This window comes from Lutjanus erythropterus, chromosome 13, assembly GCF_056507025.1.
Source record: "Lutjanus erythropterus isolate fLutEry1 chromosome 13, fLutEry1.hap2, whole genome shotgun sequence".
Lineage (NCBI taxonomy): Eukaryota > Metazoa > Chordata > Actinopteri > Lutjaniformes > Lutjanidae > Lutjanus > Lutjanus erythropterus.
This window is the reverse complement of record NC_139329.1, coordinates 38,843,686-39,096,929: the sequence shown is the minus strand read 5'-3', so window position 1 is coordinate 39,096,929 and position 253,244 is coordinate 38,843,686. Positions and strand designations below refer to the sequence as shown.

The window sequence follows — 253,244 nt, the reverse complement described above, 5'->3', positions numbered from 1 at the left end:
CCAAAACAACAGCAAGTTTGAATCAATTCAGCAAAACCAGACATAAATAGGTAGAAAACATTTTTCTCTAAACAGCTGGAATAAACCGACCTGTGTTTTCCGTGTCAAACCAAAAGTCAACGTCGAAGTTTTAACTGACATAATGTTTCATACCTGACCTGAATGTCACGTCACATGGATTTAACTCTCTTCATAACAGGCTGTGATCATCTCTCATGTTTCAACATTTCAAAAGTTTCTGTTTAACATGTGAGTGTGTGACGTCTGACAGATGATACTGAGCTCACAGCAGCACTGAGTCGACTTTTATTGTGACTGTATACGAAGCCTCGTGTGTTTGAACCCATTATCCACTCCGTGAAGTCTCTGCAACATTTCCAACACTTAATGGAGAAATCCCAGGGGTGGTAATTATGTCTGAGCTCAGATAACAAGGATTGCATTTCATACTTGGATAATAACTATTAAAAAGAGTGTTTTCCAATTAATTAAACACACTGTCGTTAAGTAACCTCTGGACATTTGGCCCGCGGGCTAAGCTAATTTATGAGCTACTGGGGGAAAACAAACGAGCGCTCCTTTCATGTGAAAATCTGCACAAAAGAGTCGGTACCGTGGAGAATATGAGGGGAACGGCGCCGCACATTTCCTTCAATATTCAACTTTGTACATGCAAATTGTGAACATAAGTTTTTGATATGATAAAACCGCAGCACGGAGTCACTTCATGGGCAGGCCTACTGAGGGTCTCGACTTGGCGATGATGAAAGAGTCATGTGAGCTTTTTCCGAGCCATTACTTCACACGGCGGCGTGTTTAATGTGAGAGCGAGGAGGAGCCTCTCGAGTATCATTACCAGCCGAGGAGAATAAGAGGTGCGTTCACCTCCGCCGCCGTGGAGCGCTTTAATGAAAGATGCTTAAAAAAGCGTGAAAATGCCATCCCTAATCTGCTCGACCCATCTGTAGAGGAGCAGCTTAAAACGGCCGCGCTCGCTCCATTTCAGCCCGTCGGTGCAGTCATGCTCATGATGTGCTTAGAGAGGCTCCTTAAGGAGAATGTTTTCACATTACTCAGGCTTCATTATCCCAAATCAATATTCGTTTAGCATCGCAGGTTAGAGACTCCACCTCGAGTCCTCTCAGAGCTGCACAAAATATTTTAATGAGACGATTTTACAGAGGAGAAACTGTCAGCGTTTTAGGAGAAAAATGACAGTTAACTTAAAGATGAAGCGTTTACTCAGTCAGCAAACTGAGGAGAGTTAAAGTTCTGCAGCTGAGGAGAATCTGCACCGATCATTTGAACTCGGTTTTGATTCTGATGAGTGTAAATATCTCTGACAGTGTTGTCATGAAGATTTTTAAGGTGAGATATGCACTGGAGATTTAACTTCAGTAAGATGTCCTTTTTCAGACTAATGGACAGAAAACATCCAAAACACACATTTAACAGTCTGTCCAGGACAGGAGTCTGCAACCTTTATATCAAAAGAGATGTTTTTGGACAAAAAAAGGTAAAATATTCTGATAAAGGTAATATATTCTGTCTTTTCCCTGAAAACTTTTCTTTTTGATTTGGCACCAAACGTAGCTTACAGAGACCCAAGAAGATGAGCCACCTTCAAAATTTAGAGGAAAGGCATCGAGCTTTTTATATCACTAAAACTTTTTTGAAAGTTTGGTTTATAGGCTACGTAGTTTTACAGTTGGCAACACTGCAGCTTCCTGGAGCAGATCTCTGCAACCTGCAGTTCTGGAGCCAGACGCAGCTCTTTAGCTCCTCTTCAGTGGCTCCTGGTGACTTTGGCAAAAAAAATTATATGGAAATGAATAAAAGTAATCTCTTTTAAAAAACGTGAATTTTCATTTATCAGTTACAGTTCTATGGAAAAACTGAGACAATGTATTGCAAGTGCGAGTTTTGAGCCCAACTCAAAATCTTAAAACCTAGAAATCTTTTGTTGAGATAATTTACTTTTTTCTTTTTTTTCTTCTTATTTCCAGTTAGAACCATTTAATTTTCCAAAATAATGACAAATCAGGTCTACAGCTGTTTTATGTCTAAAACTCCAAGTTTCAAGTTTATCTGAAGAAGGAAAGTAAATCACCTCAACAAAAAATTATAGGTTGGCAAAACTTTTGAAAGTTTATTTCAGAAGTCAAAAGGTTTGAGTTGGACTCAAACCTCAGTAAACTGTTTCAGTATGTAAAGTGATTCTCCAACTGTTGAAATAGTTTGGCATGGCTCGGTGCCTTTTCCTCTAAATTTTGGCAGTAAATATTAGCTATGGTTGCTAAATAAAAACTAAAAAAAGTTATCAGGGAAAAGAGAATTAAATAGTTGCAGCTCCAGACAGATTTTTTTTTTTTTTTGGCCAAAGACGTCTGTTTTGACTGTGAAGGTTGCAGAAGCCTGCAGTACAGAACTCATCATGATTTGTTTTCTTCTGTATCACAGTGATGCAGTGACGGTTTCCATAGTAACACTGCACACAGGAGCTGCTAACAGCTCGTTCAACACACACACACACACACACACACACACACACACACACACACACACACACACACACACACACACACACACTCAGGTTGTAGCTCACAGCTAACTCTCTGACTCCATGACAACATTTCCTGTTTACATCCCACAAAGCATTATGGGAACTGCAGTTCCAAAACTTAAAGCACAATTTCCCTGCAAGTAGAAGTAAGACTGAGAATAAAGAAGAGTTAAAAAGATGTTGAGTCATTTTCAGTTTTCTGATGTTTTTTTAAACCAAACCAATCAAGCAAACAATCAATAAAGGAATCAATACTGAAGATGATGTCACAGCTCTACTTTACAGAGAGAAACAGCAGCTGGGACGAGTTGGACAGACACGTCTGCAGCCTGAAATAGCTGCTGGATAGTTTTAGTAATTAGGTGGATCAGCAGTAATCAATCAATGAAGCTCCGGGCAGCGGCAGCAGCCTGAGGGCCGCCTGCTCTCACCTGTTCTCACCTGTTCACCTGGAAGTCCTCGTCCCGACCGTGTTCATCCTCAGGAGAGTCCGAACACTGACCTCATCGTAGACTGACCAATAAAACACAGACGGCGTGTTTTTAGCCTGTTTTCAGTGTGTGACGGTGGTGCTTTCACTGTCCTGCTGAACGCAACGTCTTCCTTCAGTCAGTCTGCTGCTCTAATTATAGGACCAGCAAATCAGATTAGACTGTGAGCTGAGCTTCAACACACACTGACAGACAACACACACACACACACACACACACACACACACACACACACACACACACACACACACACACACACACCCACTGACCAGTAGGGCTGCACAATTAATATAACCAAGTGCGATAACCAAATCACATTTTTTACATAATCATACATTTGATTTTGATCACATTATCATTTTTTTGCAGTGAAAATGAAAATTGTGATGCAAAATGATCATTTCCACTGAACTGACCTCAGACACACACTGATCAACGTCACACAAACACACAGAAACAATGAATAATATTTCAGCAGCAGGAGGGTTTATGTCAGGGATAATGAACACTGAACAGGTCATTACTGAAAAATAAGGTACTTTAAAAAATCAATAATTTGACATAAAATATTAATATACAAAAATTATTTTATGGATTTAAAAAATGATTGTACATCTGCTGCAGCCAACGGTAACCAACCTTCGAGTGACCAGTCAGATTCCATTATGTAACAATGCCATGCGATACATAAAGGATAATGTACAGTCAGATGTTCATTATTGCAAAATAGTTATTTTTTATGTCACTTTCAGCCGTGACATTTGAATTAACTCCTCCGAGAGAATTATTCCAAACAACTTCACATTGAATCAGCGCAACTTCACGACCTTCATGGTGATAAACTGTGAAGCTTTTTTGGTTTTGTCGTCGGGTTGATTTCTGTGGTTCACCATGAAACAGGAAGTTGTTGTAACTTCAGCGTGCACGGTCAGATTTACCCCACACTTCATGTTTGATAAGAGTGAACACATCTACTGAAGTAAAACTTGTGTGTCGATCGATATTTGATTTACATGAAACTTTCATGGTGTGACTCACACCTGATACACTGGAACATAACTTATAATAGGGGCGTTCTGCAGCGCCACCTAGTGGACACAGTAAGTGACATTTAACAGCGTCCAAAACACACGTCAGCTGACCTGCAGTGATGAGGGGCGAGGGCCCTTTAAGCTCTACTTGCACTTTTAATTTGTATTTATAAGATCAAACTTGGCTGTTAAACCTTGGAACAGGTTCACCTCCCAGTTATTACATTTTTTATCAAATTTAGATGTCAACTAAAGTGTCTCAGAGTCTCTTAATGTTCATCAAAATACACATTTTTAAAACATAATTCTTATTGATCTTTGATTTAGAAGGACTACAGAGTCGACATGTTATGGTTGAGACACATCTGATAGAAATATTATTGAATAAACTTGTCTAAAAAAGGAAAGTTTACCAGAGTTTGAGCAGCATTCCTGCCTTTTTTAAACCAGGAAGTGAGACAGGGGTCCTTAGTGTATAGCTGACCCTTTTTATGCCTGATTAAATCATCTGGGACACAACTTTCAACTTTAAAGGACCAACATTTTCATAAAAATGAACAAAGATGATTATAATATCACATTTTTACACCTGTGTTTTCAGTAAGTATTGTTAGTTTTAGAGTTTGAAGGATTTTTAACACATTTAAAAATTATTTGAAGTTGTGAATTATTGTCAGGGACGAAGCTTTTTCTGACACACAGACAGTTTAGACATTAAAAAAATAAACCAAACAAAGCATTTACTAAATTACATATATTTGAAATAAATATATATAAATCTTTATAGAATCTACATTTTTCTACCTTATTTTTAAGCCTATTTTGTGCTAATATGTACGTATAAATATATTTCAATGTCTATCTAAACTTTTTGTCTTGTTTTTTTAAAATTTCACCTACTTTGGCAAAGAAGCGTCTGTTTCCTGTTAATAAAGCTTTGTTGAATTGAAAACTCTCTCTCTCTCTCTCTCTCTCTCTCTCTCTCTCTCTCTCTCTCTCTCCCTCCCTCTCTGTCTCTCTCTCTCTCTCTCTCTCTCTCTCTCTCTCTCCCCCCCCTCTCTCTCTCTCTCTCTCCCTCCATCTCTCTCTCCCTCCCCCCGCTCTCTCTCTCTCTCTCCCCCCCCCCGCTCTCTCTCTCTCTCTCTCTCTCTCTCTCTCTCTCTCTCTCCCTCCCTCCCTCCCTCTCTCTCTGTCTCTCTCTCTCTCTCTCTCTCTCTCTCCCCCCCCCCCCCCCCCTCGCTCTCTCTCTCTCTCTCTCTCTCTCTCTCTCTCTCTCTCTCTCTCTCTCTCTCACTGTGTCTCTGGGTCTCTCTGTCTCAGTGAGGCTCCAGCTCCGCTCAGCTCGGATCACTTCAGTTCAGTTCAGTTCAGATCGGATCAGTTGAGTCTGAAGTAGAAACTTGCGGCAGAGTCTGAACCTCCTCCTGCGATGCTCCTGGATGCTCCTCCGTGTCTAAACCTCCTCCTCTTCCTCCTCCTCTTCTTCTTCCTCTTCTCTTCGCGCGCTCTCAGATGTGAGTTGGTCCGTGCGTAACACGGTGCGCGCCGTCCCGTCCCGTCCCGTCCCGTCCCGTCCCGTCATGTCTTATCCAGCTCAGGGTTTCCTCTTTCAGCCGTCCGTGTCCTTGTCCCTGCACTCCTGTCCCTCCTTCGGCTCCGGGCTCCTGCTGGGACCGAGGACGGAGGAGCTCGGTCGCTCCTCGTCGGGCTCAGCCTTCGCTCCGTACTCGGGATCAGCGACCTCTCCCGGATTCAACTCACACCTGCCGTACGGCGGAGAGCCGCGGGCCGCCGCCACCATCAGCTCCTTCATGGTGAGTGTCTGCTCCGTGTCCGGGTCCGGGGACAGAGTCGGTTCACCGGCTCCGGGTCTGGAAAGTTCTGATTCTGCAAGTCTGTGATGAAACCAAAGAGACGCCGCTGGTGCGTAAAGACGCTCCGCGCGTAAAAAACCCAAATATACTGAAAAATACAAGTTCGCTGCGTCTCCACTTCAGATTTATTCTACTGACAAATATGAAGAAAATATACTAGAAACTTAAGTTTAAGAACGAAGAGAAGAAGAAAAGGGAAAAAAAATACAGAAAAAGAAAAGAATCATGAACATGATGAGACAAGGTGATAATACAAAAAACAGAATTAAACAAAGTAAAATGTAAAAAAAAGTTAAGTTAAAGGAAAGTGTGTGAAAATAATCTGCATTTAAAATGTCTGATGATGATTTATCATTATTAAGAATCATTCACTGTGTAACAAGAACATCAGTTTCACTTTCCACAAGTATAAATCAAGTCACATTTAAATCAAACAAACAAAAAATCCATCTGAGCTAAATTTAATTATGAAGCAGAAACAAATGAAACAGCAGAAATATTTTTATAATTCAACATTTCCAAACGTTGAGAAAATAAAAATAATAAAAGATGAAAAAGATTAAAATCTGCGACAGTTTATCTGAAGCTGAGACTGAGATTCTTTTGTCTCCAAAAATACCTGCTGCAATTCAGTTTTTTTCCTAATATATATAGTTTTTGTGATTCTAATTTTCATTTGTTTTTGAATATGTTGGTGTCCAGGACATATTTTCAGAGAATCAATGAATAAACAAACAAATAAATGAGTGAATATATCCTGAAGAAAAATAAAAACCAAAGAGAAAACATTCATACTGCAGAGTCACACAGTCAGAACAGATTCATGTCTATTTTTCATTTCCATGTAAACTGACTGACACTGATTCCACTGATCAGACATTAAGATGCTGTTAAATTAACAGATTATTTCACTTCTGGAGTCTTTATTTCCTTCCAGTGTCTTTAAATAACTCGTCAGACTGTAATTATTCCACAGTAATGACAGAAAATTCACATTTGGATGTTTATTTATTGCATATGTTTATTTAGGTCTGGAAACACGACTCTGGACTGGGATTTCTATTTTTGGACATTTTTTCTCTGATTTAATGCACGTTATGTTTCAGTTTTACTGTCTTTATTTATGTTCAATTTATTGAAGAATGATCAGAAACAAAATAAGATGAGAAAAGATAATCCTTTGTTAGTGCACAGCGGGGAAATGTGCAGCGTTACAGCAGCAAAGTGGAGAGCAAAATAAAACGAAGCATCAATAAAAAACAATAAATAATCAAATAAACAAGCAGCAAACACAGCAGGAAATATATAAATACATATAAAAATATAAACAAATATGTGCAGTTTAAATTCAACATCTGTGAATCAGACAGAATAATAATTTTTAAAATATATATTTCTATATAAAACACAGAAGAACAAATAAAATTATATTACATGATTTTATTGTCATTTAAACAAAACAAATGTTGTTTTTTGCAGTGATCTGCTCACATAAGTACATCTAGAAAAAATAAGAATATATATAGAATAAAATATATAAAATTATGATAATGATGTGATTTAAAGGAGGGTTTTACTCTGATTGGCTGTGATGCAAACAGCCTCGTTTTGGATCCTCGGCACCGCGAGCAAATTAAATTCTGTTTGTGTGTTTTAATTAAAGCTTTATTTAACCGTCAGTCGGTGACATTAAGATTAAGAGTCTCCTGCTCAGAGGAGAGCTGCCAAGAACACAGCTTCAGCACGCACACACACACGCGCACGCACACACACACACACACACACCCACACCCACACACACACACACACACACATGCACGCACGCACACACACGCACCCACACACACACACACACACCCACACCCACACACACACACACACACACATGCACGCACGCACACACACGCACCCACACACACACACACACATGCACGCACGCACACACACGCACGCACAGACACACACACACACGCACGCACGCACACACACACATGCACGCATGCACAGGCACGCACACGCACACACACACAAACAGAAGCTCTCAGCTGCAATGTCAAAGATCACAAAGAGTTTTCAGATTCTCATCAGCACTTCACACCTCATAATAATGACATCACTTCCTGTTTCAGAGTCCAGGTTACGACCCGTCGTCGGGCATCTCGGGCTCCCTGGACTACCACCCGTTTGGCGCCCTGGGGCCCTACCCGTACGGAGACCCCACCTACAGGAAGAATGCCACGCGGGACGCCACGGCCACGCTGAAGGCCTGGCTGAACGAGCACCGGAAGAACCCGTACCCGACGAAGGGCGAGAAGATCATGCTCGCCATCATCACCAAGATGACGCTGACGCAGGTCTCCACCTGGTTCGCCAACGCCCGCCGCCGGCTGAAGAAGGAGAATAAGATGACGTGGACGCCGCGAAACCGGAGCGAGGACGAGGAGGAGGAGGACAACATCGACCTGGAGCGGAACGACGAGGATGACGAGCCGATGAAGTCGAGTGGCGACGAGCCAGAGACAAAGAGCGAAGCCGGTGAGTGAGAGGAGAAGGAGTCGACCTTCAGTCTGAGGTCAATTGATCGATCATTCAGTTGTTTGGTTTGATCAATGAGTTGATCAGGAGAAAATTGATTATTTGTTTCAGTCGTTTCTGAAAAAAAGAAAAAAAAAACAAAAAAAATTCTGTTTTTCTTTGTCTCTTCTGTTGGTCAAATAAAAACAAGACATTGACAAGATCATATTGACAAGATGTCACCATGGAAACAGACATTTTGTAGACCAGACAACTAATCACTTTATCAATAACATTATCAACAGATAATAATTGGTGATGAAAATAATTGAACAACAGTTGTTTTCATTTCTGCATCTATTCCTGAGAACTGGAATAAATCAGACACAAAAAAGACTAAAAAATATTTATACCAACACTCTAATTCCTTTTTTGTGTGAACATCTTTCTAATCTTTCAGGATTCATATATATGAAATATGTTATTTATGAAATGTTTTGGTTTGCTTTCTTTTTAATGTCTAAACTTGTTCTGTCAGAAAACTGCCTCTTGTCTGAGACAAGAATTCACAACTTCAGACAATTTAAAAATGTGTTAAAATCTCAAATTAACAAAACCAACTGATAACAGAGGAGTAAAGATGTACTATTATAATTATCTTTGTTTAAAAATATATTTATTTTATGGAAATGTTGGACCTTTAAAGTTGTGTCCCAGATGATTTAATCCGGCATAAAAAGGGTCAGCTATAACCTCAGGACCTCCGTCTCACTTACTGGTTTAAAATAATAATAATATTACCAATAATATTTCTCTCAGATGTGTCTCAATCATAACATGTCGACTCTGTAGTTCTTCTAAATCAAAGATCAGTCAGAATTATGGTTTAAATTGTGTATTTTGATGAACATTAAGAGACACTTTAAAAAATAACGACGACGACGACGTGAAATGAAAACATGAAACATTTTGTCGACTTCATCAGACGTTCACTCTGTCACTTTTCAACTGGTGATCAATCTGGCTATCATTTTTCCAGTAATCGATCAGTTGTTTGGTCCATAAAATATTGATCAGTGTTTCTCGTTTTGTCCACAACTCAGGGAGATTCACTTTCCCGTCGGAGACGAGCAAAGAAACCAGAAATTATTCACATTAAAGAAGCTGAAATCAGAGAATGTTGACTTTGTTATTATCAAAATAATTGGTGATGAATTTATGATTGATAATTCTTTATTTGACCGATCACTGCAGCTCTATCATGACAAAATTGTCATATTTTAAAGATGTAATCAAAACTGTAATCAAGTAATCCTTGCTGATGTAACTATAATCTAATACACATTTTTAAATGTAAACAGCACTGCACAATAAAAATACTCCTTTACAAGTAAAAATACTGCAGGCAAAAGTAAAAGTATTTGAGTACTGTCTGCAAAATACACAGAAAAAGTAGAAACTGTTCTCAGGTTTTAAAGTAAATATTGACTCTATTAAGTAACCAGCTGTCAGATCCATGCAGAGCAGTAAAAAAGTATCCTGACATGGAGATACTCGAGTAAAGTACAAGTACTTAAAAGGCAGGTTTGATTAAATATCTCCGTCCAGATACAAAGCAAGTCAACGTGCTTAATAAAAATAAATCATTTCAATTTCATTTAAAATACAATTACACTGAAAACAAACAAACAAGAAAATAAAGTTACTTTGATAGGAAGTTACATATCTACTCTGCTGGAAGGTAAATAATAATATTTTAAAGCCTGATTTAAACGAGCTGACAGTTTGTTCAACGCTGCTTCAACACGTTTGGCTTTGATCCAAATATACGTCATTAATCTACTTTTATTTATTTATTTTTTACACTTTTCTGATCTTTTATGAACAAATGTTTCAGAATGTGGAGACTAAACTCATTCACTACAAACACACTTCCTTTTTCACAATATTTTAATTTACAGCCCTTTACCTTCATGGTGTGTCATAAAAACTCACAGAAAATTGTTGCTTTAACACAAAACAAAAGAAAAAAAAAGAACTCAGGGCTGAAACTCTGGAATCACAAAACTGTGGCCTGAAAAAGAAAAATGACTCAAACCGATCAATCAATCAGTTTGAACACTCAAACTCAATACAAGACTCCTCCTGCTGTTTTAACAAAATCTAAGAGAGTTTTCATTAACTGCAAAAGATGCAAAATATAACTAACAAAATATAAAGTAAGTGTTTAGAAGGAAAATTAAAGTTATAAAAGATGGTAAACTGCAGAATGAGTCATTCTGATCATCTGTTAAATCTAAATCTTTATCTTTATATTTTCAGATATATGGAGATAAATGTTCTGTTTAATCTTTAATATGTGATTTATGATCTTTAAGCTGATATTATCTGTCTTATCCACTCATCAGTGTTTCGTCTATAAATGCTCGTTCAGTTTTACTCTAATTATGTTCCTGTGGATATAAACAACAGAAACATCTTCAGTAAAATTCATTTGAAAATGATCTTTTTGATAACTGACAGTGAATCTGCTCACACCGACCAGTGAATTATTTTATATTGAACCTTTTGTTATTGTGCTCCGTGTTGAATTTTAGCGAGTTTTGTTTTTGCAGACAAAGACAATAAATTCAGGTGTTTCAGAAGATTTTGGGTAAATTTGTATAATTAATAATATAATCAGTTTTTTAAAAAAAAGATTTTTAGACATTTGGTGTGTAAATGTCCAAAGTGGCGTCTTCACGTCTCATTTTGTCAAAAGTCCAAAACCCCCAACAATATTCAGAAAACAAATGATGATCAGAATAGTTGATTAATTTTCTATCGATGAACTGGTCGTTTCAGTTCTGATTCTGTTCAGAATCTTTTCATTTCATTTTGTTTTTGTTAAATCAGAATTGTTTGTTTGTGCAAAAAACAAAATAATAAATAATTAGTTAATTTATTTAAAAAATAATCTGCAGATTAATTGAATATTAAAATATTTGTTAGATGCAGTAGGTGTGTGTGTGTGTGTGTGTGTTTGTCAGAATATCAGTGTGTAAATGTGTGTCTTAGTGTGTGTGTGCTGCAACTAACGATTATTTTCTTCATCATTTAATCTGTCTATTATTTTCTCGATTAATCAATTATTGGTTGGTCTATAAAATATCAGAAAATTGTGAAGATCAATTGATAATTTTTTCCCAAAACCAGAAAATATTCACAATCAAGATAGTTAATGATTCATTTAACAATCGATTAATAATCAATTAACTGATTAATCATTGCTATTCTATACTGCATATGAGTGTTTGTGTTTATTTTTGCTGAACAGTTTAGAAAAAATAATTATGATGTGATTTTTGATTTCAGACAGAATAATAATTTTTACATCATTATTTTTTACTTTCATTAAAAACATTAAAGTGTTTTTGATGTGATATTTTTTGGTAATTTATACTAAATAAAGTACGACGTGTAGTCAGATTACTTTGAAATGTAGTCAGTTACTTTAATAAATTATGATTTCAATAAAATGTTGATTAGTTGTTCAGCCCCAGCAGTGTCTCAGTGTGTGTGTGTGTGTGTTGTCCCTCCTCTCTGACCTCCTCTTCCTCTCCTCCTCCTCCTCCTCCTCCTCCTCCTCGTCCTGCAGTCCTGCGCTGCAGGGACTCTGTCGGAGACTCGTGTGTGTTGATGTTCAGAGACGACGGCGATGGCGGCAGCAGCAGCGACACCGATCGAGGTTTCACGGATCGGGACTTTAAAGACTCGGGGGACCAGAGGCTTCCCCACATCCCGGGCCCCGCCTCCTCAGGGGCCAAGCCCCAGACCGCAGCGGTTCTGGGGCCGGTCAGAGCGTCAGAGGCGGAGCTTACATCAAGCTCGCCGTCTAAGGACCATGTCGACTCCTGCAACGCCAACCCAGCCCCCAAACCTAAACTGTGGTCGCTGGCTGAGATCGCCACGTCCTCGGATAAAAATAAAGGATCACATGACTCTTCACAGAGCGGGGGGGCGGGGCCAGGGCCCCGGACCCCGTTCAGCCCCGCCCTGCCCCGACACCTTTACTACACCTCCCCCTTCATCCCCGGATACTCCAGCTACGGGCCCCTGGGGCCCCTGCACGGCAGCCCCTCACATTTAAACGGATTACAGCAGACGATGCTGCAGAGGGCCGAGGTGGCGGCGGCGGCCAGAGACTGCAGACTGCGAGGTCACGAACTGAAGAAAGGAACCACGAACGTCTGAAGGACCTTTAAAGGGACAGTTCAGATCATTTCAAGTGTGGTTGTATGAAGTACTTCTCCATAGCCAGTGTGTTTCCTGCAGTAGATGGAGGCTGACGGTCCCAGGTAATAGAGGCAGCAGAGATAAAGGATGTACTGCTGTGGACACGGTCAGTAACACCTGCAAATAAGTGCACACTATATTTAAAATATTTTCACCTCTTTACGTTGCTCTCAGACAAATTTTTCAGACAGGAAACCAATGTTATATAAGACAAATATCACTCTCTCCAAACCAACCAAACTCCACTGACAAAATCAGCAATTTATCCCTCACAGAACACAGGAGCTGTTGGTCCACTGCTGCTTCCATCTGTTGTCTGTTTGTCTTATTCTGTAACTTCTGTGTTTTAAAGGGTTATTTAAGATTCACTCAAGTCACACAATAAGTGAAACAAACTAACAGATGAAGGCAGCGGTAGACCTGCTGCTCCTGTGTTCTGTGAGATAACAGTACTGATTTTGCCAATGGAGTTTGGTGGCTTTGGAGAGAGTGATATTTGTCTTATGTAACAGTGGTTTCCTGTCAGAAAAATCTGTCTGACAGAAAGGTTAAATGGTAAAAGTATTCTAAATATACCATACACTTATTTTAAGGTGTCTAAAATATTTTCTGTCCACAGCAGGACATTGATTAGCTCCTGCTGCGTCCATCTACTGCAGGTAACACACTGACTGTGGAGAAAAACCTCATACAACCACACCTCAAATAACCCGAACTGTCCCTTTAAAACCTTTATTTACTGGGACCGGACTGTGTTCGTGGGATTCTGCTCGGAAAACATCCTGGATATGAAAGAAAACTATTTGGCCCCGGAGAGGCCTCAGACTTTTATTTAGAAACACAAATATTCAATTTTAGACGGCGTTTTTCTATGTTGATAAGATGTAATCTTTGTAGTGCATTTCTGCACAGAACATGACGTATCATTAAAAGATAGTTTTATTAATACGCAACTGAACAGCTGACATTTTTCAATCACACTGATGCCTTCGATCAGCTCGCTGCTCACAAAACTACTCAGGAAGAATAACAACAGGAGGTTTTTTAATTTAACAGAAAATCTGTCAGATATAGTTAGTTAGTTAGTTAGATCTTTGATAAATACAGATTTACTGAGGCATCACAGCCAGCAGTGCAATAACTGATCAGCCACCATCTGTAATCAATACACGCACATTATTAATCAATTAATCAAACCAATAACTAACAGCAGGCAACGTCAGACAGCCTTATCAGAGATTAGTATTTAAATTAAATTTAATTAACTAACTAAATCTCCCTGCACTCTATATCACATTTTAATTATGTGTCTGTAAAAACACGTCACTGAAGAAACACAAGATAAAAGACGTCTCATGTCCACAGTGTTCTTGTCAATTTGGCATCAAAAATTCCAAAACTTTTTTCTTGTACAAACTTTACATGAAAACAACAGTTAATTAGATTTTTTTTGGGTCGGTTACCACGGTAACTACCTGGTTTGCTGTCTTGCATTTGTTTCTACTGAAGTCTCGACCTGTCAGATCTCACAGTGAGTTATAAACTCTGTGAACGTTCATAGTTCATTGATGCTACGCAGCAACTTTAAAAGACACACGTAGTAAGACACTGTACAGAGTTGGTTCAGAGGTGTCAAACGTCCACACTGTCTTTACTGCAGTAGAAGTACAGATAAGAGTAAAAGTACCGATTCAACTTGTTCACTGCAGTAAAAGAAAAAAAAGTTCAGGCTCTGAAATGTTCAGTAGTCGTCTTTTACACTGTTTTTATCTCATTACGCCTTTTCTAAAGTAATTTTTTTGAGTTATATCTGTCCTGTGTGATTTATTCTAATGGATCCACCAGTCAATCGTCTTTTCTGTCTTACTGTTTTGTCCATTTAGGTTGAAATCAGTCTTGATGTTTGAAGGCAACGCACAATGATGCAAAATAAATATAATCAATAATTCACCTCAGATGCATTAAAACTAAAGTAACAAGTTTTCAAAATGTGATCAAAAGTACAGATATTTGGAGTAAAAGAAAAAGTTGTCATAAAACTATATACTTAAGTAAAGTACAGATACCTGAAAACTATACTACAGTAACAAAGTATTAATACTCAGTTACTTCTCTGCCTGTATCTGAGGGAGTTGGAGAAAAAAAAGGACGGAGTCTCTGGAAAACCTGAGTTTGCTGATTTGTTGTGTCACGTGAACTTTTAAAAGAGGAAATACGTATCTTTCCTTTAAAGGCCCAGCAGCCAGTTCAACACGTCAGACCGTCTGTGTGGGGAGTTAATTTTAGAAAAGGTATTACAGTCACCCTGCAGGACATCTTCGGCTCCGGCTGCGTGTAGAATAACTGCCCCGCTCTGACAATCAGTGTTAAAATGAGCCTTAAAAGAATGAACAGAACAAAAGCTTTATTATAATATCAGACTAATGCAGACTGTAACCTGCCTGTCTGTATCTGACTTTATAACATCTGAGGAGCTCTGACAGCCTCTTGTTCTCCTGATGGGTTTATCTGGTTCTGTCTTCTTATTCAGGCCTGTATGTTGGTGTTAGCATGTTAGCATCTATCAGATTAGCCACAACATTTTTCAGGAGCTGAGGTTGGATAAATTTAGATATTTATATAACTTTATTATGCTACCGTTATTTTTACTTTTTTATTTTTGTCTTTTATGCTAACATCACATTTCATTTTATGCACTAACATTATTTTTCATTTTTTATTTTTTGTCTAGTATTTTTTTTTTTTCTTTTTTGAGGGTCTGTTGTGTTTCCTCACAAACATATTTACTGTAGCAGATTAGTCATTTAAAGGTCATTTTTTAAATAACATCAGGATGTCATCAGAGGAATCAAACCACACACACACACACACACACACACACACACACACACTGATGTGAGGTGAGTAGGTAGCATTAATCTGCTGCTCTGACAAACAGGAGGGAAGTTAAGAGGCTTAAATATTTTCTAACATTTTCTTTAAGGCGTCTTTGAGGAATTAATTGTGTAAATTTCAGATGGAGTTTCTACCCTTTTGATCCTGATCCTACAGGAACAAACAGTGAAACACAGTGAGACGGAGGCCGTGTTTCATGTTCAGGAGGAGGAGGAGGAGGAGGAAGAGGAGGAAGCTGTGAGCACCGAGTCCACTCAGCTCTGGGGAGAACTTTTTTTAATTCAACTACAGATATTCTGATATTATTTTTTCTTTCCTGATTATGATACCTGAACTGTATTGGCTGATATTGTGTAGAGATGAAGGGGATGACATCAGAGATGAAGGGGATGAGGTCAGAGATGAAGGGGATGAGGTAAGAGATGAAGGGGATGAGGTCAAAGATGAAGGGGATGAGGTAAGAGATGAAGGGGATGAGGTCAAAGATGAAGGGGATGAGGTCAAAGATGAAGGGGATGAGGTAAGAGATGAAGGGGATGAGGTAAGAGATGAAGAGGATGAGGTGAAGGATGAAGGGGATGAGGTCAGAGATGAAGGGGATGAGGTAAGAGATGAAAGGGATGAGGTCAAAGATGAAGGGGATGAGGTCAAAGATGAAGGGGATGAGGTAAGAGATGAAGGGGATGAGGTAAGAGATGAAAGGGATGAGGTCAAAGATGAAGGGGATGAGGTCAAAGATGAAGAGGATGAGGTGAAGGATGAAGGGGATGAGGTCAGAGATGAAGGGGATGAGGTGAGGGATGAAGGGGATGAGGCAAGAGATGAAGGGGATGAGGTAAGCGATGAAGGAGATGAGGTGAGGGATGAAGGGGATGAGGTAAGAGATGAAGGGGATGAGGTGAGAGATGAAGGAGATGAGGTGAGGGATGAAGAGGATGAGGTGAGAGATGAAGGGGGGATGAGGTGAGGGATGAAGAGGATGAGGTGAGAGATGAAGGGGATGAGGTGAGAGATGAAGGGGGGATGAGGTGAGCACTGCATTAAAATGAAGCAATCATATTTTATTAGAAAAGGTTTGATGGTATCTAATATTTTTTCTATTGCAGCATACTGCCTTTTATATTTAAAATTCTCATTTTATTAGAATATTAATATTAATAGTAGTAGCAGTATGATCAGAAACATCACAAAAGCACAGATATAGTTAGACTTGGAACATTACAATCATACTGCATTATAATAATTAATGTTGTAAATAAACAATGATAATAACAGTAATGTAAATAATAACAGTAAACAGTGTAATTTTATTTGACATCACTATTAGACTGAGGATTTGATCATATTTGTCATTATACTGCTTTTAAAAACTAAAGTGATCAGATAAAATGGAAGTTTCTTTCTTTCTTTTGTTTTGGTACGACCCGGTACACTCTGCAAAGGCAGAATACAGGAACTTCCAGATAAGGTCAAAGGTCAAATCGAAGGTCAGGATTAAAGCTAACCTAACAAAGCCTTCATCATACTCTCTCCTTCTTCATCAAGTTGGAAACTAGACTGTTTTCCACTGAGGTAAAAGATTTATTAAAAATCCTTTCTCTTCACTTCACTGACTCTGCTGTTAGTTTCACTCAAACACCCTAAAATCCACAGGTTGCTACGATCATCCTCGCCATCCTTTGCCTGATTTTCTACTAAACTTGTCCCGTTTGTCTGCCGTCTTTCTGCACAAACTATTGTTGAAGACAAAACACAACATGCCACATTTCACCCCCAGCCTGTTGTGACTCCCCCTGAGTGACTCCCCCCTCCTCCTGCATACAGTCTGTTTGCTTCCAGCTGCGTGTTAACACCCTGCTAAATGCTGTCAGACAACACGCAGACTGTCGGTGAGCCGGCGAGAGGCCCAGCCGTGGGCCGTCCAAAGCCCCGGGACCGGCAGATGTCGCGTCGTGATGTCACTCAACCCTCCTGCAGTCAGCCAGTCAGTCACGCTGCTCCTCTGCTCTGCCCTCTCCTCCTGCTGCAGCCCTGCTCCGGCTCCTCCAGCTCCTCCGGCTCCAGCAGCTCCAGCAGCTCCAGCAGCTCCAGCAGCTGCTCACAGGCGGACCAGACCAGCAGACGTCAGCTCCCCACAGCTCCCTCAAAATACACCAGTGTCCCCAGTGACGCCCACACTGCAGCCACTGGGGACGAACCAGTCTGCTTTGTTCTTACACTGAGAACAACAGTTTGACCCCCTGAAGGAACCAAAGCTGCAGTTTGTTCCTCTCAGGTGTCCCAGCATGGACGTCCATTTCCACCAGAAAAACAAAGAAATATCTTTATGAGATGAAAAATTATGACTTCATAACTTTTTATCTCATACTTTGGACTTTTATCTTCTAATTTTGACTTCATATCTCAGAATTTTGACTTTTTGTCTTATAATTTTGACTTTATCTTTATAATTCTAACTTAATGTCACATAGTTATGACCTATTATTTCATAATTAAGATTTTATTTTATAATTTAGACTTTACATCTCATAATTTTGACTTTTATTTCATAATATTTCCGATTATATATCTTATAGTTTTAACCTTTTATCTTAGAAGACTTTCTATTTCATAATTTGATACCATAATTTTGATCTTTTATCTCATAACTTACAATGTGGATATTTTTTTTCTTTCACAGGCAGATACAGTCAGAGAGAAAAGCATTTTTTTTTTCAGAAAGACACCTTAAAAATAAAAGCTGATGGTTCGTGTTCTCACAGATTCTCAAAGTTGTTTCTTCCGAACAAAGACAGAAGTTACAACACGTGTCTTTGCTTAATTTGTGCAACATGAACCAAAATGTAAAAACTTTATTATCGGTCGGTTAATCTGTCAGTCATTTTCTCAATTAATTGATTTGTTGTTTGGTCCATAAAATGTCAGAAAATACTGAAAAATGTTGATCAAAGTCCAAGAAGACGTCCTCAGATGTCAAAAATATTCAGTTTACTGTCAGAGAGGAGGAAAGAAACCAGAAAATATTCACATTTAAGAAACTGAAATCAGAGAATTTGGACTTTTATTTTCCCCAAGTGACTCAAAATGATTAACTGATTATCAAAATAGTTGTCAATTTGATAGTTGACAACTTATTGATTGATTGACTAATATTTACAGAACTATTTCATTCAAAATAACACATTTATATTAACAACTGCATGAAAATCTGCATGAAAATAACAATGAACAAGATTTTTAATGTGTTGTTAGAAATGTCGACATGTTTCTGATCAATCAGCAGCTTATTTTCATTAAAGTCTCCTAATTACTGTTGATTCAGTCGAACTCATTTAACATGTAATAAGTGACTGGATATATTTGACAGATATCTGTGTTTTAGTTCTTGTCAGGAAAAATGACGTCAGTTTTGTCCGTCATATTTATCAGGATTTAAATTTCAGTTTTATCAGGAAAAACTCACATTTCTGATCTTTTCTGTCTAACTTATCATTTTAATTTCATTTTCAGATATCGAAAGTCATGTTGCTCTGAATTTTAATTTTGAATATCCAACATATATTTTGATAAGTAAAAATGCAATTTACAGACAATGAATGAATGAATTATATTATATTATTTTATTTTACAGAAACTGAGGGCCTAAAAATTTTTTTATGGCCTGCCTATATTTTAATTTACTCTTATATTAATTCTCTCTCTCTATATATTTTTTTTTAAATAAATGTGACATGAGAACCATCTTCATCAGGGCTGAAGGTTTAAATGTTGTGTCACTGCTGGTTCACTGAGTTTGACTTGCAGCGCCCCCTGCTGTCTGACAACAAACACCAGAAATACATCAAACTGTAAATTAATACAACAATAATTCATATTGTGAACAGAAACGACAGATCAACATATTATTAAATACCTGCAGTTACACTTTACAGAATTATAGTTTATTATCTGCACAGTGACAATGACAGAAAATGTAATTAATGACAATTTAATTATGATACAATAAAAACTAAAAATGTAAATATCATCTTCTTAAAAATAACACGTAAAATGTAGAACTGCAATGGTCAATGATTATTGATTAAACTGCTTGTTATTTTCTCCATTAATTGTTTGTTCTGTAGTATAATAACAGAATATTTTTACTTTTATAGCACTTGAACGATCACACAGAAACACATGAAAACATAAAAAAAGACAAAAAAAAAAAAAAATAGAATCAGATGAAATCAGAGAGGGCTGTGTGATAAAGATATGTTTTTAGCTTTGTTTAAAAAATAAAAAATAAAAAAAAATAAATAAAATAAAATGAAAAGAAATAAAATGTCAGTGAAAACTTTCTGTTAAATTATCGTTCAGTGCAAAATATTCATTTTAGTGTCATAAGAGACCACGAAGAGGCTGGAATATAAATATCTGTCATTTTTATTTGAAATTAGGTGCAGGACTAATCCATATAATAATAGTAATTTATTATTATTATTATTATTATTATTATTATTATTATTTCAATAGTATAATATTAAAATTAAGCACTTGTATAGACATGTAATAAGGTAAAAGTAAAGTAAGATTTTTTTTAATTTTTATATTTATTTTATTTTATTTTATTCTCTATCTAACCAGATGGCTCTTTCACATAAAACTAAATAAAAAGCTGTAACATATACAAATGCAGTAGGTAGAAATTTTTGAGTCTCACCTGAGTTAAGTTTTGTTTTCTGTCTTTAGCTCCTCCCACCAGAGGAGCTGCAACAGTTTACTGAGGCTGTCATGAGGATCACAGACCCACAGACAGACAGCAGCTGTGTGTCATGAAACACCTGACAGTAAAAAAAACATTTAACTCCATGTGAAGGTAGAAAAGTACTGAGAGGTGAACATAAAGAGACTCACAACTCACAACACTGGCTTGTTGGAGGACAGACAAGAGACTCAACACGGTTTGACTCCTGCGCTCCAAAGACATCAGCAGAGAAGCTCAGTGTGTAACTGTGTCATTCACTCACCCTGTAAACAGGACGGTTGCTCCTCCACGGTGCTGCTGCACACAGGTTCACAAGCTAACATGAAGATAAATCCACTGTCAAAAACAAATGCTGAGCTCTCCTCTGCTGCTCCATGATTTCTATGTTGTTGTTGCAGAAGGTTGAGGCAGTGACTCAGTGTTTTTTACCACCAGAAGCTCCAGTCTGCAGCAGACCCTCCTCTGCAGAGCTCCCCGGCTCTCAGCAGCTGTCTGTCGGCTCGGTGTCGCAGCTCCGCCCGGTCCTCCTGGTCCTCAGCAAAACTCTGTGATACACGTGAATGAACTCAACTGAAGGTGAAGTCAGAAGTAACTGAGTAACGGACAAACTGCTGGGTTGACCATGTTGCTCATTAGGCTCTTTTCTCTTGATTACAAAACAATGTAGGCTACTTGTAGCCTGAGTTTTAATTATTTTAATAATAAACTATTTGATATAAAATATAAAAATGAGTGTTTGTGTAGAAAAGTTCTAAGATAAAAAATAAAAAGCAGTTTTCATTGAATTATTTTTGTCTTCCTGAATAACACATTTGAATTCATGTGCATCTCTCATATAAACACACAGATCTGTTCTCCGGGCAGAACATGTGAATGTAAAGGTGCAGAGCGTGTGTGTGTGTGTGTGTGTGTGTGTGTGTGTGTGTGTGTGTGTGTGTGTGTGTGAGGTGTGAATCTCTTCCTGGATGCAGCTCAGTAACAGATGGTGATATTTGCCTGCAGTCATTCCTCCAGTGACCCTCAGTCTGTTGAATATCACCCAGCAGGAGTTCAGCTGCTCTGTGTCTTTTATTCTGGAGGTGACATCCTGTTAGCGTAGCCACCGCTAACATAAACACCCACAAGAACCTCTGACACCCAGAACAACCCACAGACTGCAGGTGGAGCGAGTGAATCCACAATAAATCCAGTCTCTCAGGTGTTTCCAAAGACATAAATTAAAGATGGCCGCCGCGTCTCCTCTTCCCACTGAAGTAAAGTGTTTGTTTTTTTTTCTTGTTGGCTAAAATATGTTTTGCTGCTGACCCTGTCATAACATAAAGAAAAGATGATCACAAAAGTTTGAAAAGCACCAGAAAACTTAGATTAGTGTTGTTCTGGAATATCTTTCTCTGATCTGTGTGTGTGTGTGTGTGTGTGTGTGTGTGTGTGTGTGTGTGTGTGTGTGTGTGTGCGTGCGTGTGTGTAGAGCTGCATCAACACAGACACAAGAAGAGAGACGCTGAGCTGCAGCCGTACAATAATAAATTACACCAAACCTTAAAAAGTACAGATAAAAGAACACTTGAGCTTATCAATACTCCTCTCTTTAAAGGGACAGTTCACCTAAGAATGAATATTCAGTCATTATCTACTCGCCCTCATGTCAATTCAGGATCAGGTTTATTTTTGTTAGTCCACAAATCTCTGCTGGGCTGCAGAATCTCCCAAACAATGGAAATGAATGGTGACCAGTTTTCAAACAACCTAAAAAAAAAACCTAAACTAAAAAGTGCCTCCATACTGGTGTAATCCAAGTCTCCAAAAGTCCCAACATGCCATTCACACACCATCACACCACACACACACACCCAGATGACACAGTGTGCACATGACCGAGGCTCCAAGCTAAAGATCTGCAGTGAAGATTCAAGATAAAAACAAAATGATGTCTGTCAAGTCAACTTGGTATCTCATCCTTACTTACACTGAGGGGAGGAGCAACACTGAAACAGGAAGTTTCAAGGTCACATTTTCAAGTGAAAGTGAAAGTTTGTCTCAGTGGCAGCAGAGCTGCAGTCAAGACAAGCCTCTGTGTTTTTCTCTGAAGAAAAATTTAACTGAATCCATCTTTTTTTTTCTCAGCAAATCAGCAGAATCTCTGCTAAACACTGGTGAGTACACAAAATGCTTTTTGCTGAATGAACTTAAAACCTGAGCTCTGCTCTGACAGGAAGTTCTACTCAGGGCTGTCGGTACACGTGGGGATCATAGACAGAAATACTTAGTTACTTTACTACTCCTGCTAAAGGACTAACCTGCCCCATTCAGATGCCCTTCATTTTCTCCAAAGTGATTTTATCTGACAGTTCAGTCACACAGCTCAGGTTTATTGCAGCAGCAGAACACAGACGGAGTTTGGTGTCTTGGCTCCGACCTCATCACTCCTCACAGATTATGTTTATGTAGAGAGACTGCTGAGTGATGAATAAATGATGAATAAATGTCTCAGACCCCCTGTTGGAGCCTGCAGGTGGATGCTGGGGTGGTGGTGGGGCTGAATGAACAGGAAGTGATGCTGATGCAAGGCAGCGACGGTCTTAACAGGCAGAGGGAGAGATGGGAGATTTTAGCAGTTCAAATAAACTGCCAGATTGGAAGGGTGCGTTTGATTTTTACTACAGAGTGTGAGGCGTGTCATGTTAACTCTGTTTGACTGCCTGAACAAGCTCACAGGCATCAATATATTTTTTTTTACAACGTATATAACTGTTATATAAACATCCCTGAACTCTTTCAGTAGTTTCTTATATCTGACTTTTGATCAGCTGTGACTATAAGAGCTCAGACCTCAGCTCAGCCAAAACTTATCACCGTTCACACCACAAAATCAGCAAAAGGGCAAAAGATTTCTGTGAGATCAGCAGGAAGCACATGGCAGCTTGTGAGGAGAGCAGGGGTGCTTTTCAGTTGGTAAATTCATCACCTCGTCTCCTCCACCTGCGTCCTCTGAGCTCCGCCCAGCGAGGACAGAGGAGGACAAAGTTGTGAAATGAAAAATCCCCTTTTAGTGTCAGTTTGAAGTGACAGTTACTGATGATGAACTGCAGCTGTATCACACTTATTTAAGAACAATTTCAACACCTGACAGCATTTATTTAGACCTGTAAACTGTTTAAAACAGCTGATTATCAGTAATATTCTTACTGAAGTCATCTTTTAATATTCATTTTAAATCTTCGAATGTATACAGGCTGCAGATCAGTGTTATTTGTTTACTTAGGCTATTTTTATTTTCTGCACAATAACACACACACACACACACAGCTGTGTAAGAATGTGTGTGTGTCGATTTCATTGTGAAATAAAAAACAAACAAAAGACAAACTGCAGAAGCTTCTGTCAGTCTGGACTCCGATCTCTCCGTGTGCTGAGGAGAGCTCAGCTCAGCATCACTTCTCTTGGTAAAAGATGGTGGATGGAGGAGGCGAGACGAGGAGGCAGTTTTCAGTGTGATGAAAAGTACCCCGGGTGTCCACAGTGTGCAGTTGTTCCATTTTAAGCCCAGTAGAGGGCAGAAAACACCACATCATGACAGCAGAATCAGTTTTTCCAGAGCTGGTAAATTTATATAGAGCAGCAGATCAATGATATTTACTCTGTTACTGTTTGAATAAATTATAATTAAGTTTAAGAATAAACGTCTACATAAGTGGGTCTTAAACTGTTTTGCAGATAACAGATTTGACTGTACGTCTGCTGTAATTATTATTAGTTTCACAGGAAGCAGAAGCAGCCATGTGAACAGAAACTGAAATAAAACAGAAATGTCAAATTCAAACTTCAGGTCTTGATTCATCACAAGCAGCGACCAATCAGAAACCAAACAAGAAGCAGGAAGAATTGTTCCAACAGAGAACGAGAGCAGCCTGCCGAAGAAAGAACAGAACGATATCTAACACTGTAAAACTTGAACTGTTCAGTTTAAGATTTATCAAACATGAAATAATTAATAAAATGAATCAGTTCTGTCCTGTATAAATAAAACTATTAAAACTTTGAGTAAGTTTTAAAACTTTGAAAGTTTTGAAATAAAGTAAACAAAGTTTTGCCAACCTTTGATATTGAGATGATTTACTTTTCTTATTTAGATAAAATTGAATCTTGTGAGTTTTAAATCCCATTTTAATAATTGTTCACAGTGAACTGATTTGTCTTTATTTGGATGCTTGAAAATTTAAATAAAAAAATGATCTCCACAAAACATTATTAGTTGGTAAAACTTTTTAAACAAGGAACTAACTTTCTTCCATGGCTTTCTGTCCTGGTAATGAAGTCCAATGAGTGACTCAGCACTAATGTTTTATTTTGCCTAGAGACAACAACAACAACAACAACAACAACAACAAAATCTGATTGAATAATTTCATTTTAACAACTGATATGTTTGTCCTTCTCTGAAGGCCTAGAGGGTCCTAAAGGTTCCTTTCTGCAGCTTCAACAACCAGCAAGAACCCTGAACTTTACTCAGACAGGAAGTCCTCCAGAGCAGCAGCTTCCATCTTTTCTTCTACACATTTAATATCATGTCTGATTGTCTGTATCATCATCCTGTTGGACACTAAAGGTCTTTGGACAGAGAAGGTGATATTTCTTTTGCTCTGTTCCCTCAGACACTTAAATAAAACAAATAATGAAGAAAAATACTGGTTAAATATGTTACAGTAAAGTGTAATACATGTATTAAATTTTAATGTGAACATGGAATTAAAGTTTTTTCAAACTAAAAGTATTTTAACTACATTAACAATATAAACAGGGGGGTTTCACACTGTCTTTTGGGGAGATTCAAATTGAATCATAAAATCATAAAATTTCAGCTTTAACAAGTTGCTGTTATCACTGAAACATTTAAGTCATTAGATTAGTTTGTTATTATTGTTTTTTACAAGAAGCAACTAACAAGCAGCTAATAGCCAAATGCAACAGACATATAAATGAGTGGCAGCAGCAGGGATCAGAGGTCACCTTCAAAAATTATGTAAAACAACAGAGAAAACAACTTGTTTTTTCTCACAAAATCCATCAAACCACAAATGGATTATGGGAAAAAAAAAGTCTCAAAACGTAGCATTGACAGGAAACAGACTCTGGTGAGCTGGAACTGAGTGCTCATTGACTCATTTCAGATCTTCCCTGGTCTCCAGCTGAACTAAATCACTAAATAATTGAAACTACCACATACTCCAATCAACCTACCTGTATGTAATTTCTATGTCTAATCAAGAATTTTTAAATGACTCCTTGTATTTATCATACTTTCACTTTTTCTCCTCAGAGTGTAGATATGTCTGCTGTTTCCTGTGACGTCTGCACTGAAACCAAACTGGAGGCCCTGAAGTCCTGCATGGTGTGTCTGGTCTCCTACTGTGAGACTCACCTGAAGCCTCATCTGACAGTGCCAGTCCTGAAAAGACATCAGCTGATCGACCCTGTGGAGAACCTGGAAGGCAGGATGTGTACAAAACATGATAAACTGCTGGAGTTGTTCTGTAAGACTGACCAGATTTGTGTCTGCATGCTCTGCACTGTTTTAGACCACAAGACACATGATGTTGTTCCTCTGAAAGAAGAATATGAAGGAAAGAAGGCCGAGCTGCAGAAGACAGAGGCTGAAATTCATCAGATGATCCAGAAGAGACGACTGAGGATTCAGGAGATCAAACACTCAGTGGAGCTCAGTAACGAAAATGCAGACAGAGAGATAGCAGATGGTGTTCAGGTCTTCACCGCTCTGAAGGAGTCTGTTGAGAGAAGCCAGACCGAGTTCATCAACACGATCAAAGAGAAGCAGAGGAAGACAGAGAAACAGGCTGAAGACTTCATCAAAGAGCTGGAACAGGAAATCTCTGAGCTGAAGAAGAGAAGCACTGAGCTGGAGCAGCTCTCACACTCTGAAGACCACCTCCACCTCCTCCAAAGGGTCCCATCCCTGAAAGCTGCTCCACCCATCAAGTACTGGATAGATGTCCGTGTCCATCCACCTTCATATGAGGGGACAGTGGTGAGAGCTGTGAATCAGCTGGAGGAGACACTCAGTAAACAGATGAAGAAGGCTGAGCTGAAGAGGGTCCAGCAGTATGCAGTGGATGTGACACTTGATCCTGATACATCACATCCTGAACTCATCCTGTCTGATGATGGAAAACAAGTGTATGACACTGATGTAGAGATGGATCTTCCAGACAATCCAGAGAGATTTAATGCTTGTGTTTATGTCTTGGCAAAGCAGAGTTTCTCTTCAGGAAGATTTTACTACGAGGTTCAGACTAAAGGGAAGACTGAGTGGGATCTAGGAGTGGCCAGAGAGTCGATCAACAGGAAGGGAAAAATCACACTGAGTCCCCAGAATGGTTACTGGATGATATGGTTGAGAAATGAAAACGAGTACGAAGCTCTTGCTAGCCCTGCAGTCCGTCTCTCTCTGAAGTCTCAGCCTGAGAAGGTGGGGGTGTTTGTGGATTATGAGGAGGGTCTGGTCTCCTTTTATGATGTTGACGCTGCAGCTCTTATCTACTCCTTTACTGGCTGCTCCTTCACTGAGAAACTCTACCCACTTTTCAGTCCCTGTCCTAATGATGGTGGTGAAAACTCTGCCCCTCTGATCATCTGTCCTGTCAGTCACACAAGATGATTTTAGGGAAAACTGAGCATCATTCACTGTAATAAATGTATATTTTATGGTAATATCTGGGGTACAACTTGTCTTGTGGTCTTTTTGTTGAATAATGATCAGTGTGTTTCTTTTATTTTTTTCCAGAATGTTTTGTTTAATGTCACATCGATTGTTGCTCTGATTATCTGATGTATCCAGTTAATTCTAATATTCGCATTACCTGCTTTCAAGACTGCAAATCAGATAGCAATCAAGCATTCATTGCTTTCTTTAAATATTTGGGTGCCAAATTTTTAAAACATTTCATCGTCTGAACATTGTATATGTAAGAGTTGTTGTATACTGGCTGAAATTACTGAGACCAGTCTATAAATAAGACAGGAGCCGTTTGTTTTTCTCTCTTTTTTCTTTTTCAATAAAATGAATAACAAAAATTTGTGATTAAGTTGTTTTGTTTTTTAAAACACAAGGACATGCTCGTAATAAACAACTACACAGTCTGATGCTGAAGCAGATCACATGAATGAAGGACAACAATGACATTTTACTCTAATTGGTACAAGTACTCTGTCTCATGTTATTTCTTGTGTTTTATAGTTTTTTGAGCTAATTTGAAAATCGGCAACTTTACTTTTACTTAAGACGACTTTTTCTTTAAAAGAATTGTTCTTCACCTGTTTCATTAAAAGGGAGAATCAGAAAGAAGTCAGAAGGGTTATCCACCTCAGTAAAAGTTTATTTTCTAAAGAAAGAATTCAGCTGAATCCATCAGGTTTTTCTTAACTGAACAGCAGAATCTCTGTCAAACACTGGTGAGTACTCTGCCCTACAAAGACAAAATACACTCAGTATTTTGTGAAGGAATGGCTGCCACTTCTGTACAGGGTGTGTGTGTGTATGTATGTATTGACATTTAATATTAACATGGAATTAAAAGTTTGTCCTACTTTAGAAATAATGTAAGTATAATTAGAATATAAGCAGCAGGTTAGCAGTATTATTGTATTGTATACAGTAAAGGTGGGTTCACATTGTGTTTTGGGGGTTTAAAATTTAATTATTGTGATTTTTCTGTATATGAATTTTAAAGATTTTGAATTATGATGTTAACAATGGGCTATTGGAAAAAAGTCATTTCAGGTCTGTCCCGGTCTCTGCCCGGATCTACTGCAATCAACCTGCCGTATGTAATTTCTGTGTCTAATCAAGATTTTTTTCATTTATCAAACTTTGACTGTTCAACACAAGACCTGAGCTGCATGAAAAAACTACATGTCCACAAAGCTGTTAAAATGGACGTTCCTTCTAACCCATGAGAAGTTGAGACCCTGGAGGTGCGTGGTTCTCACAGGACGACAACCACATACATACATGGATACATAAAGTATGAAAAGTTAGAGTTCAATATTGATATGTTCATGTACTTCTGAAGCCCAGTTTGAAGCCAGGTGAGCAGGAATTGGACCATTTTGTTTTTATTTATGTTTGATAAACTTTGGAGTGGAATTAGATTCAGGAATTTTCATCATCATTTTTCATCTATATTGTAGCAATCAATGGAAAATATGAGAAGAAATAGAAAGAACAAATAAATCATCATCATCATTATCATCATCATAATCATCATCATCATCATCATCATCATCATCTTCATCATCATCATCATCATCATCATCATCATCATCAGTGGTTATTTAAATTCCTCCAGTTTGATTAAATCAGGGTTTAATGTTTGAACTTGTGTGCTGAGTTGAATTTCAAAGCCAGTTGAACATTTTAAATCCAGTTGAACTAAATGATGAGGACATTGAATTTTTGCCAAATGAAGACAGAAAGCGTCGACATCAGCAGTTGACAGGAAACGGCGCCATCTGGTGGCAGAAAGCAGCTCCAGCAGGAGCTCCACAACATGAACAACTGCTTCAACACTGATTTCTGAGGGGAAAAAGCTCCACAGGTCGACTTTATGTGTCTGTGTTGATCATGTCATGTGAAAAGCAGCAGGCTCACACATCAAACTGTGATTCACTGATGCTGCAGGAAATATGAGCATCAAAATGTTTTCACTTGTCAAACTTTACATTGAAAACTTTCTGCCTGATCGGCCACATGTGGAGCAAATCCACCGTATGTGTCGCTGATTTCAAAACAAGGCGTCTGCAACATAAAGACAGCAAATGAAAACCATCTTCCACGGCAGAGTAAAGCTTCACGCTGAGTCGTTACCACCTTGTTAAGTCATCATTATCTCATGATTATCATGACTCAGCATGTTGAACCTCAAACTACACAAGTGACAAACAGCTGCTCCACTTTTATCTGTAATGTACAAATAGTTGATAAAAACACAAACAGCAGAGTTCATATTTGTTGAAGCCACAGGAAGTAAGTTGATCATGTGACTGTTTTGATTCTGCCAGAATAAAAACAAATGCATCAGGAGACTGAAGACACGACTGCATTCAGCTCACATGTCTACAGGCTCAGACAGACAGTCAGGTCCATATACGCTGTTTGCAGGAACGTTAATGCTTAGCTAATGTTAGCTAGCAGGTTAGCTGTTAATGTTGACATATATTTGAGGCAGTGGGAGACTCGCGCTGCTGTTGATGTCCAGTGTGACGACGGAGACGCTGGGAAACGTGACTTTGTTTATTTGCTGCTATAGTTTTCTTTGAACTTTAAGGTCCAGTTGAGAACAGGACGTGTCAAACTGGTGGTGTGGGGAGTTAATTTTAGAAGGAGCATTACAGCCACACTCCGGGGCAGCCACAGCACTGACTGTTTGTCTGTGCTGTAATTCCTGCTCTGTCCTCCACACTTCTAAATGTATGTTGGGACTGGATGAACGCACTCTTTCATTTGGTTCTATTATTGTGGAATCCAGGGTCGCAGTAATGAGGGGAACAGTGGAACTAAGTACCCAGGGCCCCAACATCTGGAGGTGGATCTCAGAGCAGGTCGGACTGCAGCACTGACAGTCGTCTTCACTGGTTGTGATTGGTGTGTCAGTCAGTGGTGGATGAAGCTCTCCTCTCCACTCCACCTCCCAGTAACTCGGCCCAGTCAGAGTCTCTCCACACACAAACTGCTGCTGCTTCAACCTCTGTGGATCATCAGGACACAGCTGATCCTCTCAACACAAACTCCTTCATCATCATCACTCTGACTGAGATCATGGCCTCCAGCTGATGAGAGAAGCAGAGAGACAGCAGGAGTCATAAATCAGTGTTTACAGAGACTCTTCTTCATCACATCCAGTATAAAGAGCAGCAGGACTTCAGTCCTGTTCAGAGCACAAGTGGAGCAGCTGTGGAGCGAAGCTGCTTCCTTTCAGCTCTCATGTTAACCTGTTGGAGTCGACACACTGAGCTGGAAGCTCACAGACCATCAGGTCTGTTGACTCTGCAGATTTCACTCAAGTACACAGTGGAAATAACCTGCTGAGAGTCCCTGAACGCATCATGACTGCAGAAACACAGAGACATTCACTGCTCACTTTAATGATGGATTTACTGCTGTTAGAGTTCAAAGCTGTTAAAAACCAGAGTCTCACTTTGAATATTTCATCTACTTTTCAAATATTAACATGATAAACATGTGAATATTCAAAATATTTGGACAAAACTAAAGACACATGGACAGATATATATATTTATGATGTTAAAGGTCCTACATGTTCATACAAAGACTGAAGACAAATCATCAGCTGTGGTTCCTGGACTTCAGCAGGTTCTGGTCTGTACAAAGACCACATGGTTACTAAATGTAACCATGGTTCTATGAAATAAGAGCCAGTGATTTGCAGGCTTCAGTCAGACTGATCTGAGATCTGTGACAAAGATGAACTGATCAGTTGTTTAGTGTTGAAACAAAGACTTTGAGATCCTGAAGCCTGTCACCGTTCTCCTCTCACAGCTTCACTGAGGAAAACAGGAAATACTGGATCTTTACTTTGATTCAAACTGTGTTTACTTCAATACTGCTGAAACCAGCATGGACTGACTCCGCCCCTCTACTGACCTCACAGTCTTCAGTCGACAGTGTGGACTCTCCACAAGATCAAACAGCTGCTTCACTCCTGAATCCTTCAGGTTGTTGAAGCTCAGGTCCAGTTCTGTCAGATGGGAGGGGTTGGACTTCAGAGCTGAGACCAGAGAAGCACAGCTGATCTCTGACAAACTGCAGCTCCTCAATCTGAATAAAGAATAAATGATGAAGATAAAAATCCATTTATAATCCAATCAGATGTGTTGAGGTTTTAAATGTGCAGCTCAACATTACTATGTCCTAATCAATGAACTTTTCTCTAAAATGAGCAGAGTGACTTTGTCATTGTGTTATTGTGGATCATCATAATGTCAGCCTTCTACACACATCATCCAAATGTCAGCACAACATTCACACACCTATTCATGTCAACACACATTAATAACATGCTGCTGATCTCAGACCAGTCTGGAATAATCATCAAATCAGACATGTTGTTACTTTCACTTTCATTCTCTTCTGTTTCTTCTCATTCAAACAATCATGTGTCATTTGATGAAAAATACAGACACATGTTTTCTGTACAATTTCAAAATGTTCAATATGAAATAAATCAGACTTTATCAAATAAAAATTCATTTCATCAAGTCCTGAACTTTACAGACATGTTTAACAGCTGTCCCAGCACTTCTCAGCTTCAGAACTGAAGAAATTAGAATAAAAAGAAGTAAAAATATGATTAATTTCAGATGGAAGTTTTCATAGTACACCATGAATGTTTTTGATACAGTCTATAGAAGCTTGACGTTCTGATTGTTTTAACTTTCTGCATATTCATAGTGTTTTGTTTGGGTTTTGAAGTGAAGAAATTCTGCCTGTGCAGAAGAAAGAGATCTGTAAGTCGACTTTGCAGCAGATAAGAATTTCTGCCTGTCCTCAATATAATTTAACGTTTGTTGGGATTCAAGAAAACTTATTTCCTGGTCTGATTCCTCGAGTTTCTCTTGATGAATTCTGTTCAGATACGAAGAAAAGGAGATGCAAACTCCTCTTCTATGACACGGGGTTGATTCCCAGAGTATGTATGGGTTGACTTCTGACTGACGATTGTCTTGTATGAAGTCACTCACTCTTTCAGTAACGTTAGTTAGAAAATCATTATTTTGTAAAAGAGTCGTGTTAAATCTCCATCTTTTGACTTTGACTGAACCCAAGAAGTTTTCCACAGAAAAGATAATAGGAGAGGGTCAGACAAAAGCAGATGACGTCCCGTCACTCTGGAGGTTTATTTAACAAGTGATGGAGAAACAAAGAAATCATCAATACGAGAGAACGAACGATGACGTGAGGAGAAAACAGTGTCATTGGTGGAAGGATGAAATAATCACCAGATATCTACAACATTTCAATCTTTTAAAAAGGATGATAAAGAAAAAGATGAAAGTGTGTGTGAAGCTGGAGCAGAGCTGAGTAGAGTCAATATAAGGCTCGACTAACAGCTGAAAATCCCCCTCGAGAATCAAGATGGCGTCTGAAAAGTTTAACAAAGTTCATTTAATTGAGTCGAAGAGTTTGATGTGAAAATCATTAGAATCATATATTGAATCTTTGGAACTGTTTAACACAGAAATGACATGATAAAATCTGCCTTCATTATCTGAACCAGAAGCTCTTCATGTTAAATTGAACTTCCTTCTAATCAATATCAACACCACCTTGGTCTTAGTCGGGGCAGAAGAGAAAACTGCCACCATCTACAGTTTGTTCTGAAATCTGCTCATATCAACAGATTTGAAGGGGGTTTCCTCAACAAAAGCATTTCAACGTTCTTTTATTTGAAATATTCTGAGCATTTTAGTCTTTTTACAGGAGAGTTTAACCCTCAAACATTCAAAGTCAACATTTGAAGACTGCTCATATTTTCCTATGAATAACAAAACCTGCCAATACATCATTAATACTAAAGACCATAAACCCAAACAAGACATAAAAAGAAAACATCAAATATAGCATGAAATCCCTGTAATAACTACCTGAGATACAACAGACACACAAACGTACAAATAAACAATCTACAGTTTGACAAACAAAATGAAAGTCAATAAAAAGAGTGCTTCACACACTCTGTCTGTGTGTGTGTGTGTGTGTGTGTGTGTGTGTGTGTGTGTGTGTGTTTATGTATCAGTTCCAGTAAAATACTGTGTTGTGAAGGTTTTGTATAAAAAGACATTCCTGAACATGTGTTGAACTTGTTTGACTTTTTTGATTTCTTGACGTCTCACATGGAACAAAAATGATAAATGTTGATTTAATTTGGCAGCACATTGAAGGATAAATCCTACAGTTTCCTTAATAACATGAATCCAGTTTGACTTCAGACTAAATTCACAGATAAACTGTTCAGACTGACAAACTTTAAAAAAGAGCTGTTGTGATTTGTGCTGAAACAAACCCAGAAAACAAGAGAACTGAAGGAAATTTAAAACTTCTCTTGTGGATTTTATTTTGGTAGATATACACTGTACAAGAGCAAAATACATGAACTGACCTCAGAGTCTCCAGTCGACAGTGTGGACTCTCCAGTCCAGCTGACAGAAACTTCACTCCTGAATCCTTCAGGTCGTTTCCACTCAGGTCCAGATCTGTCAGATGGGAGGAGTTGGACTTCAGAGCTGAGACCAGAGAAGCACAGCTGATCTCTGACAAACTGCAGCCCCTCAATCTGAATAAAGAATAAATGATGAAGATCAAAATCCATTTATAATCCAATCAGATGTGTTGAGGTTTTAAATGTGCAGCTCAACATTACTATGTCCTAATCAATGAACTTTCTCTAAAATGAGCAGAGTGACTTTGTCATTGTGTTATTGTGGATCATCATAATGTCAGCCTTCTACACACATCATCCAAATGTCAGCACAACATTCACACACCTATTCATGTCAACACACATTAATAACATGCTGCTGATCTCAGACCAGTCTGGAATAATCATCAATCATTGGTAGATATACACTGTACAAGAGCAAAATACATGAACTGACCCCAGAGTCTTCAGTCGACAGTGTGGACTCTCCAGTCCAGCTGACAGAAGCTTCACTCCTGAATCCTTCAGGTTGTTGTTCCTCAGGTCCAGATCTGTCAGATGGGAGGGGTTGGACTTCAGAGCTGAGACCACGACTTCACAGTGAGTCTTTGAGAGTCGACAGTCAATAAACCTGTGATGACAGAGAATATGAAAGTTAAAGAATAATAAAATCTGACTCTTTATTATAAAAATAAAGTGACAAAGCACATGAACCTGAGCGTCTGCAGCTCAGCTGGTCAGTCACTGATCACAAGGTTTGTGGTTTGAAACTTGAGCTCCTTCTGTCCACATGTCAAAGTTTTCCTGAACAACATCAGGAAACACAAACTGCTGTTTTTGGACACAAGTGTCCAAATGACTGTGACGTAAACGTGTCTTATTTTGATGAACAGCTGATTTGTGTTTGTTAAACTTTATTTTAATGAAGTGTAAAATCACTGCAGGTTGTTACTGCACTCGTATATATTTACCTCAGTCATGTGTTTGTGTGTATTTTGATGAATCTTATGTTTCTCCATCTGCTTTTCATCTCACACTAAATGAACTGAATGACTCCTGTTGCATTAATAGTTTCATTAGTACTAAAGACTGAATGATGATCATTTATGGATGATAGTTTTTCTCAAGTGGAGTTCAGCAGTTTAACAAGATCATTTCTTCTGTGAGCCTGGTGAAGATAAAAATCCTCCAGTGAACTGAACCTACTGAGCTCTCCTTCACTGGCAGAATGAACCTGGAGGACGTCCCAGGATCTGACTGTGTCCTGAGCTGCTGTCTGAGGAAATCAGCTGACAAATACACAAAGACTGTGGCTGCAAATTCAATGAAAACCAGCGTGGAAATGAGAGCTGCTACTTTCTCTGCATATGTTGCCTTTAGTGTCTCTGTTGTGAAACGGTGCAGAAAGGAAACACGTTGTCTGACAGTTTGTGTTTGCATTTCTCACATTAAGGTGACCAGATGGAAAAGCTTCAAAGTTGCCATGAAGTCAAAATCTCCATGTTTCATAGTTTTGATGACATGTGTATTGATGTATATGTCAGCGGCAGTGGAAGACATCTATCAGGCCTGATGTCGGGGCGGGGCCTCGAACATCAGCAGAGACTCAGCTCACCCTGCCCACCACCTCATCAAACTCCTCCCCTCTGGCAGGCCATACAGGAAATACATGCACACACCACAAGACTGAAAAACAGCTTGTTCCCTAAAGCTGTAAACCTGCTGAACACAGCCTGAACCCCCTCCCACACCCCCACAAACTCCCACTAGAGAAGGCAAGCTTTTGGCTCTGACTGAGAAGGTGAGACAAGGCATGAGGAGCAAACAACTCCTGAAGAAGGTTAGCTGCAGGGAGACGTCCCTGTTCACTGCCCCGCCACCAGGAGATGTTCTGGGCTAAGGAGCCAAACATCTATGAGCGGTGGTCCCCAGCTGATGACCCTGCAGCTAACAAGTGGGCACCGGTGGAGGAGCTGCAGGCCGAGAGCCTGGCAGGATGAACACCTACCTGTTCACATTAAACACATTCTGAAAAAACAAAAACGTGTTTTCTGAGAAGTTAATGAACCAGTTAAACTTCTTACTGTAATTCAGAGGGTGAACAGGGTTATTTATTTCTTTGAAAAGGGAAATAAGTGTCAGAATATTTAATTTCTTGACTCTTTGTGAATTTGTTTTGTTTATTGGGCGTAGTGACCGGACGCAGATTACATAATGTACTGAATTTGCTGTTTGTGCACATTTCCTAGCTGAGCATTGAGAAGACAGGAGTAGAGGAGGAGGAGGGTGGAGGAATGATGGTCATTTGGAAAATTTTAATATTTTGTCAAGCCCTTTAATATTAGATATAAACTATGAAAACAAACAGAAGAGTTCTTAATGAAATAGATCAGAAACTGCTGAGAAGAAATATGACGGCAATAACTGAATAAAAGATAAAGTGAAAAAACTTCCATCAGATCACAAGTATTACATGTCTGTGTGTCTGAATATAAAAAGATCAATAAACAGACACATTATAGAAACATAGTGCACACACTGTAAAAAATAAAACTACTGTCAAAACATTTTCAAGTCCTCATATTTCCCTGCTGAATTTGTATCAAACCTCCATCACCCAAAGAAAGACAGAAGACGACAGAAGAAACTTGTTTCACTGACTTGATGACTATAAACACAAAAAATGACTTTTGTAGATATTTGTAGTTTAACACATGTTGAATTATTTCTATTATTATTATTAAACATTTGTATTCATTATTATTATTTTAATTCTAGTTGAAGAAAACTTTTACAGTGTAGAAGTTTTATATTGTTCATGTGTGTAAAGTCTCTTTAATACTGAAGGCTTCAGCTTTTTGTTGCTTTATAATGTTGATAATCACATCTGGACTTACCGAGCCTTTCTGCAGTTCCTCACAGCTGGAATCAGTCTCAGTCGTCCCTCATCTGATGTGTTGTACTTCTGCAGGTCCAACTCATCCAGAACCTCCTCTGACATCTGCAGCATGTAGGCCAGAGCTGAGCAGTGGATCTCAGAGAGGTACTCTGATCTGTTCTTTGACTTCAGGAACTCTTGGATCTCCTGATGTACTGAGTGGTCGTTCATCTCCATCAGACAGTGGAAGATGTTGATGCTTCTGTCAGGAGAGATTTCATCACTGTTCATCTTCTTCAGGTTGTTGATGGCTCTCTGGATGATTTCTGGACTGTTGTCTCTCTGACCCAGCAGGCCTCTGAAGAGTCTCCAAACCAGCAGACCTCCTGAGTCTCTCTGACCCAGCAGACCTCCTGAGTCTCTCTGATCCAGCAGGCCTCCTGAGTCTCTCTGACCCAGCAGGCCTCCTAAGAGTCTCTGGTTGGAATTCAGAGAGAGGCCATGAAGGAAGCGGACAAACAGGTCCAGGTGGCCATTTTTACTGTAGAGGGATTTCATCATGGCTCCCTTCAGGAACTCATCCAAAGATAAGTTGTTTCCACCGTCTGAGTCTCTGTATATCCCCAGGAAGTCCTCCAGTACCTGTGTGTTCCTGTTGGTGTAACAGTGGAACATGTAGACTGCAGCCAGAAACTCCTGAACGCTCAGATGAACAAAGCAGTAGACTGTTTTCTGGAAGATCACACTCTCTCTTTTGAAGATCTCTGTACAAACTCCTGAGTACACCGAGGCCTCTGTGACATCCAGACCACATCGCTCCAGGTCTTCTTGGTAGAACATGATGTTTCCTTCCTCCAGTTGTTCAAACGCCAGCCTCCCCAGCTTCAGAAGAATTTCCCTGTCAGCCTCCGTCAGCTCCTGTGGACTCGTCTCATGTCCCTCATGGTACTTCTTCTTCTTCCTCTTTGTCTGAACCAGCAGGAAGTGTGAGTACAGGTCAGTCAGGGTCTTGGGCAGCTCTCCTCTCTGCTCTGTAGTCAACATGTCCTCCAGAACTGTAGCAGTGATCCAGCAGAAGACTGGGATCAGACACATGATGTGGAGGCTCCTGGATGTCTTGATGTGTGAGATGATTCTGCTGGACAGATCTTCATCACTGGACCTCCTCCTGAAGTACTCCTCCTTCTGGGCGTCGGTGAAGCCTCGTACTTCTGTTACCCTGTCAACACATGAAGGAGGGATCTGATTGGCTGCTGCAGGTCTGGAAGTTATCCAGACCAGAGCCGAGGGAAGCAGATTCCCCTTGATGAGGTTTGTCAGCAGCACGTTGACTGATGACTTCTGTGTGACATCAGACACAACCTGACTGTTGTTGAAATCCAGTGAAAGTCTGCTTTCATCCAGGCCGTCAAAGATGAACACAAGTTTACAGACAGCCAGCTTCTCTGCTGTGACCTTCTGTAATGTTGGATGGAAAACATGGAGCAGACTGAGAAGACTGTACTGCTCATCTTTGATCAAGTTCAGCTCCCTGAACGAAAGCAGAATCAGCAGACTGATATCTTGGTTTTCCAAACCCTCTGCCCAGTCCAGAGTGAACTTCTGCACTGAGAAGGTTTTTCCAACTCCAGCGACGCCGTTGGTCAGAACCACTCTGATGTGTCTCTGTTGGTCAGGTAAGACTTTAAAGATGTCCTGGCACTTGATTGGAGTCTCATGGAGGGTGTCCTTCTTGGACGTTGTCTCCAGCTGTCTCACCTCATGTTGGGTATTAACCTCTTCACTCTGTCCCTCTGTGATGTAGAGCTCAGTGTAGATCCTGTTGAGGAGGGTTTCACTTCCTGTTTCATCACTTCCTTCAGTCACACGTTCACATCTCCTCCTCAGACTGATCTTATGTTCATCTGAAACCTCCTGCAGACCACCGTCCACTAAAAAAGACAAAAAAGCTGTGAGACAAAACAAAGACAATCTGTTGGGATTTTCATTACCAATAAAAAACAATGTAAGAATATATAAAGAAGTAAAGGTTATAAAGTCCAGTTTCAATCAAACATCAGAAATTCTCTCTTTTTCTCTGACTTCCTTTGACTGTGTGTCCGTGTTAGAGATTCATGATGTGGATTTTATTCAGCTGATTCTGATAAATTGATTCTCATGGCTGATACTGATAAGATAACTGTTAATTTCACATTTTTGTTTTTTAAAAACAGGTTCATATAACCTGTAGTGTAAACTTCATAAATATACTTCAGCTTTTATAGAACATTTTACCAAAGAATTCAAATTAAATGATTAAACATTCAGATATTATAACTGATACTGATTTATTACTGATCTATAACTGTGACAGGTCAATATCAGCTGATCATTTATCAGCTCTGATATTTATTGTGCTTCTCCAGTCGGTGTAGGTGATTGATTGACAGCAGAGGCGACAGGCTGAGCTGCAGCTCTTCATCTAAACCAAGGACCCCTTACAAGATTTACCAGGGACCCCCTCATGTTCGTCCCCTGGAATAATTAGATAAAGTCTATTTTTTACTCTTCTATAGTCTTATTTATGTGAAAGATGGACAGATGTGCAGTCTTACTTTGTTCAGTGCTGCTCTGACTGTCGGTCTGCAGTCCAGGTCTTGTTCTGTGAGGTAAAATACCTGTTTCTGTCCATGAAGTCTGGAGGCTGTGAAGAGAGCAGAGACGGCAGCTTCAGTTTCAAGATTACTGTCACCAATTCACCCCCAGCAGAGACACACTGGGGTCAGACACAGACGCTACATGGATCCATCTGGACACATCTCAAGATCATTTTCTCAGATTCTGAAGATTTAAAAATCTTTACAGCGACTTCAACATCAGAGCAAAGATATATGAACATTTTATGGAAGTTTAAATGATGAAATGGAGGTTCTCAGCTGTTTTGATGAAGAAATAAAATAAGATCCATCTTAGTTTGAAACAGTATCTGCACTCATAGTTCTGCATCATCAATATAAATATTTTAGCATTTTGTCTTTATCCTTAATGAATCATCTTCCATCGGGTCAGTTTACAGTAAAAACAGTCTCTTACTTTGTGTCTGAGGGTCCAGGTTCATCACTGAACTCTGGAGGACGATCTCTGGACCAGTCACTCTTCATGGACAGACAGCTGGACACTGGAGACTCTGCTCTCTGTCTGTTGGACTGAACTCTGCAAACACCAACATGTTTTTATTCACATCACATAAATCCTCTTCTGTTCCTCCACATTGACACTTATCCAGGAAACATGTCTGATAATGTCAGCTGATATCTTTTTAACAAACACCATTTTTAATCTGTCATCAAACTGTATGGAACCCAAACCACCATGTTCTTTGCTTTTGTACAACAGATCCCTTTTAGTCACCTCCCAGTTTACAGTTAAAACAGTCTCTTACTTTGTGTCTGAGGGTCCAGGTTCATTACTGAAGACTGGAGGAGGCTCTTTGGACCAGTCACTCTTCAGAGACAGACAGCTGGACACTGGAGACTCTGCTCTGTCCTCCTCCTCCACACAAACACTCATCTTCTGATCTGAACTCAGTCTGAGAGAAACAGGAAAACTGACTGTGAGCTCAGAGCACAAGAATCAAACACAGGAAGTAACACACACACACACACACACACACACACACACACACACACACACACACACACAGTGTACAGTATAATAAAGCACCTCAGTTTTCTTTAAATCTCTTTGTTTTCTCAGGTTTCAGCAGGTTTCATGTGAATTTTTCAGCCAATCAGGACTTTGTGTCGACAGCTGAATCAAACTGTTGAGTTCATTCTAACATTTCTTTCCTCTACAGTCCACAGGGAGAAAACTGACTCACACACTTTGACAGTAAAATCATCAAAATGTTGTATTAACACTCACCCTGCCTCAGCCTTCAGTTCTCCTCCGTCTGCTCTGATCTGTCCACACAAAATGGAACCTGAACGTTCTGACTGAACACTTTCACTTTCAAGTTCCTCCCTGTTCTCATGATCCCAGATCACATGGTCAGTGTTGCTCCTCCCCTCTACATTTACAGGAAATCACTTGATCTGTGTGTGTGTGTGTGTGTGTGTGTGTGTGTGTGTGTGTGTGTGTTAAACATGATGTGTTTATGAGCGTCTCTCTTGACTTGAACAGACTGAATTAAAATGAGTTTTGGTCAAAATGTTGGTCGGCTGCTTCGACTCCTCCACGTCTCAGAGGGAAATATTCTACTTCTCTGAGAACTTCTTCAACCAGCGGGTCGACTAGCTGACTGTACTGAGACACAGACCTGCTGGAGAAAAAAGCTACAGCTGCAACAATTAAACACTGATAAGATGTTTTATTGATGACTAAATTAATTGCCAACTTTTTTGAAAAATCATCAGTCATCTTTTTTTTGTAATTTTTTAGCAGAACATCATTTTTAAATTTTCACTATATTTTAGGTGGAAAAACACACCAATCGTCTGATTTTCTGGTGAAAATGAAACTTCCTGACAGCTCTGATGGAGCTCAGGACTCAAAGAGTAAAAAAAAAAGAGGAGCTGAGACGTGACGTACCTTAATCTTTGAAAGTAAAACTTTTCAGGCTGGTTTCACAGATTAATCCAGGAGTATACTAGACTTAATCTGTATTAGTTAAAGCAGGACGTTTAAGTGGCTTTTATGAATGTGGTTTAAAATTGTCTTAGAAGAGAAATAAAAAGTCCCTGTTCATGCAACATTACTACAGCGTCTTCCTGCATTCTTCACAGCAGAGTTGGTCTCGACGGTGAAAAGCTACAAGCCGAGTTAAAGTCAATAAAATAGTCTAAAACCACAGACTCCAACTACAGGAGCCTCAGGTCTGGAAAGGAAAGCTATGCAATCACCTTAATCACAGAACTGGACTCCACAGGTAAAGTAACTAAAGTAATCCCCCAATGTTTAACCCAAGTCTGCACCAATGTATATATGATTTATTAATGACTTTTAAGTGTAACAGAGAGACTGCTGTTCCAGAGACAAATCTCACTTGAACATAGAAACCTCTTCCTTTTTTTTTTTTAATCAACAACAACATTTTAAGTGAAACTGATCTGTTGTCAGATGTGAGACGAGCTCCAATCCTCCATCACATCTGAGACAGTTGGTAGTGTGAGATGATGTGGTGTTATTGAAGGTTGGAGTTGTGTTTGAGCAGCTGATGTGAAAACTGAACTAGTGCTACTAATTTGTAGATAATAAGTGACATCTGATGACGCCCTCTAGTGGAGTCAATTACAAACTGCAGCCTGTGGACACATGAGGACATGCTCTTAATAAACAACTACACAGTCTGATGCTGAAGCAGATCACATGAATGAAGGACAATGACATTTTACTCTAATTGGTACAAGTACTCTGTCTAATGTTATTTCTTGTGTTTTGTAGTTTTTTGAGCTAATTTGAAATTCAGCAACTTTACTTTTACTTAAGACGACTTTTTCTTTAAAAGAATTGTTCTTCACCTGTTTCATTAAAAGGGAGAATCAGAAAGAAGTCCATTATTCTACAGCTGTGACCCAATCAGAAGGATTATCCACCTCAGTAAAAGTTTTCTACCTTCTAATGTGGTCTGTGTTGGCTGAAAATGCAGTGGTATGAACTGGCTGAAACATGATGCTCCTACATTGGGTCTACTTGTTAGCTGTTGCATCATGGGATTTAAACACAAACAATGGACAGTAAATTGGTGCAATAAACTGTACATCAAACTTGATGAACACACAATAAAGTCCTCACAAAAAAAAAACTGTCCACTAACTGTCCACTCCTCCTCCTGACTGAGGAAGAAAGACACTGTTTTTGTGCAACTCCCACTTTAGTCCACTAGGTGTCACTGCCTGCTTTTCCAACACATGTAGTTTATCTAGAACTCAAATAGAAGCAGCTCAGCTCTGACTCTTCCTGCTCTGAGATGTTTTCTGCAGGTTTTAACAATCTTAGTGTCTTGGTGGAAGAAAAAAGAGGACTTGAGCCTTGAAGCAAAAACATTTGTGTGAAATGAAAGACTAAACAGTGAGCTGTGTGGTTGTAAAGGGACTGTAACAGGAAACTTACACTATTTTCCTGAATATCTTGAACTGACCTCTTCTATTTTATTGTCTGCTTGTAATGGTATGTTCTTGTGGCTGCTGTAAACTTCCACTGTAAAAAACAAAACAAGGATAAGATAAAAGTAGGTTGTGCATTGTTAAGGTGTTTCCCAATGAGGCAATAAACTCTCACTTACAGGGAGGAGCAACACTTGACGAGGAGAGTCACATTTCCTGAAGCAAGAGTTTGTTTGACCGACAGCAGAGCTGCAGTCGAGACAAGTCTCTCTGTTTGTCTCCAAAGAAAAATTCAGCTGAATCCATCAGGTTTTTCTCAACTAAACAGCAGAATCTCTGTCAAACACTGGTGAGTACTCTGCCCTACAAAGACAAAATACACTAAATATTTTGTGAAGGAATGGCTGCCACTTCTGTACAGGGTGTGTGTGTGTGTGTGTGTGTGTGTGTGTGTGTGTGTGTGTGTGTGTGTGTGTGTGTGTGTGTGTGAAGGGAATGTGACATGCATGAGCACAGAAACAGATTTCATCCAAAATATCAGGATGTCAAGAGCCACTTTTAACTCCACCTGTCAGCAAGAGTTTTACTGCAAGACACTTCAGACGAGTGAGTGACATAAAAGTCACATGAACACCAACATGACTGTTCACACTGAGGTCACACTGCGAAAAAAAATCAGACCTGTATCTGATTTATGACCACAGAAGAAAGTGATCCAGATCAGAACTGAACAGATCAGTTTACATGTGATTTGTGTTTTTCACATTCGACCACTTTTTACCTGCGTTGTGAACGTTTGAAATGGACTTAAGATTATCCTACAGTGTCTGATGTTACCTGACATTTTCTTTTATTGCCAATAAAAGTCATGTGTGGTTTACAGACAGGAAGTTGCACTCAGGGTTGTAGCCAGGGTCAATGTTTAACTGAGGTCCACGGTAACTAAAGACAGATAGTTAGTTTCCTTCAGTCCAGAGCAGAACCTCACATCTTTTCTCCTGAACATTTAATGTGTCTGATTGTCTGTTTTCTGTATCATCATCTCTGTCTGGACGTCCTCTCTGATACTAAAGGTCTTTGGACAGAGAAGGTGATTTTTCTTTTGCTCTGCTCCCTCAGATGCTTCAATAACACCAATAATGAAGACAAATCCTGGATCAATATGTTACAGTCAATTGTAATAAATGTATTGACCTTTAATATTAACAGAATTAAAAGTTTTTCCTACTTTAAAAATAATGTAAGAATAATTAGAATATGCAGCAGGTTAGCAGTATTATTGTATTATTTAATATGTGATGTGACAGTAAAGGTGGGTTCACATTGTGTTTTGAGGGTTTAAAATTTAATTATTGTGATTTTTCTGTATATGAATTTTAAAGATATTGCATTATAATATTAACAAGTCCCTGAGAGTTTGTAATGTTATCACTGTAAGACTTAAATAATCAGATTAGTTTGTTATGATCTTTTTTTTTTTACTATCATTTGAATAACTAACAAGCAGCTAATAGCCAAATGCTACAGTCATGTAAGCGACTGGCAGCAGACAGAGGTCACTTTCAAAAACCACAGAGAAAAAAAGACACTTTAACTTATTTTGTCTGAAAGAATCCACAAATATACAAATGGACTATTGGAAAAAAGTCTCCAAACGTAGCATTGACAGGAAACAGACTGACCAGAGCTCATTGACTCATTTGAGATCTGTTCGGTCTCTGCCCGGATCTACTCCAACCTACCGTATGTAATTTCTGTCTAATCAAGATTTTTGAAATGACTGTTTATTTATCATACTTTGACTTTTTGTCCTCAGAGTGTAGACATGTCTGCTGCCAGCTGTCTGCTGTCTGAAGATCAGTTTCTGTGCTCCATCTGTCTGGATGTCTTCACTGATCCAGTCACCATACCATGTGGACACAACTTCTGTAAAACCTGCATCACTAAACACTGGAATATTAATGTCCAGTGTCAGTGTCCCAACTGTAAAAAAATATTCAACACAAGACCTGAGCTGCAGGTCAACACTTTCATCTCTGAGATGGCTGCTCAGTTCAGACAGTCAGCTCAACAGAAAGCCAGCAGAAGCAGATCAGAGCAACAAGTTTGCAAACAAGGAGAAGTTCTCTGTGACGTCTGCAGTGGAACCAAACTGAAGGCCCTGAAGGAGGCTGAAATTCAGAGGATGATCCAGAAGAGACGACTGAAGATTCAGGAGATCAAACACTCAGTGGAGCTCAGTAAGGAAGATGCAGACAGAGAGATAGCAGATGGAGTTCAGGTCTTCACCGCTCTGAAGGAGTCTGTTGAAAGAAGTCAGACCGAGTTCATCGACAGAATCAAAGAAAAGCAGAGAAAGACAGAGAAACAGGCTGAAGACTTCATCAAAGAGCTGGAACAGGAAATCTCTGAGCTGAAGAAGAGAAGCACTGAGCTGGAGCAGCTCTCACACTCTGAAGACCACCTCCACCTCCTCCAAAGGGTCCCATCCCTGAAAGCTGCTCCACCCACCAAGGACTGGACAGAAGTCAACGTCCGTCCACCTTCATATGAGGGGACAGTGGTGAGAGCTGTGAATCAGCTGGAGGAGACGCTCAGTAAACAGATGAAGAAGCTGTTTGAGGCCGAGCTGAAGAGGGTTCAGCAGTTTGCAGTGGATGTGACACTTGATCCTCATACAGCACATCCCAATCTCATCCTGTCTAATGATGGAAAAAAAGTTAAACATGTTGATGTGAAAAAGAATCTCTCCAACACTCCAGAGAGATTCGATACTTGTGTTTATGTCTTGGCAAAGCAGAGTTTCTCTTCAGGAAAGTTTTACTATGAGGTTCAGGTCAAAGGGAAGACTAAGTGGGATCTAGGAGTGGCCAGAGAGTCGATCAACAGGAAGGGTAAAATCACACTGAATCCTCAGAATGGTTACTGGACGATTTGGTTAAGAAATGACAATAAATTTGAAGCTAATGCTGGCCCTGCAGTCCGTCTGTCTCTGAAGTCTCGGCCTGAGAAGGTGGGGGTGTTTGTGGATTATGAAGAGGGTCTGGTCTCTTTCTATGATGTTGATGCTGCAGCTCTGATCTACTCCTTTATTGGCTGCTCCTTCACTGAGAAACTCTCCCCACTCTTCTGTCCATGTTTTAACGATGGTGGTAAAAACTCTGCTCCTCTGATCATCTCTCCTGTCAGTCACACTCAGTAGAACAAGTTGCTTTTATACCAAAAGATTCACCATCATTTAATGTAAAAGTATATCTATTGGTGATGGTTTGATGGTTTGATGTGTCAAAATAACTGATATTCTCAAATGTTGTTTAATAACTGCATTACCTGATTTCAAGATTGTTAAAATCACTACTGAACAATATACACAAAAATAAGAAGCTTTTGCACATTCCTTAAATATCTGGGTGCCAAATTCAAAGCTTATTATCTAATAAGTGTATATTTGAACGGTGTTGCATACTGGACATACTGGCAAAAAAGGCCAGTTAATAAATAACACAAAAGTTTCTCTCTTTTTTTATAAATAAACAAAAGCAAAACAGTTTATATTGTGTCTGATTTTGTTATTATGTTTGTGATTGAGATCAAAGCTGAAGAAACAGCTGATGGTGTTTCCAATGACGACCAAATCATGTGACTAAAAACACCATCAGCTGTTCTCAGACGAGCTCCAATCCTCCATCACATCTGAGACAGTTGGTAGTGTGAGATGATGTCGTGTTATTGAAGGTTTGAGTTGTGTTTGAGCAGCTGATATGAACATTAAAGCAGTGCTACTAGTTTGTAGATAATAAGTAATGTAATCAGCCTATGGCTAAGTTCATCATGCGTGTGTGTGAATGTGTTTTTACTTATTCTTAATGTGTGCATGTGATTGTACACGTGTTTATCTTTGACACATGAATATGTGTGCATGTGTTTTGTGTATTGATGTTGTTTTGTATATTTTGTACTTTTTGTACTGGCATTTGTTAATTCACATTCTTATTTTGCACTGGCTTGATTGTTATCTTTTGCCAAATGTAAAGCACATTGTGTTGCCTTGTGTATGAAATGTGCTATATAAATAAAGTTTGAGTTGAGATGAGTTGAGTTGAGTTGAGTTGCGAAATGTCTGATGACGACCTGTAGTGGAGTTTAGAACAAACTGCAGCCTGTGGACACGAGGACATGGTTTTCCAGCGACATCCTCTGCTTGAGAAAAACTGATTGAATTAAAAAGGACATATGAAAAGTCAGTGTGGGAGATTTCAATTTGTTTTTAAAACTCAAAGTCCTTTGGTTTAATGTAAACTGTCATCAAAATATGATGCATGCTGCTGCATGATAAAAAAATGTATTGCACAGTCCAAACCTGTTCAATGGATAAGACAGATGTTATCAAACCTCCATTAGAGAGGACATCTTGCACATATTTGACAATATATGACACTTCATCAATTATGTCAGATTTATTTTTCTTTTAAGTACTTATTATATTTTTTGTCTGTTGCAATTAAAATACTCACTTTAGTATAGATTACTTTCTGGTAAAATAGGAGGAGCAGCTTGTTTTGAGTTTGTTTGTTTGTTTATTAATTAGTCAGTTAATGAGTTAATTAATCAGTCTGTAGGTCCAGCTTCTGGAATCTGAATGTTTGCTGGTTGCTTTGGGTTGTTGTTGAAAAACGCTGATATTGTTTAGCTTTTTCTGACATTTGGTGGACTGATCAGATGATTGATTAATCAAGAAGATGATTGACAGGATTGGTGGACAAAGAAAGTAATCTTTGGTTGGAGCTCTGAGTTTTTTTTTTTTTATGTTAATGCAGCAAGTTTATGTGAAATTTACAGCATGCACTGACTGTAAGATGCTGTATTTCATGCTGTTAAAACTTCAATAAAAACATTGTGGAAAAAAATATGATGCATATGAGGATTATTTTAAGATACCTGAAATCAATGTGAACCTCAAAACCAAAAATATTTATTTTCCCTCTGACCTGTAGTACTTTTTTTCCATCTAGATTTGTTGGTGTGAGCTGCAGAGTCTTGGACATTTTGGCCGTAGAGACGTTTCAGATATAATGGCACTAAATAGCACTTGGCTTTTTGTGCTCAAAACAATTATTTTCAAGCAATTATTTCTCATGGGGGCCCACATGAACTGATCAGGTGGCTGTGTGCCAGACACAAATGATATAAAAATATTAAATTAATTACTTAATAAAATAAATATTATATACATATATACATTTAAATAAATAGATAAATATGAAATATAGTTTAAAAATATCGATGAGGTATAAAACCCTGTGAGCTCCATTGTTTGTATCAGGCGCAATGACTGATGGGTAATCTTTTAAAGACCTGTTGTTCAGTTCTTCCCTTCACCGTCCTCAGTTCCCTTTGAACCGAACGTTTTCTGCTCAGTAGATCAGTAGATAAACTGTGATGGAAGCGTTTGCAGCACCAACGAAGAAGAGCTGCAGCAGGCGTTTGAGTGTAGCTGTGGTGTTTGTCCGCTGGGGGGCGTCCTGCCTCCATCTTTAACCCTCAGCAGCTCTTCTCTCTCTGACAGGCTGCGTGATGAAGCTCATTAACTTCAGCTGTGACTGCACGAGCCGCTCACGCGCCTCTTCTTCTTCTTCTTCTTCTCTGGTTTCATGCGCCTGTGTGGACGCACTCGTCCTCTTCTCCTGCAGGACCAGGACCATGCTGTCCTCGCTCACACCTGAGAGCGGCTCTGTGGGAACTTGATGAGACCCGCACCACACTCCCGCCAGCCAGGACTCGGCTGGTGTCATGAGCCCGAGTGACGCAGGACAGCCGCTCCGCTCCGCTCCGCGCCGCACCGCACCGCGCACTTCGGACAGCTGCGAGAAGCGGAAAAAAACGCGCGTCCATGACTTCGGTCTTCAGTAACCACTGGACCCTGATGTGAGCGTGTTTTTACTGTGCTGACCCGCCTGACACACTCAGCCGAGAGCCGTCTGTTGGAGGACAGGGACCCGAGCGGCGGGGAGTCGAACCGACACCCGCAGGTGATCCGGAGCGTCAGAAACCTGCTGGTCGGAGGAATTTACCGCCTCTCCGTCAGGATCAGCAGCAGGAACTCAAAAAGTGGATTTGGATTTAATTTGTTTTTTTTTGTTTGATGGCTGCTGATGCGGAACAGGATCGATTCCCCGCGGAGGAATTTAGTGGAAAATGTTTGTGTAATGTGACAAACAGCTGGAGACAGAAAACATCTGTCTGACCTGTGACACTGACGGAGGAAACACCTGCTCCTGCTGCAGAGAGAAAAGGTACCTGAACACAACATTCAGTATTTAATACAGGTTATTTTTTTTTAGATATATGTTATTATTATTATTATTGTTATTATTATTATTATTATTATTATTATTATTATTGTCATTATTAATATCATTATTATTGTGGCTATAGTAGCTATATATCTGGATATCTTTGGTTTCTTGCGGTGTGAGGAGATACGAGCTCTCACTGTCAAATCCCGCAGATTATAGTCTTGTAAATCCACCGGTAAAATCAGTCATTTAATTAATTTATCGATCAGTAGGCTATCAGTCAATAAAGACCTTTTCAAACTGCTGGATGGATCCCCTCAGGGTGTGCGTGCTGGTCTCAGATCAGATTCAAGACTCTTTTTTTTTTTATTTCAGCTGATTCTGCTGGAATGCAACTTGAGAGCTCGTGCTGCGGCGCTCGTGCGCGTGCCAGTCTGCGCGCGTGTGTTCATATGGTGTGTGTGTGTGTAAGACACTAAAACCGAACGTCTGGGTGCGTGCGCACTTTTATCAACGTGTGCGCGCGGGTGTGTTTGAGATCATAGACGTAGTTTTTGCGCGCGCGTCTCGGTGATGCTTGCGGTTTCGTGTGCGCGTGCTCTCTATGTGCGTGTGTTAGACATACAGTGAGTGTGTGATATGAGAGAGGGGCAGAGGTGCACGTGGAGAAACAAGTCTAAAAAGCTGCTGAGAGAGAAAGACATGCATCACATGACCAAATGTATGTGGACACCTGAACATCGCAGACACATGAAAAAGTTGAACATGTCAGTGTTGATGCCTGTCAGATTGAGACCCGTGAGTCACTACAGAACATGTTTCCTTTACTGCAACTAGTTCAGCCTTCAGCAGGAGTCTGCAACCTTTAAGATCAAAAGAGCCATTTTTAGCCAAAAAAAACTGCAACTATTGAATTCTCTCTTTTTCCTGAAGACTTTTTTTTTTTATTTGGCGTCGATGATGAGCTTAAGGAGACTCAAGAAGACGAGCCACCATGAAAATCTAGAGGACATTTTAGTTGATGAAATATTAAAACTTCTTTTTTAAAGATTTGGTGTGGAGGCTACATATTTGTACAGTAATGTAAGAATCACGTTACACTGAAAAAAAAAATAGCTGAGATGACTCAAAATTTGAACGGAGCTTCTGGAGTTTTGAGCCCAACTCTGACTCTGTTTTGAAATAAAATTTAAAAAGTTTTGCCAACATATATTCTTTTATAATCTTCTTTAGATAAACTTGAATCTCTGAGTTTTAGAAATTTGGTCACAGACAGCTGTGAACCTGATTCATCTTTATTTTAGTGCCTGAAAATTAAATGTTTTTAACTGAAAATGTTTAAATACAACTTTTTGGGGGTTTCTAAAGATTTCAGTTAATCTAAAGAAGAAAGGTGAATAATCTCAACAAAACATCAGTAACCGTAAAAACTGACCTTGTACATGTCAGGTTATACCATCTCTGACCACTCGGTGGAGTTGTTCCTCAACTTTCATGGAGGCGAACACTCACCGACTGATTTCTTTATGTTTTTTTTATAATGTAATGATGCTGATTGTTGATCAGCAAAGACAGCATGATTCTTCACCTGACTGGCTGGAGCTCAAAAGTGATGCAGTTTTCTTATTTTATGTGTTTAAACTGGTGAACACCTCAGAATTTGCGTTGACTGCCAGTCAAATTAGAGCGCCTGGTTTCAAGAGGCGGAAGCTTGATGCAGGAGCAAAGTACCTGGATGGGTCGCTTTCATCTTAAAAGAGGAAAAAGTCTGCAAGTAAATATCAAACCAAACATGTAACATTATGTGTATCATGTGACTTGACTCTCGAGACGCTTCAGTGATCTCACATGAGATAATAACATAACGTACTTCCTCGTCTTTTCCTAAACCTACCAAGTTGTTCTTGTGCCTGACTGTGTTCACATCACCAGCGACACCCCTACAAAACGGCCAAACGTGAAAACAGAAAATGTACTGATTGCACTCTTCTAGTTGCTCATATATCACCAAAATGAAACTTACTACAGATAAAAATTCAAACAGGAAGCACTTCTCACTATGATCAAAAGACACAACAAAACAACCAGATATAAGAGGGATTCCAGGTGGTAGACCCCGCCCCCTCCTGAACACAGACAGTTGGTCTGTTCCACTTCCTGCTTGTTGAGTGTAAGAGGCCATTGCAACTAACTGTGCGGCTTTTGATCGATGGAGAACTCAAACATGGAGCCGGGAAGCAACAACAGATACACCAGATTAAAAACTGATCGTTTTACCACAGACTTTTGATTCTGCGTGTTTGTGTGTGGACAAAGTCAACATAATCAGGCGGGCAGAACACTCTCCTGGTGGTGGGACGTGCAGCCGTGTGGAGGACGGATCAAAACTGTGTCCAGTGGAATCAATGGATCAGAGTGTTGGAGAAAGAATTGAAAACAATCCTGACCTGAACAGGTAAACCAGCAGTGGTAACAGACCTAAAAGTAAAGGTTTTGCACATGTTGAACTGATAGTTCTCCCACAAATGAAAATTCAGTCATAGTCTGCTCACTGTCATGCTGATTGAAGGTGGGGTGTAGTTTGTTATTCCACAAAACACTGCTGGAGTTTCACAGGAGAACAGTTCTGCAGAATCTCACAAACAGTGGAGATGAATGGTGACCAATTTTCAAAAAAAAAAAGCCATATTGCTCAGCCCCTCCAGGATTTCACAGGATTGTTGTGGGATTGTTGCAGCCTAAAATGCCTGATTTCACAGCAGCTTTTCCAAAAAAATTGTGATTCATGTTGTGATGTTTTTAGGTGTTTTTTTTTGCAGTGAGGTTCTGGTAGCAAAACAGGCAAAACAGGCAAAACAGTTACAGTGTCATCTGCATTTTTAATTATGGTTGTTCTGGTTTTATGTGTAAAGCAGAGGTGATCGAGGGGTGCATCTGTGCTCAGAATCTCTGGTTTATTGATCAGGTATCGATTCTTTCTCCTCTGTCTGAATCTCCAACAGGTTTCTGGAAGAATGTGAAACTGGAGCTGCTGAGACCCTGAAGCTCCGCCTCCTCCGCTGCCTCAGACAGCTATGTTAGACACAGGAGCCTGTTCCACAGGAAAATCTCGGGGTCAGTGTTCGTAGGCGGGACTGCCCGCTGTGGTTGACCCTGCCCTGGGTGACGGGAGACTCCATGATCTGGCTCGTCCCGTCCTCGCCACACCGCCGCTGCAGCCACCCGCCTGTTGATCGTGCGATCATATCACAGCTCCCTTTCACTGCAGCTCCACTCACAAAATGGCGAGGGGTTCGAAACCCCCGAACGTCACCGGCCACTGCTTCCTTTCTCTGCTGATGCTTAAGAGCTGCTGGCTGCTGGGCGCCACCTCCCAGAAGCCTCCTGTTTTGACGGACTCCCAGCAGCCCCAGCAGGAGTACGCCCACTCCATCCGGCTGGATGGTGACATCATCCTGGGCGGCTTGTTCCCCGTCCACGCTCGCGGCGAGAGGGGCGTTCCCTGCGGCGAGCTGAAGAAGGAGAAGGGCATCCACCGGCTGGAGGCCATGCTGTTCGCCATCGACCTCATCAACAAGGACCCAGAGCTGCTGCCCAACGTGACGCTGGGGGCGCGCATCCTGGACACGTGTTCACGTGACACCTACGCCCTGGAGCAGTCGCTCACCTTTGTCCAGGCGCTCATCGAGAGGGACGGCTCCGACGTCCGCTGCGCTAACGGAGACCCGCCAATCTTCGCCAAGCCAGATAAAGTGGTGGGCGTCATCGGGGCGTCGGCCAGCTCCGTGTCGATCATGGTGGCCAACATCCTGCGACTGTTCAAGGTAAGACAACGCTGTCAGGAGACGTTTTTGTTGTCTGTAATTTGAAATGTGTGCACGCTGCTGCACTGCAGCATCACTGCTGGTTCAGCTGGATGCCTCTTTTTGATCCAGTGATTTTCCTGCTGTTGTTGGGTCAGATGTGTCCAAAGATCGCTGGAATCTTGTCAGTACGCAGCCCTACAACCAATCTGTGCCAAAGTGAAGGAGAATATAATGTTTGGGTCTTTTGTTCTGTTCTTGTTGTTGAGTTTCATGACTTTTTTCCTCCACATGGTTTCAGTCATGAGTCCTTTGAGGTTTTGACATGAGACGGACCTGACTGGAAACATGTTCAGTCTTTACTTCTTCAGTAGCTTCATGCTCCCTCTGAGCAGGATGCAGCACAGATAACGTTGTCGGACTGTTGTTCTTCGCGGTGCGTTGACATCAAAAGTTGATCCCAGCTGTTGCCTCGTCATCTTCGGTGCGTGCAGGCGAACTGCACCCGGAGGCGGCGTGTTGCTGCGCGCAGCAGCAAACAAACTCCGCTGCGTTAAATTAGTGATGAGCTGTATGATTCATGTGTATGTGTTAGAGCCTGGCCGGCCTAATGAGGACAGAAAGACCCAACAACATCACTTATCTAAAATTAGCTGGAGATGCCTGTGGGTGGGCGGGGGTGGAGGGGGTTGGAGGGGGGTGGGGATAGCCGGATTTTGCTGATGCAGAGGTTTTCCTCACTCACCAGTGCTGTCACAACCTCCAGCTGCTGCTGAGACTCAACCAGATAATAACAGGGACTGACTGCAGGAATTGGCTGCAACACCCAATTTTTTTATGGCTGCACCATTTAGCAAATTTAAATATTTTAAATGCAGACATGCAAACTCAAACTGAACCTGTCTGCTGGGGGTCTGGTGTCACCCCTCCCTGGGGCAGTGATGGAAGTATTCAGGGACTGGTTGCACAAAACACTTTAAGTTTTCTCATTAAAGGGACAGTTCTTAGTATCAAAAATACAATACAATCCCTGTGGCCTGTAGTGATATTGATTCATCTAGAGTTGCAGAGACATGTCTGCCTTCTCTCCAACACAACTCGACAAAACAGTGCTCGGCTTGTGGTGCTAAAAGTGCCAGAAAAATACATTTGAAAATCTCACCAGCAGTTTCTCTTTCCAGAAATCATGACCCGGTTACCGAAAATAATCCACAGATTTGTTGTGAGCAGTTTCATGTAGGAAATACTTTCTTTCTATCAAACTACACCGACCAACCGTATTAACACACAGAAGGAAGCGTGCATCTACTCTTGGACAGCTCAGCTCAAGAGGACACTGTTAACGTTTGCATTCGGTGCTGTAATGAGCACGAGCCTCTCCAGGAGTAAATGAGGATTTTTGAAGGTTGTTGATGTCTCAGTAACTCACTGCACACCACAAGGTTTGCTTTGCATTGTGTCTGTTTTAAATCAGTTTCCTTTGGAGGTGGATTAGGGGAGGGCCACCCAACATCATGTTAAAGTTTGATTATTATTTCTTTCGAGAGAAAGATACAGTGACAAAAATATTGATGCACTGGGAGCATCGTGTTGATTTAAATTAGGGCTGTGCTGCACGATGGTAAGGAAACCATATTGCTCTTATTTTGACAGATATTGCAATTGCAATAAGATTCATTATAAGAGGAAAGGATCATTTTTGCAGCACAATTTTAATGTGCACTGAAAAAACCCTATTAAAATCATGATGATGTTTTCTTACATCTGGAGAGGAGGATTTGCTCGACAGGACACTTTATTATGATGCTGTTTTGTCACAAAATTTACTTTCTTTGTTTCTGCAAGTTGGATATTGCACTTGACCATTTGGAAACCTCTGTATTAAATCTGAAGTGCCATCCACAGGCTTCATCAGGTTTATGTTTGTGTGAAAGTCAAAGAAGATTTTCACACAGTTCATACTTTTTTAAATCTAATGTTTTGGATTTATTAGATATGAACTAATGAATGTCATTGACTCCAGCTGATTTTGGAGCCCAAGACTTTAAGAATACCAGATAATTTAACAGCAACGACAACAAAAAGGATAATGATACTAATGACGATAATGGATTTTATTTATAAGCACTTTTCAAGACACCCAAGAGCACTTTACAATAGAAAAGAGAGTCAATGAAAAACACATTAAAAAGATTATGGTGTGTTATTTTTCTCAGGGATCTGAACTAGACGTTTTGTGAAGTCTAGAGAATGATGTGTTGGTCAGGGCTGAAGCTGATGGAGCCTCTGACATTTATGTTTCTTTTGATTCAGCCTATTTCCTGTTGGTTTTTTTCCTATCTTTTAATAAGATAAATATAGCTTGATGTAAGAATAGGCTGTGTGCAGTTTCATAATGAATAAAACGTCTTGAGCAAACAAGGCGATCCGATGTGGCGCTGATGTAGAGTGCAGACTTATACAGCAGGTTCTATGGGGGGTAAAAATGACCTCTCTTGCATTATGGGTATAAATGATTCATCCCAGACTCCCCATAATTCACCAAATAATTAATAAAACTGTTTTTAAGAAGTGGCAATGTCCACTATCTACATTTTCAAAGTCCCAGGGAAACAAGAAAAACCTCTGAGCTGCAACCTGCACACTGAAAACGTCAAATTAGCACCCGGAACGCTAACGGTACAAACATAAACGAGCTATTAGCTGTTAGCTTTTCTTTTGCAGTGATGTAGTCATTTTAATACAAGAACCCGCCTCCAGACGTGCAAAAGTTCCACCACAACAAGTTCTCCGTCGACATTATTTTGCAACAGCGTTACTGCTGTAACCTTGGCTTAGCTCCGCCCAAGACGTTGGTGATTGGTTTAAAGATTTAAACTGCCAGCTAACCAGCTCTCTCCAGCTCTTAGCCCTGTGGAGAGACGGCTGGATATCCGAGACTCTGAACTGAGAGATGTGGGGATTTTATTTCAACATGCATTTGAAAGTGGCAGAATGATTTCTAGTGTCACAGAGAAGCGCATTTTACAGCGACGGTGTGGAAAATAAATTCAAAGCAAAAGATTTGTCCACATTTCAGCAATTTGAAGGTTGGGTTTAATTTTTTAGTCCACAAACAACCAAAACATGCCAATTTGACATGAAAGACGCCATTTACACCATGTTTTAGTTTAAATCTTCACTGTAGATTCATGCACGTACACACTGTCTGAACTGTGTGTGTGTGTGTGTGTGTGTGTGTGTGTGTGTGTGTGTGGTGTGACGGTGTGTGTGCACAAGTGTCGGGGCTTTAGGAGACTTGGGTTATACAAGACGAGCAGTATGGAGGCATTTTTTGTTCATTTTTTTGCTTTTTAAAACTGGTCACCATTCACTTGGATTGTTTGGGAGATTCTGCAACACTGTTTTCCTGTGAAACTCCAGCAGTGTTTTGTGGACTAAAAAAACCTAAACCTGATCTTCAATCAGCATGAAGGTGATTAGATATTAAGTGAATTTTTATTTTTAGGTGAATTCTCCCTTTAATGTGACACCGCACTTTAAATAAATGCAGTCAGAAGAAACTGCTGCATTTTTCTGAAAAGTTAACCCTGAGGGAGAAACATGACACTGCAAAGGTCAGAAATTTAATGAGTTAAGAGTTAATCATTTCATCCAGTAACTGGGAGGATGACGAGACGAGACGTGTCAGGATGCTGCTCAGCTCAGCAGGTGATTGATCGATCAGTCACGGTGTAGATTTGCTCGACGGTGTTTAATCGGAGCAGCAACGTCGGGAAACAAAGAAAAGAGTTTTTGGGAGTTTCTAAGAATAGATAAATCATCAGTTTCTGTCCTTTCTTGATTCTGAGGAGTTTTTCTGTTGATAAAACTCTCTCCTCCCTCATCAGAAGCTTCACAGAGGGTGTCAGAGGTGAGATCCTCCATCTGAAACTGTGATACGCTCTCAGTGCATTTGCATAATATTTGCACATCCATTTCACACACTATCACACAGTCTGAGGCCGGCCTGGTCTTCAGGAGGACGCTCCGCTGCGACAGCCGCTCACGCTGCTGCGTTATATTTCCATCTCTGCGTGGGAGAGACAGAACCGCAGAGTCTCTGTTTATGAGCTCGCTGCGGGCTCGGCCAAAAAACACAAAATAAGAAGTGAGAGAGGTGAGAAAATGACAGAGGGAGGAATGAAAACAGAGGGAACCTTCCTACATCGTTCCATACAAACCGTGAGAGGGAGGAGGAGAACGGAGCCTCCTGCAGAACGACAGCCTCAAACCACAGAGGAAGAAAAGTATCATCATCTGTGACATTGACTGGGACATCACGCCCCCACACAACATGGCAACGTCACGGTAACCAAACAGGAAATGTGCCAGGAAGGCACAGAAAGAGAACTCTGTCCAACTCTGCAGCCAAGTGACAACTAGGGATAGAAATGGATAAGATTTTATTTAAAAGCATATCATTTTAAAAAACATTACAACTGCAACAGTCATTTTTCTGTCTTCCTCTCCACGATGACTCCTTCTTGTTGTAAATTTCCAGTGACGTAGAGGCACGAGGAGCGTCATTGTTTGCAACAGGTAACGTCACTTTAAGGGGAAAGGCCTGTTGCTGTATTTTGGCGCTACAAAGGCAGGAAGGCCACTTTTATAATTGTTTCCCACTTTTCTGCACAAAACTGCAACTGTTTAAAAGTTTGTAAAAGACCAACAGTACTAATTACATTTACTCAAGTACTTTACCTCAGTTTTGAATTACATCCATATCATATTACTTTATAATTCTACTCAACTTTTTTACTCCATTACATTTACCTGACAGGTACAGTTACTAGTTACTGACTGGGAACGTTTTACTGCACAGTGGTTACTTTTACTTTTATTTTTGGTAACAGCTGATAATACTGACATACTTTGTAAGAACATGGATAATCAGTGACGTTTCACTGTGGGAGAGGTGGAGTGGCGCCCCAGTGCCCTCTGTTGACCAGCTGCCATTGACTGCAGGGCATGCAGTTTTTTTTGTGGGGGGGGCATGAGGCCAAACTGAGGGGACAATAAAAGAAATAACCTCAGAGCCACATGATTCAGATGGACAGATGTTCATCATCTGTTCTCAGCTGGAACTGGTCTCTGAATCCCCTCAGCAGAGTGTTTCCAGTGATCCCATCGTTCTCTGGTTTCCTTCTCTGTCCCTCTGGTTTGCTGTGTTTCACTGCAGACTGAATCACCACACACTGTGATAGATTATTGATCAGCTCTGATTCCACTCATCCGCTGAGACAGAGGCCGATGAAGATCAGCAGAAACCAGGCAGACAATATTGTTGAGACAGGACAAATACTTCAGTGTGAGACTCGGAGGCTTCAGAAATATTCACATAGTTTTCCCGCAGCTGATCTTTGCATGGCGTGCAGCGAGGCTGGTTTTCACCCTCTGACGTGTTACCTCTGAATATCACATCACTCTGTGACAACTTCTGACAAAACACAAGCAGCAGATGGTTCATCTGCACAAAAGGAAAGGACAGAAGGTAGATGGATGGACAGATCGTCTGATAAGTAGACAGATGTTTGAACAATAGACATCAACAACATCTCCATCAAACATCTGTCCTGTGGAAACTCTCTGCTTGTTATTTTTAGTGGCTCTGATGGGAGCAGACTGAATCGACAACTAGTTAAACTGGTGGAGGGAGGATTCAGGGGATATTCACCTGAATGGAACAACATTTTACGTCGAAACTGATGCGTTGCCCACACACACACACACACACACACACACACACACACACACACACACACACACGTCTTTGGTTTTGTGAGAGACCGAGTGTGTAGATCAGCCGTGTGTTGTGTTTGTTTGTCACAGAAAAGGAATAAGGAAGGAATAAGACAGCAGCCTCAAACAAAGATCTCCCACATATGTTTTGGAGCTGCGGAGCTGGAAGCCTGGGACAGCAGGGGTGGGAATCTCTGCTTACCTCATGATTCGATTCTGATTCAGAGAGCTACGATTCGATGATAAAACGATTCTCAATGCATCAACATTTTAAGCTTTTAAGCTGAGGGGTGTCGGCTGGATCGTATTTATCTGCAGCTGCTCACGTTCAGCCGTCCTCACCAAAACTCAAGACACAGCCGAGTTCAGAAATAAACATGATGCATATTATGTATTAAAAGAAAATGAGGCACAATTTTCAGGCTCTTGCTCCATTTTCCCTGAAATACAATATGAAACATAAGTTACTTGCATTAATTAATGATTTAATCAATTTGAAAGAATCCTACAGTCTCCTGTCAGTATGAGAGCAAGAAAATGAGGGAGGTGGAGTGTGTGGAGACAGACGTTCATCAAAACAAGTTTTTAATGGAGAAGAAATTAGACAAGGCTAACTAACGTATTAGCTAGCTCAACTAGCTACTAACTAACTACCAATCTTTTGTTGAAATAATTTACTTTTCTTCTTTCGATAAACTTCAAGCTTTAAATTTAAGAATCTCAAAACATTGTATATAAAATACATTGAGTCAGCTCATTAAGTAAGTTAAGATTTTAATATTTTCATTTAATTTTTCAGGCACTAAAAAAACAAGCTCAATGTGACCATTTTTTATTAATTAATTTTTTTTTTTTGTTTCTAATAGTTTAAATAAGAAAAGTTAATTATCTCAATTAAAGATTATAAATCAAGTTTATTTCAAAACTTAAGAGTTTGAGTCGGACTGAAAACTCAGAAATCTGTTTTTTAAGTTGTCAGTTTAGTTGACAGTTTTTTTTACAGTGTGTGGTTTGCTGAAATCTCAGTCAGTCAGAGGCTTTAAATGACTAAAGACTTGAATCGGATTTGTTATAAGTTTTCTGAGATTTAAATCTGAACTTGGACTCAAATGACTTGAGACTTGACTTAGATCGGTGTAAAATCATGTGACTCCTCCTTCTAGTGACTTGAGACTCGATTCCAGTGTCTTCAGCATTTTCTCAAACTTACTTTAAATGACATAAAACTTGCCTCCAGTGACTTTTTACCCGACTTGGACTCGTCTTGAATGACCTGCCACTTGAAACATGTCTTTCTGAATGATGGAGTGACGTCACCATCCCGACCTCAACCTGACCTCACCTGCTGATAGATGATGTCACTGCAGGCCAGCCTCCCGCAGCCAATCACAGACAGATGATGAGAGTTGAATGTCTCATTAACCGACAGTGTGACCTGAACGCCTCGGTCCGAGCGGCAGCGTCGCGTCCAATCAGCAGCCTCATCTCATATTAACGTCCAGAATAAAAGTGAGGGTGAAAACGCTCCACCTTCTTTAAAAATGAATGCGAGCTGGAGGCGTCCGCCGCTGATCTGTCTCAATTACCTGATTGCTCTATTGTTGGCTAACAAATGTAATTTCTCTCTGAAAGGGAAAAAAGATGGAGGAGAGGGAGGATAATGGAATTTAATCGAGGGGAATTTGCACATTGTAGCGGCAATTCATTAGTGCGTCTGATAAAAACGACCTCGTTAAGCTGTCTGAAGACGTCCTCCTCATTGTTTTTTTTCTAAAGCTTTTTGTCCTTTATGCTCATTTTGATGGCCTCAATTTGTAATCCATCCAGTTTTCAATAATCTGTTCTCTTATTGAAAACCGTCTGACTAGAACCACACAGACCTGTGTGTGTGTGTGTGTGTGTGTGTGTGTGTGTGTGTGTGTGTGTGTCAGGAGAAGTAATAGTCAACAAACTCACTTATCAGTGTATTAATCTGCAGAGTACACAAGAATATTGTATTGTACAAATACTTCAAACTAAAAATCACAGTAACACAGTTTAATAATAAGGTTGTGAGAACATGATGTAAGCACTAAAGAACCTGCTTTATTAAAGGTTTGCATGTGTGAAAACGTGTTTAAAGTTGATATCGCCTGCAAACAAACGTGCAAACTGATCTGTTAACGGTGCACACTGATGATCCCGTCTTTCGAATGTGCAAAACAGCATGAATTTCTACCCTCATTTGCAAAATACTGGGAGGAGAAATGCAATTTGGTGAAGTTGATTCACCAAGCCTGGAAATAAATTGTGGTGACCATGACTGCATCTGTATTTAATGTTTGAAAGGAAGGTGTAAGACGCACTTCTTTTTATTTTCAGTTAAAAAGCCTCAGTGCAGCCACACATTTTTCCTTCAACAAATGTTGCTCAGTAATGCATATTTATGGATTGGCACTTTTAATGCAGGTCTTTATGTAGAAATCAGTTTATAGAGATTATGTTTCCAGGGATTTGAGACTCAACTCTGACTTGACTTCATCTCAGTTTGACATTTCGTCTCAGATGGCTTGACTTTAGCACTGACATGAGTCCTGACGTTGACTTGACCTAACACAGTTTATTGTCTATTTAGAGGCGCAGTGATGGTTGATCAGTTGAAAGTTTATCAATAGAAAATTGATCTGCATGTTTGGGAATCTATTTATAATTTAGGTGACTGATTTATATAAAAACTCCAGCCTCGATGTGAAACCTGACTGTAAAGTGAATATGAGTTTTGGACTGTTGGTGAAACTCCTCACTGAGCTGTAATATATTCAGACCTGTACAGTCTCAGAGGTGACGGCGTTCTGCTTCCTGTCCGTCCCTCCTGGTAGTTTGGTTCATTACTGTGTCGAGAAGAAAAAGGTCGTCGTACTACCGCCAGATGAGAAATCTGATCCATGTGGGAATAAAAAGCCCAGAGTGGCGCTCATATAAAACTCTGAAATTTCAGATTGCCGTGGGGTCAGCTGGCAGGCGGTGTGACCTCTGCAAATCATCATCAGCTGAGCAGTGATGAAGGTCAGAGGTCATCTGGTTTCATTACCGACAGACTCCATTCATCACGCAGGAGATTTGTGTTCATGGTGCTGCAGTGTTTCAGACAGAAAATACACAGATGAAGACAAAACGGGACGTTTTTGTCTTTCTTTTCAAAGATATTCCTCCATCATATCATCATGTTGTAGGTAAAATAAAAGGAACTGCTTACTACACCTTTTTCACCTGTTATCAGGTGTCAGTTGTTTCCTGAACTCAGCATGTAGAGTCTGGTGCTCTATCTCCAAAACCACTGACGGAGCAGAAATCAGATTAAACAGATGCAGCCACTTAAATGTTCCTGTTCCTCTGTAGTCGAGCTCAGGCCGACCCCGCTGCTCGGTGCTCAGCAGGAACGACGTAGTAAATCTGGGGACGACACGTACAGCAGGAAACCAGTTACAGTGGATCAGTGGATCATCATCTGTTATAGAAGCTGAAGTAATTCATGATTATTTAGCACATTATATCATAAGGCCATAAATATCACGCTTCAGATTTTTGTTGTTCAATAGAACTGCATGAAAATTAAAAGTAAAACATCTGGGAAGTGAATGATATACAGTCAGAAAAAAACAGCTGAATCTATCAGCAGTGGTACTGAGACGATGTTTTACCTGATGGAAGAAATATTTTATAATTCTTTCTGTTATAAACAAACATAACTTGATGATGTATGTCGCTAACATAACTAACTGAATATCTGTAAACCAGGTTAATACATGGAGTTAAACGTCCCAGTGCTGTTGTACTGTATATCAGCACTCATGAAATGTCTGTTGTCCAATCAGATCGCTTGGTTGGAACTAACTGCTGTATAATTTGCTTTGAAGAGCTGCACTTTGAATTAAGAGCTTTTTTTATTTTGATGCAGAGATTTGGAAGTGAAAGCAGTGGCTTGTTTATTTAAACATGAAATGCAATGACAATATTTTGTCCTCAAAATCACTGAGTAGTAATAAATAAATAAATAATCATGATCTCAATCATTCAGGCCGTGTGTGTGTTCCTCCTGGTTCAGTGTGGATGAAGACAAATGTAAGCTGGAGGAGGACAGGAGTGTGAGCACCTCCTCTCCATCCTCAGCTGTAAACGTCTCCGTTGGTCATCTGGACGGCTGCACCAGCCTCCTCCTGAGCTCCTCCACCATCCGCAGCTTGTTGTTTTCGGGTCGCGTCGGTCTGCTGCAGCCCAGGCCATCAGCTGCAGTGAAACTGAGCATCACTAACAGACTTCTCGGCTTCCGATTGGTGGATTGGTGGACGGGAGCGCTACAGGCGCCTGCTTACGTAACAAAAGAAAAAAATTGTGACCCCCCCCCTGCTTACTGCTGCTCCTCGGCCTCCTCAGACTGTTATTTTGGATTTGGTTCAGGACACGCTGACGGAGGAGAAACCCTCCGCTGTGAGTCACAGCAGCCGCGGGGCAGAGATGTTGACCTTTGACCTGCTTCAGCCTCACGGTTGGAGGTTCAAACACTCTGTTACTGCTCCGAGTTGGATTAACCTCAAGTGATAACATGTGACACGGTGTGACGTCACCGACTGCTGCAGCTGAAATCAATTTATTGTTTCATACTTTATTCATTTTAATGCAGTTCTTCACAAAGTCGTCCAAGTTGAGCCACTTGAACGTGTGCAGCTGTGAGCACGACATGGACGTATCATCACCATCACGTTCTACAGGGGTTCCCCAGGGGTTCCCCAGGGGTTCCCCAGCCTCCTGCAACTGAAAACAATCCAGTGAGAGCAGTGAGAGTGAAACTGAAGCTGAAACTCACGATAAATCTCCAAATGTTGTAGTTGTTTTTAGACATTTTAATGCAGAAATGTGACTTATTGTACCTTTAAAGCCACTGTTTGAAAACGCAGCTCTGACAGCTTCTTTTAACTGCCAGAAAAAAACTCATTAGATTATGGATATTTTCCTTCCAGCACACATTTGTCCAACACATGGTCAATAACAGAGAACAGCCTGAACTGCACGACCTTAATAATGATTAATTATCTTTCTAGAGGACATTTGCATCACCTCTCACACTCTAGTCTGGATTTATATTAACACAGCAGACCTCTAAAAAAAAAGTCATTTTAATGACGATATTTAGACAAATTTTCAACAAAGCATCGACAGCTGACTTCTCCCCTTTTCCCTTTTCTCCTCATTTTTCTTCCTCGTCTTAATTTCAGAGGAGAATCTCAATGAACTTGACTCCTCCTCCTCCTCCTCCTCCTCCTCCTGTGGGAGTTGAACATGCGTTGTCTCTCGTCCTTGTGAATGTCAAAGCTGCTGCGGCTCATTCATCACCATCGACCGATCCATCTCCGACCGTCTCCCTCCGCTTCATAGATCTGCTCTGTGTTTACAGTCAGTGTTCATGTTCCCACGGTGGATCCTGTCAGTCACTGAGCGTCTGCGCTGCAGGACAAAGAGACGATAAAACAACTCAGCTTTGTCACTGTTGGATTTGATGAAGGACGGCTCAGAGCTGTTTTTGATCTGCAGTCTGTTCGCCATCAGTCTCAGGGTTTTCCAGCTTTTTAGCCGAGCTCGCGGCGTGGCGACGTCTGTCTGACAGTTTCCATTCATGGCCCCCAGAGGATGGATCCCAATCACTGTCGTGATCGCCTCGATTATCTTCTGAGGGGCGTGTCTCAAAGATTTTGGGTTGGCTACAGTCTTACCTGCACGCCTCAGGGTCCAGGAGGCGTAAAGGTCCTGCAGGGATGGCAGATCGTAGCTGCTCATCCTCTCAGCACAGTGAATGATGCGGTGCAGTCTGCTCTTGTGCGTGGCAGCGGCAGCAGCGTACCTACAACTCTGGTGACACAACTTAACCTTTAACACCATCACATCATCGGCCATCATCACACCAAATTAAACATGTTTCCAATACTTTGGTTTGTAACCAAATGCCTGAAAAATAATGACACTCCAATCAGCAAATATTAGCCTGCTAACATGCTAAACTAGCATGTTTTTTTGGATTATCACAGCCCTGGATATGTCAGTAAAGAACAACACTGATTTTGATGCATTATTATTTTTTGTGCAGTGTTGGATTAAAGGATCTTAATTTATAGTCCACCAGCAGCGGCACAAAGCAAGTGTTTCTTTGGTTTCTCCTGTGGCTGCATCTCTGAATCCTCGTGTTTTTATTTTTTGAAGGAGTGCATGTTGGGGTGTGTTTGGGCCTCTGTGTAGGTGTTTGTGGGGTGTGTGTGATAAGGACAAAAAGAAAGGGGGGCTTTGAACTTTAATTTCAAAGTCAAGGTCACGGCTTGTCTGTGTACAAGTGAGTTTGAATGCCTGTGTGTGTGTGTGTGTGTGTGTGTGTGTTTAAGTGGGTGGTTGAGTTGTGTGTGTGTGTGTGTGTGTGTGTGTGTGTGTGTGTGTGTGAGAGAGAGAGAGGGACAGAGAGGAGGAGTTGTAACTCCTGCACTGTATCATTTCTCTCTCTGTGAACTGTTATAGCTGACTGATGAAATCTTGAGATATGGCCAAAAATGTGTTCAGTAAGATCACTGTGACCTCACCGTGGTTTTTGACCTTTGGCCACCGAAATCGAATCAGTTCATCTTCGAATCCAAATGAACAAGTTTGAAGGAATTCCCTCGAGGCGTTCTTGAGATATTGCCTTCATGAGAACAGGTCGGACAGGAAGTCACAAAAATGAAATCAGTTCATCTCACAGGTGAACATTTCTGTGAAGTTTGAAGATTTACCAAAACGACATGACATCGAAATGCTTCTGACCATTAAAAATATAAAGATGATAAAAGGTTTTCAAGAATTCAGGATCACAGAGTTCCTTCAGCTCACAGGCATGAATGTGCACAAGAACATTAGACTGAGAAGTCTGTGAGAATTCAGGACTCTCTCGCTCATTTACGCCTGGTGGATTGGATCATTTTTTGGTTCAGCAAAACAACAACAAAAAAAAGATATTGGATTAGGTTTGATTAGGATTCGTCTTTCACTACAACTCTGCATCGAGATGTCAGGTATTATTACTTCTATAAAAGTAAAAGTAAAACAGTGACAGTAAAACTGTGTTTCACACCATGACGGTTACATGTAGTCCATGGATCACGTGTCTGCAGAACCATGAGGACCGATCCATACGGGACACGGGACAACTGTGATCCGTTGCACCTTTAAAAATAAGAGACTGACAGAACTGAGTTTTTAACAAAGTCGTGTAATAACACTGATTAAAAAGCAGGTCTCTATCAGTCGGGTTCATGCATTATTAAAGCAATTTTTAGTTAATTATGGAAAGTATGATTTCATTCTAATGTGTTATAAGATTGTTAAATCTGTACTTTATAAAAGCAGGGAACTGAAGTGAAGAACACCTGACCTTTGTGTGGACTGATGACAGGTTCTTTTATTTTAGCCACGTTAGCATCTCAGCTCTGGTTTGTGTTTAATGTTTGTCAAACAGTCCACCACTTTGTTCAAGAGTGACATTTTCAGATTTTTACCTCCAAACTGTTGTTGTTTTCTAAGTAACAGGATCTTTGAGTCACACTGAATATTTGCATATGATTCATTATTTGTCCTGAAGAAGCAGCTGGAAATGTTTATGAAAAACCCTCATGCAAAACGCAGATGACATTATGAAAGAAATAACCAAATGTAAAAGCAAAAGCAGCTGCATGTTGGTCACCTTTAACGGTTTTAAATGAGCCTGTGTTTCTCCTGCAGCGGTCAGGAGGTGAGACGTCCTCCTCAGAGCCTCCCAGGCTGCAGTTTTTGCAGGTTTGCTTGTTTTGCCTTCCTCTTTGCTCCCTGATTTTTCAGGTCAGCCCGCGGCTCCGCTCTCGTCCCGCCCGTCCTCCCTGACATGTTGTGAAACGCGTCGGTGATGTGCGGCGTGTTGAGTCACAGCGTGAAGCGACGCTGACGAGCGCAGACGGGAACCTGACATTTATTTGGCTGCAGATGGAAATCGTTTTTTGCATGAATGAGCCGGTCGGAGGAGGAGCTGTCGTCTCGGGAAGCTCGCTCATAAGCGGAGGAGCCATCTTCTTCTCCTTCTTCTTCTTCTTCTCGTCTCTGTACACACTTCATGCTTCATTTGTGTTTCCCTCCACACTCCCACACTCGTCTCTTCCCCTCTGCTGCTCAGCCGTCACGTCTCTGAGTGTGTCAGCGGCTCAAACTGCTGTGGGAGACGCTTTTTATTCTGCATTCAGCTCTGCCACTTGTATCTGAGTGACCGGCCTGCATCCAGATTACTTTCATTTTCAGGAAATCTGCTCATAATTTTTGCAGTTAACTGATTGAGCATTATGTCTTTAAAACATCAGAAAATAGTGATCCCAGTTTCCCAGAGTCTTGTTTTGTCTGATTTTGTCCAACCAACAGTCCAAAACCCAAATATATTCAGCTCACTGTGACAGAAAAATTAAAAGTTCAATTATTTGACATTCAGCCTCAACAGATGTCAGTCTGAGCTTCTCTGTTTTTGTGAGACACTAAAATAAATTCATTGTAGCAGAATCTTGATCCATATTTGATTAGTATTACCTAGTTTGACAGTTTGATCTGAGTTTGGGAGGTGCACATTTGTTTTGCTCTAAGATGCTGGAACCCTACTGCGCCCTCTACTGGCAGTAAATATTGCAAACAACACCTGTCATCATTGATTCTATATCGGCTAATCATTTCTGGTCTCCTGCACAAATTCGATGCAACGTCACATAAGTTAATGTTTTAATTAGAGTCCTAATTTGCAAATATAAAGTACGATAGAAGTTTACAATGATTGAAAGAACTTAAGTTAAAGGACCAGTGCGTAGGATTTAGTGACATCTGGTGATGAGCTTGTACAGTTTATCTGACACAGTCACAAAGCCGGTTTTAACAGGTGATGAACGCCATTAAAAGTTTGCTGTTTGATTTGGCTCGGCCTGGATGATGTAGCTGGTAAACAACGTCGACCACGATGGTGAAGTTTCATATTGCTCGGTGTTAATAATTATTAATCATGTAGGTTTTGACTGATGACATGTTGTGTCCTCCAGTGGGTGGAAGCAGCTAATTCCTTTTAACATCATCATATTAGCATTTAGCTTGAAGCAAAACCTCACATACACCTTTTTTTGACTGAGGTTCCTGAACCAGTTCATTTCAGTAGCCAAACGAAACCAGGGCCAACTCTTTGTTGGACCAAGAAGAACAGCAGCTTCAGGGGAGATTTTGAGCCCGGCTAAAAGCTGGTTAATATGTCGTTAACACATGAAATTTTCATGTTTTTTCAGGCAAAAGAGTAACCAAGAGATTCCACATATGTGATCAGTTTATCCAAATAAGGTGGAAAGTTTGCTGCTGCTGATGTGAGGGGCTGCAGGCCGGTGTTGCATCAGATTTGGTTACCTGTGAGATCCTGCAACCCACATCATTTGAGGAACTACTCAGATCCTTTGCTTAAGTATCTGATATATTAAATATATTTAATAAAGTTCATCATAAATACTGATGAGTTAATATATCAGTCAGCCGCAGCTGATCTGAGAACATCCAACACTGCAGGTCACAGAATCTAATGGGTAACCAAATGTAGTACAACAGCAGGTGAGATGGCGGCGGTCAGACGTGATACAGTCATGTGTTGAGTTCACTTCAGTGTGATCAACCTGCTGGTGATGGCAGACGTAGTCCTTCATGCAGCAGGCTGCAGTGGTAGTTAGCAGTAGTTTAACAGTAGTTAGAAGTTGTTGTGCTTCTTTTCTTCCTTTTTTATTGCAAGTGGCAGCCAGCGTTATTGCGCATTACCGCCACCCACTGTGTCGGCGTGTGAAGTACTCGAAATTATTTTTGCTAAGAAACCGTGGACGAGGCAATGGAAGACATCTGCAAAATTTAAGATTTGTATCTGCAGCACAACTTTTATAAAACATTTAAAATGTGTAGATTATTTCACTGGTGAGAGGAAAGAACAAGAGTCTGTTAATTCCACCTAAATGTTCTTATTTTGTCTCATTTATGAAGCAGATAAAATGTTTTACACTGTAAAAACCACAACATTTCAAGGAAACTTACTGAGTTTTGAGCCCAACTCAAACTCTGACTTTTCTACTTTAGATAAACTTGAATCTTTGAGTTAAAAAAACCAAAAAACTGTATCTTCAAAAAAATGTAAACTCATTGATGTAAGTTGCCTTGAAATTTTGAGTTGTCTCAACTTTTTTTTTGGTTTGTTTTCTTGATGAAGAGATCGAGACCGGCACGTTAACTCAACTGAAATGTATTAATTTCTTATTTATAAAGAGTTAAACGTGTGTGTTACAGTGTGCATGCATCAGGATAAAGTATGGTGATGCAGAAATCACTGTCACAATGTCAGGAACATTCATTAATGCACAAACTAACTTTCCCAGAATGAAGTCCTAGTGTTAACGGGGTTGCAGTAGTTTGTTCTTTTTAAAAAGCGTGTCTGCAGATTAAAAGTCTGTGGAAAAGTAAGCTGGTTCTTAGACGGTTTTTAAAGTTGAATCAAGTGTGAACTTAAACACCAGCACCAAACTAGCAGCAGGTTCTTGTTGGACTCTTGTTTATTTGCTCGTGTGGACGCCCCCTGGTGGCAGAGTGGTTTAAAACCTCTCTGTCTGCGCTGATGACAGACGTGTCGACACTTCTGACGCGGCTCCTGACAGTTTGAGGCTCGGGTCCCTGCTGTTTTTTGGAAGCAGAATCAGACTCCTTCATGTTTTTTTGTGGCTGGAGGAAAAACTGCAGACTGAAAAAAAGAAGTAATGACAGAATCTGACAGCAGCAGATTAACATTTTAAAGCTGAAGTGAACAGCTGCAGGTTTGAATCTCTCTGCAGGACGTCAGGATTCATGTGTCTCCACCAAACAAAACTCCTCTGCTGTTTAAATCCCAAACCTGGTCTGAAGCAGCCCCCCTCCACCGTCCCCCACCGTCCCCCACCGTCCCCTCACTGTCTGCTGTTTGACAGGAGCTCTTGTGTTTGTTAAACAGACCTTTCCGTGTCTGTTCCTTGTCTGATTCTTTTTTATTTAAAACGCTTCAGGAAAAGAAAAGACAAAGTAATTCAACAACAGAGACAAAACCTTTTAACAGCATTTTTTTTCCAGAGCAGCCAAACAAATCACCGCTCGGCCCGCAGCGCCTCCGGCTTTCAGCTAAATGGTTTTCTTCCTGTGCGGAGGAGGCTATTACCTGGACGGCTCCTTCACTGATGGTTTAATCACCGTATCCCCACCTTTTTTTCTGTTTCTCACACATCTAACTCCTGCTCATTATTCTGTTTGCTCTTTCTGTGTTTCCTTAAATGACTTCATCAGAGTACAATTAGCGCTGAGAAGATGCAGCAGATTGCGACCTGCTGTTTGCCTCCGTATAAATGCAACATTTAATCTTCAATTTCATCTGATATCCCTGATTTTTCAGCTTTATACTCAACTTTATTCGGTCTATTCTGGACCTCACAATGCCTTTTAACTTTATCACAGATATTTGGAAGCTACTGTAGGTATTTGAGGATTATCTTTGACTTTTCAGGGTGAAATGAAATTAAATCTGATCATCAGGCTGCAATATTTAATTAGATTTTTCCAGCTCATTTGATTTTAATCCCTGACTTTTAACTGTGATTGTGGAAGTTTCAGGGAACAGACATGGTTGACTTCATCTCTAACTATCTCTGACTTTCCAGATTTATTTTTGATTATTCTGGATTTTTTTGTGTGTTTGTGCCACTTTGCAGGAGTGTTAGTAAATCAACATGCAGCCTCACGTTCTCAACATCAAGATCAGGTGTTTTTTTTGCAGGACAGAAGATGATAAATAAAAAGTTGAATGAAGCAAATAAAGCACTAGTCTGTCAGTGCGTAGTGCGTTAACCTGTTCTAAATCAATACTCAGACCATATCATCATACATATCACGTCACGATTTTCGACCTCAGATATCATAATTATCACCATAAAAATAAAAAACAAGATAGCAAACAACAAACACCTCGTCACAGGACAGCACAACACGATCAACATGAAAATGCATCGACTTCATCAAGAATCAATAACATTAACTTGCACATTGGCTTCAACACACGTGTTTACTGATGTAAAGGTTTAAGTTTAAAGTTTTCGCTTCTTATTACAGTTGATCAGTGTGAGCATTTGGTTTTACGGTGCACTCCTGAGGCCGAGAAACGGAAAATGTCTGCAGCCTCGTCAGTGTGGCTGCTGCTGGACGATGTCGGAGCTCCCTCTCGTCAGTTTTTAGAAGGTGGTGAAAAGTTAGTTTGGAGTCCTGAACTATAACTCTAATGCATCCTGCTGTAAATATTTGTCTAAATTTCTTCTGTCACTGTCATTTTTTTATAAATGTTAACATATTTCTGCATCCTAAATAACAGCAAGTCTGTCTTCGTTAAATACAGATGCAGACAGAATTTCGCTTCGCTTCTGAAAAGCCTTTCAGAAATCAGTCGACATCCAGCCAGTGTCCAGTCAGTTTTCAGCCACGGGGAGATTTTACATTGTTCTGATACTGACATCAACATACGTCTCTCTAAATATTGGTAACAGCCGATTGGCCAACCACTTTCTTTAAAGGTTATTCAGAAAAATTCTGGACTATTATCAATTTCAGCATATTTATTTCACCATTACCTCGGACTTTTTACATTCATTCTACACTTTTCAGTGCTGCCTCTGGCTTTTCAGCCTCTCACTTGATTTTCAGGGATATTATCGCTCACATTTCTGGGCTGTTCCTGACTTTCAAGCATTCAGAGTGCAGGAAACAGGATGTTCCATCAGGCTTTCATCCAGAATCAGTGTGTTTTTGATCCATAATATCATTTTTCCTGTGCTGACAGTTCTTCCTGTGAGATTCACACGAGATTAAAAATGAATCAGTGAGCATGAATGAATAAAGTCACTTATCTGACGGCTTCATTCACTTCAGAGGTGCCTTCAGTTCTCAGATTCATTCGTACATTGTTTTTAGATTTTATTCCCACTCACCGTCCATTCCAGGCTTTTTGAGGAGTTGTTTTTTTTTTTTTAGTTTCCGGTTTCTGACTTCTGTATTTGGTCTTGAACGCAGCACCAGTCGCTGCTACATGTGTGAGCTGTGTCCTCCTGCAGGCTGCAGATGGTCGCAGGACGCCGGGTCAAAATCAGAACGTGTTGCGTCGCCTCTCTCGGGGAGCCTCGGGACGATGATGTCACAGCATGTCGACGCTAACGTTGTTCTTCCAGATTATCGTCAGCCGGCTCCTCGGATCGTCTCTTCACGTCTCTCTGTGGCAGGCGAGCGTCGGCGTGACATTTTGGGGTTAAGCTGTGGGAGGACGGCGCTCCCCGTGTGCCTGCGGGACGTGATGCTCGCTGACAGGCGTCCGCCGACACCGAGCCGTCGTTCAGCCATCACGTCGAGTTCAGCAGAAACTCGCCGCTCGTAAACCGGTGGCCTGGTGGACTCGGCCTTCAGGAGCTCAACATCAAGATTACAGGTTTTAGATGTTTCACTGAGTCTGCAAAAAATATTTATTCTACCCTTTAATCTGCAGAAAAATGTACAGTCTTTTTATTCCTGACAGTTCAAGTTTATTCATGACTCTCAGCCTTACTTTTGCAGTAAAATGATTCCTGGCTTTATGCCTTTTCTGGAATTCATAGTTTATCCCAGAAATGTAAAGTTTCTTTAAAGGGTTACCCCTAAAAGTTGGTTGTTGCTGTTGTCTTCTCAGGGTTGTTTTGGCACAGTTATCCCAGGCTTCTCAGGAATAGCATTGACCTTTTTTTCTTGACTTTTATTTTTTTTTACCAGAATTTGCCAGGATTATTTCAGACTTGGATGAATTCTGGACTTTTCGGGGTTTTACCCAAATTCTTGGTGTTATTTCCAACTTTGCAGTTTAAGTAAGGAGTTTCCAGAGAGAGTGACAGAGTGACGTGATGAGTGAAGTGTCCCAGACTGTCCTCACTCTGAAAACATGTCTGCTGTTAAGAAGATAAAATAGAGACATATTTAAGTAGACGTTGATCTTCTGTTTCAGGCCTCAGAATGATATTAAATTTATCATTCTTTGGTTTTCTTTGAGCTCAGGAAGTGGACACGTCTCTGATTTGAGCAGTGACATTTCGCAGCGACTCGACTCGACGTCGTACAACATTTTCGACGTGTCTCGGTGACGAGGACTCGCTGATGTTGCAGGTCAGATCTGTTCTCTGTCCCATCATCCTCTGCACTTCTCCCTCAGCTCTGATGCTCATTGGTCCTGACAGCTCCCCGCTGTTGATTGGTCCACTAACCCCTCCTGACTCCCCCCCTCCTGACTCCCCCCTCCTCGGGGCGATCCTCCCGCCTGACTGCAGATCAGCTGAAAACCTGCTGCCTGTCATCACACTGTCACTGTCACACACAGAGAGACACTGAATGTACCAACAGCAGCACGTCCTCGTTTATCTCCGATTATACGACATCAACAACTTTACAGTCAGCCAGAGTTTGACTCTGCAAATTAAGTCTTTAATTCTATTTGGGGGATAACATGCTCTAAGTTCTGTATCCCATCATGCCTTAGGGGATGCACTGTAAACAGAAAGTATAATGTTACCAAGGGCTGTGACGATAACCACATCACTGCAATACCACGGTCATGTGATAGCTACCGTGGGGTTGAGCTCATTACCATCATCACCACAAACTTTATTTTGAAGGGACACCATCAGTCTATTAATGCACTAAAGGACCAGTGGTGTTACACACAAGTCAGGATCCTGGGCTCTGATTGGTCGAGAGACTCAACCCAAGGCATTTTTTGATTGTGTATGGGTGGCTAACAACATGCTAGCAATGACAGCAACTGTTTCCAACATGGACAAGTGGATAAGTGACTACAGAAGACATTCAGTGTTGGATTTATCGTGGATTTAACAGCTGGATTACAAAGCTGCGACTGCACAAGAGCCAAAGTTGTAAGGGTGCAATGCTTGTGTTAGCATTAGCTTTACATTAGCCTTTCCTGCTCATCTTATTTCAGGGCTAATCCCGTCACTTTTCCAGCAGTTGAGAAACAACAGACAAGATTTTTCTTGGTGTTAAGAAGCTGCAGCGTCTATTTAGTTTTTCCCCACCAGTGTTTTTTAATAAAGTTTCCAGCCAGCGCGTCTCTGACCCACAAATCTGCAGCTTAGGACCAATGTTTTCATGCTGCTTAACACCATCTTCTTCTTCTGCTTAATTTCAGTGGTTCCTTTCTTCGCATGACAATTTTTTGTGAGATGATGCATCACAGCGTTCTCTGCTGTCGCGCAGTGAAAACGGAAATTGGCAAGATATGTCATCGATGGTGGGTAAAGAGTTAACTGACACACTGTACCCTGAACTGTACATTTACTGCCAGATTGACAACTCAAGTTTAAATTTTCTAACCGAAATCCTTAAAAAAATCCCCCTCCCTTACAAAGTGGCAGCACTTTAATCTGACCATGTCTGCTCGCCTCTTCCTTTTACTTTTAATTGAGTGAGAATTAACATGTTTTAAAGAAGGTCAGTACATTTTAACAGTAAATTAAAATCTAGGAAATAAGACAGATTAAACATGTAACATTTAGTTGGGCTCAGAATCATTTGACATCTTGGAAAAAACAGCGCAATTAAAACTATGCCTCTTAGCCATAATCTCTTCCTGTTTGCATTGTACCCATGAATGTCCAGACAATCATCACTGGATTATTTTAATACTGAAGAAAATTTAAAAATGCGATGATTCTTCAGCAGGGAGGCAGAGGCACCTGTCATCCAGTAGCAAGTCAGTAGAGAATCAGAATTATTATTATTTTGAAGCTATTATTTTAGATATAGGTAGGACAGCTAATGTTGCTTTACAGTATTTAATTACTTCCATGATCTGTGTCAGAATCACTGCTGCAGCTTCAGCTGCTCCTCCTGTTGTAAACTTCTTTCTTCTTTCAGAACATCTGCAAACATCTGTCTCTTTCACCACATGTTGTATCCTTTGCTCCCAGTATGAAAACGTCTGGCTTTAACCCACGTTAGGTTAATTTCACCGGTGAGTTAACCGCCTGGCGCATCACTGCTGTTGCCATGGTTACCTCCTGTGGGCTAAACTGCTGACCTGAACTGTGTTTGAAGTGAACACACATATGATTGCAAACACCTAACAGCCAGTCAGAGAGCAGGACCGTCTGTGACTGTCGAGATAATTAAGATGATTAAATCCCAAATGAAAAAGTAACTCGTCATTTCAAGATGAAAAAACTCTCTGAGCTTCTTTGTGATGTTACAGTTTAATAAAAGTCTGACTGTTTTGGCAGATTTTTCTCATAACCGAAAGTCAAAACATGCTTATTAAATGAAAAACGGCACATGACCTTTTTATTCATGTACCCGAGGCTCTCATCAGTCACATCAGCGAGTTTCTAAAGGCCACTTTACCTGTGCATGATGTCACTTCCTGCATCAGCTCTCTAACACGTGAGTCACACTAACAATCCACCGAGATGGCTCTGCTTTCCGTGGCCTTTTCCTTTAAACTGACCTCAGACCTGACCGCTCATTTAAAACACATCATTAAGAGAAGAAGTCGAGACGAGGACGAGTCGTCATTTTCCTCCGATGTGCCAAACGACGAGCCAAAAATAAAAAGAGCAGAGCGGTGGCATTTCACTGGCATTTCAGTTTGTTCTCCGGGATAAAAACCCTTTCATACCCTCGGCGAAACCTGCAGACTGACTCAGATCAGGTTTATTCATCAGAGACGTTCATGTTTTCACTCCTGTGACAAATGAGTTTGAGTCAGACGCACAAACTGCAAATAAAGTGTTCCAGTGCACACAAAAAACACGAAGTAACAGACAAAGAATGTGTAACATAATGAGAAAAAGGTTTTAAATAAATGCATCTGCAAAGTTGTAAAATGTTCATGCTGAACAACAGGGTTACCTTATAGTTAAAGGAATAGTTCAGATTATTTCAAGTGGTATTATGTGAGGTATTTACATACAAGAAATGCTGGTCAATACACCTCCAGTTTGAAGGAAGGAAGGAAGGAAGGAAGGATAGATAGATAGATAGATAGATAGATAGATAGATAGATAGATAGATAGATAGATAAGTAGTACATCGTTGATCCCAAATTGAGAAATTCGTAACAGGCTGTGATGTGATCCTCATGGGCAACTGTGCACCGTTAGAATACATCCTGTGTGATCTGACAGCATTATGGAAAGGATGCCAGATGTCACCAAAACCATCTTGGTTTATCTTTCCACTCTGCCAACAGTCACCAGCTCTGGTTTGGTTAAAATAAAAACATAATTCACAGAGTTAGATATGAAAATATCAGGAGAGAAGCAAGATGGCGGTTGGGCAAGGAGAAACAGTGCATGGAGCCAGAATATTAACGGTATTAATTACAGTTATACTCGACTGGATTGAACCCCAACATGTTTGGTTTTTTTGAATCACTTAAAAAAAAAACCTCCACCTCCTGAATGTGTTGGGAAGCAAGAAAAGCTCAGACAAGTTGCATCACTTGACATATTGAACTGATAACGAAACCTGCCATAAATGCCAGTGTGCTCCACCTGTATATCCAGGTACAACAGCAGGCAAACTTCTGTTTAAATGATTTTTATTGGCTGATGGTTTCGATTATTCCTGCTTTAGCCCCCTCAGCAGCCTGTACTCCCGCCTCCGTGCACTGGAAACCTGTGCAGCCATTCGACAGCCTCTTCTTCTATTATATTATATTCCACTTGCGCTTTGTTGTGTTTGTTCTATAAGAGGTGTGAAGCTGTGAGTCGTGTTCAACTCAAACATCCTGTAAAAGCAGCGCGGCAGGAGGTCACACAGGTTGGCTCAGTGGGAATGTAAAACAGGGCTGCTAAAGAAACACATTAAGTGCTTGTTAGATGTGAAATACAGCATGAAAAGAACAGCGCAGGTTTTATGTAGAGGAAAAAACAAATTACTTTAACTTCTACTCCTTTATTTGTTTATCTTCAACTAAATTATTCAAAAGAAAAAGGCAGTAACTTCTCAGCGTGCAGAACTGAGAAAAATGACTTGAGCCAAATGACGAGCCAAAATAGTTGCAGGCAGATTAATTGGATATGTGGCGGTTTTATAGCTTTAAATCAGGTTATTGTTTCCACATAATAATACTGAATAACACTGATTCGACCTTTGACCTTATTTGGAAGTTCCCGTAGTCTTCCTTTGCAGAGTGTACCAAAAAATATTGGGTCATACCAAAGAAAAAGGCAGAAACTTCCATTTTATCTGATCACTTTAGCTTTAAAGAGCAGAATAATGAAGCTACTATTATTTATATTCTAATAAAATAAAAACTTAAATATAAAAGGCAATATGCTGCAACAGAAAAACGTGAAAACACGTAATGATCAATCTTGCAATAACTTTTCCACTAATCGATTAGTTGTTTGGTCCATAAAGTATCAGAAAATGTTGATCAGAGTCCAGGATGATGTCCTCAAATATTAAAAACATTTATTCTGCTCTTATTCTGTTGTTGAATATTTAAGTTCGGCCACTAGGAGTCTCTCTCACGTTAAAACAACCAAAAAAGACAGTTTGATGACATCATGAGGTAGTGTGGGATCATGGGAGTTGTTGTCTTCATGGTTTACCTGCCACCAAAGTCTATCAGACGAGACTTGAGTAGAAATCACGCTGATGGACGAGGTCTTATTAAAGTTATATTTAGTTGTGTTTGCTGATTTTCTGTTTTCAGTTATAGCAACTAGCTTGCAGCAGCCAGCAGAAAATGCATCGCTGTCTTGACTAAATTACAGATTTCTCTGCGTTTAAACATTGTTGGAATAATTTAGGAGAATGTAAGGACACAACTCAGCTACGTACATGACATATGTCAAGCGTTTTTAAACTTTTTAATGCAGAAATGTTTCTGTCATTTTGCACGTTATCACAACAGCTTTTTTTTACTTTTCACTTGTCATTTTTCGCCATTGAATCTTATGCAGCCATGGCGTGCCATTTTAAAGGCAAATGTCATAGATCAGTCATTCAAACACTGGGTCGGGACCCACGGGTGGGTCACAGGAGATTTTATTTGGGTACCTAAATAAATAAATAAACGATGAGAGGAAAAAAACAAGAGCCTGTTAATTCCACCTAAATGTACTTATTCTGTCTCATTTATGAAGTTGGCTAAAATGGTCCTATGTTGTTTTCCTGACAAGAGGAAGTAAAAACAATGAAATGGCCTGTTAACTCAGCCTACATTAATTCATTTCTCATTCATAAAGTCTTAACATGCGCCAAGATAATATAGAGTGAAACAGAGACACATTCAAATCCTTCTGAGAGATGATACTGACAGGAGAATGTGTTACTGCATGTCATTAAACAAGTCAAAAAATGTAAGATACTTGTATTTTTGCTTTTATTGCATTTATATATTGTGTATATATTGTGACTTTTTGCTTTGGCACCATGTTTGATCTGAAACGTCATGCTAATGTAGCCACTTAAATTGAAATTGAAAAGTGAAATTGAAGAGGTGGCAGTGTGGGTCTCTAAATCAGAGGAAATAATATGTTGTCTGGGTGGTGGATGGATGATTTACATGCAGATTTATATGAACTCAGAGCCCATCAGCGCAAGTGCAGCTTGTTTCAGGTCATGTAACCGCTGTTCCTACGGTGTAAGTTTATTTATATTATACTCAACTATAACTGACACAATCAACTCAAACTGACTTCATAAATAGTTTCAGCTTCTTCTGCATGAACCTCAGTCTGTCTGCACTTACGTCTCACCGGAGCACTGATTATTAAAACTTTCTCAACTATTTTAATTAAACTCCATTAAAAGTCTGTGGTGCCGCCCGTGGTTAAGTTACCCATAACACCCTTTTCCACGTGGATCAGCAGAAATGTTTACGTGCATCTTTGCAGAACAGTGATTCCAGCTGAGGTGATGCTTGTGCAGCCTGGATGTGTGAAACCCTCCTGCCTCAGCTGATGGACGATCGCTGGGCGTCTGACTCCTCGTGATGAATTTCGGAATGACTTCAAAGACAAACTGACACTTCTGATCCCACCGTACGATAAAACCGACTTGTTTCCCTCTTCTCCTCTTCCTGTCCGTCCAGCAGGATTTACTGCAGGTTGCCGTCGGGCCATCACACCCCCTCCCTGATATAATTACAAAATGATGGAGGATGGAGAGCCCACTTCAAAGAACCCTCATGGAGGAGAATCCCGGCCCAGCTTTAGAAAATCATCGAGCTGGCCAAAAAATATCAGCAGGACAGAAATTATCCCATAAATCCTGTTAAACTGCTTCTCAGGAGGCGGTGGGATGTTAGATCAAATGGAGACGGACTGCAGGAAGACGGAGACGTTACAGGGACTCAGTGTGTCCTGATGGACCGGTCACGGACTGGAAGATAACGGAGAATTCAACATCTGGTTCATCACAGCGAGAGGTGCAGCAAAATCAGTTCAGGTGATTCAAATGAAATCGCCACGACAAAATAAATTAATTTCAACCTTGTGAACTAAAGGTGCTCCTGTGACCCCACAGGAGAACCCTTATAATGGTCCACTTGGAAACCTTTCAGAGAGTTCTACCCAGAACCCAACATAGAGTGTTACACCTTGAACCATCTATAATAGGTTTCACCCAGACCCAGTTCTACAGAGAACCTTTCTATGGTGTAATGATTACACCCAGAACTCTTTTTGGCAAGACTAATGGTTCCATTAAGAGCCCTTTTTAGCCAAGGAACCCTTGACAAACCCTTTCTGCAAAGAAAAGGGTTCTTTAGAAGCATATGGTTCCTACTACTTCTCCTGTCATACTTACCACACCCACTTTTCAGCAACACTTTCGACCAACACACACATTTTTTGGTGAAAACAGGCTGGAAGGAGGGAAGATTTTGCAGCGAGGAACAAAGGAAGAAAATGCTTTCGGCTGCAGCACTTTAGAAAAGTCAAAGAAAATGTGAGAGAGGTTCGACTAACAAAACTGAGCACCTTAATGTTTCATAAATCTGGGGTTTAGTAGTTGAAGAAAATGATGTTGAGAGTGAAGACTAAAGAGTGAGTGTTTCTAAAGTGGAAAGTATGAAGCAGTAAGTCCGATCATGAATTTGGTGATTCTTATCCAATATCTAGTCGAGAGACATGAGTGCTCATCCAAACTCATCTGGTTGCTGTAGTGGGTCTGTGAGCTCCTGTGTGTGTCCACTGATGGGTTTCTCTCTGATAGGTGCCATTACACTTTGATTCTGAGGGACTGAATCATTTCCTGTCAGTTAGATCACTGATAATAGTCAGAAACTGCCGGCGTGACCACGTTAACACTGGTCTGTGGGAAGAGGGAATGCAGGCCCACAACAAATCCTGAATACATAAGCTTTAAACAAAGTCTGTGTTTTTCAGGCAAAGTTTCCCTGCAAGTTCTTTTTACTTTAAAATGTGAAGCACATAACAGCAGCACTTAACATTTCCTTGTTTCTCTCTAAAAGGTGCTAATTTTCTTTCTCTGTAAATCCTCCAAACCTGCTGAATTCCAGCGCTCACCCACACATAATGAGCCTCTGCTCCCGCCTCACAGTCGCCCCCGAAAACCCCACAATTAAATCTGAATGTGGTTGGAGCCTATTGTTATTTAAAGAATGGTCAGTAATTAGCTGTATTGAACCGAGCTCTCGGAGGAACTGCTGTTTCCTCTGGAGACCGAGCCGCACCTCGCTGCTGAAGATATCCAGCTGAACATGACGGAAAATAAAACCCTAATTTTTAACTGTGAATGAGGAGGAAGAGCATGATGATGATGATGATGATGATGGTGATGATGATGACAGTTTTAGGATTGCAACTAATAGAACTATAATTTCCCACAGCTCAAGTTAATGTGTTAAAACTGATGAAGATTCAGCCTCTGGTGGCAACAGCCAAAGTTTCAGGTCTTCTGATGAACCAACTTACCTTGTGAGGCAGCCGGATTCATGAGATCCAGATCCATCTCGGCAAGGTCCAAGTTATTGTCTCCACATCAGAGGTGGTGTGAGCCAATCGGCATCCTCGGAGGGACTACTGCAGCTACAGGTGTGGTTTTAGGTGCAGCAACAGTGGGAAGCATCCATGGAAACGAGTTGTGTCGATGAAGAGGCTAGTGTAGATACTGTGACAGCGTCAGTTACATCAGAACTGGAGAGAATTTCTTCATTGAAAGAAGAACAAAGAATGACACTGAAGGATTTTATCAATGAAAAAAAAATGTTTCTGCTGGTCTTCTGGCTGGCTTCTTCTTTGGTTCGGTGAGTTTGGTGACAGATTCAATTACCTGCCAAGTGTTGTTTGAAAGTGCCTGCCCTTTTCTAAACAGATCCAAGATAGATCTGTGTAAAAAGAAAAGAATATCGATGCCACGACTTCCTCTTCCATATACCGATCATTGTTTACAGTCCAGTTAGCAATTTGTGATGCAAAAATGGAGTTGAACGCTAAACTGCATTCATATGCTGATAAAATTTAAAAAAGCTAATAAAAAGCTAGTTTGTTGTCAAGTTGACAGAGGTTACATTTCAGCCTCTTTTGGTCTCAAACATTATTACTTGCAATACAAACAGAAACCCAACAAGACTGCAAAATCTTGTCTTGACTTGAGCCCAACTCAAATTCTCAGGTTCTGAAAAAAGTTTTACCAACTACCAATCTTCTGATGAGATAATTTACTTTTCTTCTGCAGATAAACTTAAAACTTTGAATTTTAGAAACTCACTAACAAAAAAAAAACAAATCAGGCTCGCAGCTCACTGTGACCAGTTTTTGATTTTTTGTGGTTTGTTTTGAGTTTCTAAAACTAGAAAAAAGATTCAAGTTTCTCTAAAGAAGAAAAGTAAATGATCTTAACTCTAGATTACAAGTCAGCAAAACTTTTAAGAATTTATCTGAAAACTTAAGAGTTTGAGTTCAGCTCAAAACTCAAAAATCGACGGCTGTGCATTGCCTTGAAATTTATCTCAACTATTTATTTTACAGCGTGGTTTTCTCTGTAGTTGAGATCAACTATTTGAGGCTGTACAGGGCATCATTTTATAGTAAAGTAGATGATTCTAACCATGCAAAACTGCTATAAATAGCAACAGTCATTCTGGAAGACTTTTTCCAAACTGGTAACATTACTCAAAAAGAGGAAAAGTTTGGACTTTAATGACTTCCTATTCATAAGCGCTGAAGCAGCAGCTCCAGATGATCATTACAGCAGAGAAATGATCTGACCTGACAGAGAGAGGTTTCCATCAGCAGGATGAATAGATTTCAGGAGGAGGAAAAGAGAGAGAGAATAAGCAGGCAGGCGGCTTCACACGGTCATAAATTAAAATTGTCAGGGTGACGTTAGCGCTGGAGCTAATGAGTGGCAGGGATGAAGATAAATGTTGGGAACGTTCTCTCGTTCTCGTGTCAAGGTCTGCTGATAGGAAAACATCTCATTTAGGCTGCGTCTGGATCGAGCCGTGCACGCAAAGGACGAGTACGAAGAAGCAGCTGAAACGTTCCACTGTGTTTTCTTGATGTTCTCACCTGAGTGCAGCAAGCTGATCCTTTCATATGCTAATGTGTTTGAGCCGCAGCACGTTTCCAATTAGGCATAGTGAAGGTTTGTGCATCCATCTGTCAAAGAAAGACAACCTGTGGCTTCATACCTGCTTCCTCTGTCTCTCCGATGAACCGTCTCACTCTCTAATGAAGTGCGACAGTTGGGAGGAAGCTTATGAAGCGTCTTATTCTCCGCAGAGCTTCAGTGTTTGTTTCATCAATTCTAATCCTGTTTGTTTCTCCATGTTGAATCAGCTGGACTGTAATCCGTCCTCTCTGCTGGACAGCCTCAGTCCAAACACAGCTGTGGTCATTCTTCTCAAATCATCGACATACTGTATATAAAGATGGACGGCATGAACATCTGGATCGCCCCCTGCTGGCTGGCTGCAGTATAGGTCATAAACCCCGCCGTGCCCCGTCAGCAGATTACGTGTCATGTAAATTTAGTCAAAAATCTCTTTAAGCTTTGTCCATAAATGCTACAGAAACTCATCTCCATATATGAGTTAAATATTTGATAAAAACTGTTTTACTGAAGGATTTTTTATTCAGAAAGTATGGTGGTGTAGAAACCAATATAAGTATTGAGACAACAGCAGTACACACAGCTCACAGGTCTGATTCCACCGCCGTTGTTCTGTCCTCTCTCAGATCGTCTGAACAAATAAGACAGTCTGAGAGTGTTTTAGGCTTCACAGCAGCAAGTGGGTCAGTCGTGTTTCAGTCCTGGATGTGTTAAAGTGGGACAGCCCAAATAAATGATATGTAAAAATATACTTACAATGCAGAAAAAAGGCCGCTGGAGCATCTTTCTGCTGTCAGCTGCTGACAGAGAGAGGCCGTCTCTGTTGGTTATTCCCCCGTCAACTCGACACGCTGTGAGAAAAACTGACGACACGAGCAAAACGGTCTCCGCTTTAACCATTAAATAGATCCACTGTTTAATTTGTATCAGATAATCTGCCTGTGTGTGAGAATATTTCATCACAACAACTCATTAAGATTAAAAAAGACCAATTATTATGTAGATATTAAGACATGAGACAAGAGGAGACTGTCACAGAAGGAGACAGCACTCATGGTGTGGTCCATGTTTGTACCAGTCACATTTTATTTCATAAAATATTTATTTCATTTCACATCATGTTGAAGATGAAAGAAAAAACATTGAAACAGCATCACAGATAAAATGCAAATTAAAAAATATGAAAGAAATCCCCTTAGTGAGCTCCAGCCTCTGGTGCACAGTAACAGGGCTGATTATTTTCATTATCGTTTAATCTGTTGTTTGGTCAGTAAAATGCCAGAAAATGGTGAAAAATGTGGATCTGTGTTTCCTAAATGTCTTGATTCGTCCACAACCCAAAGATATTCAGTTTACTGTCAGAGAGGAGTAAAGAAAGCAGAAAATATTCACGTTTAAGAAACTGAAATCAGAGAATTTGGACATTTTTTCTTAAAAAAAAAAAGACTCAAAATGATTAATTGATTATTAAAATAGTTATAATCGATTTATGGTTGCAGCTCTACACAGTAATAATAATATTCTGTGCAGGTGATCAGTGCAAGTCAAAACTGATTTTCAGCGATTTTCAGTACCATCATAAACAGAGATGCTCCTCTCTCTATTAAACTGACGGGGAGATGCTGTGTTGTAGTGTGCAGCTTACACCACCAGGGGTCAGTCTCTGAGAAGACAAACATAACTTTCAGAAGAAGAAGAAACATGTCAGCTTGGTGATAAAGTTTTAGGACTTATTAGTTAAAAAGACTGAAAATGCTCCAGTTTTAGGTTCAGTCCTGATGATAAAAGGTAAGCTGCTCAGAGTAGCGTTTCGTTGTAAGTGTGAAACTGTAGTGAGCATCAGAGAGGGCGGCGGGCAGATGATTGACTGACGACAGTTACTGGTGAACGTCATTCTTGCAGAATATGTAGAGAGACGGCGTTGTACATTTAAACTTTAGGTTTGAGTTTGTCAGTGAATAAAAGCTGCAGCTTCTCAAGACAGAAGTGGAGCTCCTGCGTGTGCGTGTGTGTGTGTGTGTGTGTGTGTGTGTGTGTGTGTGTGTGTGTGTGTGTGTGTGTTTCCCAGCTGTGGACAAAGTGCTGCTATGACGATAAGCTCCGCCTACGCATAACATGTCAGGAGGGCATGAAGGTATGAAAAAATGTCCAAACGTAGTTCAGAGCAGAAAGTGATTAACTGTGGAAACACCTTCTGCACTCTTCATCATCAATATTTTGATAGTTGAAATCTATATCAACTGGATATTTAGTTCGTATTAGGGCTGGTGATTATGAAAATACATCAAATTGCATATATTACATTATTGTAATCATCTTTCCCCTCTCTCTTAACATCATGTTTAGTAAGAGGGAGGGAGGGAGACGGGGAGGAACAAGAAGCTGTGGACGACATGAGTCTGGACGTTTTGCGCTCCAGAGCCAACTCTGTCACTTTTTTTTTTTCTGTAGATGGACCCAAAGGCATGACACAGATGAGACACAACTCAGAGGTGGTGAATATTAAGGGGGTTTTTTGCAGGGGTGGGAGGGGAGTGAAGGGGGAAGGAGTCAACAGTTCACCGCAGGAAAGCTCGAGGCCTGAGCTCTTCGGTGTCGCAGATTGAATGACTTGGCACTGGATGAGAGGAGACCAGGGGTGGATACACTGATGCACTGATCAGATCCAGGTGAGCAGACCAGGAGCATGGATGAACCAGTTGTTACCAGATGTGGAAGGAGCAGAGCCAGGAGACGAGACAGGGAACACCACACCCACAACACAGACACAGACACAGACAAAGACAGACAGGAGAAACTGGACACACAGAGGGAGAGCGAACACTGGAGATAACAGGAAGCACTGCTGTAGCCATGACACTCGGTCAACTTACTACTCAGCTTTGTTACAGCTGGTCTATTTAAGGACAGTGCAAGGATGGTGCACTGGTGGGTGGTGGTCAACTGGTTGTGGTCTGGCCCAAAAATGCCGGGGCCGATTCTTTATTTTTTTCTATTTTCTTGTCCCACTTTATCCCTGGTGCAGAGGCAGGGCAGTTGTCTACCCTACCTGACTCACTGATTCTTTATCTGACTGAGGTTTGTGCTAGTTAGAATCTAAGGCCCCGACCACGGCTCTGAAACATCAGCAACCTAAATGTCTAATAATAAATCCATGGTTCTGTCTGTGGTTCTGAAGTAGAAGAGGGAATTCTGCAGCTTTCTGTCTGAGTCCTGCTCTTTGCTCTTCTTCTCTGTTTTTGCAAAAATGTCTCTTTTAAGAGTTACGGTTGTAGACGCCTGTCACAGTCCCTCTTTAATCCTGCAGTTTGGATTGGTGCTAGTTATCTTAAGACCGGTTCTCAGGTCCCTTTCTGATCAGGCCTCTCACAGTATGGCTTTCTGCAGTTTTCAAATTGCAGGAGATGCAATATTTGTTAAATTAATGAAGGTCATGAGGCAGATGTTCTGTCCTACAAATCAGATTCTGCAAACTTAAAAAAACATCTTCATGTGGTACAGATCCCTGCAATATTTGCAGCTGGATATTTTGTCTAAATTATTCAGCCCTATCTGTTTCAGAATAGAGAGACATGTAGTTTAAATATCTTCTGAGAACTAAACGTCTCCTTTGTAAAATCCAAACAGAATGAAGGTGTGAACGCAGCAACGACAACCTCCAAAACAGCTGTTCACACATGAAATACACACAGCCTTCTGCTCGAGTTCACATCATCCTCACACACCACTCCACTCCACACTGTCTGAGGGCAGGAAACACACACACACACACACACACGTCCGTATCTGGCTGTGTATCCATAATGCAGCAGCTCCTCTCCACACTCCACTGAGCTGATGTTCTGAACACGAGTGTAGAAATGTTTCTGAACTGAAGGATCGTCCTTAAAGCTGAGCACTTTACATAATCCCCACAGGGCGGAGATGAGACGAGTGCTCGGCGTCTTCAGCAGGACGAGGACAGAATCTAAACAGAAATCTGAGCCGGTCAGAGGATGGTTTGTTTGTTTGTGTCCTCAGCGGGCAGGCTGGACGCTCAGGTGAAGCATCATTTGCAGTTTTGTGGCGGGCTCCAGCTCCTGGCTCCTGACACCAGGTGACGTCTGGCGTCTGTGGTTTTTGTTTTTGGAGGCCAAAAAGCCAGCCGCCTGCGTCAGGACCAGCTGGCAGCAGGACGGACACATCACACGCTACATCCTCAGGCTCGGACAGGTCTGAGACGGGCCTGGACGGAGCTCAGAGAGTCAACAGGAGGACAGTTCAGTCAATCGATTCCTGGCCGTCGGCTGGTTTGTTTCTCAGATGAATAATGTGGCAGCGAGGACAGGTCTAAGCTATTTTTAGGAGAAAACAATACCAGAACATTTGCTCTGAAATTCAGACTCTGAGAATCACAAAATGAGATTAAAAAAAGCATTTTAATCAGGTGGAGAGCAGCAGCGAAAGCAAACATGAGACATACGACCGGGAATCCTGATAATACTGTCAAACATCTTTATAAACTCGTCTTGTTTGTCCAAACTGTATTCAAACTTACAGAGCTTTAGTTTAAATTCTAGTGGAGATGCCAAAGTTTCCAAATATTCTCGGTCTGTCAGACTGAATTTCAGGAGGAATCTGTCCAAAATTATGCAGCAGACAAGTTGAATATCTCCATTTGATGGAATGATGCTGATATTTCAGTCGGTGCAAACATCAGAATTCTGATTTACATTCTGATCAGCTGATGCTACAAACTGCTGCAATTATTCTCTGTGTTACAGCTGATAGAGCTCAGAAAACCTTCAAGTGTGAGATTTATAGCAGCAATGTGTTGCCATTGTGCGTCCAAAAATGAGCACAGCAGTCCAGACAGTGAGTTGGAGGGATTGACTGTAGGTTAAATAGGTTGAAATCCTGTTTAATATACGATCTGTGGTTGAAGTGAGTTGTTTCCCAGCAGCCCCTCCTTCCCAGACTCAGCAGAGACAGGCTGCAGGAGAAAATCTGGTAAACTGACAATAACAAGCGACAACAAGTCCTCCACTGTAAGTTGATCAGCTGTTATCAGTGTCAGTTGTCTGTCAACGTAAAGTTAATCCTGTTAAAACAAAAGCCTGATGCTCTAAAATAAAACACTCTGGATGATGAGTTAAGTGGGTGTCTGTCTCTCTGCCTGCCAAACTCCATTTACATTTTGCTCAATTTAACAGTTCTAAACATCTGCGCCTACTACAAGATTATTAATGATTTCTTATGACTCATAAACAGACACTGAGTCATTCAGTGAAAATTCAACATTAATTTGAGCTCTGATTGATGTGAAACAGAAATACAAAACAATATGGAGTTGAAATTTTTAAAGGGGGACACTGTGGCTGTAGTGTTCATGTCAAGTGAAGTGATTTATTACAGTAAATATATTGCAGATTTCTCCTTTGAGACACTTTTATTCACTCACACGTGTCTCTGTTCACCTGGTCTCTTCAATCTGACATGACATGCCGTTTGCACACCATCACACCACACACACTCACTTCAGACCGTGTGCACGTGAACACGCACATGGGTCTACAGTGAAAATTTAGTATAATGAGATTTAAAATGGGATTGTCATTTTTGGGTGAACTATCCCTTTAAATTTAGCACTCTCACTGTCGCTGAGGAGTTTCTGTGTCGTCTGAAACAGCTCAGACACGCCTGAAGTCTCTCAGTTCACTGTGAATCGTAAAAATAAGGAAAGTAAAAACAAACAGAAGTTTATTTTCCTCTTGTGATGTCGACGGAGGATCCGTTCATGTTTCAGCTTCTTTCTAATCACACGCTGAACTTTGCTTCACCTTGTTTCCTCCGCTGAGCTTCAAAGGACTGAACGACAAATGTGACCCACATCGATGTGAGGCTGCATTACACAGGAGTGTGTTTTTAACTCTTGGGGTTTATATCAGACACCTCTGAGCATCTCATCTCCTTTAAAGAGCTTCATTTTATTCATGTCTGCTGTTAATTGAAGGTTGCGTCAAACAATCAGGACAGTTTCCAGTGTTAGATTTGTGAAATTTGATGTCAAAGCTTTGAGATTTGACTGAAGTTGGAGCAGCAGACCTGCCTGTGGCTGTTATGTGAATGACTGATGCTCTTGTTCCTTCCATTATATTTTCATGGCTGTTTCTCTGTAATTATTTGTCATAATTGGTGCAGTTTTATTTTCTTTAGCCTACAATTTTACAAAAGAAAAATGTGTCTGTGGTTAGGCTCTACTTCACTCACTGTCTGATTTTATGTGCTGATAAATCCATGCTGCTGCAGTATCAGACTCATTTGTAATTGCAGCTTGCTCTCTGAGGAGTCCTGCACGGGTCCAGTTCTGCAAACCAACCTGCACTGGAAAAACTGAAAACCAGAACCGATCTGTTACCTGCAATTATCTTTAAGTCAGTGCCCCGCGATCGTACCTGCACCTATGATTAAACACACATACAGTCACACACTTGCCACAACGCCTGTGCTTCAACAGCTTTTGATGTGTTTCTTTAGCAATGACAAGCCTAGCTTGCAGCGATGAAAAGTACTTTTTAAAACTTTTTACAAGTAGCAAAGCCACTGACAATGTTATTCTCTAAGTCTTCGAGTGCACTGAAAACTTCTGGCTTGGCTTTTGATGATGTGTTGTCCACAGTTTTGTATCCTCTGCTGGTTATTTTTGCCTTGATGTCATCTATTTTAGCCAGCAGTTAGCCGGCATCGCCGTCAGATCAAACAGCGATGCCTGAGTGTTTGGCAGGATGTGGGGTCAACGGTGGTGTCGGAGGCTTTCACAATAAAATCCTGCCAGCTGATCAGACTTCATATTACTGTATTAGCAGATGCAATTTTCTTGGCTTATTTCTGATTTTTTTAAGGGTCTTTTAAGTGTTTATTCAATAAGTTTAGCATTTGCTGGAGGTTACAGCGTGGCCTTCAGCATGTTCTTGTGAGATCTTGTGGAAGCAGATGTAAACAAACCAGAGAGAGACTCTGTGCAACAGTTTGCTGCAGTAAAACTCTGCAGCGAGAACAACAGAACCAGAGGTGTTTGACTCATCAGCACAGGTAGTTTATTCTTCAGTCAGAACAGGAGGTGAGATTTTAACTGTCAGTCTGTGAACAGCAGCCTGCTGCTGGCTAACATTAGCATGAAGAGCTACAAAATGTAGAATTGTTCAGCAACACTGTCAGCTGCTCCATCTCCTTGTAGACTCTCTGTCTTTTCTTTGTCCATATCACTAACGCCGAATTCACACAAGCATGTGTCTGAGTGTGTGTGGCTCTGACCAGCACTGTTGTGGCTGTGAGGTCACTGTCTGTGTCGCTGCGTGCATGATGTTACCATCGTACAGAACGTGTGAAAATCATAAAGAAAATGGATTATTAAACCACGTAAACTATGTAAAGAAGGAAACCCACAACCCCTCTTCAAAAAATCTGAACTGTGCGTTTTAATATTCAGATTGTTGAGACTCTTTGTTAATTAAAACACATCTTCTTGACTGATCCTGGGTCAGAACTGCAGTTTTATATAGTGCATATTATTAAATCAATTAACTCGGAGGCAACAGGAAGCAGAATAAACTCCTTTTTAGAGAAGTATTTGGAAATAAGAGCACCCACAGAGTGTAAATTATTTTTTTTTTTTTTAATTTGAGGTAATAAAGCATTTAATTAAAAAAGGAGACTGAGTTCTGGTTTAGTTTTTTTGTTTCCAGCAGAGCCTCAGCGACTCATTCTGACTTCTCCCGCAATTCAATTTGATCACAGCGAGAGAGGAACATTAAGAGAAAGCGAGCAGTGACAGCCGGAGTCGTGTAGGATTTTACCTCGAGGGCGAAGCTGTTTATTGTCCAGGAAAGAGACAGATGACAGTAAATAGAGCTTAACTTTAAATAAGACAATCAGAGCGCAGAGTGAACCGTGATGGACGTTTCCTGTCACCTCAGATGGATTTCCTCTTTCATCGTTCAGCCGGCCAGAAAGCTGGAGGCTGTCGCAGGATGACGAGCATCAATCACTGTCACAGGAAACACCCCGAGACAGCGAACATGTCCTCTGAGGTGAACACGTGTAAACAGGTCCACACACACACAAACCTGTCCCCGGTGTGAGACCGGGTCTGATGCAGCTCACCGGGTCTCAAATCTCAAAGTACAGGTCTGGTGTTGAGGGTAATGAACGCTGTCAGGACACCATCTATCAGCTCGCCGCTTGCCCGCCGGGTGATGACAAGTCCATCAGCCGCTGCTGTCGCTTCACGGCGGGCCGACGTCCAGGTCCGGATCACTTCAGCTGTTTGTTACACTGAGGCCTCCTCTGATTCTGATCAGCTTTTACTGAGACTGCTGCCCCCTCAGTCACCTCCGCACTGCAACAAAAGTTCAGCTGTACATTTAATATTCTAATATTAATCATTTCAAATATCAGTCAAGATTCAAGATATTTGTCTAATGCATATTTGTACAAGCACAACAGCAGTGAACTGAGACTGCAACAACTCTGGTAACTGCAAATATCAAACATTAAGAGGAAATAAACAAATGTAAATATATGTATACATGTAAAGTTACATAGAAAAGTGGCTAAATAACAATATAAAAAATAACATAACAATAATAGAGATATATACAAGGGAAAAAAATAATGGACTCAGAATATTTGTGTACAAAACAGAATAAAATGATATCAAGACAAATTGCAGCAGTAAAGGTGTAATTTAAGTTAAGTATAGTGTTTGAAATAGCAGTGAATCAATTCACAGTATGAACATTCAACAGTACACAGTTTGTGCGTTGGCAGGACGGACAGTTGGTCACTGTAATGACTGCATACAGAGGAAAACAACACAGAGTGCAGATCAACTTGTTTCAAGAATTTTCTGCAAAATTTAAGGACATCTCAGGGCTGGGAGATGTTTCTCCAGGCTGCGTGTTGTCAGATGTTCACGGCTTCATTTGGACATTTTCTTTCTTTTTTTACTTCTGTAATGTTTATATTTTTATTTCTCTGTTTTGAGTCTCCCACATGGAGGTGAATCAACCAGTCAGCTCGGTATGCAGGTTGTGATGTTAAGATCTGGAAGGTTCTCTGACCCTTGGGATGTTCCACACAAACCTACTCTGGTTATTTTATTGGCTCCAAATGAGGCTTAAGGTTAGAAAGTTTCTCTTGAATGTCCCTCAATATTATTAATGTTTGTCTAAGATTGTCTGAACCTGTGGAAGTACAACAACACAACAGTCCTGCAACAGACACCAGATACAGCAGGTTCACCTGCAAAACAAACAGTCAAGCAAATGAAACTTACAGCTTCCAGGTTTGAATTCAGTATCGACTGATCCTAGAGATTCTTTTTTGAAGTGAAGCTTGTTTGTGTTGGTCCTTGTTAAGACGGTCCACTGGGCCTTCACTTACTTGGATGGTGGGAGTGATGTAGATCAAGACCTTTGTACTGGTTCTTGCAGCTAACAACAGAGAAGTTATCGCACTTTCCTCATAAAGTTGCTTCCACAATCTGTATGTTGCACCCGACTGGTTACTGGATGAAACTCCAGTTCTATGTTCTAAGTATACATGCAGCCCTTTACCTGCATTATTATTGCAGCCACAAAATCCATGTTGTGGGCGAAGGTGACACCAGTGACAGTGACCTCAGAGAGGCAAGTCAAGTCCCAAGTCCTAAACTTTGTTTCAAGTCCTACACAAGTCATAATTCTCTCTTCACTAAATGAAATACCATTTTAACAACAGAGCCTCGACTTACCGTTCTCTGTGCAACTTCTGATGTCAAAAGAAGTTGGAGGTCGTTGCTGGTAAGTTGTTGTTGGAGGTCGTCTCCTTCTGTCATTTTTTAACCTGCACGTTTTACACTGACATTCATTTTTTTGACCACCTCATACTTTTCTACGTAAATGAAATGATCTTTGGTTGATTCTTCTTTCTTTTTTTTTGTTTCCTAACCGGAGCCCAGTAACACAACATTAGGTCTTCGTAGTTCTTTCCTGCAGCTTGATTACTTAGTAAGATTTAGTGAGACTTAGTGAGATTAAATCACCTCCATGTTCTGCACAGATCTGCTGTCTGTTTTGGTGGTTTTAGTCCAGAGTAGGGATGATAATGATCAATCAATGATTGATTTATCGGTCATTGAGAATTTGTTCGATCAAATAAAGATCGGAAATATTGTAGAGATGCTATCAGAGAATTTCCAATATTTTGCTGTGGGAATAAAGCCTTGATTGACGGGAAAGTTTATATGCACTTGTTGTTTTGTTTGTAAAAGCTAAGTTTTTGTAATTATTATTAATCAATTAATTGATTATTAATGTTGCAATGATCAGTTAGGGAAAGTGCTTACAATTTGCAACCCTAGTCAAGAGAACACTGTTAGGAGATTTGTGTTTTCTGTATGTTTGCCATTTGCCAAAACTCAGCTTGGCAAATTTGGTATGTTTGGAAACTTTGAGACTTCTACAGAATTTAAAATAAAGTTATGAGTTTTTATTCCAAATCCTAAAATGAATACAATAAGATCAGAACATTTTCTCCAAATGGCTCCAAAACTGCAGAAAATTATCTGCAGCTTCAGATCTGCTCACTTGTTTTGAGCTTCTGTCCTTTTTTTTCCAAATTAAAAGCCCTGTGTGGAGCGACGGCTGAGAAAATAAAAGCCTGAAGACCCTGCGTGTTAGTTCACAGTGATGTTTTGGAGCTGGTGAGGATGGAGATGCGCTGCGAGCTGATCAGTGGGGTGTCCAATTAGGCTGCTAATTAAAATTGCGGTCCTCCAGTCGAGGCAGGGACTCCTTCAGAAGACACCAGCAGGGCGCGAGTTTGATTTCTCCCTGAGAGTCTCTCTGCAATTTATTTAATATCATTGAACGATAATAATAACATTTAATTATAAACATTTGGAATTCTGTGTGACTACAGCAAGACGCTCATCTAACAAACCACATCACAGTGCTCATTATTATCATAACTGCTATAATTTGTCAGTTTTCTTTCCCTCAAAGCTTGAGTCATAACGTTGTTTTATCTGGCGTGATGCTTCGATGTGCCGCGCTGCAGAGAAGGCAGCTCATTGGTCGCCTTCCCTTGGAGGTTTTCTAGTCACGTCCAAGTGGGAGCAGACCCCAGGTCAGCCTGGATTAATTAAATGATAATGTGCATGTTCGCTCCACATGCTCGAGTCACAGGATGGTTCTATCTGCGGTATGAACAGAACACGGTTACGTTCTTCAGAAAAGGTCAGCGGTGACACATAATGTACATTAAATGGGCTGAAACATAAGAAGCGGTCCCTTAAAGACGTGAGCAGCAGTGTGTGTGTTAATAAGAGGAGCTGATGTGTTTTAATGGAGCAGCAGCTGACGGAGCATCAATAACTGATTCTGCTGTTTATTCAGCCCACAATGCATCATTAATGCTAATGGAGGGTCCCCATTATATTCTCATGCAGCTCCACTTATTTTAGCCTTTACTGTATCTGTGTGTGTGTGTGTGTGTGTGTGTGTGTGTGTGTGTGTGTGTGTGTGTGTGTGTGTGAGATGTGGTTATATGGCTCACCTCAGCATCACCTCCATGAATCTCCATGATTTCTGATCTGTCGCCGCTGTGACAGAAGCAGGTTTGGATTCAGAGCAGGAAGCTGCTGCTCACATCCTTTTTGATTTAAAACAGTAATTCTTCTCATCAGTATTATAATATTTCCATGAATCGATTATTTCACCGCTCTTTTTGTAGCTTTAATCCGTCTCAAATGATTTACATAATGTTTAAAAGTCTGTGTGTCCTCGAGCTGAGACGAAGCTGTCTTCCAGAGTTTCTGAATAATTGACATTGACATCTGTTTCTCAGAGAACAAAACTGAGACCTTTAGTCATTTCCAAGATGACGTGTGACGTCTGCAGAGGGCGGAGGACAGGAGGTCGAGTTAAAAGTTATATTGTGATTATTTTAACTGAAATTGCGATATATGATACAATCAAAGAGAATGATCATTTTTGTGTTCAAATTTTCATATTCACTGAAAAAAAGATTCAAATGTAACGTTTGGTTGCATCTCTGCAGCACCACTCTACTTCATTATAACGCTGTTTTCTCACATTTTTGCTTCTTCAAAAAATTGTTGTGGTTCTGTGATTTCAATATGGCACTTATTGTGATTTCAATAATTTAGTGATTAATTGTGCGGCCCTGTATTGTAAGCATGACAACAAATATTGCTTCTTTCCTGCCTAAAGCTAACCAAACTTTAACTATTATAAAATCAGAAAACTTTATTTTTGAGATGTGGCTCTGTAGATGAGGCGTCAGATCAGAAAACAGGTGTTGTTCTGGAGGACGTCAACAATGTGGATTTGGTCTTTTAATTTGAAGGACTTGTTGTCTCAGAGTAATCAGTAGCAGCCATCAGATAAAGAGGAAACATTCAAAGTGTCTAAAATGTAAGAAGTCAGACGTGTTCTTTGTGTTGAGTTGTGGAGGAAATAAACTCCTCTCTGATGTTGAAACCTGCAGCGCTCTGATAGCGTCAGCTCTCAGACAGATTTGTATTTACAGTAACAGGCCTTTAATTTGCAGCCTGTCGCCAGGCGAGTCAAGCTGAGTGACATTTGTATTGCTGTCAGGCCCTCGGCCATCCGTCTTCCTCCCTCCTCCTCCTCTGTGAATCCTGATGAGGCGTCCGGCGGCGCTCGGTCCAACACGCCGGCCTCTGACTGAAGTGAAATCAATCAGCCCTTCAATCCTTCTCTAAAGGACCATTATCCAGCCCCGCCGGGCCTGTCGGCCTGTCTGCTGCAGGATCTATGACCTGATCCGCCTCTCTAATTCACACCGCAGAGCGCGCTAACTCGACTGACAAGAAACCGAACAACGAGAGCCGGGGAAGGTCAGGATTTAAGGCTCAGACCCGATCTGTTTAAATCTCAAATATACTGCAACATGTTGTGATCGACATTTAAAAATCCACCTGAAAACACTTCAGCAGACCAGCTGAGATGTTTTCAACCATGTCACCTCCTGTCAGGAGTTCAGAAAGTACTTTTCCAAAATAAAACTTTTCTTTATTCCTCTGGCAGGTATGCACCTTTCTTTCTCTCTTAATTTACAGCAGTCTGTTTGACCACATTATATATTTTTTAATCAACATAACGAGGAGGTTTATGAACCATATCTACTGCATTTTTACTGACAACATATTTCATTTGTTTTCCTACAACATCTGCTCATAGTGACTGAATCATGATGAAGGTTGGAATCGTTCTGTTTCAAGGTATCAGGGTCATTTATTATCATCACACAACACAGAGATGTAAAATGAAAAAATACATATTTTTCTCTTTACCTGCAGTGTTGTTTTTGGAGAGATCATGAAACGAGACGACACGCTTCCCTCTGTGCACTGATATGATTTGTAGAAGGAAAATAGTTCTTTCCTGAAACTGTTCGCAACAAAGTGTGTGGATTATTTTGAGTAACCAGGTCATGATTTCTGAAAAGAGAAACTACTGTTGAGTTTCAGATGTTCAAATGCATTTTTCTGGACCACAAGTCAAGGGCCATCTAGCTCCGTTATATAAGAGAGAAGGCAGACATCTCTAAAACTCTACAACTCATCTAGATGGATAAGTAACACTACTGCGAAGAGGGAAAATAGGACTTTTTGGTTTTGGGAGTGAACTGTCCCTTATAACATATTTCAATATATTTTTTTGACATTTTATCCACACTGACAAATTCCGTTTTGTTTGTGAAACATGACTGAGTGATTTATAGTGCAATGCATGCGTTTCGTGGTGAACTGCTCCTTTAACGTACTGGTACTTGTACTTAAGTAAAGGATCTGAATACTTCTGCATCTGTCGCTCTCTTTCTTTGCAGGCTTTTAAAATGAAACATCTGCAGGAAGTTACAAGTTTCACTGACTGTAGTTTGACAGAGATTAAATAAACAAACAACCAAAAACAAAATTAAATAAACAACAAGGCTTTAAATTAGGAGGAAAACTAAAATATGAACCAAAAAGGTGTAGGCTGAAGCTATCGCTTATTGCACCCACACATTTTTATTGCACATAACCATTTCTGTCGGGCAACTCTTCAGCACTATTTACAAAAACCAAACAGAAAGAAAAACTCCAAAGTATCTTACTTAATAAGCTTTATAAAAATGAAATATACAAACAACAAAACAGAAACATAAAACCAAAGTAAACCTTATAAAGTATGTAAAGATTAAATGATGCTTCAGGGATATTAAAGGGCTTTAAAGAATGTAAAGTATCAGACTCCGTTCAGAACATAAAGTTTGTCTGTTCAGGCTGATCTGGGTTGGATTCCTGGTTCAATAAGGTGAGGATGTGAACTGATCAGACTGTGGAATCGTCTGCGTAATACGTCAGAAAACAGAGTCAATAAGAAGGTTTTTCTTTAGAATAAATAATTTAACATAAACACCATAAACACAATCTGATGTTGCAGCAAACTGAACAAGGAGTCATAGGTGTTTAGTTGCAAATCTGAGAGCAGGAATCCGTCCTCTGAATCTCGAAGTCGGCAGATTTAAAAACTTCCAGGAGGACGACAGGTTTTCTTCTGTGTTGTCTTTTATGTGATCAGTTAAGAACAGATTCAAAAAGCAGAAATGTTGTGGTGCTCTGATGACGACAGGATGCAGTGGTTGTTTAAGTTTGTCCCTAAGTTGGCCAACTTGTTTCTAAAAAGCGTCAGGATGATTTATTTTTTTTAATATTAATTGTAATTTATGTTGCTGCTCTGGTTTCTGGTCTGTTTTCTAATTAACGGCGTCTTGTAAGCCTGTTGCTGAGTACACTGCTTGTGCATGACACAATAATAAAAATTAATTAACTCATGCAGTGCAATCCTTCATCCTTTTTAAACTTTTTTTATTTTGTAAAGAGGGCGACACATTGTTAAGCTCATTTAACTCATTTGACTTCTTCCTTCTGTGTAAGAACAGATGTTGTTTTTGTGTTTTAGTTCACACTGACAGGTTCAAAGTGCTGCTGGTGTTACCAGTTTGAATCAGGTTTGAACTTTGCTGGAGTGTTTTTGAGGAACATGCTGTTAAATCTTTGTTAATGACCCTGGATCAGACTGAGTCACAGTGTCCTCTATGTCTTAAACTACATCCAGTATGGCTGCTGATTTTGAAGCTAACCGTTAACCCCTTCGTGTCTCCACAGATTCCTCAGATCAGCTACGCCTCGACGGCTCCAGAGCTCAGCGACAACACGCGCTACGACTTCTTCTCCCGCGTGGTTCCTCCGGACTCCTACCAGGCTCAGGCCATGCTGGACATCGTCACGGCGATGGGCTGGAACTACGTGTCCACGCTGGCCTCCGAGGGAAACTACGGCGAGAGCGGCGTGGAGGCCTTCGTCCAGATCTCCAGAGAGTCAGGTAGGAAACCGCTCAGATGTGAGAATTTGAAAATCGACCAATCCGAATCAAAACCTGCAGTTATCTCCTGACGTGATGAAGTCCGTGGAGCGATGCAGGATGAGGGGCCGCTGTGGACGCTGTGGCCGTTCAGCTCGCTGTGTGCTGATGAGCGAGCAGGAGGAGGTCATGTAATTGACTCTTGATGTAATTACAGCAGAAGTTGACGATGTTCTCTCCTCGGCTGGTCACTGTGAGGTCCCGGCTCTCACTGATTAAAATGTTATCACACCCAGATGAGCGGCGACATTAATTAGATTGTACGAGCGTGTTTAAATTCATCAGCAGGAACATGTATGTTGGAGATCAGAGATATGTGTGTGTGTGTGTGTGTGTGTGTGTGTGTGTGTGTGTGTTGAGTTCAGGTTCAGTGGCTCCGCTCTTCTCTGACACCTGTGATGCATTAAGCGAAAAACAAGCAAACTTTAAAGCACATTTCAGCCACGATGTGTTCGCTGTATCTGAGGGAAACTTTGCTTTTGTAGTTGTTGTCTTTTAAGAGATGTGTGTCTGTATGTCTGGCTGTCTGTATTCATGTATTTATCAAACACCTTCTTGTGTCTCTTTAACAATATCCAGCAGGCTCAGTCAGTGACAGGGAACAGACGGGAAACAAAGGAGCTCTTTGACACTGTAATGTTAACAGACAAAAGTTTCTTTAAAATACTTTTGTCAGTTGTGGCTGAATCAGTGCCTGTAGCTGCTGACGTAGACGTGTGTAGTTACTATTTACAGTAAAGTAGTGCAAAGCTTCCATCAGGTTTTTAAATTTCCTGGTTCAATATTCTTGTACAACAGGTCCACATAATTCTTATTGCAGATTTTTTTTAATGGTTAGATGCTGAAATCATAACAATAAAACTCCTCAAGTACCTCTGTGATTTTTCTACGTTGTTTTACTGCAGTAGTTTTAAAGTCACGCAGAATATGCATCATTTTCGCTTCAGTATTTTTTTATTGCACGTCATATCATCATTGCAATATTGAACAATGTTATCGCACATTTTCCTGATGTTGTGCAGGCCTGTTTACTTTGCAGCCACACAGACTCACATTGTTTTGATGAAAAAGTCAAAAATAATTGAACTTTGATCTGTTTTCATGCTGCAAGTCATTTTGCACACAGCCGCAGGACACAGTGAGAGTTTGCTGCTGAGGAGTTGAAAGCGTGCAGTCTGTCACCTGCAGCTCACTGTGGCTGCTCCTCACTTCCACTGCACCCTGTGAGATTTAAAAAATTAAATACAAAACTGGATTACATGTTGCATCCTTTCCTGTGAACACCTCAGTTTAAATTCGGCGTACTTGAGTCATTTTCTGAGAATACCTTTATTTGAGTGAACTGTTAAACTGTTAATTGCTGACAACTTTGATTTCATGAGATTCCTGAGGATTATAACTCTTCCTCCAAATAATTAGCCCACACGGTCGTGTCAATCGACTGTTAATCCATCATAAACCAGTATCACAGCCAGTTAATCGTACCAGACAAACCGTATTAGTCAGAATTATAGCAACAGCCAGCACAAACTGCAGCCACAGTCAGTCACAGTGACAGTGTAGAGAACTAACAAGCTGCAATCAAACAGACTTGAACACAACATATCAGCACATTTCCAGTGACAGTAAACGTTGCGTCTCCTCCCTCTGTGGACACAGCCAGTGTTACTGATGGAGCTTTGGCTTCCACTGGGAATATCCAGGAAAAAAAAAATCCCACTGTGACCTTTGTGTTGGCTTCAGAGGAGATCACATGTACCTTTGTGAATTTCACACATGTGAAATGATGTCACACATGAGATTGAATGTGTAAGGAAGAAAATTTGCAAGTTCTAACACTTATTGTTTGGAAAGAATGCATCAGTGTATTGAATAGAGCTGAATAATTTGGATTATTTTGACTAATTTGCAACATTAGAGTTAATCATTTTTCCATCCTTATTCTTGTTTTGATTGAAAAACATGTTAAAATGACTGGTGTGATTTTTTTCTGTAGGACAGGACATCTCTGCCTCACAACATTCATTCACTGAAATGTTTTTTGACACTTTTGCCTTTAACAAACTAAAAACTGCAGAAAGCCATATTGTTATTTCAATAAGACTTGAGTTAATTGTGCAGCCCTAGTATTGATTATGTATCTGAACTCTAGTTATCATCATGTTGCAGCTCATGTTTCGTCTGCTGAATCAGATTATTATGACAGAAAACACCAGTTTCTCTGCTGTGCAGTATTAAAAACAGAAACATAACAACATACATAATGAAATTAGATTTTTTATCTCCTGCCTGCCTCGCTCTCTGCTTCTCTCCGTCACTGTAAACCGCTGTAATACCTCCATATTTACCTGCGCGGGCGACACCGCTGTAATCTGTGTGTAAATGGCAGCAGCAGCAGTAATCATGAAGAATGGCTGCGATCGAGGCGTTTAAAAGCTTCAGATTAATAATGAGACGCTGTGCAGAGAGCAGCTGTGGCTCTTCTGTGGGATCAATGAGCTTTCATCTCTGCTGCTGTTGTCTACACACAGACACACACACACACACACACACACACACACACACACACACACACACACACACGCTGCTGCACATGGAAACTGCTTCATTAGCAGCCAGAATATGTATTTATATCAACAGGAGTGAGGTTTGATGGTATGAAGCCTCTCAGCTGCTGCAGGAGTTCATGGAGGAGAGGAGCCACCATGATCAGAGGATGTATTGATTAGAGCTGATAGTTGATAAGCTTTTAATGAGCAGATTTTGGAAAGCACTTCTTCATCCAATTTACAGTTGTCTTGATTAAATTATCTCAACCCAACAGAAGCTGACTCATTAGGCCGACTTTTAAAACCTCTGCATTTAAACTCCTGGTGTGGAAAAGCCTCGTCGTGTCACAATAATAATTGGCCTCATAACTGTTTCCCAACACAGCTGCTTAACTGTCTAAAGGCGGCTCTGTTCCACCGACTTTACACATCAGAGTGTGTTTGCAGGGCTTGAGGAGTACTAGTGGAAATGTCAGAGATGTTGTTTAGCCTTTAGTGCTCCCAGAGGGAGCTGTGTGAAGTCGGCGTCGGGTGGAGCTGAAGACTGCAAGTTAAAGAAATGAGAAAAATGTCAAGGTGTGGAGGCAGAGAGAAGTGAGCTTACTAAACCTCTGTAACCGCTGCTTGTTTCTACAGCACATGGGCGAAATTAGCCTGCAGGACTTTCTGCCAGAAAGGGCTGTCTGACGGAATGGTTTTAGGAAGTCAGGTGGGATGGATTCTCACCAGGAGCATGTGATGCTTCTGTTTTTCATTATTATTTTCAGTTTTCTATCACATTCTGGTTCAGTTTAGGCAACAAAAGAACTTTGTTAGGTTTAGGAAAAGGTCATCAGTCATGTGTTGTAAAGAAATGACCCTGCAGACGACTGATACACTGAGCCTCAGTACACTCAAAATTACATGATTTTTATTTTTTCACATTTACTGCAGCTGCCCCTGCAAAGAACATACTGTTGCATTCAGTAAACATACAGTTGAACCTACCTAAGTCCCGCCCCTTTTGGAACCTCCACCAACTTTCTCCTTTCCTGTTTCCTGTTTCCTGTACTCAGATCTGCTCTGTGCTCGGCTCGTCTATGTTGAAAAGAAAACCACATTTTAAAGCAACGTATATTCACATCTTAAGTTAGCTGTTAAGTAGAGCTGCAATTATTATTAATCGATCATTAAATTAACCACCAGCTATTTTGATTAATTTGAGCCATTTATTAATAAAAAAAAATCTCCAAATTCTCTGATTGAAGCTTCTTAAATATGAATATTTTCTGGTTTCTTTAGACTTTTTGACTGTAAAGTCACCAAGCCACTAATCAACTAATTATTGATTCATCAAGAAAATAATGGACAGATTAATTGATGATGAAAATAATCATTAGTTGCAGCCCTTCTATTAATGCAAAATGCTAGATGACTACCCAGCTAATCTACATCAAACTTTAGCTATGTAGCTAGCTGGCACTAACTTAAGATGTTAGTATATATGTCACTTTTACAGAAACATATTTCAATCATCTTCAAAATTAGTTTCTTTTCCACACAGACCAGCTTCACACACAGCATATCAAAAGGAAAAACAGAAGCTCACCGAGGTTTTACAGGGTACCACGCTTGCTCAACTGTTATTGGAGCACAGAGCAGAAAGGGGCAGGACTTAGCAAGAGTCAATCAGGAACGGAGCAGAAAAATCACAGAAGATACAGCATTTAAAGACAGTGTTTATAATTCACCAAGTTGTCTCCAGCTTGGCCTGTAGGATGTGATAACTTTCATTTTGACAAAAAATGGACTGAATACCTTTAATTAAATTCCTTTAAAGTCTTCACTAAACATATAACAGGAGTCTGGACAGACACAGAGGTAAAGTGTAACTCGACTGGATGGTGGAGCTATAAAACCACGAGCAGAGATGAAAAGTAACTAAGTACAAATACTTTGCCACTGTAGTTACAGTAGGTAGAGTTTTCAGGTATCTGTGGTTGAGTATTTATTTTTTATTCTAACCTCCTACATTTGAACACCAGTATTTGTCCTTTCTACTCCTCACATTTTCATTACTTTAGTTTAAATGCATTTGAGTTATTGATTATTTTCATTTTGCATCTTTGTTTTTTAAACATGATGACTTTGAACCTTCAATATATTTCAACTAAAAAAATAAGAAATAAATGAAGAGAATTTATAAAGTGAAAAATATCTAAATCGATAAAACAGTACTTCAACTTTTACCAAAGTCTTTTTTATATACTTTTCTGTACTTCTACTTGAATACTGAGTGTGTGTACTTTTGCCACCCTGACCATGACTCTAACATTGTTATGCAATTGTTGCTAAATCAGTGGAGTGCTCTTATGATCTGTAGAGTTCTGGTGAGAGTCGGTCTGATGCAAGAGGAGGACTGGTTGTAAGATTCAGAAACTTTCTGTTTATCCCTCTGGAGGTATACTGTGGACAAAAAGGTGAATTGTGTGTGTTCATAAGGTTTGGTGCTGCTGTAGCTACAGAGGGAGCTCCGGCTGCTTCGTGCAGATAATCACACGGAGACAACAGGATGTGTGAGGATGCGTGTTTTGCTGGTGTTTTCTCGGGTGGAGATGCTGAGCGACAGGAGGAAGTTGATCTCTGAGGTGACGATGTGACGATGTCACCTCTGTGGTGTGACGATCCAGCTGCTCAGACGTGACCAGATGTTGCTGATGTTTTTTTAAACCTGCGGCCCACGGAGGTCCGGCGCTGATGGCTGCAACATAATACAGGATCGCTGCCTCGTGAAGCCCGTCTCCATGACAACAGCTGCAGATCTCCCTGCAGCATGCCGAGCGGCTCGGGGACAGATGGATAAAAATGCTGTGATCTCCCCCCCCGAGTCGAGGCCGTCAGCAGGTTTAAGGTGTGCGTTAACCTGCAGGGGGCGGAGCTCTGAGACAGCTGACAGGTGGACTGAGCACCTTCGCCATCAGTGATGTCACCATCTGGTCCTCTGGGCTGCTGGGAGCTTTTTCAGCTCGACAAATGAACTAAGAAGATCTGGCAGAAGACCAACAAAGCTGTGTGTGTGTGTGTGTGTGTGTGTGTGTGTGTGTGTGTGTGTGTGTGTGTGTGTGTGTGTGTGTGCAGAGTGATTTTAAAGGGATATTCCACTGATTTTACATAAATTGTTATGTCATCAGTTGGCTGATCAGTTAATGGTTATGGTTGATACTCAGCCTTTTGAAAATATTTGTGCCGTGTCTTTTGTTACTCTGGAGGAGATTTGTCATGTCTGAAGAGATAACTCTGGTGATGTCATTGTGATGTCATCAGGGTTGTCTGCTGCATTACAAACTGAAAGTGTGTTGTTTGAAAGATGTGGGTGTGTGCCAGACATGTAGGCGCTGAAAAACATTACATATAAAAATAGTTGGACACTTTGAAAAATCAGCTTTCTCACTTTTTCATTTTGTGCATTTTTCTGATTTTGTTCTTCCGGAGAGTTAAGGCTGATTTATACTTCTGTGTTGAACTTACCTGCGCCGTGGCCCGATGTGCAGTGATGCAAACTGCAACAGCTGTGATTGGTCCGCTTGGTCATTACACATTTCTTGTACAACAAATGAATCCTCCCTCTGCCTCGATCGATTCAATGGTCACCTCACCATCTCCTCCACTGTCCTCTCTCTTTTCTTTGTTGCACTACTTTCAGTAAAAGTAACTATTGTTTGATATTTATTAGCTCATACTTCTGTTCGATTTCTGCCATATTCTGCCAATAAATCCCTGTAAATCTGACACACTGGATCTTTAATAACAGCTTCCATCTAATCTAAATGCAGCCTTTGTTAGATCTTCAACATCCTGATACTCTCCAGCAGAGCGTCAGTTTGTTCCCGCTCACCTCTTTTCATCTTCCAGCTGAAAATCAGCTGCTCGTAGCACCGATCCACTTCATAATCAATCGGCGACATCTGGACCGGAGCTCTGCGGCACCTCGTTTCCTGCTGAAAAAAGTCTCGGAGCTACAACCAGTTTCCTCGTGGTTTGTTTCTGTAATGAGCCCAGGTGGGCTGACTCGGAGGTGTCTCTCTCCACCAGGCCGAGCCGTGCTGTGCCGCTCTGTTCTGTGCCAGCTGGCAGATGACAGCGGAGATGCCCAGGGAGCCGAGTCGGTGACCTCATTGGCAGAGAGAGGCTGTCACAGATTAAAGGAGCATTTACATAATATCACTGCAAAAAGCTTTTTTTTTTCTCCTGGAACTTCCTCATCTGATCACACTTCACTGTCACTATGAAGGATATTTCAAAATGTCTTTAAATAACCATTTTAATCCTATCAACCATAGATTAAATATCTTTTCTTGTCCGTTTGCCTTTGAAGTCTTTGAACTCCGTCTCCCATCAGCTGCAGGGTTCCTCCTGCGAGGCCTGAACTCCAGGAAGCTTCGACCTCCTGCACGCTCAGCTGAGTCACCGCCACCACCTCACACGCTGAAACCGACACTTTCAGATGCATTATGTTGCCTTTATTATAATGAAAAGCAAAAACACAAAAACATCAAACATCACACAGCTCCGTCACTGCAAACACTCAGTCTCGACCTCTCATACAGACCCATTTGGAGCCAACGTGACTTCAAGCCCCACTTGGGTTCCTTTTCTCTGTTTTTCTGCCAGAAAGGGCCAAGTAGGTCCAAATGTGTGACCCTCATGAGTAAAAATGGTGAAATCAATTTATTATTTATCAAACTACTTTCTGTTTCAGTCTCTCCGCCGCTTGTTGCCGTTGATTCAGAGAATTTGAGGCAAAGTGTTACTGCTCTCAGCTCTGTGGCTCAGAGGTAGAGAAGTGATAAATGAAGTTGAGAAACTGAAAAATAAATGTTAATGTGGTTTCCAGTGGAGGCTTTGAAATAACACTGTTTCTTTGTGGAACACCCCTCAGGTGCACTTCTTCATTTACAAATGAAGCAGATTTTTATAATATTTCTGGTTCTTATCCTTTCTGGTTTAAGTTTAGTTAGAAACTGGTACAAATTGCCTTCAGTTTTTAATCAAATATACAAAAACTTGAAACTTTCTTTTGTAATTTTCACTTGCTAATGCGATTTCATTGCAAAAATCCTTAAAACACTGCCACATGCATGCAATCTTTTTCAGAAAAGCCGCTGTGAAATCAGGCAGTTTAGGCTGCAACAATCCCAAAAACAACCTGTGAAATCCTGGAGGGACTGATTCAGTCACATGACTGAAAACCCCAGGAACCAAGATTCAAGACCCTCCAGCTTTGTGCCACGTAATTTTTCTGGCTTTCAACTGAGAAATCGATAAATGTATTGATGCATTTTCCCAATTAGATTCCAAAGTGACAATAGGCTTCCAATTACACGTCGTAGAGGATGGAAGGTTTAACCTTTTCTGATCCTGGTGAAATATGGTCCAAATGTTGAACGTCTTCAAAAGGTCGACTTCTGAACCAGTTCTGACCGTCGTTTCACTGGTGACCATAGTCGTCTTTTCAACTGAACACTCATTTCATTTCGATTATTATTATTCAGGAACGGATTAAAATTAAAAGTTACAATTAAACGAGCCTGACCAAACAAAACAACAAAAAGACAAACAGGACATCCAGAGAGGAGAGGACTTAGTTAGGGAACAGATAGTGTTTATATGCCTGTTAGAACAACAACCTCTGTTACACATTTCAAATTTAATCTGGGGTCTCATTCTAGAGTTTGGTGTAAAACAAAGATCTCTGACCACAGCTTTTTTTAATAAGCAGGTACTGTGATAAGTTCACGGAGACTGATCTAGTGATGCGTTCCTGTCTTATGTTGCCTTGGAACTAGATCAGTATCTCATCGTATAGAACAAGTTCTATATACAAAGTACAACTACAAACATGGGTTTACAACCGAAACACACTTTGTATTTGAGTATTTGATTGAATTTCATTTGTTTTTAAATTATTTAGTAATAAACTTTGACTTTATTATAGGGTGAAAGTTAAAGTTTACAGAATTGAATGTCTGCATCAAATTTCATGACAGCTAATGACACAGTTGTTGACACTTTTCAGCCAAAACCCAAAAACCTCATGGCGGCACTGTGAACTTTCACTGTGTGTGAGACATTTTGGACGTGTATGAGAACATTAATTAAAAATCAGATCCTGACTGATTCTGTCAAATTTACAACAATTAATGAAGTTACGGCTGCCGTGCGTAAATAGAGACCCTGTGTCGGCTTTTTGACATTAAACGCTGCAGGTACTGAAGAGGTGGTCGGCTCCAACACACATTCAACAGCTTCTCGTCATTTCAAAAATCATATTTCTTTATTTAAAGAGCTCAAAAAGGTTCAAAATGTAACTCTAAATTAACTTCATGAAGCAAAGAAATGTTTTAGTTTCCAACATTCACAGAAGAAAACACCCAGAACATTACTTTGAGTGAATGGTGGAATAACTGCAGTATTGTAGGAGGAGGGAGCCTCCTATGTAGGAGCATTATTGGCTGAACAATGCTTCCATTAAATAGCGGGAAAATGCTGCACCATTGACTTCAGACCAGGTTTTTGCTGATCAGTGGCACAAACGCATGTACGTTTGCTGCCTGCACAACATGGGCACTGGGCATTAAAATGACAAGACAGCAATGACAGCTGCAGCCCTTCATCTCTAACTCAGTTTCTATCTTCAGTACCATCTGAATGCAGAGCTCTTCTTCTAATGGAATCACACCAAACACCACGTATGGATCCAGAGACAGGTGGGATGTAGCGCACACCAAAGCCAACGATTTTCCATTCAAGAAGTTAATTCTTTTGTTCCATCTCTGGGAATTTCTCTGTTCACCTTTTCACTTTGTAAAGTCAGGAAACACTGAAAAGAGAACAGCAGGAACCACACGGGAGGAAAAAATGGCTTCAGGATACGTTCAGGGACCCGCTGTCAGCCGGGAAAACTGCTCTCTCTGATTGTCTGTTTCCATGCGTGACTGGATCACACTGTGCAGACTTTCAACACACGTTTCTGATGAGAATCAGGAGGGAGAGAAAGTTAGTGGAGTGAAGAAGCTGTTGGAAAGAGGCAGAGCTTGACACACACACACACACACACACACACACACACACACACACACACACACACACACACACAGAGCCTGCTGAACCATTGTTGTTATTATTATTAATTATCATCATCATTATTTGGGTTATTATTCCTGCAGCGCTGACAGCTCCGCAGCCGCTCTGCCGGACCAGAATTCATTTGGAGGCCTCTGTGGCCGCCGGGTCAGAACCTTCGCTTGTGTCCATGTTTCAGACTCTCACCTGGAGGAAATATACCTTATATATAAATGAGCTTTCAGTTCATTTCATTCAGTAACAGTTGATGCATTGATAAGAAAAAAAATCTTAACTCAGGGTCAAGCCAGCATTTTTATATCATATTTCATTCTCACAGACAAATGTGTTGACATGTTTCTGCAGCAAAAATAATTCAGGAACATACTTGCCCTTAAAATATTACAGTATGTTAAGTAAGGATAAACTGAAGTGTAATATAATGTATTTTTCTCAGATTCCCAACAGATTTAGTGAACTCACTGCAGACAGAGTCAAAGTCAGCCTGTTCTCTCACTGGTTTATTTCAAGCAGCTTCATAAAAATGTTGACACTGTGTTGATTTTACAGGCGTCTGAGGACAAAACTACTCCACCACCAAAACCACAAAGTATAACGTCAAAAATAAATAATTGTTTGTAAATTCTCGAATGTTTTCACTGAGTCACTAATGATGCTAATTTGATGTGATGTTGCCAGTGATGATTCACCAAAAACAAATTAAAGTCAAATGAATTCTCCTCCTGAGTTTTTCTGAAGCACTCAGTGATGGAGGAGAACTGTTCGATCTCTGCAAACTCAAAAACAGACCAGTTGTTCTGCACGCGGTCACCGTTCCATCGAGCTGGGAGCTTCTCCACCAGGAGAACCGGGATCTTCCTGGGATGACTCCTGTTTGAACTCGTATGAGACTGAGACACAGCCGGCGAAGCTAAATTCACCTCCGCAGCAGTTAATTATACGTTCATCTTCAAAACCTGCTCACAGGTGCTGGTTTGTAAAGCAGCGTCTGTCGGGCCGATACCGCGGCTCGTCTCAGCTCCATAAGAACCTCTGAACAATGAAGGAATGACACCAAACACAACCTTCATCAACAGGAGGTATTCATCAGGGGATTCAGAGGACAGAGGGAGATTCTGAATGTTGCTGTCCTGTCAAATTATTCTGTATCACTTTAAAAAAGGACAACCCTTGCATAGATTGTTTGCAGAAAGCTCATTAATTAGGTTGTAAACACTTAATATGTCATTAATACACTATTATGAACAGGTTTTAACAGTTTTCGTTCATTAATGTGAGCTCACTACTTGGGAAAATCCACTTACTGCTTCCTAATTAATCTTATTTATGACTTGTTATCATTTATAACTGGCAAGTGGAGCTTTATTGTGATGTGTGCATGCTGAAAATGTCAAGGTAAACAAGGTGCATGAATCTGGTGTGTTAATTAAAAATGCCAAACGAAACCTTTCAACTATTAATATCCGCTGCCGGTCGTTAAATGTGAGGAACTTATTAAGAAATACTGGATGAAGCTGACAGGTCTAAATGCTGCCTCAAAGTACACTAAGTAAGGAACTAGAAGAAATCACTCAGTAGTGCAGATCCCCTTCATGCAACAGATGGTGAAGCACCTGCTGCAATGCCACCCCAACCCTATAGTAAGCATATGAATTTTTTAATTATGGCCAAAAATGTGTTAAGTGAGGTCACCCTGACCTTTAACCTTTGACCGCCAAAATCGAATCAGCTCATCCTGGAGTCCAAGTAGAAATGTATGCCATGTTTTAAGAAATGAGAGTGTTGTAATTCATTTAATACCTTAAATGTTTGTGGTAATTCAATACCTCCTTGTCTCCCTGTATTTAAAATTTTATGTGTTGGCCTTTAGAGGCACTTATATGTCTCGTTCTCATTGGAGAAATGAGATTTAATGTATATAAAGCCCCTCAGTTTTACAGCCCTGATAATGTCAAACATCAGTTGATTTAAGAGTAAGTCAGTCAGTGTGGGGACTGTGCATTGGTCAGAACGCCCAACAATCCAACATCTTGTTATCCAAAAAACAAAAGTCCATCGCTCCAAAAACACACACACACTCCCTGCAGTTGTGAGTTTGACTTCAGCGCTGTCCATGGTGCTGAACTGGTGGTGGTTTACCCTTAATGGAGGGTATGAATGTCACTGCATTTGCACCCAAAAGACGATTGGGTGGCAGTGTGAGCATTCAGCATGAATCCCACGAAAACACCGAAGACACATCTAAAACAGGAAATACGTGTTGTTCGATTCAATGAAGATTCATTAAGAAATCTGAGCTTCTTTTTACAGACTGTCAACAGCTAAAGAAGCAAATGGATCACTGCAATTCACAGAAACAACTGGAATACAGGCACTGAAACATTAATTCAGTATTTAGCATCTTTTATTTATATTCTGTGTAGTCTTTCATAGTCAGACTTCTCTCCACAGCACTCAGCGCTGGACAAAGGAGAAAAAACACCCTGCCTTGTTTGCATTTCTTTAAACCAGTCACACATGTCTGGGGCGGGGCTAAGCCCAAGATGCAGTGATGGTGCTGCTGCAAAACAGCGTCTGGGAGAACTTGTTTTGGTGGAACATTTGCACGTCAGAAGGTTTCAGTGTGTAGGTTGCAACTAAGAGGTTGTTATTTTGTTTCCCAGGGACTTTTAAACTTTAGATAGTGGACACTGTGACGCTGCTTGAAGAAAGCAACCAAAGGCAGGACTTCCAGAATTCAGACTGAATTCCATGTGATTGAACATTGTGCACAAATGCACATCGCATCATGCATCCTTACTGCAGACATACCTGCAAAAATCAACGCTGCCAGAAAATCCTTTGGTGGGTGGCCTGGTAGCTCAGTTGGTGATGTGGTGACTGTGGGTTTGATTCCTGCTGCGCGTCTTTCTCCTTTTCTCTGAGCCCCTTTCCTGTCTTCAGCTGTCTTATAAGTTAAAGATATAAAAGCACCCCCCTGTTGGTGTCCTTGTCACTTTAAGTAAGTTTCTGTGAAGTAAAGTTAAGAACCAAGCAGCCAGGCTTTTGCACGCCGCCTTTGTGTGTTTACCCAGCATCAAAATGAGGTCTATATAAACGTAAAGGAGCCAAATGTCCATGACCATGAACCACTGTGTCTTTGGTAAGTTATAAGGATCACTGTTGAGTCCATCTGCCTTTTGATTTAATCAGATAATTGTTTTACTCTCAGTTCTCCCAAAGGCAGCCGTGTTGCAGGACATTTTGACACTCGTCACTGAACATCAGCACTGACGTCGGTTCATACTCTCCGCAGGCCTCCTTTCTGGCCTTAGACCAACTGACATTTCAATCCATTTTATTGTCGCAGACAAGTTTCCAGTGTTGGAATAAAGTCATAAGCGTTTTACCTCAGTTTGTTTATTTTCTGAGTAATAACAAGCTGTCAGACAAATGGGTTTTTGGTTCAGTGGGTTAGGGTTTTTCTCTGTGTACCGTTTCTGTGCAATTTATTTTTGAATGTTTTTTTTTATGTTTATCACCCTGTGTGGTTTGAATGATTAACAACATCCACGCTCACACGGCATGTCAGCTGATTGAGGTGCATGATGTATAAATATGGGTGTGGTTTCCATTGTTTAAACTTTCTGAGTTGATGAAGATCCAATTGGGATTGAAAAGCTGTCTACTGAACTTTTGCAGTGTGGAGCAAATGTGCAGGAGTTACCTTTTTTAGTTTTGGTCACTTGGTAGGTTTGGAATAATGTATCGTTGGCCTGGCACAGTCGATGCAAAAATCTAAAGTTTAGGTGTCCAGAATTGTTCTTGGACTGAACTTATTCTCATCATTCCTCTGTAAGTTTTAGCAAATTAAAGTCTCAGTGTAATAACTTCAACATTTCTTGCCGTGATTTCTCAGCAGGGGTCGACAGGAAACTGAGAGCTTCAGTCGTCTGTCAATAAACAGAGAGGATGCAGAGCAGAGCTGACGGACTTTATTTACTCGCTGTCATTTTGTCTCCTCGACTCAAACAGAGCGTTTGATGTTTTAATAAAGACGGCGTGTCACGGGAAGCAGTTCTTTTCTTCTTCTTCTAAACACGGCAGCAGATATTCCTCTCATTCCAACAGTTTTCAGTCAGATTCGGTACAGTGCTCTGTGTGGTCCCGTGTGTGTGTGCGCAGCAGATTAAATGGAGGAGGTGATGGTGTTGTATTTTCGCTGACGTTCTGTCGGATCAGTCGCTTTGGAAAAACTCTCCAGTCTGTTTTTTTTTCTTCCTCAGAAGTGTGAAAGCCTGCAGGAGATAATCTGCTTTTCTTTCTCCTCTTTCTCTCAGCTCCTCATCCTCTCCCATCTTTCCTTCTGCACTTCTTTATCCCTTAAACTATTTATTTCTCTTTCCCTCCTGTATAAGACATAAATACTTACTGTCTCACCTCATCTGTCTCTGTTAAGTTGGTGATTTTCATTTTTGCCTCTTACTTTTGTCCGCTCAAGTAGCAAAGTGTGATTTCTTTTTTTTTAATTCAGTTCTGGTTGTCCTGAATGTGACATTTTCCAAATTTTCTTGTCAGTCGCTATTTATTTCTTTTCATTTTTCCTGGAGAGCAGCGTTTTTTTTCCTCCCTGCCCTCCTGCTCTGCATGCAGTCAAGAGGAGAGGATGAATATTTCATGGCGAGGGATTCCTCCCTCTTTCCTGCCTCGAGGACAAGTTAACAGAGCAAAGTGACTCATCGGTAGTCAGCAGCTCACCTTTCCTCAAACAAATAAAACATTCGCTGTCCATTAGCTGCAGCCGGTCGAACACGACGAGGTGAAGAGCAGGTGAGAGACGTCCGTGCTCGGAGGTAAAAGCCTGTTGTTCAGGAGGTTAAAAAGCAATCTGCTCCAAGAAGAGGGCTGACCTTATTTTCACAAATCCAACAACAAGTAAAAAAAGGTGAAGAAAATACATGAACTCACAAACAGACGATGAATTTATCAAACGGGATTTTATTATTTCAAACGGGACACGAACAGCAGCCTGAGAGTTTGGGTATTTTTGACCATCTGTCCACTTTTGTCTCCTCTCTACATGACATGTAGTACTTTTCATTATGCTGAGTTCTGCCTTCTCGTCTCCTCGTCTCCTTGTCTCCTCTCTCCTCCTTCGACCTGGAAGTAGTTTCTCCTCTGTCATCATGAAGGATCTTCCAATTCCTTGAATGCACCAAAGAGTGAGGAGAGAGGAGGTGGAGGAGCTCAGAGCGAGGATACACCGGTGTATCTCACATGGACGTCTTTTATCAAGAGCAGTGATGCTGATTGGACAGTTTCAGTGATTGATCCCTGTGTGTTCTGATGATGCAGGATGACAAAGTCCAGTGTTAATGCAGAACTTGAATATACTATATTACTGAATATATTACTGTGTGATCATTGTTACACACCTTTTAAGCGAGGAGGGAAAGAGAGATGAATTTACTGAATGATGGAAGCGGGGAGTTTTACCAATATGTGGGCAACAGGAAAGCAGTCAGTTTTCATGACTTCAGAGTTACTTCATGAGGAAGTTCTTCTTTTTCAATAAAAGCAGATATGGCACATTCGATATAAATATAGTCTTGTATTGAATTTGGATAAAGAATATTTAAACAGCTGTAAGCTGAATGCAACTGACCATGAGTCAATGACAAAAATGTCTTTCACATGCAGAGGTAAAAGACGTCCTCCCACAAAAATACTCTTGTCCCGTCTTGTTCATTTGTATGAAACCAGGTAGTTAAACTTTTGTTGTGTTTCTGTTGCTTCTTGAAATCCATTTCATGCAATGGGAAAAATCTTTTTTCCTGAGGGTTTCTCTAAAATCTGACTGATGAACTCTGTTTAGTAACATTATGAGACTGGGAGCAATAAGGCAATCTGACTTTGTTGTCATTTCACCACCTACCTCATCCTCATCTTATTAAGAGAATGATCTGAGTCATCAGCAGAGGCCGAGGTCTTACTCATCACAAAAGCCAAGGACAGATGACCAAGAAGAAGAGGACTGACATGGACAGGAAGACAAAGAGTCTTCTTTTCACTCATACTCAACAAAGATTTGAAAATGATCATGCAACACACAGCCAGTCACTGAAACTCCTCATCCTCTCCTCACCTCACTGAGACTTTTTCTTTATTTACAAAGCAAAATATCATCATCTTTCCTGAGAACCGCTGGCCAGATGTGCCAAAAAGAGGAAATATATGGAACACCCTTTAAGTTGGTGTGCATTGTTCCTCAGCAAAACTTTATGCAGAATTTTTGTTCAGACAGCAGCTCTGTGTCTGTGCTGGAGACCAGAGAGGAGTCCATGTGTTCATCTATCAGCACTTTTGTAGTTTCTAAGCCAGTCGACACACACAGAGCTGCTCCGGTGAGCTGAGAGGAGCTGTGTGTGTGTGTGTGTGTGTGTTTGTGTGTGTGTGAGAGAGAGAGAGAGAGAGAGAGAGAGACAGTTCAGACAGCAGATATCGCCAAAGTTTCACTAAATATCACAATCTTATGATCTGTTTCTATGATGACAGTGAAAAGGTCAGAAGTCATGGTCAGGATTTCAGTTGAGGCGACTCTGCTGCCTCACAGAGATGAGCTGCAGAGTAAAACACAGCACCATCTGTCCTGTTTGTTCACTGACACTCTGCACTGAGACTTTTTGTAGTATTGCTTATATTAAAGTAACAGCGACAGTAAAACTGTGTTTCACACCACGATGGTTTCATGTAGTCTGTGGATCACATGCATACCAGACTGTAGGGTGGTGATCTGTACGGGACACAGGACAACTGTGATCTGTTGCACACCAACTTTAAACCCACAAAAATGCTAAACGATAAATTAAAATGTAAAAAAAATGTTATTCATTTCCCTGTGAGTTTTTGTCTGAGCCACAGGGAGCCATCAGAAATGGGCTAAAAAGCAGCATGCAGCTCCGGAGCCGCAGGTCACAGACACCTGGATTAAATTAATGAACAAAAACACATTTTCTCCTGTTTTCTTCTAACTTTTCTCCTCTCTGATTCCAGCCGCTGCTGTAGTTACTTGTTTCAGTGAGCATGCTTCTTTCTTCTCTCTTATTTGTTGGTGTTGATCTTTTTTTTTTTTTCTTGGAGGGAGGATCTAAACGGAAATGGAAAACAGTCCGGTGTTGTGTGCAGGTCTGGTCTGTCTGTGACAGCGGCACAAACAATATTACCACTTGGAAACTCTTAGGAGACGGCTGAAAAGTTTCCTCTAACATTTCCTGCTGCTGCTTCACACAAGAGTTATAGAAAATAAAATGTGTTTATCACCGAGTTCATGCAAACAATGTTGATCCAAAATGGATGCAGCCTCCCTCACATTAATGGATTATTGGTCTTGTGACGTTTCTATCTCCGTCAGCTGTCAAAAAGGTGCAGAAAAATCAACACTTAGCTCACTTTTCAGCTCCTCACTGAGGTCTCTGTGGCATTTCAGTGATAAGAAATTATAAATCATAATCTGCGGCCTTTATGGCATGCAGTTAAAGAAACAAATGTAATAAGGATCCCATTGTGGAACCTTTTCTTTCTTTCTCAATCTGAGTCCTCAGAGCGAGGGACGACACTCGGAACGAGCTGCTTTCACTGAATACATCATCAGCTGCAGGAAACCCCGAGTGCTCCAATTATCCAGAGCTCGTTAACAATGACGAGGACGAAGTGAAAGACAAATTGGAACAAAGGTTTCTTTAACTGTGCCTCTGTCGGCAGCTCCGTTCAGAGAAACAGAGACGTGTTTTATCCACAAATCCCACGCTCATTTTATTCATTTAAAAAAAGAAAACCTCCTCATCTGTTACTCTGAAGACAAAGAATCATGTATTTATTAATCACTGGTAGCCACATGACTCATCAACAGAACAGATTAAAAAAAACCCTCCAGCAAATCCTCTCGCCAAAGACCCCGGCCCCTCTCGCCATGACTCATCTTCTTAAAGACGCCCCTCTGGCACTTTACTGCCTCAGGACAAAGTGCCCCAGGCTTCAGAGGCAGCTGCGACACCATCGAACGCACACACACACACACACACACACACACACACACACACACACACACACACACACACACACACACACACACACACACACACCAGCATCCCCCTCAAAATGGATAAATGTTTTTCCCAACTGTTTGCCATCGTGTCACTTGTCTTTGCAAAGGCGTTATTGGACATTTCTCATAAGTTGCTGAATTTCCTGCAGTATATTCTGCCACTGAAATCAAGTTTTCACCATCTGGAGGGACGTGTCCATGCACCTGTATTTGTAAAACAGCCAGTAGGAAATGGTTTTTTGAAATGATCTGGGATTGACCAAAGTCTCTTGTCACAGGATAGATTTTCTAAAGTCTGAAAGCAGAAAAAAAAAGGACATGCAGAAATCTGTTTTTCTTTCAAACCACTTAAATTACAACATGCTGAAATCTTATTATGGATGACACCGAAAATGAAGTGCTTACCACAGCTTTAAAGGAGAAATCTGTAATATATGTGATGAAATTGTATCAAAATCCCAATATGGTCTATTTTGAAATCGCAGGAGGTGAAATATTTAATAAAAGGCCAGTTTTAAATTATTGTGGTGCTGCAGAGATGTGCTGACCTACACACCAGATTCTACACACTCAATAAAACATCACTGAAGGGCTGCAACTAATGATCATTTTCATTATCAATTCATCTGTCAATCATTTTTATGATTTTTCAATCAGTTGTTTGGTCTATAAAATGTCAGAAGATGTTGATTGTTGTTTCCCAAAGTCCAGGATGGCACCTTCAATGTACAGAAACCAGAAGATATTCACATTTTTAGGGCTGAAATCAGAGAATTTGGAGAGTAGTTAATTATGAGTAGTAAGAAGTCGTTAATAATCTTTTGAGATGGAGAAGATGTTTTTAATGCTTAAATTCAGCAAAATGTAAATGGAGTTTGGCAGGCTGCCAGACAGGCAGCTGTGTATTTTCAAGAGCAGTAGACTTTTGTTTTCAGGACAACAGGTTGAACTGAACATTGGCAGGCAGGTGACAGTCATAAACATCTGATCAGCTCACAGCGGAGGACTCCTCCTCGCTTGTTCTTGTCAGTTTACAATTTTGTACTCGTCTCAGAGTGTACTCGACTCCTGCAGTGTTTCTGCAGCCTGGCTGAGCTTCCCCAAGTCTGTGGAGGCGACAACTCATTTCAACCATAGAATGAACGTATGAACGAAGGATCTCATCCTATATAATATACGGTCTGTGGCTCCAACTTATTTAGACTGCTGTTGTATTTGCATGTGCAGTTGCTACATACTGTATTACTCCTTTAAGGGAACTTGGTCTTCACCACCCAGCACCATTTCCCAGCGTCAACATGGATCAACAGTCCTTTAAAAAAGTTGTGGGAGTGTTATGATAGTGGACGTCTCGTGTCAAAAACTTCAGAATAAAAAGAAAGGATTTCGCTCCATCAGCAGACACTCTCTCCTTGTGTTTGAACAGAACAGAGATTAATGATTTTCACCTCCTGTGACGGACACGCAGAACAACCTTGAGAAGTATCACACAGGTCCTGACTGAGTCGCAGTGATGAGCTGTTTCTGTGGGTTTCATCACCCGCTCCCACTGCGAGAGGACAGACCCGCCCCACGCCGCCGTGAGTGACGCTTCATCCAGCAGCAGCAGCATCAGCAGCCGCAGGACGGTAACGAGTCTAATGGATATGGCGCCGCAGAACGCTCTCAGGCTTCAAACAAAAGGAAAAGCCTCTGGAAACGATGAAAGAGACAGAAATCAGAGCGCGTTTTATTTTCATCTCACATGAAGGTGGAGGAGTTAAACATGACCTTAACCTGACCCCGACCCGAAAATTAGCTGCACTTCATTTAATACAAATCATGTAGTGTTCATCACTGTCAGTATAAAAAATCATACCATCAGATTTTAGATTGATCTCCTGCTTTCATGCAGCCATTTGTTTTAATACATTACAGCTGCAGAGAGATAATCCATCACAGCCAACATTTATTGTTTGTCAAACATATATAATTTTTCTCAAATTAATTAGTAATTCATAATGATGTGCATGAATTAACACAACATACTGGTGTTATGAAGATTTTAGCATTATAACAGTAACAATAATTCTAACTTTATTTATATAGCACAATTCATACATAAAATGCAGACAAAGTGCTGAGCAGAAAAAATAAAAACATTTTAAACAATAAAAGCAAGAATATAATAAATTAAAGTTTAAACTGCAAGGTAAGATTTAAACAGATTTAGAGCCCTAACAGCTGGTTCACGACATGTTTGAGCAGTGTGTGTGTGTGTGTGTGTGTGTGTGTGTGTTGCGTTACCTGTTGGTTTTTATTTCGGAGTCCGTACTAACAGGTCAGAGTGTCGACGCAGCCTGCATGTCCTCATGCACATCAGCCACGGCTGCGGACACGCCTCACCTAGAGATTCAGAGGCTCGCCTGTTTTTTCTGCCTGATGCACGGTTCTCAGCTAAAATCGAACGATGTGTCGATCACTGCAGTTTCATTGTCTACATCTGTGCAAATGACACAGGCATGAAAAAATGGGTGCAGGGCAGAGTTTTCTTTCTCTCTTCGTCCCTCTCTGAACGAAGGGGAAGATCACTGACTGCCTTCTGAAAACAGCTCTTTTCTTCTCCTCCAAACTCTTCTGCAAACTTTATGCAGACAGATGGATCTTTCAGAAGCCGCCTCGCAGCAGAGACGCAGCCTGTGTGGACACCACAGAGTGTCCGAGCTGCAGCAGATCAACCATGGTGTTATCACACGCTCCTCGAGCTTCTAGTGTGAACCAGCCGTAAGGCATCTTTTGGAGCTTTCATGGCACAGAGTAGACATATAATCAGTAATTACAGGTGTTTCTCTGTCAGCCTTTGTTTTCTCGCTGTCTAAATTTCAAAAACAACCTGTATTAAATACTATATGTTGAGTACAGACACCGACATGTTTGCACAGATTTACAGACTAATCCAGCGAAGTACCAGAAGTGAACAAACCGCTGTTGCTGCGGTGGCGTCTTCCCACAGTTTCAGCGTGAATGAATGCAAGCTGCCATAAAAGGTTTACAGTTTTCTACTTTTACACTTAATTAGTTGTATATTTTGTTTTACTAGTCAAAATAAATAAAATTTCAGGTATCAGCTCCTTTTATTTATCTTTTACAATCATCAAGGAGTTTAAGGAGCCCAGGAGTCCAGCCTGAACTTAGTTATATTTTGATGTGGGTTTAAAGAGGTCTGAAGCCTGGAAAACTAGTCTTTGTGCAGACAGAAACCTAAAGTGAACATAATCCTTTGTCAACAGGGCGGTTCTCCTTCTGCAAACTGTATCATTTCATTCATTTCATGTGTTTGCTTGTTTTACGCCCCTGCAGCAGACCTGGCACCTGCACATGTGCCAGGAAGCAGCTCTGGGTCTGATGGTTTCTTCTTATTCGTTCCATTTCCTCCTGTCTGTCAGCAGGTTGGACAGATGTTGAGGCAGGCTGGGAGACAGAACTAGAGCCAGCAGACATATGGATCATCGCCATCCGCCTCACCTCCTCGTTTGCTTCACTACTCATATAATGATGCTGTAAATGAGCTCATTAGACTTATTAGGTGAAACTGAAACCTGAAGGAAAGTGAACTTTAATGGGGAAAGAAAAGTTTGCTGCCTTTCTTTCCCTGATTTATATTTGCAAGATTTTAGAGATGCTTTGAGTCTCGAGTTAAATGTTTGAAATCATTTTGGAACGTCAGTCACTCATATCTGGCTGGTTCAATAATGTTGATGTGATGTAAAAAGCCTGTAGATCTGGAACTGACCAGTTATTTTCTGTATTGATCGACTTGATTGAAAGGACTTTAACACAAACCTGCAAACAGATCGACTGCAGGCCGCTCTTGTAGTGATCCATGATAAACCTTTTGTTATTTTAGATTTTTGGAAAGCACTTGAAGAGTAAAGCTAAAGTAGTTGGGTTGAGGTTAGCTAAGGTTCAGCTACTAAAATGGTTTAATTTGTTTGTTAGCAGCTTTTGAGGACTACACAGTTTGATTAGTGTTAGCTAATGGTCCAGTTTGGCAATTTAAACAGTTTGTTTAGCAAAAGCTGTGCCTTTACAGTTTAGCAGGTTTTGGTCTGTTCAAGATTTGGTTTAGGACTTTATCAGCTAAAACAGTTTGGTTAAGACCTGCTTAAGTTTCAGTGTGGGAGCTAAGCAGCAAAAAAGTTTGGATCACGTCTGCTAAAGGTTTGGTTTAGATGTTAAAGAACAAAAACAGTTTGGTTAAGGTTCACTAAAGGTTTGGTTTAAGAGTTAAGCAGCTGAAATGGTTTGGATCAGGTCTGCTGAAGGTTTGGATCCAGAGTTAAGTAGATGGTTCAGGTCCACTAAAGGTTCAATTTAGGACTGAACTGTCAGTACCTCATCATCAACGCTTACTTTTTGGTTGTAGTTGATTTTAGTTTTCAGAGCTGAACTCTAACAACATCCCTCCCAGCAGATTACTTGTCAGAGTTGTTGAACTTTGATTGTCAGAGTTGAAAATAAAAAAGTTTCTGTCCATCCCGACAGCCTCACTTTTAACTACAAGCTACTTTCACTAAATCTTTTACTGCAGGTGAAATACAGTTCTCTCTTCCTCATTTGCATTTTAAGACACGACGCTCATTTTGTGAAATTTTGGCAGACCAGCCTACCTCTGGCACTTTTCAGACGGCTTATATCATTGTAAGCAGTTTCATATGTGGGTCACTGGGTCCGAGCCAAAGCTCGAGCCAAGATTCCTGCTCCCCTTAACAACGAGCCCAGAGTCTAACTAAAAGAAGACCTTTTACACTGCAGCTGAAAGTGTCCCAGTTCTGACTTTTCTTCCCTGCTGTGTGGATATTTTTAGAGCCGTGTGAAGTACAAGTCCAAACTTCCTGGGGCTGATAATATCTGATACGTAGCAGCAGAGTACCTGAGTAAAACAGTAAAGTGGGCAGAGCCCGTGTTAATCAAACAGAGTATGCTTCCCTTTTAATCTGCTTTTCCAATATGACTTGAACTTCAGTTTAAATTGGCAAGTCAAAGAAGAATCCGACTCAGACGGACTGATAGCAAAGTCTGGGAACAGAAAATGTTTCAGTGATCTGAAGCATCAACAGTAAACATCAGACTCCACATGAGCTGGAGGAGAAATCTGGAGAAATCTTATATTTGTGTAATTTATCATAAAATGACTGGGATATGGCATCATTTCTTAATGAAATCTACAGTTTCACATATTGTATGAAGTGGATGAAGTGGAAGTCACTGTGCCTCTGACCAGTGTGCAGAAGTAGGTGACATTGAGTCTGAGTGATCTGAGTTTTGCAGTGTGTGTCACTTCTGGTGACCATGCCAGATCATCGTGTAGCTACGGGTGCACAAATTCCTGCCTGTCAGGACATCAGGTCTGTGATTTTCCTGACAGGAGAAGAGCAGGCGCTGCCTCGCACTGTACTGGCTCTGGGTTTTGAGGCAGGACGTCACTGCTGCCCCCGTAACTAAAACGGCCGTCTGACTTCTGCCGGCTGACACTGACCACACAAACACCTAACAAACAAAAAGTTAATCAGGAAACTGTCATTCACCCCACCCCCCCACACTCTTTCAGTCTTCGTCCCTCTCCCTTTGTCCCCTGTCCCTCTCTCTTTCCCTTTCTGTCTCCATCCCTCTCCCTTTCTGTCCCCTCTCCCTCTCTCTTTTCCTCTCTCAGTGTCCTTCCTTCTCCCTCTCTCTTTCCTTCCCTCAGTCTTCATCCCTCTCCCTGTCTCTCCCTCCTCTCTTTTTCAGTCTCTGTCCGTCTCCCTCTCTCTCCCACTCCCTCTCCCTTTCTGTCCCCTCTCCCTCTCTCTTTTCCTCTCTGTGTCCTTCCTTCTCCCTCTCTCTCCCTCTGTCAGTCTCCGCCCTTTCATCACTCTCTCCCTCACCCTCTCTTTCTCATGGCTGCGGTGCTGTGTGTGGATTTGTAGGAGGCAAGGCGATGTGACATAAAAGCTGATGCTCAACATGAGCTGAACACAGGATTAGCTGTTAGCTAACGCCGTTTACTCACCTGCCTGGTTCTCCACTGAATCTCCTCACACTCACTTTCTCTCCTGTGACCGTTATTTCTCCTAACCCTGTTCTGTTCCTGGTCTCTGGTGCAAACTTGCATTGGGATCCATATTTATTCATGCTAATTATGATCTTATTCGGCCTTGATCTACATCCTGATCTACTGTAATGTGCGTATATATGTATTTTCTTTTTTTGAAAATCAAGGTTCTACATCATTTCACTGAATATAGATTCACTGGCGGCTCAAACCTGCAGGTTTCTCTTTAAAATACTGGCTTCTCTGACATCAATGCTTCAGCCGCCGTGCCCTCCTTTGAAATGTCTGTTTGCAAGTTTAATGCAAAAAAATAAATAAATAAATTACCCACTGGCCTCATAATTTGTATCATAGAGGGTTAGGTTGATCAGCTGAAAGTTTAACTTGGAGATTTCAACTCCTGAAACTGACGTTGGAGAAAACTCCCGAAGAATCTCAAAGATGTCCAGAGGACGCTTTGAAGTTTAAGGTGGACTGAGAGCTTCACGGACACACGGCTTCACTTGTTTTCATGTGCCTTTAAAGTCGAGCCTGTGCATGTGTTACCCAGGAAACCTTTCATGGTCCGGCGTTCAGCGGCTCAAAGGCGAGAAATGAAAGAGGCGAGTGGGCACATACGTCCTGTCTCTATCTGTCACTCTGACTCGGTATTTACTTGGAGGAGGGGTGGTGGGGGCGGAGTTTCATGGCGACAAACACTCGCTGCCGTGGTGAACTGTTAATTGAAAGGTCAGTGTCAAGGCTTTGCCAGAGGCCAGCTTTAATGATATCTGTTATTGCCCATAATTCCATTAGTCGGCGTGCCTTTGAATGTTTCTGGCCGTGTTTGTTTGTTCCGCCTTTGAGTTCAGCGGCTCCGGCTGTGAGACTTTCCTCGGTTGAGTTGAAAGTCGCAGTGAAATTGTATTATTCCCTCTCATTGGTCCTTTGTCCCTCTGATACGCTTCATTTAATCCCACATCATTAAAACTGTGCTGTGTTACAGCTTGTGTTTGTGTGTGAAAGAAAAAGGCATCAGCTTGAAAAGATCCACTTTTCTGGCTCACGGTTTGCACGTATTGCTAATAACGTCTCTCCTGCTGCCATAATTCAGAGGAGACAAATCCAGATGCATCCATACGGATCATACAGGCAAGGTCACTTGGCTTTTAGTGTTGATGCTTAATTTTTGTTTTCAACTGTCGGGGCACCAAATAAAACACTGGACCTCATGCATGAATCGTTCACGTACACAGATCTGATCTTAAATTGTGCGTGTGAGCAATTTCAGAATGTTTGTGGCATTCATAAATACTTTCATACTTCCTGTTTGTTCTTGAGTTCAGATCAAAATGTCCTCGACCACATGGAAGACAACACGCACAAAAACCAACATGTGTTTTGGCTGCAACTGTTGCACGTCCAACAGAAGAAACCTCTCCAGTGATGCTCTGTTGCTTCATCTATGTCTGTTAATCAAGTTTTTTTTTGTTCATTTTGTTTCCTTTTGTCTCGTCTTGTCTCGTCTCATCACGTCTTGTCTTGTCTCGTTTTGTTTTATTTTGCCTTGTTTTGTCTCGTCTCATCTCGTCCCATCCCATCTCATTTTGTTTTGTTTTTCTGCAGACAAAACGGGTTGTCTCGTTTTGTCTTGTTTTGTCTGATCTCGACTTGTTTCATTTTGTCTTGTTTTGTCCCATCTTGTCCCATCTGGTTTCACCTTGTCTTGTCTTGTCCCATCCTGTTTCATTTTTTCTTGTCAACAAACAAAATGGGATGTCTTGTCTCGTCTCATCCCATCTCGTCATGTCTTGTCTCGTCTTGTTTCATTTTGTCTTGATTTATGTTGTCTTGTTTTGTCTCGTCTTGTCTCATCTCGACTCATCTCGTCTCCTCCCATCCCATCCTGTGCTGTCACGTTCATTTCATTTGGTTTTGTCTGGTCAGCAGACAAAATCGTCTGTCTTGTCTTGTCTAATTTTGTTTCGTTTTGTCTTGTTTTATTTTGTCTTGTTTTTGTTTTGTCTCATCTCGTCCCTCCCTGTCCTGTCCTGTGTCATTTCATTTCGTTTTGTCTTGTCTGCTGACAAGACAAAGCGGCTCTCGTAGTGATTTATCTCGGTGGACCTGATAGTTTGTCCGACTTTGGTTTCTTGTCTTATTTATTTGTTAATTTATCAGACTTTCTTAGCTCAGCTCAGTCGTCCCTCTCTGTTCAGACGTTCTCTTAGTCACAGCTTTGCAGCGTTTGCACATCGAGATGAGTTTGATTAAGTTGATTTGTGTTTCTCAGCTTTTCGTACTGGGCCTGAAGATGAACCTAAAAGTCTTCAACTAAAACCACAGGTGTGTAAAAAACTGTATTGACAGGGAAAAGGCAGAGGAGAAAACAAAAGCTTGGGCTGCGCAGGCAGGGCATCGAGGCTCAGGGAGCCTCAGGGCAGATCATTTTTTGAGGGGCATAAGGCCAAACTGAAGGGGCACAGAGGCCACGGCTGTCAAAGTCCCGTCCTCCACACATGTAGGAGGTTTTCACGTTTCCAACATCAAACCGCTGCTGTAAATCAAATGGTGGCTGTGGTCTTTATTTATCTTCACTACAGGGAGAAGAGAGATGTTTGTTCTTCAAATATTAGAGACAGCTCTTTATTTCTAATTTTCTGTTATTAGCTCCTGTTTCAATCATAACACTTCCTCTAAATTATCAATGGCATTGATAAATTTAGTATCATATCTATTTTCACAGCTCATTTCTTGTACAAGTACTGTTCTCTGATGTTTTTTTGTTTGTTTGTTTGTTGTATTGAATTGAAGCCCAGCTCTTCATGCGGATATTTCAAATTAAAAGCCTGGACATAAAATATTAATTTAAAAGTGACTGCAAAAAAAGCAGTGGAATAGAAGCTGCTGGAGATAATGAGCGAGTGAGGATTGCATTAAAAGTGTTTTCAGGTATGTTGTTTTTGTTGTGTTACATCTTTTATGCGGTTTTTAGAGTGGTTACGTCTATTTCATCCTGTTAGGTTTTTTTTGTCTTTTATATTGTTTTTGTCTTGTTACATCATTTTTTGTCTTGTGTCTTTTTCACCTTGTTATGTTGTTGTGCTTGATTTGCACTGATGAATACGCCAGTGAATCATCTTTTCGTTTTTGTCCCATAGATTTGGGCTGAAATCAATCTTGATATTGATATTAATATTAAATTGACATTAATGATGCAAAACAAAAACGTAAATAAATAATAAAAATTAAAAATGTAAGAAGTAAATACTTGTATTCAAATGTAGTGACTCAAAGTAAAAAGTTGTCAGAACATGACTCAAATACAAATATCTAAAAACTTAAGTATAGCAACAAAGTATTTGTAGTTAGTTACTTCCCACCTCTGAATACTGCAACATATCAAAAATTTACATCCTTAATAACAGATGTTTGACCTCTTATTTTATAGCAAATGTATAAAGTACATAGTATTTTCTCTTTGATATTTACTTGTGTTAAACACATTTTCCTCCTGCTTTATTTATCTGAAAACCTCCTGACAGATTTTACTAACATTTGGTGGGACATTTGGTCTGGATCCATACAGTTTTTAAAGGATTTTTTGACGTCCCAAAATGTGGTATTTTGGACCGTTTTTAATATTTTCTCACGATTCCAAGCCCTCTCTATACTTCTGCCACCTGTTTCCCTGATTATTAGTCACTATGTGCATTTCACTTTGAGGAAATCCATGAACTTCAAACATTTCTGAAAAGTCCTACATTTCACTTTTATTCAGCTACACAAGCTGCAGGTGAGTTGACTGTCACAGCTTTGTCTGTTGTTCTGCTTTGTTGGGATTTTTGTGCATTGAGCTGTTCAGTAGATTTATAACTGTGTCAGAAAGCAGAAAATAAAGAAAAGAAAAAATACCAAAGGAGTGGGAGACGAAAACTAACTAAGAATTTAACTTAAATGATCTCTATAAAGAGACTGAATGATTGGCTCCAGTTAGTGATTTTCCATTTTCTTTTTTAAAAGACGTCTATCGTTTAGTGAATTAACTCCTTCGGTTCAGTGCTGCAGCTTACAGCTGAGATGTTCCCGGCAGAGCTTTAAGTAAATCCTCATCCTGTTAGAAGCAGCAGGGATTTCCTTATCTGTTTCCCAGGAAATGGGAGCACATTCCCACATTATCACATCTGTGTGTGTGTGTGTGTGTGTGTGTGTGTGTGTGTGTCTGACTGTGCTGCACACTGGAGTGTAAAGTGTAGATGACAACATTTCATGCGAGGTCTGTTAACTGATTGTTTCCCACTTTGTCACCCAAAGTTAATTTGTTGGATTGGAGCCCAGCAGGAGAAACCTCACTGGCTGATTTTTCCACTTCTGTTGGAAGAATCTCAGCTGAAGCTAAACCTCATTAAAATCACATCATGTGTGTCCATCTTTATTATTTTCACATTTATCTGCAGCGGCGTCCTCGGGAGGCTCCAGAGAGCCACCTGGTTTTTCACTCTTTGGCTTCCTTCGTACAGATAAACGCATTTATTATCTGACACAGTTCGGCAATAAAATATAATTGAAAATAATCTGGGGTTTTGTAGAATCATCCAATATCAGCTGGATGGGACTCTGGCCAGCTCTGCACCTCTGTGGTTTGCCAAACTGATCATTATAAGCCTGTTCACACTGACACACAGTCCTAACTGGAGGCCTGAAGGTAGCCTGAAGTAAACAACAGAGATAAACTGAAAGAGGTTAAGGAGATGAAGAACCTGTGACGGTCGACTACCCTCATATTAATGATCTAATGGCCCAATAGAGGGTGTGTTGTGTTTTAAAACTGTAAAAACACCTTTTTTCACTAAAATACCGTTCAGAACAACAGGCCTCATGCAGGAACTACAAACAGGTTTATTCTTAACTTGTGTGTAGAGTGATTTAACAGCTGGCACTCACCAACTTTCTTATACTTTGAATTTTCAATACAAACAGAAGTTCCTGTCGTAGAGTCGTGTTCGGTCAGTCTGCTGGTATCAAAACCAAAGTTTTTCACTAATGACGGTATATTTCGTTAGTTTGAAGACATTTTGAGTTTGCAAATTAAATTATGTTGATAATCATGTTGACATTATCCTGTTTGACTGCATTTCAAATTATAATATAATTGTAAATTTACATATAAAGCCTTTCATCCTTCATTCAATGATCTATTATTACCTGCTGTCAGGTGTACTGGCTGTATATCTTCATGTGGGTTTATGAAGTCTCTGTCCAGGCGAACGTCCTCACTTATTCTGTCCTCTGTGTCCATGATGAAAACATCCCCTTAACCCTCTCCTCTCGCTGTCATCAATCGATCCTTCCTGTGGCGAGTCATTTATTTTTCAACACTTTTCCCGTTTCTTTGCTTTAGCAGGTCTTTAAACTCCACTGCTGACGCTGTTAAAATGACACAGCAGGACGCCAAAGTCCATGAATGAACACTTCCTGAAGTGGAGCCATATATGTATTATATATGTATATATATATATATAGTATTATTGGGGCATTAATTATTTTTATTATGCTAATTTACAAGTCTAATGTATGTGTACTCACATGGATCATTTACACGGTCTTCTGAAGTTATGAGCATTTGCTGAATCTGACGTGGCGTGTTTGGAGGAGCTCTTTGTACAAAAAACAGTAAGAGAAAGGCAAGACATCCTAATGAGCCTAAAATACTGTCACTGCTGCTAAAAAAGCACTCATGAACCACTTGGCTTGACATTGTTTAAGATAAGATAAGGTAAGATAAAATATTCCTTTATTAGTCCCACAACAAAAATCTAAAATAAATGATTAAAATATAAAAATATAGCAAGAAGAAATATATATAAAAAAAGGAACATTATAAACAGGGGAAATATGAAAATATAATGAGACTCAGCAGCATTTCTACCATTGTAGAACACTGGGCTTAAAAGAGATAAAGTATTAAGTTTAAATAAGGATTAATGGGTGGTTTCATGTGCCCACTTGGAATTCTGGGATATTGCACTTATGGACATATGTAATACTACAGTGAAGTGAAATAAACAGAGAAGTTAGAAATGTTAAGAGAAACAAGCAAAAAACAAACTCAAAGGTAAGTCTGAGAAGCCAGAATTGACTGAAGCAGCAGAGAAAGAAAAAAAAAGCTTCCAAAAATAGTTTTCTTTCAGAAAGTTTCAGAAAGACAAAATAGCGAGCAAGTTTTTTTTAATTATTATTTATTTGCTGACGCCCACATGTAGACTTTACGAAAGTTGTTGATGTGAAGGTGCACCTTCACCAAGTTTACTGTATTTTCATCTGTGTTTATTTATTTATTTATTTATTTCATGTTTATTTTTATAGGGACGAGGATGTACAGTAGCATAAATCAATGTCACACACCATAGCATTCATAGCCTGAGCTGATTTGCATTGTCATCCCTAGCTGGGGCTTTAAGATACAAAAGACTCTGCAACAAATACACAAGAGACACAACAAAACACAAACAAGAAGAAAATACAGAGAATAATACTAATAATATAGCACCATAGAATAAGAGGCACCAGAATATTCATACATGACTGATTTGTCTTCAGAAACTGTTTCAGTTTGAGTTTAAAGTCTCTAAATCATCCTGATTTAATCCTGATTTAGTCCCTAAATCAGGATCCAGTTTGAGTTCTTTAGGTAAAGACTTCAACATGTTAATTCTGAGGTCGCTGAGAACCTGATTATGTATTTACGGGGAATTTATGGAGTTTAAGAGTGGAAAAATTCATAGAATTTCCAAAACTTTGCATATTCATTTTATCAAGAACATGTGAATGATGTGATCTTACTGGCCGTTAATTTGATCGATTGTATACCATCATAAGAGGCTTTGTTAATGTAGACGTGAAAAAAATCATCCAAACGTGTCTAAGTTTGCTTTTGCAGCCCTGATCACCATCTTAACATGCTTCTTGAATTTTAGGTGAAAATATAATATGAGACTGAAGTATTTTACCTCTGATAAGGTGCACTGTCTGGTTAGTTTTAGATGTGTACCTATATATTTTTCATCCATGTAAAGGTGCACTGTCACCATTTAGTTTTTATATGTGAATGTTCTCTGACTGCAGCTCCAGACTTTGTCAGGCAGACTAGTTTATCTCTATCTCAACATTGCTATTCTGACTCCTGCTCTATATTGTGGCAGTGAATTTTGCTGTTGTTGGTCATTTTTAAAGCTGCATGCTTTTGTTTCTTTCATTCACTGACTTTATGTTGTATTACGTCTGATTGCGATGATAATCTTGCCCGGGGCCCGGAGCTGACTTGTTAGAGCAGCAGGAGAATCACAACTTTGTAAAACTTTAAGGAGGAAAATCATCAGAGTTGTTTCACAGACAGATGATTGACAGGTGTTAAAGGGGGGTTAGGTGCCTGCTGTAAAATCCACAATGTACCTGTCAGTGATATCTGATGTAAGAACACCACACGGTTGTGTATCAGCACAAGACACCCTTCACTCTTTCATAGAATATAAATAACCTTTGTACCTCTGAGGAATTATCTCAGACATGTTCTGAGAGGAAATCAAGTGGTTTATAAATCAAAATAATCAGATTTGATTCAGTTTTTACCAGGGATGTTGGGAGGGTTGCTGTGAATATGGGTGAGAACGTGATCTTTCATCTGTTGTACTTTGTTTTTGAAGCCAACAACCTTCAAGTGTCAATAAAACTGGGATTAAGTTAAACTGGGTGATCCTGCTGCCGTCACACTCTCAGCAGCCTGACCTTCAAACCTTCAAATACATAATCCTGAACGCTCGCTAGAAAAAAAAGATCCAGTACCAGAGAGACGCTGCGGCTCCAATCTGATGGCCTGATGGACCTGTGTGATGTAGAAATGAGCTCACAATGGAATCAATTTTACTCTGAAAGCGTCTGATTGAAGTCGTGTCTTCGGGGGGGAGACAGCAGACGGCCTCTCGGCTCGCAGTGGACGCTACGATGATGATAATGGCAGCAGGGTCTTAAATGGTTTTATCTCCGTCCTGTTGGCCTGAAGCCTCTGAGATCAGCCTGAACAGACAAGATCTGAACTCACACGGCTCCTCTATCTTCAACACAGATAAAACTTCAGCCCGGCATGACATTTCTCTAATATTATGGAGTATTTTTACAGCTGCTTCAACAATAAAGTGATGGAAACGCTTTATTCCACAGGTCTGTAATTTCTTAATAATTTCCTCCTGGAAAGAAAGAACCTGTGTAATTATAGGAAGATTTTCTTTAGAGGAAGTGCTCCATTTAAACTCAAATCGTAATTCAATTATCATTCAAAACTTTATTCCACGTGTGTTGAATTGTGTTCTTGACCTTTGACAAATTTCACATTATTGACCAGCTGTGCTCTGACCACAGCCAACTGATAACATTAATTTTAATTTCTCATATGTGCTTTCTTCAACTGTGACTTGAACTTTCACTTGAGACTTTTAGTTTGCAACAAGCAGCAGAAACAGAAGCTTCAGCTACCTGCTTGGTTCTGTGAATATTTCACACGTAATGTAAAGTGATAAACAGTTTTACCTTTTTATCTCTTTGCAGCAGTAATTTTTAGACTCTAGCTCTAGTTCTACCTTTTTAAAACACTCTTCCGGGGCTCCGCTGTTTAAACAATCGAGGTCACGCCAACCAGACGTGATTATTTTCAGCTGTGACACTTGTTTCTTTTTCCCTGGAGATTTCCTGCGACAGTGGGCCAGCGAGTCACTCCGTCTTTTCAAAATGAAGGAGCCAATTAAGCTGCAACAGCGTACAGTCTGAGGTTCGGTTCCGCTGCAGCCTCTACTGTACTTTACTTCTCTTCATGTCAGAGGCACAAAGTTCATCTTCAAAACTGCACCGCCGCTCTCGTTTATCTGCCGCAGAGCCAACGCTGCAGGGACAATCTCACAAACTTCAAGAGTGTTTTCAGCAGCGGAGTCTTCACTGAGGAGGAAGCACAGAGTTTAATGATGTGACGAAGAGGAAACATCAACTTTTATCACTGAACCTTGAAGGGAAACCAGCTGATTGCAGCAGCGTAGAACAGGAAGCAGAACAACCTCTCTTAAAGGACACAAATAAAAGTGTTAAAAGGAAGAATACCATGAGATCAGTTTGTATTTTCATCATCATGTGAAAATCGTTTGCCTCCTTTTCTGCCAGCCAACCCTTGAATATTAATAATCAATCTTCTCCCATGACTTTCCCTACCCAGATAATATCTCATCAATGAACACAAACCCTGTTCTCAGATCAGTGTCCAGAGAGATGTGATCCTTAAATTTACAAAGAGATAACCAGCTAGAATAAATAGTATAATAATAGAATTAAAGTACATTGTAACAATAATACTGTACATATAATAGATAATTATAGATAATTATACATTGTGTAGTATATTACAATACTACACTTTGTAATCTGGCTCAATGTCCCGCCCGCAGCATTATCTGATTGGTTAGAGGTTATAAGCCAATCAACACAGACAGACACAGAGCTGCTCCAGCGAGCTGAGAGGAGCTGTGTGTGTGTGTGTGTGTGTGTGTGTGTGTGTGTGTGTGTGTGTCTGTGTGTGTGAAGTTAAGACAGCAGATAGCACCAAAGCTTTAATAAATATCACAATCATATGGTCTGTTTCTATGACGACACCATAGTTACACCAGTGAAAATAACCAAAGTCACGGTCAGGATTTCACTTGAGGCATTTTGACGGCTTTTAAATCAGTTGCTCTTCACAGAGATGCGCTGCGATCTGCTGCACCCCGTAGTGTTTTGAGCACCACAAGCCATTGTCATTTAGTCCCATTAAATTGCAGAGAAGGCAGACATCTCTACAACTGATAACTGCAACTCACACCAACACTGTCAAGATGGAGAAACAGTTCAACAGGCCAGGGGACAAATATGCATTTTTGTTTTGGGGGGTGAACTGTCCCTTTAATATTACATCACCTGACTTTGAAATTATGCTACAGGGTAACCACAGTGACATGATGCCATCAGGTTTATCTCAGCTTCGGCTTGGAGACGACAAATTCACAACAGGAAAGCTTGTTACAAACTTAGAGGTAAAGAGTTTGAAGTGGGGACGGTCTGATGAAACCTGTATGTCTTTTAGTAAGAAGAAGAAGAACTGTGTCGTTTGTGCAGGAGAAATATTCTCTGTCTCTTTTTACATGTCTCTTCTTCTTCTGCTCTGTCCTTTTCCTCTTCCACATTTTCCACCTTAATGGCCTTCCTCCTCTTCATCCTCCTCCTCTGCTCCTTCTATTCTTCCTCCTCATCCTCCTCTTCAGCTGCCTGTAAGCCTGACGAGACAGCAAAGCAGATCAAAAAGACATGTCTCTGAGAAAAGATGAAGCAAGCTCAAGTCCATTTCTTCTTCCCCTTTCTTCATTTTTTGAGGAAAAACAGATTTCAAACTCTGTATTTGATTGAACTGTTTCCTTCAAATGACTGTTTTTTGCGATAACGCTGCATGAGGGAGTCCTGCTCGTATAGTATGATTAGTGAGATGTTAGTGATAATTTGACAGTATTTAGTGTCTGGCAGAGACCTTTGTTTCAGTGACTGCAGCCGACTGAAAGATAAGAACAAAACAAACAGTGAAGATAATTAAAGAGACATAATGAAGCACAGAGAGAAAACAATCCAGCAGCCTGCAGATAAACTGGAGTGAAGGTGAAGCTTGTTGATGAGCAGATTTACAGATAGAAGCAGATGTGTTCAGACTGCTGAACAAACACCAGCAGAGCTACACGTGAAGGATCGATGTCAGCAGAGATCAGAAACCGAGTTCACCGTTCACTTGTCCGACAGGAAGCTGGCGGTGTGAAGCAGGAAGCTCCTGCTTTTATTGACCTGATAGTTTTAATATTGTAGCTCATGTGGTTTGACGGTTGTCAAAGTTTGTCTGTCAGTCTGGAATTTTGGTCTAAATGAAGAGAGATTATCTCAGTGGTCGCTGAGATCATCATTATCAAGAAAAACATATGTTAACGCAGGTATAAATACCTGCACTGGGATCGGGATGTGATCAGATCGGCCAGATCACATTATGGAGGTGGTCAGGTTGACATACACTGTGATCAAATCTCAACCAGGGGTCGTTCGAACGTCACACAGGTTTCTTTCTGTTAATTTAATTATTATTGGCTTTATTTGCATGACGTTTTGGATCAAACATGTTGCAAAATCAAAAACTCACAAATCCGAATATATTCTCCTGCCAGTTCGACTGTGGTGCCGTCTTCTCCCAGCAGAGTTTGAATTAGTCTGTCCTTTGGCAGCGTGAGAAAGTGAATCTGAGGAAGAAATCTTTTTCTAATCTCTTCTGATTCTCTGTCTCTCTTTCCCTCTCAGGTGGAGTCTGTATCGCTCAGTCTCTGAAGGTCCCTCGAGAGCCGAGACCCGGCGAGTTCGACAAGATCGTCCTGCGTCTGGTGGAGACGCCCAACGCCCGCGCCGTCATCATGTTCGCTAACGAGGACGACATCCGGTAAAAAAAAAAGAACATTTTAAATATTTTAAATAAATGACCAAATATTTTCATAACTAATGTTCCTCCCATCGGCCAACTGTGCTTTTTGTTTCATGCTGACACCATAAACATCATACCTGCCAAACATGCTAACATTAGCATTTAGCTCAATCTGTTCCTAAATACAAGCCCTGCAGAGTTTGTAATCTGTTGAACATCTTTTGAAGGTTACTGCACTGAATACAAACCAGACACACACACACACACACACACACACACACACTGTGCTACTTCAATATCAACACACACATTCTGTATCTGTATGTTCTCAATGTATTTAATCAGTACATCCACCAACTGTTGAGTGCAGATTAAGATAACAAGCTTCCAATTATCTGAGTGGAGTGAGAGCATCTCACACACTCACACACGCTCTCTCTCTCTCTCTCTCTCACACACACACACACACACACACACAAACACACACACACACACACACACACACAGGATATCAGTGTAACAGCTGATGTTAATCTGCAGCTCTGAGTCACAGTGAGAGGGAACTCACTCATCCTGAGACCTCACAGACGGAGAACAGACAGGATGAGAATGTAAAGGACCAGACGGATCAGTTCTCGTGTTTGAAATCATTTAATGAAAGCTTGTATTATTGCACAAGAGAAACACAGTGGATGATGTTAATGTTTGTAGCTTTTGTGCAATGTGTCATTTGTCTGATTTGGTGGATTGGTTCAAACATTCATGTCCTCCTCAGTTTTAATCACTTTGATCCTCTGACTTTTCATCTCGTGCCACCATCAGGTCAACATTTAGAACCTGCTACACCAACAAAACTGTCATTTAAAGGTTACTAGTCATGGTCCTAGTGACTAATTTTCCTGTCGATGAAATGCAAATTTTAATTTAGACTAGCTGACTAGTCGAACAGTAAGAAAAGCACTGAGAAAGTTGTTTCTGATTAGTTACCTGTCTATTTTGTCCTTGTGTTTCTCTGTTTCTGTGTCAGTTCGTGTCCTATCCCGTGTTTCAGACCATTTATTGAACTATGGATTTATTTTGTGGACTTTGGATTTAACCTGCAGTTAAGTTCAAGACTGCTGAACATCTCCTGTCTTAATTAAATTTCATTGAACTAGCACTGCTCTTCCCTCTCTGCATTATTCTCATTATTATTGGCAGAATATGGCAGATATTACAGAGAATATTCACAATTCTATTTTATTAGTGTATAATCACCTGAAAATAAGAATTGCTGTATATTCACTGCCTTAGAATTAGTTGTTCATATCTACAGAGAGCATGTCATCATGTTGCACCCCCATGTTTTTACAGCTGTCCAGAACAGATGAACCAAAAACTGGCACTAGAAAGAGACTTTTGTGTTTTTTGGGTTCTCTTGTCCACTGTAGTCTCTCCTACACACTTGGAAAGGAAGACAAGTTGGTTGCAATCTAAAACCTCGCCTGTAGATGCCACTAAATCCCACGCACTGGTCCTTTAAATAGCTGCTAGCATGCCTGTACAATCATGTTTCATTAAAAAAAGGAATAATAGAGTTTGTATTTAGGATGTTTTTCTAATCTGTTGTCTTGACTGTCTCACCTGTGACCCTGACAGACGAATCTTGGATGCAGCAAAGCGCAACAACCTGACAGGTCACTTCCTGTGGGTGGGCTCTGACAGCTGGGGCTCCAAGATCTCTCCGGTGGTCCAGCAGGAGCGGGTGGCCGAGGGCGCCATCACCATCCTCCCCAAGAGGGCGTCTGTGGACGGTGAGACAGGAGACAGGAGACAGGAAGCTCAGAGCAGCACGTCCTGTAACAAACCTCAGCACAGTTCTAAAGATATTTTGGAGGAGCTCATGATTATTAAAACAGCTTCTTTCTTTCTGCAGCGTTTGATCGTTACTTCAAGAGCCGCTCGCTGTCCAACAACCGCAGGAACGTCTGGTTCGCTGAGTTCTGGGAGGAGAACTTCGGCTGCAAGCTGGGGATGCACGGCAAGAGACCCAGCCCCAAGAAATGTACAGGTAGGAAACACTGAGGTCAAAGGTCAACATGGACGTCATGGAAAAGTTTCTTTTAGCAAAATCTTCTCAGCATTTTCCTCCTGCCTCCTCTACACTCATTCTTTGCTTTTCTAACATCTCCTTCTTCCCTTTGATACATCCTTCTTTCCTTCTCTACCTCCTACCTCCCTCATCTATCTCCTCTTTCCTTCCACTACCTCCACCTTTCCTTCTTCCCTCCCCTAATTCAATATATCCTTCTTCCCCTCTCTACATCCTTCTGCCCCTTTTGTCTCCTGCTTCCTTCCCTTTACCTCATCCTTTTCTTCTGTTCTTCAATACATCCTCTCTTTTCTTTCACCTCCTCTCCTTCTCTAACTCCTCTTTCCTCTCTCTCCTTCAGTACCTCCTTCTTCCATCCTCTACCTCCTAATTCCCTCATCTCTCTCTTCCCTCCTTGCTTGACCCCCTCCTTTCACCCCTCCTCTAACTCCTCCTCTCTTCCTCCACCTCCTCCTCCTCTCTAACTTCTCCTTCCCCTCTCTTCTTCAATTCATCTTTCTTCCCTTCTCTATCTCCTCCTTCTTTTCTCTACCTTCCTCTTTTCTTCTAACATCTCCTTCCTCTCTTTCCTTCAAAACGTCCTTTTTCCTTCCTCTACCTCTTCCTTTCCTTCTCTCCTTCAATACATACTTCTTTCTTTCCTTCTCTTCCTTCTACTTCCTTTTTCCTCCCTCCTTCATCTGTCTCCTCCTTTCTTTCTCTACTTCCCTCCTCCCTGCTTCTCGAACTTCTCCTTCCCTCCTCTCCTTCAATACACCCTTCTTACCTTCCTCTCTCTCCACATTTCCTTCTTTACCTTTTCCTTTCTTTTTTCTTTATAGCCATTTGAGGCTGATTTGTGATCCATGATGACAAAATAAAACTGACTTTACTCAGAAGGTTAAACATTATGATCTTTCAGACACCTCAGAACTCTCTGCTGCATCCCGACACACACACACACACACACACACACACACACACACACACACACACACACACACACACACACACACACACACGCTCCTCTAATCCTCTCCCTGAATGAACCACCACAGTCACATCGTAGAAATCAAACTTGCTCCTCTGCTGCTGCCTACAGAGACATGACTTGGTTAAATTCTTTGTTCTGACTCAGCTGTTTGCAGGAGGCTCAGAGCGATTTCAGGGGCATAAACAGGAAGTAAACTGTGCTGCAGATACAGTGGGTGGAGCTTATTTAGTACTCAGACCCTTCATTTAGGTAAAAGCACTAGCACCAGAATTAAAATGCTCCATTACAACTAAATGTCCTGAACATAAATATCAAAACTTTATTAGAATACTGATACTGATGCATCAAACTGTATGCAGTATTTTCCTGTTGTATCTTCTGGAGCTTGTTGTAACTATCTGATAAACAGTTTGGCAGTTTATATCAGTGGTTCCCAACCCAGGGATCAGCCCCTACAAAGGGTCACATGATAGATCTGACGGGTCATGAGATGATTAACAGGAGAGGAAAAATGGGAGAAAAAAGGAAAAAAGGGACAATGTTAAGCTAAGCTTTACTGTTGTTTGTAAAGGTTGTTTGTTTGTGTGACATATTGATCATTTTTACATCTTTGCCCCTCTAAGGCTGAGATATTTGCTTTTCACTACACTTATGCATGTGCATCATGGCTGCCTCCATATCCTGTGTCTGTTTGCAGCATTTGTTGTGTGTTTAATGAGAAATTAATGCTATTCAAACACGTAGTGAAGCAGCAAGTGTATCTCTGCCTTAACAATTGTTTTAAGCTCCTTATAATGTGAAAAGGGGCTCCAACTAGACATTGTTTTGAAGGGCGACTGCAGTTTGGTTCTTTTCTGGGTTTTTCAAATGGAAACGCCCACTCGGCTGTTAGATAAAGCAGGGATGCCCGTCCCTCCACTTCCCTCCTCCTCCCACACATGAAAGGAATCTGATCCAGCTGAGAATCGTATACGAGCTGCAACGTTTCAACTTTCACAAGCGTTTGTAATCTAAAAAACTGAATACACTGCAAAACACACCTCAAACTCAACAGAAACAAAATAAAACTGTCCACAAAGTCTTTGTTAGTCTTTCCACTGTTCAATAATCACCAGCTCTGGTTTGATTGAAAATAAAAACTTTATCTATCATGATAGATGTGAGAATATTGTGGCTCGTCGCTGCCTCTCTGATGCCTGACCTCCCTGTCGCTTCTCCCTGCTTCATGCCTCTCCTGCCGTATTCATCGTCCCTGGAGTCAGAGTCCTGATTGAAGCAGTTGAATATCAGATCGGTACAGTATTCCCTGTTGTCCAGCTGGTCTCAGAGACTGTTTGATCCCGCTTCACTTACAGTGAGCAGCAGCGAGCAGTTACTCTGTTTGTCTGGAGTTAACTTTGACAGGTGGCCATATTTGACTTGCTGCAAGTTTCTATAGCAACTTTCCAGATAAAGCAGCGATGCCCATCCCTCCGCTCCCCTCCTCTCCTCTCAGCAACCTCCGAGCAGTTTCCTCTCGACTGGATTATTCCAACTCCCTCTTGGGGGAGTTGGAATCAACCGGTCATCCTCGGCTCACCTGCAGCAGGTGCAGAACGTCACCGCCAGATTATTGAGTGGTACCAAGAAGCGTGACAGCATTGCACCGGTTCTCATGTCCCTCCTTTGGCTTCCAGTAAAGTACAGAATTTAAGGTTCTTTATCTGTTTTTGAAGCTCTGCATAGCCTGGTGACCCAGTACCGATCTCTGCCCCCCTTTTCCTCAGATCCTCAGACTGTACTTTGGTCAACTTTGGTTGTGTCTTATGAATAAACTTGACATGACTTGACTTGATGCCATCCATCTGAAACCTAGGTCACCTCACGCAGAAAAAAGGCTTTTAGGACAGCTTGGAAAAGTAGCATTTAGATGGCAAAAACTTACATATTCTGAGCAAAATGTGAATGTGCAGATTTGTATACACGAGGAACACTCCTGGGAAGCCACAAAATGATATAAAATCCATTGCCTTTTAATGTAAGAATTCATAAGCCAAAGATTTAGGGAATTATTTGTTCTATCTTTAACCAAATCATTGTATTTTATAAGCTTATCATATGATTTTATGTATAATTTCTATCTGAATGGTAACAAGCATCTGTAGCTGTCATGTAGTGCAGTAGAGAGTATTTCTCTCTGAAAAGCAGAGAAGTAAAAGCACAAATTGGTATAAAATAGAAATACTCAAGCAAATTTGTACTTAAATGTAATATTATTAAATGTCCATTCCACTGCTGCTCTTGATAATAAGCTTCCATCAGCTTATCATTTCTTTCAAGTGCTTATTAACATGCATCACGTTTACCTCCACTTTATTTCCATCCAGAAGGAAAATATTTAAAAAAAATCAGACAGGCGTGACATTTTGTTTGTATCCAAAGCTCACAAGCAGTTTAAAGACATAATTACGTGGTTGTCGTCGCGACACCTGCACATTTTCATCCTTTGCTTCCTTCCATCTTTTCTCTCCATCTGTCTGTGAGGAGGATGAACAGAAGCTGCTGATTCATCTGTCAGCCGCCCAGTCTGATCACATCCATATTTGTTTTTTAAAAGGAAGGAGACATCAGACAGCCAATAAAATAAGCCTGTAAACTTTCTGTTATAAAGTGGAGCTGTGTGATGGTTGTTGCAGCTCTGGAGGTTTTGTGTTTATGATGCTGCTAAAAAAAAGGTTTTTGGAATAATTCTGCAAAAATCAGCTGCAGCACATTCAGCAGCATTGTGGATAAATAATCACTGAAAGGTGGAGCAGCCAACAAAGCAAAGCCGGTGAATCAGCATTAATTTAGTTTGTTCCACAGAAAGTTCCAGAAGATCTGTGCCTGGAGTTGCTTTCACAAATTTAAAGTTTTTATAATTTTTCTGGCCTGTGGTGCTGTTGATCCGTCTGTCGAACAAAACAAAACCAAAACAAGAGCAGAATTCATGCCTCTGGTACAACAGGATTACCAAACACTGCTCGCTCAGGACTCATCAGTGTGTTCCTGCTTCCTGTCAGCGTTCAGGAAAAGCAGACCAGAGAGACCTTGGGCCTCATTAATAAAATGGACTTACCATCAGTTTCCATCTTAAGTATTTACTTATTTATTTATTTGGATCCCCATTAGCCACTACCAATGAAGCAGCTACTGTTCCACAAGACATCATAATGTAAAACAATTTCAATATTCAAGGGATGAAACAAACAAAATCCTGCAATAACCAATTAACAACAAATACCAATAAATCTACCAATGATTACAGCATCAAGTTCCTACATTATATCCAAAAATAGTCAGTAATGCACTACTTTAAAGAGAAAAGTAAAATAATACATGATCAGTAAAGTTTCTCATTAAAGGGATAGTTTTTTGTGCTACTTTTTTTTTTGTGGATTAAAAACTAAACCCGACCTTCAATCGACATGATGGTGAGTAGATAAGGAAAAGAAACAGGAAAAGACAAAGTCAGGTATCCTTTGTTGGCTGACCTTCATCGTCATGGTAATAATAATTATAATAAATATGCTTAAGTTTGCTTAATGTTTTGAAACTGTCACTTTTTGTTTAGTTTTAAGCACCATACTGGGTTAGGTTTGGAAAAAGATCAGTCCACTTTCCTTCCCTTATTTCTTATTCAGTTTGCCAGGAGAGCAGAGGAGACACAGTCAGAACAGGACGTTTATAGTTTTAATCCCTTTTTCCCTCCAATCATCAACAGCCTCTAATAACCTACATCACTCCTGTATCACTCCAGATCCATTCTTCTCATCAGCTGTTTACATTTTCAGAAAGACTTAAAATATATTTACTCTGGTTTTGCTCTAAAAGTCTGTGTTTTCTGTTGATCTTGTTGAGTATATGGTCATTCAGTGTACAGGGTGCAGATTTTCATTCACTGCACCCTTTTAGAGTTTGATTTAAACTGAAAAAAAGAAACTAAAAATTAAACAAAAAATAAAGTCAGTAGAGTGACATGGAATGACACATGAAAAACAAAAACTGTGATGATAACATGTGAAATTACATAAGACTTTGGCGTGTTTCATTCGTGCACCATTTGCTGAGACCAAACTGGAATGGGAGAAAATCCCTGCAGCCAAAATCTGGTGGAAAGCCTGAAACCAGAAGAGTGGAGGCTGTTATATCAGCAAATTAATGCCCACGATTTTGGAATGACGTTTTCAGTTGTGTTCAGAGCCTGATTTGACTGGGACAACAACCAGGTCGACGAAAACAGCCCAGCAAAACAGAAAGAAAACAACATGAATATGCAACAGAACCACTGAGGGATGATGTGAGTGAAAATCCACAGGACCTCAGAGACCGTTGGTATAGTATTTCATCGCAGCAATTCAGGATCTCCTCCGTGGTGGAGGGTTAAGAGGGTCTGTTGTCTCTTTGGGCCACTCCAACACTCAACCTCTCCTCCATTTATATTCATGAGCTCCATTTCCGACCGGTGCTGACTGCCAATTAACACGCTGGTGGATAATCATTTTGGGGCCTGAGCTCTCAACCTCACGACACGGAGCATCTCTGACATTCTCAGTCGCTAATTAATCCAGAATTCACTCAGTCCTGCTGAGTGTAACAATGAATATGAAAAAGTGTTTGTAGTTTAACTCCCAGCTCTCATCTGACACTGATGGATGATCTTGTAGTGACTACAGACAGCTAGAAGAAAAGAAGACAGATCTATTGGATTTCCCATGAAGCCTGAAACAAATAGTAACGTACTGTACCACCTTTTTCACAAGCGTCTACAAAATGAGAAGAACAGACATTAAACAAGTCCTTAGAAAAACAAAGGACAACATTGGATTCGATTAGAAGTGACAGAAAGACTAAGTCCACATTAGACACCAGCGCTCCAAATGACCAGAAGTGCTCTTGTTCTGCCCATTTCACCAAGCTGGAGCCGATTTATGCCAGAGAAAATGTACCAGTTTCACAAATAGCAGTCAGTCTGAGCTTTTAAAATACATCAGATGCATGAACATAAACTAGTTTTCTTTTATTCATAGACTGATGAAGGGGATGGGCTCACTTAAGACAGCTTAACATTTGTCAGACCACAATTTAACATCATCCAGCAAAATGTTGTCATGTCTAAACAAATACATTAACCACCTCTGACTGGGGGATCCTGAGGTGTTTCCAGGCCAGGGTGGAGATATAATCCCTCCATCTAACTCCACCCCCCTCCCCCCCAGCTGGATGTGCCTGGAACACCTCCCTCGAAAGGCGATCAGGTGGCGTCCTTACAAGATCCACCTCAACTGGCTCCTTTCTACCCAGAGGAGCAGTGGCTCTGCTTGAGTTCCTCACAGATGACTGAGCTTCTCACCCTGTCCCTGAGGGAGACGCCACCCTCCTGAGAAAACCCATTTCAGCCTGCTGGTCACGACCCACCCTTCATGACCACAGGAGAGTCTAGGAACGTACTGGTAGAACAAGAGCTTTATCTTCTGGCTCAGCTCTCTTTTCGTCACAACGATAAGCGAGCGCAATACTGCTCCCGCTGCTCCGATACTCCAGCCCATCTCACACTGCATTGTCCCCTCACTGGAGAACACGATAAGATACTTGAATTCACTCACTTAAGGTAAGAACTCATCCCCTATTCAGAGTGGACAATCCACTGGTCTCCTGCTGAGAAGAAAGATGTAATAGTTGCCAGAAAAGTTGTAAAATCCTGTGTTGGAGTAGGATGCATGCCCATTCAGAGTGCAGATCCAGTTGTTTGGCTCCCAGTATTGCTGCTTGCAGCATTGGTGGGGGTGTGTGTCCATTTGGAGTGTGTGTCTGTTTGGAGCGGGACAGTCGCTTGGCCCCTGGAAGTGCAGCTTGCAGCGTTGTTGAGAACCGCTCATCCAATCGACTTCACACTTGACACTGCATGCAGTGCAGACAGTCAGACAGAGATTCCTTCTTATTTATGCGATGATGCAACAGCGCCACATTGGCACCAGATTTGTCAGGCTCGCTTGGACGTTAAATCCACCAAATGTGGTTGCAATAACACAAAGCATTCAGAGCATTTACTGCCAGATGTTAACTGCTAGCTTTGGTTACTCTGCTGTTTGTTAAGCCACAGACACAGACATTGAAAATACAATGATGGAAAAGGACAAAAAAGAAGACAGTTGTAAATAAAAGTAAATTTATTTGGGAGGATTACATGAAGAGCATGTTTCCCTGTCTCATCATTTGTGTCTTGTTCCAGAAACAGTTCTAAATTGCCCATCTGGGCAGACATTGTTTTTGAAGTAGTGTGGATGTTCCCAGATTCCTGCAGCTGGTAAACACACCTGTGGCGTTTCCACATGTTTGTCACAGGGGCGGCCCAAGTCAGGCCCTGGCTTATGCAGGGGTGGCATCAAGTATGCATTCATGCACACATATATGCATGTGTATATGTGTATATCCATATTTAATTCAATAAGTCCTCAAAAAGAAATTGTGCCTCTGTTGTACATTCATTATATAAATAAATTAACCTTATAAAAATTTAAACCTAGGCTATGTACAAAAGAAATCAATGCACATTTAAAAATACTTATCAAACAGTTGGATCAAAATAAGGTCCCACCTATCACTGGACAGATAACAAGTCATATTTATGTATAATATATATAATGGAGTGGCCAATCAGAGAGGAGAGGCAACAACTTCAAAATAAAACAGGAAACCGTGACTGGAGAGGACAGATAGGGAGAAAGACTGTGACAATTACAGTCTGCATATTCATTTTTTTTACAGAATTTAAACATTATTTTGAATTTCATGCAAACAGTTACAGAATTACACATGAGGAGAAGGTTATATCAGAATCATAAGATGCAGGACACATGCAGCTTTGGATAGTGGACAATTTATTTTTACACGCAGATATGCAGATGAGTCCTGGAGAATTATTGCTTAATGCTTAAGTCTGGGACTAGAATGTAACGAGAACACATGACGTATGAACTGGGGGTTGGTGGGAACAGTGACCCGTCAGCTGTTCTGATTCTTGTGGTTCCTACATTTGAACAAAAAGTTGCCTCCTTCTTCTAACCTTGTTAGAATCACGGTGGATTCAGGACTCAGCTGAGAGCAGATGTACATGAGAAGCTCTTGAATCTAGTCTGAAATTAATTCTTCTTCTCCTCTGCGGTCACGTCCAGCTCTCGTCCGCTGAGTCTCTGTGTGCTGACTGCAGAGACCCTGCAGCGGGATGTAATCCTCCCTTGATTCAGGAGGACTTTCTCTGTAGAACAGGGGGCCACTGAGGGCCAAATCCTTTACAAACATGTCCGACACGCCAAACGGGATTTGCGGAAGGTGTTGGGTAAACACGGGCGAGCGTGCAGACAGAAGTGAAACAACAGAACAACAGCGTCAGCGCTCTGAGAGGAGCTGCTCTGTCCCAGCTGCTGATAACGCTGCGAGCGGAGTCTTTACCTGAGCTCAGTGGACGCCTTTGATCAGCCGGCTGCTGTCAGGATGCTGCTCTCAACCAGTTGTGTTAGAAGCTCCAGATTGAGTTTTGGAGCTGCAGCAGAGTCATCACACAAACAGCTGAGTCAGCAGGTCAGCGTCCACCTGTGTGTGTATGTGTGTGTGCAGAGACACATGTTTGCGTTGTTGCAGTATGGATCACTCAGAGCTGTAAAGATGAAAGTGCTGGAAGGCTGCAGCTGTGTGTGTGTGTGTGTGTGTGTGTGTCTGTATCACACTTCGACACTGCAGTGGACCAGCATCTATCAATCTATAGTCCTGTTACATCTCTTTTCTTTTACATAAAATGATAATAAAGATACGAATACCTCCATGTGTTCGCTGACAGGGTGGAGCTGTAAAGAAAACATGTTCAGCATTACAGAAAGAAATTAATTCCATGTTAGATTCTCACCTGCACGGCTTGATTAAAAGGAAATGTGTGTTTTAAATGGTGGGAAATAAATTTAAAGGAATAGTTTGACATTTGGGAAAAGTGTTTCATTGCTTTGTGGCAGAGCTGGATGTAAAATTTGATCATATTTGTCTGTTAAAGTTAAACTTTAGCACTTTTCTTGTGGATGTCCAGTTGCTGTTGATGGTAAATGTGGTCAAATGAAGCAATAAATTCCTCAGTGCTGCATCCACTGACATCACTTCTGAAGGTTAGCTTAGCTTAGCTTAGCTTAAAAAAAGGGAAACAGCCGGTCTGGCTCCGTACAAAGGTGACAAAACAAGCATGTGTTGTCAGACTGAGTTCCTGTCTGTGCAGCAGAGCAGAGACTAAATGAATATCTGTGGCTAAAGTTTAATTTCTCTCCTGTGTCTCTGTTTGTGCTTTATCATGTTTGCGTTCAGCTGATAGGAGTCCTGTTAAGTTACAACACTTCCTGAGTTTGGTGCTTCATAATAAAAGCTGGGGGACTGTTATTGTGAAGGATTTATAGGAAATGAAACATCCAGCATCAGCCAATTGACTAAAATCAAGTGTGTATGCAGCTAAAAGTCACACACACACCTCAGCAGCGCTGAGATGCGAGTCCCTGCTGTGCTGATGAGTCGAGTCAAACTGAGTCCAGCCAAACAGCACAAGTGTATGGAAAGAGGCTCTAGTCTCTCCATTGTTCTACACACATGAGAGACAGAGACGAGCAGAGGAAGAGGAGGGGTAGAGGAGCTGCCAGGGGAGACAGAGTGAAACAGTTCGAACTACAGTGAGAAGCAAGAAACACACTCCAGCTGTTTCTCAGGGGAAAAAGGCGTGTGTTTTTTGTTTCAGGCGTGGCATCACTGGGTAAAGGACAGTGGTGTGAAGTGCTGCGGGGTGGCGTGCAGCGTCATGCAGCCCCTGTGTGCCTTGTCCATATACAGTAATAGAGGTGGCTGTGTTCACGCACGGCGTCCGACAGTGGTGTGTTTTAGTCTTTATGTGTCTGACTAGTTTTTGGCTCTGAGCAGTTGCCAGGCAACCAGCAGGGATTGCAGGAAGTTACTTGCATCTCAAAAGACTTGGGGCCGCGACCCAAAATGTGTCACAGACTCTTTTATTCATTTTACAGTAAAATGTAAAACAAAGCTATGATACATGAATTCATTTTCTAATTTGAAATAGAAGAAGAGTTTTTTTTTTTTCTCTGCTGGTCTGTGCAGCTCAGCTGGTGTGCGGCTGGTTGCAGATCAGCTGGATTTGGACAACATGTCGCTTCCAAACACAGACTAACTTTGCGATTGTTCACTGTCTGTGGGCCTGTTCAGGGTTACTGAGCAGTAATCAAGGCAAATTACAGCGTGTCACAAAACCACATGCTTCTGTCTCTGCTGTCAGTCTGAACATTTCTCTCAGAGCCGTACAGTCCTGCAGCGTCTCTGACCTTCTGAAATCAGGAGCCTGATGGCCTCGTACTGATTCACTTCAGAGACTAAATGAAAAAAAAAATCTCCTAATTAAAGCAATCAAAAGTTTTCATTGCATTGATTCTGTTCAGTGTTCACAGCTGCTGGGGTTGAGTTCTGTCTCATAACATGTTAAAGACTCCTGAACTAACTCAGGTTTTTGGGCTCCAGATGCATTTAGGCTCACATAAAATGATGGGAGAGGAAAGTGTTAAAGGTCTTGCAATCAAGCAGGATGACAGCAGAACAGACCCAAACACAGACAAGCATCCATCTGAGGTGAGATCCAAAGCTTACAAAACCAGAAAATAGGCAAACAAGGCAAACCAAAGTGTGAAAAGTCCAACAAATACTCCAAAAATCACTGTGGCCACCGTTTCTCAACATTTTTACAGGTTATCAATAAAGTTTATGTATGGCGTCCACATTTTTGCCATATATGTTCTGCTTTCCTTTCATTTTGGAAGTTAAATAATGAAGGGGGACACACTTGATGCTGACAGTGAGTAAGAATTAATAAGAATGCAAGATTTATGTTGTATTATTTTCTATGAAAATATAATGAAAAAGTTACTTATTGCAGGTTCTGAGCCATGAACATGACGGTGTTGGAAAACAAGTGAAAAAAGAAAAGAAAAAACATTTAACGACTTGTCAGACATGTTCATTAAAAACAGTTCCTCATGATAAAAAACATCAGATTCTCTGGAAAAACGTTTGTTGTTGGATGTTATTTATATATAAAGTTCATGAGTGTTGTCTGAATGAATTATGACCCTCATGGTTCCCTGTAGCTTTAAATGTTGGGATGTCAGTGGAGCAAAGATCTAAAACATCGTACTCACGTCTCTGTGACTCGGTGTGTAGTAAACATCTGTTTTCTGAATCTCCTACGTCTGCAGCTGCAAAGCTTCAAACCCTCCAGCAGAGAAGAAGAAACCGCCTCAGGAGCGTCTCGCCAGCTGACAGAGATTAGAGCGCGCTCAGTGCGATCCCCCCAGAGGGCACCGGGGAAGGCCCGCTCATTAATTGTAATTAATTGGGATAATTAAATATCCATGAGACACGGTGGCCTGAGGTCTGAGGGCGACGTTCCATCACCCTTCGCTCAGGGACGATGTTGTCGCTCCACCACGCCGCCGCCATGTTCACAGCCACCGCCGCCACCTCTGAGCACCTCATTTCCTGCCAGATAGACTGTGTCGCTTTTAAAAAGCAAAATCCAATAGTGTAATTATTCTACACCGCCAGCCCGCAGCCCGTTCTGGATGCTCAGATCAGAGTAAATTAGAAAATCTATTTTTTCCTCCTCCTGTTTCTTCTTTCACACAATAACTTTATAATCACCAAATCAAATAATGATCCCTTATAAAACCCTTAATTCATCCTTAATTTACCCCTTAAAACACCAAAGGCCTGAATCTGAATCGAGGTGTTTGGTAGCCAAAGATCACTTTATTTGTCCATTAATTTAAAAAAAAGTGGATCCCTTAAAAACAGCTTCTTTTGTAAAGCCCCAAATGAACAAATAAAGTTTTAAAGGGTAGGTTTTACACATTCATTTCATACATTTGAGAAATCCATTAACCATAAATTGAAGGTCTCATTAAATAATGGTATCTTAAGGAATTCCTATTCAGTATTTATGTGTTTAATATATTTACCCAGTTTTGGGCTAAATCAACAAATGCATCAATTATTTCTTCAAAGAGATTTTCTGCCTGCATGAATAGATTTATTTGAGGGGTGAAAACCCTTAAAATGTATAAATTACATTTCCTTCTTAATATCTAATCTGATTTTTCCATTGAAGTGTGAATTCAGGGTTTCATCCAAAGTAAGAGATTAATCAGTGTTCTCCTTTGATAAAATATCAGAAACAAAAATCTGTGATTAATGTCATGCATTGTGTTTTAACTATTACAAACTTTGTTAAATTCTTGCCAAATGAGTGAGTGTTAGTTCATGAGTCCTACAAAATCACAGATTATCTTGTAGTAGGAGTAGATGTTGAGCTCAGCTGTTGAATTTAATAATGTGTTGACGGCGCACGGCCCAAAATCTATACAGAACATGAGCTACACTGTCATTTAATCATTTAGACATTTAGTCATGAAATAAAAAGGCCATGAAGGAAAACTTCTCATCCAGGTTTTCACTGACAAAATGAACACTGATGTTGACTTGCTCACTTGGGTCCAGTTCGATGCTCTGACTGTAACATGTGGGTCACAGAGCAGGTCTGTTTACCTTGTCTCTGTTTAACAGCCTGCCAGCTGCTGTCAGTCAAACCCAGACAGCAACACGCCCCTCCAGCTGCTGAGTCAACCAAATAATCTGCTTCTGTTTTAGATCAGTTTCACAGTCGAGCTCTTTTTCCTCTTTGAAGGTCGAGATCTGAACCTCTGTGGCTCGCAGTCGTCCCCAGCTCTCTGCAGCCTTCAGCCGATGGATTCTCTGTCAGCCTCTCATTGATTCTGATCTATAATTAGTGTTGTGTTTGTTTGCGTGCAGCAGCAGCAGCAGCCGACAGAGACGCTTGTTTGGATAATGGAGACACGTTTGTCATTTGAACACCTGATTCAGGTGTTGAGATCCTGATGACAGCATGTCACTTTCTGATCACCTGCAGCGGTGAAGCAAAAACAAAATCCTGACAAGTTATTTATTCTCATATTCGACCTCCAGGGAGAATTCTACAGCATTTTTGTTTGAGTCTTTCTCTATTGTTGAGCTACACAGAATGCCACCAGTTTGCTTTTAAAGTAATTCTTCAATAGAGTGAGTTTTTTTGCTGGACTGCTGCAAAGTTGAAGGCCAAAAATCTAAACGAGAAAGTCTGTGACTGACTTAGTGAGTGAGTGATGCAGGGGGTGGTGTCTGTGTTATATGATAATATTCAGAGGGTCGCCTCCCCATCACTTTACCACATAAAGAGGCAGTGGAAAGTAGGAATTGCTATATCTGATATAAATTGGCAGGCTGCTACTTCATTGGTACACTCATCATCAATTTGCATGCATAAGACTTGGGCTGCTGCAGTTTAAGTTTCTGCAGAGGCTGCATTTATCTGCTAGTAAGCTCGCCAAACTCTTCCCTGGTTTAGACCCAAACTGCATCCGGTGCAGTCGAGGCCCAGCTAGCCTTTGTCACGTTTTGTCCCCAACTGTCCCTATTTTAGACATTTTTAATACTTTTTCTTACATGTGCAACACGGCAATTTAGTCCAACCAATTGACTGCATTGCTTGGTTTAGTTAAGAACTTATCAGGTTGAGGCTACATAGTTCGAAAAAGCAGTTTCAAATTAAAACCCATATACTAGGTTATGAACTATTTTTTGTCTGTAGGCAGTACATTTTGTCAAGTTGGCACCACAAAAATAACCCGAATTAACTATCGGCAGTCCCTGTTTGCAATATACCTATGAACGCACAAACAGCTGTCACTGGATGACTTTGATACAGACGAAAAACATCAAAACATTGGGATTTTCAGGCAGGTTCTGGAATTATAAGGAGGGTCTTTTTTCTGTGATTTCTAAGGGTTTTTATGGAGGTTTATTCACAGACAATCAGAAATAATGATGTCAAACTTGACATTTTTAACTGCACTGCTGGTAAGACTGTACAAATAGCTAAATCGTCCTGACTTTGCTGTTTTTCTGTGAGGTTGTAATGAATATTTCAGTTGCTTTCACTTCCTTTAAGATGAGAAGGTAACATCTTTTGCAGTGGAACTGTTCCTTCAACAGCAGGAATGCAGCTGTGGAGGATATCAAGTTTGTTTTATTCAGGTAAAACCTTGTTTTTCACTCCGAGGATCAGTTCCTCCACCTGGAGACTCTGCAAACTCACTTTCACCAGAAGACATGAATATTTGATTCTGTTCCTCTGCTTTGTTGAACGATGTGTTTGCTGAGTTAAGAGCCTCATTGTTTTCTCACCTTTTTACAGCACCGTTCCCTCCTTTTGTATTCCTCTGTGTTGTGGATTCCCTTGAAATACAGTGAGTGGATATGAAAGCCAGATTTGCATTTGAACGCCTCTTTGTGTTTTCTTGTCTGTTTTTTCTTACCTTTGTGCTGCAGTTTGTTTGGTTACAAACGTCAGCAGATGAAGAAGTGAAGTTGACAGAGGCCGAGAGTCTTCCCTTCTACTGTTTGAAAGCAGCAGCGATCTCTGAGGAAAACGTTGCCTCCATGCTGGAGATCGTATGTTTAGTGTCAAGCAGCACTTAGGAACTTTCTTTTTTGTCAACGCTTTACTTTGAAGAGGAGGAAGTGGTTGTGAGGAGCACTCCTTTTGCTTCTTAATCATAATATTTTTTTGTAAGTGTGGACTTAGAAATTGTAAGCAATCGGCTCGACTCGGTTTGGCTCGACTCAACTCAATTCATGTGGAGCTGAGTTGATGCTAAATGGTGGACCAAAAACACTGCAGACCACTGATTGGTCAGGGCGAATGATTACATGCACAACATGGACCAACCAGAGCTGCCTCGCCATCTGCTTTCTGATGTAGGATTTCTCAGACTCCTCTGTTCTTTTCGTGTCGCCATCGGCCTTTTCTGAAACAAAGTTTGTCTTCTTGCTGTGACCAACAGCCACACACCGAGAATCAAGAATGCTAAATCTTCAACATCTTTCACTGATCCCGTGTTTGTCGTTTGTGTTTGTGTGTTTGTGTGTTTGCAGTTTCACGTGGCATCGGGATGGTGATCATCTAAGAGTGCCGCCTATGTTGAGGAGGTGCTGTCTGCAGTGGAAAACCAAATTTAGTTGAACTGAGCTGTACCATGCAGTGGAAACAAGGCTTTGGTACTTACAGGTTGTTATTTCTTGACTTGGGACTTATTGGTCTAGACTTGGGACTTGTTTGTCTTGGCTTGGGTCATTCTGGTCTTCACTTGAGATTTGTTTGTCTTGGCTTGGACCATCTTCATCTAAACTTATGACTTGCTGGTCTTGGCTCGGGACTTGACTTTAGGACTTACCCGTCTTGAGTCATTGGTCTTGACTTGGACCATCTCGATCCAGCCTTAGGAATTGTTGGTCTTGCTTTGGATCATGTTGGTCTTGACTTGGGACTGTCTTGACTTATTGGTCTTGGCTTGGACCATCTTGATCTAACCACAGGCCTTGTTGGTTTTGACTTGGATTTTGACTGGGGACTTGACCCTGGACTTACCAATCTTGACTTGTGACTCGTCAGTTGCGAATTTTGTCTTGACTTGGGCCTGGGACTTGTTAGTCTTGAATTTGGTCTTTTTTGGCTTGGGCTGTTGGTCTCAACTTTAGACTTGACTTGGAATTTACCTGTCTTGACTTATTGGTCTTGCCTCGAATGTAGTTGGTCTTGACTTTGGACTTGTCCTTGACCTGAGACTTGAATCAGTATGTTATAGTCAAGGCTTGAGACTTGCAAAACAATAACCTTCTCTCGTGTTCTTGATAAGAAAAATCCTGAATGAGAAGCGACATTCCCTTCTGAACAACGATCCTAAAATAAACTGCACCTGTGGACATTTGATTGACTGTTCAGATGATTTCTGTCACTTTTCTTCTCATGTGCTGTGAATTTGTCTTTTCCATGTAACACACTGTTTGTTGTTTTTTTATGCAAATCACTTCGTTAACATAAAGATAAGGAGAAATTGAACAACAGTGTTTTATTGTGAAGAACAGTCTTCAGTTCTGACATGAATGCAGGATGAATTCATGAATGTTTGAGCAGCTCTCTTATGTTTTTATGACTCAGTCAGAATCACTGTAGTGAGGAAACGTCATTATTAATCCTCGCTGATGAATCTGACACCTATGTTACTGATTAACAATAGAGCCAATGAAAAAAAGTCCATTAATGTAAATATGCTCAGGCGTGCAAAGGCACAACAGTTAGGCTGTTTTCCCCCTGAACTCATCCAATCACCGCTAACCTCTGTAATTAGTTTGCCGTTTATCTAATTTCCAAATCTAATTGAAACAGAAGGATGCCTGTGAGAGAGGGAGAGGGTGATGAGAAAACAGAAACACGTTCGTCCTGTCGAGAGCGAATTAAATTTGCCCTCTAAGTGATGTGTAATTGAAATGCCAGCAGCCTTGATGAAGCTGTCTGTCGAGCGCGCCGCCTCACCTCAGTCAGCGTTAGAGATTCGCCATCATCATCGGTCATCAAGGCCCATTAGTAAACAGAGAGCCGAACCCCATTCAGGTCACAACACACTGCTCACGTTCTGCTTCCTCTTTCTGGTGCTGATGGATAATTCATATGATTTCTTATTTCAGCAGGTAACGAGTGCAGCTGCTAAATAACTGGCATTTTGTGCAAATGAAGCAGCTGGTGAAACAGTTTCTGCATTTTTAAGTTTCCTGCCAGAATATCAAGATCAGTCACTCAAGCACAGTTTGTTCCAGAGCATAAATATCTCCACAAGTACAGGACACATTTTGAGTTTAATGACACCTTGAGCTCTACTCCAGCGCCACCTTCTGGGCTAAATCATAGATGTAGAATGGCTGGACAACTATGGAACTGACTGAGAATATTTAGAACCACCACGGGAGGAACCATCCTTTTCTTATGGGGTATTTTTGTCTTTGATAGTTGCCAGCAGACTAAACAAGACTTGTTGTCCTAAACAAGTCATAATGTACCAGTGAGTTTCCAGCCTCTTACAATCTAACAGTTTCATTTAGCAGAGGCTTTTATCCAAAGTGACGTACATCTGAGAGCTGATACGACACAAACAGGGATCGAGTCAGGAGAGAACAACATGAGTAAGTGCCATGAAGCAAAGATTAAGTCTGACAGGACGAAGTGCCTGCAGGCAGTGCCAGTGGCAATGTGCATAGAGAACATAATTGGATTGTTTTTACATATATATTTATATGTATATATATATATATATATATTCTCTCTTAAAGCCTGAGCGGGACTCTGCCAATCAAACATGATTTGGTAGCTTGTTCCATCATCGGGAAGTCACAAACTGAAGAGTCTAGCGACCGTGGCCCTGTTGTGGTGATCTCATCGATTTACAAACTTACTTTACTGTTAAGCTAACGTTAGCAAGGCATTGGCTCACTGTTATGTTATTTTTAGCCTAAACCTACCTTTCTTTGTGATATTTCAAATGTCGAACAAAGTTGTTTTCCCGGTCTGTAATTTTCAACATGCTGAGGAGGACCAGGTGTCCTGCTTTATGTGATACTGTACAGCTTTTTATCCCTTGTACTGATTGGCTCTAGTTTTCAAAACTCAAAGCGCTCCAGGACAGACACTTTTATAAAAGTTTTACCTGATGGCTGTAATGAAAGCAGTAAAGCCTGTCAACACAGGGCTGTTTTATGTCAATCAGATTGCACATATGTAGGTCAAGCGCAGGTTAACCTGTCACTGTCTTTGCTGTCTACACTCTGCAGGGAAAATTGTGAGTCACCACAAAGTCACAAGCTATGCAGATTAGGTGGAATATGATGAAAAATAACTACAACAAAGACTGGGGAAATATTTATAACTGGGTGAACTGGGTGAGTTTCTTTCCGTATTTGTTATGGGAAAACAACGGGAAGCAACACTGTGTGTGAATCTCACATGAAATGAGAACTGACACTGACATTGCAAGACAGAAAAGGTAACAGCAGCTGAAATAATCAGCGTTCACCAATCATACAGGTTTATGCTTAATCTATAGGTAGCATGGTGATGCAAAAGGTACCTTTTAGCGTCTGTATGAGAAGTTGCCAGGAAGCCTTTTTTACATGTTGTTAACATGTGGAACGGCTGCAGTTTTGGTGATTTTAGTCGCAAAAGCTACTTGGGTTCAGGATAAGACCATATTTGAGGGTAATGTTATGTAAAATAACACTGATGCATTATGTTACATCACCTCCAAATATGGTCTTATCCTGAACCTTATGTTGGGTTGTGTTGCTTTACGTTGTGTTTGTGTTTGAGCCATCCATCCACCCCACCTCCTCCACATGCAGACCTCGTCCCTCTTTCAGTGTACGTCTGTCTGGGAATGAGAGCGGCCTGTTTACACTGTACATTTATTGTCAGATTGACAACCTAATGCCAACATTTTCCTCTGCTCTCCTCATATTCCACTCTCACTTTTCTGTCATTCTGTGGTTATTTAGTACAACAAGGAGAAAACAGGAGAGTTTACATCAGAGCACAGATGACGAGACAACTCTGCTCTGATTCTCTCTGAAAACATTTTTCAGTTTCAGCTCAGCTTGTTTGGAACCTCCACAGACGGGTAACGAAAAAACAGGAGTGAATGGAGCGGTTCTGTTGGCCCCATTCACAACTGTTGCCAATGTAAACGTGAAAAGTTGTAATGACTGACAAACTGAACTGAGGAGGACTGCTTGGTGTAAACACAGTGAGTAAAAACCAGTGAGCTGGAACTCACTATAAAGCTGAGGGGAGCTGCAGAGAAGGTCGGAGTCAGACTGAGAGCCTCTTGTAAAGTCAAAATGCTGCGTTCAGGCTCTATTTGAATTTCCAGTATCAAACATGTGTATTCTTTAAATATTGAGGAGACACTCATCATCTGCGGCGAGCAGCGATCATCTGCAGCTCAGCCGTACGTCTCCTCTCTGCCTCGGCTGTTTGACAACCTCCGCTCTCCGTTCGCCATTCGAGGCTCATTCATTACCGCCGTACAGACGTGTAATCAGTCTTTACTGCCAGAGCAAATGTCTCCCCTCGGACAGATCCCCCGCTGCCCGCCTGCTATTAAAATTAAATTGGATTTCATTTCTAAGCTCCTATTAATTCAGAGAAGTCTTGTCTGCTGATGGAGGGTCCAGTCCGGCAGTTAGTTTCCTCCTCCTCTTCTTCACTTTCACCCCTTTGCTTTCCGGCCGACGGCTTGATCGCAGAACGCTGCGGCTGTAATAGCGGTAATTATTCAGAGAAAATTTTTGGAGGGACTACAGAGTTTTCAAATAAAAGATGCCGACGTCTTCACCACTCTGTTATTTAATCACAGCTAATGAGATGGAGCCAAATGTATTTTTTTATGTTGATGGGTTAGTTATAGGAAATGTGTCTCATTTCATATTCCCATAATCCTTTGTAAGTTACTTCCTGCCTGGCAGCAAGGACAAACTGCCAAATGTGTGGGTTCATAAAGAAAAGGAAACATGGAGGGCAGAAAGACAGGCTGCACTTTTCTTCCCATTTTATCTTCTGAATGTTTTCTGTAATGTTTTTGCCTCATTGGATGAAAAACCTCAAGATGATGATGTCTGTAAATTAGTCTGTCAATCAAATTAATTTCAACAACTCCTGTTCAGATTGACATGAAATCCACACTGATATCTTATATCTAATATCATGAATAGGCACATTTTATTGAAGTTCAACCAAGAAAAATAAAAATGTCGTAAAACAGAAATTATCTTGTAATTTGATTTTTGAATCTTGTAACCAGGATTAAGATCCACATCTCACCCACATTTTCACTACAACACATTTACAGTATTCAGTCCCTCCAGGATTTCACAGGCTGTTTTTGTAATTCTCGTGGCCTAAAATGCCTAATATCACCACAGCTTTGCTAAAAAAAATTGCAGTGCATGTTGCAATGTGTTCAGCTGTTTTTAGCAATGAACGGGAGCAAGAGGAAACTGCAAAAGAAAGTTGAAACTCTATTCTGAGTGTTCAGATATGTTCAATATGTAATTACAAGGTTCTTATGTAAGAACAACAAAGCAAGATCTCATAATTAGACAAAAATATAATTGTGTGAAAACACGTAATTACAAGTTCTGTATCTCAATATTATGAGAAGATTGTCTCACATTTACAACAACCTTGTCTCATTTTAAAAGGGTTTAATTTTCATAACACACACAAAAAGAGGGACAATTTTTAAAGTTTTTATCTTATTGTCATTGGAAAACATGAAGTCTAAAAACAGAATCAAAATGAATTACAGATATTCAAATTTTCTTCTTTTTTTCTGGCCGCTTTAAGGTTTTCTCATTTATTTTGACTTTAAAACTTTCACTGACTGATCACGTCTCTGTTTTTTCTTCCAGGGTTGGAGAAAGTCGGCCGTGACTCCATCTACGAGCAGGAGGGGAAGGTTCAGTTTGTGATGGACGCCGTGTACGCCATGGCCCACGCTCTGCACCACATGCACCGGGAGCTGTGTACGGGATACCCCGGCCTGTGTCCGCGCATGGCCAACATCGACGGCAAGGAGCTGCTGGCCCACATCCGTGCAGTCAACTTCAACGGTAAGGGCTGCTGCTGTGTTATTGTCCGCCACTTCATCTCCGTCATCGTCATTCGCCATCTTGGTGGTGTTAATATGGTCAGCATCCTCATATTACAAGCTGGACAGCTGTAGTTGTCATGAACAGTTAATCAGCTGTTCTTGTTTCTGTGAATCCTTTTAGAGGTGCCTAAAATAAGCGCATAACCTTTAGGCCACTCCCATTACCACGCCCCCTTTTAGCTAAGTGGCATGAAAACAAACACGCACCTTTAAACATACAAACATTTTACCTTCAGGCCAAATTTCAGCCTCCTGGGGCCAAAACTTTGACGCAAATTTGACGTATTGAGCTGCTGGGATATCAGAGATCAGGCAAAGAGCCGCCAACCTCATATTGTCAGGTGAAGCTTTTGCAGCCTGACAAAGTTTCACAAATCAAGTCGTGTCTCAGGATCAATATATCGGGGAAACAGATAGAAGGAGGTCAGAGCAGCTCAGCATGTGTTCTGATTCTTTGTCTCTGCTCTCTGCTCTGATGTTCTCAGCTACAGTCACTGAATGTTAAAGTACAGCTGAACCACATCACACTCTGGTACGGCTTCATCCACTGTGAGCTCTACCTCAGCTCTCACTGCCGTCAGGAGCCAATCAGAAGAGACTCTCCACAAGCTGCTGGGATTTCATTTCACTTCTTTGACTGAGAGGAAATCTGATATTCTCACTTCATAGACACTAAAAATAAAGTAAAGGCATTTTTTACAAGGCAAGGCAAGTTTTACAGGTACAATGTGAGACTTCATGCAGTTGTTATACTTAAATTTAGTTAAGGGGTTAGGGGTTTTCCAGTTCTGTGTTGATTAGTGTTTGCATCACCAGTTTAAATACGCTAAGTTGTCCCAAATCTCACACGAGGTGGAGCAGCTCTGAAGTCAGGTCCAAGCTGTACCCCTTCAGATGTGCTGCATCATAATTCCTCTTCCTCTCCAAAATCCATTTTATCATCCCATCGCTGTTTTTAAAGCAGCCAGCAGTAGATGCCAAGCCAAGTCGTGACAAAAGCATGGAAATCCACAATGATGCGTAGTTTGCAGTGGTAGCAGTGCAACACTAAACAGCCCTGCACTGCTTTTAAACGTCAGCGATTCAAGCGTGGCATCAGTTAAAGACACACTTTCCACTGGGCCAGCGTCTTGTAACGAGGATGCAAACCTCTGCTGTGCTGAGCCGACACACCAAGTCAAACCAAGCCAAGCCAAGTCAGCACGTGTTTGGAAAGGGGCTGTTGTCTAAGTGGTTGGAGGCCATGAATCAAACAGAGTGCCAGAATCATTGCTGTTTTCACTAAAGTAAAATAAAAAAGCAGGAACCACCAAACTAAACACGACGCTGCTCGGTGGCCAACAGACCAGACTGTGTTTGACAGCTTCAGCTGTGGAAGTGTTGAGTGTGATCAACATGCTCTCAGTAAAGTCTCCCTGGATTCTTGGCTGAATAAATATTGAATAAAATAAAGAAGCTGTTCCATGTTTAACTTGAGAGTCAGAATCCATCTCACCAGTTAAAGGAGCAATATGTAGTCATTGCACTTACAAAAATGAGTACAGCAGTCCACAGAGCAAGTTGGTGTCATAGACTGTATTAAATAGGTTGTAATCCTGTTTAATATACATCTATGGTTGAAGTGAGTTGTTTCCCGCCGCCTCAGACACGGCAGAGACAGGCAGGCAGGCTGCCGGAGCTCGTAAACTGACAGTAAGAAGTGATGACAAGTCCTCAGACGTAAGTTGATCAGCTGGTTTTCTTTCAATGTAAAGTTCAGCCTGTTGTCCTCACACTCTGGACAATGAGCTGTCTGTCCCACTGCTGCCAAACTCCATTAACATTTTGCTCACTTTAACCCTTATAAACATCTACTCCTTCTTAAAGATTATTAATGATTTCTTATGACTCATAAACAGATACTGACCCATTCAGCAGAAATTCTGCATTAATTTGAACCCTAATTATTATGAAATGGACGCTCAAAACAGTAAATTTATCAGAGATTTCTCCTTTGATGCACCTGTGACTGCAGTGGTTCAAACTAATCAGTGTCTCATGAGGTGATTTCGGTGTGACAAAGGTAAAAACAACAATCAGAGAACAACACTGAAGGCTTTTCACAATGGAGAAGATGTTTTTGTTTTCTCCTGATCGGTTTTCTCCTGATCGGCAGTTTGACTATGTCTTGTAGTTTGTTGATATGATTGGTTGAAGTTAGCCCGTGATAGACAGATGGTTCAGCCAATCACCTGCCACTTTTTTTTTTAAGTGTCTCCAAACAGTTCCTAAGGATGACTTCCCAGATGGTTCTCAGTAACAATATAAATTTGGAGCCATTTGGTTGGCTGTGACTTTGAATAATCACCGCCTCCACAGTTAACACCTCTGTGCACAAACAAGTTCTCAGAAAAAAAAATCCATCTGACAGCGTCTCCACACTTTTCTGATGAATGTTTGTTCTGGACTTGCTTCACATTTTCATGCACAGCTGCTTGTGTCAGCTTCAAAATCAGCAACCAGCATCGAGGAGGCGACTGGGACGTGTGATGGTGGAAAATTTTAGAAAAAAGACACGAGAGGAGGTGTGAGAGGAGACAAGATGTTTCAGGAAGAAAAAGAAGACGTTAAAAACTCTTATTCCCAACTCTCAGCAGCTTTTGTCGATCATCATCACCAAACTGGACTCATCCCTCCTTCATTAACCCTTCTTTTATGTCCTTTGTTCTTCTTCTTCCCCTCGTCATCATGGTCCGAGCTCTTCTCCTGGTGGCCGACCTCCCAGCGGGCAAAGGCCTCTGTCAGCAGGAAGTGTGATGCTGACGCCATCATCGGGGGAATCCTCCGTTCATTATTAAACACCAAATATGGTCGTCGGGTTTTATTTCCTCCCGTTTCCACATTCATTATTCTGAGCCCAGTGGGAGCTGCTGCTGTCTAAGGATGCGTCTGCTTTCACACAACTTTAATAATCACAAAACTTCACACACACACACACACACACACACACACACACACACACACACACACACACACACACACACACACACACACACACACACACGTGGAATATTAAATCCCACACTGCTCATATATGCTGAGACGTTAAGTTCACAGATCCACCGTTGCATATCACAGAAAATGTAAAGAACAGTATTTTTCTATGGAGGATTCTGTAGAGGTTATGATGTCTTATTTGAGTAATATTATTCATAATAACCAGTAATAATGACACTGTATTCTCCAGGGTAATAACTGAAAAAAAGAGAAGTCTGACGGGTCAAAACATGTGAGCAGTCAGACAGTCAGGAGGACGATCCCACAAAATTTGGTTTTGATCCGATATCAAATAATTTCAGGCCAGAATCACCGACACTGACACTTTCAGTATTACATGAAAAGGTTTATATTTCAGCCATTTTCATATTTCAGGTTTTTTTTAAACAAATTCATTAAAATTAATTAATCAAATTTATTCAGACAATGCATTTCAGTGGGCTGATGATTAATTTTAACAACTGGTCTGCTGATTAACAGCTACTGATGGGCAACATTAACAACATTAATTAATGCTGAAGATCTGATTCGACTAAAATATTAATACCTGGATATTCCTGCCTGAGTCTCTCTGACAGTTCTGTGTCTGTGTTGGGGGTCTGGATGCTGAGGCGTTCCCTCCTCCTCTCCTCCTCCTCCTCCTCCTCCTTTGAAAATAAAAGGTACGAATAAGAAGGAATAATAAAGTACATTATGATTTCAGAGTAAGAAGTACAGAACAAGTGAAGAGAACTAGTTATGTGTCTGAACAAAGTTAAAGTGAACATTCTTCCTCCCACACGTTTTCACTCACAGCTGTTGAATATCTCCAGATGAAGCTCCTGTTTCGTTCACTTGTCACTGTGTGTCGGATCAAACTGGTCAGGGTCGGCGCCGCGGTGCGCTCCGCTGCACTACAGAACTCAAGCTGGTTTACACACACAGTTCTGCTCTTTTCAAAATCATAAACTGAACAACAATCTTCAAAAACAAGATGTACTGTTGGAAGTATCGATTTATTGGGATTGATCCATCCACCCCTAACAATCAGAGTCAGTTTAAATATTTGTCTGACAGTGGTTGGAGTTCTTCTTATTGACCTCATGCAACCTGCCTCCTCTTTTCCTCTTCTGGTTTTGTCGTGTTCAACAAAGCAGTTTTTCCTGAGGCCAGTGTATTTCTTTAATTTGCAACCGGAGCAACAAGGCCCTGAGCATCGAGCCGAAAAATGTTCAACTTGTTTTTTTTTTTTTTTTCCCAGAACAAGTAACATAACAAGTAAGTTTTGCAGTTTAAAAAAAAGTTGTTTCATCCATTCCCCACTTGTGTTTCATGTTATCAAGAGACGACAAAAAAAACGCCACCGTCCAGACTCATGAAACACTGAGTGTTGCACACCTTCAACATGGAGAGGAATGGAAAGTTTGACAGCCATAGTTACAGTTGCTAAGCTACGATTGGACAGTTGCTGTTTGGAGGTGGGGCTTAGTGAAGTGAAGTGCGTGTCATCAACTCGCCCTCGCTCCGCCTTTCCTGTCATACCTTCATCTGTCCTATCAATAAAGCCATGAAGCCCTTTTTGTTGCTCCTGAAACACGTCAATATTCCGGGTCTGGACCTTAGAATAGGTTTTTAAAACGTGTCCCCTCGTCCCCTACAGAAGTCACACCTTTGTTCATATGATTTATTAGGAGCACCAATAAAAAGGATGATTTATTTATGATTTATTTGGTTTTCTCTCTGCCGGCGTCCTGCGCTCAAACATGTGAGATGAACCTTCTCTCTCCAGCTGAATCAAGGCTGTCCGTATAGGTTTCATAAAAGCTTTGATGAAGCTCATTCTTCCTCTCTGGCTTCTCAACGCAGGCATGTATCACCAAGGCTGACTTCTTTTCACAACTCTGCAAAGAGAATTTCTCTCATTTCAAATGGAGCAAAAAAAAAAAAACACATTCCAGAAAGTGTCCTCAGTTTCTTTTCTCCTGCTGAAGGCTGAAGCTCAATGTGACTTTTTCTTTTCTTTGTCAAGGTGAGCGTGTTTGTTAATCTGCTCAGGGACCAAATACACAATCACATATAATATAACTCCCTCACAAATCTCCTAATAAAAATTAAAGTCAGTGAGTCATTCATGAATAAAAGAGACAGTGGGAGAAATATAAAAATAAAGGGACATAATCCCCAATCAGACAAACCCTAAAACAGGATGTAGTGAATCAACAATCAGCAGGGATTTAAAACTGGAACAAACCGCTTTAATAGTTCTCTACTTTATTCTCAGTCATTTGTTTCCTTTTGCCCCTTTTAGAAAAAATCTTAGAAATCTTGATGATGATGATAAATGAATAAATGAAATACTGCGGCCTAAATGATAATTTGTACACTTTCTTAAAAGTCATTTTTGCTGTAAGATGATCAGCTGCTTTGTTTCATATGAAGAGTGCTGTGGTTTGGATTGAATTTGACCGTGTAAAGGAAGTGGGGTGTGGAGGAACAGTGATGCTGCGTGTTACCTGATCTCACAGTGATGTGACGTCTCTGTGGGTCGACTCGTGGCGGGTCGACTCGTGGCGGGTGCTGAAAAGAACACAACATTTGTCAGTGTTATTGGCATTTCATAATACTCTGAGCTCTTTTATTGTATAATTTTGTGTTGTTTTTGAGTTTGAGCTCCAAAATGATTCTGCTTGTTTGTGGAATATCCACCTGGAGAACTTTTTCATTTACAAATAAAGCAGATTTTTATCATTTTTGTAATTCTTAGCCTTTTTGGTTTGTCAGAACTTTTGTTCTCACTGGAATCACTTGCAAAAAGTGCTACATTTCTTTTGCAGTTTTTACTTGGTCCAATTCGATTGCAAAAAATACCAAGAAACACTGCAACATGCATCACATTTTTTCCTATGAAATCAGGCAGTTTAGGCTTTAACAATCCCAGGAAAGGCTGGGACTGGACATTGATGTTGAGGTTTTCAGATGTTTTTTTTCCTGCTTAGAGAACCACAAACCGACTGCCATCTAGTTCCATTATAACGAAACATCTCTATGTTCAATATCTCCGAAACAATCTGTATAAATAAATAAACAGCCAAATGTTTACTTTTGATTTTAGGGTGAACTGTCCTTTTAAAAGTGACACGCTATTTAGACATTATCTCATAAGATCACATTACCAACTACTGTAAATTCTCAAATATCACTTAGTTACTACATGTTATACTCACTCTGCTGAAAACTTTCTCTGCTCAACTAAAATACTGTTTAATTATTGGTGAAAAAAAATCCTCTCCTCTCCAGCATCTTTACCTTCTGCTCCACCGGGATCCTCCTTTAAATTATAATACTTCAGATACGAGATCTTCCCTTATATCCCCATATGCTTCACCACCCTCTCCTTCTCCTCCTCCTCCTCCCAGCCTCCTACCTGCGGGGATTCAATTTGAATAATTTTTCTATCTACCTGCTCAGCACTGAGAGATACAGGACAAAAATAAAGCAGAGAGGAGGAGATTGAGCAGATTTTGTGGCTGATGTGCTCTCAGGGATTCATCTGTGTGTGTCTGATGGATGTGAGGAGCTGCTGGATGTTATTTCTTCAGGAGGAGGAGGAGGAGAGACATTAAACATTGAATCAGTGCTGAATTTCACCTGCAGGGCTGAAACAGTAAATCTGTGCTCAGTTAAAGCCTGTTCAGGGCTGCACGTCCCGGTTTTTAAACATTAAACACTTCATTGCCTCATTCAGTGAATTAAAGCAAACAAGGGCAGAAACAGGAAGCGTGTCACAGACAGGAAGATTAGTCAGTCATCTTTCAGATTAAAGCCTGCAGGAGAAACTTCAGTGTGGAGGAGAATTCACGTGTTTGTGTACTTGTGTCTTGGTGAGGACCGGGCAGAGTGTTTGAGTTTCAGGATGTTTTTACAGAGTGGTATCATCTTGGTCTCTTTTCACAGCAGTTTCAGGATGATGACTTCAAAAATCAAACCAGTTTCAGACTGAAAACTGCCTGAGTCGTGTGATCCATCACATCTGCATCAGCTCTATCAAAATACATAAAAAATGTAAAACATTACAGCGTAAAAAATGAACAGCAAAACTGAAACAAATGCACCATTTCTTGAAAATAAAGTGACACGAGCAAGTGCATAATATACCCAACAGGTTAGGAGGCTGCAGCAGACACAGAACATCAATTTAGGTTTTCTTTGACAAAGGAAGTACTTGAAATAAGGAGGTCGGGCAGTGATGAGTCAACAAAACATCAAACTTCAACACCTAGAGCTTTGGGCTCATTGTGTTCGATGGCATGGCACTCGTATCGGCAAAGAGGCGTGATGACAAACAGTGGGGAATAACTTTTTGAGGGGGACAGTGGTTATTGTCTGTCACACCATCCTTTCATCCCGCTGTTAGATGGCGTCACAGCTGCCTCTGAAGCCCGAGGTGCTCTGTTATTGAGAAGACTAGTCTTAGCAAGAGGGCTCAAGGTCTTGGCGAAGCTCGGAGCGGAGAGAGAGTCTGCAGGGCGACCAAACTCCTTCTGCTGCCGTTCAAACTTGTGGGTCTGGTGGGAGGAACTTGGCAGAGGGATACAGGCAGCAGGGTTTGCATGGGTTTGCACAAGGTTTGCCTTAATCAACGCAGTGAGAGAGCCGTGTTACTTTTTGAAAGAAAACAGCGATGGATAGTGGCATCAGATCAGGAAGTGCTGATATGTGTCACTCTGGAGGGCTCCGACTTATTTGTCATTTGATGCGGACAACTTCTTCTTCTGTTTCAAGCCTGCTTTTGTAACTTTTGTTAAACTTGATCACTTAAATAACAAAATACAAAAAAAGTAGAATTGTTGCCTCGTGGTCGTATGCCTACATCAAGCAGTCAGTTACAGTTCACATGCATGTCTGTCCAGATTCAAGTAATGTGTGTTGTGAAGACCTTGAAGCAATTTAGTATGGAACTTATCACTATATTTACCTGTTACTTTGAAGGTCTTTTCCACATTTAGGCAGTGATGGCCTGAAGGTTCAGGAAGTGAGCTTGGCTCTGCAACGTCACTGGTTCAATCCGGATAAATCTGGGTGGGAATGTGCAGAGCAGCAGCTGCCAGGTGTAACTGTGTGAATGTGATCAAGTTGTTCACTCTGAGTAAACTCTCCCTGAATAAATAAGGGTTTTTAAAAAATGTATTTAATTAATTAATCATTAACATCCTTACTCCAAACCTTCGCTTCTGCTGCTTCAGAAAACCTTATAAACAACAAAAAATCAGCATCCAACTTGAATCCACCCACCTCAAACCCACGAGGTCTACCCATAACTTGGGCATCATGTTTGACAACCAGCTAAGCTTCAGGGTCCATGTGGCCACTATTCCTCAGCCGTGCTGTTCTTCCCTGGACGGCATCAGGAAGATCAGACCCCACCTATCAGATCAGGCTCTCGTAATATCACACATTGACTCCTGCAGCTCCTGATCCAGAACCCTGGTTTTTAATCAGTCAAAAACAGCACGTCACCTCGCTGGTCAGATCACTCCACTGTCACTCTCAGTCGCTGCCCGTATCTAAAAATCCTCCCATCTTCCTGAACCTTATCCAGGTCTCTGCTCCCTCCCTCTCACTGTACTCTGCCAAAGAAAGACGCCTGATTCAACCACCGCAACAGGGCCAAAGGTCACTAGCTGGACTCTTCCAGGCTGTTTCTCTCCGATGGTGGAATAAGCAACCATGTTCAATCGTCAGGGTCCCTCTCAGTCTTTAAGAGGGGACTGAAGACCCAGATCTTTTGTGAACACCTTTGCACTTGATTGACTGCACAAGATATCCATATATAGTCTTAATTACAGCAATGTAAGTATTTGTAATCGGTTACTTCCATCACTGATTTTGAAGTAAGCATTTCTCAAATTATCCGGTTCCAGCTTTTCTGAGAAATTTCTGCTCCTTGTTACTCACCTGAGTTTTGGCTACTAAAACTTGACATTTGGCTTTATTTTGTCATTTTAGAGACTCTGTGATGAACTGAACATGATAATAAGTTCATCTCAGAGAACGTCCAGGTTGCAGCTTGCAGCACACGTGCATCATCACTGAATCCTGCCTCAGCAGCAGCATGTGGCTCATGTGTGATTTGTGCCTGATTGAGCATATTAAGGTCTCTTCACACACACACACACACAGACACACACACACACACACTCACACACACATATACATACACACACAGTCATGTCATGCTGCGTTTGGGGCTTTCCTCTGTGAATCTGTGAACATCATGCTCGGCTGGACCTTCACATACATCAAACGCTGACATAAATCAAACTCGGGCTGCTTCTCTGTTTTTTTTATGCTTCACTTCTCTGAACACGGGGCAGCGGGGTTACCCATAATTCCATGTATGAAATGCAGCGAATCGAGGGCAAAGCGGGGCTCTGTGGCCACGGCGGCCGGGGGGCTAATCGGCAACTCACCCGTGTGCTCCTCGCCCGTGTGCTTATTTTTAGAGGAGCATCGGGAGGCTAATCGAGACGCTTGTGCTAATGTTAGCGGCCGCTGTGCTAAAGCCATCCTCAGGTCCTGTTTGAACAGCGGAGCGGGGGAGATGGGGAGGGTGGGGGGGACGTCAGGGAGATTCCCCCCCTGATTCATTTGGACAGCAGAGGCTTACTAAGAGGCTATAAAAGCTTGTTGTTGCCATTTTTAAGAGGGATGCAGCGTGACTGACCCTGTAGAGCTGCAGGAGGAGAAACCCTTTACAGTCAGATCAGCGATGGAGGGAGGGGGAGGGAGGAGGGAGAAGGAGGGGGAGGAGATACTGTAGGTGAGCGAAGTGATGAATATGTGAAGAGCTCTTCTCCCGCTGTGACTTCACTTCAAATATGCAGCTTTTTATAAACCGCTGAACAAAGCAGGAAGAGGAAACTACCAGCGAGAGCTCAGCTGTTTGTTTCTACTCCGTGTGAAGCTCAGGATTAAAGGAGCAGTTCAACATCTGGGGGAATACGATGTTCTCTGTGTGTCTGGGTGAGATGTTTAGATGTTTAGTTTAGTCTCCACCACCTCATAAATTAACAAGCTGAATCTTGTTTGATGACAGAACAGAAATGTTAAAAACAGTTTGTGGTTCTAGGAGGAACTATATCTGTTACTAACAATGGACAAGGATGCTGTGCCATTTATTTTTCTGTAGACTTACAGGAAAGTGGGGAGAGAGTCTCGGAACATGGAGTAAATTCTGTACAAATTGAACAGCATGAAAGCCGAAAAGCCGACTTATTCTAAGGAGCTTGGAGAAACCTCACCTGCTCACCACTGTAGTTACAGCAACTTCCCACCATCGCTCTTATGGCAACTTTCAACTGTCTCACTGACCTGAGAAAACCATGTCCTCATTCATAAAACACTTCCTTCATCTTCACCAAAGAAACGCCGCTGCCACCAATGTAGCTGAATATTTCTTCACACCAATCACAGTCATCTTTGGTGGTGCTAAATTCTCACAACAGAAAAGGTGACAGCTGCTAACTTATTTTAAATATAGGGGGAAGGCTTTTGGTCTTTAAACACAGCCTCCACAAGGGCTGCACACCCCACCAGCTGAGTCTCGCATATCCACACATCTCACCACAGTGCTCAGTGCTGGAGAAAGGTCTGCATTCATGCATACACATTCTGCCTTCTTTGCATTTCTTCAAAACAATCACGAATGTTTTGGGCGGTTCTATGGTGCGTCAGTGCAGCTGCAAATTAATGTTGAGGGGGAACTTGTGGTGGAACATTTATATGTTGGGAGGCAAGCTCTGCATGGACGTGTTTATTTATGCTTTACACCGTAACTTAAACTGAAAAACTCAAACAATCTGAAAATAAGGTTTTATCTCTCTGCCTTACCAACAGCCTAAAATCTGGTGAGTCAGACGGGTTCGTCTGAGCAGGTTTAGGAAGAAGACAGTGAGCAGCAGCAACAGCTTCTCTTTATTTTCTGTCCCACATGTCAAAAAAAGAACTTCACCAACACCTCCCACCTCACAGAGGGCTTCGATCGCTCGGTGGTCGATGGCTGGCAGCACTGTATCTAACTTTCACTGCTGCAGCAGCATTTCACCCAATCAGCAGCCAGACACAAACGTGAATTAACTGTGAATGTGACTGCTTAATAACCAATCACTGATCCTGATTGTTGGAACTGCACCTTTGCTTTTGTTCTAAATGAATTAACCATTTTTCCCCCACAGAATATTGTAGAGTTTACAGGTTTTTTGCAGTTTCTCTCTGTGCAGCAGCCAGATTTCATTAAAAAAAACTTTGTGAAAGTACAGGTATTTTATCATTTTGATAAATATGGATGAGTTGGTGATTGATTATTTCAGACATAATCCCAAGATGTTAGAAAACAAAGAAAACTCCTGAAATCCAAAGACACATCACCATAATTTAAGAACTAAAAAATAACACATCAACACATCCTGAAGGCTGAACAAACGCACAAAGAAATTTATTAATTTTATTATCATTATTATAGTATTTCTGTAAAATAGACTATTTTTAATGCTTACTAGCACAAACATTTTTTATTTTATTTTACTCATATTTGCATCTTTTCCCTAAAAATCAGAAAAAATAGATTCCCATTTAATAAAACAAAAATCTGTCTGTCTTAATAAAATTGTGACAAAACGTTTTTAGTATTGTGTGGAGTTAAAACGTTTGGTATTGTCCACTGCTAGTTTGAAGTTTGCATTTAATAAATACTGTATAATATAATTTCGCATCACCTGCAGTTTATCACTGTACCAAGCAGAACATGCATAATCAAAATGATGCTATCAGTGATGACTGTACGCTTTTTGATAGTATTTTAGCATCAGTTCACAAAGTTCACAAAAGAGTTTCTCCTCCAAAATGATTCCTGAATGTTGAACATTTTCAACATGTTTGTCCTCGACAGCTGCTTCTTAGTTCCAAACTGGATTGACTTGGTTTTACCCAAATGCATTAAAGCTTGTTATCTATGAGCCACTGTCTTCCACTTTCTAATTTGACATTAATTCAATAGCAGCTTGAAAGAAAGAGCTTCTTGCAGAGTTGGATTATATCCTCACACAGCCTTCTTATTTCTAAAATGTAGCTTTCATTTGTAGAGAAAATTGTGTCCACAGTGTTTCCAGGTTGTTTTCTATGTCCACACTGACAGATTTGAGAATTTAAAGGCAAAGTACACAAGAAACAGTGCAAAGACTCAAACAAAGATAATGCCTCTCAGTCATCACCCCACAACACACCACAAGTCCTGGTGCCTGCATCCACAAGGATCCATAAATTCTTATTTTTGCAGTATTTTCTCAGTACTTTTGCATTATTTTGCTGTGCCTGGCACTGCCTTTACCAACCCAAAACTTCACTCAACAATCAACTAACGATTGCATTTACAAAAAGCAACTGGCAAATCCTTATTTTTCTACTTTTCAGCAAATATCTAAATAGCTTGGAATTCTTGAAATCACTCTCCTTGCAAACAACAAAACTGCTGACAAAACCGCCGCCATAATCTGGTACAGAGTGTTGGACAGACTAAAGCTCTGATCAGTCCCCTCTTCCTCTCTGTGGTCACCTCCATCCTGCTGTAATACAGACATGTGTGAAAATGTGTCTTAAACAATAATGATTTCATCCTGTCTCATTAATACTACCTGTTAACCAGCCATCATCCCCAAGCTGCTCCTCTGCGGTGATAAAATAATGATTTCATAATCACAACGTTGTCTGACAAAATCAGTACAAATTCAGAACAATGATAGGAGCTTCACTGTGTGATCAGATATACTGACATTTAAATAAGATCACGGAGAAAGTTAGACAGAACAAAATGTTCCTTTATTCTCTAACTGAATGTGATTGGGCAGGCTGAAGACGAAAGTTTGCAGAAGTTTTCTCCATTAAAACACCCAGCTGGTATTTTAAGTTTTACTTACTCTGGAGACTGCTGGAAAATGCCACTTTTTTGGTGAGATAAATGCCAAAATCTATAGTGTGGACAGAAGGCTGAAACTGAAAGAACCTTTTAAAGATTTAACTGACTTAGTATGTACTCGTAGAGTTAATTTTCTTTTCTTTTTCTTTTTGACACTTTGGATGACAGAATAGGTCATTTGGCACGATATGTGACCACTGACGGGTATCAGCAACAGGCAGTGTTTGTGCACTTTTCACACTTACCAAGTGAAAGCTCAAAATTTAGTTCACGCAGATAAAAATTAATTTCCGACTTTCCAGTTCAAATGGATGCACCATAATGCATAAGAACTGGAGATGAAGAGGGAGACCAGGCAGACGAGGTGACGGTAGCAAAGATCTATCTGACTGTTTCTCACTGTAACAGAACAGAGACTCCAGTCTGCAGTGTAGTTCATACAAGTTAGGCTTCATTATCAAATAAAGATTTTATATCACGTTGTGTCCACATTCATACACTCTCTCTCTGCTGCGAGTCTGCGTCACACTTCATCAGTTGATGATGTGAGTGTGCAGGAGTTTCGCTCTCTCAGGAGTTTCACGTTCATTGGTTGTTTGCTGATTTTTGTTCTGAAAGTCTATCATACATGACCATCGCTGTCATATGATTAATGTTGTGAAATGGTCACAGTTTGATTAGGTTTAGGTACTAAATAGGTTCAAATAATGTGTTAGTTAAATAAGTTAAGTTGTGAATGTGAAGTAGGTTAAAGCTGAAGCTAAAATATAATGTCAGAAATAAAAATTATTCAAATAAAAATCCTCCTTGCTGTAACTTTGCCTGGGAAAATGTAAACACAAGCTCTTTTTATCTAATCTCAAGAGGAATCAGACCCATTGGCAGGTATTAAGAATAACTAACTATGTAAAAAATAACCAATCTTTGTGATGATAGTCTTGTTTCCTTATGTAGGTCATATAGAAACTTGAGAGTTAAACTGAGACTGTTTCATAAAACGTCCTCATACCTAAAGGCCAGTATAGGTTGCTCGTCAATTAGTCCCCACATGACATATATTACCAGTGGAGAGGACCGGCAACTACAAGCTTAGCAGACCTTAACTACTTAGTACGTCACGTGACATAACTCACCTGATTTACATTGTAAGATGGCTGCAGTCTGGTTAGGTTTGGTCACAATAAGTATTTGGTTAGGGTTAGGAAAAGACATGGTTTGGGCTAAATTTACTGCATTACGTATGTCATGTGACAAAAGTGATGTCACTTGCGCAGTGACATACCCTAAAAACAAGTATAGTTTACGTTGTAAAATGGTCAGTTTGGTCAAGTTTAGGCAAAAAAACCTACTTGGTTAGGTTTAGGAAAAGATTGTGGTTTTGGGTTAAAATAACTATGTTATCTATAGTCATGATGGAAGTGATGCGATGGACGTCACATCCATAACAAAATTTTAAGTTATTCAAAGTTAACATAACTTTATGTTTACTTTTTGATGCACAATAGACTCAAAACTCTGTCTCTGAAGTCCCGTGCTTATTTCAGCCATCTGTCCACCCACCTCCTCCAAATGCTTATAACTCTTGTTTATTATTTTAACTCCGGGCCGTCGCCTAACAATTAACGGCCATGTCAGTTGGAATAAGCTGCTTACACTTGTGACCAACATGTGTGTTTCTGTGGTGAGGATGGGCTGCCTTACCAGTGAAAAACTCCTGGTAGAGGCTTTAACTTAAGTTAAAATAAGTCAAACGTTGACTTTTGGCTTCAGATGAGTGTTGATCAGCAGTCTCCTCGGTGAAAGTCTTGTTGTGTTTGACCTCCTGCATACATCACCTGACTTCGTGTCAGTTTAGTGTGCAATAACTCATCATTTGGTGACTCTTAGTGACTTGTCGAGCATGCGTTAGCTTGTTGTCATTGAAAATAAGACCACAAAACATCTTCCAGATCACAGTGAGGTTTTTTTTCTGTCACTCTTTCTGAAAAGCTTAAATGTGATTTCAGTGTATTTGTTATCACAAACTCTCCTCTTCAGAACAACATCAACAGTCTCCCACTGTGATCTCCATTATCAGAATTCTGACCTGTCAACAATTTTGTAAAAAACATGTCAGATTTTCGTCAGGTTTGTTGAGCTTGAATGAACAAAATACTTTCCTCACCGTGAGACCAAGACATCTGAAGGGAATGAAGAATAAAAAACATCAAGGTAATTATGTGTGAAATCAACAGAAGCAAGACGAGGAGTGAAAGAACCTGAATAATGTAAAGCTGCAGCCAGAGTGAGGCTGCAGGGTGAACGTGTACACGCAGAGGCTTTATCACACTGGTGAATAGACGAGCTGCCAGACTGCAGCTCTGACCGCCTACGCCGTTCGCCAAGGTCCCCGGAAACAATAGATACAGGACACCGGTTCAATAAAACTCGGAGGCATCGCTCTGCTGTGTTTCACACGCTTCCTGTCAGCGCGGTGAAGAAGAGCTGCCGCCGCTGCTGCTGCTGCTGTCGGATCCATTCAGATCGAACAGGTGGATTAATGGAGCATCGGCTCTCTTTCTGCTCAGATCTGATGACAAACTGCAGCTGTGACATCACTGATTCCGGAAAAGTATTGACAGCCTGGAAATAAAGTTCACAGCCAGGCAGTCAGTCAACACCTTGAATGAGTATTTATGGTTTAAATCTCAAGGGACTGTCTCAGTGAAAACAAGTGTGGGTGAAGAGAACTCTACAGAGGCTGACAAAGGTGTCATTCTTGTTGGTTCCTCACCACAGCTGTCTTTATCACACAGCTGATGCTCACACGTTTTAGTTTTTGTCACCTAAGAACAGCGATATCCATCCACCAGACCTACACTTTGGTTTGTACTAACTGAAGGACTGATTTCTTTAAATCTATTGTGGATATTTATAGATATCAGATGACGTTAAACAATTTTGATGACCTGGTTAAAAGTTTCATGTCCAATTTCTTACTATCCAAGACTCAACCTAAAACCCAAGTTGGGGCTGTAGATGATCCAAAACAAACTCATGGAAACTGGTGCATAAATTAAACCTGCATTACTTGATTCTTTGGCCACTTGGGGGCAGCAGAATGAGCTAAAGAGTTCAACTACCAGGGAGCAGGAAAATGGAAATTTCTCCAGAACATCTGTCAGTGGTTGGGTATACATCCATCGCAGGAACCACACATTCTGAGTCTTAGTATTGGGCAACACAAGCAAAAGTTTAGAACTACTGTTCCCATAATGCTATGCAGGATGTAAAAAGGTGTAATGGTGCGTTCCATTGGGAGGTCACAAGTTCAAAGTTCCATTTCAACTGGAACGCATCCTGAAGTCGGATTTTTGACTCAGAAAGTCTGAAGAATTTCACCAACCCCAACCCCAGCATCAAGACTGTAGTAATAAACTGTTTATTTGTATCTCATTAAATTGGTCGTGTCCACACAGTACTGTCCAACGTCTATCTGCAGGCATGTTGCTGTAGTGTTTGTATGTGCAAAATACAGAGTTAGAGCAAAACTCTACTGCTCTGACGCCCGAGGTAAATGGAACCCAGCATACTTGTTTGCCATGGATTCAGTTGGTTGGCTTTAGGCTGCTGTACAACTTGAGCCAATCTTTGTGTACATTTTGGCCAATTTTCACTATTTAATTAGGCTGTGTTCCTGTTTGCAGTGTAGCTACCCAGACACAGAGAACTACTGGATTACTTTGATACTGAAAAAAACTTAAAGACATGATGATTCTCAGGCAAGTTCTGAAGTGTCTTTATATGGGACATCAACAAAAATAACTAACGTTCTGTTGTTTTTAGATTAGTGGTGTGTCTCCTTCACCTCACATAGAATCTTTGCCTCAAGTCTCAGTTTGAAAAGCAAATGAGCGAAAGCACATGTAACCATCGGCCTGGTCCTTTAAGAGACTCGAGGAGCTCTTTATCCTGGATTTGACTGTAACGTCTGCGCCTTATTCTACAGAGCAGATTGTTTGTTTGTGGGTCGTCTTATTGTGTTTAATGACAAAGCTGCAGCTCGTGTCACCAAAGAGTTATCATGATTACCATGTTTGAAAATAATGTGGAGCGAGGATGTTAATTCTGTATCAACACACAGATTCTCTCAAATGAAGTGAAGTGAAGTGGGGGATGGAGAGGACGAGGTGGTGATGGTGGTGGTGGATGGGGGGAGGGCTTTTACACACCCTGAGGCAAGCTTTGGTGACTCACCGCCACACTGATGTGATTTGTGATGGTTTTATTCATGTTGAAGAAGGAAATCGGGGCAGGATAGAATCAAACCGGCGCCCACACACTTCATTATAAATCTGTTTTCTTTTCCGTTGTTGTCGTTGTTGTTGTTCTGCTCTTTAACTCCAATCTGCTGCTCTTCCTCTCGGCTTCAGCATCTCTAAACTAATCCGCTTCAAGTTCGAGACTCTGCCGTCCCCGATGTTAAATTTGCCCTGTGGCGAGGAATACAGAACTACTGTACGAGAACAACACAATACAGTGAATACAGCAGCTGGAAGAAAAAGAAACCCAGAGAGTCAATGTGAAAACAAAACAACAAGTTCAGGAGGATTAACTGAACAGCCGAGTGTTTATTTGTATGTTTAAACACTCTGTAATCCAACATTTTGGTCTTTAAAATTTGATTCCTTATTGCATCGCAGAAATGAATGAAGACATAGATGATATTTAAAGATAGATTTTGTCTTAAACAACCCCGAGGTAGTTAGAACAATCAGTCTAAATGCTTTATGGATACATTCACACTTTTTTAATCTGTGGATATATCAGTTCTGTTTTGTTAGAATACACTATGTACATTTACATCGAAGAACAATGTGAGCAGCATTTATTTACCTTGGTATGATTTATGCCTCGATGCCACAGAGCGCTTCTGGCAGGTTGCAAAACATGAAGCACTGCCTCTTTATCTTGAAGCTGTTGTTTAATTGCGCTGCATTTTTTTTTATTGTTGCTAGGCAACCAATGAATCAGCTGTCCTCAGCTTAATTGCGATTTTACTGTGAAGTAAAGATCAGATCTGTACCTGAGCTACTTGAGCATTAAAAATGTGCAGGCAGACACAGGGGAACAGATCCATGTGGAACCCTGAGAAAGAGGAGAAATCACGGGACGGCTCACCCAGGGAGACGTTGAAAGTCAGTTCACGTTAACTTGAGAAAAAAAAAAAAAAAGTTAAATAAGTTATTAGGATAGTTTATGTTGTATATGAATGAAAACAAGTTAACTAATTTGTCTCCAGACTGCTGTTTTCTGTTAAAACCCTGCTAACTACTGTTGCTAAAATCACAAAGCTCCATTTATCTGGCAACAGCCAGCAGTAACTCTTCCTCCATGATTACTGTCTGTCAGCATGTGTAAACTTTGTTGTCACCAACACAGAAGGCTCGTATGTCAAGGAAGAAAAAAAGCGTTAATGATGTTGGACGTTTTTCCACTCTGAGTTCTTTCAACACAAGACAGTCCAAGCATCCAAAATCCGAGGCGCCCAGGTCGTGTTAGCAGCACTGAAAACGTTTCCTGCCTGCAGCAAACATTATTCTTTACTCTTTTATTAGTCTCGTGTCAGCGGAGAGAGATCTGGCTCCATACATTATTATCCTGTCGTAGCTTTGCATGTTTTTATGTCTTTAAACCAATCACAATCATCTTGGATATCACTGATCCCAGGATGCAGATGGACCGGCAGAACAGTGTCAGAGGAACTTGTTTCTGTGGAACATTTGCCCTCAGATGAGCCTCAAAGCTCCATCTAGTGGGCCTTGAAGGCAACGGCACTGCCAAATGGTTAGATTAAAATTAAAATGATTTTTAGAATAATTTATGAAGCTAGTTATTTTCCATATGTGCTCAAGAATTCACATGAATAAAAACCTCCAGAGCGTGTGATGAGGAAATCTGACCCTGAATGTATTAAATCTGGATTTATAACGGCAGGCGGTGACTGAGCAGGAAGCACAGCGTTGAATGTGGTGAAATACCGTCATAGCCCAGTTACTTCTTCTGCTCTTCTCGTCATATTATCGCTTTTGTCTCATTTATTTGGGAAGGTGACCCCTGCAGTTTAATTTTTGAGGAGTAAACCTTAAGTTACAAACAGTTTTGAACCCCTACTTTAGGGTAACTTGTATTTCCAGTGTGCAGGTTGGACGCAGCGACAGAGACTTTTAAAACGGTAACTGATGGAGGAGAGGTCTAACTGAAATAATTGCCAGTGAGTCAGAATACTTTTATTAATCCATATGAGGGACGCTCAGCAGATCATTCTCATTTTCTCTCCATTCTCTCCTCTCCTCTGTCTTCATTGCTGTTGACTGTAAATTAAACTTGTCACACAAAACTGGTGCGAAATGATGACAACAATCTTTAAAAATACATTTATCTATTAATGAAAATCTGTAAAGATCAAAAATAATGTTGTTCAAGTTGAGATGAAAGGAAAAAACACCTTTTGAAACCCTTTTAGATCACATCCCCGCTCATATTGTGCATCTGTTTAACAAAATAAGACCCTACAAAGAATTTCTTTGTAATCTTCCAATCATCATTTCTTCCTTTAAACCAAAATATGGCATGTGCTTACATAGGCCTGAACCAACAAATTTTAACCAATAATATAGTGACATCTGCCCATCAATCAATCCTCAACTTTAAATGTCACAGATCTATGATTTTTCAGACAAACATGCCCACTTTTCAACTTTCAAATCAAATTATGTCCCACAGTTTCACTCAGAAATACATCACAAAACAGAAGCTACACACTCTTGAAATGATGTTTCATGGACTATTATCAGTCGTAGATGAATGAATCAAACTTAATAAGAACTAGAGGGAATAAAGGAGCTTATTATTTAAGCAGGTGGGAAACCACTTCATAGAAGAATCGGAGTATGCAAAACCTCAGAATATTATTATTTCTCATCTCACTACAGTGTTTGTTTGTGCAGCTTTTTACTGCACTGCTCAGGAGAACAGTTGGGTCTGACCGAGGTCACCAGTGGAGATGAAAATGTTTCTGCATCTTGCTTTCACAAGTTTTATTATTGTTAAACTGATGGCTAAGTGTGAACAGCGTCAGACAGCATGAGATTCTAACTTGCCAGGAGGGACTTAGTCAATATGGCAACAAGACGTTTGTGTGGTTGTTTCGGTGACGAGGCGGCGGGGAAACTGTGATAAGATGAGTCAGGCTGAGAGGAAACTCAAGAGAAACTACATGAAATAAGCGCTCACAGCTTCAGAAGACAACACAGAGGGTGAAGACTTTGTGATACAGAAATGAGATTTTGTTATAAATACAGTACAACACGTGTATCGTGGCCTGACAACTGATCAAAGAATAAGTAAGCAACTCTTCTTCTGTCCACATTTCTGGGAGCGCGACACTGAAACACAAATTACTTTAGATGTGTGTGTGTGTGATAAAAAAAAATGTAAGTTACAGAATGAATGTAAAATAAGAACTTTCACCCCCAACATCCACTGGTGGGATAAATGTAGCTGCACCTGCAGGCTGGTTCAGGCAGTCAACTTGAGCTGCATTGCAATCACACGTGACACGCCTCACTCTCTGTAGTACAAACCAAACGCACCTTTCCAATCTGGCGGTCTGTTTAAACTGCTAAAACTTTCCATCTCTCCCTCTGCCATTGCTGCTTTGCATCACTGTCATTTCCTGTCCATTCAGTCCCCTGAACCACCTCAGCATCCACCTGCAGGCTCCAACACGAGGTCCAAGATACGTGTTCATGACTCCTCTATATCTCTGTGCAAACATAATCTGTGAGGAGTGATGAGGTCGGAGCCTAGAACCCAAACTCTATGTTCTGCTGCTGCAGTAAACATGAGCTGTCTGACTGAACTGTTTGTTCTGCGTCTCACGTTTTTCTCAAACTGTAGAGGAAGGAGCACTTTGAGTTTCATGTGCAGGAATCAGTCTGAAAGCTTCAATTTAGAAAAATGAGTACGTTCTTCTCACTTGTGCCGATGAGGATGGAGCAGTTCAGACAAATAGAAGAGTGAGGGACAAGTGGTTGAGCATCAAGAATTTACTCCTCACAAACTTAAAAACAGCGTGATGATAACAAAGATGTTGGTTTCTCGTATTACAGTGTTCCACCCTGACCTGTTGGAGGCTGCTGTGGTGATGTAAAATTGCTTTCCCAGCTAAAAGAGACGCCTAAATAAATATTTCTCAGCAACATCTGAGCCAGCTGTTCTTTTCTGTGTGTTTTCACAGGAAGTGCAGGGACTCCGGTCACCTTTAACGAGAACGGCGACGCTCCCGGACGCTATGACATCTTCCAGTATCAGATCAACAACAGGTCGACGGCAGAGTACAAGGTCATTGGACACTGGACCAATCAGCTGCATCTAAATGTAAGAACCAATAATAGTAGCCTGTCTGATGTTGTGAAGTGTGAAATGTGGAGAGACAGTAAAAAAAATGTGTGTGAATAAAGAGATGAAAAAGTTTTCTTTTCAATTTCAAAGCAATTCTGGTACTGTGACACATTTAATCTAATGTAATCTAATTTGTTTGCTTAAATCATTTGCGTTACCAGTTGATTTAATTGTTTTAAGTTGGTCCAACAATTGTTTAATTTAATTGTACGTGGTGGCGATATGCATCCTCAAAAACAATGGTTACTATCTGCCATAAAATGTTTTATTTGGGGTTTTGGTTTTAGGAGTGCTGCCTGCTAGTTTCCTAACTAATCTCAAGGTAATCTTGCCTGCCTGTCATAAAGCTTCATAGCTAGTTAAGTCACAATTTGGCACAGAAAAAAATCACCAGAATGCAGGAAATGTGTTGTTTGATGCTCCAAATATTTCTGAAATATTTCCAGTATCAAAATATTTCTGAAACAAAACCTACGCCGCAGACGCTTTTATAAAAACTTTAAGCTAACTGTAACTCAAGTGGTCAAAGAGAAAACGAGCCTTCTGCACCTCCTTTTCGGATCATTTTCAGGCCTGAGAAAATCTAAAATGTGATGGGGGACTTTGGCCAATCACAGGTCACTTCAGAGAGAGGGCGTTCCTATTGGCTATTGTCTCAGGGCGACTGACTCAAGTGCCTGGCAGCACCAGATCACCTACTGCAACCAGATCCCCAAAACACTGGAGGAGTTTGTGGAATCTCACTGAAACGGACCAACTCTTTGATTTCTTATACTTTTCTGTACTAAAAGTTTTTATTCAAAAAAGTGTGTTGCTTTTTTTCCTATTTTAAAGTATTAATGGCGAAGTACCAGCAGCCGCGGACGTTCAAACTTGTTGGTTGAGTGGGAGTGAAACGAGGCACCAGAGAGATCAGCCGGACAGTTTTGCCTACAGCAGCTTTAATTAGCAAACCAAAAGAGGCTGATTACGAAACATGATGAGTTTACTCTTGACCTTTTAAACAGTTTGACAGACCAATCTCAACTAAAGGTCCACAAAATGCAAAATCAAGCACGTTGTTTGCTCCATAGAAGATAAAAATAATTTAAGTCATGTCTGAAGCCCTGCAGCAGTGGCCGAACAGAAACACGAGTTTTCTTAAAAAGCCAGTAATCTGAGTTTTTCTCACTTTTTGGAAAAAGCAGGAGTTGTCTTGTCAAGAGCCGCAAAAAACTTCAAACAGCGTATGAGTTTGTAAAGTACTTAAAATACTTATTTTTAGTCTCTTTTTCATAATGTAATCAATAAATCATGCAGATCTCCACCAGGCAACCAGAAAAGAATACTTGGTTGCAACCTCTTTGTAATCACCAATATTTTCAGTAGAAACACTAATCTGATTAAATTTTTCTCTGTAATGGTAATAGATTACAAATGCATTTATTTTATAATGTAACTAGTTAGGTGTAGGTAATTACTTTCCAGCACTGCTAGTGTGAAATTCTGTCATAATTAGAGTATGGATTATTGAGCTAAGACTAAAACATTGTGAGGTTACAGAGACCTTTGACTGTCAAAATCCAATCAGCTCATCTTTGAGTCCAACTGGACGTTTGTGACGAATGTGAGGAAATTCCCTCCAAGCTCTCCTGAGATATCGTGTTGACGAGAGCACATTGGACGCGAGGTCACAGTGAGCTTTGTGAGCTCTGACCAACCAAAATCAAATCAGTTTGAAGAAATTCCATCAAGGCGTTCTTAAGATATTGTGTTCACAGGAAAAGGATGACCCTAAAACATAATGTTTAAAGTGTGTTTGAAGTCAGTTTAACTCATATTGAGGTTAGTTTCACCAGTCAGCTAGCAGAGCCTGAAGCATCAGTTACTGTTGCTATGGTTACCTACCGTTTAATATACCTTATATTGATATATTGGTTAAACTGTGATGTTGCTGAGCTGTTTGTTCAGATCAGTTTGAAGATGATGTTGATCCTCCCTCCCCTCAGATGGAGGGCCTGCAGTGGAGCACCGGTGACCCCTCCCTGCCACCGTCGGTGTGCAGCCTGCCCTGCCGCACCGGCGAGAGGAAGAAGGTGGTGAAGGGCGTCCCGTGCTGCTGGCACTGCGAGCGCTGCGAAGGGTACCACTTCCAGGCCAGCGAGTTCACCTGCGAGATCTGCCCCTACGAGAAAAGACCCAACCAGAACCGCACAGGCTGCCAGCCAATCCCCATCATCAAGCTGGAGTGGCACTCGCCCTGGGCGCTGTTACCCGTCTTTATCTCTGTTCTGGGCATCATCGCCACCACGTTCGTCATCGTCACCTTCATCCGCTACAATGACACGCCCATTGTTCGTGCCTCGGGGCGGGAGATGAGCTACGTGCTGCTGACGGGCATCTTCCTGTGTTACATCATCACCTTCCCCATGATCGCAGCACCTGACGTCGTCGTCTGCTCCTTCCGCCGCATCTTCCTCGGCCTCGGCATGTGCTTCAGCTACGCCGCGCTGCTCACCAAGACCAACCGCATCCACCGCATCTTCGAGCAGGGCAAGAAGGCGGTGACGGCGCCGCGCTTCATCTCGCCAGCCTCTCAACTGGTCATCACCTTCTCGCTCATCTCAGTCCAGCTGCTGGGTGTCCTGGTGTGGTTCGCCGCCGACCCGCCGCACACTTTCGTGGACTACGGTGAGCAGCGCACGCAGGATCCCGGGAACGCCCGCGGCGTCCTCAAGTGTGACATCTCCGACCTGTCGCTCATCTGCTCGCTGGGATACAGCATCCTCTTGATGGTCACATGCACTGTTTACGCCATCAAGACGCGCGGTGTCCCAGAGACCTTCAACGAGGCCAAACCCATTGGATTTACTATGTACACAACCTGCATCATCTGGCTCGCCTTCATCCCCATCTTCTTTGGCACGGCGCAGTCAGCGGAGCGGGTGAGTGAGCTAAATAATGTACTGACATGTTTTATGTAATGTTCAGTCCTTCATAAATGGAAACACACACTGTCAGCAGCATCTATATTTACTCACACACACTCACGTACTGTATGTTTTTGTGTGACACTGATGACAGCATGTTGAAATCCTGCAGTTTGTGAGGTTGAAGGTCAGGTTGTGATGGAGTCTCTCATGTCATCTTGAATCAATTTTATTTTTATTTTAGTCATTTTTGAAACAATGATTTCACATAGAAGTAAACCAAAGCAGTGTGTCATTTTTATCCAGTGAATGTTGATTTCGCCAGCTGACATGGAAAATGTTTCTGGCAGATTGTACAAGTAGTTAGTAAATTATTAACATTAGCTTTGTGAGTTGATCAAAAAGCTGATTGTAAAAGTAAAACACTTACAAAGGATCTAATACACATTTGACGGCTACTTACATCAGATCATACTATCAGACTGAAACTCTACTGATCTCTGGTAAAAAAAAAAAAAAGTAAGCATCCTTACCATCTGTATTACTGTAGTTCACCCAAAAAATGAAAATTCAGTCATTATCTGTTCGCCCTCATGCTGTTTGAAGGTTGGATTTAAGTTTTTAATCCACAAAACACTGCTGGAGTTTCACAGGAAAATGGAAAAAAACAAACAAACAAACAAAAAACAACATAAAAAACCTCCATGCTGCTCATCTGGTGTTATCCAAGTCTCCTAAAGTCCCAACTGCTTGTTTCCTGTGAAACTCCAGCAGTGTTTCGCAGACTAACCAAATAAACCCCACCCTCAATCGACATGTGGGTGAGTAGATAATGACGGATTTTTCGTTTTTAGGTGAACTATCCCTTTAGGAACAGGATAGTGGACTATTCAGTCTATTGAGAATCGCTCAACTGATGCATATGCCAGTTTTCTATTTTCTGGGATTACATCTGCAGTATGTGGTCCACTGAATATACACAGCAGTGTTTGTAACGCTGGTTCCACCCACAAGTTCCCGTTTGGCTCATAGACAGATTTGTAAAATGCTTTTCTCCCATCAAGGAAATTTTTACAAATATAATACTTCCATGCATCAAAACTTCATAACAGAAATAGTAATTATAGACATTATTTGCAGTTCGACTTGTCCTGTCAACAGTTTTACAGATGTGCCAAATGCTAGCTAGTACTAGCTTGTACTGTGCCACACTGGCGCGATGGTTAGCACTTTGGCTTCACAGCACAACGGTCCGATTTGGTTTGAATCGGGCAGGGCTTTTCTGGGTGGAGTTTGCATGATCTCCTCGTGCTTGCATCAAAAATGTTTGTGCTGGGTCAATTCTCCAATCAGCACCTGACCAAAGCACTGGCTTACAGCAGGAGTTGATCCACAGACGCCGCACATCATCTACCCACTGTTTTTAATCCTAAAATGCATTAAATGCATAGATTCAATCTCACCGTTTACTCACTCTTTGGATACTGAGTGTATCTCTTAGAAAGACTTTATAAATACTAAAGCTTAATGAGGACTGGACTTCTGGAGTGCTGTGAACACTCACACTTAAATGCTAATAGTCAGTAAATTTGTCCAAACTGAAAGCTGGCTGCTTGAGCAAACCTAAAGCTAAAATTCACTGTTTTCTGTCTCTTCAAAGGTTAAACACAGAGCTTTACTTGGTTTTAAAGACAGTCTGACTCTGTGAACCAGAGTTCATACACTCTTCTGACTTACTGATTGATGATTGATTAGTTTCTGATCACCACAGGCGCAAGCCCAGTCTGCTCTGCAGCCTCTCAACACAAAACTAATTAGAGCAGAATTAAATTTAGCACATTCAGACAACAGTTTTTGGGTTGAGTTTGCTGTAAGTGAGCTGCCAGATGGAGGATTTTGCTCATTATCATGTCTGTGGGGAGATCTAGAGGACAGGTGGAGCGATTCACTGAGATTTCCTCTAAATATAGTTTGTCAGTCTTTTCTCCTGCTACTGTTCAGTTACTGAGAAGATGAAGATGAAGTTTTTTTTTTTAAGCAAGAACTCCACAAAACTGATAATGACTCTGATTTGGACAACATGGGGCTGATCTGAAGAGTTTAGGACAGGTCAGACTTCACGTCCACACAATGTTACTAAAATCATCCTTTGAACATCAAGTCAAAGTGATTTTCACATTTGTCTTTCCTAAAAGCATAATGCCAACAAGTTTGATTAAAAGCTGAGACAAAAGTTGTACCAAGACACAATTCGCCCTTTTCCAGCTGCAGGAGCTTAAGTTGTAACCGTTAGCAACAAACTGGGATGTTTCAGATAAACATCAGTAAAATGGCGACTGTTGTTCTGTCTGTAGGCTGGCTGGTCGGTCCAAACTCATTTTAGATGGATTGCCATGAACTGTTGAAACATGCATGGAGCCCAGAGGAAGACGTCCTCTGGCTTTGGGGATCCCTTGATTTTTCCCAATAAATTCCCCCATGAGTTTTTTTTTTGTTTTTTGGGGGAAATGTTTCAACAACTATTAGATGGATTGCCATGAAATTTTGCACGGACCAGATGGGGTTTGCTCTGTCGAGATGGAAATATAAGATGTTCACACTTTCCATGATCCTGATGAAAATGATTCTTCTTGTCCATATTCCACTCCATTCAAACCTTATAATGTCCCACATCTTTAATACATTATGAAGCTAATTCAACTTTTAAATTTCATTTGTATGAATTAGACCATTTCCCACTATTCTGACACTTCATATTTCTTCAGCTGCTTCTACATACAAAATTATTAAAGCCACCAATTCTGTTTGGCATCAGCTCTTCAACAAGTCTTTAAATATGCAACATCTTTCATACATTCTTGATATTATTCAATTTTTTAAAACCAGCAATGCAATTTAGCATCAGCTTTTCAATAGCCAGCATTCACACCCACAGTTTACTTAGAAACTTCCTCCTCTAATTCAAATTGAGCTCAAGATTCAACTATACATTTAAGTAACTAAGTAGATTATATAATAAAAAATGCATACTTACATGCAGGTAACTAAAAGTAAAAGACTGAATAAAAGTACAAGTACACCCAAAAAAGACTCAATTACAGTAATTTGAGTGGTTGTAAACAGGTACTTGCACCACTGTAAATAATAACTATTTGAGAAAAATACTGTACATTTAGCAGCAACAGAGATAATTACACAGTGAATTAAAATGGTGCAAGTAGAAGGTGGTGAAGTGAAAGTGAAACCACAGAAGATGTTCAGGTTCATAGCATTTATTGACATATGCACAGTTAAAAACAAGTTTCCCTGTACAGTGAAATTCTTCCTTTGACTTCCAGTCTGAGCATAAAAGTGAAGAAAATAAAAAAAATGAAAGTATCACTTTAAAGACAGACATCAGACATAAATAATGATATCAGGAGATCACTACAATGCAATTGCAAAATAAAGTATCAAAATGCCTGTTATATACAAATGTCCAATATACAATAAATGGTATCAGAAACTGTGCAACGTAGCATGGACTATAACGTCCTCAGGAATGAAGGAGCCTTGAGCTTCTGAACCGAGGGACCCAGAGGACAGAAGGTGGATCGGCCTGGTCTCTCTGATCAGGTGTCTGTCATACTGAGTGAAGAGACTGAGCTTGGACCCTGTGATCTTAGAGGTCCTCTCTGACCACTCTGTGCAGCTTTATCTTACTCCTCACCTTAAGATCCACAAACCAGCAGACCAATAAAAAAGTTCAAATCAGTTCAGTGACACATCTATAAATCAGACTCATGAGCGTTTTATCAACAATAAAAGACTGAGGCTTCGTCTCTGTTGTGCTCTTCAGTGGATGGTGTTTCTGTTCTCCTCCTCTTCCTCCTCCTCCTAATTGTGCTGAGTTATTTTTAGGTTGCTGACAGTCTCTACTGTTTTGTCTGCTGTGACAGTCTGAGATGCAGTGGATGGGTTTTTTCCATAATCAGTCAGCCGATGTAACCGCTGTATGTTAGCTGTAAACCAGCTACCAACAGACACACTGAACATGTGTGCCTGTGTGCTCAAGTTGAAACATTTTTAATCAGCAAAAATGTGTCTTCATGTCTCTTTCCACCGCAATGACTGCAGGGGGCGACTTTCCTGGTTGCAAAATGAAGTACGATTGTATGGAGTCTTACGAGGAAAAACCCGACTTCTCTCTAGATTTATGACCTCAGTAAACAGTTTCCTGATGAGTTTGTGGACTGAATCCCAAGTTTGGAGTCTTTTTTAATGCAGCATGATGTTCATTCTGTAAATTATGGTCCCATTTAGAGTAAAATAGATAATAAAGCAGGCTACGTTTTAGGATGGAACTACCTGACAAGTCATTCTTAGTGAGGTCCTTCAGTACAACATCAAACTGTCAAACTAGACTGTATTGATCAAATATGAATCAAGATTCTGTTACTACATTGTCTATTTCTCACTTAAAATGTTTTCAGAAACATCATTTAGTTTACTGTTGAGCTGTAATACGAGAAAAATGCTTCTTACATCCATGAAAAGATCACGATCACCAGGCTTCGTGTTCATGGTTTCCAACAGTCTCGCAAAAGTCAGATCAAACTGTAAAACTAGGCGGTGCTGATCAAAGATGGAACAAGATTCTGTTACTACTAGAGGTAAGAATCTCTTGGTACCTCATGATTTGATTCAATTTTGATTCAGAGAATTCTGATGCAATGACAAAAGATTCTTGATGCATCTTGACGTGTCAGAATTTTGAGTTTTTCAGCCACGGTTAGTCAGTTGGATCGTATCTGTCTGCAGCTGCTCACGTTCAGCCGTCCTCAACAAAACCTCAAGAATTGGCAGAGTTTAGACGTAAACATGATGCAAATGTTCCATTTCATTTTGTCCGATTAAATTCAGAATCTGTTCTTGACTGAATGAAGAGTAAAGGGAACAATTTTCAGTCTCTTCTCCGGTTTCCCTGAAATACAATATGAAACATAACTTGCAATTAAATGGTCCACAGCCTTTTTATTTGAAGACATAAACTTCATTAATTAATGGATTAATTAATTTGAAAGCATCCTACAGTCTCCTGCCTGTATGAGAGTAACAAGATGAGGGGGAGGTGGACTGCACTCTCTCTCCAGCAGTGGAGAGCAGCTTTTAAACACATCGCTGTCCAGGATGTAGAGCAGGTACAGAGTTTTTCAGGTGAATCAGACTGAACAGACTGAACACAGAGCGATTTGGTTTGTTAAAGCTGCTCACTGCTCCGATCCGCTCTCTGGGTGATGGCGTGAAAAGTATTCACAGTACATTAGGGATGAACGATTTTGAAGAAATACCTAATTGCAGTTATTTTGACTGATATTGCAAGTGCGATATGATTTGCAACATTAGAGGAAAGGATCATTTTCACATCATTATTCTCACTTTCGTTAAAAAACACATTGAAATGATTATGCTGTGTTTTTTTCAGGGATCTGTAAGAAACAGATGTTTGCTGAAGTCCTGAACCTCTGCAGCAATTTAAAATTGTACTCTGACACACATTTAGCCTTTAACGAATATTGCACATCCTGCTATTTGAAAATTGCCACATTGCAATTTTGCTAAAATTTGTTCAGCCCTACAGTACATTAATTGTTCATCTCACAAGCGCAGTTATTTAGGAAGTAAATCAAAACATGATTGCAACCGCTGCCTTTTGAGAAAATTAAGTACTTTTGTTAACATCATGTTAATTGACATTTAGAAAACTGATTTCTGATGAATCGGTGAATTCAGAATCTTCTCCACTTCTGCATACCTAGTTAATGTTTTGCCTTTTTTTGCTTTAAAAGTTTCCAGAAACATTATTTAGCGCTCTGGCCCAGTTGCCACTCTCTCTCTCGTCAGTACTGCACATGCCATGGTTGCAAAAAACCAAGATGGCAACCCTTGGAAAAACTTGATTCTTCAAAATGGTTGTCCATAAACCAGCCATTCAGCTGTCTACGCAGAGGACCTGGGTAAAGATAAAGGAAAGAAAGACCAAGAAGGACGTCCACATCTGACACCAGAGACCATCTTCTAACACTAAAAAGGGTCTACAGTCCCTCCCTGAACATGTGGCTGAAGGACCACGCTGACCTACAAAGGAAAAAGACAAGACTTTCCCAGAGTGCAGAGCTGAGAAAACTTTAAACTTTAAAGTTTAAAGTAGTCCAGCCAAAATAGTTTCAGGCAGCTCTTTGGATATGAGGAAGTTTAACTCCCACCTGAACCAGTTCCAGTTGCTGATAAAGAGGGAGAGGAAGACAGTGGGCACCAAAAGCCCTAAAAAGCTGGTAGACCTCAGCTCAGGTTATTTTGTTACACAGCCTGAAGAACGACCGAGTATCTGACACGTTCAGGTTTCTTCTGCTCTGATAAGGACTAGAAATGTCCGACAGTGGTTTCAGTTTTACCTTGGGTTATTTTTACCCAGAGAAATGACTAACGCAGCAGATTTGGCCTGAACATTCAGACATGCTCAGATGAAGATTACATCACTGTCCCCAAAACAGAGTGAGGTGTCACATCAAGCAGCCGGCGGCGCTTTTACCCCGAGGCTTCACAGAACAGATGTCTGCAGACAGAAGCCACTTCTTCTGCAACAGATCTCAAGTTTTTACTGAAAACTGCAGCCAGAGACAGAATACATTTGACTCAGAAGAACATTTCCTCATTCATTATACAGAGGAAACTGAAATTTATTGTGTGTTTTTCTAATCACACAGCTGACAGACTGTTTGTTTCAAGACCTTGGAGCTTCCACACTGTTGTGGAGAGAAACACAACAAACACCCCAGGCCTTCTTATTCATTATTCACTGAACACTGTTTGTGTGTTCTGTTTGACTCCTGCAGCACAAACTGACCCGTCCGGCCCGTAAACCTGTGAATAATGTGGTGGATTTCACATAATCAGAACAGGTGAATCAATAAACACCTGTTCATCAAGACAACATTTAAAAATTAAATCCACGTCCACTTTCAGTAACGTCTGAGTTGATTTATGCAGCAAAACCATTCAGCCCGTAACTGTTCTGCTGCCTCGATAAGTGATGATTTTAAAATATCTTTGTATGGAAATGATGAGCTGAAGATGAAGGTGTCAGAAAACAGCTTTTACCGAAGCTGAAGGCCTGAAAGAGATGCTAAACGTTGAAGTTTAAATGACAGTTTAAAACATGTTAACTTTCTAAATGAGATTGAAGTTTTAGTTTAAGTTTATCAGTGAATGAAAAGAGTTTTTTTAAGAGTAATCACTGAGTAGATTTGCAGGATCAGTTGAAGTGAAAGTGCTGAAACGAGTTGAAACGTCAGTTGAAGCTGAAGTGTGACAGTGACAGCGGTTGGAGTAAAATGTTTATGAGAATCAGCGTTGATTTTATTGTACTTCTGGAAACAATAGGCGCACAGCTTCCTTTATTTTTGCTGCTTTGTAGTAGTTTGTACTGCTTGCATTAAGAGTAAAATGTTCATGTCCTCACTGCTGAAAATCTGCCATTGAAACATTTATCTTAACATGTTGAGTCTGAAGTTTTTCCTGAAGTAGAAGTGATTCGTCCAGGAGTCAGCACTGAATGAAGCTGAAGTGAAAGTGTTGAATGAACTGAAGGTTCAAAGGTCAAAGCTGATTGAAGGTGAATTGCTGTAGAAAGTTAAAATGGCACTGAAAATGGTGGTTAAATGCAGAAAGACGAAGTATCAGGTGAAGTGAGAATAATAGCTATTGAAGTGGAGGTGTAAATTGAAGTGTAATCATGAGTACAGCCATGTTGCCCTGTGTGCACACTGAGCAGGTTGCATATGGCCCCACAAATTACAAAAGGGCCCTGTCTCTTCCTCGTGTCAAACTGTGTGTCAATGTTTCCAACGTCACTGAAAGACGCTGAAGCAGAAGTATCCTTCTGGTCACAAAAAAAAGAGAGATTGAACTGCAAGAACAGCAGTTGGGTAGACTTGTGTTCTCTTCTCCAAGTCTGATGTCAGCAGGTAACAGTAATATTAAATCTATTCGCTAGCGTACAGTGCATCTCTGTCCAGCCTGTCTGTCTTGCAGTGCATTTCTTGTCTCACTGTCTCTGTCTTGCTTGCTTGCAGCCACTTCCTGGGCTGTTCTGTGACTTTGTACCTGACAGAAGTGAGAGTGAAACGCAACTATTTATTACGTTTGATTAACGCTGGCGTGCAACAGTGTTTATATCCTGCAGCTCAGAAAAGATAACAGCGTTGTGCTGTTATAAACATGTGTTCATATGAGCATGCACGAAATGAAACTTACAATTTCCAGCTGCAGCCTCTGTGGGACGAGTGCAGACAGTGTTTAGACATGATGGCACGCGTCACAGACTCCCATAATTTTAAAACAAGACATGGTGATGCAACTCTGGATTAAGCAAGACGGAAAGAAATGGATGGACACTGACTACTGATTAAATATTGAATTTAAAATGAATTATTTCACTGGACTAATTATCAGGCAGCATATATTTGATTATTTTTTACATTTCATATACTTCACAAATTCTTATTTATGTTAAAGTCAATATTCACTTTTCTTCAGATTCAGTGCTTTGTCAATGAGTGAAGATGGAAATATCGTTTGAAGTGAAAATGATCAATAGTGAAGTTAAGGTGTCGTCGTTGAAGGAAGTTGAAGAGAAAGTGCTGAAGATTCAGTCAGAGGTTCAGCACTGAATGCAGTTAAAGAAAACTGAAAGCTGGAATCTTTACATTAAAGTCATTCAGTAACTTCTGTATTTTTACACTGGTAATAGTTCAGTATCATCAGCAAAATGTACATATGTCAAAATATTCACTATACAAAATGATTCCTTATATTATTGATTATTATTTCTAATGCATTGACATGTAAGCACGAGCTAATTTTAGTTATTTATTCAAGAAGCTTTCATTATAGACTACAGCTACTACACTTCATTAAGACTTTATCTTAATTTTACAATATTTGCATTTAAAATGTGGTGGAGTGGAAGAAGAATGAAGCAGAAAAGGAAAATAATGAAGAACTTTACTTTGAGAAAATGCACTGAGTCACGTTCCATCACTGGCTGGTTAATTGAGCAGTTCATTTAGTAAACAGGGGACAAACAAAAGGAAACAGTGATCATTAACCTCTCTAATATCAATACAAGTCTCACTCAGTGAAAAGGTACGAGGCTGTCGCTGTGCCTCGGTGTTCCTCCAGGCCTGCAATCAATAAATCTGCATTTTTCAAGCTTGATGTGATCAAAGCGAGGAAAAGCTCGACTCAACATCAATCTCTGTCGATCTCTTAAACACTCAGGTCACGTCTGAGTAATTTAAAATTTTAGTTTAATCTCAAACATACATTTGTCTGTAAAATTTCCTCTTCCTTTTATTGCAGTGCACAAAACCGGAGCAGATGAGCAGAGAGTCCTTGTTGACAAAATGATACCGTTTTTTACCTTCAGCTTTACAGTGGCTGTATGTCAGAGAAATGATGATGATGAAACTCCAGGAAATTATTTTTCTCCAAAGAGGATATATGGCATTATGGAATAAAACTTTTCTGTTGATGGATGAAAAAAAAGCAGTCAAATAAATCTGGAGGAGTCTGGAGACGAAGAGCTCTGGAGGCTGAGAGGAAAGTTAAAATGTTTCTGAATAATTCACCAGACAGGCTAAAAAGTTTGGAACTGCTCTGAGAGTTTGCATAAATTTTTGCCAAGACGTGTTACAGTGCAGCAAAATTAGAGCTCATGGAGAGGACAAAGACCCTGATTCCAGCTGGTATTAACATGTGATCTCTTAATCTGCTCGAAAAACACACATTAATGCATCTAAAACAAAATTACAGACAGATTATTGTTGTTTTGTATCAGGATCAGGTGTTTATCTCCTCACTCTGGATATCTGAGTGCAGCAGCTGCAGGTTTTAATTGAAGACGATAAACTGAACCTGGCTGAGACTCGGAGCAGCTGAGTGGGAGTAACAGCAAGTGAAAAGGCCAAACTGACAGTCGATCAACAGCACTGATCCCTCGCTAAATGAACAGGTTGACCTCTGACCTCCTGCGTATTTGCAGCTTTGAATGAGGTCTATTTCCTGCCTGTTGACATTTAGCTTTTAAGAGCCGCTCCGACGTGACTTCAGGCTTTTCTTACCTTTGATTTCTGCTCGTAAACAAACTGAGCCGAAATCTCCAGCTGTTTGATTTTTACTTGGTTTTCTCTTTTCTGTCTTTCTAAAATGTGAATCAGTTTTTCCTCAATGTCTCATTCCTCATGTTCAGACATTGTTCAGAGACTTTTATTTTGAAATTTCAACAGTCTAACAGTCAGTTATGAACGTACTTTTAGCGCCTCTCTCAGTCTAAATCAGCCCAGCTGTTCCCTTCAGCTCACTTCAGTTCCAACAACCAATCACTGAAGAAAAAACCCTAACCCTGGGTACATTAATGAACCTCAAGTGAGGATGTCTCTGCACTCATTCAATCTCTATATCATATAAACAACAAATCCTTTACACTGCTGTTGAAATAAGGTCTAAATCTGCAGCTGCTGTACGTCAAAGCTGTGATACGTCCTTCACCGCTGGGAGCAGCATGTGGCTGCAGCGTCTCTCTCCTGAGAGTCTGTTGTTGTTTCATAGTAGTCGCCTCTTCCTCTCGCTCCTTCTTCCTCAAATTGAGTTTTCTTGTATTGTTATTGTTGCTTTTTTCACTCTTCTCATGAGATACAGGGAGAACGCAGAACACAGAGGTGGTCCGATTAGATCTAAAGTGTTTCTATCTGTTCTGAATGTTCACACTGGACAACAGTGAAAAAACATGCTCACTGCTTCTCTGATCTCTCGCCAACAACTCTGTCTTTTGTGTGTTTTGACGTCATGAATCATCTCTCATTTCATAATTTAGATTAGAGATAGATGGAGAGATATTCAAACCCGGCCTCCTCACACCTGCTACTTACTTTGTTGGATTGTCTTCAGAAAGTTGCAATTAATTGTCAGATGTGGCTCCGCCTATTTCCACCTTGAGGAAGGTGTGAGGCAACAGGAAGAGGTCACCTTCATGGGATGAATGCATCACTCTTCCTCTCTTTTTTGTAATGCCCACTGAGATGAGTTTGTTTGTCTGTTTGATGTTGTGTAGAATGATGCATCATCTCAAGGCTCAAACTACAGAGATTCAGCATCTTCAGTGTGTTTGTGCATCAGGATGTTCGGCACGTTGGCTGTGATAAAAGAAGCCCTTTGAGGACATTTTCAAAGAGTCTACTGGAAACATAAGTTTGAAGAATTACATAATTTAAAACTACTGTAAGGAACTTTTATATTTAGTTGTTTTTGTGGGAGTGTTTCCACCACAAAAAAATTGAGAACCCCTGATCGGCCTGTTGGTAAAGTCAGTGTGAGCGCTGTAGATAATTTACTTTTGTGAGGAGGTGAAGTATATTCAGCCTTTACTGTTGTAAACCTCCTATCTGTCTCTTGGTGGGCATGAGAGTGACTTAATAAAGGTGTCCATTAAAATGTTTTGTTAAAACGCTGCTCTGAAACAGAGCATTTATTGATCCCTGTCCCCGCTGCACGTCGTCATCTGTGCTTGAAGATTTCAGGAGGTTGTTCGTCCAGTCGATGAAGAAGACAGCGGAGGGTTTCTGTCGTCCTGTTCAGTATAATTAACTCATCATCCACTCGTCTGTCACTTTGTCAGACTCTCAACACGTTATTAACAAGCTGAAGGTCTATTTGTGGAGTGAGTGAGTGTCTGCGGTTCTGTAAAATATTCACTGAAACGCTCAGAGCTCACAAGCAAATTAATATTGATGGATTTAAACTGACAAACATCACCAACACGCTGAATGTTTTATTTTTTTTATGTTCACAGTTACGGGAGCCTTGTAACAGCTGAAAGTGAGGGTGCAGAGTAGTGTCAGTAGGAGAGAACAGTGGGAATAAAAAGCAAACTGTTTCAAAAATGAAGATTTATCACTAAAATAAGTGCAAGCTGGTGCATCAGATACACACCGAATTAAACACAACTCATAAAACTGTTAATTCATCGTTAATCCTGTTTGTAACGGTGCTTGAGGAGTTTGTTTTTGGCCGTTACCAAAAGTCACTACCTGGTTTGCTGATTCCTGTTTGGTGCTGGAGGGAGCTGCACCTATACCCTCCTGTAACACTGAACATGTTTGGTTTGAACTCTTTTTGATCCAAACTCTCTTAAATGTTTAATAATAGCAAAGTTATATGATCTAAAAGTCACTTATAAATGCATCTTTCACCCTATCTTATATTGGCTGAACAGTATATAAACTTAAAAAAAAAAGAATATCACAGTGGGAATTCTTAATGGTGCAGTTATCAAATAAACAATTAAACATTTTACTCTATTACTCTACATTACTCTATTAATATGAACAGAATCTCGTGTCGACTGTAAAGTGACAGAAAAAGACGTTTTCAGATCATTTTTGTGGAGAGATGATGATGGAGTGGAAGGCTACAAAAAAGGGATTCCTCCAGAGAGTCATGTGACAAATGAAAACACTGCTATTAGTTTCCTTGGAGTCCAGCCTCTTTTTTAAAGTATTGTAGCATAATTGAAGATGCAAAGGCTCAAAAATTGGTACGTTACCAAGAGGCAACACTGTACTACAGAGGGTTAATGCACTGGTATCAAATCGGCCGTCCATATTGGCCATCTTACAAAGTTCAGGTATCAGAATCAGTATGAGGAAGGACAAAAATCCCTGCTGGCCGCTGTGTTGACCATAAACTCCAACTAAAATGTGATGAAGTTGAACCAATCAGGCGGTGAATCTGGAGCGGGACGCTGACATTTACAGTAGCAGCAGCAGCAGCAGCTCTCAAACTGTGTGCCGGCTCCAGCTGAGGCTCACAGAGAGAGAAGCCAGAGAATGGCTAATAAGTACATCAGAGGTGCCGGGCCCTGAACGCAGCACCAGGTAGACGGAGAGAAGTCAGGGCCGCTGGGAGAGAGTCACGCTGCCTCCATACATAATGAACCAGGCTTTGATATTCAGCCGGAGGATCCCGGACAAGATTAACATGCAGCTTCCACCCACAGCAGCTCCTCCCGGGAATCCAGCTCCTCTGACCTCAACTGATGAGCTACTTTATCATATTAATATGCTAACGGTGCTATTATTAGTGTTATTATCAGCATCTACAAGCACCTCGCACTGCCAGGATTTATCTGCGAGAATAAAAAAATCACACAAAAATATGCTTCGCTCTCTTCGGATGTAATAACCCCACATTTTACAAACCACGCTGGATGACTTGAAAAGACCTCAGAGATGTAAATGAAACAGCTTTGGACTGTTTCAGGTGAATTCTCCCAGTAATCAGAGTACTGTGGGGAATGTAAATGTGCATCAGAGTGCTGACTCAGAACCACGTCTGTCTGAACTCTTTACTGCTCGGCCCTTTATGGAGGCGATCCACCGAAATTAAAACAAATGGATCATTGTGATTCATTAGGACATGAAGTTTCAAAGGATTTATGATGCGACCGCTGCTACTTTATGACGCTTTGAAAGTAGACAGCCGCAACATTTTTAAGGTTACAGTTACTTTGCTGTGTATTGAACCTGAAATATTTTTACATCAAGGCAAGCTTTTTTTTTTTTTTGTAGATTATTTTCTGGGCTTTTTTTTTTCCTTTGTGTGACAGAGACAGCTGAAGTGAAGACAGGAAGAGAGAGAGAGAGGATGACACACAGGTGGGAGTCGAACCAGAGGACAAACAGCCTCAGTACATGAGGCTAATGCTCTAACAACTGAGCTACAGGGACGCCCCAAGGCAGTCACACATAAATTCACTTTTCATTAACAGTGCCTTTAAATGTCTGTGTATATTCTTTGAAAAAATGATGCTCCTGATTTTGATTTGATAGGTTTGGAGCTGTTTTTTCATTTTCTGAGTTCCTTTTTAAAACATGGGAATGAAGGAGAAAAGTAACATGATAGATAAATTCCTCAGAGTTTAATTTCTGTGACAAAGAAGAAGTGGTGTATTTTTTTACAGTGCAGCCAAACAAACTCACAGGTTGGTTTTTAAAAAGAATTCAGTCAAAAATAACTGCAGCTGCCGTCTAATTTCATTCTGCAAAGGGCAGAGGTAGTTTTCCACACAACACCAGAGTTGAATTACTTTAATGAAGAGTTTGAGGGGTGTGCGCCCATTGACAAAAAATTACATTAAAATTGCATTGACAGTATTTTGTAAAAGAACTTTTGATGAATAACGGCAGTCAGTGCTAACCTTGGTGACAAAAACATTGCATTACTAGTGGCACCTTCACAATAAAAGCCAACCCGTGCTCTTTTAATAAGAAGCAGCAGCTGTGGGATGTTCCATTCTGGTATTGGTACGTTCCAAATCATTTCTACTGAGAAAATACATGTGAAAGTGACAAAATAAAAATACTTTGACACTGAAAATAATATTCACTGTATTACGAACACATAAAAAACTCAATAAACTAAAAGCTGTCATATAAAGCTGCATTAGAGTCATTTGTGTGGCTTTAGATAAGAAAATATGTAGTTTATGCTGGATACAAAAGTGCTGAGCTGTCTTAACGCTCTAACTCCACAAGTCTCGACTCTAACCAACGGTCTCGATCGTGACACGCGACGAGCCTCAGAGCTCGCTGATGAACAACATAAAAACCTGCTGTTGATGCCTTTTCACTGCTCCCAATTTATTCTGCTTCTCTTTATAAAAACTGTGTGTGAGCGGCGATTAGCTTTGCTTCACTGCTTATCTTCTTCATGAGCCTCAGACTTGTGGAGAGAAAGTCGATACCAGCCTCGGTGTTATTGCCATCCATAGCTGTCGTTTAAGCGGCGTGAGGGGAAAGGTCGCTCCAGGCCAAACAAAGACAACATATTACCAGTTTACAGCAGACAAACAGATGAACAGAACTGTGCTGGATCCTGAAGTCTACAAAAACTTGTTCTGCAGTCTGAAATCTGACAGGAAATACACATCAGACAGCCTTTGACTGGATTTACTGGTGAATAACTCCAGTTAAGAGTTTGTGTAGCTCTCTGAGGCGAGGCGCTAACACTGCCAGGCTGTGGCAGCCTGTCCTGCAGACCACGTCCCTTCTCTGCAAGTTTCAGCAGCTTCCACACGTTTCCCTGAACTTTTCCGTGCTTTAGACACCCTAAAGTCAGCTTTAAATGAACATTTAGTGTGTAATCCATTCTGTTGTTTAAATCCCAGTACCTCCTACATCACCATGCATCCAGGTGACTCACCAAACTGTGACTTAGGTAACTGCTTCTGTTTGTGAGCAGGAAGCCAGTGTGGGATAATTATTGTGAGACAAAACACAAAAAAAGCAAGCTGCACTTGATGAAACTGCAGTTTTAGGGGGTTTATGGCACTTTAGCTTCACTCCAGTAAACACCAGATAAGTGACATTAAAAGTGCAGGAACATCCAGATTCTTTGCCTTGTAATTGGATCTGCCTGAGCTGGAGGTTTTACTGAAGCACAGTTTCTGCTGTGAGAGCAACTGCATGGATGCCAAGAAATATATAGACGTTATCTCAAAAGTTATTTCTGCAGGACAATATGAACTTCTGTTTGAGACAAAACATAAAAATTATAAAATACATAATAGTTTACCAGTTTATTACCTTCCAAAATGCTGAAAAATGTTAATTAATCTGAATATTTTTGCGTTTTATGATCCTGCCTGGTTCGTCCACCTGGTCACTTCTGTCCTACAGCCTGCTGCTGATGTTCAGATTAAAGACGCTCCAGTTTCACCCGGGTCTCAGCTGCTCTCAGATCAGACTCCCACAGTCCTGAACGTTAAAGCAGCTCCGCTTTGATCAGGCAGGAAGTTGGTGTCCAGGTCACAGAGACCGAGAGCCGCACGGTCACAGGATTCAGTCCTCCATTAACCTCCCTGACCTTCATAAACTTCCCCCTCAGAGGATTTAAAAAGTTTGGTGATTCTTAAACTGAGTCAAACCTGAGACTTTTTTATGGCTCCACCATCCCATCAGATGAAAATATTCTAGATGTCCTGTGCTTCATTTTGGACACGTTTCTCCAAATGAAACAATAATAGTCCACCTTCTAACTACACCGGTCCAATAAAACAATGTCCCACTTTTCCCACTTTTGCTCATCAGACGAGGTTTCAAATATAAATCTCTTCATTATTTTAAAGTTTCTCAAGCAAATATCAAGTATTAGACAGGCCCAAACAATAAAGTCTCTCAAGCTAGTACCCATATATAGACAGGTCCCAACATGTTAGCACTACAGAAAAGACAGGATTGTAAACTTTTTTTGTCTTCTGAATGGGGGGAAATCCTGGAAACAGTTTGTAAACCACTGCTGTCGTTCGATACCAAATGTTTCTATCTATGGAGTGAATCATCTCATCAGCATCAGTGAGCCAGTAAGGACACAGCATGCTCATACCAAGATCTAATAATGGTCCTGATTGGCTGTCTAACATGCAAAAAAACACAACGTTACGCCCAGAGACGGAGATCATTGTTTTATTTTACCACCAGGCCTCTTCCTGTCTTCTTCCTTTAAAGTAACTGCAGTGTATTTTAACTTCTGTTATAATGGATTTGGTATCAGAAAGGGAATTGTTCAGGAGCTGCTTTCACCAAAAATTGTAATAAGAGTATTGGTATTAATAATAATCATCATTTATTTTGATAGGACATGATTTGTCCCAGTTGTCAAGAACTGGTGAGACTATCTGCCAATCAATATGAGACTACATGGGTTATTTTTAACCTCATATTTTACTGATTTTCTTCATCATCTGCACAGAGGAAGGAAAAGTGCGTCCTGCTCATAGTTCAGTCATAAGATCCCACTGGAGCATGGAGCATCTCTGCAGCTGGAGTCCTGCTGCCCTCACTTTCTGTCATCCTTCTCTGTTTCCATCATAGTTTTGTGGTTTGTGGTTTTGAGACTCAGTTTGTATTAATATAACGCAAAAACACTCCTTACAAATGGCTCCTCCTCCTCATCATCATCATCATCATCATCATCATCCTGCACGCTCTGCAGGCCCCACCTTTCGCCTAAACCACAGATTATTTTCAACATGTCTGACTCAGATAGTCACATTTGGACAAAGTCTTCAGACGGCTCTTCCTCAGCTGTCTCCTTTACTCCTTCCTGGATCGTGTCATCAGACTCCTCTGACCTTCACACCGTTTGTTTTACATTAACAGCTTGTGTCGAGCGACAACATAAATCACTTCAGAGCTTGTTTTTATCTCTCAGGCCCACAAATGAGTTTATGCTTCGCTGTCTGTCATACATTTTCATAATGATTTCTTGATGCGTTGCTGGAATCACCGCCGTTGTCGTTTTTTGGTCTCTTGGGGGGAAACTCGCCATCTGTCGACGCGTTTCCTTCCCTCCTTCCTCTCCCCCTCCTCCGTCCTGGTGGCTGAGCGGAGCCCCGTCGAGGGTTCCCCGCCGTCAGTTTGACACTCAGTCAGAGGTCCATTAACCCCGGGCCTCGACTTACGTGAGGTGGTTGCCATGGCGATGCGGGCGGTCTCTGAGGTGGGCGGTAGTTGGTGTCGTGTGAGAGCGTGTGCGCAGGTGTGTTGTGACAGATGCTGGAGGGTGGGGAGAGGAAACACAGGTTTGTGCTGCCTGGTTGAGCTCTGCATCGTGTGTGTGTGTGTGTGTGTGTGTGTGTGTGTGTGTGTGTGTGTGTGTGTGTGTGTGTGTGGTTGAGCGAGCCTGAATCTCTGATAACTCCGCTGAGTCGATGTTTCTTCCTGCTGCAGCCGACATTTTCATCCCAAAACGAGTTTTATCAGCATCAGTGGCGGCAACGAGAGAGAATACAAACGACTTTAATGCTTCCTGTTACTGAACTCACAGATGCTCTCTGCCTTTTAACCACAGTGTGCATGTTTCAGCTCTGTCACAGCTTCGGGTGCATTTACTGATAATGGACATTATAGTTAATATATACTTTCATTTATTTCCTTTATTTATTTAAAGTAAGGACAGTTAATATTAATGAACATGTACGTGTAAACACAGAGGAAATTTCCATCTGTAGGCAGATTGATGTTACAAGTCAAAATTCACAAATTACAATTGTACGTAAACACAACAGAAAATAAATAAATCAAGAAATAAAGAATTAGCAATAACAAAACCTGTGCTGTAATTGACAGAAACGCAAAAACACCTAAAAACTAAATCTGACCTTCAATCAGAATAAAGATGAGTAGATAATGACTGAATTTTTATTTTTGTGTGAACTATCCCTTTTAAGTTGGACCATTAATGGTTAATTACAAGAAGCTGACATGATGGTGGTTTTCATCTGTGAAAGAAATGAAAGTCTGGTGTTATTTTAGATTTGGCTTCAGGTTATTTTGGACAGAAGTCATGTTGCAGACATCTGTGGCAACAACAAGGAGAAACAGGGAGCTGATGGACTCATTACTGCTCATTTGATGGCAATTAAACTTATGTCACTATGTTGCATCTCCTGAGAGCTCACAGACTCCAAACTGAGCAACAATTTCCTTTCTGCACCTCTTCAGCAGCAGTGAAATCAACACATCAGTCCACAAAAACACCAAATATCTGGTTTTAACCCATAAACAATGTCTATGAGCTAAGGTGGTTCTATTAAATGGTTCATATTTCATTGAATTTATCTATTTAACAAGATTCTTGTTGATAGCAGCAGTCTGTAGTGTCTGGTACTGATTGTTAGTAAGATCAGATACTTCTGGTAGCTGTGACGCTACGCTGACGCTGTTGCCCAATCAAAATTCAGAACATCATCATCACCTGGTGGCAGATGCAGTTTCAGGTCATTGCTTTGCAAATGAATCTGCAGAGAGACAATCTATTGCACTAGATAATTAGTCTAATTTATTCTGTTTTTCAAATAGTTTTGTGAGAATAAAGTGAGTGATCTTCCTGTTTCGTCCAGCGTGTGACCGAGGATCAGGCCTCTAAATGCCTCCGTCTGTCAGTAAAGACTCACAGTTGCACTTCACAGCACACTGCAGACAAAGATAACAACGCGGAGAATCAATAGTCTCGTATCGGCTCATAAACGCAGCATGGCGCCTAATGATGCGTTCAGGGTCATCTGTCAAACAGGGACGAGGGGAGAGAGAGTCCTGGTGTTTGTCTGTTTAAAGACAGAGATGATGAGTTAATGATCGTCCAGCTGCTCACATGATGGAGCTCCAACAGTTAAACAGCCTGACAACATTTACACAGCTCAGGCAGTCGGTGGGGGCGAGACGAGGTCCAACTCAAAGAGCTCTCAGGTCAATTTTATTGTCTAAATGCTTTAAAAGCTTATAGCTGCTTACAGTTTTATCCAGTTCATGTCGATAGTTTTATTTGCCTCCACTCAAGTGTGAACCAACTATGACGTCTCTCATTGGATTGTGGACGACTGTTTTGAAGCTTTGAGTTTGGCGTTGTCAGGGTTGCCGTCTTGTTTTTTTTGGAGGATGCACAGTGCTGGCGAGGGCGAGGAGCTGGTGGGTCGCGCCACTCGCCGTTAAATCACTTTGGTGGCAAATACAGACAGAGCCCAATCAAAGGCAAGTGCTTTTTTAAAATAACTTAAACCTATTCCAGCCTGCTGGCTATACACAAATTCTGCCATCATTTAGAAATTTTCACGTGGTTTGATTACTTATATGCAAAAGTAGGTGTCAGTACGCTGTTAGTCGTGCCCCTCCCCACTGTCTGTCCCCACCTTCCCCTTATTTATGTGACAAATTGGGCTTTTCCTGCATGTTTTCCTGCCCTGTAATGACTGAATCAGTGTACTGTTTTCATGTGAATGGCTCTGTTTGAGTCGGCCGTCAACAGCTGCTTTCTGACACAGGACTGAAATGTGCAGGTTGTTCTTTGCATTCCCCTCACATGTTTCTGCAAAATCGCTTCACTTTCTTACTTCATACATTTTAAAGTAGACTGTTGAATGTTTTGGACAGTGTTTTTTAAAGTTGTGAGGAGGAAGGCTGCACTATTAATCAAAATATTACCGAAATTGCAATTTTAAAATCTCAGAACCTGCAAGTTTTTGATAAAAGGAAAAATCTGCAACAGAGACCCAAACAAATGTCACATCTTTTTTTCAGTGAAAATAAAAATTGTGATATAGAAATGATTATTCCCACTAATCGTGAATCATATCACAATTGAAATATTATTTTTCTTTTTTCCCATATCATGCAGCCGAGCTTTCTAGGACATAAACTTGCATTTTTCAAAGTGGTTTGGTGAAATTTCTGTTTTATACTGCCGGCAGGGTTACCTACTCCATGACATTAAGCTACTGTCAGTGAAACAAATCACTTCCTACAGGTTTTTCACAGTAAAAGTCTTTCAGAGGCTCAAAGGGCATCACCTCTTTTCCTGCTAGACTTTTAATGTGCAAAATCTGCGTTGAATTTCATTAGCGGCAGCAGCGATGGAAGAAAACAGCAAAGTAAAAACTTCTGTTACTACACAACAGGAAACTGAAGCCAAATATTCACCACTTTGACTTTTCCACCAGTCAGCTGGAGATTAAAAACTCTAAACGACGGCTGGTTATGAGCCAAAGTATCTGCCTGAGCAGACAAAATTATCAGCCACAAACACGAGTCATGAGATTGATTCCAGTAAATGAACCGAGCAGAGTCGACCATCTGTTGGTTTAATGAAGGCTGATGGAATTATTACTGCTGAGTACAGTCCTTCAGAAGACCATTTAAGTAAATCCTCTTGTTCAGATCATCAGGTTTATCTGCACACCGTCAAGTGAAAAGTGGTTTCAACACCGTCAGCTGGAACAAAAAAAAAAAAAAACACTTTAATGACAGAAAATTGAGTCATCAGACAAGTGAATTAAACTTTTATAGTGTTTTTTCTCTATAAAATACATTTCATTGACAGCTTCGTGTTTGAAGTGTATCCACATGACTGAGAATAAAATAAAACTGAAGTAAAACAGAGCAAAAAGATCCCACAGGAAATACATTATAGATGACTCACACTGGAGTTCATAATGTGGGAACAAATTCAGTAATTGAAGTGAAAATCTAAATGTATCTACATGAATCAATGATAATAAAAAAAAAGAGTTGAAGTTAGAGTTAGGTGTGAGGTCTCTTACACACTTAATCTTGAGGCTAAAGCAAAGATTAGATTGATAAACTTTTTAGGTTATGGTTTTGCCAGGTAATCCAGAAAGTGAGGAGATGATCCAACGTGAGCCAATAAGAACACAGGTACACAACAGTCACGCAGGATGTAGCGCACCGTCCCCTGGTGAATTATTACATTTTAAGGCAGTCCTGTTTGTTTTTGCATCCCTTAAACATTTGTGAAAAAGTTCAAATATGAGCAAAAATTCCCCCAATGACTCTCCAAAGACTTCTGTAAATTCAAGTTGTTGGGTTTTTTTATTGCTTGAGGGAAATAATTACTATTTTCATGGACTGAAGTCATTACAGAGCTTGAATTTAATTGAAGGAAATAATAATCTGAGTGCACAAATTAATGGATGGAAGTAATAATTCACTGAAACAAATTAAAGGTAGGCCACCAGTAAACAGTTGTGTTTACGTTAAGTGTATCCTCCAGGTTTAGCTAGCAGCGAGCAGCCTAGCCCGCCATCACAGAGGCTAGACTGCACACACACAGACCGATGTGTTGCCCTGTCTTCCTGCTCTCTGCCTGCTTTCAAACTCCAGATCTGATTATTGATCAACAGCAGGAGAGACGGTGCAGAACCTGAACACAGAACTGTGGGACATAACGACTGTTGAAGACGGTGTCCTGCTGTCTTTCTGAATCTCTTCCCTCTTCTGTCTCCTCCTCAGATGTACATCCAGACGGCCACGCTGACCGTCTCCCTCAGCCTCAGCGCCTCCGTCTCTCTGGGCATGCTCTACATGCCGAAGGTCTACATCATCATCTTCCACCCCGAGCAGAACGTCCCCAAACGCAAACGCAGCTTCAAGGCCATTGTCACCGCCGCCACCATGACCAGCAAGCTGTCGCAGCTGGCGGCCGAGCGGCCCAACGGCGAGGTGAAGACGGAGCTGTGCGAGGGTGTGGAGGCCAGTGGTGAGTGGGGCCTTGTTTTAATAAGGTCTCTGAAATTAAAACAATAACTTAGTCAATATGTATAAAATCAGACTTAACAATTTTATTATAATAAAACTTAATACATGTATGTTTTTTTGTAAATGGAGTCTGATGGCTTTGGTGAGAGATAAAACTGCAGTTTCTGCACATAAGCATCAAACTGCTGTCTGTTTCACAGCTGATGGCTGCAGAAACTAGACCAACGTCAAAAATTGTTGCCCCCTTTTGTCACTTTATACACAAAACATGAAAAAATAGGTTGAAAAATACCCTTTAAAATACTTTAGAGGTGTTTAAGAATCAAGCATCAGATACTGATGAACAAAGAAAAGAGAGTTTATAATAAATACAGTTAATTCTTAATTCTCTGATCAGAGGCCCTGTATGATGAAGAGTGTCAGATTCTCTGAAAAGTCGACCCTGTGGAGGTGAAGTCAGAGTCGGAGTGACGCCTCTCTGCAGTAATGAGGATTTAACAGGAAGTTGACTCGAGTTTGTTTAGACGTCACCTGAGACCAGATCTGATGGAGTCAAAGTGTTTACAGCTGAGAGTTACACTTCAAAGCTGCTTCTCGGTCCGTCAGCAGAAAAGTGGGAGACGTCAGATTGTTTACTCATCAGAGACGTGCTGACTGAACTGATCTGCCTAATCTAACAAGCAGCAGCTCTCACATCACTTTTACTTTCTCAACCTTAACACAAGGCTCTACTTCCTCTTTAATCCTGCACGGCGTTCAGTGTGAGGGGGAGAAGTCATAAACTTTCACTTTTAAAATGCTTATTTTGTCCAACTGCTGGAGAAATTACCTTCATATTTTGCATGAATATTCATGGTCTTCAGGGGTTAAATCCTAATGTTTTTGTCAACCTGATGACCATCCGTCCAGCACCTTCCTCAAACAGGACAAACATTTTTAGCTCTGAAACAGACCCGTCTCTTGTTTGAAAGCTGGGACATGGACCCACGCAGAGCTGAGAAGACACAGACCGAGTCGGCAGAATTTGCTGTTAACATTAATTTACAAGTTGTAAAAATAAAACTTCATCTTCTTGCCATGAAAGTCGATGAACTACATCAAGGTTTCTGTCATTTCTCTCTTGCTGATGACTTGACTGTTTGTCCTTTTGAACTAGAATAATAATTGCTCATTAATGCAACTAATGATTATTTTCATTATTGATTAGTTTTCCAATATTTTTCACAAATAATTATTTAGTCCGTAATATTAAAAATTACATGAAAAATGCTAAAAAACAGCTTCTCAGAGCCTGAAGTAACATCTTCAACAAATAGTGTCGTTTGTCCAACCAACAGTTCATCATAAATGACAAAGAACAGCAACAAATCCTCACATTTAAGAAGCTAAAACCAGCAAATATTTGACTTTTTCTGTAAAATGAAACGATTAATCAATTTTTGAAAATTTAATTGATGAATCAACTAATTGTTGCTGCTACGCTTGCTAACATTAGCATTGCTAATTTGTTATCATCTGTGCTCTTTGCGATGAGTCTGACCTTTCACCTCCTGAGCAGAGGCACTCGCTCACGCAGGTTCTTTGGCACCACCTTGTGGCCACAAAAGCACCCTGCAGTCCGATCATGCCCCACTCAGATCCACTCGTGGCCTAACTGACCATATAAGATGTGGATCCAAACCCGGAGTCGTGATGACGTCTATGCAGAATAGCTAAATGATCAGGATGTTGTTTGTTCAGATTGTGGCTGTAATGACAGAGCAAAATATTTTCTTTTCTAAAAGACAAAGTAACAAGGTCATCCTCAGACTCTTCAACTAAAACCTAAAAACTAATCTGTCTCCTGATGTGTCTGTCTGATATTGTGAGTTCTCTCGGAGCCGTACCACCAGTGGAGGAAAAAGCTGAAAACTTTTTTCCTGACGGTTGCACAAGACCTTTTAAGAAACGTTAAGCTGGACTCAGACTACAGGCTTTCAGGTCAATTTACTTCAGATTCTTGAAGGGATGTGAATGGCAGAGGCAGATAAGCACTGCACGTGTCCCCCAGCTGATTTTGTGATTTTTAAAATTTTCTTTTGCTCTAATTATTCCTTGGTTTCGAGCCTTATGTTGCTGTGTGGCATATTAAATGTCACTGACAGTATTAACTGTCTGTAGTAGTGACAGTAGAATGTTTTTTGCAGTAACCCTGCCATTGACTGACATACTGCTGCACATTTCCATGTATGCTTGTGCACGTGATACGTTTTACTATCAGTGTGCAACAGAAAGTAGGGCTCCCCTGAAAGCCACTGTGTAATCTGAGCCCTGATCTGGATGATTACATCAGAAATTTACAAGACCATAATAATCGATGAGAGAGACAAGTCAACATGGAGACAGAAGCAGCTGAGTGTTGCTAAGCAACAGTATACTTTGATTCATATTAAAACTGATTACAGTTACAGTGTCAGCTCCAGTTTTCCATAGTCCATCTCAACAAAACTGGTTAGGACTTTAAAACTTCTTTCAGTTTTAATTCAGTTTAACCTGCAGGGGACTAAAGTTAAACCAAAGTAAGGTGCAAGTTTACCAAACTGCTGTTTTCTCTTCTCTCTAGTGCCACCAACAAAAAACACCTACGTCAGCTACACCAACCACGCCATGTGAGAAAATGACGTCTGTTGACACGAGGACTTCACGGGACATTTACCAAGCACATTTCCGTCAGACTCAGAGGAGACGTCGCCACAGCTCAAAACAAAAAGGAGGTGCTCTGAACAATCTGAGGGATCAGAAAAACTGACAAACTGAACCAACACATCTGTGGTGTTTTTATGTTTACAGACAGCAGGGACCGGGCCTGAACCTCGCCAAAAAACCCGAAAGGATCAAACCATCCGAGAGACCGCGTGGAAGCAGGAGGATGGTGACCTGAAAGACAAAAAAAAAAAATTTAAATAAGTCTTCAAAAAGAAACAGAAAAAAATGAAATTGTGGGGACCAACCATATTTGTTGTTATTCTAATTGTACGTTTAAAAAAAAAAAATTGTGGTTGTGAAAATTTCTGATTCCTGTCTCATGTCGTCCGTCCGTCGACCTGCATTATGAGATGAGTCCGTCGCTGTTTTCGGCTAACTGAACGGTAGCTTTTGGTTGTGAAACGTCTAAATGCCATGGTTGAATTGAAGCATGCCCGTTTTTATACAAATGATCTATTTATAATAAAGGAATGTTTCACAAGTCGGTGCCATGATTCAGTCTGTTTGAGGTGGAACAGTTGGAACAAGAGAAATGAAATGATGAAAATGTACGTTATTGTTGTTTTGTTCTGTTTGTTGGGGTGTGGCGTCTTTTTTGATTCTCCAGTGACAGGAAGGTCGTCTCCTCAGTGGAAACAGAAAGTGTTCGTGCTGCAAGGATGCTGCAGATTCTTCAGCATGAGCCTCTTCATCACACCAGGTATGTGTTTTTTATTATTTTACAGCCTTTCGATTTATGGAGACACAAATTGCATCAATGTACTGTTGGACTTCCTTTGTGATACCACAAAATAGGCTTCTTTAACCCATAAATTGGCATGTATGAATATGAAATTATGATATTTTGCTCTCTTCTTGGACGGCAAATTCTATGCCTACAAAAGTTATGATAGCATGTTAGCTAGCCACAAATAGCCCACTACTTAGCTGGCTGGCTGAATGCTAGTTAGCATTTAGCAAACTGGCCGGTTCAGTTAGTTACAGGACAATAACTTTCAATCGCTGAATCAAGAGAAATGTTTTAATCGTCCGCTCCTGTGTGATGACTGACTGCAGACCACGCTGCATTTCCACCCAAAGTACAGAGAACTCTTAGTCCCAGGAACTACTTTTCAAGGAACCATTAAGTTCCTTCAGCCTGTTGTAGGCAAATTAGTCCAGTGACATGTCCTTTTTACGCAAGACTGAACAAAATCTAAAATTAAAAATGGTGGCTAAAATTAAAATCTGCAAGTGACAAATCAGAAATTTTCAGCACTGCAAGCCCCACCCCCAATCTATCTGTACTTTTGTAAAGTAATACCCCCAAGAAGGGACTTTTTGGGCAGTAAAATAATGCTCCCAGAACTTAATTTAGATGGTTAATTTGTTGTGGAATCAAGGACCTGGTTGCTCCAAAGGTTTCTTGGTCTTGAGGAAGGTTCCTGCAGTGGAAATGTGTCTAATGCTGCAGGAGCATTTTATATTCCATCATAGTAGTGCTTCAACTAAACTGTGGCTCCCTTCATTTTTAGACAAAGGTTCCTTAAAAGTAAAAGCTGTCAAAAGTTTTCTGTTGAACAGCAGCACAAATATGCTTCTTCAAGTTCACTAAAGTTTATCTTCGCCCCAATAATCTGCATAAATTTACTTCTTACCTGTGAGCAAATCCACTAATTGCACTGATTGAATTGAAATTGATTCTACTTTGAGTTTTGCTGTTATAAATGGGGGGCAGAGAGGCCACATGTGCTTACTGGTGGTTTTTGGTGCACACAACACCATGGAATTAAAAACCAACTAACTTCACTGGAGCTGCTGCACATCGTCTACATTTGTCGAGTCATCAGCATGAAGAGGACGCGTTTAAATGCCTGTTTTAACACGAAGGACTGGTTTTCACTGTGTGGCTGGAGGATGATAGAGAGGATGTGACCAGAGCGAGAAGAAACAGGAGCAAATACTACACATCCTGACACAATAAATCTACAGAGCAGGAAATGAACGGAAACTCCATCCACACTGGATTTGACCTTTAACATCATACAAACCCGAGGCTGGCAGGAAACTTAGCACAGTGTGCGCCTCATTACAGACTTTAAAAAAAAGAAAGGCAGTCGATGTGATCAATACGTGCTGTGGAACAGGAGAGGCCGGATCAATACGGGCTGCCAGAGAGAACTCCTCATGCATGTAATGAATATTTCTGCATCTCCTGGCAGAGGAGGAGAAGAAGAAGAAGAGGACAGGTACAGTCTGAGAGATGAAGCCTTCGGGCGTCCTGCTTTTATTTCCCTCGACACGGCTCCCGTTTCTCGCACTCGCAGCCAACGGAAAGAAAAGAACCTCCATCTTCACCCTGAAATAAATACTGCAGATGAAGCGGCTTGCCTGAGTTTCTCCACAGGTTTTGATTTCTGTTTGATCAGGTGTTTGCTGTCCTCAGGCTCAACTCTTTAACAGTTTAACAGCCTTCAGGTGTGAGTTTGTACTTCCTGCTTCAGGACGTCTGTTCTCATTAAACTCCAGCTGTGTTACGTTTATCTCCCATTTTTATAATCTTTGTTATTAACTCTTTTAGCATTGCATCACCTTCTTTATGGTTATTTTGTTTGCAAGAGGTGTGGATTGGAGTCACATGATACTTATACCATTAGTTATACCAAGTCCAAAAACTAAAAAGTTATCAAACTTTTCAGTCTTTGTGCTAAGCTAACCTAACCAGCTGCTGGCTCTTCAGGACCAGTGTGTAGGATTTACTGCCATCTAGCTGCAAGACTGCAGACTGCAACCAACTGAATCCCGCTCGTCTTAACCTCGCCTTCCGAGTGTTTAGGAGAAATTACGGCAGCCACGAAGAACAGAAAAGGCCGTATCCAGAGTCAGTGTTTGATGTCTGTTCTGAGCTGATGCAGAAACACGGCAGCGCGCCCACACCGAGGACCAGGACCCTCTGGAAAAAGTGTCAAACTCATTTGGCTCCGAGGCCAAATCTGGCCTGGCAGCTTGATTTATGTGGCCCCCAGGAGCTTGCAAAGAAGATCAACTATACAGTTCAATGCTACGTTACGGAAGTTTACGGAACAATTTGTTTGTGTTTGACAGTTCAGACCATCACCATTCTGTTTACAGTAAAACACAGAAAAGTTTGGTTCAGTTTAGTTATTGATTAGTAGTAGTTAGTTAGTTAGTTAGTTATTGAAATGAATTAACTTCTCTCAGGAACTGTATTTAGCTTTATCTGTTGAATGGTACCACCTGATTAACTCCAGCTGATAGGAAGCTCTGTTTAAGATTTCTTGTAGTTTCTTGTAAGTTATTTTTTTTGGCGGGGTTGGGGGTAAATATACCTTTTTCTCCTGGACAACCTTTGCATCTGTTTCCTACTTCACCCTCTACAGAGTACAGATTGTTGCTCCAACAATATAACACGGTAAACCTCCATATTTTTGACGCAAAACAGCCAAAACATTAATCTACCAATTAATCAGTTTTTTAAAATAGTGTATAGTTTAATTCCTTTTGGCATGGCAGGCAAGTGAACTTGCCCAACATGGCATTTTACTTGCCAAGCAGACAGGTGATCCTTATTGTTGATCCCTGAAATGTGTAATAATAGACACAATTTTATAGCCTTACATTTACAACCAGGCCTTTGAGGGAAGCTGTAATGCTGATGTAGCCTTTGGCAGCCCTGTTCTAAGGTAACAAAAACACATTCATTCTTGTTTTCAGGTGATTATACACCATTGAAAACATACTTATGAACATTATATTCCATTTCTGCAATATTCTGGCAATAAACCTGCTGAAATCTTCCACAGTGGACCTTTAACAGACAGATAGAGGAGCGGTATAGACCGGTATTTAAACTACCTGAACCAGCTGTATGAAGGAGACGATGATAAGAATTCATGTCTCAGTCAGATTAATGAGTTGTTTTGATTATTGCTGTTCACATTTCAGACGAAGAAGCAGCTGATAAATATTGACACCGTCGTCCCACAGAGGCCCATTAACTGCAGGATGACGTGTGTCCTACTTCTGTCTGTAGCGTCTCTGTTACTCAGTCTGATGGATCCATCGTACTGTTAGTCCTCCGTTTTACATTTTATTTATTCGTGATCGACTTGCAGCTGGCAAATTTTCTCTTGAGATTTTTTTTTACTTCTGCCACTGTGTGTTGTTTAATGGGCAGAGACTGGCAGCTCCTGGTGAGTTAAAATATTCAGTTGGTATTTTTATTGAAACACAAAATGAGGAGCTCAAAATGGATGGAAGGAAAAAACCCTTCAGCTGCTGGATATGATTTTTAAAAAAGGGCTCAGAGGTGGATTGTTTAGGTCACATCATTGGTTTGTTCAGTGAAATTGAACTAATGTGGTGTTGACCTCTGACCCCCACGGATCTGAAAAACAAGGACCAATTCTGTCTCGTCATGAAAACGACGGATTACAGAAAATTACTAACAGAGAATAAAAGGAACACGTCAATAAAATGTCACCAGAAAACATTATCAGCACAGCTGCTGGTGTTTATTTTTTATTTTTATAATTATAAATCAGTGTTAAATCAATAAAAATCTGAAAAACAGCACAAATGTAAAATCTGATCACGTTTTCACTCATTTTGGATCTTTGTAACTGTCAGCTTGTGGTTGTGTCAGAGGACATGGACTGTTTCTGTTCAAACCATGAATCAAATAACTTGTTTTTAATTTACTATAATCTAATTACAGCCTGTGTCGTCACAGTGTTTCCTCCTTAAAGGGATAATTCACACAAAAATGAAAATTCTGTCATTTTGCCTTGGTGGAGGTTAGAGCTCTTCAAAATAAAGATGAATTCACTGTTGATGCCTGAAGTAGTTTTAAGATTTACTCTGTTGACTAGAAGAGTTCAAACAACCATCTTCAAAGTTTCTGAGTTCATGCATACTGTATAAGATTTTTTTTAAATTTCATAATTCCTGGATGTTACTGAATTTAAAATCGATTTTTGCTAATAAATTTTGCTCTTGTCTGTTTTCTTCTTAGCACACCTATAAAATGTAGAAATACAATCATTTGCATTTTTTTAAAAAGGATTTGCAATTAACTTAAAGGACCAGTGTGTATGATTCCGTTGCAGATTGCAAACACTTAGTCTCACTTTCCTCTTCCAAATATGCAGGTGAGACTGCAGTGGCCATGAGACTTGTGCAACACCTGAAGGGTCGTAACCAGAGCTGGTGCAGCATCCACTTGCTCTGAAAGCTGCTGCCACTTTTCCACCAGTCCCTGTTCTGCTCGGTCTGTGGTAAGTGTGTGTGGATTTAATATTTTAAGGTGATAATACACCTGTGTTTTATGTCATTTATTAGTCACATCCCAGGTGTGTGAAGGCCTTTAGTCTTGCTTAAACCGGAGTGACAAAGACAATTTGCCTTTTGTTTTTGTTTAGATGACATGTAAAATCGCAACAATTCACACAAATTCATCCAATTCCCATTAATTGTGCACAACCTTGCAACTTTGTCCAAACTCTGCAAATTTTCAGCAAGCTGGATGTTGCTTTTAGTGAATTATACAAAACAAATTGCAACTTTCTTTTGCAGTTTTCACTAGATCCCAAAATTTAATTGCAAAAAAAATCGGAACATGCATTGCAGTCTTTTAGAAACGCTGCCGTGAAATCGGACATTTTGGGCTGAAACAATCCCAAAGACAGGCTCCGAAATCCTGGAGGAACGGATTTTACGGTTGCAAGAAAATTCTTCTTTTGTTGACCAAACATGTCAAACAAAGAACTTCTACACGACAACTGAGCTCAAGACTCGCCTGCACATGATCTGTTTCCTCCTGCAGGAGGAAAAGTATGACCCGTCTGTTTTTACACTCTCTGCAGCAGTTGTCCCTCTTTAGAATATGTAGCCTCCTCACTGAACCTCATGGTGAACCAGTGGATGATTGAAGACTCTAACAATCTGCGGCCGGTGTGTCAGAAAGTCTCACATGCATCCAGCAGCACTAATCAATAATAATCAGCGGTGCTGTTGTCTGCAGTGAGCGTCGGGCTCAGCCTGAGGGAAGAGCCATCTGAAACAGAAATGTGACAGAGCGCTCTGAGTCTGTTCCCGCAGAGGAAGAATCAGCCGAGAAGGTTGGCAGAACACGCTGGTTGTATTAATTAAGTGACTGCCAGGAAGTAATCAGCTCCAGGGTGGACACTGCCAAAATAATCAACAAAAGGAAAATTAAATCCATCCCACTGAGGTGTCCAAAATAAGAATTTAAATAGAAAGACAGACTGCTCACCTAAATTACTGAAGTCTGATTGCAATTCTAACCCTGTAAACATTTGAAATAACTTATTTATTATACTGTATTCATCTGAGTTTATTTGACATATTTGACGTTTAGAATATTTTTAACAGAAAATTTGGAATTTAATTTAAGTTTTATAAGAGGTTTATTGCCCCCAGAACTATATTCCTGGCAGTGTGCATTGAAACAAAACTTAATTTATGGAAACAGTTGATGAAAACAGTTAATGAGGAGGTGAAACTTCCCCATTAGCCTGACTCAGCCTGACCTGACACTGCGGATATTAATCTTACCATTGGCCGTGATATCGCAACATCTGCTATCCACATTTTCATGCATTATTTTGCATCAGCACCATCTTAAATTCTGCTGCAAGTCTTAAGTCTTAAGGTCAAACATGACTGTGCCATGACAATGGCAGGGAATACCTTGGAGGTTTTGTGACATGTGACACGTAAGAATCACTTTAGTTCCACAACAACAATAAATTTAAATGTTAAAAAATAATCCTTATGTTTTTCCTTATAACTTTTTGTCAAAGCCACAAGGAGTCCCTGGAGAGGAGAAAAGGAGCTGCATGTGGCTCAAGAGCTGCAGGTTGCAGACCCCTGAGCTCTGAGAACTGTATGTCAGTAGACTGGAGTCTGTAGTGGCTACATGGAAAGGTCTGTGGATGAGTCTGCGTGGTCACAACATGGAGGGGTACGTGGACGTCCTCACAGAGCCCATGCATACAACCTCTGATGGCAAAATTTGTGTTCTGTGTGGTAATAAAGTTAAAGTTCTAAAAAAAATTAACCTTACACAGCATTGTTACTGATTTGCAGCAAGTAAATAGTAAAAGAAATAAGTAATATACTGAAAATGTTCATGATATATTTTGGTAATGTGCCTTCTATCCCCCTGCTGCATATGCGCCCTCAATTTTCTGTGAATGGGAAACTTGTGTATAACATAATGCAACAATAATACACAACACCACGACTTTTCAGACTCGTGGGTGAGACAGAAAGAACCGTCTGCAGTCAGTTTCTCCTCTCTGACTGATAACGGTGATTCCAGCAGGTTCAGCTTCTTCCTCTCTGCAACTTATCTCCAGTAAACCAGTCTGACACCGACGGGAAATCCTGCAACATCAGCTTAATTGGCTCTTTGACAGACACGCTGTAGTTTTTCCTCATTACTAAGCACTTTCATCCAGCCGCTGTAGGTGGCCCCGGGGCCAATTATTCGCTGAGAGTTTACACTGTTTTAACAAATCTGCATTCCAGAGACGAGAAACATATACGAGGGACTGCAGATCAATTCATGCACCAATGAGTATTAGTATTAGTTTTCTCCTGAAATGGCTAAATGTTGAAAATTGTCCCTTTTATGTGATTAACATCAACCGGCGTCAGTTAGTTTGACAAAAAGAGAAGCTGCCCTTCAGACAAATAAACATTAACATTAAAGGACAGCTACAGTCAAGTTCACCTGTAAAAAGGAGGAGGGTCTCTTCATACAGATCTGAATGACAGACCGACCGTTGATCGGTTCTGTCAGTGGGATTGAGTGCAGTGCAGGCAAAGTGTACAGTTTTTTTCTGGTGGACTCTCTGACCCAAAACAACATTCAGCAGACTCAGAGACAGAACAAGCATTTTGTCTGTCTATGATCTGATGTTTTAATCTTTAATATAGTTGATGCAACAGTGCAACTTCCTGCAAATTTCCAAGAATGCAGGAAATAAAGTTTCTGAATCACTCAAAATCTCATGGAGCCCCAGGCCCTCTGCTTGATTTGTGTCCCCAGGGCATGGGGCCCCTGACAAGATTTATTTTTCCATGCTGAAGATAGTAACCTGTTTCAGGATGAACATCAGGACCATCATCATTAGTACCATTAACATCAGGACCACCACCATCAGGATCATTAACATCAGGACCACCAACATCAGGACCACCAACATCAGGACCATCAATATCAGGACCTCCAACATCAGGACCACCAACATCACTGCTGCCAACATCAGGACCATTAACATCAGGACCATCAACATCAGGACCTCCAACATCAGGACCTCCAACATCAGGACCACCAACATCACTGCCGCCAACATCAGGACCACCAACATCACTGCCATCAACATCAGGACCACCAACATCAGGACCACCAACATCAGGACCTCCAACATCAGGACCACCAACATCACTGCCATCAACATCAGGACCACCAACATCAGGACCATCAACATCAGGACCTCCAACATCACTGCCATCACCATCACTGCCACCAACATCAGGACCACCAACATCACTGCCACCAACATCAGGACCACCAACATCAGGACCTCCAACATCAGGACCACCAACATCACTGCCACCAACATCAGGACCACCACCATCAGGATCATTAACATCAGGACCACCAACATCAGGACCATCAATATCAGGACCTCCAACATGAGGACCACCAACATCACTGCCGCCAACATCAGGACCACCAACATCACTGCCGCCAACATCAGGACCACCAACATCACTGCCATCAACATCAGGACCACCAACATCAGGACCTCCAACATCAGGACCACCAACATCACTGCCATCAACATCAGGACCACCAACATCACTGCCATCAACATCAGGACCACCAACATCAGGACCTCCAACATCAGGACCACCAACATCAGGACCATCAACATCAGGACCATCAACATCAGGACCACCAACATCACTGCCATCACCATCACTGCCACCAACATCAGGACCACCAACATCACTACCATCAACATCAGGACCACCAACATCAGGACCACCAACATCACTGCCATCAACATCACTGCCATCAACATCAGGACCACCAACATCAGGACCACCAACATCACTGCCATCAACATCACTGCCATCAACATCAGGACCATCAACATCAGGACCACCAACATCAGGACCACCAACATCAGGACCATCAACATCAGGACCACCAACATCAGGACCACCAACATCACTGCCATCAACATCAGGACCATCAACATCAGGACCACCAACATCAGGACCACCAACATCACTGCCATCAACATCAGGACCATCAACATCAGGACCACCAACATCAGGACCACCAATATCACTACCATCAACATCAGGACCATCAACATCAGGACCACCAACATCAGGACCACCAACATCACTGCCATCAACATCAGGACCATCAACATCAGGACCATCAACATCAGGACCACCAACATCAAAACCATCAACATCAAAACCATCAACATCAGGACCATCAACATCAGGACCACCAACATCAGGACCATCAACATCAGGACCACCAACAGGCTCTTTTAAGAGAAACCCAAAACCTTATAAAATGATCAGAATTTCCAGTGGCAGTTTATTTTTCTTATACAAACAAGCTACACACATAAATAAAAAGAGGAAAACATATTACTTGGAAAGAAAAGTAATTTTAATTACATCAATTTATCAAGTACATATTCATGAATAACAAAAACAGGAATAAAAATAAAGTTAAAGACCAGATAAAAATGCTTAACATGCAGCACTCAGTGCAGAATAGATGCTCAGCACAAGGTTACACTTCCAGCATTTGTATCAGAGTGTAAATACACAACACTCCTGTTGGAAACAATTAAAAAAATATGCCAGCCTCTGGAAAAACCACTTTGGTGGACACACTCACTCCCTACATGGTTTGCTGTGTGAAATAACACATCCCTGTAACTCTCTGTAGGAAACCCTGATGAAGATATGGAAACATGGGGTTTGAAAAACAGTGTAATATTCCTTTAAATGTTTTGAATTCTCAGTCTCCAGCAGCAGCCTTCTATCAACACCTCCAGGCTGCTAATGAAAGAAGGAATCATTAAATAATCTAATCTGCTGCTCAAATGCTGTCATCTTCGATAATCAATATTTATTGTAACACAAGTTCAACTGCTGCAGACTTTAACAGCTCTCATATTAGGAATATAACTATTGATCCTGCCCCCCCCTCCCCCCACCCCCCTTCACAGGAGCCTTCCCGTCATGTCGTCAGCTAATTTCACAACTCGTCAACCCTGACGGATTCTGACGCACAAAAGAAAGTTTATTTTTAACCTGTCAGGCATTGATTCACAGCTCTGAGGATCTGTGTGTGTGTGTGTGTGTGTGTGTGTGTGTGTGTGTGTGTGTGTGTGTGTGTGTGTTGGAGGGGGGTCACAGCTTCTCTCTGAGTCATGGAGGTTTTAATTGGCTGCAGGTGGGTTCAGTCCCAGGTGGTCTCTGAGCTGCAGCGACACATTCAGTGGTCGTGGTTCAGAGGAGGTCGGTCAGCTCTCAGTTCACTGCTCACCCTGAACGACCCACTCTGAACCTGCATGTGTTCACTGCGCTCTGACTACAACACATATACATATATGTACTCTATTTATATATTTATACACACAGTATTTAGAAAGTGCATTTATCTCTGTCAATTAGTCCGATGTGTGTGTAGGAGAGAAGATGTACCCAAATATCCAACATCTGAGACAATTAAGGAACGAGTTTGTAGGATTTAGTTGTAGATCCTCCCTAAATCTTACAAAGTGGACCTTTAACATCTTTGCCAAAAACGAGACACAACTGGAGATACAGATTAAACATTAAACACGACTGGAGAGTCTCAAACAATCCAGAAAAACAGATGAAAGCTGGAGAGAAAAAAAAAACAGGCAGAACACTGCTTAGGAAAGTTCTGAATTAAGTTTTTTTTTGTGTTGGACTAATTATTGAAATTCACCACATTTAGTTTAGCAATTTGTTTGATTGATTGTGACACTGATGAATATTTTCCTAAAACAAAATCAAAGATGTTGTTTATAAGATGAAGAGGAAAAAAAATCCGTCAGACCTCCTTTAAAGACAAACACATACACAGTTAAAAAAACAAAAAACATTTTTCCTCAGGACGCCTGGTAACATCAATCCATCATCCTGAAAATGCGAGCTTGCCAATTGCTCCAATTTTCAGCCATCACTATCTGAACTAAACCTCCAATTGCTCTGATGGGCTGGAATCAAAGTAAAATGGAAAATTCTCAGATTCTCTGTCAGACAGACAACCAGGTTTCTGGAAAATAAAAAAGAAGCATTTTGCTGCTGACACACACTTAATGATAACTTTCATGATGGAAATTTTTAAAGGTTGGTAATATTTAGTGCAGCTTTCTGACATGAGATGAAATGCATACATTAAACTTTAATCATCTGTGGTCCATTTCAAGACTTTCATCTTCAACAGCCCACATTTAATACGTACCAACTGCACATCTATCAGGCGTCTGCAGGGTGCAAAAAACTTAGAAGAAGAAGACCACCTCAGTACTGTATTCCCTGTTGTCAAACTGGCCTCTGCTGGTCTCAGAAACTGTTCTGGTCCAGCTGTGTTCACTGGCAGCTCTTAGTTTGGGAAGAATCAGCTAATATGACTGCTCTGATAACCAGATCTGGAAAAAAACACAACCTCTGAGACTGACAGGATACAGTACCAAGGTACAAACTTAAATGATAGACCTAGCATTATTTGTCATACAAGTAACTTAGCTAACTGCTAAGCCGTGACTCCTCCACAGTATCAGGAGCCAAACCTGTCAAGAAGACCACCTCAGTACTGTATCCCACTGTATTAAACTGGCCTCTGCTGGTCTCGGAAGCTGTTTTGGTCCAGCTGTGTTCACTGGCAGCTCTTAGTTCCAGAAGAGTCAACTAATATAACTCTCTAATATGCTCTCCTTCCAACATCCATGGACTGCTTTAGCTCTATAGCTGGAGGTGTAATGTATATTGGGCATCGTATCGGCTACTGTAAACCACAATCAATATCCCCAACAAGTTCCTCCCAAGCTGCTCGTTTTACAGGAAACATGTAAGCAATAAATGCTTTGCCAGCCATTTTATGGAAATATTAAGAGAGAGAAGTAGCAAAGTTGGTCGGAGCTGCAACATCTGCGTGCACCGCTGTTACCATGGCAAGAGTAAAACAATCCCTCCAGAAATCCATGGGCTGTTTTTGTGATTGTTGCAGAATAATGAATAATAAAACAAAACACTGAGTTGGTTCATTGAGACGTACATGTATGATGTTTTGCAAATTTGTGGAAAAGTTGCAGAGTTTGGACAGAATTGCACTGTCGTACAGAATTCACAGGAACTGGCTGAAGTTGCGTGAAGTGTTACGATTGTAACGTGACAACTTCCTGGAGGAACTGGTAAAAGTCTACTTCTATACAAATACAGAAAACTCATGGGGGTTATTTGTTTATTGGGTACCATAACACAATTTGAAGCAATATTCTCAGAAATTAATAATTCAAACTTCAAACTTTTAACCTCACAGGTATTTTCACTATTGAACAGGTCTGAACTGAGAATTTCAAAAGTATAAAGCTGGAAAAGTGAATCCCAAAGAGGCTGCATTTCACACTCTTGATTTATGACCTGAACTGTGGAAAAAAAATTAACCTGAACTGAAAATGCCACCTGTGATAAAACTGCCGTGGTATGTAAAGCAGAGAGCGACTTCCAGCTCTGCTCTTTAAACTGTCCAGAAACTACAAATCCTCCCAAGTGATAAATAATCAAACTACACTTGTGCCTGAGATGACAGCCTGTCCGTTTCTGCCTCACCACCAGCTCTCCAAACTGAACTGCTGCCACACTCCACATTTTGTTTTCTATTGTTGTAGCTTTTTTTTTGAAAACACGTTATGCCTGACATTTTCTGAGCATAATGCCTCTGCACATGTTGGAGGAGGCGTGTGCCCCCTCACTGCATTCTGGGCGTTTTGCAGATTGAACATATTCATATTCAGATAAGGCCGGTCACACTGCGATTCTTGTGTGATATTAACATGTAAATCAGACGGATGATTAGCATGTGAAATCTGCTGTTTGCATCTCGCAGGCGTGTGTCCTGACTATTTATAAACTGCGCTATGAAAAATGGGTTTTAACAAATTGACTTTCTCTAAATGCAAACTCATACATATACATCAGCCTGCAGACAGTGCAGAGGTGCAGCAGCTTATTTCTGCAGACAGGTTCTTACTGTTTGACAGCAGAAACCCATCAGATTGTTCCCTGAGGTGTCCAGCTGGATTAATTGACTTTCTTCGAGTCAGGAGTGTCAGTAGAGAGCAGCTCTCACAGTAACAACTAAACTTATAAATGGTTACATAGAAAAACAAATTAAGTTTTATTTCAGTATCGTAGCTGCATGATCTAAAATAACTCCAGATTAATTAAAAAAAAACTTTTTTGCTTCATTTTTCACATTTAGAGCAGTGGTTTCCAAGCTGTTTTCCTAGTTGACCTCTGCTGCTGTAAGACTGCAAACTGCCCCGCTGTAGGACTAATGAAGGGTTATGCATTCAGATTATATTGTCTTAAGTTAAATTTACTGTCCAAAATCAACACCAGCTATCATTGTTTCCATTCATAGGACCTTCACCTTTGGTAAATGTCTCTTTACTGGTATAACCTGAGCATTTTTTCTTTTAACAAACCAGCAGAGCTTATACACGTTCAATATTACCAAAACAATAACAATGATTTTTTCCTGTGATTTCTGGCGCCCCCACCTAACAGGGTCCAGACTGCAGGCTGAGAACCAATGTTTTAGACTACAGTTTTTAAATAATTTCTTTGTTAACAAGAAATATTTTACAGAAAACATGTGCAGCATAGTTTAAGAGCATATTATAATATGTGAACAAATACATTTTGTTGGAAAATTAACAAAAATAAAAACATATCTGTTTATTTTAATGTGTAAAAGGTAATGAAATGTCCATTACAGAGGATGAGATTTTATGTTGCGGTAATGTCAATGATAACAATCTGTAATAAACAGTCCTGTAATATTAGTAACACCATAAAAAAAAAAGTAAATAAATAAATACCAAGGTATGATAAAAGTCTGTGATTCGTTATGTGAATGAACATGAACATGAACATGAACATGAACATGAACATTAATCCTGTCGCAGTTTCAGTAAAGATGATCACAGTATGACCTTTAGACATGTCACACTGCTGCTTCATCAAACTGTTAAAGTGTTTTTTTGTCATTCATACACAAAGTGTCCTTTATATTAATGTTCCTTACAACTTCATTCATTCGTGACAGCACAGTTATGAAGAGATGACTTTCCCATCAGCCTCAGCTGTAGTTTGTGTTCAGCGCTAATGAGCGAACTGAGATGTGATCATGGTAAACATCACACCTGCTTAACATCAGCGTGTCAGCGTCGCCACTGTGAGCTCACAGAGCTGCTCGCTCAGCGTACGGAGAGGTTTTAAAGGGATGTGATGTAATTATATTGTTTATGATGCACAGAAGGTGATGCACAGTAAAACCAACATTTCATAAAGTGCAACTAAAAATACACACGGGTGCTGAATACACAAACACACTACTGCTGATACATACCTGCACAAAGAGAGACAATCAGCCCGACACAAACACACTGTAGTCTCTCCAGCAGCCTCCTCTTCATCATATCCCTCCTGGGCAGAGGCTATAATTAGTCGTGGCCCCCTGGGGCCCCTGCGGGCGAAGATGACCCATCCTGAACGCTCTGCAATTAATGATCCACATGCTGTCCTGTCACGCACACGGTGCATTATTTACTGTTAACTTCAGCTGTGACGGAAACGTTGCATTTTTCTTCATTAAGGCGTCACTCTGAGGCAAAGTGTTTATTCACAAATACACCCCGAGGATTGTGGGAAACAGAAACCACTTCTGGACCCAAGGACGGCGTCAGCGGTAATAGCTGTGGGTTTATGGTTTGTTTTTTCGGCTCTTCTCTCTCCATCCTGCCATCTGTCTGCAGCCGTCGTCGTCAGGATCTAAGCAGACGAGGCTCAAACTGGAGAGAAACCAGCACAAAAATACAACTTAATAAATGTGATTTCACACATACACCGCTCACCTGTCTAAGTGGAAGATTCCCATCAGAAAAAAAGGGCCTTTTGTTAAATGATGTCTGTTGCCGAAACACGCCAGAGTTTCTTATCAGAATCAGAAATACTTCATTTATCCCTGAGGGAAATTTGTTCATGTTACAGACACTTCCATTCTAACTAAAAAATACTTCATGGCTACTTCAACAATACAGAACAGACGTGAAATATTTTCAAGTAAATTCAAAAATCTTCTTCTTCTGTCTCTTATTTGATTGAGCAGGTAAAACAGGTTTAAAAGGTTTCCTATTTTCAAATAAAAGTTAGTTTATTTTTTAGTGAATTACCTTCACAAGGTCAAGTTCTTTATTTGTCAAGTTCTAAACCTGAACTTGAGAGGGTAACTCATTCATTCAAATGAATTTAAATGAATTACCCTCTGCTGTTATTCAGACTAGTATGAAGGAGAACAGCAGCTGGAACAGAGTTCAGTAAGTTATAATAAGACACTCAGTCATGACTGACAAGAACAAATAACTTCAGTTCATTAGAACCAGGCTGAAAATGTGTTTTCTATTCAAATTATTATGAGGTGATGGAATCTTTGAACATTATTCAACTTTAACCACGCAGTTTGACAAGTTTTTTACCACTGACATCTAAAAACACACCTGTGACCAATGACCCCCCCCCCCCTCCACCACCACCGCAGGGCCAGAGCACGGCTAACAGGTGATTTTGGCGTAGCAGCTGCGTTTATTGTCACTCCTGGTATCATTAGGTGATGCACACTGGCACAAAAAGGATTTTCCTGTAAAAACATCTGTCAGCAACACAAATCCTCTGAAATGACTCTTTATTATCATAAGTGCATTCATGCTGTGCAATAATGTCCCAGTGAAGATTCATGCTGCCATGCAGGTCTGCTGAAACAGTCTGAAGTTTCACCGTTTGCACCACACTGAAGCATCTGACTAGACAGGCTTCATATCGTCTGCACGTTTCACAGCGCTTCAGTTCTGCTTCGAATGAGCAGCCAAACTCTCTTTGACGTCTGCATGTTTCTTTCAGTATCTGTGAAAATTTCTGATTCATTTCACATCAACTCGATGCAGTTGCACAGCTGTGTGTGTGCACTGCGGGTTAGACGTGGGTGATGCCACTGTGTCGAGGGTCTGGATGCTGAAGCACTTCCCTCCACTTCCTCTTCCTCCCTTCTTTACTGTTGCAGCTCCAAGTTCTCTTTCTTGTGATATTTTGTTGTGTTTGAACAAACTTGCAGTGAACAGATTTCCACTACACACATTTTTCATTTGCAGCTGTGAGCTACCTCCAAGCAAAACTTCACATTTGTTCACCTGCTACTATGTGTCAGATGGTCAGGGTGCACACTGCAGCACGCTGCGCGGGTATGAAGCATATGTTATTTAAGTGGCCACAGACAAAACTCTTCTGCTCTTTGATGAAATAGAAATGGTCAAATGCAGAAGACAGAAAATGAAACCTAAAATGAGACATGGACTCAAAAGTATCAATATTTTGGGATCGATCCGCTCACCCCTACTGTGGGTGTGGATGAGCAAAAGAGAAAATGGGAAAAAAAAAAAAAAACACCTGTGGCTGCACTCAAGACAGACATTTGTTGACAATCACAGCCAAGGGGTTAAAGTTTAGCAGTAAAGTTGTCTAGTGGCAGTAAATGTACAGTTTGCCCTTGAAAACGCTGCAGGAAAATTTGGGACATTACAGGACAGTACAAAATGTGGATAAAATAGATTTTCAGTTCCCTTTAGGTGGGCACCAGCTGCACATTTGTACATGTATTGTCAAAAATTTAGATGTGCAGTGTAGAGTAAAAGTAAAAAGTTTCTGTACTTCGCTGCTTTCCGCCTCTGCTTGACACCAACTACATAACAAACACATCAAATGATGGCGCTGGTGTGAAGAACAGCAGATTTTCCAGCAGGAGAACCAAGCCTTCTCGCTCAATACAGCACACACTGTGGAATTTATTCAACTGACTACATTTACCATCAGCCCTGATTGGACAGCCACATAAAAGTTGGTGAATTTTCCCTTTTAATACCTTCATAAATGATAGGAGAGAATGATGATGAGCATGAACATGACAAAGATCACACTGGAGTGTCACGTTTACCTTCCTGAACCTGGTGACACACTGAGCTTTTCCACAGCCACCCAGACTGTCTCTGATTAAGATAACCTTCCTCATAACATAACAAGGACACTCACTTTCATTTCTTTTCCACATCATTGCTGTTATTGATTTGGACTCAGAGCGAGTTGAGCCGAGGCTTCCTCCAAGTCTTCTCGAGATCCTGCAGATAAAAATGAAGGTAATTTGTTCCTGAGGTCAAACATGAAAAAACGGAGTCAGAGAGCTGAGGGAAGACGTCGATGAGCAGAGCAGAGTTTTAGATTTAGTCTGACACCTCCAATCATATGATGTTCCAAGTTGGTTTCTTGCTGGGCTTGTATTAAAAATGGATGGAAATTAATATATGTGTATTAATAAAGGTAAGGAGAGCTGTGCAGGTGAGAAGGTTCTGGGTTTGAACCTGTAGGCTGGCTGCAGCCTTTTTGTCTAGAGTTAGCATGTCATTCCTGTATCGAGCTCTGAGTTCCTTCGACATGCAGGGTCTCTTTGTCTTGTTGCAGCAAACTCTTAATATTTAAAAAACAAAAATGGACATGTGCATTTATTTGCTTTTTTTCAGGAAAAATGCAGAAATTGCAGACAAGGGACAAGACTCATCAGAAGCATCCTGGTTTTGGTTTGTAGCCCAACCAATGTTGACCAATCATGTTTGAGCCGGCTTCAGTTGCATGTAGGTAAAAAATCTGTGTGAAGAGCAAAAGAGCACAACACTTTGGCTGACATGCAGTCTGAGAGCCCAGCTTTTCATGAGCCTGTTGGTTTTTAGTCTATCGCCGTCGGGTTCTGATATTGAACTCAGGCCACGCTGAAGCTAAAATGGGATGTTAAGTTTTTCATAAATTGCCAGTTTTGTTGCAGTGTGATTCAGTAAATATATTTCTGTAAGTATTTGGTAAAACAAATTGACTGATAGTGCAGATTGGCAGAAACATAGTTCACAGGAAACTATCCAGCGGGTAGGAAACACTCTCTCAGCTCAGTGATGGATCATCCTGACTACAAGACAAACATGATGAGGATGCTGATGTGTACTACTTGTTTTATTCCTCTGCGGCGATCTCGTGTGCTGTGATTTTTGCCAACATGAACACGCAGCACTTAAATAATTCTGGGCTGCAGGCCCTCCAGCAGCTTGTTTCCCCTCCTCAGCAGCTGAGCAGTGGAGGGAATGTAAATAGGACAGCGGGGATAGAAGAGAATCAGTGAAGTGTATCTGGGCGTACAGGTGTACTGTTTGACAGGGGCTGAATGTTTTTGGTGTAATGCATTCAGAATGAGGCAGGAGCCGGGAAGAACACATGCTGTGAACAGATAAGTGTGATGAGTAACACCTAAACAGATTCAACAAAATAATGCTTTTGTGATTGTGCAGAAATCCAGCAGAGGATCATGGGAGTCCCAGTGAGTCGACACCGACACGCTGCAGTTATACCTTCGCTCAAAACATACAGACACTCAATGGATCGCTCTGTACATGGGCGTATATCAGGATTTACGCTGCTAAATATACTCCATCTCAAGCTTTTTTTATGAATAGACAGCAGAGGACAATGCCTTAAAATGTAAATATGGAGCTAAGAGCAGGAGGAGGGAGGAGTTTCTCGCCAGGAAAGCATTCAGGGAACAACCAGAAGAAAACAGAGTTACAGAGAGCTCAATCTGTAGAATTAAAGTACTTTGCACTTAAAGTTCAAGATTTGCACCAGAATCAGTCAACAACACTACTACCCATGTTACAATCTACACTCTAAGTTCCCCAGCTCTCCCAGTAGTTTTCCAGTCACCCTGCCTCTCTGCCTCACTCCACCTGCCAACCACTCCCACCTCATCACCCACCTGCACTCACCTGGTCACATAGCTGCAGCTCGTAAACTCAGTATATAAGCCTCTCCAGTTAACTCACTCTTTGACAGATTGTTCTTTGCTGTATCAATGCAGGAACTCATTCTCCAGACTGATTCTCCATTACGGTCCTTGCTTGCCTCTGACTTTCCTGTCTTGTCTAAATCCTGGAAAACACCTCAGCCTTCTGTCCCCGACCCCGAGTTCTGCCTCAGTATCTGGTTTCTGTCTGCTTATTCCTATTAATAAGGAATGTCTCCTGTTCACGATGTTACAGCGTGAGTTACCTTGTTTGCCTGCCTGCTCCTTCATGGTTCTGTCACCTGCTGTTGAACTTTGCTGTGAGTTCGAGTGTTCCTCCTGCTTCCTGGTTCAGCTCACGCATCTTGAGCCTCCCAGCCAGTGCCCTGCCACAGCAAGTCACAGACTCTAGTAGTGAACTGAACTGCCATATTGTTTGTCTGTTGTTTACTGTGTCTGCTAACAGTGAATATAAAGATCATTACCAACTCACCTCATTACACTGTTTGCTGCAATTGGGTCCTGAACACACCCATTACAACCCATTATGTACTTTGGTATTGGTTATGAACATCATGCAGATTATTCAAATATTGCAGGTTATTCAGAGTTAGTAGTAAAAATATGAATAAACATATGATCTTATAGAATATGATGCATTTCTGTAGATTAAGTTAAAAAAGTTCAAATTAGCTTTACTGTAAACATCAGCAGTAAAATGTAACATACACATCAGTGCAGCAGAAAAAAAAGATCATATAAAGCAGACAGAATACAGCAGAACATGTACTTTAACTTTTGATGCTTTGAGATACTTTGGCTACATATTTTACTTGAAAGTGAAATTTTGAACGCAGGATTTTTTTTACAGTACTTTTTTTCCCCACTGGTGCTAAAGAAAAAACAAATTAAATACTACTGCAACACTGCAGATATTTCAGGGGAAACTATCCAGACAGGTGAATCACCTACAACTGAATATGTGTGAAGTTACCTGCAAAGTACCTGATTACTTAGTAATCACAGTCTGATGAAGAGTTTGTAGGAGGTTGTAAGTGGTGACAGACGGGGTTTAATGAGATCTCATCAGTGATGATTAAATCCTCTGTGGTGAGGTCACTCCTGCAGTACAATATTAGCATAATAAATACACTAATGAACGGTTTTTATTTTTTTTCCCATATTGTTTCACCAGTATGAAGAACTGATACTATGATACGTTGAAATGGTATTAAATTATTGTCAGAATAATGTAGAAGTACTACAGTAGAGGCAGTGTGCTCCAAGCGTGTTTTTCAGTCTTCTATCTCAAGGGCATGTGAAGGAATAGATACTCTGATCAATACGTCTGTCTATACAGACTGCTGTACAGCTCATGTTTTATGTGTGTAGCTGCAGCATGAAGCAGATCTTTAGAATAAAATATGACTGTTGGTCTCATCTGAGAGGAGACTGAATGTTCCTCGTGCCTCGGTCAACACATCGACAAAATACAACGTTGGTTTTCTGATCTCTCACCGCTGTGGTTAAAGTTTGGTCAGATTTCAGCACCACAACAACCTGTCCGAGGTCGGAGGAGAGCACGGTTTGAGTTAAATCAACTTCAGCATGTGCAAAAATTTGCAAGAACAGTCTTTGGCAATGAATGTTTGAATTATGTAAACAAAAACAATGCAGCAGTCAGTAGCAGTCCTTTATAAAATAAAAAATTAACAGAAACAATGAACTGTGCAATATCATGGTAAATATCCGTTTCGAGATTTTTCTTTTCACAATATTTGATTTATTGTTACACCACTTGTCTCCTGTGTTAAAGTCATACTCTTGCCCCTTTAGAGACTTGCTCTTGAGACTTGATAAAGACAAAAGACTACCTAAGAATCCCTCCTCTTAGCAGCTGATGCTCCCTCTCACCCTGCCTGAACACAGCATTCACATCTCATTCCTCCAGCTGTTCCTGTAAAACTCTCATCAGCTATGATTTCAAACAGTTGCCGACTGTAAGCTGGAAATGTGTGTCTGGTGAGAGCATACCAACAGAAGATCAACACCCTACAGCTGTAAAATGCTGCAATATTCCTTTAAACAAAAAGAACTAAAAGGTGAATGTTTTGCCTTTCTGTTGTTTTCATTATCAATTTGTTTTCATTATTAATGGATTCATCATTTTATAATAACCTGAGCCTTTAACTGTTTTTTTTTTTTTTTCAAAAATTAAAACATGTCTGAAAATACACATGAACATGAACGCAACATTTCTTCAACTTTTCACAAGAAAAATAAAAATTTCACTTATACAATATTGACAAAGCAGCTCATGAATCCTCAGAGAGACTCTGACACACCTTCCACCTCAGACACCAGCGCTGAAAGTGCAGAAGGTGAGGCTAACGCAGCTAACATCAACCACGCAACAACCGGTGCAGACTCAGCAGCTATAGGTGAGTATAAACAAGAGAAGAGCCAAAAATATTCAGTGCAGTATATAGGAGGGGCCCTGCTCCATTTCTTTGTATCGGCTAAGGGGTGTGAAAAGTGCTGTAGACCACTGATCTATAAAATAGGAGGATAGAAAACAGTGAAAAATTAAGCTTCCTGAGACCAAAGTGACTCTTCGAATTGCTTGATTTGTCCAAAACCGTCTAAAACCCAGAGACACTCAAGCAAAACACTTAATAGGCTGCAGCCACAGATAGTTTGACATTTTCCTTTGAAATATTTATCAGTTTTAGAGATGCCATTTGTAAGTTTAATTTTAAATGAATCCTCAAGTAAACAGAGAAAAGGCATGGATGTGTAAGTTGTCTTTTTCGGTGGTGTGTTTATGAACAGTCACAACAGTCGAGTTGTTGGTGTCTTTACAGTGTCACCAGAGTTTCTATACATTTATTATACCTGGCAAACTCACATTATGCAACACATTTGATCACAACCTGGACTCTCCGATCTGAAAACAGCGTGCAGTTACTGTTGTTTTGTCCCGTGTCGTCTTGCTGATGCAGATTGCGATGCGCTGCGATGTTGCCGTCCTGAATCTGTCAGTGCGGATGAAACGTGGAGCTGCACTGGAGCCTTTAGCCCAGCTGTTACTCATCAGTCGTCTCCCGCTGTCATCCGACATGTTGTCTTCAGACGTCGCCTCACGCTGAGAAGGAGCGGCTGAACCCCATCGTCTTGTCTGTGTACATGAGAATCAAACGCACCTCTTTGTAAATACAATTGTGTCACATGCAGCAGTAAGTCAGGAGGAATCGTCCTGTTGAAGTTCTCAGCCCTTCATCTCGTGTGCTCTGTTACCCCTGACAACCGTCGCTGACTGTAACAGAACCGCATATCACAACCATGAGCGTTTGCCGGAGGGAAGCGCACACTTAACTGCTGATGATTTACGCTTTCAAAGTTCAGAGTTTGAAAGTTCAAACCTCTCATGCCTTCAGACGTAAACATCATCCAGCGATGCATTCAGGAACACGTGCGCGTGTATGAATGAGACTCGCATCCTGTCAGGCCTCATGCAGGTGCTAACTCTAGTAAACTACCAGCAGTTGTTTGAGGATATAATGTTAATTACACAAAAGGAATTTAAATTATAGTCTAGTTCATGGATACTCAACTTGCTTTTCCAGGGGGCCAATTTTTCAAAGTGGCAGGAGGCGAGGGACCAGTTAATGTCAAAATGAAAAGGAGTAAAATGCTAACAACTCATCTTTCTTTGAAAGTCTTAATGCATTTTTTTTCTTTACTTTGAGGATGGAACCCTGGTATGAATCAGATTTTGTTCATATTCTGTAAGAAATAAAGTTGCTAAAAAAAAAAGTCTAGTTCAATGCTTTTCCTGTTTTATTCTGGTAACTAACATCTTCTGTCAGTTCAGTTCCTGCCCTCATCATCCACACCTGTGCTGCCCCTGCGTTTTGCCATCAGTCAGCCCCGTTCATCATCTGCCCCTGGAGCTGCCCATAGTTCACCCTGTGTATATTTACTCCATGTTTTCTCTGCTCCTGGCCAGACTGTCTTTGTTCTCCCTCATGTGTTCATTGTTTGTTTTTTTGGGGGGGGGGTGGTGGGGATTTTTGGATTTTATTCCCTGCTTGGATTTATTTTCTTGTTTGGACTGATAACTTGGGTGTCACTGCTTGGCTCTTCAGTCATGACTTTGCCTGTGACCTCAGGTCCAGTTCATCAGCCAATCAGAGAGTGTTCTTGTGTTCATACATGCTGATTTAATCACAACTACTTGAGGACAGAAACAGTGCTGTTAACTCAACGCTGCCAGTAAACAAGCAAAACCATCTACTGACCAACCAGCTAGAAAGCCAACCACCCAACCAACCAACCAACCAACCGGACAGTAAACCAACCAACCAACCAACCAACCAACCAACCAACCAACCAACCGGACAGTAAACCAACCAACCAACCAACCAACCAACCAACCAACCGGACAGTAAACCAACCAACCAACCAACCAAGTAAGTAAGTAAATCTTATTCATAAAGTTGTTGCAGAATGTTGCAGGGAAAAAAAGGAACACAACAACAATTTTTAAAAAGTACCCGGAGGGGAAATACATGTTACAGAATAAAGTACTTACAGAATAATAGCAATAATAGTAATAGTAGTTGAAGACAAAACAAGACATTCATCTTGAGTTTTGGGAGCTCAGCAGAGTTTCTGACGACATAAATCTGAGTTGATAAAGTGTCCCAAAAAAAGGCAATATTTAAAAATGATCTACTGCAAGCTGAAGTCATACAAAATATTTAATTGACTTTTTATTTGTAGAGAGAAGTTGAGAGAAGTTTCTGGTTTTCACAAAAAAACAAACTGATGCATCTTAAATTAACTAGAGAATTAATACAATACTGCAGTGTTTTATACTTCTGTATTAATTCTCAAAAACACTGTCATGTGATTCATGCACAGACTCATGGCAGTGTTTCAATGCATACTGAATTTAAACAGACCACTTGACGGGAGTTTGTTGTGGCTGAATAACAAAAAAACTTTAAGTCAGATGTTGTGTTGTATACTGACAGTTTTTTAAAATTAGATTTATCATAGCGATGTGCGAATCATTACTGAATCATAAACCTGTGTATCGTGGGACGTGTCGTATCAGCAGTTTCTTGCCCACATGCAGCCCCGGTGACGATGTGCTGCTGGTAATGAAGCCCGACGTCAAACACTGTTAACTGTGCTGATATTAGTTTGATTAGTCTGATCTGAAGTGCGGTTGATAAAACAAAATGTTAAGTGGTTCCCGGAGCATTTCCTTCTCTTTTGTGACTTTGAAGTGACACTTTACTGCTGCTGCAGAAAACAGAGACATCACAATATTTATCAGCAAGAATAATGGAAAAATAAATGGGCAGTGCTGCTGCTCAGAGTGACACTTCAATAAGTCTTCTGATGGAGGAAAAACCCAGAACCAGACAACAGCTGGAAATTCAATTTGGAGTGTCAGAATCGTTACGTCGCCTGCGACTGACACAAAGGAAATTGTTGTGTTTCACAGAGAAGTGAGAGGACGGTCAAAGTCCTGCAGCTTCTCAAGGACACAGATTGGACAGACACAGGATTCAGTTTGGATTTTCAGTTCATTTGTCCTGAAGAACCACAGAACGTGATGCAAATAATTTAACAACATGCATAAACAAAACATTTTAGGCTAAATGTTCTGTGTGTAATAAAAAATCTGCTTTATTTTACATTCTTGCTCTCCATTTGATAAATCATTCCATTAAGATATTTTTGTAGGATTTTTTTTCTCATGCCATGAGCAGGAATGAGATAGAAACATGAAATTCAGGAAAAAAGGAAATGATGTGCAAATGTCTCCCAAAAAGTATGAGCCATATTGGCCTAATGGGGGTCCTAATATTAAATATCAGAATTTAAAATTTTACAGGTCATAACTCCTACACTGAAAGGCCAACTGACTTCAAATTGGACACACAAATCCAGCTCAATGTGTTTTACAAAAAGCCTTTTTAACCATAAAAGTCCACCTGGTGGATTTTTTGTCATTTTGAATTTTTTGGAAACACATTTTGACATCTCCTCCTAAACTGTTGCTCCATTTGCTGCCAAATCATCTGTGGATCATTATTGCATAAAAATGCAGGCCTAGAAGGAAATTGGCCACGATCATTATAAACTTTTATTAATATATTAATGATCATAATAAGTATTCACCAAAAATCTGCTGTGCTGCTGCAGCAGGATGGATGCAGGTGTAAGTGGGCGTGGTCTATCACATATTTGCTCATAACTCAAGATGCTTCTTAGCAAACCTGTGCCTTCTGAACACAAACACTGACTTTTGTTCAAATCCATTTGCATTTTAACAGGAGAACTGTAAAAACTCATTTAACACATTTGTTTCCTCAAATTCAAATGACACATTTCAAGCTGACCTCTTGCAATTTAAGCTACAGAAAATGTTAATAAATAGAAAACACTGGGGCTCCCCTTAATAAGAGTCTAAATGTCTTAGGTGGGAGGATACTTGAGATTTGAGTGTTTCAGTGACTTTAATGTTTCAAAGCTGCACTGTTTACATCTGCTTGCTCGCAGTCTCCCTCTTTGCTGCCCCCGCTGGTGTGTTGCTGTCTGTCTTTGCAGGTTATATCCACCTGTACGTCAGTGAAATAGTGTGGAACCACTGGAATGTAGATGGTTGTGTACGTGCATGCATGTCATGCACAAACAAAACAGGGACCCAACATTTAACTGATAACCCGAGCAGATTTTTCTCATGTGTGCCGTCCTCTTGCACACAGCTGTGACCTTTGACCCTCCACCTCACGGATTTGACTCGCTCCTGTTGTTGCTGAGGTACTCGCTGCTCACTCTGAGCAGCGGTAAACAGTCTCTCCTCTGTTCCAGCTGCTGATTTAAAATTGTTCTTTTAACGGAGAACCCATCTGAACCTCCTGCAGAGACAATAATGAGCTCTGTAATTATACTGTAATTGTCTGTGGGTGGCTCAGAGCGTGTGTGCGCGTTTATTTATGCAGTGCATCTGTGCATTTGTGTGGAAGTGTGTATTTATGTTCATGTTTCTCTTCCATCTCCTCTAGTTGTCTCCTCAAGTCCAAAATGAGATTTGAAAGTACTGGTTTGTTGCAGCCATGAAGTGCACAATCAAAGTGTGGAAAGTGTGATGAAATCCTGCAAACGTTTGGGTACTTTTTTCCAATGATCGCCTTAAATTTGATGTGAACACAGAGGCTTTAGAGAAGCGGGAACAGAGAATTTATCTCCGCAAACTTAATTCCAGCTCTGTCAGTCCCGTCATCGTCTTTTTATTGAGAGTCTCCTGAGTTTTTCTTTTATCTGTTGCTTTCACAGCCTCACGGTGAAAGACAGAAGCAGCCTGAACAGCATTGTTAAAATCTGTTCTGAGATCACCGGAGTGAAACAAAGAAATCTGAATTCTTTTTGTAACCAGCTGCAGGTATTTTGGCTCCTACTGGACATGTTCCTGCAAGTGAATGTTCTCTGTCGCCATCAGGGTTTATCAGTTTTATCTGATCTTTTTATTGTGTCCATCACGTTAATTCATCAATATCATTTTCAGATTATATTCCACGACACAAAAACAATAATTAGAGTAGAAATGGAGTCACATGGTGCAGTTGCAATATAGTAAAAAGTCGGATGTTCAAAAAGTGAGGAAAAACTGAAGAAGAAATTAATCAAAGGCAGAGATTTTTTCATTCAGATTTGAAAGTGGTGAAAGTTGGGACATATTTAAGATCATCCAGCAGCTGGTTCCATATGAGTGCTGCATCGTAAAGCAACTTTTGGCACTGGAGGCGCCGACTGTACCAGTCAACTGTGAGACCGAGAACAAGGGGATTCCACTAAATGAGTTCTGCTTCAGGTCAAGTCTTTCCCTCGTCTCTGTGGCTGTGCTTCTTGTCAGATTGTGACAGAAGAGGACTGACAGACGATGAGCCTGATTTACTCTCACGGTGATGATGATGACGATGATGATGATGATGATGATACTCTTCATCTGGGAGGTCGTGTTGCTGCAAGCTGCTGGAGCTTTTCATATAATAATACTTGATAATAAAAGTTGGGGGGGGGGGCAGTAACTCTTCTGAGGGAGCGCTGATGAAGGATTTGTTTGACTGTTGAGTTCAATCAATCAATCTTTCTTTAGAATTACTTTAGACATCTTTAAGTTCTGGGGATTCGCTGAGAGAAGCTGCCCAAGGAACTATGTACCTTCAAGGGCTTTCATCTGTTTGCTGATAGAAATGCTGATGTAGCTGTTGGCATAGCAACGTCACTTCCATACAAAATACATTCACAGTTGGTCCATTTGTCCTCCGTGTGTTGTTGCATCTTTTAAGGCTTCCATTACGAGCCTTTAATTCCACTGCTGATGCTGTTCAAATGACAGATTTTCCTTTATGGATCTTTGAAGGCAGAACTTCAGACTCCAGGTTCTTTCAGTTCTTCTTTTTAGTCTTTGGTGTGAAGCCTTCTCAGTATCTCATTTATGAGCAAAGGGATACACAAAGGTGGATAAGTTACAGTTATCTGAAGTAAGGAGCATTTGTTGAATCTGACGTGGCGTGTTCGTACGAGTCTTTGGTATGAAAAAAGAGAAATTTAAGATCAGAAGAGGAAAATGTTCTTGCACAAGGCCCGATGTTTCTGCTTGAAATGTGGTGGAGCGCTGTGATATAAGAACTAACATAAAAGGGAAATACTGAAATAGGCTATAAGTGCCTCAAAATTGTACTTAAGTACAGTCATTGAAGAAACACAGTTTCACTTCAGGCCGTCAGGACCTGCGTCACATTTGAAGATTGTAATTTAAATGATTGTGAAAGATTACATGTGACATAAACTTCCAAATATATCCCTTGCAAACCTACAATATCCCACTTTTAATAGATGACAAGACTCTTTGTTTTGGAGGTATCGGCCATGGAGATGCAGAACTCAAAGCACCAAAGAAACAAAACAACATGACCCGGTTGCTAAAGATAATCCACAGACCCGTGAGCAGTTTCTTGTAGGAACTAGTTTCTTTTCAGTAGGAATAAAGTAAAGGATTCTACTGCAGAAATGAAGCTGCTCACAACAAGGTCTGGATTATCTCCAAAAATCTGCAACTCACACAAAAATCTAGAAGGATAAATATCACAACAGATCAGAGGAAAAATGTGTATTTTTGATTTTAGGGTGAACCATCCCTTTAATTGGCAAATGCATTCCAGTAATATATTGATTTTTCACTCCATGCACAGCCTCTTTTCATCCTCTAGTTTAAATCAGGATTATCGTTAGTATCAAAGTAGGCGGACCATCATTGTTGCCTTTTTTGCTGCTCTTACAGGTATTTCACAGCAGAAAGCCATTTTCAGTCCCAAACGGCAGGATTCACAGCAGAAAGCTGTGAAATCCTGTTTGTCCCCGGAGTGATGAAAGCACTTTAGGAGTTTGTGTCTCGGTTCAGAGCCTGTTGAAACTCCCTGAAGCGTTTCACATTTTCTGCCCCGCCGGAGGAAAAACAGCAGCTTCCCGCCGATACGTTAAAACACCTCCGGAGCTTCCCAAATGATTTTACAGACAGAAAACATGAGAGCGCGAGTAAACCGAATCACTTCATTCTCCAGGAACAAAACGTACAGCAGGATCAGGTGTGTGGACACAGCGGGGTTAGTTTGTCATATGACAAAGACCCGATATTATTACCAGACGAGACTTGTTGGCAGGGAATTTATTCTCTGGAAACTGCCCAAATCTTTGAAAAGAAATAAAACAGTATCGATCCCAAAAATCTTCAAAGCCAAATTGATTTGAAGATTTAAATCAGATGAGATCTACAATGACTGAATCAATAGTTCTGACAGTAGAGCTGCGTGATTCATCATATCAGGGAGGCAATCTCCATCCCACCCTCGATACATCATTCTCAGGTGACAGTGATTCTGCCATATTTGCATTAGAGAGGAGATCTACTGCATAAAACCAAGCTAGACTCGAGGTCAAAACTCAGTCTTCAATCAGCAAGTTAGGCATGTGGCCTTCAACCGTAATGATTTTTTTTTTTCACTTGTTTTATTTGTTTTTGTTTCCTTTTTTATCAGTCCTGAGTGGATGAACGTGATTCATAATGAAAATAAATGTAAACTTTATGCAACATACAGGCTGGTTGGGTCTAGAAGGGAATTTGTGAGACTCTCGTGAGATTTTTCATGGTTTCGGTCAAAATGTTCACTCTCACGATATCCTGCGAATCTGGGGTTCCCCTCTTCTGTTGTCTGCTGACAGTGACAGATGGATCGACAGCGTTAAACAGCAGCCCTCAGTAACCGATGAAGGTTCCTTTTAGGATGACGATATTCATGTTTTTCAAATGTTACTCAGTAGTCAGACGTTGGTTCTGACAACAGCCAGAGATGGATAATGGTCTCTGCTCTCAGTCAGCAGCTCTCTTCATGAAGTAAAGGTTTGTGTATTTTGCATTCCGTTGAAATTTGACAGGACTTTTGGAGCAGCCGAACTGCACAGGTTCTCCCCGAGTTCCTAGACATTGTTGTCAAAAGTAATGTTAGAAAAATATTAAGTGTGAAAGTAGAAAATTTTAAACTTCTCATGATGGCTCACCTTCATTCACTCTCATGCTGCAGGGAGACGTCGCTGCAGCAGTGGTGGCTTGTTGACTTCTGGTACGTTGCCAGATTCGTCTCTGGGGAGAAAAAACACCCTGCCTTTTTTGCATTTCTTTAAACTAACCACAGATGTCTTGAGTGGCGCTAAGCCCAGGACGCAGTGATGATGATGCTGCAAAATAATATTGAGGGGGAAAGCGAGCTCTGGTGTTAAATGACTAAATTACTGCAAAAGAAAAGGAAACAGCACTTAGCTTTTTTTGTTCATATCATTAGCGTCCCAGGCGCTTATTTTCTGTTTTTGGTGTGTAGGCTGCATCTCCAAGGTTGTTCTTGTTCCCCAGGGACTTTGAAAACACAGAACGTCCAGTGGCAGGATTTATACCTGCAATGTGCATCCAGTGAGTCAGACTGACAGATAACAAAATCTATCAAAATTTAATGCACAAATACTTTTTCTTAGTAATATTATGCACACTAGCTTACTAGCTACAGATGGTGTGTCTCTCTTCTTCTCTCTCCCTGTGCACTTTTAAACTTACACATGCAGGTAAATTCAGATAAAACAAACTTTGCTAAACTAACATCCATTTGAAATAAAGAACTTACCTGCGGCTGAGGAAAGTGTGAACTCTTGTCAGTTCTTGCAACAAAACTGTTTGGAGAAAAGCAGCTTCATCAGTGTAAAACTCTCATTTTCGTAGCTGTTAACATTAAGGCGTATATCAGGATGCTGGATCCTTTTCTGTCTGTATGATAACAAAAACTACAAAACATCTCTGTTAGAAATAACGCTGTCAATAACACAATGCAATAATGCAAGTAAATAATGTACCATTAGAAAAGACACAAAAATTACCTTATTGTGATTTACCTTAAAATGATCATCACTGTAAGATTTGCACGGGAATGAGTTTGACAATGATGCTTTGCAAATGTACAGTAACAGGTATATATCTGTATACAGGTAATACAGTTAGCCTTTCTTCATTTTACAGTAATGATGCTGTAAAAACTACATTAAGTTACAGTGTTCTGTATAAAAGCATACATCACACATACTGTCCATATGCATATTATTATCTTTATCTTAGGCTTAAAGTGGGTATTTAAAGTGAGGAAAGATGTCAGAAACATAAAAATGTAGATGAGGTGTCATGGTAAGATTTCACAACATTTCTAAGAAGTGCTGTGAATTTCAAATGACAGGCTAAGGGCAGTTTAAGTCTCTTTTGAAGAAAGTAGAAAATCCAAGCTGCAAAGTGAGAAGTCATATATTAAAAATAAAAAAATTAGAAAAAGAAGCTAGAAGCAGTAAACAGAACACAGTGAGAGAAACTCGGAGATCCAAATCCAGGAGTGTCCCCTGAAAACCCCCCGCTGTTATTATCAGTGTTTGGGTTTAAAGCTGCAGGTGGCTTAACTTTCGGGAATTAAGATTTATTTTGGAAGGAAAGAAATAATTCACAGTGTTTGGTAAACAAACAACGCACAAGATAAAATATGAAAGTTTTAGAAGCAGTCGAGGCAGGTTTGTTCTTCTACTCGCCTTTTATTTTTTAGTGTGAAACGTAGAAATCCATCTGACCAATGAGGAGAGAGCTGAGGCAAAAGGTGGGATTACATCCTGTCAATCATTCATAAACTGTCAGGTAAGCAGAGTTAAGATGAAGACACATGTACCTGATCGATTTTTGTTTAATCAGAACTTCCCATCAGGTTAACATTAAAGGCGTAACATGCAACATTTTCCCAAAAATAAAAAAAGCAAAGTATAGACTCAAACAGCACAGTTCCTTTCAATCATCATTTTTGACACAATAGAAGTGTGTGGTGGTGTCTGTATCTGCAGAAACCCTGCAGCACTCTGCCTGTATGTCTCATGATTTTGCTGTTCAGGACACTTTTCCAGCCCCAAAATGACGATATTTTACATCCTGTGAATTAAACACAGCAATAAACTATCATTCTGGTGTATTTACCAACAGCTACGGATTCTACCTTTAACTTTACTGTGGCTTAAATGTTGTGGTGACGTTAGCTGACAGGATGATGTTGTTTGATAACTGTGTTCACATCTCATGTTATGTTATATTCTCCCATTTATTATATTAAGCCCTATGATTTTTTTTTTGTATTTAAAAACATACCACAAGGGGCAGCAGAGGTAATAGTGTCAGGCACAGTGGAAGTCCTGAGTTTTCAGCAGCAATCCTCTGGACTCTTCCCACAGGAAGATGCTGTAATGCTAACAAATATGGACTTCTGTTAAAACGGAGGCTGGAGGCGTGTAGGCCTTACCTTGTGAGGAAGCTGGATTTGCAGAATCATGTGAGAATCCATCTTGCCAGGATCCATGCTGTCCATTTGTGTCTGAACCAGAGGTGGTGCGAGCCAATCAGCGTCCACCGGGACCACTGGCAGTCACAGTGAGGTTTTAGGTGCGCAGACAGCGAGAAGCATCCACAAAGTTGGAAAGCTTAGATGCATATTTCATCATTTATCAGAATTAGATCATTTATATCATATATAATGTTGATTATAGTAGATTATCAGATGTTTTCATGATAGATTCAACCACGGAGCATGAAAAAATAAAGAACAGATGCCAAAATTATCAGTGCAGCTCATGAGCCGGCCATGGAGCTCTGCAGCCCAAGTCATTAACATGAGCATGAGACGGCGTCTCTCTGAGACACTTCTGTCTCTACTGTTGGTCCATCTCTGGAAATCTGCCACTTCTTCTGCCATGTTTCACCGTTTCAAAACAGAGCCTGCAACTTGGAGACTTTTGCCAACTTTGGTTGATGATCAAAATTTGAAATGGAAACATCAGGAATCTTACCGTGGTTTATCTTTAACTGAAAACTGTGTCATCTTGAGCTTTGACAAAAACATTACTTGTTAGTAGATACATTCATTGTTGGTGTGGCTCTGCAGGTGAGATCTGTTGACATGAAGAAAATCAAAAATCACCAGACCTCCTTTAACTGACTCCTCCTGCTGTTTTGGTACTTTAAAGTTGATCTGCAGTTTACTGAAATCTGTCTGCGTTAGAACATTCACTGTTGTTGAAAACAGAAAACAACTGCAGCACTTGAACAATGAATTAACTCGATACTGTTTTCGCCTCTCTCTCTCTGTTTGGTGAAGAATTTGGCAGCCGCTCCCTAAGCCTGATGGGAAATGTAGATCAGTGGGTAAGTGGAAGTAAATTTCCTCCAGTGGAGACGCTGCTGATGCTCTGCAGTGCATCAGAATCCAACAGCATCAATAATTGAACGTGTTGGAATTAAAGACTGGCACGCCTCACTCCCATTTAAAGTTTTTAGGCGACGTGAAATATTAATGCAGACGAGAGTGGGTCACTGCCGCAGCAAAGAATCTGAGTTTACTGTGGACTGAACAGCAGAGAGTAAAAGGGTAATCAGGCATGTAAAAGCCATCAAATCAAACATGAACATCTGTACGGAGCTGATAAAATGTCTCCTGCAGATTACCTGCAGGTTACAGAGGAGTTTTCTCTGCAGTGGAGCTGAGTTCACTTCTCTCATAACTCTCCACAGACTCGGGAAAATCTCTTTCCCCTTTTAACGACTGATATAAAACTGGAGTGTGATTTAATGCTGCAAAGAGGTAAAACAGCCAACAGAAGCTTCACTGAGTTTTTCTGAACCCACAAAGGAGCCTGAAAACCTTCAACCCAGCTGAAAACATGAAAATCAATCGAGGCTGAAGTTTCAAGGCTTTTGGAAGCTGAATTATTTAGAGAGATTAAATTGTGGACATGGCACGGCGGAGCTGGCGTGACCTATGACAGGTTTTCAGTTGTGTTTTTGTGCGCCAGTCTGTGGTTAGGGGACATTCTGCGGTCCCCTTCAGGGCTTAGAGCTCCTGAAAAATGGCCAGACGATTTCCTGTGCTGTGACTAAGGCAAAATTTTCTTTATTTTATTGGTCCCGGTCGACACAGGGCGAGAGTTTGCTTTCATGAGAGACAACAGCGTGAGCCGTGTCAGGAAATTGTCAAAAACAGCATATTGTTGAGGTGCCAGAGGCCAGAGAGGAATTATGACTCATGTCTGTGGGGAGAAAAGGAAAAAGGTCCAATTTCCCAAACCAAGTTATGTTCTGCCTAAACCTGACTGAACCTTAACCAGAGCTTTATCTGACCATAAAACTGACTCAGTTTGCAACTTGAAATGCGCCGAGTTGTTCAGACTCGTCATTCATCTACATTTATTTGAATAGTTTGCCTTCAGGTGGTTTATAGGGTATTTGGAACGTTTCTGCACCTTATGAACAGTTCAGCTGTTTCTCTTCATCTGCACGTCTCATCAGCATGCAGGCTACAGTTTATGAACCCAGCAATGACACTTGGATTACACCAAACAAGAAGTACGGAGACATTAGATGTTTTTATTCTGTTGTTTTTCTGTTTGAAAACTGGTCACCATTCACTTCCATTGTTTGGGAGATTCTGAAAACTGTTTTCCTGTGAAACTCCAGCAGTGTTTTGTGGACTAAAAAACTAAACCTGACCTTCAATCAGCATGAGGGTGAGTAGATGATGACTGAATTTTCATCTTCATTTTCCCTTCTAAGTTACTGGTGATGAAAATCCAACATTTCCTAATTTTGCTGCTTCATAACAAAAGCTTTTAAATAACAAACTGATAGATTTAAGAGGAAATGAAACATATTTGTGCACAGTTAAATAGCTGCTTGGCTCAGACGAGGACCTATCAGTTAAAAAGACACACGACTCTTTCGAGCAGGTGGTCCACCTGCTGCTGCTGCCCTCCTGGAGATGCAAATCCCTGCTGTGCTGGACTGAGAGTGTATCCAAAACACCTGACTGACAAATGAAAGCAGTGTTAGATCTGAAAACATTTCTGTGTCTGTTGTATCAGCAGACAGGGTCTATTTTGTGTATCGAAGACTGTCATCCTGAGGTTTTAAGTTTCAAAAGTTTGAGAACCCCTTTGGGCACCGCAGATTCAAAATTCTCCAAAAAAGTCAGGACACGTCCTCCTGTTCACTTGTTTAAATGTGAAAAATTTGCCTGTAGCATCTTAAATCAGTGTAATAACATCTTCCTGATAATCTCCTCCTTTCTGGGAGCTGCGGCAGCTGAGTTTAGTTTAGTTCCTGCGTCTTATTACGATGCTGTGTGGAAACAGACGGGGACTTTGTTTGGGCAGCTCCATCATCAGCACCATTACAGAAGCTGCAATATTTGTTTAGTTGTTTAATTAAAAACCGTGTGTGAGACGGGGACACTCCTCTCCGTCTGATAAGAAGTCTGGATGTTATTTGTCCGAACGTTCTTATTATTGGGTTTGATGTGAGAGATGAAAGCTGAACACCTCGCACAGGATCTCAATTATCATACTTCAACAGTGGAGCTGCGCTAAGAGAGAAAAATGGCTCATTATTGGAATTGTTCTGGTGTAAACATTTGATTAAAGACACTCTGCATTCTGCTCTGCTGCCCAATAACTTACAGTTATAAAGTGGTTTAAGTTAATGAATCCTGGAGGACAGCTAGATTTAAATCATCTCACAAGCTCATTTGTCAATCAGAATTTTGAATAAATGGAAAAAAACTTGAGGAGACTTAAGGAAAGGTTTCTGGAAGTTAACAATTCTTCATCATGAAGTATTTTGCAATTACAGCAGCGCTGCTGCACACAGATCTGTTGTGTGTGGTGTTTTGCATAATGACTACAAATGTGCTGAATCCAGAGGGAGACCTGCTCCTCTTCTCCTGTTAGATCACAGATTCAGTTTCTAACGGAGATCGCAAAGACGTTTAAACACAGCTCGTGTTAATGTCAGACTGTCAGTCAGCCAACGTGTTCATCTCTTCAACCAGTCAAACACCTCTGGAGACAGAAACTGTCATGACACACTTGAGGTTGTTTTTAGTTCTGTTGTGCAACCTTATATATGTATGAAGTGCAGCTTGAACGTGTCAATTTAAAGCCTTAGCACACAGCAGATGTACCAGGCAGAAATACACACACCGGTACGTCGTTGCTATGATGCTTGAGCGCACACTGAAAATGTGAAACTGGCTAATGTGCATGTAAATACTGTGTGATATATGTAGATACTTTTGCGTAGGTATTGCTAGTAGTTGTACTATTACACAAGCAAGCATGGTGCTGCTCTGAACAGGGTGACTGTGTCCCTTCTTAAGAACTGCTCATCTAAACACCAACACCAGACACTGACTATGTAGGGCTCCTAAAGTTAGAAAGTACCTACATTTTTCGATTATTCTAATGATTTTTTGTTTTTAAATTGGGCCCTTTATTTGGGCAATTCTCTCAAAATTCAAAAGGGTTCTGGTGCTTTCACTACACTTGTACTGCTGTGATAACATATTTCCAATTTGCAGAGCTTGCACAGCACCACATGTCCAAAATGCAAAACTCTGTCTAAAGCACGGATGACCGTTGGCGAGCTCTTCTAGCTGCGGTGAGTTCTGCAGCTTGTTCTCCAGAGGAATCACGTTCTGACTGGGCGCAGCAGTTGTCACAATCAATGAAGCTGATGAGTCCCTGCCCCCGCTGCTGCTGCACAGAGCACCGTTTATTCAAAATGTATTACCATTGAACGCATCGCATGTCCAACTTGCACCAAATCTGACACTTCCTCGGGTCCCCGGGCCGGCAGAACACCTGCCAAGTTTAAAGTGGATCTGATAAATGATTCTTGAGATAAGTGAATTACATGCATACAAACACACACCTCTGAACTCTTTACCTGCTGTGGGAAGTTCAGTCACCTCATCCAAATAAAGAACAGGCAGGGAGAGGTGACATGTGCCTCTGGTATATTTAATACAACATTAGAGATTTGAACAGTTACCATCTAACAGCAAATTCTTTCATTAGAATAGAATTTCTTTTTACCAGTATTTTTTCCCTTTATTTTGTAGCTGTAAGGTATTTGTGTTATTGTTATATTTTATATTTCATATTTAATACAAGGGAACACAGTATCCAAGGTAACAATGCAGCTATAAGGCATGTATCCCTGAGACGAGTGTGTGAGTGTTAAATGAAAACCTGTAAATATTAATGTAAAGCCTATCTCAGTGTTTCTCAAAGTTTTCACACTGTCTACCACCTCTGAACAATAACATTAGAATAATATAATCACATGATTTGACTAGCATGCTGATATTGAAACTAAAATATTACAGGGAAGACAAACTATTATGAGATCAGTGTAAATTAAAACCAGTTTTAGTTTGAAGGTGAGATCATCAGCCCTTTAACTTTTATTGAACTTGGTTACAGAAATTGTTCATTAGTTTTAGGGCAGGTAACCAGGCTACATAGTGAAATTGTGTATTTTTCTTTCTTGTGCAGCTTGATGTGACTTCCATGACATGCCGTCACCCTCCCCTTCCAAACCTCACGAAAACCACTGAAGGCCCAGTCTAGACCCAGTGTTTGTTCATTCTGTGCTACTGTAGAAACAAACACAAGTCTCATTTTCAGTTGATTTTACAGCATTAAAAACATACTTAAGAATATTATTTTCCCTTCCTCCCATATTCTACCAATAGATCTCCCCAAATCACACACACTGGACCTTTAAGTGGTGCTTTTACAGGCCTCCTGTTACACTGAGCTGAATGTACCAGCTTGAACCAACACCAGAGTGAACTTACTGCTGACCTGAAAACAGTGAGTCACAATCAGAGCTCATTGTTGTACAAGTATGAACTAAGATGTGTTCACTTAGATTATAAAAACATGAACTACACAGCGACTGTGACTCTTTGCACTGAACTGAACAAAATGATTCCAGTCAGCAAAGTGATTTGTGTCAGGAGTGAAAGAATGAAGAACACTGAGCAGCGTGAACCCTGTGGAACGGCATGTTCTAACTTAATGTGAAGACCCACTGTGGTGTGATTATCAGCTGCACTCTCCAGCTCTCGGCCTGCACTCTGGAGACTTAAAGACATTTAACTAACCGTCTCCGTCTGTCCGGAGGCCTCGACACGACACTCCACCGCTGTCAAACACCCACTCACACTTCACACGCTCCGTAATGATCCATCTCCTCTGTCTCGTTATATCTGCACCTCTGGTCCAGCCACGGCTCACGGAGAGCGCGCTCATTTTCATCCTCAGGCATCCTGCCGGCCCGCCGTTCAGAATAATGACTCTCCGAGGACGAGGTGTCGGCACCGCGAGAAGCCAGCTGAGAGCGCTAAGAGTCACCGCTCTGCTGTAAACCTTTATTACCCCGGGAAGGTCTGCCGAGTCTGTCTTTAAGCAGAGGCTCACCTGCAGCGGCTGGAAAGAAGCCAGTCAAACTTTAATGAACATGGAGTGAAAATGGAGTGGAATCAACAGCTCTCTTTGCAGAAAGTGGGAGAAATACAGTTTCTTTCTCTCCTCTTCCAACTCCAGTCAGCTGATTTGGGTCAATACGACACTCTGGAAGGATTGTACCTTCTGCTCTGCTTAAAATTCACCAGATTTCTATTTTCGTCTTGTTTGGACAGTCTTTAGAGTTTCCACAGCCACACCTGGTGTTTGTTAATCCTCGCCCTGCTCACTGCGAGGCCTTCGCTCGCTGAATCCCAGTTTAGGATTAATTGCGGCGGCAGCAGCATGATGGAAGCACTTCGCCGGCAGTTGGTGACAGAGAGGAAGCGACTGACGCAGTTTGTAGAGACAACAGAGCGTCGTGACGGTTCGCTCCATCAGTGATCGCAGTGTGGAGGATTATTGCAGAGTGCACACACAGCTTCATCACAGTACTCCTCTCCATCAAAGAACGACAGTTGGATGATTGTATCACAAGTCAACATCTGTGCTTATGCTCAGAATTTACGTAGCCATATGCTGAATAATGCATCAGAGGTGACAGGAAATGAGATATTGTTCTACGATGAGCTGTTAAACTTACTTACTTGAATAGCAAGGTGTTTCAAAAGAAAGCTTTTTTATGTCCTTGTTTTCATCAGCTGGTGACTTTTTACCTGCGTGACCTGTTAGCGTTAGCCTGGATCTGTTAGCATCATCATATATCCTCCAGTAAGTTGACACTTTTATGATCCACTCAGCTAACTAGCTACCTACAGCTGATATGCATGTTTGCCATCCTGCACGATTTTCCCTGGAGACTCCCGTTTTTCATCACCCTCTCCCCATTTCCCTGACAAATTTTCACGCCTTTTTTTCCATGTCATTATCCCAACCCATTTCTGATACTGTGCAACGTGTATAAACACGATACGACTCTAAAAGTCTACTGTTTCCACCTGGACAACAATACAGCGACACCAAATCCGACTTCGTAAGACGTCTTCCTGTTTCTTAATGAATGTTTTAAAGAGAGGGGGCATTTTTTTTTTAAATATCCTGCATCGGTTTTTCTTTTAATGGCAGAGATTAATGGAGTTTTGCTGTTGTGGTGATGGCTGTTTTTTTTCCAAAGCTCAAGACGACATCCTCAAATGTCTTTTTATGTTAAAAACACAAAGATATTCAGTTTACTGTCATAAGAGGACTAGAGAAACCAGAATACATTCAATTTTGAGAAGCTGAAATTAGATTGGCCTATTTTTTTATTAAAAAGTGATTCAAAATAATTAATCGATTCCCAAAATATTTGCTGATTAATTTAATTATCGATTAATTGTTGCAGCTCTACTGTCAGATGCCTCTAAATCCTTCAGACTGGTCCTTTAACTTGACGTACTGTGAGGAACCGTAGTCTGCACAGCAAAATTCTTCACTATATTACTCTGAATTATTCACATTTTACCACATAAAGTGAAGCAGGTTGATTTATGTTATATAATTTTCTATCTCGACAGACAGTAAACAGCTGAAACCACGTGTTTAAAGTCTGGATTGAGGTTTTTTTCAAAGCGAATAAGTATAAATATCTGAAAAATTGAATTCATTTTCTGCACATCACATGAATAATTTGTTGAAATCTTTTGGCAGGTTATTGATGAGTGTGGTTTCAGCGCAGTAGACCTCCACTGAATGTTCATTTCATCAGACCTTTCAGAGTGAATGTTCCTGTGTTGGTGTTTCCGTGTGTCTGATGAGATCTGAGATGGTCTCTGACGCATCGTGTCGGTAATGATCCAGACCTCCATCCCTCTTTGTTGTGCCGTTATCAGGCTCCCGACGTGCTCCTCCACATTATCGTTGATCAAGGAAATGATCCACTGCTGAAGTCTCTCCATCTCACACACTATCAGCCCGCGGCAATTAACTTCATAAAAATGTTATTTGCAATTTCACTGTTAACTCATGTATTAATTCTGCGATCAATTACCTCCACTTCAGCTTTTCTGGACTCATTTCACTGATGGATGTCAGTCGTGACTGAGAACTAAACTCTGAGGAAACTTTCAAACTAAAATCTCTGAATATGGAGAAAAAGTTCTAACTCAACTGTTTCAACACTAACTAGAACCATAGAGGGTTCTTCAGCCTGTCCCCACAGGAGAACCCTTTTTGGTTCCTTGTTCAACCTTTTAAAGGGTTCCACTTAGAACCCTTTCAGAGGGGTCTACCTAGAACACAACATCAGGGTTTATACCTAGAACCATCTGTAAGAGGTATCACCCAAAACCCTTATGAGAGGTTCTAGAGAACCCTTCTCTGGTGTAATGGTTTCACCCAGAACCCTCTCTGGGGGTCCTATCCAAAACCTGTCCACCTATGAAGGATGTCAACAAGAACTACTAAGAACCTTTTTATGTTCCAAGAATTTTATCTAGAGGGTTCCACTAAGAACCTTTTTGTATTCCAAGGGTTTCATCTAGAACACAGAGCCTTCTTATATATCAAGAATTTTATCTAAGAGGTTCTAACAAAAAACCTTTTTTATATTCCGAGGCTTTTTATCTAGAACACAGAACCTTCTCTTATTCCGATTATTTTATCTAGGGTGTTCTACCGAGAACCTTTTTATATCCCAAGGGTTTTAACGAGAACACATTCAATTCTACTGAGAACCTTTTCATATACCAAAGTTTTTATCAAGAACATACTGAACCAACCAAAGGGGTTCTAGCAAGAACCCTCTTTTATTATGGTACAAAGAATAATCCCCTGACGAAAGAGTTTTTCAAGGACTTCAATGATCGTTGAGGAAATATTTGGATGTTCTTTGGATGAAAAGGGCTCTTAATGGAACCCTTAGTCTTACAAAGAAGGAGGAACCCTTTTGGAACCCTCTCATGCTAGAACACAGTTTGTTGTTTTTAACGTTTCAGGTCCTTAAAGATCAGTGGAGACGTCTGACGTGACGTCTGAACCATAAACTTCTGGAGTTTACTGAGGAGAGAAATAAAAAATCTGTTCAAAGCAAACAGAAGAGAAGATTTGTACACGTCAGCGTATTTCCTGGTTTGTGTGAGGAGATGTGCCAAAATTTCTGACACCTGATCTACTTTTAGTTTTCCATGCTGGCATCTAATGTGAGCTTTTCATTTATAAATAAACCTGCTGGTCTCACTGCACCAAACACCTTTTTCAGCAGCCACAGCAGGTTATTTTTGTATTGATCGAAGACATCTGTCCTGCTGCAACATTAAAAATATGCCTTTAATGATATTTATACAAAATACAGTAAAACAGTAAAATAAATTAGCAAACATTGATAACTACCTTCTTTATTGTAGGCCTTTCATTAACTTACTGCTTATTACTCCATAAAAGTCCAGTTTTATCCTGTTAATTTGCAACAGAAATACATTATTTGTCCCGATCTTGAGTTTTCATTTACTCAGCTCCTGTTTTATTTTGATATTCTCGTCTTTACTCTTGTTTCTCCTGTTTTACTTCCTGTGTTTTTGCCTCCCTTTTTAAATTACATGTTGTTTTCACCCGCCCAGTGTAGCTTCCATGTGTATTTAGTCTTGTGTCTTGAGCCTCCAGCAGTGTTTTGTGGACTAAAAAACTAAACACAACCTTCAGTTGACATGAAGTTGAGTAAATAAAACTGAATTTTCATTTTTAGGTGAACTATCTCTTTAACTGCAGAATCCGATGACAAAATTTCTGCAAAGTAAAACTAAAAATATATGTAAAGAATGAGGATCCATGAGGACTTTGAACAACTTCAGTTGTTGCCCCTGGGATCTGAGTCACGTGACCTTGTGTCTGTGGGCGAGAAAACGCAGAGAACCTCTGAATTATGCTTTTATAAATGATCATATCGTGATGATGATAAATAATGACATTAGCTTGAACTTGGAGGACTCTGTACCTCTGCATGTGTTGTGCAGAAAGTTGCTGACATGCATCAGCAGCAGTTTTTCTTGTTTGTACACCGGGCTGCTGTCAGTTTAATGAACAGCTGTGAGCACAGAGCAGAGGACTCAGGTTATGTTTCCGTCTGGATCGCAGGACGCCACGCCCTCGGCTCTCTGTCTGCAACAACACCATATAACACCACCGCTCCTCAGGGCCTGGCCTGGAACTCACAGGGATGATGGAGCTCATCTGTGGGGTGGACAGGATGACTAAATCACCTCTTCCTCCTCCTCCTCCTCTTCCTCTTCCTCCTCCTACTCCTGGCCCCAGAGGTTGCTGGGAGGTTGGCATCAGGATTTATGAACATATTTTTGTGTCATCTGTGTTGCTGCTGGGTGATACCAACACCCACCCCACACATCTGACCTCCCTCCCTGTTCTTCATGGGATTATTTATGAGTGTTGGCAGCAGAGCCACTGTCCGCTGTGGTGTTTCTGCTCAGTTTCCTAAAACTAGATTATATTAGATTAAATTAGACTACATTAGATTTGGCTAGACTGCATTAGTTTGGAAGAGACTAGTAGAGATAAAATTAGATTACAGGTTAGATTAGATTAGATCAGATTAGATTTGTCTAGATTGGATTTGATTAGACAAGACTAGTATAGATTAAAGCTAGACTGGGTTATATTAGATGAGACTAGTATAGATTAAAATAGATTAGACATTGCATTAATTAGAGTTGATTAGATTAGAATAGAGAATACAACAAGTTATTTTTGACTGGACTGAATTAGATTAGATTAGATTAGATTTGGCTAGAAAGGAATAGATTAGACAAGACTAGCGCAGATCAAATTAGACTAGATAAAATAATGAATTTAATTAGATTAGAATGGAGAAAAGATTAGTTTGGGTTTGATTAGATGAGTTTAGATGGCACTAAAGAATAGACTAGAAGAGATAAGATCAGACTAGTTTATGTTAAATTAGACCCAACACTAGACTAGACAAAATTTGATCTGATGAGATAAGATTAGAGAAGAGACAAAACTTTATTTTTTTGATAGATTAGATTAGATTAGATTAGATTAGATTAGATTAGATTAGGGAGAAAATGGGACTAGATTATATTAAATTAGACTCAGCATTTGACTAGACTAGATAAAAATAGATTACAATAGATTGGACAAGACTAGAGAATAAAAAAAAAAATCATTTTGGGCTAGCGTGGATTAGATTAGATTAAACTAGATTATATTAAATTGGACACACTAGACAATAGACTAGACTAGAAACAAATTAGATTACATTTGATTAGATGAGACTAGAGAATAAAAAAAAACATTTTTGGCTAGCCTGGATTAGATTAGATTAGAGTGGGTTAGACTGGATTAGATTAGATAAAACTACTGCAGATTAAAGTAGACTAGAGAATAAATTTTGTTACAGTAGATTAGATTTGACTGGATTAGACAAAAAACTCGATTGGATGTTTAAGTGAGATTAGATTAGATCTGAGATTAGACTACATTAGATGATGAACAGATTATTAGGGAATATACATAATTATACATAACATAACATAACATAGCATTATTTTCTTACAGAGTAGAATAGGTTGGACAATAGTAAATAGACTAGACTAAATTAGATTAGATTAACCTAGACTAGAGAATAGACAAAATAATTTTGGTTAGACTACATTAGATTAAATAGATTTGGTTTGATTCCATTCCATTAGATCAGATTTGAGAACAGACAACATTATATCTGATTAGATACAGGAATAGAATAGATTAGACAAGATTAGAGACAGACAAAATCAGACTGTGTTTGACTGGATTATATTAAACTAAAGATTAGATAAAAAGTCATGGAATGTTCTGATGAAGTCTGCCCACTTCACACATTGATTGGTGTGGAGGTGTGAAAGTTTGAACTTCTTTCTCTCTGAGCTCTTTCATTCTTCACACAACTGCTTCTGTCACTTTTCATTTGAACAGTCGAGTGCAAGACCACGAACGTCTCAAGGACGGCCGGCTCCATTATCCCCATTTGTACGATTAAAGGCACTGAGAGGACAAAGACTCACAAAAGACACAAAGTTTCTGAAGAGAGATCGAGGAGACAGCAGGCTTTTTTTACCCCGTCTTCCAGTGTGGACAGTCAACACACAAAGAAATACTTTGATTCTGCATGTGGTCCGACCACACAGCTATTATTTTCAAAGCAGACTGAGACCTTAAAGGGGTAGTTTGGAGTTTTTGAAGTGGGGTTGTATGAGGTACTTCTCTATAGTCAGTGACTCACCTTCAGTAGATGGCAGTCGGCACACCCTCAGTTTAAAGAAGCAGCAGGACATCTGTTCTAGGAAACTTAACAATGTACTTCTGTGGAGAGCGTCAGAGGAAAATGTATTTGAGGTACCTAAGAAAAAATCAATACTGTAAAAACCACTTATGCGGTGGATCAAAATATATTTAAAGAGTCGGGATCTGCTCAAGGTTTTTGCCCATTAACAGGAAGGTTTTCCTCTCCACTGTACTATCAGGTCTCTGTAAATAACATCATAATGAGATCATTTCTGATCATTTCTGACTTGACATGACAACAGAACTGTTTTAAAACTGTGGTAAACTTTTTAAAACTTTACTCCCCTGATAGTTTGCCTTGTGGTAACCTCCATGCCTCAGCTGGGGCTGGTGTGGGTGCATCTGAAATCATTATGAACTTAGTTATCCTCAGGCAACTTTGTGTAGTCGTCTCCAATACGAGAAACAGTCTGCTAGTGACAGACGTGGGCCGTGGGCAAACACTGACTGGTCATGTGATGCCTTTACTGCACCCTTGGTGAGGTAAAAATAAAACAAATATCAATTAGATATAAATACAACATACAAATGTCAAATAGATTGTAATCTGAATGATAAATAAAGAAAAAGGGAAAACCATTTGTTGATAATTATCATCCACTTATGGTGATGGATTTGACCCAGACAGACGATCAGTTTAAGATGTTTCCACTGTAACAGTTTGCAGTTTTCATTGTTTACCTTGCTGTCTGACAGAGTTGCTGGTCTGTTGCTGCCTCGATCAGGTAGTTTGTTTGTGTTATTGTGTGACTTTGGTGAACCTGAACTAACCATTTAAAACACCAAAGTTGCACAATAACACAAATAAACTAACCAATCAAAGCAGCAGTAGATGAGCAACACCCTTACTCTTCTGTCAAAGGAGTGTGGTGGCTTTGGAGAGAGCGATATTTGGCTTATATAACGAAGATTTCTCGTTGGAAAAGGTTGTCTGTAATATAGTGAGTGTGTCATTTAGCTGAGAGCAAGGAACCTTTTCTACCTTTTCCATAGCATTTGGAGCATTTAGGAGACAGATTAGAGCAGTGAGTCCCCCGACCCTGAACACAGACTTCTGTATAAACTGGAGGTTGGTACAGCTGCTGGAAATCCTTGAATTTAATGTTTTCAAGGTCTGAAAAGTGTTTGAAACAAAAAAAGAAAAAAAAAAAAAAAAGAAAATGAGTTTTATATCTTATTACTTAATAATGATTCATCAATTAATCAATTGTTAGCATTTTCTATTGTTTAAGGAAAATGCACAAAACTCTCACTCTAATAGGAACCAAAGTTTATTTACAGACTGGTGACACATTTCAAAACATAAAACTTTCAGTCACAAAACAAAATTTTGGTTGATAAAAGCACAATAACATCTGATTTAATGTAATGTGGGACCTCAGAACAGACAAAGTCTTGGGGACCTCCTGTGGTTTCTGGCAGCCCTGGACCCCAGGTTGGGAACCACTGGATTAGAGTATATTAGGTCTTGAGGCCGAATCCTCCTCAGTGCCACTTCATGAAGCTGCCACCTCTGGGTCAAACCAGGCTGATAATGGGTGCAACTCATACGACCAAAAATACATCCTGAAATTAGGAACAGTTCTGTCTTTTCTGCCACGTTGCAGGTTTGACAGTTTGAGACGTGGATGCTCACCCTTCGAAATGTTTTACGAGGTGAGGGGGGTGACATATAGGAATAGAAATTTACCCTTGGTAGAATCAGTTTTTATAATCGAGGTACGAGCTTGTGTGGAAATCTCAGCTTCAACTCAACTATACTAATACCCAGGTACTTATTTATTTATAAACTATCTATAATGTTTCCCAGGGAGACACATCAGTAGCAGAAAAATCAGTAACATGGATAAACCCCTGAAAACTGAGGAAAAACAAAATCTGACTGCATGAATCTGTGCTTCTGAAACACTTCGAGGGGATGTTGAAACCATGGCGACGACGCAGCACAGCCTCGTCTGGTGCATTCAGGGGTCAGATTCCTGTCTCCTAATCAAAGAAAGCAGCAGCATGATCGTGATCCTGAGGTCGGCGTTAACAGTATCTGTCAGGACAAGCTAATGACCCGCCCCCAACCACCACCTCCTCCTCCTCTTCCTCCCCCAGGCATCAACAGGGCCGAGAAGAACAATATGGAAGTTGTTGCTTTCCATCTGGTCGACAGCTTCATGTATGTAGTTTATTGGTGATATTCTTCACGGAGCAGGACGGTTGATTAGAAACATAAAGCAGGAACAGAACCTCGGGCCTGCTGCTGTGGTGCGTCTCTGCAGGAGAAACTCATTAGTGCTGAGTAATGAGCCTCCTGCTAATACAGCTGCAGAATTATGCTCTCTATCACAGCCTCTGTGAGTGTTTGGCATTTTTCAATTTAATTAAACAGTCAGTAATCTGGTTGTAAAAGCGTCTGAGGTTTCCATCTATAACGTAACATGGATATGACAGTGGTGATAGTTCAGAGCAGAGCTGCTGTTTGATGAGAGGGAAGTTGTTGTTTCTGCCGCGCATGTCACCATGCTGATCGATCCACATTCACCTTCAGACAGACATTTCAATTATGACATGACAGTTTGATATTCGTGCTCACCAGCAGATGATTCCTGATGATTTTGGTGACTTGTCCTCCAGTCCAACTGGATGCAATTTAGATTTTTAGCCCCACCTCTGCTAAGACAGTCTTAACATGATCTGTGATGCAAACTGTGCAAAGACAAAAGGCCTTTCTCAGTAGAAGTACACCAACTTCAAAATAATATGTTCGCATACCCAAATGACTGAATAGATTGTTTCCGAATTACTCCTAAAACGACAAATATGAAGCCGTTTGAGAGGGGCAGCGATCGATCACATCAGACCTTTGACGTCACAGGGTTAACGTGAAACACTCACAGTTTGGTTTGGAAAAGATTGTGGTTTGGGTTAAAATAAGAAGATTAGTTGAATACAAAGCTTGACAGACGTAGTTATGGTTGCTAAATTATGATTTAAAAAATTGGTATGAACCACAGTACTATTGCTATTATATATTAATTTATTGGAATTGTTAAATATGGATAATATTTGCACATTTTTTTTTCATCAAGTTGGGCAGATTTTGAGCAGTTATTGTGCTGGAAAACATCAAACCAATCTGACAACACTAGATCCAGTGTGTAAGATTTGCAGGGAACTTTTGGCAGAAAGTGGAAGAACTGGAAAATAATATTCATAGGAATGTTTTCATTAGTGTATAGTCACCTGAAAATAACATTTGTTGTGTTTTTGTTGCATTAGCTGTTTATATATTCATGTAGGCAGCCATGTATGTTTCTATGAGAAATTAATGGGCAGCCTGCAGCCAATCAGAATCGAGTATTCACCAGACCATGACATAAAGGATTATATCACCAGTGTGTGCCAGAGGGTACTTTACAATATATGTTTTCTGATGAGTTTACCTGTTTAAAAGTCAGCTGGTGAACAGGCCAGGATGATTCAGGGAATAAATGCATCACAGATGCACATCATCTCAGATCAGACTCTCCCAGGGTGGGTTTCTGATGCCGATGGCATCTGAACTTCAGCAGCTCACCTTGTTTTGACTCCTGACAGGCCGTAGTGCTGCAGAAATGCCTCCCAAACACACCAGCCACAGGGACGCAGAGTTACAGAGTGTCAAGTCCTCAGTCATCTGCTGTCCCTCCCAGCGGTTGGTGTAAGATCCTGGATGCTGGCAGGTCAACCTGCCTGATGTCAGTATCACACCTCCTCTACC

At 40.7% G+C, this 253,244-nt stretch overlaps 5 protein-coding genes across 13 annotated transcripts; 4 read left to right on the top strand and 1 right to left on the bottom strand.

Annotated features, from left to right (window-relative positions):
- Nucleotides 1-5,410: 5,410 nt before the first annotated feature.
- Nucleotides 5,411-12,731, top strand: LOC146317122 (Iroquois homeobox protein 5a-like). Its single transcript, XM_084733742.1, has 3 exons — nt 5,411-5,899; nt 8,089-8,494; nt 12,111-12,731. Exons 1-3 carry the CDS (start codon nt 5,666-5,668, stop codon nt 12,704-12,706), a joined length of 1,236 nt encoding a protein of 411 aa, XP_084589868.1. The 5' UTR covers nt 5,411-5,665; the 3' UTR covers nt 12,707-12,731.
- A 12,699-nt stretch (nt 12,732-25,430) lies between these two features.
- On the top strand, nt 25,431-27,261 carry LOC146317121 (zinc-binding protein A33-like). The gene has a single exon (XM_084733667.1). The coding sequence runs from the start codon at nt 25,666-25,668 to the stop codon at nt 27,061-27,063; it is 1,398 nt and encodes a 465-aa protein (XP_084589793.1). The 5' UTR covers nt 25,431-25,665; the 3' UTR covers nt 27,064-27,261.
- Nucleotides 27,262-28,178: 917 nt separating this feature from the next.
- Nucleotides 28,179-40,584, bottom strand: LOC146317120 (protein NLRC3-like). 9 transcript variants are annotated; one of them, XM_084733602.1, is made up of 8 exons: nt 39,922-40,068; nt 39,573-39,692; nt 39,095-39,183; nt 36,520-38,449; nt 34,080-34,253; nt 33,584-33,757; nt 31,069-31,242; nt 28,179-30,233 (listed from the first exon to the last, which is right to left on the bottom strand). In XM_084733602.1, the coding sequence occupies exons 1-8, from the start codon at nt 40,047-40,049 to the stop codon at nt 30,221-30,223; spliced, it is 2,802 nt and encodes a 933-aa protein (XP_084589728.1). In that variant the 5' UTR covers nt 40,050-40,068; the 3' UTR covers nt 28,179-30,220. The 9 variants fall into 9 exon arrangements, with proteins under 9 accessions (XP_084589728.1, XP_084589731.1, XP_084589727.1 ...); XM_084733601.1 differs by lacking the exon at nt 28,179-30,233 and having other exon boundaries at nt 30,267-31,242; nt 36,520-38,254; nt 38,291-38,449; XM_084733604.1 differs by lacking the exon at nt 28,179-30,233 and adding an exon at nt 40,203-40,584 and having other exon boundaries at nt 30,268-31,242.
- A 2,199-nt stretch (nt 40,585-42,783) lies between these two features.
- LOC146317119 (E3 ubiquitin-protein ligase TRIM21-like) lies at nt 42,784-46,563 on the top strand. The gene is made up of 2 exons (XM_084733668.1): nt 42,784-42,932; nt 44,400-46,563. The coding sequence occupies exon 2, from the start codon at nt 44,409-44,411 to the stop codon at nt 45,783-45,785; it is 1,377 nt and encodes a 458-aa protein (XP_084589794.1). The 5' UTR covers nt 42,784-42,932; nt 44,400-44,408; the 3' UTR covers nt 45,786-46,563.
- Nucleotides 46,564-48,187: 1,624 nt separating this feature from the next.
- grm8b (glutamate receptor, metabotropic 8b) lies at nt 48,188-205,444 on the top strand. Its single transcript, XM_084733618.1, has 11 exons — nt 48,188-48,876; nt 51,882-52,703; nt 97,387-97,603; nt 132,852-132,987; nt 134,608-134,762; nt 134,885-135,019; nt 155,490-155,690; nt 176,998-177,137; nt 179,150-180,085; nt 201,973-202,219; nt 204,821-205,444. Exons 2-11 carry the CDS (start codon nt 52,161-52,163, stop codon nt 204,868-204,870), a joined length of 2,760 nt encoding a protein of 919 aa, XP_084589744.1. The 5' UTR covers nt 48,188-48,876; nt 51,882-52,160; the 3' UTR covers nt 204,871-205,444.
- The last annotated feature ends 47,800 nt before the right edge of the window (nt 205,445-253,244 follow it).

Bases quoted from the DNA above. Each gene is read 5' to 3' on its own strand.
- LOC146317122 (XM_084733742.1), top strand. From the start codon at position 5,666: ATGTCTTATCCAGCTCAGGGTTTCCTCTTTCAGCCGTCCGTGTCCTTG. The intron at 5,900-8,088 runs GTGAGTGTCTGC...TTCCTGTTTCAG, and splicing joins CCACCATCAGCTCCTTCATG to AGTCCAGGTTACGACCCGTC. The intron at 8,495-12,110 runs GTGAGTGAGAGG...CTCGTCCTGCAG, and splicing joins AGAGACAAAGAGCGAAGCCG to TCCTGCGCTGCAGGGACTCT.
- LOC146317121 (XM_084733667.1), top strand. From the start codon at position 25,666: ATGACTCCTTGTATTTATCATACTTTCACTTTTTCTCCTCAGAGTGTA.
- LOC146317120 (XM_084733604.1), bottom strand. From the start codon at position 40,049: ATGAGTGTTTGTGTGGAGGAGGAGGACAGAGCAGAGTCTCCAGTGTCC. The intron at 38,450-39,094 runs GTAAGACTGCAC...TTTGTCTCACAG, and splicing joins TCAGAGCAGCACTGAACAAA to CTTTTTTGTCTTTTTTAGTG. The intron at 33,758-34,079 runs GTCAGTTCATGT...TTCTTTATTCAG, and splicing joins TGTCGACTGAAGACTCTGGG to ATTGAGGGGCTGCAGTTTGT.
- LOC146317119 (XM_084733668.1), top strand. From the start codon at position 44,409: ATGTCTGCTGCCAGCTGTCTGCTGTCTGAAGATCAGTTTCTGTGCTCC.
- grm8b (XM_084733618.1), top strand. From the start codon at position 52,161: ATGGCGAGGGGTTCGAAACCCCCGAACGTCACCGGCCACTGCTTCCTT. The intron at 132,988-134,607 runs GTAAAAAAAAAA...TGACCCTGACAG, and splicing joins GCTAACGAGGACGACATCCG to ACGAATCTTGGATGCAGCAA. The intron at 135,020-155,489 runs GTAGGAAACACT...TTTTTCTTCCAG, and splicing joins CAGCCCCAAGAAATGTACAG to GGTTGGAGAAAGTCGGCCGT.